At 42.4% G+C, this 240,827-nt stretch overlaps 2 protein-coding genes across 3 annotated transcripts; both read left to right on the top strand.

Moving 5' to 3' along the window:
• The first annotated feature begins 27,172 nt into the window (after positions 1 to 27,172).
• On the top strand, positions 27,173 to 30,034 carry LOC139467797 (mucin-2-like). Its single transcript, XM_071249303.1, has 3 exons — positions 27,173 to 27,321; positions 28,039 to 29,131; positions 29,267 to 30,034. The coding sequence occupies exons 1-3, from the start codon at positions 27,173 to 27,175 to the stop codon at positions 30,032 to 30,034; spliced, it is 2,010 nt and encodes a 669-aa protein (XP_071105404.1).
• A 2,725-nt stretch (positions 30,035 to 32,759) lies between these two features.
• On the top strand, positions 32,760 to 234,353 carry LOC139468509 (neuronal acetylcholine receptor subunit alpha-10-like). Of its 2 annotated transcripts, XM_071250501.1 has the most exons (10): positions 32,760 to 32,838; positions 93,857 to 93,911; positions 119,653 to 119,952; positions 126,645 to 127,054; positions 160,770 to 160,984; positions 177,392 to 177,501; positions 208,665 to 209,119; positions 217,150 to 217,236; positions 227,402 to 227,520; positions 230,171 to 234,353. In XM_071250501.1, exons 4-10 carry the CDS (start codon positions 126,955 to 126,957, stop codon positions 230,660 to 230,662), a joined length of 1,578 nt encoding a protein of 525 aa, XP_071106602.1. In that variant the 5' UTR covers positions 32,760 to 32,838; positions 93,857 to 93,911; positions 119,653 to 119,952; positions 126,645 to 126,954; the 3' UTR covers positions 230,663 to 234,353. The 2 variants fall into 2 exon arrangements, with proteins under 2 accessions (XP_071106602.1, XP_071106603.1); XM_071250502.1 differs by lacking the exon at positions 119,653 to 119,952.
• Positions 234,354 to 240,827: the final 6,474 nt, after the last annotated feature.

Below are 240,827 nucleotides of genomic sequence, written 5' to 3'. Positions count from 1 at the left end.
ATAGAATTACGAGTGTGTCACGAGATGTCAGAGGGGCGGTGACGAGACCGCGTTGAGAACGAGTAACGCCTTTCAAAATATCGAGTGTACATTTGTAGATCAATTACACCTATTGAACAGCGAACTTGTAGAAGCAAGGCCCTGTCAATCAACTCTCTGTTCACCTCACCGAGCACCGAACACATGACGTGACACCCCGTTGTTTTGCGCGTGCGATGCGGACGACGAGAGTGTCGTCGATACCACGCAACAGTCCATCTGACCTCAGCAATCGCAAGGGAGACAAGACGGCTTTGCAACCCAACACCTCGACGTCGGAACCGTGAAGATCCGGGGTAGAACAGGTCTTCAGCAACCCATTCTTGCCGTAAAAGGCGACTATGCTTGTCGTGAAAGGCGACTAACGGGATGGGGTGGTCAGGCTCGCTGACTTGGTTGATGCATGTCATCGATCCCAATTGCGTGGATCGATGCACATGATATCAATCACTGGATTGTCTGTTCCAGACTCGATTATTTACAGACCGCCGTCATATAGCTGGAATGTTGCTGAGGGTGACGTAAAACAACAAACCAACCAAACATCGACGTCGGCATCGTCGATGTCATCAGTAAACGTCATCTCAGAAACCACCAGACCAATGAATCTGCAACTTCACAAGCTTGTTCCCACCATGCCACTGCACTTTGTTTAAAAGGTTTGAATCCGATTGTCAGCACTGAACCAGCTATTTATGGCCAGGAATTTTGGTTTAAAAGGTATTGAAGTTGATGCAGGTGTAGTTGGTAGTTTTGCTCAACATATATCTTACCTGTGAAGATCCGGGGTAGAATAGGTCTTCAGCAAGCTTGCCGTGAGAGGTGACTTTGCTTGTCGTAAGAGGCGACTAACGGGATCAGGCTTGCTGACTTTGTTGATGTATGTCATCGTATCCTAATCGCGTGGATCGATGCTAATGATATCAATCACTGGATTGTCTGGTCAGGACTCGATTACTTACAGACAACATGCTTCTTCCGTGTTTGCAATATTTCAAGGTTTGACCTTGTTTTGACCATGCTTTAAAACTTTCTCAAAATGCGTATTTGGCTCTGTAAAACTTCTGAACGTTGCCCATAGCTAAGGGGTTTCTCCTTTGTTGACAAATCCAGGTGAGCTACAGTACCGTGGCACTATTTAATGTCATTGTACAATGAGTTGTGAGTCTCCAGCTTTGCTTTAAACACTTTCAAATACAAAACTGTTATGTATTGTGAATATATAATATGCGAACCTTCACGTTTGATGTAGGGACACGGAAAGCCCAATCGCCTAGGGCGCTACAATTCGCTGTGCAGATTTACCTACCTTGGACACGCCAGGAACCTAAAACTGTGGGTTTGAATCCCGATTCGCCCTGAGTATGTTTCTTTGTTTTTCAGCACCATATCCGATCTCGTGGATTTCGCAAAGTGGTAAACGTCTGAGACCTGCATTACATCGGGCATCCCTCCACATTAAGCTATGTACCTCCCCGTGATATAACGAATATTGTTTAAATCAGCGTTAAACTCACTCACTCACTCGCATGTTATCTAATACCTACCCATAAATCGTACGTTCGACCATATAATGCACAAGGTTGTCTGTGCGTCCAGATGTGTAGTTCACACGTTTCCACATGTATGTGTAATACCTGATCGAAATATCAATGCATTACAAACCGTAGCCAAAGGCAATATGTCGATAACACAACCGTATATCAATACTTGACGTCGATACTGTTTTATTCTTTTGATATTTTTTATTGATGAAATATAATAAAAACAATGTTGATAATCAGAACTGTCTCCCTTTATTCTCTCCCATCGCTCCAATCAAACATATGGCGGGTGCACAGGCGAAATAATCGGTAATATAATTATATAATAATCGTGCTATCGCAATATTGTAAATGTGGTTCCGTCGTTATAGTATCTCAATATTAAATCTAGTAACTGCAATACAAATATAGACATGACTCGCCCTGATTAGAACTTTATCTCCATCAATTATCTTCTCTTTTACCGTTACATGTAATTGATTTTCTTGAAAAAAACAAAAAATGAAATACCGTCCTTAAATACAACTGTTATCAATCAGAAACAAATCTAAATTCACAGGAATCTTTACAAACACCTTCGACCTCTTACCTTCATGTTTAACCTGTGCATTTGTACATGCCACTTATCTACCGTCTGTCCGTTTATTTTTTCATATAATCTATAACAGCTGCAGATAGCGTCACGTCTGTGTATTGGCCTGTGGCGTTAGTATGTGAGCAGCGTCCACATCCCGTCTCCTCCAGCTCCGCCATCAGCAACCACAACTATGCTTTGGACGGTTTACTCAAACATAAAATAAAAGGCACTTCTGGTATGAAAAACACGTATAATCGTTCAGTATTATTGTGCACATAATTGAGTCTATAAAAAGATGACGTGGCTGCGTGAAATCTTGCTGTGCCGATTGAGTATTGGTAGAAATTGATGTGTTCAGCTCCCCTGAGCTTGCGAGCATCCACGTGACGCTGAATAAAATTAGCTCGTGACACGGAGTCGTCAGTGATTCATTACACTTCCACTTTCCTATAATGTATACATAACCTTCAAATTCATAACAGCCAACGATTTTCTTCTTTTTATATTGTAAAGTTAATTGGCAACAACCGCGGTGTTAAGATCAAAGTGACGTCCTTGGAAGAAATGAATCTGTAATCACGGCGTGAGTGTTAAGAGCCTTTTTGCAGGAAATTTTCAGGATTATTTAATGCAAAAGTATGTAATTATATTTAATTAAAGCCCTCTCGTTTACAATGTCGTAAATAGAATGACACCCACAAAGGATATGTACATTGACACAGGGCGATGTATTCAACAGTGTCCGGAAAGTGCCATTCCAACTGGAAGGCTGTGTTCACAATGTGCTGCTCTTGCTGGAAGGCCGTGTTCACAATGTGCTGCTCTTGCTGGAAGGCCGTGTTCACAATGTGCTGCTCTTGCTGGAAGGCTGTGTTCACAACGTGACGTTCCAATGTGATGGCCGTGTTCACAACGTGTCACTTATACAAGAAAGGCCGTGTTCGTAATGTGTCACCCATACAAAAAAGGCCGTGTTCGCAACGTGTCACTCCTACAGGGAGGCCGTGTTCGCAATGTATCACTCCTACAGGGAGGCCGTGTTCGCAATGTATCACTCCTACAGGGAGGCCGTGTTCGCAATGTATCATTCATATCTGATTCTCGTATTCGCTTAAACGATTGTCGTGTTCGTAATGTGTCATTCATTCAGGATGGTCGTGTTCGCAATGTGTCATTTATACAGGGTGGTTGTGTTTGTATTGTATGTCGCATACAGTGTCACGCATACAAGAAAGGCCGTGTTCGCAACGTGTCACTCCTACAGGAAAGGCCGTGTTCACAAAGTGTCATTCATACAGGGAGGTCATGTTCGTAATGTGTCACCCATACAAGAAAGGCCGTGTTCGCAACGTGTCACACCTACAGGGAGGTTGTGTTCGCAATGTATCACTCCTACAGGGAGGTCATGTTCGCAATGTATCACCCATACAAGAAAGGCCGTGTTCGCAATGTATCACTCCTACAGGGGGGGCCGTGTTCGCAATGTATCACTCCTACAGGGAGGCCGTGTTCGCAATGTATCACTCCTACAGGGAGGTCATGTTCGCAATGTGTCACCCATACAAGAAAGGCCGTGTTCGCAATGTGTCACTCCTACAGGGAGGCCGTGTTCACAACGTGTCACTCCTACAGGGAGGTTGTGCTCGCAATGTGTCACTCCTACAGGGAGGCCGTGTTCGCAACGTGTCACTCCTACAGGGAGGTCATGTTCGTAATGTGTCACCCATACAAGAAAGGCCGTGTTCGCAACGTGTCACTCCTACAGGGAGGTTGTGTTCGCAATGTATCACTCCTACAGGGAGGTCATGTTCGCAATGTATCACCCATACAAAAAAGGCCGTGTTCGCAATGTATCACTCCTACAGGGAGGCCGTGTTCGCAATGTATCACTCCTACAGGGAGGCCGTGTTCGCAATGTATCACTCCTACAGGGAGGTCATGTTCGCAATGTGTCACCCATACAAAAAAGGCCGTGTTCGCAACGTGTCACCCATACAAGAAAGGCCGTGTTCGCAATGTGTCACTCCTACAGGGAGGCCGTGTTCGCAATGCATCACTCCTACAGGGAGGTCATGTTCGCGATGTATCATTCATATCTGATTCTCGTATTCGCTTAAACGATTGTCGTGTTCGTAATGTGTCATTCATTCAGGATGGTCGTGTTCGCAATGTGTCATTTATACAGGGTGGTTGTGTTTGTATTGTATGTCGCATACAGTGTTAATGCCGAGACGATGTTCCCAGTGTCTACCGTGAATGGACGCGTGTTGACATACATGTCTGATAGTGAATATGACATTCATGAATATCGCTTTGATAGTGTCTGTCACATTCATGAATTATATCATTTTGATAGTGTGCATCACATACATGAATATCATTTTAATAGTGTGTGTCACATTCACGAAAAACGTGTTGATAATGTGTTTCACAATTAAGGCATATCATTTTGATAGAGAGTGTCACATTCATGAATACCGTGTTGATAGTGTGTGTCAAATTTCTGACTGCCCTGATTATTGCCTGTCAAATGATTAAATTAAGTGTTGATAGCGTGAGTCAAAATTGCGAATGTCGTATGGATAGTATGTGTCACATGTGTGAATGTCGGATGGATAGTGTGTGTCACATGGATGAATGTCGTATGGATAGTGAGTGTCATATAGTTGGATGGCGTATGGATAGTGAGTGTCATATAGTTGGATGGCGTATGGATAGTGTGCGTCACGTGTGAAAGCTGTATTGATAGTGTGTGTCACATGGATGAATGTTGTATGGATAGTGTGTGCCACATGTGATAAACGTCGTATGGAAAGTGGGTGTCACATGTGTGGTGTCTTCACGTGCAGTGGTGATATGCCAAGCGTGTTTGTCACATGTAAGGACAACAATAGTGTTTGTCACATGTAAAGACGACGTGTTGATTGAGTTTGTCACATGTGCGTACGACGCGTTGATAGAGTTTGTCACATGTACGGACGACGTATTGACTGAGTTTGTCACATGTAAGGACAACGTGTTGATAAAGTTTGTCCCATGTAAGGACAACGTGTTGATAAAGTTTGTCCTATGAAAGGACAACGTGTTGATAGAGTTTGTCACATGTAAGGACAACGTGTTGATAAAGTTTGTCCCATGTAAGGACAACGTGTTGATAAAGTTTGTCCTATGAAAGGACAACGTGTTGATAAAGTTTGTCACATGTAAGGACAACGTGTTGAAACTGTTTGTCAAATGCAAAGGTGACACGTTGAGTGTGTTTGTCACGTGCAAGGGTGACATGAGGAGATTGTGTCCAATGCAAAATATGTTTAAAGATATCCGTAATAAAAAAGTCAGAATTGCGTTTATGGTCGACACTTTGCCGCTCCTTCAAGCACAAGCGTTATCAGAATCTATGAGAGAACATCGTTAATTCCGAGTCTTTCGCCGTTACCAAGGACATCAGGTTTTGTTCTTTGTTAAGACACATCATCAGGGTGAAGTTATATTTGCTGTGCTTTTAGTCCGCATGCTTATTCGATATTTTGCATTTTTTCGACGTTTCAATGCGAAAAATATTGTTGGGGCTTCGTGCTTGCCCCTGTGTTACGTTTAACTTAATGATCTTGAAGCTAAAGGCTTAAAGAGATGGGCGGACAAGTGGGACACCCCACAAAGTGACAATAGAGACAGGAGAACTGGTTCGGACACCCTGATCCGAATACTGGAAGACTTGATGGACACGGCTTGAAATATAACATGCGGTGGCAGTTTTGACAAGCCTTCATGTAGGACCTACACTACACTATACCTACAAACACTATCCCAACATTACCTATACCCTACACATTCATGCACTACCCTACATAACACTACTCTAAACTATCCCGACATTACGAATATCCTACACTACCCTACATTACCTATGCCCCTTTACCTTCCTACACTACCCTAAATTACACTACTCTACTTTATCCCAACATTACCTATATTCTACACTACCCTACATTACCTATGCCCCTTAACCTTCCTACACTACCCTACATTACACTACTCTAAACTATCCCAACATTACCTATACTCCTTTACCTTCCTACACTACCCTACATTACACTACTCTACACTATCCCAACATTACCTATACTCCTTTACCTTCCTACACTACCCTAGATTATACTACTCTACACTATCCCGACATTATCTATATCCTACACTACCCTACATTACACTACTCTACACTTTCCCAACACTACCAATATCCTACACTACCCTACATTACCTATGCCCTTTACCTTCCTACACTACCCTACATTACCCTACTCTACACTATCCCAACATTACCTATATCCTACACTACCCTACATTACACTACTCTACACTATCCCAACACTACCAATATCCTACACTACCCTACATTACCTATGCCCCTTTACCTTCCTACACTACCCTACATTACCCTACTCTACACTATCCCGACATTATCTATATCCTACACTACCCTACATTACCTATGCCCCTTTACCTTCCTACACTACCCTACATTACACTACTCTACACTTTCCCAACATTACCTCTACCCCTTTACCTTCCTTAACTACCCTACATTACACTACTCTACACTATCCCAACATTACCTATATCCTACACTACCCTACATTACCTATGACCCTTTACCTTCCTACACTACCCTACATAATACTACTCTACACTACCCTACATTACACTACTCTACACTATCCCAACACTACCAATATCCTACACTACCCTACATTACCTATGCCCCTTTACCTTCCTACACTACACTACATTACCCTACTCTACACTATCCCGACATTATCTATATCCTACACTACCCTACATTACACTACTCTACACTATCCCAACACTACCAATATCCTACACTACCCTACATTACCTATGCCCCTTTACCTTCCTACACTACCCTACATTACCCTACTCTACACTATCCCGACATTATCTATATCCTACACTACCCTACATTACCTATGCCCCTTTACCTTCCTACACTACCCTACATTACACTACTCTACACTTTCCCAACATTACCTATACCCCTTTACCTTCCTTAACTACCCTACATTACACTACTCTACACTATCCCAACATTACCTATATCCTACACTACCCTACATTACCTATGCCCCTTTACCTTCCTACACTACCCTACATAATACTACTCTACACTATCCAGACATTACCTATACCCTACACCTTCCTACACTACCCTACATTACACTACTCTACACTATCCCATCATAACCTATACCCTTATACATTCGTACACTACCCTACATTACACTGCTCTGAACTATCCCAACATTCCCTACACCCGTATACCTTCCTACACTACCCTTCATAACCCAAAAATGTCCTATACCCGTGTACCTTCCTACACTACACTAGACTATACTACACTACCTCATTCTACACTACCGCAGAATTACCAGTCTGAACACCAGTCTTTTGCAAATGTACCATCGGTTTAACGTCAGTGTGGTACAATGACGCATTGTGTCGAAAGAAATATACAAGTCGACGTGACATGCAAGTAGGGAGAGCCTAATGGCGCACTGTGTCCAGGTACCACACGGCTGCTGAAGCTGAGAAACGCAATATGATTTGAGCCTACATCCTTCCCATTAGATGATAACCGCCTGACAATATGACCTCGTTCCCTGGACTCAATTCGTCGACATGAACACTGATGTTTTCAACGATTCACTCCTCAAAGTGAGCTTCAAAATAGAAGTCATTTCATAATTGTTCTGTCAAAATGTGTCACAGCAAGCTGTTGCTCTGCTTATTCGTGTATTGTGTTTGAAGAAACTCCAAGACGACAGGGTCACTTGGTAGAAGGTTCTTCCAGCGAAGCGAGCTTTGTTCTGTGTTGATGACCACGCTCTACTGTGTATAGGGACTGACGGTGACTATAAATGTTTAAAACAAATTACCTTTCGAAGCACTTGCAACAAAAATCAAAATATAAAGTTACGAGGCGGTGAAATACTTCTACATGAGTAATGCGCATTATGAATAGTTAAAAACCCATGTGCCTGCTGAATGAAAGCTCCACACAGCTCTCCGGTATCAGCATAAAGGGAAGCAACTCTGACGGGAGTAGAGAGAGCATCGACTGAGTATCCTTTTGGACACTGGGTATCACGTGATAGATGGACGCCCCTAGCCAGAAATCATACTTGTTTACGGCGAGATGGAAACTAATAGCCCAATAAACACTGACATTGATGGCTTATCGTTTCTTAGTTATGAATATTTAACAAATAATTCCCATTGTGGGCGGGTGGCGCCACGTTGAAACACCCTGTGGTCATCTTGCAATTTGAACAAGAAATTGTACACGAATTCATTTCACAAGTCAATCCTCTCTGATATTTAAATTTGTGGATTCTCTTTATTTGCGTAACCATAACCAGAAATACATAGCTGCTGGTGATGAACTTCTTTCACCATTGTTTTACTCATCTCACGAGAGAGGTATTCAGATGTGTTGATGGTGTTTACCGGGGTCTTCATCAGGAATTGAAACAAACTATGTCCAAAACATTATTTAACCGGTCTCAAAAGGTACAGAATCATTAACTCGTTTAGACCATTAACCATTTCAGATTTTCATGACACATTATAGACTCATTGTTCACCAGACAATGTTTGAATATAATAAACGCGCTCTTAAAGCGCTGCCTCATTCAAACAATGATTGAGGTTTAATTTCAACTACAGCATGAAAGACATTGGTAAATATTGGAATAACTGATCGAGTCAACAGATGGAATATGTCATAAACATATAGCTCGCTGCGGGCGCTTTGAAACGCCGAGAGGTGAGGAGATTTCATTGGCGAGTAATACACCCACAATCTGCATGGCGTTCATAATTCGGTAACAGGGATTTGTGTTATTTGGTTTTATCTTTTTCTGGAGAGATACAAGGAAATGGAGCGAATAAGCCTCCTGCGACAGTACAAATACATAGGTTAAGCAGTAGATTCCTGTGACAGTACAAATACATAGGTTAAGCAGTAGATTCCTGCGACAGTACAAATACATAGGTTAAGCAGTAGATTCCTGCGACAGTACAAATACATACGTTAAGCAGTAGATTCCTGCGACAGTACAAATACATAGGTTAAGCAGTAGATTCCTGCGACAGTACAAATACATACGTTAAGCAGTAGATTCCTGCGACAGTACAAATACATACGTTAAGCAGTAGATTCCTGCGACAGTACAAATACATACGTTAAGCAGTAGATTCCTGCGACAGTGCAAATACATACGTTAAGCAGTAGATTCCTGCGAAAGTACAAATACATACGTTAAGCAGTAGATTCCTGCGACAGTACAAATACATACGTTAAGCAGTAGATTCCTGCGACAGTACAAATACATACGTTAAGCAGTAGGTTCCTGCGACAGTACAAATACATACGTTAAGCAGTAGATTCCTGCGAAAGTACAAATACATAGGTTAAGCAGTAGATTCCTGCGATTGTACAAATACATACGTTAAGCAGTAGATTCCTGCGACAGTACAAATACATACGTTAAGCAGTAGATTCCTGGGACAGTACAAATACATAGGTTAAGCAGTAGATTCCTGCGACAGTACAAATACATACGTTAAGCAGTAGATTCCTGCGACAGTACAAATACATAGGTTAAGCAGTAGATTCCTGCGACAGTACAAATACATACGTTAAGCAGTAGATTCCTGCGACAGTACAAATACATAGGTTAAGCAGTAGATTCCTGCGAAAGTACAAATACATACGTTAAGCAGTAGATTCCTGCGACAGTACACATACATAGGTTAAGCAGTAGATTCCTGCGACAGTACAAATACATAGGTTAAGCAGTAGGTTCCTGCGACAGTACAAATACATACGTTAAGCAGTAGATTCCTGCGAAAGTACAAATACATAGGTTAAGCAGTAGATTCCTGCGATTGTACAAATACATACGTTAAGCAGTAGATTCCTGCGACAGTACAAATACATACGTTACGCAGTAGATTCCTGCGACAGTACAAATACATAGGTTAAGCAGTAGATTCCTGCGACAGTACTGACAAGCATACATACGTTACGCAGTAGATTCCTGCGACAGTACAAACAATCATACACACGTTAATTATATACAAGCAGTAGCTTCCTACGACAGTACTAACTATCATACACACGTTTATTATATATAAGCAATAGATTCTTATGACAGTACTAACTATCATACACACGTTTATCATATATAAGCAATAGATTCTTATGACAGTACACTCATTCATACGTTAATCGGTATATTCCTGCGATAGTACGGATTATCATTCATTCGTTTATTATAGATAAGCAGTAAATTCCTATGATAGTACAAACTATCATACATACGTTAATTATATATAAGCAGTAGATTCCTGCGATAGTACAAACTATCATATACACGTTAAGCAGCACATTCCTGCGATAGTACAAACTATCATACATACGTTAAGCAGTAGATTCCTGCGATAGTACAAACTATCATATACACGTTAAGCAGTAGATTCCTGCGATAGTACAAACTATCATGTACACGTTAAGCAGTAGATTCCTGCGATAGTACAAACTATCATATACACGTTAAGCAGTAGATTCCTGCGATAGTACAAACTATCATATACACGTTAAGCAGTAGATTCATGCGGGCGTACTTACTGGTATACACACGTTAAGCAGTAGATTCATGCGGGCGTACTTACTGGTATACACACGTTAAGTAGTAGATACATGCGGGCGTACTTACTGGTATACATACGTTACAGCATCAAGTCACAATGTTCATGTTAGGGTATCACTTAGCAGGTTATGCGAAGCAGGTTCTGTGAAGCAGGTAATGTGAAGAAGGTTATGTGAAGTGGGTTATGCTAGTTCCTACTTAAAATCCCATCTGCAGAGTTAACAGGCAGTGAAGGGTGGCGTGATGCGCATTCTCAATGCTTAACCTTGTTGAATCGTGTTAATGCATTCTCTACTGCAGAAGGCATGTGTGTATGAATACGCTCCGAAAGGAATCAGTCTAGTAAAGCTGATCGAATCTGGAGAGGAAGGAATTATTGTCAGTTATTACAGCTAAAACGAGAAGAACTGTTGGGCAATTACTGCCTTGTATCAGCGTAACCATCGATAGATGATGTTCTGATGCCAGCTGACGTCAAAGTGAGGCCATATTTTATTGGTTGAAATAACTTGAACATAAAGTTATCGAGCCATTCTTCCCCTCTCCAATGGATCCTATTAAAATTGCAAGCGCCCCAGCCACACAGCAAGCTCTCACTGTTACCGCGTGATTCAGTCCCACATTCGGCCCCAAACATTCAGCCCTCATTATGTTCTATAGATCCCACTAGATTCAGCACTACAATCGGCTCCTACAGATTCAACAATACACTCGGTTCGTACAAGATCCCACCAGATTCAGCATTACAATCGGCTTCTACAGATCACGCCAGATTCAGCAATACACTCGGTTTGTACAAGATGCCACTAGATTCAGCACTGCTATCGGTTCCTATATGTGATGTAGTGTGTTGTCTGTGTGACGTAGTGTGTTGTCTGTATGATGTGACGTGTTGTCTGTATGATGTGACGTGTTGTCTGTGTGACGTGACGTGTTGTCTGTGTGACGTGATGTGATGTCTGTGTGATGTGACGTGTTGTCTGTGTGACGTAGTGTGTTGTCTGTGTGACGTGATGTGATGTCTGTGTGATGTGACGTGTTGTCTGTGTGACGTGACGTGTTGTCTGTGTGACGTAGTGTGATGTCTGTGTGATTGAGAGTGTTGTCTGTTAGATGTGACGTGTTGTCTGTGTGACGTAGTGTGTTGTCTGTGTGACGTAGTGTGATGTCTCTGTGATGTGACGTGTTGTCTGTGTGACGTAGTATGTTGTCTGTGTGACTTGGCGTGTTGTCTGTGTGATGGAGTGTGTTGTCTGTGTGATGAAGTGTGTTGTCTGTGTGACGGAGTGTGTTGTCTGTATAGTGAGGTGTGTTGTCTGTGTGACGGGGTGTGTTCTCTGTGTGATGGAGTGTGTTGTCTGTGTGATGGAGTGTGTTGTCTGTGTGACGTGGCGTGTTGTCTGTGTGACGTGGCGTGTTGTCTGTGTGATGGAGTGGGTTGTCTGTGTGATGGAGTGTGTTGTCTGTGTGATGGAGTGTGTTGTCTGTGTGAAGTGATGTGTTGTCTGTGTGACGGAGTGTGTTGTCTGTATAGTGGGGTGCGTTGTAGGTGTGACGGGGTGTGTTCTCTGTGCGACGGGTAGAACTGTCTGTGTGACGTGGTGTACTTTTTCGTTACTAAATTCTTGATACATGTCGCTCTTTGGGCTTACTCGATTGAAGCACCCTGAAAATAACGGCATGTGATATTTTTAGAATTTAAGATATTATGTGTGGAAAAAATACACCAGACCCCAGACACCTTGGAAACCTTCAAACAATCGAACTTTTCCCAACATGAATACAACATACACCATTCACGTGTCCCTGAAAATATTGCTTCAGAAATATGGTCACCAAATCAAAGGGAGATCACTCCAAGGGCATGAATGCCACGCACCACACCACACCATCCCACCAAAAACGATTCCAACTGTTTACTTCTGATGGCGTTTGTACACTGTACACACGTGCATCGTTGAAGTATTATTCTTTGAATGAAAAAGTAGACTTTGGATGAGCTATTGTTTGGATGTCGATACCAACCCAGTCTCAACAAGATCAAGGTCATCACAGTTCTTCCGCCTGGCAACGAGAGGTACTGAGCCATAGACTCGCCTTCCAATTAGGAGTAACAAAAAACGGAAGTGTAACAAACACCACTGGCTCTCCGACCAGTCTACTCTTCTGTCGTGGAAACCCAACTGTATTTATTCTTTCGCGAACACCTATTTGATCGTGATTCATGAACACATGCCTGTGAGAATCGTACAATACATTCATTGATTTCTTCAGCTTCAGGTATATCGATGATTTGACATCGTTCAATAACAATCAAATAGTCAGTCGCCTTCCACTGATTTACCCACCTTAACAAGAAATAAACGAGACCAGTGAGACCCCTTCACCTGTTTCATATTTAGATCGATGCATAAACATCCAGAGTGACAAAACACTCTCCACAAGACTGTATGACAAGAGGGATGACTTTAACTTTCCAATGGTCAACTTTCCTTTATGTCGAGCATTATTCCTGCAGCTTCAGCTATTGGAGCTGAAATTTCACAAGTATTCGGGTACAATCGAACATGCTCTTTCTCCAATTTCAAAGAGCGTAATGCGACCCTTGTTCAAGAGTTGCTTGATCTTGACTACGACATTCATGGTCTCAGTAAAGCTTTCAGACTGTTTTATGGTAGACATGTTAAGGACATTTCTAAATTTGACGCATCAGTGACCAAAATGCTGTCCCTTGCATTTCCCTTTATTGACTTGTACCAAATGTTGCCGTGTATTTCTTCCGGTGAGCAATTGACTGGCCTTTGCATGTGTGTGTGACGGGTGCCGCCGGTGCAGTGGGTAGAAGGGGTCGTGGGAGCCAGGTTACGCTCACCTTGTAGCATGGTATCATCAATATTTGATTGTGATTCATAAACACATGCTCATGATATAGTCGGAATTGTACAAATCGTAGGCTTTTAGCAGAGATTTCTTATAACTATGGAAAGGGCTTTGTCACTTTTAATTAAATTATTAAAAGGATTTTGTTGTTTTGTATGTTTAACAACTTCACAACTAATCGGGCATCCTTTGACATACCCTCACTGGGCATCCTCTGACACACCCTCACCCGAATGCTTGTGACATCCTCAACGGCATCCTTTCACACACCCTCAACGGGCATCCTTTGACACACCATCACCGGGCATCCTTTGACACACCATCACCAGGCATCATTTGACACACCCTCACCGGCAGCCTTTCACACGCCTAACCGGCCATCCTTTGACACACCCTCATCGGGCATCCTTTGACACACCCTCATCGGGCATCCTTTGACACACCATCACCAGGCATCCTTTGACACACCCTCACAGGGCATACTTTGACACACCCTCATCGGCATCCTTTGACACACCATCACCGGGCATCCTTTGACACACCATCACTGGGCATCCTTTGACACACCATCACCGGGCATCCTTTGACACACCATCACCAGGCATCCTTTGACACACCAACACCAGGCATCCTTTGAGACATCCTCACCAGGCATACTTTGACATACCCTCACCGGGCATCCTTTGACACACCCTAACCGGGCATCCTTTCACACACCATCACCGGGCATCCTTTCACACACCATCACCGGGCATCCTTTCACACACCATCACCGGGCATTCTTTGACACATCCTCACCGGGCATCATTTGACACATCCTAACCGGCATCCTTTGACACACCCTCATCGGGCATACTTTCACACACCATCACCGGGCATCCTTTGACACATCCTTACCGGGCATCCTTTGACACACCATCACCAGGCATCCTTTGACATACCATCACCAGGTATCCTTTGACACACCATCATCAGGCATCCATTGACACACCATCACCGGGCATCCTTTGACACACCATCACCGGGCATCCTTTGACACACCATCACCAGGCATTCTTTGACACATCCTCACCGGGCATCCTTTGACACACCATCACCGGGCATCCTTTGACACACCATCACCAGGCATCCTTTGACACACCCTCATCGGCATCCTTTGACACACCCTCACCGGGCATCCTTTGACACACCATCACCAGGCATCCTTTGACACACCCTCACTGGGCATCCTTTCACACACCATCACCGGGCATCCTTTCACACACCATCACCGGGCATCCTTTCACACACCATCACCGGGCATTTTTTGACACATCCTCACCGGGCATCATTTGACACATCCTCACCGGGCATCCTTTGACACACCCTCACCGGGCATACTTTCACACACCATCACTAGGCATCCTTTGACACAGCCTCCCCGATCATCATTTGACACACCATCACCGGGCATCCTTTGACACATCCTCACCGGGCATCCTTTCACACACCATCACCGGGCATTTTTTGACACATCCTCACCGGGCATCATTTGACACATCCTCACCGGCATCCTTTGACACACCCTCACCGGGCATACTTTCACACACCATCACTAGGCATCCTTTGACACACCCTCCCCGATCATCATTTGACACACCATCACCGGGCATCCTTTGACACATCCTTACCGGGCATCCTTTGACACACCCACCCCAACATCCTTTGACACACCATCACCAGGCATCCTTTGACACACCATCACCAGGCATCCATTGACACACCATCACCGGGCATCCTTTGACACACCATCAACAGGCATCCTTTGACACACCATCACCAGGCATTCTTTGACACATCCTTACCGGGCATCCTTTCACACGCCTAACTGGGCATCCGTTGACACATCCTCACCGGGCATCTTTTGACACACTCTCACCGGGCATCCTTTGACACACCCTCACCGGGCATCCTTTCACACCATCACCAGGCATCCTCTGACACACCCTCACTGGGCATACTTTGACACACCCTCATCGGCATCCTTTGACACACCAACACCGGGCATCCTTTGACACACCATCACCGGGCATCCTTTGACACACCATCACCGGGCATCCTTTGACACACCAACACCGGGCATCCTTTGACACATCCTCACAGGGCATCCCTTGACACACCCTCACCGGGTATCCTTTGACAAATCATCACCAGGCATCCTTTCACACGCCTAACTGGGCATCCGTTGACACATCCTCACCGGGCATCTTTTGACACACTCTCACCGGGCATCTTTTGACACACTCTCACCGGGCATCTTTTGACACACTCTCACCGGGCATCTTTTGACACACTCTCACCGGGCATCCTTTGACACACTTTCACAGGGCATCCTTTGAGACACCCTCACCTGGCATCCGTTGACACATCCTCACCGGGCATCCTTCACACATCCTCACAGGGCATCGTTTGAAACACCCTCACGGTTCCACTCTGTTGTGTCCCTCGATGAAAGTTCTGGCTTCGGATTTGCGACTTGTGTGTGTACCACACGACACTTCAACAGTATGCCTGATCACGTGATTGATGTCACCTTGTAAAACGTGTGGATGTGTTTACCCTAAAGACGTTACTAAAAGTCACATTTGTACCCTGTGGCCAGATGGACATAAACAGACTTGGACCTCCTCCTTCCAGAATTCACTGTGCAACAATATCAACCAAATTCTGTTTTAAACAACTAATGGACAATCTGAGCGCACACGTGAGCTAAGTACATCTGTCTGAGAATGGGGTAGGGATGCACATGCTGAATAAATATAAATAATGTGCTAAGCAATTTTGAGATTTCGTGTCATTCAGGATGCTTAAAAAAGCTGGGGGTGGTCCTGGTCAGGACCACCCGAATCCACCAACATGACACCCCACCCCACGCACAACCACCATCCATCCACTTCTCATCCCAACCTACCCCTGCCCACACACCAAACCTACACCCACCACACGGACCACAACCCACCCATATCCTATAGCCCGTACGTCACACACATACATGAAACACCACCACCAGCCCATATCCCATCTCCCCACACCCAGCAACCCCACCACCCCATAAAACTCAACACACCATCCTTCACCCGACACCCCCAGCACCTCCACCACCCATATTCCAAACCCACAACACACAACCCCACACTTCCCCCAACACCCCAACCACCCACATACCACACCAAACCCACCCCACCCCACACCCACCACCATCACGCATAAATCATCCACCCCGCACCACAGCACCCCACCCTCCACCACCCACATCCAAACCCACCACACACCACCCCCAACTACCACCAACACCCCAACCACCCACATGCCACACCAAACCCACCTCACCCCGCACCCAACACCATCACACATAAATCATCCTCCCCGCACCACAGCACCCCACCCTGCCCCACCCCATCCAACACCCACCATCATCTACTACTTTGTATCCTAATATGAACACAGAGAGACAATTGCGCGTTTACCTAACAGAGGAATTAGATTCACGAGAACGTCTCGCCGTGCACACATACAGGTGAGGTCAGATCTTACTCACTGGGTATAGGAAGAACGACTTTTTTAAAGACCGTCCCCGAGCGGTTTCCTTGATAGGACTCCACAGCCTTGCATTAGAAGCAACCGGAATTTATTGTGTGGAATGAAATACAAGGCAAACTCATTTGTGAATAATGACCGACCTCAATTCCCTCTTGGCCATTTTGTCACTTACAGTGTGGTCGCTGACATCGCCTTCCATTACTGAGACTGACGCCCTCAACTCAACCCTCAGGAACAGGCATGGACGCAATATTTGCTGTTTATCCATTGATGTCAAAAGTGAAAGATACCATACTTTGTAGTTTGTAAGCACAGTATCAATGTGTTCCCTATGCAGTTATCAACAACTCAATGTTTGAATACCACGGCCACTGCTTACATGTGACAGAATATCAGTAGCCTAACCTAGCACTCTTTGTTCTTATGTCTGCACATGGGTAAACTGATACTGTAAATTGAAACTTAAAACCATTGGTGAGCTTATAAGAACTGGGACATGCTCATAAAATTTAAATGTATACAGTTAAAATGTACATTGATGTGTAAGTCACTGATATTGGTACTTACAAGGGGGCGGTCGGGTAGCCTAGTGGATAAAGCGTTCGCTCGTCACACCGAAGACCCGAGTTTGATTCCCGCCATGAGCACAATGTGTGAAGCCCATTTCTGGTGTCCCTCGCCGTGGTATTGAGGGAATATTGCTAAAAGCGGCTTAAACCATACTCACTCATTGGTACCTAAAAGTGTGTGGTCTTGAAATGTCAACGCCAGAGAATATGCAGTTTCGTGTATCTGCCGAAACAGATTCTATTGAGCGTAAAAGGCATAATAAGGGTGAATATTATATGAATGAATCACTGAAAATCAGTGATAACACCAGGTACCTTGAACACTTTGTTAAAAATAAATGTGTGATAAAATGCCCCGGCGTTACAAATTTGCAAACTGTGAATGCAAATCTGTAAATCAATATATGCCTACCTAACGTTTAAAAATAACTGTTTTCTTAACACATATTCATGATCTTATCTGCAGCAAACGGAACCACCCCATACAGCTGCTACACCAGAAGTTTAATGTACACCTGTCACGTATGCTTGTGTTCCGTTAAGATATTTATTTTTATCATATAATGGGTAGGTTTCTTGGCAGAATAAAGCCAACGGATAAAAACGATATCCGTTGGGGTCATCTGCGGATAGAGATACAAATATCAAAGGTCAAGTAGGGACTACTTTCTGTGTTTATAAACAAACATGGCGTCGCACTTGTCATTCGGCGATCGAGTCAGAATTAACCATCGTGAATCTGGATAAACTACAGGGATAATTGATACAATTATTAAAAAAACAGTCTGATATTCTGAAAGTTAGAGTTGAACTGCGACGTAACTAAGGCATTTTATAAGTTTTGGCAACTTTGGAGATATAAATTTCAAAACAATTTTGCGAGGGCACTAGGCCTAGCCAAGCGGGATCAGAAGCCATATCTGTGCTTGTAGACCTCTGCGGCTTGAAACCTTTTCCACAAATAAAAATAGTTGGGTTTAGGCGAAATATGTATGAATTGTTACCTTGTTTCGTTTTGGCGCTGTGAGTACATCTGACTACACTTCTTGACGTTATGACAGAACAAGCCGACTGTGAACAATCACTTGCCGTGATGTCTCATAGACTAGGGTTAGAGTAGCTTCCCTTTGACAAAGGGCAGTTACTCTAGCGGACAGACAGATGGATTGTCGCGAAAGGCAAGTAAAAACAATTGTTGTTTTGCGTATATGTTGCTTCGCCACTGTATAAGAAACAGTTGGCTACTGTCACTGTCCGACTGACACATCACCTACCCTGTGACATAATAAATATTAATGCGCGCATTCCAGGAAAACTCGCAATGTTTAGGTAATGTTTGTGAGTGAGGGGAAGCGATTTTCAAGCACAGAATTGAAGAATGACATTATATGATAAAGAGGTTATCACTCTTGTGTGTTTAGGGATGGTAAATATCCTGTATTAGGAATAAACACTATGTATTTAGCTCGCCAAGGCACGCTAAATACAATGTTTATTCCTAATGGATATTTACCATCCCGAAACACACTCGCGTGATAACCTCTATATCTTACTCTCCATGTAAAATATTTGAACATTGTTGGTCAATGACGTTTAGATAAATGTCTATGTACCATACATACTACTGCGATGTAATGCTGGATAAAAATATTAAAAAAACTCCAGCTCCTTCGGCTTCGCGTAATGTTTATCAACATTGGTTTTAGATGTACGTGTTGCCTAGAGCCTAAACATAAACAAAATATTCTCTGAAGTTCACCTAGGAATATGGCGACAATACAACGCTTCGTATCTCATGTTGGTAAAGCACTATAGCCAAACGACGATATGTCGGTAAGATAAATTCGATGTATGCTTAACCCTCTGTGAGTCTATATCAGCTGCAGCTGGGTACACGGCCATACATAGGGTACAGCAAACCAAAAATATCGATCGAAATTTTGTGATACAAGGGCTTCTCTAAAATAATAAAAAAAACTTAACGTCAAAGAATAAGCAGTCTCGATTATCCGCTGAAACATATCCCATTGGGCGTAAAAGGCAAAATTGCGTTGGAAGGTATATGAATGGATCATTTGAAAACAGCGATGGCACTAGCTGTTCGCGAAAAGGGTAAATTGTCCTGTCCACCATTCACATAATTTGCCTACAAAAAGTAAGTGTACTGTTGCCATGAGAAGCTGGACTGTAAATAAACAAGATAATCACGTGATGTAAACCATTGTCTCATGTATATTGATGTCTGTGTTAGCACGTGTCATTGTTTTAAGCTGTGACGTGAGTCTTGGACGAGTTGGATAAATGTGTTGTAATTACAATGGTGTAACTGACTGCGATTAAAGTCATTTTACCAATTGACTAGATTCACAATCATTTCGCCAATCGACTCTGGTCACAGATGTTGTACTAACTGTCTGGGGTCACATGCCTGTTTACTAACAGACTGGGGTCAAAGTCATTTTACTAACTGACTTGGGTTACATGCCTTTTTACCAACAGACTGCGGTCAAAGCCTGTCCACCCATTAGTCGCCCCCTACGACAACCGTAGTCGCCTTTTACGACAAGCATAGGTTGCTGAAGACCTACCCCCGATCTTCACGGGTCGTTCGTGACGTTGACGTCTGCAGAAACATTATAGATAACGGCGTGATGATCACATGACCCCTTCAGATGAGTGTGTGAGTTGGGTTTAAGGTCACTTTAAGCAGTATTTCGGTTGTATCACTGCGCGCCAGCTTAATGTGGGTGGAAAGCCATTAATTTTCAACAGGTGAGTGAGTGGGTTGGCTTTGACGGCGCTTAGAACTATGTTTCAGTCATATCACTGCGCGTCAGTTTATTGTTGGGGAAAATGTTGGAGTAAATACCGATATAATACAGTTGCTAGCCGTTGGTTACTTTGATGAAACACACAAGCATTGGTATGGTGCCGACCCACCCCATGACTATAGTTACTGGCACGCCCAAGGAACAATTCTACACAGCGAATTACAGCATCTTCGACGACGAAGCTCACGAATATGGGTATGCACCACACTGCAAAACCATTGAAAAGAAGGACGCAAGTTCTTTGGCATCATTAATAGTAATATGATGGTAATGGAAACAGGTGTGTATGTATCTGAATACATTATTTATTAATGTGTGAAACACTCATGATACCATAAAAAGTATGTCTGTCTGTTTTCTGCAGTTGCACCTTAACAACGCCAGGTAAAAAGTCGATATTCCGTTATTGTTACAGCAAGATAGGTAACAATACATGCATGCACTGGTGTCCCCAGATACCTTTGTCAGCTCGGGGAGTTTAGTCTGTATAATCTGAAGCACCGGATTGCACTGTGCAGAGTTGTGGAACCTAGTCGCGCAAGGCTCCTGTGATTTTGTGTTGAATCATGGATTCGTATTGATTATGATTCCAGATGTGTCATCATCAAACCCTTGTAGGACGTCCACGGAATGCGTCCCGTAAGGCGTACCCCCTCAGGCCGGGATATAGCTGAAACAGTGTCCAAGTCGGCGTAACACTGAGTCACTTAGTCAAGAGATCACACAAAGCGATCTTAGCGCAAAGATGATCTTAACTCCCATTCTTTAACATAGGCTTAAGATTGTCTTAGCGCTAAGATCGTTTTGTGCAAGTGGGCCCTGGTCACATTCTGCATACATGTGCCACTTGTACTCGAGGTGTACCGGATCTATTGGGAATCAGGACAGATGCATAAGTTATAGCCTTCATAGTTGAGTATGCTAAACGAGCAGAGAGGAAATTGCTTGGATAGAAGTGTTTTATTATCAAGTACAGTTGGACATATAATCACAATATGTCGGAAAAAAATATAAAAGATGACTTTGGAAAATATCGAGGGTAAAATCTGTTTTACCACAACCTGTTTCCCACGGGTGGTGGTGTAATGTCTTTTTGATAGCCAACCTGCATTGTATGTTTCTGCTCGAGTTTAAGTGAGTAAAGGAGCCAGTCGGCTTAAATGCCTCTTTGAACAGTATTTGACTAACATAACATCTTGACCGCTTAATGGGACGAGAAAGCCAAAAGTGATGCTAGGATGTTTTTACCGCTGGTGAAACGAGGACGGGTATAAAAAAAATTGGGATTCGAACCCACGTTTATTTGATCAATGTCGCCCTCAGTTTGTGATGTCACTTTTCAAAGAGCCTTTAACATTAGCAAACAGTCCCGCTCTAATGGACGCTAATATGCATGCCTACGCTAAACATCCTCATACACAATTAATGCGCCAGTGATTTGAAATGAGTTTTCTGAAATAGATCATTAGGAGGTAACATACGTTTTACCAGGTTCATCTGTATGCAGGATCGTGCTCGTTAAAGTCTGGCGTATTTTTAACACGTGTGTATTTGTCACGTCAGATTGTGGTGGCTGATCTTTGCCATTTCAGTGCCTTTGTACACTCTAAAAACGCGATTGTACGAACATAGAAATCTTCGTACTATCTTGTGATTTGAAGTGAAGGATAGTGAAAAAATACGAAGGTACGATGCGATGGTAAGCTTGTTTGTTTCTTTTTATTTTTTTTGTTAAACGCCGAAATATCCCAGCGAAATGGCGACGGTCTGTGAATAATCGAATCTGGACCAGACATTCCAGTAATTGACATCATGAGCATCGATCCACGCAATAGGAATACGATGACATGCATCAACCAAGTCAGCGAGACTGACTACCCGATCCCGTTACCGCCTCTTACCATAAGCATAGTCTTACGACAAGCTGGAGACCTATTCTACCAATGATCTTCACGGGTCGCGATAGGAAGAAGGCACAGTGGTATCGTGTTGTGCCACCGTGACATCCTAACGTGTCATCGTGTCATTGTATCGTGTTATCGCTTCGTTCCATCGTGTCATCACGTCATCGCATCGTGCCACTGTCTCTTATCCTATCTCTAATTTAAACGGCGATGCTACAAAATGGCAGAAATCAGCTACCATATCAACTGCATGCATTATAAAGTGAAGCGCATGGCACCAGCTGCTCGGGACGCTGTTGTTTGCACCTGCAAGCAGTCATACGGTGTACTAAGTGCATGACTGAAAAATATATTTTTAACATCTCATAATGTTTTGAGGAAAGATGAGTACGTGAGAAGGTATGGCTTGATGGGTTTGAGTGAGTGAGTGAGTGAGTGAGAAAGTAAGTGAGTGACCATTGGTCAGTAAGGTAGGTGAGTAAGTGACCATTGGTAAGGTAGGTGAGTGAGTGAGTGATTGAGTGAATGAGGAAGTGACCATTGGGTAGGGAGGTAGGTGAGTGAGTGAGTGACCATTGGATAGGAAGGTAGGTGAGTGTGTGACTGAGTGAGTAAGTGACCATTGGTCAGGAAGGTAGGTGAGGGAGTGAGTGAGTAAGTGAGTGACGATTGGTCAGGAAGGTAGGTGAGGGAGTGCCCATTGGTTAGGAAGGTAGGTGAGTGAGTGAGTGAGTGAGTGAGTGAGTGACCTTTGGTCAGGAAGGTAGGTGAGTGAGTGAGTGAGTGAGTGAGTGAGTGAGTGATCTCACGGTCACGGTCTAAGCGAGTGGGGTTTAACGCCGGTTTTATCAATTCTCCTGACTATTAGTCCCAGTTTTCCACAAGTGTAACAATAGACTAGGCAATATGAAGACGATATTCTGTCTGATTCATAAACATTTAACTTGTTACAAATATCATATTTAAGATAACACTTTCCAGGTAAAACATTTTCCCACATTACATTTTTCTCGAATCCAAGATTCGTCCATGTACCCCGGTATGACAGAAATACATTTGAAAGCGGCGTAAAACGCTATTCGTTCACAGAGACCAGGTCCATTGTTAACAGGAGAATATTCCAAGGGAAAACCGTAGATTATATTTGTCCCATGACTGCAGATGACAGCATCACTAGATGTAGATCAAAGCAGCCTGTTACCTCCCGTCCCGCGACAGTGATTGAACGAGTTGATAATATTACTCGTTCACATGTAAATGATGATATATAATACATGGGATCCCTTACGAGAGCCTGTACATTAAACATATCGCTTGATAGATATTAATTAGTTGACGAATCCGTGGCTTCACCGAGTAAAGACCATATACTGGGGAGGCATTTGATGCCAGACCATGAGATTCTATTTCAATTAATTATGAAATGAATACCAACACAGATGAGTGTTAATATTCATAGGTTGACAGCTACACCACATATAATAATGACTCCCTAACCCATAACATACACACAAGTACTATTGTAACATTTAACGTGAATTCATGGCTCGCTCTAAAGAGTGCCTGTATAGGGACAAAGCATTGTTTCAGATCACCAATCGATACGTTTTGTTCATTTTGTGTGGCAGAACGGGAAAGTCGAAGTCAAATATAATCGTCGCCTTGTACAGCGCTTGCTCTATACGTTGGTCGCAAAATAATAAAGGGTGAGTGCCCCTTCTTATCATCGCCCATTTAGCCGTCTTTCTTATGGCTTGCCCAATAAGCGATCGCCATGTCTGAAAGTCAACCAGTAAACTGGTCGCTCTGTACGGTGGATGACCAGTGATAAGAGACGGGTGCAAGATAAGTAGACGTTCGCTTTCATTTTCGTCCAGTGAAGTGGTTCCTCCTCTTCAAGTCGTCGAATATTTTTTTATGGTCGCCCATAAAATACTCGCCCTTGTATTGGTCGCCTCGGTCAGTGCTTGCCCTGTCTGATGGTCGACAATTAATCGGTCGTCCTTTCGGTGGTGGCCCTGTCTGATGGGCGACCAATGAAGTCTGGTCATTCCTCGAACACCAAATAGGGCGACCACCTTCCTGATGGATATAATGTTTGTATATTACATATATGTTTGATGGTCGACTTGAAGAATGGTCCCCCTGTTTGACATTCGACTAGAAGAGTGTTTGACAGTCGACTAGAAGAATGGCCCCCCTGTTTGACAGTCGACTAGAAGAATGATCGCCCTGTTTGACAGTCGACTAGAAGAATGGTCCTCCTGTTTGACGGTCGACTAGAAGAATGGTCCCCCTGTTTGACGAACGACTAGAAGAATGGTTTCCATGACTGATGGTTGACTAGACGAATGGTCGCCCTCTTTGTATATCCACCAGGAGAGAGTGAGTTGATGCATAACGTCACATCGGCAATATTTCAGCCATATCGTGATGGGGCCTTCAGGAAGGTGGTCGCCCTGCTTGCTGTTCGACGAATGAGGAGGTCTTCCAGTACGCTTTTCGGATGCCTTAATGTGAAAGTGGATACCCTGTTCAATGGATCCCATGCCCTATGACGTCCGTTCCTTCACCAATATAAGAAGGCCACCCAGTTCGGTCGTCGCCCCATAGATCGGTAGCCATATAATGTTGTCACAAGTGATCGGCCCGAGTGGCGCTGTGTAATAACTCGGTATGGCAGATATCGGGTTTATTACGTTCACTATTGTATTGCATTCTCTGGTGTTATAGCAAGGTAGAGTATGTTGATCGCGATACGGACGTACTAGTGTGTGCTGGCGTATTATAGAGTATCACTGAAGATACTGGAGCTTTTATGGTCTCAGCAGGAGGGAGCATCGGCTTTTACGTCGACCAGTAATCAATGAAACCAGACGTAAAATTAATAACATCACTTTCTTATTAATTGGCCCATGTCCTGACAATACAGTGTCTACAACATATGTCTGAGGATTCAATACGACCATTTCTTTGAAATAATGTTCTTTGTTTGGGATACATGGAAATTATCCATCTGAATGTTTTGGAACCTCAGCGACAAACGTTGTGGAGCGACTGCAATCTGGTTTGCTGCATAACATCTTTCAATGGTATGGGGTCCTGGAAATATTTCGGACTTTTCACTGCGTATAAATACTTTACTTGATAAGTATTTGTTTTCACTCAATCCCAAATACGAAACAACACGTATCATTCAGCTTTACAAAGTAATCAGAAAACACACCTTTGTAACAAAACCATGAGGAGTATTCATAAGTCACCTACTCGCTGCTAAGATTTATTTGCAACTCGAAGAGAAAACTGAACTGCAAAAACCTTCTAGTTCAGTGATATCATCGAAAATATGAGTCTGAACCCCGATTTCTCATCCCAAACTGGCCCCCACAGGAGATATCACTTGGATGAGATCAAGCGATATCTACACTGTGGATATCGCTGCTATGAAATTACATCACAATGCTTTGCAGACCATTGTGACGGCACTGGTTACCATGACGTCACAATTAAATGACATCACTTATGGCTCTGCTACTGAAGGTGTTTGCAGTGCTTTTTACACTGAAGACACTGCTAATTACTGTCTACAAATTGAAAAAGTTGGAAGAATGATGTTGGATGATAAATAAAATCTCACCCTCGTGTCGTTTGATATCAAATATATCAACACTCGTTGATAAAAGTGACAAAAGCCCTCGGCAAGCCTCGGAATTTTCCGACTTTTATGAACTCATGTTGATATATATGATATCAAAAGACATTCGGGTGAGATTCGAAGTAAAATGTTTGTGAATCTGAACCCTGATATATAAACAGACTACCGAGATATGTGAATCTGAACCCTGATATATAAACAGACTACCGAGGTATGTGAATCTGAACCCTGATATATAAACACACTAGCGAGGTATGTGAATCTGAACCCTGATATATCATTACAGACAAACTTGCGAGGTATAATCTGAACCCCGATATATAAACAAACTTGCGAGGTATGTGAATCTAAACCTCGATATATTGACACACTTGCGAGGTATATGAAGAAGTAAATGTAGGCGTAAAAATAATTAAAAGTTCGATAATAATGTGTCGTGTATAGTGTATCGTCACTTCATGCATTGGGCGCATAGCGACATTTTTACACCAATACTGGGGTTGCAGCTGAACACATCGACAAATGTCCACTCCTGGTACCACAATTTGTTATCCTGGCTTCTGCAAATCTGCACTCGAGGCAAAATAACGCTGCCCCTCGACGCGATGGACCAGTCTCCTCCAAGAAGCGTCCTCTTCCCTCGACATGATACGGCGTGAGAGAATGTCGATAGCAGTCCTTGTGTCATTGAGTCGACGCTTCCTCCACTGTTGTATCGAGTTAGATACACGTGTTGACTAGGCAAACTCTTAAATGCATCCCTGATCGACCAGCATGCTGTTCAAGTGGAGTCATAACAAATCTACTGGTGTGAGTCAACACGAGATGGTGGTCGGGACATACTCTTTCTGCCTTTACATGGATGAAGGGCGGCTGTGGGAGCCCCGCCGGAACACAGGAACCCTCAAGTGCCCAACTCAACCGCGGCAGTGCCTGCCTCTTGCTCAAGTCCTGCCGCAACAACACCATTGTCCTCCAACTAAACCGGAACGACAAGCCGTTTGAGAAGCCGTTGTGTAATTGACTCACCGAATAATATCGCTTCCGGTGGCGATCAGTTGATCTTTTGTAGTAACATGCAGAAGGCTACTTGATCAATGAATCATGTATAGACTCAATCAATATACGGCCAAAATATCATTTAAGATTATATTGACCGCATTCCATCTATCATAGCATGGTGAGTTCACACAGCCCCCCTGACTACTTGCTGGCGGTATATTAGAAAGGGAAGGAACGGTCTTTCTTCGTGAATTCAATAAAGGATGTAATATGGGTATTTCCTTCACAATTGCTTTTCACATTGTACAGGCATATAATGGAAAATTTTAGTTTTATAGGAGAGACACTTCACAGCAGTTTTAGCGGTTTCATTTCAACAGAAGAGTCAATCTGAAAGCTCTGTGTAAACATCCGATTCTTCCACTTTCATCGTGATAAATAACGATGCGTCCACAACGTAATACAAAAAATGACAGCGATAGCATACTGTTTTTTGTTCCCATGTAAATGTGAATGTACACATTGAACTAGCTACAAAAAAGTTATCTATAAAGAACTGGAATACTATATTTTGGAGAAGTTTGGTTGAGTTTCAGACAAGATCCAAATTGTCCTAATTAGATACAGTGTCTGGTGCTTCCTACTAATCACAAAGAAGGCAATATGACTAAAACTAGACTGAGACGAAATACATCGCTAGACAACATTTAAATCTTACTCATACAGACAACACACATCGGTACCAATACCAAGATCACCTGTAGCTAACATACATCAGTACCAACAGCAAGGTCACCCAGCTCTGTCCAACATCCATCAGTACCAATACCAAGGTCATCCAGCTCTGTCCGACATAACAACACCAATGTCACCCAGCTCTGTCCAACATACCAACACCAAGGTCACCCAGCTCTGTGCAACATACCAACAACAAGCTCATCCAGCTCTGTCCAACATACCAACTCCAAGGTCACCCAGCTCTGTCCAACATACCAACACCAAGGTCACCCAGCTCTGTCCAACATACCAACTCCAATGTCACCCAGCTCTGTCCAACATACCAACACCAAGGTCACCCAGCTCTGTCCAACATACTAACTCCAAGGTCACCCAGCTCTGTCCAACACACCAACTCCAAGGTCACCCAGCTCCGTTGAACATACCAACAACAAGGTCACCCAGCTCTGTCCAACATACCAACTCCAAGGTCACCCAGCCCTGTCCAACATACCAACAACAAGGTGATCCAGCTCTGTCCAACATACCAACACCAAGGTCACCCAGCTCCGTTGAACATACCAACTCCAAGGTCACCCAGCTCGGTCCAACATACCAACTCCAAGGTCACCCAGCTCTGTCCAACATACCAACACCAAGCTCATCCAGCTCTGTCCAACATACCAACTCCAAGGTCACCCAGCTCTGTCCAACATACCAACACCAAGGTCACCCAGCTCTGTCCAACATACCAGTTCCAAGGTCACACAGCTCTGTCCAACATACCAACAACAAGCCCATCCAGCTCTGTCCAACATACCAACTCCAAGGTCACCCAGAACTGTCCAACATACCAACTCCAAGGTCACCCAGCTCTGTCCAACATACCAACTCCAAGGTCACCCAGCTCTGTCCAACATACCAACTCCAAGGTCACCCAGCTCTGTCCAACATACCAACTCCAAGGTCACCCAGCTCTGTCCAACATACCAATAACAAGCTCATCCAGCTCTGTCCAACATACCAACTCCAAGGTCACCCAGCTCTGTCTAACATACCAACTCCAAGGTCACCCAGCTCCGTTGAACATACCAACTCCAAGGTCACCCAGCTCCGTTGAACATACCAACTCCAAGGTCACCCAGCTCTGTCCAACATACCAACACCAAGGTCACCCAGCTCTGTCCAACATACCAACACCAAGGTCATCCAGCTCTGATAACATACCAACTCCAAGGTCATCCAGCTCTGTCCAACATACCAACACCAAGGTCACCCAGCTCTGTCCAACATACCAACTCCAAGGTCAACCAGCTCTGTCCAACATACCAACAACAAGCTCATCCAGCTCTGTCCAACATACCAACTCCAAGGTCACCCAGCTCTGTCCAACATACCAACAACAAGCTCATCCAGCTCTGTCCAACATACCAACTCCAAGGTCACCCAGCTCTGTCCAACATACCAACACCAAGGTCACCCAGCTCTGTCCAACATACCAACACCAAGGTCACCCAGCTCTGTCCAACATACCAACACCAAGGTCATCCAGCTCTGTCCAACATACCAACACCAAGGTCACCCAGCTCCGTTGAACATACCAACTCCAAGGTCACCCAGCTCCGTTGAACATACCAACAACAAGGTCACCCAGCTCTGTCCAACATACCGACAACAAGCTCATCCAGCTCTGTCCAACATACGAACTCCAAGGTCACCCAGCTCTGTCCAACATACCAACTCCAAGGTCACCCAGCACTGTCCAACATCCATCAGTACCAATACCAAGGTCACCCAGCTCTGTCCAACATACCAACACCAAGATCACGCAGCTATGTCCAACATCCATCCGTACCAACACCAAGATCACCCAGCTCTGTCCAACATACCAACACCAAGGTCACCCAGCTCCGTTGAACATACCAACAACAAGGTCATCCAGCTCTGTCCAACATACCAACTCCAAGGTCACCCAGCTCCGTTGAACATACCAACAACAAGGTGATCCAGCTCTGTCCAACATACCAACACCAAGGTCACCCAGCTCCGTTGAACATACCAACAACAAGGTCATCCAGCTCTGTCCAACATACCAACACCAAGATCACGCAGCTATGTCCAACATCCATCCGTACCAACACCAAGATCACCCAGCTCTGTCCAACATACCAACAGCAAGATCAACCCCTTTGTCCAACACAAATCGGTACCAATACAAAGATCACCCAGCTCTAGTTAACAAGTACTTGTGATACAAGGGTACAACGCGTCGCAGCCAACAAAGTATACTTTGTGGTTTGCGACGCTTTGTACCATGACTGCATGAGACAATCACGGGTTTGTCTGGCCCAGGTTAGATTATTTACAGGCTGCTCTGACATACATGTAATACTGCTGACTGTGCGTAAAAACAAACATACATATTTACTCGGCAAATACGTCTATAACTAAACAACAACAACAAACCAATGCCTTAAATGCAAGCTATCTCTATTCGGGGCTCATGGGTGGACAACACGGGTGGCGCTGTTGATTTCATAAACCGAACAAAATAGGGCCCGCCTGCTGGTGGACTACTTTTTTTCTGATTGGTTGATAACAGAATGGGAGGGATGTGTGTTGATGTCACGGATTTCTTGTTGTTGTCAACAGTTATTTGTGTGTTCATTAAATAAGCAGCCAGTGGAGTTATTATTATTGTTGGATTTATATACAAGAATTGACTTCAATATCTTTTAATTGCGCTTGAGTTACATTACCTCCATAAACGAATAGGTCCTTTATAGAATAGGTCCTTTATAGAATAGGTCTTCAGCAACCAATACTTGTCGTAAAAAGCGTCTATGCTTGTCGTAAGAGGCATCGGTTGGTCAGGCTTGCTGACTTGGTTGATGCATGTCATCGTATTCCAATAATGTGGATCGATGCTCAAGATGTCAATCACTTGATTGTCTGTTCCAGACACAATCATGTACAGACCGCCGCCAGATAGCTTGAATATTGTGTAGTGCGGCGCCAACAGACAAACAAACATGTCTCCGCGGTGGGCCTAGATTGGGAGGATTCATTCCCCCTGAACTAAACGTACATCACCAAGTTAGGGTTAACCCCTGTGAAACGTGGCAAGATAGAGGGAGAGGGGGAGTGCTGCGTGAAAACATCAAAGAAAGAAGGAAACAAACAAACAAACATAAACGCAGAAACATATTGAAGTCAATTGTAAATTGCATCGTTATCATTGTTTGCTTGATATGAGCGAGTGAGTGGGCTTTTACGCAGCATTTAGAAATATTCCCCTCATTTGGCTTCACACTTTCTACCCATGAGGAGAACCTCGGATCAACGGTACGAACCAACGCTTAATTCGTAGAGGCCTCAGTGGGCAGGTAATACTCGTTTGGTTGGGTCATGTAACCTTATGATATATCTTTGGTAGTTGTAGATAATTACACCGCCTCCGTGGTCTAGTTGAAGAGCGTCCGCCCGGAGTGCGGGAGATCCGGGGTTCGATCCACGGCCGCGTCATACCAAAAGACGTTAAAAGATGGTACTTGTTGTTACCCTGTCTGGCGCTCGGCATTAATGGGCTAAAACAAGGACTGGTCGGCTCGGAGTATACTGTGTCTGAGTGGGGTATTCATGTTAAACTGCGGCATGGTATCTCAGTGGGCTAGCACTATAAATCGGCATCAGTCCGGACTAGTACAAGCAGACACACACACACACACACGCACGCACGCACGCACGCACGCACGCACGCACACACACACACACACACACGTGCATGCACGTCGCTATATAAGTGCAATAATCTTGGACACGACGTTAAACCCCATTCCACCACCTTGTAGATAATTATAGTATTGCTTAGAGATGCATGCTTGGCTGGGGTAGGGGTACTTAGTGTTCATGACAGCCTCCGAGGTCTATTGGATACAGCGTCTGTCCGGTAAACGGAGGGTCCGTCGTTCGATCCCCGGCCACGTCATACCAAAAGACGTTGACATATGGTACTTGTTGTTACCCTGCCTGGCAACGGCATTAAAGGGGTAACCAATGTCAATGTCATGTGCCTGAGTTGGATCTACACCACCACACACGTCTAAATGACCACAAAGTCTACATCACCGCATTATCCAACATCATCACACAATTCTACACCACACTCTTTCATATTCAAACGATTCTCCACTAGCACCGGTTATGCACATCTATACATATATATAGATGTATGTTTGTATAAGGGATATTTCTGAGTTGTCTCCCTGCCACCACGAGGCGACAGCAGAAGATACCCAGTCTCAGGATGGAAGAGGTAGCATTGCTTCCGTCTGTGTCTTCAGCATATTCAAGAGGAACAAAACAGCAATATGTTTTCTTCGAACACTTCTTCTCTCTATCGAAACTTGCCCCATCTATTCACCCGAGATTCACATGTCCAAAATAATCGACAATTGCTTTTGCCCGCTCTGCCGAACCCGATCGAGTATGACCAGTTTAACAAGTCTTCAAAAGCATCACGTCAAGACTGTCAGCTGAGCGAGGGAAGGAAATCATTTGGGTTTTCCATTTATGGGTAGAACGAACCTTGTGTGGGTTACAATGTCTCCATAAACAATCTCGCGTGCACTTTCTTGATTTGTGCTCTGTAACCCTCGTGGAAGAAGGCAGCTGACGCATGCGCAGACCTAACTGCCTGGTGGTGAACAAGCCAGCTCATTGATCGCGTAGAGCCTGGCAGTGGAGCAGTGGAGGTATAGATAGCAAGCCGTGGCACTGGCCTCTCATTTCTCCCATCACCAACACACGGTAAGCCGTTTTATATAATCTCTTCATACAGCCACAGAGTTACTTAGCCCAGCGTCTAGATTTCTGACTTATCAGGAAATAATCTAGGGTTGGTGCAGCTGGTTCCACGTTTGACGAGGACATTTGTTTACGGTTTAGGGGCAACTAAGGACTTCCATTTGTTATTATCATAGTGACCATCACAATCCAGGGGAAATACCGGCTTCCTTGATGTTTATCTCTCACATGAAGACAATCAAGACATGGCACCAGCTACTACATAAAGAACACCGAACGATCGTTTCTGCTGCGGAGTCACTGAAGCATTTAGTGTCACTGTGAGTGCGATGCTGATTCCGTTACTAACTAGCTTATTGTCTTAGGAAATGCTCCACTTACAGGCTTCTTACATCTGGAGGAGGACTCTCGGGGCGGCTCAGTCAGACACTGACACCGTAGACCGGTGCTGTAAATGTCAGCATGTCTCACAAGACATAGCTGTGTAATGAGGCCACCTATAAGTGAGTCTTGTCCTGACCTTTCTGTGGTTCAGTATTCCACCACAGCCACCACTTAGTACTGCTTCCAGCTTACCTGTTCCGCCCATCATTGTCGGTTCCTCATCCAAACGTCTTCCTTCCATCTACTTCCGGAATGCCCCGTCTCATGCAGCGCATACACATACCCCACACAGCAAGTGTTATGAGGAGACGCACCTCAAACTTCAGTAGGTGTGTCATATAATGTCACATATCTTCAACATATAGGGTAGGGAAGAGAATTTGTGGATGTCAACTTCTTTATTATGAGGAACACAACGTTTTGGAGTATGTACTATATACGCCCAAACGTTGTGTTCATCTGATGAAGGAGTAAGTTATATATCCTCATAATAAAGAGGTTGACATCCGTAAATTCTCTTCTTTCTGTTTATCACTACTAAATGCCTTTTCAAAGGTCTGTGACTTGTTATATGACGTTTATGTAAAAAGCTGCTGTTCCTTATATACCGTACCTCTGTCACACGTGTGAGGGACAGGTCGGATGTGTGTTGGATTTGACATTAATTCTTTGGAGGATACCTGTTGTATGTATACAGCGTTATAAAGTGCGCAGTGTGTGGAATAACACGTTGCATGTTATGTTGGACACGTGTGATTATTGCACACATTGTGCACGTGTGTAACGTAACGTTTTATATGCACTGCTATCGGCCATAGCTGCACGGTTCAGTGGTGTGAACTACACGCTCCAAGTATATGCCACCTAACATGATCGACACGCTCGAGGTATGTAACATCCTGACATTTGTCTGAGCGACACACTCCAGGTACATAACACCTTATACTCGTCTGAGCGACACACTCCGGGTACATAACACCTTATATCAGTCTGATCGACACGCTCGAGGTATGTAACACCTGACATTTGTCTGAGCGACACACTCCAGGTACATAACGCCTTATATCAGTCTGAGCGACACACTCCAGGTACATAACACCTTATATCAGTCTGATCGACACACTCCGGGTACATAACACCTTATATCAGTCTGATCGACACACTTCGGGTACATAACACCTTATATCAGTCTGATCGACACACTCCGGGTACATAACACCTTATATCAGTCTGATCGACACACTCCAGGTACATAACACCTTATATCAGTCTGATCGACACACTCCGGGTACATAACACCTTATATCAGTCTGATCGACACACTCCGGGTACATAACACCTTATATCAGTCTGATCGACACACTCCGGGTACATAACACCTTATATCAGTCTGATCGACACACTCCGGGTACATAACACCTTATATCAGTCTGATCGACACGCTCGAGGTATGTAACACCTGACATTTGTCTGAGCGACACACTCCAGGTACATAACGCCTTATATCAGTCTGAGCGACACGCTCGAGGTATGTAACACCCTGACATTTGTCTGAGCGACACACTACAGGTACATAACACCTTATATCAGTCTGATCGACACACTACAGGTACATAACACCTTATATCAGTCTGATCGACACGCTCGAGGTATGTAACCCCTGACATTTGTCTGATCGACACACTCCAGGTACATAACACCTTATATCAATCTGATCGACACACTCCAGGTACATAACACCTTATATCAGTCTGATCGACACGCTCGAGGTATGTAACACCCTGACATTTGTCTGAGCGACATACTCCAGGTATATAACGCCTTATATCAGTCTGAGCGACACACTCCAGGTATGTAACACCTGACATTTGTCTGAGCGACACACTCCAGGTACATAACACCTTATATTAGTCTGAGCGACACGCTCCAGGTACATAACACCTTATATTAGCCTGAGCGACACGCTTCGGGTACATGACACTTTACATTAGTCTGAGCGACACACTCCGGGTACATAACACCTTATATTAGTCTGAGCGACACGCTCCAGGTACATGACACCTGACATTTGTCTGGACGTCCTGGCTCCAGGTATATTGCAGCTTATATTAGTCTGAGCCACACGCTCCAGGTACATAACACCTGTTTCAGTTTCGCAGGGATCACGTACACTCATGCTGTAGCATGAACGTTTAAGAATTGGCGTTTCCACGCCTCGGTATGGGGTGTCAGTGTGTCTCACGGGAAAACAACACTAGCTTACAGGTCATCTTCATACTGTTTCAGCCAACTGATACTGATCCCAAATAGTTCTGCACCAGCTGTGACGACATACCCCGCGTCTCTATAAAACATTAATAAATCATCGGAAGCCTTTTTATAACAAATGTCAGGAGTACGTAATGAGAAATGTAATCATATAGTTTTTTGTTGGTGAAGCATTCAAAAGTGCTGCTCTTTGTGCTACTGCGTTGCAGTCAACCACAGCGGTAGCTAATCCCATGTGAACTGGAAGCAGAGTAATTTCAAGTATTGAGAACACAACTTATACATCTTGATGAGTGTAAGCTAACCCCTGTGGGGCTGAATATGAAGACATACGATAAGATGCAAGTAGTCTTGCAAGGATTACTATGGGGAGTAATGGAGAATCTAACGTGCATTCAAGATGAGACGGGACAGAACATATCAGAACATGTTTCCACTAACACTGAACCAACCTACCCGAGCATTCCCCTTCTGTCTTCTCTAACCCCAAACCTGCCCGTGCATTGCAAGCACTGTCTCCACTAAAACAAAACCTACCCGTGCATTGCAAGCACTGTCTCCACAAAAACAAAACCTACCCGTGCATTGCAAGCACTGTCTCCACTAAAACAACACCTACCCGAGCATTGCAAGCACTGTCTCCACTAAAACAACACCTACCCGTGCATTGAAAACTCTGTCTCCTCTAACCCAAAACCTACCCGAGAATTGCAAGCACTGTCTCCACTAAAACAAAACCTACCCGTGCATTGCAAGCACTGTCTCCACTAAAACAACACCTACCCGTGCATTGCAAGCACTGTCTCCACTAATACAAAACCTACCCCTGCATTGCAAACACTGTCTCCTCTAACCCAAAATCTACCCGTGCATTTGCAAGCACTGTCTCCACTAAAACAAAACCTTCCGGAGCATTGCAAGCACTGTCTCCTCTAACCCCAAACCTACCCGTGCATTGCAAGCACTGTCTCCACTAAAACAACACCTACCCGAGCATTGCAAGCACTGTCTCCACTAAAACAACACCTACCCGAGCATTGCAAGCACTGTCTCCACTAAAACAAAACCTACCCGTGCATTGCAAACACTGTCTCCTCTAACCCAAAACCTACCCGAGAATTGCAAGCACTGTCTCCACTAAAACAAAACCTACCCGTGCATTGCAAGCACTGTCTCCACTAAAACAACACCTACCCGAGCATTGCAAGCACTGTCTCCACTAATACAAAACCTACCCGTGCATTGCAAACACTGTCTCCTCTAACCCAAAAGCTACCCGTGCATTGCAAGCACTGTCTCCACTAAAACAAAACCTTCCGGAGCATTGCAAACACTGTCTCCTCTAACCCAAAACCTACCCGTGCATTGCAAGCACTGTCTCCACCAAAACAAAATCTACCCGAGCATTGCAAGCACTGTTTCCACTAAAACAAAACCTACACGAGCATTGCAAACACTGTCTCCTCTGACCCAAAACCTACCCCAGCATTGCCCTTCTGTCTCCTCTAACACTAAACCTACCTAAGCATTGCTCTTCTGTCTCCATTATTACTAAATCTACCCGAGCATTGCCCTTCTGTCTCCTCTAACACTAAACCTACCCGAGCATTGCCCTTATGTCTCCTCTAACACTAAACCTACCCGAGCATTGCTCTTCTGTCTCCATTATTACTAAACCTACCTGAGCATTGCTCTTCTGTCTCCATTAATACTAAACCTACCCGAGCATTGCCCTTCTGTCTCCACTAATACTAAACCTACCCTAGCATTGCCAACACTGTCTCCACTAACACTTGTGCTCACAGTCGTTGTTTCAGTGCGTCCCAAAAATGTTCGATTGAGTTTAAATCTAGAAACTCCGGGGACCATGGCAGGACATGGATGGTGTTATTCCTGAAAAAAAAGACTGTTGTCAGTCTTGCTGTGTGATATCGCGCGATGTCTTGTTGGAAAATGAGCTTCGCTTATTGCATTGGAAGGACATGTGGCCAAAGAATCTCATCCGTGTACCGTTGTGCCGTTAACTTCTCCATGCGTTACACCAAGTCTGTTCTACAAGTGTATGAGATGGCTGCCCACATCATCACACTACCACCACCAATTCTGTCCACAGGTTTGCAGTTTCGTGCATAACGTTCCCCGCGACGCCTGTCAACACGAGGTCTACCATCCGCACGGCGAAGCACAAAATGTGACTCGTCACCACACCAAACTTGTCCCCATCGCAGTTGTGGCCATACTCTGTGACCTTGACACCATTGACGTCGTGAAAATGACACCACGAATTGGTCGTCTAGCGCGAATCCGTTCAGCGCGCAAACGTTTAGGCACTGTCTTGGCTGATATTCTTCGCAATCCTGGTATTGCTGTATTTGAAGAGGTGGCCGTGGCGGTTCTTTCACGAAAGTGACGTAGCCGTATGAATCTGTCCTCTGCTCTATAATTGATACATGGTCGACCTGTCGTGGAAGGTCACGTGTGTCTGATACCTTTTCCACAGTCTTGTAATTGTCCTTGGTGCTAGGTGGAAAGAACCTGGCTAAGATGATTATTCTGGTTGCAGTCTTCTGATGGCGTTGTTGCGTTGGGCCTCCGTCAGTCGTAGCATTTGTTCGCTGCTCTCTTTCTGTACGATTGTGATGTCATGCAAATGGAAACCCAACAAGTAATGTTGCACGTGCATGTCATGATGGTGTGTTTCAGCGTGATTTCTTCATCTTTTCACCAAATTTCTGCAGTACCTTATTCTTTCCACACAATCCATGCAGAAATGATAAATTCATTTTTGGTATTAATTTTGTATGCCTGCCGGCAACACTGTCAGATATCTACTACTGTTCCGTTTTTTGGTGTGCAGAATATAGGTGCAAATGAGGGTTTAATGAGTCGTGGATGTTACTGAATGCTTATAACTCAACGCTGAGTATTTCTTTTTTCTAAGTGTGCTGCTGATGCTGGTGTCAGATGCTGTCCAACCCAACAGTAGAACGTCACAAGCCTGGTAGAGCGAACTAGACATTAATTTATTTTGTGACTCAGCCATTCCCAATTGTCATGAACGATTCTCATTTGTCTTCTATCTGTAGGAGCAGATACATTACCTGATCAAAGAGGTGGACGAAATGTGTTTAAATGCTCTCAAAAGGTGAAATTGTCTTAGCTATTGACATCATGATGCACTGTGGTAGATAGTTCACACTTTACCATCTGCAGTTTATAAAGATCGGTTGTTTCCGCTTGAGATAATTATATAATCAATACACTACCGTAATACATCGCCTTAACATGTAATCCATCTTATTTTCGCGCCATTATTGGTTATTTACCTTCCAGCACGTGAAGCCATGCTATGTATTTGGGTTTTGTAATAGTGCAGTGACTCATAGCTTCGATCTGTACAAAACTGATGCCCCGCACTCAGCTCAGCAGTGACTATATATATATACATATATATGATAAAGAACTACCTTTAGTTATCTTTATGTAACGTACCCATTAAAAACTTTCTATACGCTCAATGTACTTCTCTTGAAGGATTTTTCTCTACTCTCATGAAAATATGTTTGTTAGTTTGTTGTTTAACGCCGCACTCAGCAATATCCCAGCTATATCACAGGCGGTCTGTAAATAATCAAGTCTGGACCAGACAATCCAGTGACTGATCATGAGTATCGATCTACGCAATCTCATGAAAAGGACTCTCTGTATTTTCAGGGTAAGAAATGAATGATTGAATGAATTTCTTTATTTCCTCCAGAATTTACATCCAACCATTTCTCTATCTCCATGTGAGCTTGGGAAAGTAACCCAGGTATAGCTGGTGCTATCAGTATCCTCCGGTCTGTGATTACTATATCATTGCATTCAATTTATAAGCAATACACTAGCTTGTCGTTAACAACCACTGGCTTGTCTCGACGGGGTCCGGGTTCGACTCCCGACATGTACGATACCCACCTATGGTGTCCCCCGCTGTTACATGGATTGAATAGTGCTGAAAACGGAGTTAAATAATACTCACTCACTCATTCACTCGCATATGGTAACTTATTTATTTCTTATAAAATTGCAGTATAACTTCATGTATAGTCCATGGTGGTTGGGAAAATGAGGGGGTTGGGAGAAGGGGAGGGGGAGGTTCGGGGTCACGGGTCCAGTACTAGTTCGGTGGTGCTGGTAAGATGAAAACATATTGCTGGTCGCACCGCATCTGCACGGAAGCAACGGTACAGATAGATCAATACCACTCTTTTTCGACTTCATAGGAGTTCCGTTATAACTGTTATTTTCGATGTAACTTTAGTGGGTTTAAGGCTTTATACGTCTATTTAGGCCCAGTTAATGTGAACCAGTTTCAATCACTGCATGGAAACCACAAATGAAAAGATTCCAGTGAATTTCTCCGTAGAAGCAACCATGAAGAAAACATGTCCGTCAGGGCTATTACCCCGAGTCCCTGACACATGTTAACATTGATAAGGCGGAAGAACGAACATGCTTTCGAGGACCGGTCTTCAGACTGCACTGATGTGTGTATGTCGTCCATGTGAGGACGTCGAAGACGTCGAAGTGAGGTAGCCGTCCTGGAGGTAGTGGGCCCATTAGACCACCCCATCCAAGTCAAGTGAATGGACCGAAAATAAATACTCACCCGTCAAGGTCATCTGGGGAGAAGCGTCTATGTCAGATTATCAATCCTAGTGGGCAATTGATTCTCCACTGTGGCAGTGGAGAGTTCCGTCCTGCTTGGTGCTTCGCATGTCAGCTTTACCATCACAGGCCCCTGTTTGCAAACGCCTGGCCATTCATTTTTCTGATGGACGATACAGCAAGACCATTCAACGGACACAGAGGGCACAGTAGCATTTACATAGGGTTATCGTTGATGGTAGAAGGTTCTGACGTGGGTCTGGTTAAGACTTTGCCGGCTGGAATGAGATGGGAAGGTGTCCATTGAGAATGTAAGCAGTGATGTAATGAATGAGTTGCAGTGTGAGTGGGGAATGTAAGCAGTGATGTAATGAATGAGTTGCAGTGTGAGTGGGGGAATGTAAGCAGTGATGTAATGGATGAGTTGCAGTGTGAGTGGAGGAATGTAAGGAGTGCTGTAATGGATGAGTTGCAGTGTGAGTAGGGGAATGTAAGGAGTGATGTAATGAATGAGTTGCAGTGTGAGTGGAGGAATGTAAGGAGTGATGTAATGAATGAGTTGCAGTGTGAGTGGAGGAATGTAAGGAGTGATGTAATGAATGAGTTGCAGTGTGAGTAGGGGAATGTAAGCAATGATGTTATGACTGTGTTGCAGTGTGAGTGGGGGAATGTAAGCAATGATGTTATGACTGTGTTGCAGTGTGAGTGGGGGAATGTAAGCAGTGATGTAATGGATGAGTTGCAGTGTGAGTGGAGGAATGTAAGGAGTGCTGTAATGGATGAGTTGCAGTGTGAGTAGGGGAATGTAAGGAGTGATGTAATGAATGAGTTGCAGTGTGAGTGGAGGAATGTAAGGAGTGATGTAATGAATGAGTTGCAGTGTGAGTGGAGGAATGTAAGGAGTGATGTAATGAATGAGTTGCAGTGTGAGTAGGGGAATGTAAGCAATGATGTTATGACTGTGTTGCAGTGTGAGTAGGGGAATGTAAGCAATGATGTTATGACTGTGTTGCAGTGTGAGTGGGGGAATGTAAGGAATGATGTAATGAATGAGTTGCAGTGTGAGTGGGGGAATGTAAGGAGTGATGTAATGAATGAGTTGCAGTGTGAGTGGAGGAATGTAAGGAGTGATGTAATGAATGAGTTGCAGTGTGAGTAGGGGAATGTAAGCAATGATGTTATGACTGTGTTGCAGTGTGAGTGGGGGAATGTAAGGAGTGATGTAATGAATGAGTTGCAGTGTGAGTGGGGGAATGTAAGGAGTGATGTAATGAATGAGTTGCAGTGTGAGTGGAGGAATGTAAGGAGTGATGTAATGAATGAGTTGCAGTGTGAGTAGGGGAATGTAAGCAATGGTGTTATGACTGTGTTGCAGTGTGAGTGGGGGAATGTAAGGAGTGATGTAATGAATGAGTTGCAGTGTGAGTGGGGGAATGTAAGGAGTGATGTAATGAATGAGTTGCAGTGTGAGTGGAGGAATGTAAGGAGTGATGTAATGAATGAGTTGCAGTGTGAGTAGGGGAATGTAAGCAATGATGTTATGACTGTGTTGCAGTGTGAGTGGGGGAATGTAAGGAGTGATGTAATGAATGAGTTGCAGTGTGAGTGGGGGAATGTAAGGAGTGATGTAATGAATGAGTTGCAGTGTGAGTGGAGGAATGTAAGGAGTGATGTAATGAATGAGTTGCAGTGTGAGTGGGGGAATGTAAGCAGTGATGTAATGGATGAGTTGCAGTGTGAGTGGGGAATGTAAACAGTGGTTTAATGAATGAGTTGCAGTGTGAGTGGAGGAATGTAAGCAGTGATGTAATGGATGAGTTGCAGTGTGAGTGGGGGAATGTAAGCAGTGGTGTAATGAATGAGTTGCAGTGTGAGTGGGGAATGTAAGGAGTGATGTAATGAATGAGTTGCAGTGTGAGTGGAGGAATGTAAGCAATGATGTAATGAATGAGTTGCAGTGTGAGTAGGGGAATGTAAACAGTGATGTAATGAATGAGTTGCAGTGTGAGTGGAGGAATGTAAACAGTGGTGTAATGAATGAGTTGCAGTGTGAGTGGGGAATGTAAGCAGTGATGTAATGGATGAGTTGCAGTGTGAGTAGGGGAATGTAAACAGTGATGTAATGAATGAGTTGCAGTGTGAGTGGAGGAATGTAAACAATGATGTAATGAATGAGTTGCAGTGTGAGTAGGGGAATGTAAACAGTGATGTCATGAATGAGTTGCAGTGTGAGTGGAGGAATGTAAACAGTGGTGTAATGAATGAGTTGCAGTGTGAGTGGGGAATGTAAGCAGTGATGTAATGGATGAGTTGCAGTGTGAGTAGGGGAATGTAAACAGTGATGTAATGAATGAGTTGCAGTGTGAGTGGAGGAATGTAAACAGTGGTGTAATGAATGAGTTGCAGTGTGAGTAGGGGAATGTAAACAGTGATGTAATGAATGAGTTGCAGTGTGAGTGGGGAATGTAAGCAGTGATGTAATGAATGAGTTGCAGTGTGAGTGGGGGAATGTAAACAGTGGTGTAATGAATGAGTTGCAGTGTGAGTGGAGGAATGTAAGCAGTGATGTAATGGATGAGTTGCAGTGTGAGTGGGGGAATGTAAGCAGTGGTGTAATGAATGAGTTGCAGTGTGAGTGGGGAATGTAAGGAGTGATGTAATGAATGAGTTGCAGTGTGAGTGGAGGAATGTAAGCAATGATGTAATGAATGAGTTGCAGTGTGAGTAGGGGAATGTAAACAGTGATGTAATGAATGAGTTAAAGTGTGAGTGGAGGAATGTAAACAGTGGTGTAATGAATGAGTTGCAGTGTGAGTGGGGAATGTAAGCAGTGATGTAATGGATGAGTTGCAGTGTGAGTGGGGAATGTAAGGAGTGGTGTAATGAATGAGTTGCAGTGTGAGTGGAGGAATGTAAGCAGTGATGTAATGAATGAGTTGCAGTGTGAGTGGAGGAATGTAAACAGTGGTTTAATGAATGAGTTGCAGTGTGAGTGGAGGAATGTAAGCAGTGATGTAATGAATGAGTTGCAGTGTGAGTGGGGGAATGTAAGGAGTGATGTAATGGATGAGTTGCAGTGTGAGTGGGGGAATGTAAGGAGTGATGTAATGAATGAGTTGCAGTGTGAGTGGGGGAATGTAAACAGTGATGTAATGAATGAGTTGCAGTGTGAGTGGGGGAATGTAAGGAGTGATGTAATGAATGAGTTGCAGTGTGAGTGGAGGAATGTAAGGAGTGATGTAATGAATGAGTTGCAGTGTGAGTAGGGGAATGTAAGCAATGATGTTATGACTGTGTTGCAGTGTGAGTGGGGGAATGTAAGCAGTGGTGTAATGAATGAGTTGCAGTGTGAGTGGGGGAATGTAAGCAGTGATGTAATGAATGAGTTGCAGTGTGAGTGGGGTAATGTAAGCAGTGGTGTAATGAATGAGTTGCTTTGTGAGTGGGGGAATGTAAGCAGTGATGTAATGGATGAGTTGCAGTGTGAGTGGGGAATGTAAACAGTGGTGTAATGAATGAGTTGCAGTGTGAGTGGAGGAATGTAAGCAGTGATGTAATGGATGAGTTGCAGTGTGAGTGGGGGAATGTAAGCAGTGGTGTAATGAATGAGTTGCAGTGTGAGTGGGGAATGTAAGGAGTGATGTAATGAATGAGTTGCAGTGTGAGTGGAGGAATGTAAGCAATGATGTAATGAATGAGTTGCAGTGTGAGTAGGGGAATGTAAACAGTGATGTAATGAATGAGTTGCAGTGTGAGTGGAGGAATGTAAACAGTGGTGTAATGAATGAGTTGCAGTGTGAGTGGGGAATGTAAGCAGTGATGTAATGGATGAGTTGCAGTGTGAGTAGGGGAATGTAAACAGTGATGTAATGAATGAGTTGCAGTGTGAGTGGAGGAATGTAAACAATGATGTAATGAATGAGTTGCAGTGTGAGTAGGGGAATGTAAACAGTGATGTAATGAATGAGTTGCAGTGTGAGTGGAGGAATGTAAACAGTGGTGTAATGAATGAGTTGCAGTGTGAGTGGGGAATGTAAGCAGTGATGTAATGGATGAGTTGCAGTGTGAGTAGGGGAATGTAAACAGTGATGTAATGAATGAGTTGCAGTGTGAGTGGAGGAATGTAAACAGTGGTGTAATGAATGAGTTGCAGTGTGAGTAGGGAAATGTAAACAGTGATGTAATGAATGAGTTGCAGTGTGAGTGGGGAATGTAAGCAGTGATGTAATGAATGAGTTGCAGTGTGAGTGGGGGAATGTAAACAGTGGTGTAATGAATGAGTTGCAGTGTGAGTGGAGGAATGTAAGCAGTGATGTAATGGATGAGTTGCAGTGTGAGTGGGGGAATGTAAGCAGTGGTGTAATGAATGAGTTGCAGTGTGAGTGGGGAATGTAAGGAGTGATGTAATGAATGAGTTGCAGTGTGAGTGGAGGAATGTAAGCAATGATGTAATGAATGAGTTGCAGTGTGAGTAGGGGAATGTAAACAGTGATGTAATGAATGAGTTGCAGTGTGAGTGGAGGAATGTAAACAGTGGTGTAATGAATGAGTTGCAGTGTGAGTGGGGAATGTAAGCAGTGATGTAATGGATGAGTTGCAGTGTGAGTGGGGAATGTAAGGAGTGGTGTAATGAATGAGTTGCAGTGTGAGTGGAGGAATGTAAGCAGTGATGTAATGAATGAGTTGCAGTGTGAGTGGAGGAATGTAAACAGTGGTATAATGAATGAGTTGCAGTGTGAGTGGAGGAATGTAAGCAGTGATGTAATGAATGAGTTGCAGTGTGAGTGGGGGAATGTAAGGAGTGATGTAATGGATGAGTTGCAGTGTGAGTGGGGGAATGTAAGGAGTGATGTAATGAATGAGTTGCAGTGTGAGTGGGGGAATGTAAACAGTGATGTAATGAATGAGTTGCAGTGTGAGTGGGGGAATGTAAGGAGTGATGTAATGAATGAGTTGCAGTGTGAGTGGGGGAATGTAAGGAGTGATGTAATGGATGAGTTGCAGTTTGAGTGGGGGAATGTAAGGAGTGATGTAATGAAAGAGTTGCAGTGTGAGTGGGGGAATGTAAACAGTGATGTAATGAATGAGTTGCAGTGTGAGTGGGGGAATGTAAGGAGTGATTAATGAATGAGTTGCAGTGTGAGTGGGGTAATGTAAGGAGTGATGTAATGAATGAGTTGCAGTGTGAGTGGGGGAATGTAAGGAGTGATGTAATGGATGAGTTGCAGTGTGAGTGGGGGAATGTAAGGAGTGATGTAATGAATGAGTTGCAGTGTGAGTGGGGGAATGTAAACAGTGATGTAATGGATGAGTTGCAGTGTGAATGGGGGAATGTAAGGAGTGATGTAATGAATGAGTTGCAGTGTGAGTGGGGGAATGTAAGGAGTGATGTAATGGATGAGTTGCAGTTTGAGTGGGGGAATGTAAGGAGTGATGTAATGAAAGAGTTGCAGTGTGAGTGGGGGAATGTAAACAGTGATGTAATGAATGAGTTGCAGTGTGAGTGGGGGAATGTAAGGAGTGATTAATGAATGAGTTGCAGTGTGAGTGGGGTAATGTAAGGAGTGATGTAATGAATGAGTTGCAGTGTGAGTGGGGGAATGTAAGGAGTGATGTAATGGATGAGTTGCAGTGTGAGTGGGGGAATGTAAGGAGTGATGTAATGAATGAGTTGCAGTGTGAGTGGGGGAATGTAAACAGTGATGTAATGGATGAGTTGCAGTGTGAATGGGGGAATGTAAGGAGTGATGTAATGGATGAGTTGCAGTGTGAGTGGGGGAATGTAAGGAGTGATGTAATGAATGAGTTGCAGTGTGAGTGGGGGAATGTAAACAGTGATGTAATGAATGAGTTGCAGTGTGAGTGGGGTAATGTAAGGAGTGATGTAATGAATGAGTTGCAGTGTGAGTGGGGGAATGTAAGGAGTGATGTAATGAATGAGTTGCAGTGTGAGTGGGGGAATGTAAGGAGTGATGTAATGGATGAGTTGCAGTGTGAGTGGGGGAATGTAAGGAGTGATGTAATGAATGAGTTGCAGTGTGAGTGGGGGAATGTAAGGAGTGATGTAATGAATGAGTTGCAGTGTGAGTGGGGGAATGTAAGGAGTGATGTAATGAATGAGTTGCAGTGTGAGTGGGGGAATGTAAGGAGTGATGTAATGGATGAGTTGCAGTGTGAGTGGGGGATGTAAGCAGTGATGTAGTTATAGAGGCTAGGTGTGTATCTCGTGTATTGGTTACGGTGAAGAGAGTCTACATGTGTGTCTCGTGTATTTGTTACAGTGAATAGAGGCTAGGTGTGTATCACGTGTCTGGATTACAGTGAATAGATACTAGGTGTGAATCTCGTGTATTGGATACAGTGAATAGAGGCTAGGTGTGTATCCCGTGTCTGGGTTACAGTGAATAGTGACTAGGTGTGTATCTCGTATTGGTTACAGTGAATAGAGACTAGATGTGTATCTCGTGTATTGGATACAGTGAATAGAGGCTAGGTGTGAATCTCGTGTATTGGATACGGTGAAAAGAGGCTAGGTGTGAATCTAGTGTTGGTTACAGTGAATAGAGACTAGGTGTGTATCTTGCGTATTGGATACAGTGAATAGAGGCTATATGTGTATCTCGTGTTGGTTAGAGTGAATTGTGACTAGGTTTGTATCTTGTGTATTGGTTACAGTGAATAGAGACTAGGTGTGTATTTCGTGTATGGGTTACAGAGAATAGAGGCAAGGTTTGTATTTCGTTTTGGTTACAGTGAATAGAGACTAGGTGTGTATCTCGTGTATTGGTTACAGTGAATAGTGACTAGGTCTGTGTCTCGTGTATTGGTTACAGTTAATAGAGACTAGGTGTTTATCTCGTGTATTGTTACAGAAAATAGAGGTAGCGTGAGTATCTCGTGTATTGGTTACATAGAATAGAGGCTAGGAGTGCATCTCGTTCTTTGGTTACAGAGAATAGATTTAAGGAATGGAGGCTAGGTTTGTATATCGTGTATTGTTACAGAAAATAGAGGCCGCGTTTGAATCTCGTGTATCGGTTACAGAGAATATAGGCTATGTGTGAATCTCGTGTATTGATTACAGAGAATATAGGCTAGATGTGTATCTGGTGTATAGGGTACAGAGAACAGAGGCTATGTGTGAATCTCGTGTATCGGTTACAGAGAACAGAGGCTATGTGTGAATCTCGTGTATCGGTTACAGAGAACAAAGGCTATGTTTGATTCTCGTGTATCGATTACAGAGAACAGAGGCTATGTTTGAATCTCGTGTATCGATTACAGAAAATAGAGGCTATGTGTGAATCTCGTGTATAGGTTACAAAGAACAGAGGCTGTGTTTGAATCTCGTGTATCGGTTACAGAAAATAGAGGCTAGATGTGTATCTGGTGTATTGGTTTCAATGGGTAAAGGGGTGAGGCTAAGTGTCGGTATCACGTAAGGAATTACAGTGTTCAATGCGCGGCTATGCCACAGGAATAGTTTGTTTATGGATATAGATTCATTTTACACAGATTGGACATTTATTGACAATAAAAAGAAAGACCTGAAGCAGCCATCACGTTCATGACAAACTAGCATGTACGTTCAGGTTTCAATATTCACGGGCATTTTCTAAACGGCCACTACACGATATGTCACGATGACCCAAGCCTTTCAATCATCTCATATTTTGAAACGCTGGGGGAACGTTGAGTCGGATGTAGTATGAACCATGAGAAATAATTACTTCCTAAAAACCGCCTATATTTCAAGTCGCTGATAGACGTCAATTGGAAAACGTTCGTTCACCTTCGCTGTTTTAGACTTGCTGTCTACAAGAAGTAAACTGTTCATGATCCATATGAACATCGGATCATTTGCAGAAGCATGGAAAACCGGTGACTCAGTGACCAGAGGCACCAAGACGTTTAGAGCTCTTTTCGATTAACCGTCCCAATATCTGCTGCTGGAGAATACAAATACCACATTGGCCTTAATTAAAATTGTATCTCTACATTGAACTACTAGTCAAAGGAACATTGAATCCGATTCATCCACTGTGTCTTTGGTAGTTATTTAATATACAAATACACAGGTGTAGTTAAGTGAAACCTAACAACAACACCGCGTGGCAACAACACATATAAGTCTTCCAAATAGATTCTCACATCATTGAGTACAAAATACATCACACAAAACGGTCCTTTCCGTCTTCCCAAGCCACATCATTTTGGACACCCTTGTCACACAGTGAAACTATGTTGTCCTACAGAGTTAAGCTATGTTGTCCTATAGGGTTCAGCTATGTTGTCCTACAGAGTTAAGCTGTGTTGTCCTACAGAGTTAAGCTGTGTTGTCCTATAGGGTTCAGCTATGTTGTCCTACAGAGTTAAGCTGTGTTGTCCTATAGAGTTAAGCTGTGTTGTCCTACAGAGTTAAGCTGTGTTGTCCTACAGAGTTAAGCTGTGTTGTCCTACAGAGTTAAGCTATGTTGTCCTATAGAGATAAGCTGTGTTGTCCTATAGAGTTAAGCTGTGTTGTCCTACAGAGTTAAGTTGTGTTGTCCTATAGAGTTAAGCTATGTTGTCCTACAGAGTTAAGTTGTGTTGTCCTACAGAGTTAAGCAATGTTGTCCTATAGAGTTAAGCTGTAGTGCCCTACAGAGTTAAGCAATGTTGTCCTATAGAGTTAAGCTGTAGTGCCCTACAGAGTTAAGCAGCGTTGTCCTATAGAGTTAAGCTGTAGTGCCCTACAGAGTTAAGCTATGTTGTCATATAAAGTTAAGCTGTAGTGCCCTGCAGAGTTAAGCTGTGTTGTCATATAAAGTTAAGCTGTGTCGTCCTATAGAGTTAAGCAGCGTTGTCCTATAGAGTTAAGCTGTGCCGTCCGATAGAGTTAAGCTGTAGTGTCCAATATATCAGTTGAGACGGCCTGTGGAAGTTAGCTCAGAACACCTATTGAGATCAGCTGATATGACCTGTTCATAGTTGGGTTGTCCCAATGAGACCATTTGAGATTGTGTTCGGGGATTAGCACGCCAGGCCTTCAAATATCAGTTTAGCTGGCTAGAAGAAATCAGTTAAAAAAGATCAGCTGATGTGACATATTGAGATGAGCTGATGAGACCGTTTGAGATCAGTTGAGGTGACCACTGTTATCAAGCTGTTAGAACTACACCGAAACGTCGCTCCTAATTGTAATACAGAAGTTGCTCATCCATATATCTTATCCTTACTTAGTACTCCAACTTCTAAATGCCTCTCAAAGAAAACTTCTGGGATCAGTTGAGGCGACCTGTTGAGATACGTTCAGATGACCTATCGACACAAGTTAAGATGACCTACTGATATCAACTCAGTTGGCTATTGAGGTCTGTTAGGATTACCCATTGAGATAAGTTCAGATTATCTATTTAAACCTGAGATCAAGCATTCAGATTATTTGGGGTGGTTAAAATAGATCAGCTGGGTTGTTCCGTTGAGATAAGATGGGTTGGCCAGCATCGATAAGCTGGCTTGGCCCATTGAGATTAAATGGGCTGCCCTACAAAGATCAGCTGGCTTGGCCCGTAGAGATTAGCTATGTTGGTCAATAGTGTTGATCAGCGGTGTTGACCAATAATGAGCACCTGCGACAAACGTTATTGACAACGGTCTCATTCCACAAAACGATCGCAGTGCTACGATCATAGAATTACAATAGCTATGCCCTGGGTGGAATAAGGGCCTTCAGATAAGTATTGTTCGAAGATTTGATAGCACCATAGCTGAAATTCAGTAATGATTTACCCTGAGCGTGGTGCAACCAATCTGTGGCACTGAAACGACGAGGTTCCTTAACATCAGCATCAGGCACCTGCCTCTGTTATACCAGCCAATCAGTTTGGGGGTAGATCCTGTCATAGAGCAAAACGTTACTAGGCTTATTACCGCGGAGTTAACACTCTTAAGGTGGATCGCCATGAACAGTCTACAAATAAAGGCACATATTCGACAGCTATTCAGTAATAACTCAAGCACTTAATGCAAGTGTTAGACGCGAAATCACTTTGTCTGCTGGGGAAAATTGATCATTATTTAAGGAATGAATATTTGATCCGCTCTAATAGAAAAGACTACCCTGTATTACGTGCTGGTCGTAGTAAATAGACTGCAGCGCGTCACACTCCGCTATAGCTGATATGTAAACAAATCTCGTTTGACAAGAAGGGAGCGAGATCAAGCTCCTGCCATCCTTACAAGGGTGCTTTACGGGAGACAGATAAGACGAGAGGTCGTGCTGTCTCGTAGCCGGGACTGTAGCTTGACGTGAGCAGTGTTGGATGTCTACCACTGCTGCTTCCGTCCCACTGCCGTGTGCACTAAGATGGTCGTAACTTGCATACCTTAACAAAGACTTACGACAAACGTAGAGCTGCGATCACTTTGAGGAACGGGGCTTTCATGCGTTCACATGAATACGAAATGATTTGGCCAGCCATAACGACAATATCCACATTTCTTGCAAACAATAACCTTTCTTTGACATTCGCATGTAAACCAGAAACCATCAGAAACACCTGCATTCCTTGTAACACCATAACCTTCCGTGACATCCTCTGTCTCATAAACCATATCCTTCCCGTAACATCCACTGTCTTATAAAACATAATCTTCCCGTGATCATCACTGTCTTATAAACCATAACCTTCCCTTGACATCCACTGTCTTGGAGACCATATTCCTCCCGTGACATCCACTGTCTTTAGGAAACAAATCCTTCCCATGATATCCACTGTCTTATAAACCATATCCTTATTGTAACATTCGCTGTCTTATAAACCTTATCTTTCCCGTGATATCCACTGTCTTATAAACCTTATCCTTCCCGTGACATCCACTGTCTTGTAAACCATATTCCTCCCGTGACATCCACTGTCTTTAGGAAACAAATACTTCCCATGATATCCACTGTCTTATAAACCATATCCTTATTGTAACCTTCGCTGCCTTATAAACCTTATCTTTCCAGTGATATCCACTGTCTTATAAACCTTATCCTTCCCGTGACATCCACTGTCTTGTAAACCATATTCCTCCCGTGATATCCACTGTCTTATAAACCATAACTTTCCCGTGACATCCACTGTCCTATAAACCATAAACTTCCTGTGACATCCACTGTCTTATAAACCATAACCTTCCCTTGACATCCACTGTCTTGGAGACCATATTCCTCCCGTGACATCCACTGTCTTTAGGAAACAAATCCTTCCCATGATATCCACTGTCTTATAAACCATATCCTTATTGTAACATTCGCTGTCTTATAAACCTTATCTTTCCCGTGATATCCACTGTCTTATAAACCTTATCCTTCCCGTGACATCCACTGTCTTGTAAACCATATTCCTCCCGTGATATCCACTGTCTTATAAACCATAACTTTCCCGTGACATCCACTGTCCTATAAACCATAACCTTCCTGTGACATCCACTGTCTTATAAACCATAACTTTCCCGTGACATCCACTGTCCTATAAACCATATCCTTCTTGTAACATTCGCAGTCTTATAAACCATAACTTTCCCGTGACCTTCACTGTCATATAAACCATAACTTTCCCGTGACATCCACTGTCTTGTAAACCATAACCCCCCGTGTCACCTGCATGTCCACAACCTTATCATGACATCCACTACCTTGTCAACGACATCCTTCCCGTGACATGCTGTTCCTTGTACATCTTTCTATTTCGTCCACATATGACATACGTCACAGTCAGACAAGACGTCAGCCGCAAAAACTATTCATTCAGGTGTTGGAATAGCATTGTGAGCTGATTGCCATGTCCATCAAGAAAGTCAACACTTTCCCATCCAGCCATCAGTTTTGTACGTTCCACAAATTGGGTGATACGCTCTCCGTACTTTGTAGAAAATACCCAAAGGGGCTTTATATTTGCCTGTAAAGAAGAAAAGTGATGAAAAACATCACATCATATAACATGACATCTTGATATAAATAATGGCAATTGGACGGCACTGTTTGACATTAAAACTAATTCATAAAATCCTTTTGACATTCCCCGACTACTCTGGAACAGTTATATACAGAAACTATTCTTTGATCATTCAGACACGTTCCATTTGTAGCCTGTGTGTCGACATGATGATTAAACATCGATACCATTCTTGCCAGAAACGTGTATTCGTGTCTACACCTTCACATAATGCAGTAATAAATTCTTCATTCTAAAGTGTGGTTCGTGTGTGCTTTCTCCCTTAAAGCAATATTATCATATCAAGTGTGTATATAACAGCGGTGTTCATGTGTAATAATACGGTGTAAAGTCTCGTTTGACAAGAAGGGATCGAGATCAAGCTCCTGCCAACCTTACAAGGGTGTTTTACGGGAGACAGATAAGGCGAGAGGTCGTGCTGTCTCGTAGCCGGGACTGTAGCTTGACGTTAACTTAGCTTAGTTAAGTCCTAACAATGTTACAATGTGTCAGTCCTCTGTAACTAACTTATGTCACCTATCGGTCATACGTCCCCGTGGAATTCAGGGCCACACTTAATACCCAGTGTTTAGTGATTGTCGTAGGTATCGACCTCACTCCGGCTAGGTTGGTTTCGCTGCGTGACGGCCGATACCATTTTACCCCTGCGGTGTTGGATGTTCATGCTATTAACCGCTAGTTTGCCTGGCCCATACTCACATAATCAGCCATAAGCATAAAGAATACTACTATGGTAATATCGAATACTGTTAGGAGTTCTATGAGTGATGTCTTGACGGACAGATATGGCCTCAACCTTGTGAGTGAGTGAGTGAGTGAGTGAGTATGGTTTTATGCCGCTTTTAGCAGTATTCCAGCAATACACGGCGGGGGACACCAGAAATGGGCTTCACACGTTGTACCCATGTCGGGATTCGAATTGATTCGAACCTGGATCTTCGGCGTAACGAGCGAACGCTTTAACCACTAGGCTACCCGACCGCCCTTATGAGAGACTATCCCTTCCACATCTTGACAAGATAAGGTATAGACACTTTCTAGCTGCAATATTTACCTCTTATGAAAGAGAACAGCATAGATGCGCAAATAGATGAACATTTCTGATTCACGCAATGAGAGACATTTGACATTTGCAAGTCAGAATGAATATGATATATGTATCACACTGAAATAGATTTCAGTCATTTTCAACGGAAATCTTTGATTAGTCGCCCAACCTAACTGTCAGTCGCCCCGGGCAACACAGACCGTCACCCAATGCTTATTAACGACATCTTTGTGTTCAACAGTGGTGTTATTGCGGTCATAACTGAGCACATATCGGGATTTATTTCAATAATAGAGAGAGAGGATATTCATACATGTTTTCCAAATACCATCATGTTTTTTCTCATTGACTGAATGACAACAGTTGATATTGTTCTCATGAGCGCAATCACTAGACCAAATATTTACCTTCCTTTATTCATAACGTTCTATTCAATATCTGTGATAATTTTTATTTATTTTATACTTTAGTAATATTCGACCGAAACTGTTCTTTCAGGACCATTTTATTTATAAAGTATCCTAACCAAGACGTTATCCATCCTTTGCTTGAAGATATATGCAATGTTTGTGACGTCATGGTGTCGGGAGAGAATCGATTTCGGTGTATATACACTGTATGGAGGAGAGTTGGGTTTGGTTATTCTGAGATGTTATACGTTATCAATACATGATATGTAACACGTATTGATACAGATCAGTATTTATTTGGCTGCAGCACAGGTGGTACGTGTTCTTAATGAGGGCCACTTTACAGTGTGGATCGCCGCGGCAGCATTGATAACTTATCGAGTGAGAATACACTTCGTATTCATCATTGAACATCACTGTTTATGCACATCATACGAACAATTGTGGTGTGAGTTGCCTAGCGCATAAAGCGTTGGGTCGTCCCGTAGAACAATCGGGTTTGATTCCCAAAATGGCTACAATTCTTAAGCCCATTCTTGGTGTTGCCTACATAAGGGCTGGAATATTGCTCAGAGAGACACAACTAAATTTAAAACGTCAAAAACGTGTCTTGATTATCCGCCGAAACAAATTCCATTTGGCGTAAAGAGCAAAATAGCTGTAAAACCTATATGAATGGACCACTGAAAATCAGTGATGACACCAGGTGTTCACGAAAAGGGTACGCATGTCCTTCCCTTCTCACTCTTTCATGAACGTCTTGCTGTGATGTATGTTTAGCATGACTTTGTAGTACTTATAATGCCCGCTCATGTGTCAATATGACCTTGGTTTATATGAGTGAGTGAGTTGGGTTTAACGCCGCTTTTAACAGTATTCCAGTTATATCACGGCGTGTCAGCTTAATGTTGGAGGAAAGCCCGAAGTGATGCAGGTATCAGACATTTACCACTTCGGTGAAACCCCCGAGCACGGGTATGGTGCTGACAAACCTAGTAACATAATTGGGGCGAACCGGGATTCGAACCCACAATCATAGGTTTCTGGTGTGCCCAAGGGACGCAACTCTGCACTCTGCAGCACCTTAGACGACTGGGCCACCCGTGCCCTCTCGTTTATATGAGCGCAAATGTACCACAGCGTTCCTCCTTGCCAGGTTGACTTGATGGTATGAGGATGAGGGTAGTTCACATGCCTGACATATATCTGACGGACCAGTCCGAAACTGCCTGCTTAAAGATTTAATCTTACAGAACACACTTTGGCTGCGAGACGTCGTCCGGCTGAAATGAGATGAAACTCATCTCTTGAACCTATGAGGGGTTGCTTAAAAGTTCTGAGTCTAACTATGATGGACTGCGTTGATAGAATTGGCTGCTAATTATTTCCAAAATAATCCCCTCCGAGGCCCACACACTCCTGCCAACGATGCTGTAGTTCGTGGATCCAACTGGTGTAGAGGCGTCCTCTGGTGGTGTAAAACGTTCTCCACAGCAGACATGACATCATTATTATTTGCATAATTTTTGTCAGTTAATTCTTTCAAGTTTGGATAGCTGTGGAAAGATGACGGTGCCAAATCGGGTGAATACGGAAGATGTTTAAAGACTTCCAAGCTAAAACATGCATTGCAGACATGGAGACATGAGACTTGTGCACCGGTGTATTGGCCTGTGGCTCAACACACTTTTAGCAAGTTTTCCATGACGATTAACCTTCATATTCCCACGTATTTGCCTAAATAGATTAGCATAATACTGGCCATTAATGGTCGGACCTTTCGGGAGGTAGTCCACCGGAAGTCCTTTGAAAACCGGAATCCCAGAAAACTGGCGCCATCCTGCTTGCCAGCAGACTTTGACTTCTTCGGAAGGGGAGATGTGAGTGGTGGTGATATTGGTGACCCCAAGACCCATCCACGGTTTACATGTCGCTCGGGGGCACGGGTGGCCCAGTCGTCTAAGGCGCCGCGATTCACTGTGCAGAATTGCGTCCCTTGGGCACGCCAGAGAAACCTATGATTGTGGGTTCGAATCCCGGTTCGCCCCAATTATGTTTTTAGGTTTGTCAGCACCATACCCGTGCTCGTGGGTTTCACCGAAGTGGTAAATGTCTGATACCTGCATCACTTGGGGCTTTCCTCCTACATTAAGCTGACACGCCGTGATATAACTGGAATACTGTTATAGCGGCGTTAAACCCAACTCACTCACTCATATAAACCAAAGTCATATTGACACATGAGCGGGCATTATAAGTACTACAAAGTCATGCTAAACATACATCACTCACTCACTCACTCACATGTCGCTCAACAAAGTCAACAGGGCATGCTTCAAAACAACGTCAACTCACACGAGAGTTGGACCTGGAGCGTTTGTGGTCAGGATTTCCCAGCCTGCTGAACCCTTCACTTAGCCTAGTTCATGAGTGATGTTCTCATGAGTGATACCTACTCTATTGTCTATGTGATGTGTGGTGAGACGTCGAGCATTCATAGCCATATCATATATGGTATCAACATGTTCCTAAGTTCATTCGATCACCGCCAAGGCTCTCTTTTCACCTCTTGAACTCGGCTTCCTTCCCCTTAACAGCGGCAAAAGAATCCTCAAAAGACGGCACCATGTCCCCATGGATGGATGATGGAGTTAAATTTATTGTTGACAGCGCGATAACTTAATGTGTCCTTTTTCATCAACAGAAACTACATATTTACTTTGATAATGCAGAAATATTCTGCCTGGTTGTGTATTTGGTTCAAATGCAGCATTTGACCTGGGGAAATAGTATACTTTATACGTGCAATATTAAGGATGTAAACTACATCCTACGTACTTAGGCTTAGAACGGTTCAGTAACCCCTCGTATCCCTGCTTGACATGGGCAATGTTTGTTAAATTCCATTCATACCTTTGCCTTATATTTGTGGTGCAAAGCTCTGTACAGTTTCACAAAATAATTAACACAGAAACAGCATCCTCATCCCTAGCATTTCCCACCCCGACCGCCATAAAACATAGACTCATGCTGTTGTGAAATTCCCCTGGAACCAGGCATCAGCATAGCATATGTTACATCCGCAAATTCCCCACCCCTACCACCACCCCTATCCTCACCCACACCGTCATCCCATCCCTCACCCCCACAACGCACATGGTGTTTTAATGATGCCGGGATCGTGCGTGAGCTCAGCATGATCGCATACCCATAACGTCAGTTCGTAAGGATCAAACGACGTCTAACTGAGTCAACTGATCGATGTTGATATCTTGAACAACATGATGATTACTCTAATTTTGATGTATGGATGTTCAATTTAAGCTAACTCAACGTGTATCTTTAATGAACCTCAAACTACTTTAAACTCAAAGTTGATTAACAAAATGAAGCTTTTGTGATCGACGCTATCGCTCTGTTTGTTCTGTCTTGTTATAACAAATATCAATATGGAGTACTTAACAAGCGTGCTCAAAAGCCTTGTTGACAGGGGACATGAGAATGGTAGGAGCACATATATTCAGCAAACCGAACTGTATCCCTTGAGAATCAACTATGTCTTTCAAGTTGAGTAGCATTGTTGAAGACAGTACGCTGACTTGGGCAGGTAAGCGTGAAGTCCTGCTTCGTGGACTCTCGTGGTATTTACTCTCTTGATACTACAATGCTGATCCAAATCAATACGTGTCGGTTAGACAAACGGCATTACAGAAAAGAAGTCGAGTCATTGGCTCATTGGTGCTACTTACGTGTTGGATGTGTATACACGATTCCTAACAATCACAGTAGTAGTCTATAGAGGAATATGGTGTAATCCTAATGATGTTCGACTGTCTACTCACTGTCCATATTTTGATCGCCTATATTATCCACGCTGTGGTCACCCAATTCAAAGAGGGGCAGGGAAGGTCGACTGCACCATATGTCTACACACGTGCCACCATTATGTACACACACCTCAAACCACCCGTATTTCTAATCGAGGCGACCAACAATTATACCTACACAGCAACCCATCCCCATGTTTGCCTATACCCGGATATCCACCCATATATCTACACTCGACAAGTCACCCATATGTCCACACAGGGCAATCCACCCTTATGTTTACACACGACAATCCATCCCTATGTCCACACACGGAAATCCACCCCGATATGTCCACACACGGCAATCCTCCCCTATGTCCACACACAATTCACCCCTATGTCCACACACAACAATTCCCAACTTTGTCCTCACACAACAATCCACCCCTATGTCCTCACACAACAATCCACCCCTATTTCCTCACACGGAAATCCACACCTATGTTCACACATAACAATTCACCCCTATGTCCACACACAACAATCCACCCCTATTTCCGCACACAACAATCCACCCCTATGTCCTCACACGGAAATTCACAGCTATGTCCACACACAACAATTCACCACTTTGTCCACACACAGCAATCCACCCCTATGTCCACACACAACAATTCACCCCTATGTCCACACACAACAATTCACCACTTTGTCCACACACAGCAATCCACCCCTATGTCCACACACAACAATCCACCCCTATGTCCACACACAATAATTCACCCCTATGTCCACACACAACAATCCACCCCAATGTCCACACACAACAATCCACCCCTATGTCCACACACAATTCACCCCTTTGTCCACACACAGCAATCCACCCTTATGTCCACACACAACAATCCACCCCTATGTCCACACACAACAATCCACCCCTATGTCCACACACAACAATCCTGCGTTTTGTGCACTACAGTCGTTCCTCCACCACCACCTCTTTACCACGTATCGTGATTAAACTGTTAGAAGCTTTAATTGGTCTGGCATGGTGAAGATTATTATAAGCCCTACACCACGGAGGAATTACTACACACAACCTCGTGTAAAGTGAACTCATTCCAAAGCATTTTGTCATTCAGACAGCCATTTCATTTGACACGACGGTCAACCCAGCAAACATAACGTTACAAGTGAAGTTAATCGATTTAACATTTTCACTTTAATCTATGCCTGTGATATCGAGTTTCCGTTGTCTATCTGCAAGGTTCTCGCACTTCACGACGGACCTGCGTAGTGATATGTGTAGGGCCTGATAGGGAGGTAAACAGGCACAAGGTGACACCGGTTCCCCTCATCCAGCGCCTTCGACACCTCTAGCGGCAAGTCCATACGTCATAGAACCTGCTGCTTCAAAAATGTCGTTTAGGTCATTATATTGAACCTTTCACGCGGGGTCCCTTTAGATCTCCTTTACTCCGGTATCTACGTGTGACCAGCTGTATTCGACTCTGCCACGATTCTGCCCAAACCGAACCCTGACTAATCCATATTTCTGTCAATACCGGATCACATTTACGGTCCAGAATTTACTATGATATTATTTCTTTCAAACTTATCTATGTTTCCCTTTTCTTTATCTCCTTTTATAGTCTTTCTCATCTGGACTAAACCGGGCTAAACTGTTAGTCCCACGGACGTCAGGTTTAGATAGCATACTGTTTAGATCGTTTTTCGTTTGTGGTTTCACATTCCATGCATCGGTCTCGATCTTTATAAAGAAAATGATTGCTGTAATAGCTACTTGTATTATATATCTCTTATGCTATTGCGCTATAGTCTTTATGATTAAGGTTTCCCTTATGCTATACTTATATATCCCTTATTTAATGGTTATATATTATATATGCTATAGTTACATATCTCTCATACTATAGTTATATATTATGTATGCTGTAGTTACATATCTCTCATGCTAGAGTTATATATTATGTATGCTGTAGTTACATATCTCTCATGCTATAGTTATATATTATGTATGCTGTAGTTACATATCTCTCATGCTATAGTTAAATATTATGTATGCTGTAGTTACATATCTCTTATGTTATGGTTATGTATTATGTATGCTATAGTTACATATCGATTATGTTATAGATATATGATACATGATGTATGCTATAGATACATATACCTTATGCTATAGTTATATATTATGTATGCCATAGATACATATTCCTTATGCTATAGTTAAATATGATGTATGCTGCAGATACATTTACCTTATGCTATAATCATATATGGTGTATGCCATAGATATATATTCCTTATGCTATAGTTAAATATGATGTACACTATAGTTATATATGATGTATGCTATAGATACATATTCCTTATGCAATAGTTAAAATGATGTATGCTGCAGATACATTGAACTTATGCTATAGCTATATATGATGTATGCTATTATAGATACATATATCATATGATATAGTTATATATGATGTATGCTATAGACACATATACCTTACGCTATAGTTATATATGATGTATGCTATAGATACATATACCTTAAGCTATAGTTATATATAATGTATTCTATAGATACATATACGTTATGCTATAGCTATATATGATGGATGCTATAGATACATATTCCTTATGCTATAGTTATATATGATGTATGCTACAGTTATTTATGATGTATGCTATAGATACACATTCCTTATGCTATAGTTATATATGATGTATGCTGCAGATACATTTACCTTATGCTATAGTTATATATGATGTATGCCATAGATATATATTCCTTATGCTATAGTTAAATATGATGTACACTATAGTTATATATGATGTATGCTATAGATACATATTCCTTATGCTATAGTTATATATGATGTATGCTATAGTTATATATGATGTATGCTATAGATACACATTCCTTATGCTATAGTTATATATGATGTATGCAATAGATACACATTCTTTATGCTATAGTTATATATGATGTATGCTATAGATGCACATACCTTATGCTATAGTTATATATAATGTATGCTATAGATACATATACCTTACGCTATAGTTATATATGATGTATGCTATAGATACATATACATTATGCTATAGTTATATATGATGTAAGCTATAGATTCATATTACTTATGCTATAGTTATACAGTTGATGTATGCTATAGATACATATACCTTATGCTATAGTTATATAGTTGATGTATGCTATAGATATACTACCTTATGCTATAGTTATATATGATGTATGCTATAGATACACATTCCTTATGCTATAGTTATATATGATGTATGCTATAGATACACATTCCTTATGCTATAGTTATATATGATGTATGCTATAGATACACATTCCTTATGCTATTGTATATATGATGTATGCTATAGATACACATTCCTTATGCTATAGTTCTATATGATGTATGCTATAGATACACATACCTTATGCTATAGGTATATATGATGTATGCTATAGTTACACATTCCTCATCCTTTATATCAGCGGTGTACTAACCCTAAACGTCCTTTTCCAATCTGCAATGCAAACATAAAAGCCTCGTCTCACAAAGCCATCTTACTACCCTTACTTACACATAAACTTCATGATATCTCTTATTGAACAGTGTAAAAAAGGTATGACTTATATTCACAATGTATGCACCAACAGCGTAATCCGTTTCCTAGAATCTCCCCCAAAATCCATATCGGCTCAGGCCTAAAATGTCGGAGCAAGGCTCCGTAAAATGTCAGTCCTTGCTAGTGTCACACAAGTCGCACTAACAGTGATTTGGTTATCAGCGCACTCACATCTCTGATGTTTAGCAATCTGTCTGTTGATGATTACCGCAACTACACAATGACGTCCCAATGGCGTACAATGACGTCCCAATGGCATACAGGGAAACTATTACAACGTCTAGACCTAAGCTGGATTGAACAATAGACACTGGTGTATAGTCCCAGCCCTGACGGCCGAAAGTCAATGTCAACGCTTTGTCCTCTTCTTCAGTTTATTACAAACTCAATGACATTTGATATGTTTGTCTGACTATGTGCTATTGTGAGTGAGTGAGTATGGTTTTACGCCGCTTTTAGCAAAATTCCAGCAATATCACGGCGGGGGACACCAGAAATGGGCTTCACACATTGTACCCGGAATCGAACCCGGGCCTTCGGCGTGACGAGCGAACGCTTTAACCGCTAGGCTACCCGACCCCCCTATGTGCTATTGTGGTTGAGTTGAGTGTAACCCCCATTTAGAGGTATTTCGGTTACAATCTCAGACCATCGTAGGAAGACGCATGTCCTAGACGTATATGGACCGCCTCCGTGATCTAGTGGTAGAGTGTCCTCCCGGCGAGCGGAAGGTCGGTGGTCCGATCCCCGGCTGCGTCATACCAAAAGACGTTAAAAGATGGTACTTGTTGTTACCCAGTCTTGCCCTCGGCATTAAGGGGCTAAAACAAGATTGGTCGGCTCGGAGGTAGTATTCTGTGTCTGAGTGGGATATTCGTGTTAAAACTGTGGTATGGTATCTCAGTGGGCTAGCACTATGAAATCAGCCACACAGCCACACACAGACAGACAGCCACACACACACACATACACACACACACACACACACACACATACACACACACACACACACGCACGCACGCACGCACGCACGCACGCACGCACGCACGCACGCACGCACGCACGCACGCACGCACGCACGCACGCACGCACGCACGCGCGCGCGTGCATAAGTGCGCGTCATCAAACCCCAATTCACCTCACCTGGACGTATAGATATACAGAAACAACAATGCACAGAGAAAACCAATACACTTGTACCCCGTGAGTGTATAGTATACGGGGGGTACCCCTGAACCACCGTGATCCTCTCTGTAATTAGTTGATGACTGTGTAGACATGACGAATGTCAGTCATCACCATGCTACATCAGCGTGAAGTGCTACTCGGAACAGAACATGTCGTTCTTCAAAGAAGGGGGTCTTTGCTTTCATGGAAATGATAGCTTACAAGGTTTTGAAGGAACAGATTGTTTACACGAACAGCAGCTATACATGGAACTGTAGACTAGCTGGATGTTGTGGGATAAATATTTAAATGTCTTACACTTGATGTAAAGGCATATCAAGGCCCCACACAATCATTGGACATGGCGTCCTTCCATCCAGACATATCGACTAGGACAAAAACTAAAGCGAATACTTGATTAATTCGAGGACTGTACACTTCTTTGTCTCCCTAATGAAGAAAAAACTGTGTGTTTGTAACCAACCTAATGGAATATTGAGCCGTGCACATGGGCCCGGTGTTAATTAAGTCTGTATTTGGAGAGGGCTAGCCATACATCGACGGTCAGGAGATATAGGAGGGGCGCAGGGGACCCCGATGGGGGAGGGGCGTCTGTTCCTAGCAGATCAAAGCAGTCAGATAGTCACGGGATATGTGCTTGCATTAGCAGATGCTCAGCTATCCGAATAGTAATGCCTAAAGCTGATATGAATTGTTGTTGATGGTTATAACGGGTGGGGATAAGTGCTGCTGCTGTTTCATTGGAGGGTAAGTAATGATGATTGTAACGGGAGCAGATAAGTACTAGTAGTGGTAACGGGTAGGATAAGTGCCGGTAGTTGTAACGGTTGGGATAAGTACCAGCGGTTACAACTGGTGGGAATAGGTGCAGATGGTTGTAACGGGCTGAGATGAGCACCAATGGTTGTAACGCGATAAGTACAGATGGTTGTAACGGGCTGAGATGGGCACCGGTGGTTGTAATGCGATAAGTACAGATGTTTGTAACGGGCTGAGATGAGCACCAATGGTTGTAACGACATAAGTACTGGTGGTTGTAACGGGCTGAGATGAGCACCGGTGGTTGTAACGCGTTAAGTACAGATGGTTGTAACGGGCTGAGATGAGCACCGGTGGTTGTAACGCAATAAGTACAGATGGTTGTAACGGGCTGAGATGAGCACCGGTGGTTGTAAAGCGATAAGTACAGATAGTTGAAACGGGCTGAGATGAGCAGCGGTGGTTGTAATGCGATAAGTACAGATGTTTGTAACGGGCTGAGATGAGCACCGATGGTTGTAACGACATAAGTACTGGTGGTTGTAACGGGCTGAGATGAGCACCGGTGGTTGTAACGCGATAAGTACAGATGGTTGTAACGGGCTGAGATGAGCACCGGTGGTTGTAACGCGATAAGTACAGATAGTTGTAACGGGCTGAGATGAGCTGGTTGTTACGCGATAAGTACAGATGGTTGTAACGGGCTGAGATGAGCACCGGTGGTTGTAACGCAATAAGTACAGATGGTTGTAACGGGCTGAGATGAGCACCGGTGGTTGTAAAGCGATAAGTACAGATAGTTGAAACGGGCTGAGATGAGCAGCGGTGGTTGTAATGCGATAAGTACAGATGTTTGTAACGGGCTGAGATGAGCACCGATGGTTGTAACGACATAAGTACTGGTGGTTGTAACGGGCTGAGATGAGCACCGATGGTTGTAACGACATAAGTACTGGTGGTTGTAACGGGCTGAGATGAGCACCGGTGGTTGTAACGCGTTAAGTACAGATGGTTGTAACGGGCTGAGATGAGCACCGATGGTTGTAACGACATAAGTACTGGTGGTTGTAACGGGCTGAGATGAGCACCGGTGGTTGTAACGCGATAAGTACAGATGGTTGTAACGGGCTGAGATGAGCACCGGTGGTTGTAACGCGATAAGTACAGATAGTTGTAACGGGCTGAGATGAGCTGGTTGTTACGCGATAAGTACAGATGGTTGTAACGGGCGGAGATGAGCACCGGTGGTTGTAACGACATAAGTACTGGTGGTTGTAACGGGCTGAGATGAGCACCGGTGGTTGTAACGCGATAAGTACTGATGGTTGTAACGGGCTGAGATGAGCACCGGTGGTTATGAAGGATGGGAATATATTACTGATTGTAACGGGTAAGGATAATTACTGATGGCTGTGCTTGGGTTGTGCTGAGTGGACAATGCGAAACTCTCGAGCCGTCCAGTCTTGTTTTAGCCCCTTAATACCGAGCGCCAGGCAGGGTAACAACAAGAACCATCTTTTAACGTCTTTTGATATGACGCGGTCGGGGATAGGACCCTCGAGCTTGCGCTCTCTGGACGGACGCTCTACCACTAGACCACGGAGGCGGTCTATTATCGACACCAGACACACACACACACTAGAAGTGTGTATCGACACGCGTAACCATTGTCACACACTTTAGAAGTTATTAACGAGACGAGTTGACCTACTTAATAAGTTATAATGAAGTTGATGGATCGGAACTACAGTTGTTTTCTTTTAAACAAGCTGTCAGTCAAGAACATTTGGGTCATGAAAGTATTGCAGTCAGAAGTCGTATATATCCCTATTAAGACAGCGCCGAAGGCTGTGCATACGCATCAATACAAACATTATGACAGGCTTGAAATATAACGACGCACAGATGGTGTAATTATGAAGGCGTTATCTGCCGCTACCGCTTATTTTCCGAGTGGGTGTGTGTCATGGTCGATGTGCCTGCTCTACATGAGAACCTGATACAATGTAGCTGGAGTTCATCTCATCTACCAGTCTCATATGAAGACTGTCTGTCACACGTTGCGGATGATGCAGCTGTCTCATATCAAGACTGTCTGTCACAGCTCTAGGTGATGCTCCTGTCCTATATCAAGACTGCCTGTCACACGCTACAGGTGATATACCTGTCCTATATCAAGACTGTCTGTCACAGCTCTAGGTGATGCACCTGTCCTATATCAAGACTGTCTGTCACACGCCACAGGCGATGTACCTGTCATATATCAAGGCAGTCTGTCACAGCTACATGTGATGTGCCTGTCCTATATCAAGACACACGCTACAGGTGATGTACCTGTCCTATATCAAGACTGTTTTCCACAGCTACAAGTGATGTTCCTGTCCTATATGAGGACTGTCTGCCACAGCTACAGGTGATGTACCTGTCCTATATCAAGACTGTCTGCCACAGTTACAGGTGAAGCAACTGTCTTATATCAGGAATGTCTGTCACAGCTGCAGGTGATGTACCTGTCCTGTATCAAGACTGTCTGCCACAGCTACATGTGATGTACCTGTCCTATATCAGGACTGTCTTTCACAGCTACAGGTGATGTACCTGTCCTGTATCAAGACACACGCTACAGGTAATGTACCTGTCCTATATCGGGAATGTTTGTCACAGCTACAGGTGATGTACCTGTGATATATCAAGACTTCTGTCACAGTTACAGGTGAAGCAACTGTCTTATATCAGGACTGTCTGTCACAGCTACAGGTGATGTACCTGTCCTATATCAAGACACACGCTACAGGTAATGTACCTGTCCTATATGAGGAATGTTTGTCACAGCTACAGGTGATGTACCTGTGATATATCAAGACTTCTGTCACAGTTACAGGTGAAGCAACTGTCTTATATCAGGACTGTCTGTCACAGCTACAGGTGATGTACCTGTCCTATATCAAGACACACGCTACAGGTAATGTACCTGTCCTATATGAGGAATGTTTGTCACAGCTACAGGTGATGTACCTGTGATATATCAAGACTTTCTGTCACAGTTACAGGTGAAGCAACTGTCTTATATCAGGACTGTCTGTCACAGCTACAGGTGATGTACCTGTCCTGTATCAAGACTGTCTGCCACAGCTACATGTGATGTACCTGTCCTATATCAGGACTGTCTTTCACAGCTACAGGTGATGTACCTGTCCTGTATCAAGACACACGCTACAGGTAATGTACCTGTCCTATATCGGGAATGTTTGTCACAGCTACAGGTGATGTACCTGTGATATATCAAGACTTTCTGTCACAGTTACAGGTGAAGCAACTGTCTTATATCAGGACTGTCTGTCACAGCTACAGGTGATGTACCTGTCCTATATCAAGACACACGCTACAGGTAATGTACCTGTCCTATATGAGGAATGTTTGTCACAGCTACAGGTGATGTACCTGTGATATATCAAGACTTTCTGTCACAGTTACAGGTGAAGCAACTGTCTTATATCAGGACTGTCTGTCACAGCTACAGGTGATGTACCTGTCCTATATCAAGACTGTCTGCCACAGTTACAGGTGAAGCAACTGTCTTATATCAGGAATGTCTTTCACAGCTACAGGTGATGTACCTGTCCTGTATCAAGACTGTCTGCCACAGCTACAGGTGATGTACCTGTCCTATATCAGGACTGTCTTTCACAGCTACAGGTGATGTACCTGTCCTGTATCAAGACACACGCTAGAGGTAATGTACCTGTCCTATATCGGGAATGTTTGTCACAGCTACAGGTGATGTACCTGTGATATATCAAGACTTCTGTCACAGTTACAGGTGAAGCAACTGTCTTATATCAGGACTGTCTGTCACAGCTACAGGTGATGTACCTGTCCTATATCAAGACTGTCTGCCACAGTTACAGGTGAAGCAACTGTCTTATATCAGGAATGTCTGCCACAGCTACAGGTGATGTACCTGTCCTATATAAGGACTGTCTTTCACAGCTACAGGTGATGTACCTGTCCTATATCAAGACACACGCCACAGGTGATTTACCTGTCCTATATCAGAACTGTTTGCCACAGCTACAGGTGATGTACCTGTGATATATCAGGACTGTCTGTCACAGCTACAGGTGATGTACCTGTGATATTTCAAGACTGTCTGTCACGCTCTACATGTGATATACCTGTCCTATATCAAGACTGTCTGTCACAGCTGTTGGTGATGCACCTGTCCTATATCAGGACTGTCTGTCACACGCCACAGGCGATGTACCTGTCATATATCAAGGCAGTCTGTTACAGCTACATGTGATATACCTGTCCTATATCAAGACTGTCTGTCACAGCTGTTGGTGATGCACCTGTCCTATATCAGGACTGTGTGTCACACGCCACAGGCGATGTACCTGTCATATATCAAGACAGTCTGTTACAGCTACATGTGATGTACCTGTCCTATATCAAGACTGTCTGTCACACGCAACAGGTGATGTACCTGCCCTATATTTATCACACGCTACAGGTGATGTACCTGCCCTATATTTATCACACGCTACCGGTGATCTGCCTGTTCTATATTTATCACACTCTACAGGTGATGTACCTGCCCTATATTTATCACACGCTACTGGTGATGTACCTGTCCTATATTTATCACACGCTACAGGTGATGTACCTGTTCTATATTTATAACATGCTACAGTTGAATTATCTGACGTAGACAGGAACAGTGTGGTTAACCTGTTCCCCCGTGAGGCAGAGATTGACCACTGCACCGATGGGTCAACCTGTGTCGATTAACACATGGCCTTTATTCTTCATGCAGTTGTTACAGTCCCTTCAATAGACTGGTATTTGGCCATTAACGATTCTGGAATCTTACCAGGCGATGATGGGCCGGAAAGCTGAATTGAGAGGTCTTTGTTGCTTGGCTAAACGAGTCGTGCTCAATGTGTAAACGAATGAAAATGTCACAATGTTGCTTATCCGCGAATCAAGAACGATTTTCAACAAATAATTGGCTTGTCCCCGAGATCAGGGGCTTTTCCCGGTTCGACTCATGTAAAACCACGAGTTAAGCTAGCATTGATTTTTGCCATCTTTTTACTGAGTTCGTCTTGCGGAGGTTGTTAGCAGAGCTTAATTGAGCGACCTTGTAGCCAGCTCTGGCACTCGGGCCAATTACCCTCCAATCATCGCTGTCGCTCTCAGACTCACAAAATTACGCAACAAAAGCCAGGAGATAAAGGAGCCCCAAGGATAACATACCAAACTTAGAGGAAGCATGACTGTCCGCAACTTGGTTGATTTGCTATAACCCCATAGCCTTGTTTTTTATACATTTAAAGTTTAGTCTCTATTTATACTTGTGCATCAAATAATTGTTTTCAATAATTCCTCTCGAAACCGACTGATTGTGTTTGCTGTTTGTATACGCGATAATCTAATGTATTTAATTAAACCATAGATTGAAATACCACGATTGACTGGTAACAATACCACAAGGAGATTCGATACTACACACGCATTACCCGACCACCCCGTCACAGGACGACTTCAACACCGAACCATCCAACAATAACGTGCATCCCAAGACATGATTGTATGCCATACTGTGCATAACAAGACATTATTGTATACTATACCGTGCATTACAAGACATTATTGTATACCATACCGTGCATTACGAGACATTATTGTATACCATACCGTGCATTACAAGACATTATTGTATACCATACCGTGCATCACAGGATATGACTGTATACCATACCTTGCATTACAGGATATGACTGTATACCATACCTTTCATTACAAGACATTATTGTATATCATACCTTGCATCAAAGGATATGATTGTATACCATACTGCGCATCACAGATATGATTGTATACCATACCGTGCATTACGAGACATTATTGTATACTATACCGTGCATTACGAAACATTATTGTATACCATACCGTGCATCACAGGATATGACTGTATACCATACTGTGCATCACAGGATATGATTGTATACCATACCGTGCATCACAGGATATGATTGTATGCCATACCGTGCATTACAGTAAATGATTGTATGCCATACCGTGCATCACAGATATGATTGTATACCATACCGTGCTTCACAGGATATGATTGTATACCATACCGTGCATCACAGGATATGGTTGTATATCCTACCGTGCTTCACAGGATATGATTGTATACCATACCGTGCATCACAAAATATGACTTTATTATTACCATACCGTGCATTACAAGACATTATTGTATATCCTACCGTGCATCACAGAATATGATTGGTTACCATACCGTGCATCACAGGATATGATTCTATACCATACCATGCATTACAAGACATTATTGTATACCATACCGTGTATCACAGGATATGATTCTATACCATACCATGCATTACAAGACATTATTGTATATCCTAGTGTGCATCACAGGATATGATTGTACACCATACAGTTCATCACAGGATATGATTGTATACCATACCGTGCATTACAAGACATTATTGTATGTCATACCGTGCATCACAGGATATGATTGCATACCATACCGTGCATAACAGGAAATAAGTGTATGCCATACCGTGCATCACAGGATATGATTGTATACAATACCGTGCATCACAGGATATGATTGTATACCATACCGTGCATCACAGGATATGCTTGTATACCATACTGTGCATCACAAGATATGACTGTATACCATACCGTGCATTACGAGACATTATTGTATGCCATACCGTGCATCACAGGTTATGATTGTATACCATACCGTGCATTACAAGACATTATTGTATATCCTACCGTGCATCACAGGATATGATTGTATACCATACCGTGCATCACAAGATATGACTGTATACCATACCGTGCATTACGAGACATTATTGTATGCCATACCGTGCATCACAGGTTATGATTGTATACCATACCATGCATTACAAGACATTATTGTATACCATACCGTGTATCACAGGATATGATTGTATACGATACCTTGCATCACAGGTTATGATTGTATACCATACCGTGCATTACAAGACATTATTGTATACCATACCGTGCATCACAGGATATGACTGTGTACCATACCGTGCATTACAAGACATTATTGTACCATACCGTGCATCACAGGATATGATTGTGTATCATACCGTGTATCACAGGATATGATTGTATACGATACCTTGCATCACAGGTTATGATTGTATACCATACCGTGCATTACAAGACATTATTGTATACCATACAGTGCATCACAGGATATGACTGTGTACCATACCGTGCATTACAAGACATTATTGTACCATACCGTCCATCACAGGATATGAATTTTTACCATACCGTGCATCACAGGACATAATTATGTAGGCCCAGTTCATTCCTCAAACTGTGTTCACCCCCTCTCTCTCTGTCATGTGCTACTGTCTTGGCCATGTGACTGCGATGAGGCGGCAACCATCCATTATCATGAACTGTATTTTATCTACATTTTCCCTCGTGGTGGCAATTGAAGGTCTTCCAGATCTCGGATCATCTATACATTGTTCGTAGTTAGACTCAGAGCTTGACGGTTACCCCTTGGGCGTGGGCATACAGCGATATATATTAATGTACATTCTATACTAACAATACGTCTGCATTGTATTCTGTGTTTCAATTTATGTTTATAACTTTATTCGACTTTTACGGTCGTTTGCTTTTGTGTCAACCCAAATTAAAAATACTACCGGTATGGTAGGACACAGTGACATCATATCGTATGCAATAAAAACAAAAGTGAGTGTAAGATGCATTTATCATGCTTCCGTTTGGACTCTCGTACAGGTCATGCATACACACTCCTAGCGCTTAGACCTGAGCCCCGCCCCTGAAAGGGCAACGACTACCGAAAGCCTATGTTAAAGTATGGGAGTTACAGTCACCTTCACGCTTCGTTTCGTGGGACGGGGCCCTGATCCACGACAGACACATGTCAGAATGTCTCACTCACAGGCTAGATCTACGGATAAGGTGCAGCGAGGTATCGCTTAAATCATATAGCCTGCCGTGAAGAGAAGGGGTTGCTACTAAATTGTTAGCAATACATATGCACGATTGAATGGCTAAAACTTTCAATAAATAACCAGCACTACTGTGACCCAACGTTGACTCTTATTTCCCTAAAGGGACACGTGACACACTATTACCAATTGGCTTACACTTAATTAGATATCCGTCTACTTTATCTGATTTGGAAGTGCGCTGTAGCTTAACTTTTAACTCTTTAATGGCAACGTTATATTGCCCCCCAACCTCTGTCTACATCAATTTCACTGGACGCATTGAGGGAACGAAGGTGATGCCATGGGGAGTCCAAGGCGTGTAGACCGTGTCTTGATATTAAAACTAGGCATGTAGACCGTGTCTTGACATTGAAACCAGGTGTGTATACCGTGTCTTGACATTGAACCCAGGCTTGTAGTCAAACCGTGTCTTGACATTGAAACCAGGTGTGTAGACCGTGTCTTGACATTGAAACCAGGCCTGTAGTCAGACCGTGTCTTGACATTGAAACCAAGCGTGTAGACCGTGTCTTGACATTGAAACCAGGCCTGTAGTCAGACCGTGTCTTGAAATAAGAACCATGCGTGTAGACCGTGTCATGGCATTCAAACCAGGCTTGTAGTCAGACCGTGTCTTGAAATTTAAACCATGCGTGTAGACCGTGTCTTGACATTGAAACCAAGCGTGTAGACCGTGTCTTGACATTGAAACCAGGCCTGTAGTCAGACCGTGTCTTGAAATAAGAACCAAGCGTGTAGACCGTGTCATGGCATTCAAACCAGGCTTGTAGTCAGACCGTGTCTTGAAATTTAAACCATGCGTGTAGACCGTGTCTTGACATTGAAACCAGGCTTGTAGTCAGACCGTGTCTTGAAATTTAAACCAGGCGTGTAGACCGTGTCTTGACATTGAAACCAGGCATGTAGACCGTGTCTTGACATTGAAACCAGGCTTGTAGTCAGACCGTGTTTTGAAATTTAAACCAGGCGTGTAGACCGTGTCTAACCGACACCCACCTATATATACATACACCTATTCCCACCTATGCCCATCTCCGCTACCCTACACCTACCTACACCCACCTATATCTACACACACACCTATACCCACCTATGCCCATCTCCGCTCACATACATCTACCTACACCCACCTATATCTACACACACACCTACCCACCTATGCCCATCTCCGCTCACCTACACCCACCTCCGCTCACCTACACCCACCTATACGAACATACACCTATACCCACCAACATTCACCTCTTCCCATTAAAACCACCTGCAACACTTATGTATAACCATTTGCATCCGCAAAAAACAACCACACACAAACTACACCCACCCACACACGTGACAACACCTAAAAAACAATAATCCCGTGACAACGCCCACCCGTGTAACAACAACACTATTCCGGACGTGATCAAGTGTGACATGTCGTTCATGACATTCTGTTCATTCCATTAAAAAGTAAAGGGGTCTTTGGTGTCAGTCTTTGTTGCTGTCGTATACATGTAAAGTGACTCTCTCTACACTACATTATTTATGTCAACATCAAAAGAGTTTCAGTTCTGTATGACCTGGAGTTATCCGTGGCATAATCTCGGACCAGTCTCCATCGATCCTTCGCTCCATCCCGCCTTCACTCCTTCACTCCATCATTCATTCGCTCCATCGCTCCATCACTCAATCACTACATCACTCCTTCACTCATCACTCCTTCACTCCTTCACGCCTTCACCCATCACTCCTTCACTCTTCACTCATCACTCCTTCACTTCATCACTCCTTCATTCCATCACTCCTTCACTCATCACTCCTTCACTTCATTACTCCATCACTCCTTCACGTCATCACTCCTTCACTCATCACTCCTTCACTCATCACTCCTTCACTCCTTCACGTCATCACTCCTTCACTCATCACTCCTTCACTCATCACTCCTTCACTCATCACTCCTTCACTCATCACTCCTTCACTTCATCACTCCTTCACTCCATCACTCCTTTAGTTCATCACTCCTTCACTTCATCACTCCTTCACTTCATCACTCCTTCACTCCATCACTCCTTCAGTTCATCACTCCTTCATTCCATCACTCCTTCACTCATCACTCCTTCACTTCATTACTCCATCACTCCTTCACGTCATCACTCCTTCACTCATCACTCCTTCACTCATCACTCCTTCACTCATCACTCCTTCACTTCATCACTCCTTCACTTCATCACTCCTTCAGTTCATCACTCCTTCACTCATCACTCCTTCACTTCATTACTCCATCACTCCTTCAGTTCATCACTCCTTCATTCCATCACTCCTTCACTCATCACTCCTTCACTTCATTACTCCATCACTCCTTCACGTCATCACTCCTTCATTCCATCACTCCTTCACTCATCACTCCTTCACTTCATTACTCCATCACTCCTTCACGTCATCACTCCTTCACTCATCACTCCTTCACTTCATCACTCCTTCACTTCATCACTCCTTCACTCTTCACTCATCACTCCTTCACTTCATCACTCCTTCATTCCATCACTCCTTCACTCATCACTCCTTCACTTCATTACTCCATCACTCCTTCACGTCATCACTCCTTCACTCATCACTCCTTCACTCATCACTCCTTCACTCATCACTCCTTCACTTCATCACTCCTTCACTCCATCACTCCTTCAGTTCATCACTCCTTCACTTCATCACTCCTTCACTTCATCACTCCTTCAGTTCATCACTCCTTCACTTCATCACTCCTTCACTTCATCACTCCTTCAGTTCATCACTCCTTCACTCCTTCACTTCATCACTCCTTCACTTCATCACTCCTTCACTTCATCACTCCTTCACTCATCACTCCTTCACTCATCACTCCTTCACTTCATCACCCCTTCACTTCATCACTCCTTCACTTCATCACTCCTTCACTTCATCACTTCATCACTCCTTCACTCCTTCACTCCTTCACGCCTTCACTCATCAACCTTTCACTTCATCACGCCTTCACTCATCACTCCTTCACTTCATCAATCCTTCACTCCATCACTCCTTTACTCCTTCACTCTATCATTCATTCGCTCCATCACTCCTTCACTACGCCGTAGAGATCCTCTTCCCATTCACAAGAAACAATCACCAATAACAATGCAGCATCAGCAATACCTGAACACTACTTTTCGCATGCTCGGTCACACTCACCCACACGTGTGTTGTGAGTGCATACAATATATGTGAATAATTGAAGAAATACCACCTACATTAACGCAGAGATGCATTCACCACTGTCACGTTTACCTGGGAGACAACGGACCCAGACACTGATCCTGGTGACCTCTGACGATGTCGAGCTGTTGTTGCAAGTCTCTGGCATTTTACTTACAAACGTCTGATGATGCCACATAGTCACATGACGTTTTGCAAATTGGTGGCAATTCATTGCGCATTCGTGTGAATGTTACAATTTAGTGGCAATTTTTTGTGCTTACGTGTGGCATTTTGCAATGTAGTGGTACTTTATTTTGTTTACGTTTGGCATTTTTCTATTTAGTATCACATAATTGTGCTTATTAACACATCGGCAAAAGTACATTGATATTTTGTACTAGTGTCCATTCCCGTCTGAGACTGTAAATCTATAGACCCAAAAGCCAACATAGCTTCACACAACCAGGGTCCTTCAGTTAAATATTTCAAATAATACGTCCAGAATTTGTAGAATTTGAATTGACAAGTCTGACGTGATGAACATATATCACGAATGATTCATTGTGTATCTTTGGTACCGACCTTACTGCAGAATGGAAGGGTCCGTTGGAGTTTAAGAAACCATGAAAAATGAAAATTGCACCTTTTGTGTTACAGGCTATTGTACATTCCTTGCCTCAAGGAAGCCAACAAACCCGATCTGATCTTATTTGAGAGGTTAATCTAATTCACATTATTGAATTGTCTGCCCTTGTTGCCAGCATTGTAATTGGTAAGGGCGATGAAAGGAAAACAAAACACACGAATGTTGCCATTGAAATATATCTTCTACATGGGAAGTGACGGGTTGACCAGGTCTTCCTTGTTGCTCGTTCCGTGTTCCCTGGGGACCCTTAAGTGCACAGGGAACTTGGGTCCCTTTTGTCGAATCCTTACAATTGAATGAAAAAAACAATTAAGTGCGTGGGTCTTTGCACCGTCGGGAACGTCTCTATTGGTTGGAGATGCCACGTCCTCTGAGAAACTTCAAATCATCACCATGACCAAACACGGAATAGGGCGACCAGGATAAATGGAGACAAATCTCGACTTCAGGTCCATTCTCCTCAGTATTCATTCGCAGGTTGATAGACGAAATTCACCCCATTTCGCCTCTGTAAAAAGACACACACTTTGAAACACAAATCTATACAGATACAAACCACCCAAACGGATGTGCGGATTTTTATTGGGGTTTGGGATCCAATAGGAAAAGGGTTTTCAGGGTTTAGAGTCAAGTCAAAAATAATTCTTATGTGTAGTTTTAGCACATTTATCCGTCAGTTAACATACGGGCAATATTTGTGGCATTAATTGATATGTAACTTGTATTATTTGGTCAAACAATTAAAGAAGTGATGCTTACATATAATAGTTGTGTTATTTGAGGCCATATCAGTGAGAACAACTTCATTTTTTTCATGAAGGACAACATCACACCCTGACTTAATACACTCTGAGGACATTTAACATGTTTCGCTTCTCTTTTGGCTGATAATTTGGCATATGTTTTGACACCATCCATAATGATCTTAATGTTGTAATCCCAATTGGTAGGAGGTTGCTCACGATATTCTGGTCCATATTTGAATGGCCGACGAAGGCTGTTGTTGTCAACAAACACAAACACAGATAGAGACAACCCAACACAATCTGATGAACATCTGATGCCTTATCCTGCATATTTCTCCTAGAAAAAGTAGGCTTCAATGACGTCATATTTTCAAACAAGGGAATTGATGCCAAACATTTAAGTAACATTCTCAGACAAAAATCAGTTTCCAAAAATGTCCCACAATATTTCACATTTCAGAAACCACAAACAATATTATTTTCCTGTAGGAACTCCATTTCATCTAGGTTGTTCAATTATAAGGACGTGTTGCAGAACATTGACTTGATGTAAATTCCACTACTTGTGACTGTCAAGACTCATAATACCGCCACTACTCTGATGGTCATATAATCACAGGTGACGTCTCTATTAATGACAATAACAACTTCGCCAGTTAGTCAGATATGGACTAATCAGTCGAGAGGTGCCGCTTACCATTTGGGGTCACATCCTTATATTTAGTAAGGATGCTGTCGAAACCTATGCCAAAACATGAGCCAACAGTGAAAAGAAGCCTGCGGAATAGTTAGTGCTTGATGTTGTCATTGGTAGAATTCACAAACAGAAAAAGAAGAAACAGAATTGGAGTAAACCCATCAACTTGACTCTAAAACCTGAAGACGTGTCCATTCCTCTTTTGTACTGGAGTCCAAAGCTCCTTAAAAAATCCGTATAAAGATATCTATTGTTGGGTCGAGCAAATGTATTACCAAGTCCCTCTTTCAAAGAGAATTAAGTATCGTGTGTAAGATAACACAGTAATGACACAGTTGCGATAATATTGTAATTGAGCCAAATTGATAACCACGAACAATTATGACCTGGGACGTTGATCATGAATGTACTGTCCATAATCGTTCATTGTTATCCTACAAATATAGTCTTAATTCTGAAAAGCCCTGTGCCTGGATGACAGATTCTACCCTTCTCCTCATTTCCCAAGTGTGTCTTCTGACTGAGATAACTGCTGACACTCCCGATGCAATGCAACCTCTAAAGCTACCACATTCTGTAGTGGGGGATCCATTGCCTGCTGCCGACGTCCACGAACGTCCCAAATATGTTCCAATGGATTCAAATCTTGACTCATAGCGGGCCAAGGCAATGTGTCAATAGCATAAATGTAGTCACAGCATGAGAACGATGGGGTCTACCGTTGTCGTCCATTAACACATGTTGAGTGGCAAGTGCATGATTGTCAAAATATGGCAATACAACAGGATTGAGGTTGTCCTGTATGTATGGATCGCCGTTGAGATTGGCTCGTATTGTTACCCTGTCCAGTTTACAGTCATGAGACATTGCTCCCCTAACCACTACGGAGACTCCACCATACGGGATTGTTGGTACAATGTTCCTAGGGGTATACGCAGTGTTTCTGTGTCTCCAAACCCACATTCGCTATTCTGTGACGTGCAGCAAGAATCTGCTTTCATCAGACCACGTCCTCAGATTCCAATGACGTCGAGCCATACACCAAGCCAATCGAAGGCTCTGATGATGAGCAGTTAGCAAGGGACGTCTGATGACCCTTCGTGACTTCAACCCAAATGATTTTATCCGGTTTCGGACAGTTTTGTGGACAGATGCCTGGTGGGAAGCTATTGTCCTTTCAGAGTTTTACTCGTAGCAAAGGGTTGTCGCCTCATAAGACGTGCTAAAGCTATGCCTTCCCGTGCAGTTGTTTTTCGGGGTGGCTCTTGTCGTGGATGGTCCTTTACTTCACGTGTAGGTGTTTCTTATGAATCTGATGATGATGGTATTGTCATAGCTACGTTGACGTCTAATGGTTCTGCATGTCAAACATGTGTCATACATGCAAATACTTTGGCAATGGAGTATCCCTAACAACCTCCTGTGTATCATTGTGACATGTGCTCACTAAACAATCAGATAAGTGACACTTTATATACCCTTACTTGCAGCAATATCAATGTGTTTTTCCTGAAACTCGAGGGTATCATGCTTCACGTTCATATATCTGTGTGTTTGGACGACACAGTCAGATATAGTCATGGCTATACTCGAGATCTTTATATGAGTATCATAAATCTTGATTTTTTATAGACAGGTATATCACTGTTCTTGATTTTGTCAGGGGTGCTTAATCAATTTCTAGGTGTATCTGATGATATATCTATTGTCAGAGGTTCACGACAATTTGTCAAAAATGAAAGCAAAATGCCATCTGATGTTTATTGAGAAAGCAATGTATATAGAATAGTGGACTTTCTCATCGATAACATCTATGTGAAAGTTTGGGGAAGACATTTAGGCAAGACGTAGGCATCCCCGTGGGTACCAATTGTGCTCTTCTTCGTGCTTATCTGTTTCTTTATGCATACATAGCTTGTTACTCAGTACCTCAATGTGCATTCAACGTACATTATTATCACCCTCAGAGGTATGAATCATAAATTCTTGACAACTAAACCATTATGATGACGTAACGCTATTAACTTTGCAGCTCATTCTGAGCCAGGAATTCACTTGCAATTCGGGGATAGTTGAGTCTACTTCCGGAATCAACTCATGCTCGTGATGTCGTCATTTTATACATCTCCTATTTTGGAGGCCCAGAGGAAGTTTATGATGTGATACCCCAACTATTTCACGAAAATGACGTATATAGTGTCTCAAAACGAGACACAATATTTATCGGATACACGTTCAAAATACTCTACAATGGTAATGAACTGTCTGCAACTGATACACTTACGCAATAGCAGTATCGTTAGAGAAGGTACCGAGTGAAGTCTTAATACACGTCGAAGGAATAGGCCGCCATAATTCTACAGGACCGGAGCAATTTCAAGAGTGTTTCCCTTTCTGTTGTTGCTGAATTTGGCAATCATATAGACGTGACTATACACGGGCCTCCAATTGATGGTGAACAAGTTTCATCGACATCAAGTTGAAAACTGGTGAATGTGGTTCTGTTGTACAAGGCACGGAATCGATCTTTGTAGTGTGCAGTAAGTTGGGTCTTGGAGATAAGGGCTTATAATGGAACATGTAGTCGTAAACAAGGCGTAACCCACCATATACAGAGATGACTCTTTCAAATCAAACATATAAAAAATTGTCTGTTGATATTTCTGATGAAAGCATTTACATAGGTTTCCGTTCTCGACAACCGAGGACAGCAATTGCAGTGTAGACACATTTTGTGGAGGAGGAGAATCAGAATTGCAGGATTGGAGTGGCTTAAAGTACAGAGACACACTTTGTTTGCAGGATGGTAGATATATATACTTACGTAAGTACAGAGACACTCTTTGTGGTGATGCAGATATCGGTTTGCAGGATGGTAGATACTTACTTAAAGTACAGAGACACACTTTGTGGTGATTCAGATATCGGTTTGCAGGATGGTAGATACTTACTTAAAGTACAGAGACATACTTTATGGAGATGCAGACATCGGTTTGCAGGATGGTAGATACTTACTTAAAGTACAGAGACACACTTTGTGGAGATGCAGACATCGGTTTGCAGGATGGTAGATACTTACTTAAGTACAGAGACACACATTGTGGAGATGCAGACATCGGTTTGCAAGATGGTAGATACTTACTTAAAGTACAGAGACACACTTTGTGGAGATGCAGACATCGGTTCGCAGGATGGTAGATACTTACTTAAGTAAAGAGACACACTTTGTGGAGATAAAGACATCGGTTTGCAGGATGGTAGATACTTTCTTAAAGTACAGAGACACACTTAGTGGAGATGCAGACATCGGTTTGCAGGATGGTAGATACTTACTTAAGTACATAGACACACTTTGTGGAGATAAAGACATCGGTTTGCAGGATGGTAGACACTTACTTAAAGTACAGAGACACACATTGTGGAGATGCAGATATCGGTTTGCAAGATGGTAGATAATAACTTAAAGTGCAGAGACACACATTGCGGTGATGCAGATATCGGTTTGAAGGATGGTAGATGCTTACTTAAAGTACAGAGACACACTTTATGGAGATGCAGACATCGGTTTGCAGGATGGTAGATACTTACTTAAAGTACAGAGACACACATTGTGGAGATAAAGACATCGGTTTGAAGGATGGTAGATACTTACTTAAAGTACAGAGACACACTTTATGGAGATGCAGACATCGGTTTGCAGGATGGTAGATACTTACTTAAAGTACAGAGACACACATTGTGGAGATAAAGACATCGGTTTGAAGGGTGGTAGATACTTACTTACAGTACAGAGACACACTTTGTTGAGATAAAGACATCGGTTTGCAGGATGGTAGATACTTACTTACAGTACAGAGACACACTTTGTGGAGATAAAGACATCGGTTTGCAGGATTGTAGATTACCTTTTGAAAGTAAAGAGACAATTTCTGTGAAGATTGAGACTTCAAATAGAGACCAACATCTGTGGATAGAATTCGAGGTTGGTGAAACGGCGAGATATCTTTGAATGTATAATATCAAATCTAGCATTGGTTGCACAGCATGTTGACAACTCGTTGACCTGGCTGCAGTTAGCAAACTGCTGAGTAAGTCCAGTCATTTGGGACGACGAGCAGATTCCATCCCCCGTAACTACACTATCCTGGGTATAAATATGACTAAACAGACCGACAGCCAAATTGCACTTCATGTCTCTGATGCCATATTTAAGTCTCGTCTTAGATCAATACTCTCCGACATTAAGCTGCCGACTGCGAGGAGTGATCTTTAGCTGTGTTTCCGAATGCACAGGAGAACAATACAAGCCGCAGCATGTCGCTAGACCATCGCAGCTCTCTCTGTCATTACAAATAACTTTATAGTACAAAATCTATCATAATCACTTCAGATTGTTTCGAATCATGAATTTTATCTGAAATATAGAATAAAATAGGAGAAAATCTTCGTCACCTTAGTCATCAGCACAGACCGTTATGTCCGCCAGTCTCATGCACAGCTATAAATTCCTGAAATAATTCTAGCTCCTTTATTACTCCGAGGAAACATTCGGCACATGTTATCAAGCAGCGGCTTTCCTGGAACATAATCACACAATCATTGGCCCCCATGCTGCAGGAGATTGGAGACACAACATGGCAGCCATGACACACCTCTGACATGGCTACTATGGACCATAACGTGCCTGGCTACAATAAAATCAGGATTAAGATACAATCAAGTCGTTCGTCACATTATTTGAAGGTAGGACGGCCACGGAATGACTGTTTTGTGTTTTACGCTGCATTTACCAATGCAGTTATCTTTACACAGATTAAACCACAGAAACAAATGCTGGATAAAGTGATACACACTTTCTGGTGAGGATAACATCTGACTGGCGTGATAACAGGATAACATCTGATTGGCGTGATAACAGTTGAGTGTTGGTCACAGAGACTATTAGCCGACAGTTTCCTTATTTTGAATAGCATATATTCGAAGGCTCGCAATTTATTTTCATAATAGGTAGAGGATAGTCCATGCGAATTATAATGTTTCTCTCATCGAGCGACGGAGGAAATGAAAATATCTTCTTTTCGTGTAAATATCTCCTTCCCTACCCCTCAATCGATCAGAGTATCATGATATTTCACTCGACAAATGTTATATCCTCTACATCGTTTGAAAATAAATTGCGAGCCTTCGAAAATATCTCCCGTCCCTCATACGAGATGGGAGAAACATGACATTTCACGAGACACGTGGAATATACTATTAATTATATACTTTTTGTGTAGTTGTCATATCAAGTGTAATGTTCACTGCAATGAAAATATCACTTTCTCAAATTCAAAATCCTCAGTCTTTCAAAGGAGAAGTGTATAATAAATACTATTCATACACACGAGGGTAGTAATCTTTTCGTGAAATGATGCCATTCTTACAATGTTCGAAATATTAATTGTATGTTTGTTCGCTTAAACAACTTTAGAAGCAATATATGATTGTATTTCTTGAGTAAGTACCACTCCGCATTTATTTCATGGTGCAAACCATATAGGGGTGAACAATTGACTTACCTTTGCATGTGTTTGTGTAGGCTGTCACCGGTTGGGCAGGATACGCTCACCTATTCGTGAACACATCGTATCATCACTATTTGATAGTGATTCTTAACACATGCTCATGATATAGTCGAAATCGCACAATCGACTCTTAGCAGAGAATTCTTTAAAATATGGAAAGGGTCTTATCACATATATTATAATGTGTGCATAAACGTCCACGCATTGGAAAAAACCTTCTCTTAACGTAGTTTAGGTAGCGGGAAAGCATCGCATCGATGTATAAGGCTTTTAAAAGTAACGTTTATTTGCGTATTTTTGGAAGGTGATACCAAGTTTGTCGGACTGGTTTATTGCTTTGGTAAGACTGCTGATAATACGACACTGTTTGTCATCCGATCAGCGTTCATCTGCATCCGCCATTGTGGCAACCCGGTTCTCCTTTCATTCTGACCCTGAATATCGATGGGCGTGGCTTGTCGGGAAGACCTCACGTTGAACTGTTTCCTTCTCTGGGTTGTGCGGAACCCACTCCGTGGTCTGGTGGTAGAGCGTCCGCCCGGAGAGCGGAAGGTCCGGGGTTTAACGATGGTACTTGTTGCTACCTTGTCTAATGCTCGGCATCAAGGTTCTAAAGCAAGGATTGGTCCGCTCGGAGAGAGTATACTGTGTCTCAGTGGGGTATTCATGTTAAACTGCGGCATGGTATCGCATTAGTCCGGACTAGTACAAGCACACACACACACACACACACATGCATGCACGTCGCTAAATAGGTGCAATAACCTTGGACGCGACGTTAAATCCCATTTCACCTCCAAATTTCACCTCTGGGTTGTGCTGTATCTAAGACAATGTACCAGTACGCTCGGCGTCGTCCCACAATAAATATCGTACGAGAACCTCTTGGCCTCTCGGAAAATCAGCGGATGACAGTGTATAGGCTGAAGAAGGGAAAATGGTGGCTCCGCCTGGTGTTGAACGTTGTTTCCGGATATCCAAGCCTTGAATCTGGGCATCCATGTTGACATTATCGCTGCGGAAGGCGCCTTGAGACGACCAGGGCCACAATACACCACACACTTCGGTCGCTGTCAAGAGGTTGGGGTAAATATTTTGCCTCTTCCGGTGTTGAATATGCTTGCTAGGTCTCCTCCCATGGCACAGCAATTGTTCTGTCTTGCCCTCATCCCCATTAACCCCTCCCACACCAATCAGCCCAACCTGGCCTCACTCCCCCCACACCTTGCCCCTCCCTCACTCTGAGGGAAACATGTGCACAATCAATACCAGCAACGTCATCCAACAGCCACGCCACGGCCTCAATCATTTGGGGATTCGGGGACGATATTTCATCAATGGTTTCAGCGTCTGGGTGTTCTGTAGTCCTTGAAGGGAAATTTGAGCAGTTACTCGATCATGTAAAATATGATTGGAATCTTTAGAGACATTCAACCAGTGCGATATTTGCTGTAGTGTCTTATTTCTATCACTGGTCAAATTTACAAGAGGATTTCTGAGACGAGATTGGAAAGACAATGTAAGGTAACGTGGTAGTGCTTTTCCACAAGGTCTCAAAGAAACCGAAAATGTCTTTGAAAGTCACTGCCCCTCTTGACCGGAATCCCATGGGTATTGTTTTTACGACTGCTTTGATTTTTAATTATCGTGTGTGGAATGTCGAGAAACGAAACAGAAAACGTCTGACTGGCGAGTCAGACATGAAACATCTCCCATCATGCTTTGATGTCAGGAAACGTTAGTGCACACGCCCAGCATTCCCTGTGCGTACTGTATGTCAGCCACAATCAATACAGCAAGTACACACGATAATACACACTGTATGTCGGCCACAATCAATACAGCAAGTACACACGATAATACACACTGTATGTTAGCCACAATCAATACAGCAAATACACACGATAATACACACTGTATGTCGGCCACAATCAATACAGCAAGTACACACGATAATACATACTGTATGTCAGCCACAATCAATACAGCAAGTACACACGATAATACACACTGTATGTCGGCCACAATCAATACAGCAAGTACACACGATAATACACACTGTATGTCAGCCACAATCAATAAGCAAGTACACACGATAATACACACTGTATGTCGGCCACAATCAATACAGCAAGTACACACGATAATACATACTGTATGTCAGCCACAATCAATACAGAAAGTACACACGATAATACATACTGTATGTCAGCCACAATCAATACAGCATGTACACACGACAATACATACTGTATGTCAGACACGATTGGTACACCTGCAATACACACTGTATGTCAGACACGATTGGTACACCTGCAATACACACTGTATGTCAGACACGATTGGTACACCTGCAATGCACACTATATGTCAGACACGATTGGTACACCTGCAATACACACTGTATGTCAGACACGATTGGTACACCTGCAATACACACTGTATGTCAGACACGATTGGTACACCTGCAATACATACTGTATGTCTGACACGATTGGTACACCTGCAATATACACTGTATGTCAGACACGATCGGTACACCTGCAATACACACTGTATGTCAGACACGATCGGTACACCTGCAATACACACTGTATGTCAGACACGATCAGTACACCTGCAATACACACTGTATGTCAGACACCATTGGTACACCAGCAATGCACACTGTATGTCAGACACGATCGGTACACCAGCAATACACACTGTATGTCAGACTCGATTGGTACACCTGCAATACACACTGTATGTCAGACTCGATTGGTACACCTGCAATACACACTGTATGTCAGACACGATCGGTACACCTGCAATACACACTGTATGTCAGACACGATTGGTACACCTGCAATACACACTGTATGTCAGATTCGATTGGTACACCTGCAATACACACTGTATTTCAGACACGATCGGTACACCAGCAATGCACAGGCGGTCTAAAATACAATCTTGTTACCTAGTTCAAATAACCAACAAACTCAATCCTTTCACTTGAACCTAACCTCCAACTTTACGATCAGCACTTTTGATGGTAAGGTAAAATGATACGATCTCCACTGTCTTGATATGATATTCAGGCGATACAAGATACAGGGGGGTTACCAGGGTACAGTCTCCACAATAAGATGTAAGATACATTGGTCGAACAATTACAATAATTATGAATAACGTCTGCCGTACACCTTAGAGGGTACATAGTTTAAGTGTTGGAGTTCATATGAAACGCCAGGTCGCAGCCTTTGTTCTGTCACTGTGTGTAATGTAATACTTTATTTAAGCTATTACAAACAGTATACTCAATACGAAGCATATTTTCAATGTGAGGAATATGTCAGTGCCTCTGTATAACTCGAAAAGACAGAAAATGTCAGTGCCTCTGTATACCTCAATAAGACAGAATATGTCAGTGCCTCTGTATAACTCGATAAGACAGAATATGTCAGTGCCTCTGTATAACTCGATAAGACAGAATATGTCAGTGCCTCTGTATAACTCGATAAGACAGAATATGTCAGTGCCTCTGTATAACTCGATAATATAGAATTTGTCAGTGCCTCTGTATAACTCAATAAGACAGAATATGTCAGTGCCTCTGTAAAACTCGATAAGACAGAATATGTCAGTGCCTCTGTATAACTCGATAAGACAGAATATGTCAGTGCCTCTGTATAACTCGATAATATAGAATATGTCAGTGCCTCTGTATAACTCGATAAGACAGAATTTGTCAGTGTCTCTGTATAACTCAATAATATAGAATATGTCAGTGCCTCTGTATAACTCGATAAGACAGAATATGTCAGTGCCTCTGTAAAACTCGATAAGACAGAATATGTCAGTGCCTCTGTATAACTCGATAAGACAGAATATGTCAGTGTCTCTGTATAACTCGATAATATAGAATATGTCAGTGCCTCTGTTTAACTCGATAAGACAGAATTTGTCAGTGTCTCTGTATAACTCAATAATATAGAATATGTCAGTGCCTCTGTATAACTCGATAAGACAGAATATGTCAGTGCCTCTGTAAAACTCGATAAGACAGAATATGTCAGTGCCTCTGTATACCTCAATAAGACAGAATATGTCATTGCCTCTGTATAACTCGATAAGACAGAATATGTCAGTGCCTCTGTATAACTCGATAAGACAGAATATGTCAGTGCCTCTGTATAACTCGATAAGACAGAATATGTCAGTGCCTCTGTATAACTCGATAAGACAGAATATGTCAGTGCCTCTGTAAAACTCGATAAGACAGAATATGTCAGTGCCTCTGTATAACTCGATAAGACAGAATATGTCATTGCCTCTGTATAACTCGATAATATAGAATATGTCAGTGCCTCTGTATAACTCGATAAGACAGAATTTGTCAGTGTCTCTGTATAACTCAATAATATAGAATATATCAGTGCCTCTGTATAACTCGATAAGACAGAATATGTCAGTGCCTCTGTAAAACTCGATAAGACAGAATATGTCAGTGCCTCTGTATACCTCAATAAGACAGAATATGTCATTGCCTCTGTACAACTCGATAAGACAGAATATGTCAGTGCCTCTGTATAACTCGATAAGACAGAATATGTCAGTGCCTCTGTAAAACTCGATAAGACAGAATATGTCAGTGCCTCTGTATACCTCAATAAGACAGAATATGTCAGTGCCTCTGTATAACTCGATAAGACAGAATATGTCAGTGCCTCTGTATAACTCGATAAGACAGAATATGTCAGTGCCTCTGTATAACTCGATAAGACAGAATATGTCAGTGCCTCTGTATAACTCGATAAGACAGAATATGTCAGTGCCTCTGTAAAACTCGATAAGACAGAATATGTCAGTGCCTCTGTATAACTCGATAAGACAGAATATGTCATTGCCTCTGTATAACTCGATAATATAGAATATGTCAGTGCCTCTGTATAACTCGATAAGACAGAATTTGTCAGTGTCTCTGTATAACTCAATAATATAGAATATATCAGTGCCTCTGTATAACTCGATAAGACAGAATATGTCAGTGCCTCTGTAAAACTCGATAAGACAGAATATGTCAGTGCCTCTGTATACCTCAATAAGACAGAATATGTCATTGCCTCTGTATAACTCGATAAGACAGAATATGTCAGTGCCTCTGTATAACTCGATAAGACAGAATATGTCAGTGCCTCTGTATAACTCGATAATATAGAATATGTCAGTGCCTCTGTATTACTCGATAAGATAGAATATGCCAGTGCCTCTGTGTAACTCGATAAGAAGCCTTCAGTCGGCATCCTGTATTCCTCACAACTCATGTCCCTTGTCATGGAGTCACTATCCAATGATCTCAGGGTAATCACTGGTGACCCGCGGATGCTGAAAAAAAGTTGAGTTTGCTTTATGCACGGATAACGGAAAACGAGATGAAATGCTTACGATAAACAAATACGATCCATCAGCAGCAAAGGTTTATAGGGATGAGATGCACTACCTGACATCTTGGGATTCAGTGTCATGACCAGACACCGTGCACTATGTTCCCTTATAACAACTATAATAAACATATAAACATACACTAAACTGTTTGCACTGATGAGTTAATGTCGCACTTGAGATGCGTTTTGTAAAGTAAGACTTGCACCATAAACACATACGGTTATCAAAATCATTTTGTATATGTTGGTCTTAAAGATGTACGTTCTTATGAGAATGTGATACCTTAATGCGTATTTCATGCACGGGCAAGGTTACAAAAACGCTTTGTGGTGCGTTGTGTGCAACAAACAGATCGAGGTTTAAAGAATACAATGTATTACTGCCTGTGTCATATAAAGATAAAAGTTTTAAAGAACACTCAGTAATAAGTATTGAACAATAAATGGTAATTTTAAGAACGCCTATAAACAGACTTTTAAGAACGCCATCTGTTAATTATGGTGCCATAAACCTTTAAAATGTAAAAGAATGCGATATACTACCTCTTGTGATGCCATAAACAGATCAGGTTCATAAGAACGTTATATAGTACTACTTGAAGAAAATCATATCAGGAACTTTCAAAAGTGTTGCTATATTATAACGGTAACGCTATTTTTCATGGCATTATTATTTGCAGAAGCCCGGGGTCTTCCATAACTGCCCGACGAAAGAAGGTAGTTCAAAAGACCGATGGCTTCTGCAAATGATAATACCCTAAAAAAAAAGGGTTACCGTTATTATAGCTAAAACGGATGGAATTTGTTATCAAATAAAAAGAAACAACAATATCGGTTTTGAAACATTTACTGCAATCAACACGAATGTCACTGACCCACTTTTACCAATGTGGAAACGTCATAGAACAAACCAGATGACGTCATTAAACGTGACGTCACTTTCCCTACCCTATGACGTCACCTCACAACGGGCGTGATAATGGCCGGTCGTCAAGCAATATGAGGGCATTATCAAGTTACAGTGGCCCGCTCATTTCTGATAACGTGCGGGCGGTTTAATGATAAACAGAAAATGTAACCGTTTATAAGAACGTGATTCATTATTATCTGGTGCAATTATGATATGTAGTTTTATAGCATGCAATTAAGCAATTAATATTGCCAGAAATGGGCTTCAAGCATTGTACCCATGTTGGAAATCGAACCCGGGTCTTCGGCGTGACGAGCGAACGCTTTAACTGCTAGGCTACCCGACGGCTTCTTGTGTTTACAACGAGTGAGTGAGTGTGGTTTTACGCAGCTTTACGCAATATTCCAGCAATATCACGGCGGGGAACACCTGAAATGGGCCTCACACATTGTACATATGTCGGGAATCGAACCCGGGTCTTTTGCCTGACGAGCGGACGCTTTAACCACTAGGCTACCCTACCGCTCCTTGTGTTTACATAACTCTTTGTATTATTTCTTGTATCATAAACAAGATGCTTCAACTTTCCGAACTTACTGTTGAATTTGGTTAGAACACGATGCATTGAGCATGTTTGCATTGTGCCATGCAGATGTCTGTAGGCGTATGTTTGCACAATGTCACGCAGATGTCTGTAGGCGTATCTTTGCACAATGTCACGCAGATGTATGTAGGAGTATGTTTGCACAATGTCACGCAGATGTCTGAAGGAGTATGTTTGCACAATGTCACGCATATGTCTGTAGGTGTATGTTTGCACAAAATGTCACGCAGATGTCTGTAGGAGTATGTTTGCACAATGTCACGCAGATGTCTGTAGGCGTATGCTAGCACAATGTCACGCAGATGCCTGTAGGCTTATGTTTGCACAATGCCACGCAGATGTCTGTAGGCGTATCTTTGCCCAATGTCACACAGATGTCTGTAGGCGTATCTTTGCCCAATGTCACGCAGATGTCTGTAGGCGTATCTTTGCCCAATGTCACGCAGATGTCTGTAGGCGTATCTTTGCCCAATGTCACGCAGATGTCTGTAGGCGTATCTTTGCCCAATGTCACGCAGATGTCTGTAGGCGTATCTTTGCCCAATGTCACGCAGATGTCTGTAGGCGTATCTTTGCCCAATGTCACGCAGATGTCTGTAGGCGTATCTTTGCCCAATGTCACGCAGATGTCTGTAGGCGTATGTTTGCAAAATGTCACGCAGATGTCTGTAGGAGTATGTTTGCACAATGTCACGCAAATGTCTGTAGGCGTATGTTTGCACAATGTCACGCAGATGTCTGTAGGAGTATGTTTGCACAATGTCACGCAAATGTCTGTAGGCGTATGTTTGCACAATGTCACGCAAATGTCTGTAGGCGTATGTTTGCACAATGTCACGCAAATGTCTGTAGGAGTATGTTTGCACAATGTCACGCAGATGTCTGTAGGAGTATCTTTGCACAATGTCACGCAAATGTATACTTTTACGGAGACCTGGATGCAAGCTGTTACTGCAAACATCGTGTCTTGTTGTTGCGTAATATAGGCATACTCTGTTCGAACATGTCACGGAATATGTAAGTATTTATAAAACAGCATTGATAAATGATATTGATTTCATATATTGATAGCGCATGGTGGGTGATGTAAGGTCTACCCAAGGCGTTGGTGTAGTTGGAATCGTGAATCCGCAATCAATTTATGCTATTCTTCTGCAAGTGAATGTGAAGTTGCAAGATTGCAAAGGGATATGGCATGGGTTTCTTTTTACAAAATGTCAATACTCAACATGCTAAACCGGGGCTCGTTTGGATCTCGACAAGGCGTCGATAGAGTCACGAAGATAGAATGTCGATGATCACTCTGCAACGGAATACAATCCACATTATTCCCACAATAAACCATCTTGTCACGTGTTTGGACATTTGTTATTATGGCATGTTCCTAGTTGACATGGATATCTTTATCACACTTGGTGTATACTCGTTATGATGGCATACCATCAACAGATGCTATATATGTAATATATACAAGGTATCGTTGAATATGTTCAGCCAATATGATGTATACCCGCCATCCATTAGTATATTCATCAGAGGTGGCATCTACTCGTTGTGATGGAAGACCATCAACAGATGCTATATATGTAATGTATACAAGGTATCGTTGAATATGTTCAACTAATATGATGTATACCCGTCATCAATTAGTATATTCATCAGAGGTGGAATCTACTCGTTGTGATGGAAGACCATCAACAGATGCTATATATGTAATACATACAAGGTATCGTTGAATATGTTCAGCTCATATGATGTATACCCGCCATCCATTAGTATATTCATCAGAGATATACTCTCATATAGCGTGATGTATGCCGCCATCATGAAATACCCTCATATGATGGTATGTATACCAAGTATCATGAAATATCCCAAAATTATGGTATATATACCCACTATCATGATTATCCTCATATGCCGTGATATATACCCGCCAAAATGAAATACTCTCACATAGCGTGATGTATGCCACCATCATGAAATACCCTCATATGATGGTATATATGCCCACTATCATGCATCTCCTCTTATGCCGTGATATATACCCGCCATCATGAAATACTCTCACATAGCGTGATGTATGCCACCATCATGAAATACCCTCATATGATGGTATATATACCAACTATCATGAATATCCTCATATGGCGTGATATATACCCGCGTTCATGAAATACATTTATATGATGGTATATGTACCCAGTATCATGAAATACCCTTATATCATGGTATATATACCCACTATCATGAAATACCCTAATGTGCCGTGATATGCCCTAATATAGCGTGATACATACCTCTTACAACGCAATACACTTATGTGGCATAATGCTTTCCCACAGACGTGATATGCATTAGTGAGTGAGTGTGTGAGTTAGGTTTAACGCCGCTTTTAACAGTATTCCAGTTATATCACGGCGTGTCAGCTTAATGTGGGAGGAAAGCCCGAAGTGATGCAGGTCTCAGACGTTTACCACTTCGGTGAAACCCACGAGCACGGGTATGGTGCTGACAAACCTAGAAACGTAATCAGGGCGAACCTGGATTCGAACCCACAATCATAGGTTTCTGGCGTGCCCAAGGGACGCAATTCTGCACAGCGAATCGCGGCGCCTTAGACGGCTGGGCCACCCGTGCCCCCGTGATATGTATTAGCTGTCATGGAATACATGTGATGTTTACCTACCATCACAAGATGTGCTGGCGTTATATATACCCGTTATAACACCTCACATTAATTGTTATATAAATCCCCTATTATCGAATACCCTCAGCCGGTGTAGTATGTATAGGGATTGTATACTGCTCGGATATATAGTAATCCATCTGATGCCATACAGACATTAATAAGTTACACTTCATAAGACGTGTGAGACCTTATGTACTACTTATAATTTGACAAGGTGTACATAAGAATTAATCTGTCACATATTACGTGTTGTGTTGGAATTTTCTTTGTGATGGCCTGCGACGTCAGTATTCAATGTATTGACAAAGCTGTTTCAACAGATCCTCTTAACCTTTTCGCTCAATGAAGCTGAAATTGTGATCCCAGGAATTTTGTCAATAGAACATGCTTACGACATTTCGATCCGGTAACTGAAATTAAAGATGTCAGATTGGTCGATTATTCGGACAAGTTTCATTACTGTCACAATAGAGCCACATGAAAACACACAGTCACATGAAAACAAACAGTCACATGAAAACACACAGCCACATTAACACACACAGTCACGTGAAAACACATGTAAACGCAACCATATGAAAACACACTGTCAAAAGAAATCACACAACCACATGAAAACAAACGGTCACATGAAACAACACAACAATATCAAATCACACAGCAACATGAAAACACAAAGCAATATGAAAAAACGCAACCATTTGAGCACACACAACCACATGAAAACACACAAACAAATGAAAACACATAGTCATATGAAAGCACACAAACAAATGAAAACACATAGTCATATGAAAGCACACAAACAAATGAAAACACATAGTCATATGAAAACACACAAACAAATGAAAACACATAGTCATATGAAAACACACAAACAAATGAAAACACATAGTCATATGAAAACACACAAATAAATGAAAACACATGGTCATATGAAAACACACAAACAAATGAAAACACATAAACATATGAAAACACACAAACAAATGAAAACACATAGTCATATGAAAACACACAGCCACATGAAAGCAAACGGCCACAAGAAGGCACATAGTCACATGAAAACACACAAACAAATGAAAACACATAGTCATATGAAAACACACAAACAAATGAAAACACATAAACATACGAAAACACACAAACAAAAGAAAACACATAGTCATATGAAAACACACAGCCACATGAAAGCAAACGGCCACAAGAAAGCTGTTCAAACTTGTAATTGAGATGCTAAAGTAATTCAGATGTAACCTGTCAAGTGTTCGTCTCGGAATATTCCGGTGCCCTACACACCCCAATCGTGAATGACATGTAGCCTAGTGGTTAAAGCGTTGGCTCGTCACGCCGAAGACCCGGGTTCGATTCCCGACATGGGTACATTGTGTGAAGCCCATTTCTAGTGTCCCCCGCCATGACATTGCTGGAATATTGCTAAAAGCGTCGTAAAACCACACTCACTCACTCACGTGGTCTATGCTCACTCACTCACTCACTCACTCACTCACTCACTCACTCACTCACTCACTCGCTCGCTCACTCACTCACTCACTCACTCACTCACTCACGTGAATGACAATCAGCATAAACCATCCACCAACGTGGTCTATGCATCAGATATGACACTTCTGTAAATTGCACATATGCATATAACCTTATGGTAACACAGACACGAAACAGGACAATTCACTCGGTAATAGCGAGGAGCATACTGGAACATTTTAACTTAATGGATCTACAAGAAACACGTGTCACTCTGGTTGTCATGCTTGTCTTGTAAATTGTGTTCTTTGTTACCTACAGTTATTACATGACATTTGACGACATCCCCGTGTCCTTGGCCCTAACACGTTGCTCACTCGCTGACATGTGTTGTTTTGCTTCGAGCTAAACTACTTCCTCTACATGTTTGGTAAATTGCCATATGAGTACATATAGGTAGGTGTCACATACCATTGTGAAATAACTAACTAGGCTTTTGTTGCATTTGAGGGTCTTTGTCTTTGGCAAAAATGAAAATATTCCACATCCGTGTTCTTTGTAACATTTGTTTTATAAGGAAGAGGATTTATTGATGTCAACTTATTTATTATGATGAACACAAAATTTCGGAATATATGCTTACTCCTTCATCATTCACCTGATGAAGGAGTAAGCATATACTCCAAAACGTTGTGTTCCTCATCAAAAAGAAGTTGACGTCCATACATTCTTTTTCTTATGTGTACCACTTCTAAAAGCCTTTCAAAGACTTGATTTGTTTTATGTAAGTGAATGTTTTTTTTCAGGCCGATTCTCAGATGTGTGCATAACCCGAAATTCACTGACGCCCGGACAACACAGGTGAGTTATTGCCCGTACAAGCTACTTGATGCATGTTACTTGACTTGCCTTTGCATGTGTTTGTGAGATCCACCGGTGGGCAGGGTACGCTCACCCTGTTATCATCACTGTTATCTGTTATCATCACTGTTTGATGGTGATTATTAAACATATGCTTACGATATAGTCGGAATCATACAATGGACAGGGATCAAAGACTTTTGTTTAAAGCTATGAAAGTACACATGACATGTTACGGCATCTCAGTAGACACATCATGTAACGGCTCACTAGGAGATCTATAAACCACGATACGGGTCCGTAGGGACTTTGTGAGGATCAGGATTTAGGGTCGACTGCATCGATACGGTTCATGAAGGACAGTATGGAGGACGCTTTGCCAAGAATAGTTTGTCAAGGGCATGCTATAAAACATGGGGGTGAGATCGGGAACACCTTTATCAAGAACACGTCCTAAGATGTTCACCGGTCTGTGTCGGGAGTGTTCAGCCGTTTTACATTTGGGTAACAGCATGGTGACAATACAAAACAAGTCAATTCGTTCATAGGCATTTGGACGTTGGAAGAAGATGTGATGCGTTTTACAGACAACAACTGCTTTGTTATTTTTAGCGGCGTTTTAAGGCTCCTTGATGCCTCTTCCTCATGTGAATAACAAAATTGGGTGGTTCGTTATTCGACATTAAATATGAGGCATTAAGAGACCTCAATCTGTTCAATTCCAACTTCCTGAAGAACATTATCACCAACTAGGACATTACCTCAGAGGTAGCCTTGGAACCTCGTTACCTTCAGTAAAGAAGTTGCTATCCATGAAAATAATCACCTCTTATACTGAACTAATTTATAGATGAGATATACAAAGACGTATTCTTAGGGGTATATGGCCATGTTTGTGATCGTGTTTGTTCGTACTATATCAAGAACAAATGACATGGAACTCATATAGAACATGTCTTCAATTTCCAAATTTGACGCATCAGTGACAAAAATGATCCAATTCCCAGTTTGTACTTGTACCATATGGTCCCATATTTTTTAGGTGAACATTTGACCTGCCTATGCATGTGTTTGTAACGGGTGCCACCCCTGGGGCAGGATACGCTCACCGTTTCGCGAACACCTGGTATCATCACTATTTGATACATTGCTACAAACAATGTGGTAGATGCAGAGAGCATGTTTATGCGGACGTGGTAAACAACTAAGTATATGGATCGTATGAATAATATATCTTAGCTGGAATTGCATCATAGGATCATAGGATATGTTCTAAGAGAGCGATTTTGTCTGTGAACGAAGGAGCTGGACAATTGTTTTTCTGAAACCTGTAGGAGTAGGATACGCTTACATTATCGCGAATACCTTGTTTCGCCACTGTTTGATAGTGGCGAAACCAGATGTTCGCCACTATTTGATAGTGGCGAAACCAGGTGTTCGCGAAAAGATGAGCGTATGCTAATCCCATCGCTTCAAGCAATACAAGCAGGGTTATAGGTTGTATATTTAGCTTCAAGCGACACAAGCTGGGTTAGAGGTTGTGTATTGAGCTTCAGGCAATACAAGCAGGGTTAGAGGTTGAGTATTGAGCTTCAAGCAACACACAAGCAGGGTTAGAGGTTGTGTATTTAGCTTCAAGCAACACAAGCAGTGTTAGAGGTTGTGTATTGAGCTTCAAGCAATACAAGCAGGGTTAGAGGCTGTGTGTAGAGTCTCAGGCAACACATGCAGGGTTATAGGTTGTGTATTTAGCTTCAGGCAATACAAGCAAGGTTATAGGTTGGGTATTGAGCTTCAGGCAATACAAGCAGGGTTATAGGTTGGGTATTGAGCTTCAGGCAACACAAGCAGGGTTATAGGTTGGGTATTGAGCTTCAGGCAACACAAACAGGGTTATAGGTTGGGTATTGAGCTTCAAGCAACACAAACAGGGTTAGAGGTTGTGCATTTAGCTTCAAGCAACACAAACAGGGTTAGAGGTTGTGTGTTGAGCCTCAGGCAATACAAGCAGTGTTACCGGCTTTTTACCGGTGTTTTGTACTTCCAGCAATACACACAGGGTTATAGGTTGTTGATGTAGCTTCAAGCAATACATGCAGGGCTAGAGGTTGTATATTGAGCTGTTAGAGGTTGTGTTTTGAACTTCCAGCAATACAAGTAGTGTTACCGGTTGTGAATTGTACTCTACCAGTTATACTACATGTGGTGGTGTGGTACTACTGTCAATACTCACTGTATTGCAGGTCGTACATTCAGCTTCTGTCAATACTAACTTTATTGCAGGTCGTACATTCAAATCTGTCAATACCAACATTATTGCAGATGGCGCATTGTGCCTTAGGCAATTTCAACAGTTTTGCATGGCTTGTTTTGAACTCTTTAAACACAAGCACCATCTCAAGTCGACTATTAAACAGCAATAGCGAGAACAATCAGTTCAGTATGTTCTTCAGGCCATTGTGCTGATGTGAGTGACCGGGTGGTGTGTTGAGGAAGGGGGGGCTTTTGTGGACGTCACCGACCGCCTAGGGACCGTTACCACGACATGCCAACACAACACAACAAAACGTCGCCTTTGTATAGGGCATTACCAAATGCACTCACAACAAATTGAAGAAATAAATCCCTCATGAAGGGGCTATTGTTACGATTCTAACGCATGATAAAAGTGATTGTTCTTGTGTCTTGTTCAAATCGATTTCTGTTTGATCACGTGTATTCTGCTAAGCGGTATTCTGCCAACACATTTCTCACTGTTGGTATGGCACTGGGTTCGGCATCCGTCACCATAACGTTTGTCTTCCAGTAACGACGTGCATGACATCAACTCATGTAGGTAATTCAAGCACTAAGTTATCCAAGTACTGTAAAAAACATACTCATCTTTATAACACTAATGGTTACGTCCTTATCAGTGTAGCTATCTAACCACGCACATACGGTACTCTACCATATGTCTGTTCTAAGAGAGCGATATATAAATATATCCGTCTGTATCGCATTGCAGGCAGCGACGCTCATCTCAGTCCTTACGTTGCAGCCATACAAGTCGTATACTTGTGTATGACACAGAGGCGAGAGATACATTTTACCTTATTTGGATGGATTGCGCAGTATAAATGTAGAGAAATTATCAACACAACAGAACTGTGTATAATAAACACCAGGCATTAGCTCTTGAACTGTTGATTCTGAGTGCTTTATCCAAACAGTCGAGGTGTATTTTAGTCCACGGAATAACAACGCGCGCAGTGATGTTTTAACGATCATTGTGTACCGTATTGAAGGCAAATGCACGTGGTATGTCTTGGCGTAGGGGTGAATATTGTTCCGAGAAATACCCACTCGCGAGGTAGTGTTTCTATTTTGGGGTTATAGACGCATCTTTGCAATAATATCATGCGCTAGCTCTAGGGATACCGATACAAAGGGTATTATCTCAACAACCGTATCGTATATCACTAGGGACACCGTTTTACTTCGGCAGACGTTTTGTTTACCTTTACATAGGGACTACCAAAAGATAAGGTATTCCAGCAAAAGAGTACGTATGCGTTAGAGTGAGTGAGTGAGTTGGATTCAACGCCGCTTTTAACAGTATTCCAGTTATATCACGGCGTGTCAGCTTAATGTGGGAGGAAAGCCCGAAGTGATGCAGGTCTCAGACGTTTACCACTTCGGTGAAACCCACGAGCAAGGGTATGGTGCTGACAAACCTAGAAACATAATTGGGGCGAACAGGGATTCGAACCCACAATCATAGGTTTCTGGCGTGCCCAAGGGACGCAACTCTCAAAGCGAATCGCGGCGCCTTAGATGACTGGGCCACCACGTCAAGTAGTAATGGATTCAATTAAGAATGTTGCATTCACGTCAAGGATTCTTTTAATTTTCAAAGCCCTCTTCACGTCAACTCTTCTATGGTTTTATAAAAGGTATCTGAACAACAAGGGTGCAATGACTTCATGAAAACCATGTTGGTATGTCAAGAATGCTATGCATCTATGAAAGCATTGGGATTGCATTCCTCAGTCAATCGCCTTGTTTAATAAGACAAAACAGCTATCTTCCAAGCTTGCAATGGTTTTTTAAAAAATCATTGAAGTAACACACTGTGCCTGGGGTCGATACAGTGTCAGGTCGATATCTTCCACAAGGTTCCACGCCCATGCGTCTCGGGCTGTCGTCCTCCACCTGGTGATGTCGCTGCTGTCGGTGCTGTTACCGCCTCGGTAGGCAAGTAGACCACAGACTGCAATATTAATTGCGTCGAAACCTACAGTGCCGTTAGACACGGCTTTACGGTTGAGTTACATGAATACTACGGATCATGAAGCTGCCTGCAACGAGATAGGTTCCGCTTGCTAATGTGCATATAGGTGTCTTACTGGAATATTGGAAACTGTACATCTACAGATATATTGTTATGAGGTGTCAACAAATTATATATAGTATAAATGTTCGGGGGGGGGGGGGGGCTATTTTTCATAATTATCATGGCATGGCCTGTTTAAAAAGTTTTTTTGGGAAAAGAGTGATTGTTTGTTTGTTGTTATTGTTGACTTTGTACTTACACTGGGGTACAGTATGTGCCAAAAACACAATCACTGACAGAAGAAGCATATTTCAGAACAGACAGTTGGTGCCTTAAACATACAAGGGTTGACTGAAGTACTATTAATGCTCTTAAAATCCTGAGCACTAGAACTGTGACTTCGCGGCTGTTTCTCAGTTAATACCACCACCACCACCACATACCACCACCACCAATAGATCAGTGACCGGGACGATGCCACTCTTCCTCAGTTAATACCACTGCAACTACATCAGCGAATGATAACATCACACTTTTCTCGAGTTAATATCACCACCATCACAGGATCTGCGACTGTTAGCATCCCACTGTTCCCGAGTTGATACCACCGCAACTACTTCAGTGACTGATAACATAAAACATTCCAAAAGTTAATATCACCGCAACTAGATCAGTGACCGATAACATCACACTTTTCTCGAGTTAATACCAACACCACAGGATCAGCGACCGATAACATCCCACTTTCCAAAAGTTAATACCACCGCAAATAGATCAGCGACCGATAACATCACACTTTCCAAAAGTTAATACCACCGCAAATAGATCAGCGACCGATAACATCACACTTTCCAAAAGTTAATACCACCGCAAATAGATCAGCGACCGATAACATCACACTTTCCAAAAGTTAATACCACAGCAACTAGATCAGCGATCGATAACATCTAACTTTCCAAAAGTTAATACCACCGCAAATAGATCAGCGATCGATAACATCTAACTTTCCAAAAGTTAATACCACCGCAAATAGATCAGTGACCGATAACATCACACTTTCCAAAAGTTAATACCACAGCAACTAGATCAGCGATCGATAACATCTAACTTTCCAAAAGTTAATACCACCGCAAATAGATCAGACACCGATAACATCACACTTTCTCAAACGTTAATACCACCGCAGCTAGATCGCCTACCGATACAAAAATTCCACTTTTGCCAAGTTAATACCAGCAATAGCAGATCAGTGACCGATAACATCCCTCTGTTCTCGAGTGAATGCCAACAATAGTCGGTCTGTAACCGATGTCACCCTACTGTTTCCGAGTTAATACCACCGCAACTAGATCAGTGACGAATAACACCCCACTGGTCCCGAGTTAATACTATTACCGCTAAATCAGTGACCGATAACAATCCACTGTTTCTTAATTAATACCACTGCCTCTAAATCAGTGACCGATATCATCCCACTGTTCCCAAGTTAATACCATCATCTAAAGATCGGTGACCGATAAACCATCGCTGTTCCGCAGTCCATACTACACCATTAGATCGGTGACCCATACACCATCGCTGTTCCTCGGATACTGGGTTCCCAACAATCTGTGACTTGAATAAAATCGTTGTTCGGGAGTTTCCATCCCCCACCAGCAGCCATGGGAGATTTCAGCGTGAACCTGCCTGGAGGAAGGGAAGTAACTGTGCAGTTCTAACGGTATTCCTGTTACTGATATGGTCATGGAGCGCTGATCGATATGCTTACATCTCACTGTAGATACCACTCAATTCACCGAGTTAGCTAACGGGAAGAAGCTCATCTGTCTGACATAGTGATAGCAGGACGTGTGCTGGTCCACGTTACTCTCAGTTACAGTTGGATGTCTTGGGGACACTGAGATATTTGTGTAGGTTGCAGCTAATGGTACACCTAGATACGGCATCACGGAGACAGATACTGTTACGTCCAAACAGGGGAAAAGATGCTCACAGACGCCGTTAAGTTGCGAAATGGGGAACTGCAAGAGCAGTCCTCGATACTGTTACATTGAGACATTGACCCAGAGGTCCTATATACTCCCACATACAGTATTACGGGGACAGGGGATTTCCGGGTGGAACGGTTCTTTTAACTCCCGTGTACCGTTACACTGGGGAAATGGGGGGGGGGGGGGGTTCCATGGGGAACGGTCCGATATACGCCTATGTACCGTTACACTGGGGTAGAGGAGACTTCTCTAGGTAGCTGTCCTATATACTTCCAGATACAGTTACACTGAGGCAGAGGAGGCTTAGTTGTGAGTTCTGGAAACACCCAGATACAGTTAGATAAGGACAAGGGATTTCTGTAGGGAACGGTCCTATATAGTCCCATGTATCGTAGTGAAACTACTGAGAGACAATGGTATGTGGAAATGTTATTTTTAATGTCTCATTAATTTCTTAATGATTGATCTGATTTGTTTCAACTATGAACACCTGCGATTGGTGTCAGCATCCTGGCCTTCCAGACAGGGTTGCGTCCCCTGACACTGGAAGACTTGCTGCGTTCAGTTGGAGAGCGTCCCTTGACGTCATTGTGAAAAGCTTCACGATGTCTTAATATTTGTAGAGGGATATTATGAGAGGCACACATAGCGCAGTTTATGTATTGTCTGTTTGTGAAGTTTCTTATTATGAAACAAAGTGAGCCCAGGGTATATTTAGCCCAGGGAGACCTCAGGCAAGTCTGGGACAGTCTCTTGCCGTTTCTCGTGTCGGGATGTCGACAACAAATAGCTAGTATATGTAGTTATTAATTAATGGCGAAATAGCCACAATTGCCACAGTTAAACTGATTCCCTCTATGGAAGGATATTGCAAGTGTAGTGCGCATATATTAACCAAGATAAATATGTATATTACTCCGCACCAGCTCCCCTCCTCTCAATTCCATTCAATTCAATGGTTTATTGTCTGAAAGGCCATTGCCCCATATACAAGTGTATACAAATGTGTTACATGAACGTACATTTATATTAACAAATATTATAGTATGCGGGATATCAATACAACAACTGACGGAACATAAATGGATGGATGGATGGATGTATAAAGATACTTGAACGTGTCAACTATTTTGCTTTGACAAAAGACGTATAAAGTTATTAGTACATATACATGATAATTACGAGATGGGTAAATATTCCATTTCGCTTTATATACAGGGCAAATAAACATTAAATGAAGTTCGTCTTAACACCCAGGTTACAAAAGAGACACTTTTCAATGTATAGATATTTTCCCTTATTCACTTTTAGATCACTTAGACATGTTTAAAAATCATGTATAAAAACCTATTGCGGACATGTATGAATTCCAAATTTGAAAGATACGTCGAGTGTTCTAGGAGATTTTTAATATGTCGTATCTTGAACTTTCTGAAAGTGTCGAATGCCAATTCTGTCGGAACGTATCTAGGGCCAGAGTACGAAGTTGTTATCAATGTCACCAATAGATTTCGATATCCATATAAACACAAAGCCATAATTTAAAACATTGAAGCATATACGGGAAGCCCATGTGTTGTCCCTAGTATTATCAAGATATACAAGCATATTATAAGTTTTCTTTTGCAAACAATGTTCAGGTATAACTATTTCAGCCAATAGCATAGGCTTCGTGTATAAGATGTAAGATATGGTGGAAACCTTCCACATTCTCCATAAACCATATCACTGTGAGTAGACATCCCCACATTCAGAAATATTTTCCAGGCGGACAGGAGAATCTTTTCGATAAAATAACACATTCGGCAGCCCCATATATCAAATTTGGGCTTTATTTGAGTTGTAACAACGCCAAGTTTATACACAACTGGCGCGAATTCTCTTTTGTCGATGAATTTAACATCGCCTTCCGTAAGTTTAATGTACTTGAGAATAATATTTCAAGGTATTTTTATTGTCCGACAATAGTCATATAATCACCTTTAAATGTCCGCTTTCAAGGCAAAAGGGCATCCTTTTTCTAACAATCATAATATTGGCATATATAACTTTATGTCAAGTTTCCATCTATCCAAATACATCGATATATTCAGTTGCTTCTGTAATCCTGGTATGGTGCTTCCCCATACACCAGTTTCACTTCACGTTAAAGCCGTCACCGCGATCTCCTATACACACGACATGTAAATATGTCTCTGTTCAATTTCGGTATGTCTCACTGTTACAGCCTGTAACTATGTCTCTGTTTGACGGTTTTCCTCCACTGGTCACCATCCACGAAGGCCTTTCTCGCGGTTACCCATCATACATTTGTCTCACTGACAGCGTTCGGACAGAGTCGGACTAGCGGGTTTACTCCTCAAAGTTCTGTTACCAAGTATTCCACAAAATTGGCTCCATGAAGGTCTGTGTTCGACGGGTACTTTCCCTGAAGGTCTGTGTTTGACGGGTATGTCCATGAATGTCCGTGTTTGACTGGTATTTTCCAGGAAGGTCTGTGTTTAACGGGGGTTTCATGAAGTTCTGTGTTTGGCAGGTATTTTCCAGGAAGGTATGTGTTTGATGGGTAGTTTCCAAAAAGGTCTCTCTTGAGGGGTATTTGCCATGAACGTCTGTGTTTAATGGGTATTTTCTAAAAAGGTCTGTGTGTGACAGGTATTTTCCAAGAAGGTCTGTGTGTGACAGGTTTTTTCCAGGAAGGTCTGTGTTTGATGGGTAATTTACAGAAGGTCTCTCTTAAGGGGTATTTGCCATGACGATCTGTTTTAGGGGTATTTTCCATGAAGCTAAGGTCTATGTTTCACGGGTATTTTCGAGGAAGATCTGTGTTTGATGTTTTCTTTCCACGAAGGTTTATGTTTGACAGGTGTCGTGGAAGGTCTTTGTTTGACTGGTATTTTCCATGAAGGTTTGTGTTTGACGGGTTTGTTCCATGGAGATCTGTATGTGACGAATGTACTCCACACGTGTGCGTGTATGAAGGATATCTTCATCAAGAGGTAGACCTTCCCCGGATACCTTTGTCTGTCGGATATATCAACTTACCCCAGCGTACGCTTAACATAAATTATTACCCAATTATGTTTGTCAAAGTTATATTCACTGATAATGATTTCCGAACAGGCGATGAATCTAATGCATCCTACCAAAGACTCAAAGAGGAGCATGTTTAATGTCGTTTAAAACTGTGGTTTGGAAGTCGCTATCATCCCATGATAATCTACTCAATTAGAGAGAATGATGAATAATTTATTTCCTTAGGATTTATGCATTTCTTCATATGTAGAATATTTCCCACCGCATTTGTTCATGTTCGCTTGAGGGTTATTTTCAATGTAAATCAATACATGATTGATTCTATATTACAGCAATTAGCTGCAGGAGTGAGCCTATTTCAGCTGCACGCGCACCCAGTGTCACGAGCAGGTGGCCCCCCGTAGTACTTACCGAGACATCACGACTAGCGCCCATTCATCTATGTCTAAACCAGTATTCATTATATAAGCTGTGTGTAAGTGCCAGCAAAACATGCCGACCACACTGTAGGCCCCGATCACAGAGTAAGGGAGATAACTCCTCGTCAGTACAGTTTGATTAATGTTTTGTTTTGTTTGTTTGCTGTTGCTTTGCTCAGTAATATTCCAGCTATATGACAGCGGTCGTTAAATAATCGAGTCTGGGCCGGAGAGAGAGACAAAAGCAGCAAAAAACAAACAAACAAAAAACAAAGTGTTTAAACCCACTCCCTACCATTGCGAGAATCAGGGTGTTGTTGATATCCACTCCCTGCCGTTGCGAGAGAACAGGGTGTTGATACCTACTCCTGACTGTTGCGAGAATCAGGGTGTTGTTGATATCCTCTCCCTACCGTTGCGAGGGAACAGGGTGTTGTTGATATCCACTCCCTACCGTTGCGAGAATCAGGGTGTTGTTGATATCCTCTCCCTACCGTTGCGAGAGAACAGGGTGTTGATACCTACTCCTGACTGTTGCGAGAATCAGGGTGTTGTTGATATCCTCTCCCTACCGTTGCGAGAATCAGGGTGTTGTTGATATCCTCTCCCTACCGTTGCGAGAATCAGGGTGTTGTTGATATCCTCTCCCTACCGTTGCGAGAATCAGGGTGTTGATACCTACTCCTGACTGTTGCGAGAATCAGGGTGTTGTTGATATCCTCTCCCTACTATTACGAGAGAACAGGGTATTGATACCTACTCCTGACTGTTGCGAGAATCAGGGTGTTGTTGATATCCTCTCCCTACTGTTGCGAGAGAACAGGGTGTTGATGCCCACTCCTGGTTGCGAGAATCAGGGTGTTGTTGATATCTACTCCCTACTATTGCGAGAAAACAGGGTACTGATGTCTACCCCTTAACGTTAAGGAAGCACGGGGTTTTACGAGAGTTGGGTGTTGCTACCACCCTCTACCGTTACGAGGGAGTGGGATGTTTGAAGTTGCTGTAGTGTATGGTGTGTCATAGTTAAGTCCTTCGGTTCTTAATACACGTTATGGAACGGTTCATGCTTATTTCATGGATGGTTTATATTGAATTCCCCTTCCTCGCCAGCAGCATCTTTGTATGAAGAACTTGCTCCGTGTCAAGGGCAACAACAGCTCGTAACGCTAATCGTGGTTGTTAATGGTATATCTTACAGACCATCTATCGATTATTTACCCACCAGACATACCGCCACAAATCGCTCCCATAATCATGTTAGAAACTTACCCTGTAAAATATATTTCGGGCTCGTAACTGCTAAAACTGTTTTTGTCGCCCTCGATATATTATCTCGTGTATCTCATCCAGTAGGTGAGCGTGGAGCCATCTATATGCAAATGCGGTGTTTAGTGTGGGACAGGCCAACACAGACGCTGATGATTCCCACCTCTGGATATACCGTGTACAATATCTAGATGCCTTGCTATTAGTTAGTTTGTAAGATTTGTGATCTCCAGTAAGGTGGGAAGATGAGTATTTGAGTTAAAATGGAAGATTTGGTCATTAGGAAGATATGTTGTTATGCCCAACTGTCACGTTGTGGTCTATTCGTTTTGATATTAGACTTCACAGGAGCATTGAGTTATTGTTATGTATTTGAAAACAGTCGCAGAGATGTGATGGACATCATTATGTAATTATGTAATTATGAAGATACAAGTGCACAGTGGGCCATCATTGCTCCATGCTCGTCCTGAAACCGACATGAAATACAAGTACAACCTTATATTAGCCTTCACTGCCCGTGAAGATCCGGGGTAGAATAGGTGTTCAGCAACCCATGCTTGCCGTAAAAGGCGACTATGCTTGTCGGAAGAGGCGACTAACGGGATCGGGTGGTAAAGCTCGCTGACTTGTTTGATGCATGTCATTGATCCCAATTGCGTGGATCGATGCTCATGTTGTCAATCACTGGATTGTCTAGACCAGACTCGATTATTTTCAGACCGCCGTCATATAACTGGCATAGTGCTGAGAGCGGTGTTAAACAGCAAACAAACAAACAAACAAACTTAACCTTCAGTGCTCCGTGCGCGTCCTTAAACCGACATGAAGATACAAGTACAATCTTAGCCTTCGGTGCTCCGTGCACGTCCTGAAACAGATTAAACATGGAGTGAGTGAGTGAGTGCCGCTTTGTGAAAGCACATCTCTGTTCGGGGCTTGCGGAAGGAGCACACACATTGTATGCAATGAATCCAAGTTGTGACAAGCCAATGTTGTTCACACTAGGCCACACAAGCGTCCCTTTGAGAGCGTGGGTGGCGCATTGAACGGTGATTACGATGTAAGACAAACTATGAATGGTCACTGAGGGAACCATCTGGGATTTCGGAAACCAGTGGTTGATAACATGAGCAACGAGTCACGATGTGATTCGGCTATGATAGTGCTACTGACTATAACAAAACATGTCACCGTGGCAGAAGAAAAAGAAACGTCACCCCAAGTATCATTGTATGAAAAGTTGTCATTTAAATATCTGGGTAATTTTTGTCAAAGTTTCTAAAATTTAACATTACCGAGCATCATGGTGTCGGGTGGAATTGGTCTTGCACAGAGGGTCGGCCCTATGGTCTTCCAGAACATCGGTCCAGGGAGAGGCAATGGTGTCACAGCAGCTCGGTACATTGATCAAGTCTTGAGACCACACGCCATACCTCATTTGGCACGTCGCCGCAACCACGAGTTTCACCATGATAACACCCGTGCCCACACTGCGAGAGCAATAAAAGACTTCCTCCAGCAGAATGGCATCAGAACCATGCAGTGGCCTGCCCTCAGTCCCGATTTAAATCCCATTGAGCACCTGTGGGACGAAATTAAAAGGCGGATGAATGACGTCCGACAAAGGCCGACAACTGCAGCTGAACTGGGTCAGGCGTTCCTCAGAGTGTGGGCTCAAGTGCCTATGACCTTCATCAACCGTATCATCCTTTCCATGAATCGGCGCTGCACGGCATTCATCAATGCACATGGCTTACACACGAGATACTGACTTGTGATGCCATTTTATCAGAGACTAGTGTTGTGTTTCACTTAAAGAACATTTGACACTTTAATTTCAATCTTGATGATCAGTTTTGCCAAGTGTCATCTTTTGAAAATGTCTCAAAGTATGTTTACCATGTTTGGACAAATAAGGTTTCTCATATATCTATCCATGGTGACGTTTCTTTGCGGTTCAATATATTACTACTGCAACTTAGTCATTCCCTGCACCTCATCTCACACTTCGTCACCTCTTTTTTAAACGAGTTACCCCAACTATCATCCCCTATCACCCCACTCCCATTTAATCCTACATCTACGCAATCACGCAATCACGCTACCACCACCACACCACCACATCCACACACCAACACAACACACACACACCAACACAACACACACACGCAATCACACTACCACCACCACACCACACACACACACATGCACACACAGAGACCACCATACACATGCCACACACACGCACACACCCACACACACCTGCTCCCACATCTACACACCACCACCACATCCACACCCATACACACCAACAACACACACACACACACACGCAATCACAATACCACCACCACACCACTACATCCACATACCCACACCAACACCACACACACACGCAATCACACTACCACCACCACACACCACACACAAACAGACCACCACACACATGCCACACACACACACACACACACACAGACACACTCACTCACTCACTCACTCACTCACTCACTCACTCACTCACGCACACTCACTCACTCACTCACTCACACACACACACTCACACACACACACACGCACACTCACACATTGAACTATACAAAACACACACACACACAAATAGTTCCATCAAACCATCTTTCTACTCATATTCACATAATACCCGCGTTTTCCATTCTACTGAATACCCCCATTCCCCAACCCCCAACCCCCACCCCCTAGAATTTCACACACACCCTCATGCTCACCCTCACTCTCGCACATAGTTAACTCCTCTCCTTCCATGACACCTCACCAGAACATCACCCCCGGGCCGTTACATCGCGGCGACAAGCACTGCTTCCAAATTCAGTCAAATATCATTTTCTGGAACAAACTTGATTAGCAAATGGCGTGCTTTCTTATGATGACACCATCCCGAGGCCCAATGAATACTCAATAAATATTGTAAATGCGAAAAGGCCACTTAAACTATCCTTTTTCCTCTTGAACAAATTCTGGACCTTGAAATTGGCTTTAAATAGAGATTTGTGAGTGTGAGAAGCTCTGCTTTCATGTCTCACCGAAATCTTTTTAAAATGATAATTATCTTGCTTCGTAAATAGATGCAAATGGTTTCTGTGTATGGCCAGTTTGTGCTGTAAATGCTCTATTACCTGGCCCCGAACTTACTGGGAGTGGTATTACAAGTGTTTGTACTTGGTTCAGACCAGATGCGTCTTCAAATATGTACTCCCGCTGTCTAAACCGGCCCATTAGTAAAGTCGGGAAAGCTTATTCGTTTACGAACATCCAATGTGGGATCGCTGTCAAACTTACAATATAAATCATGTCAGTTTCTTAAGATATTTATGCCAGCAAATTGGCGCATGTCTTAGGGAAACAACTGATGATTTGAAATCTTGCATCGTCAGTCAAGGTGATAGAAATGACTCTTCGTTCGATCTTCACTTCAGCAGCTGATGTTGGTTATGCGATGACACGCCTTTATAGTAGTCACAAATAGTATGTTAAGGGGACATCACTGTTGATGCCACACCATGAAAACAATAATGTCAGTCACTCAATGTCAGTCACACCTTGTGACATTTATATGTCATAGATAATGTCACACAGTGTGAGATATATATGTTACAGACGATGTCACACCATGTGATATATATATAGGTCATAGACGTATGTCACTCATGGTGATATATATAGGTCATAGACGATGTCACACCATGTGATATATATATGTCATAGACGATGTCACGCCGTGTGATATATACTGGTCACAGCTAACCTCAAGCCGTCTTGCTGTATATCGTGGTATAGACAAAGTTACACGGTGTGATATACATAGGTCATAGCTGACGTCAAGCCGTCTTGCTGTATATCGTGGTATAGACGAAGTTACACGGTGTGATATATATATAGGTCATAGCTGACGTCAAGCCGTCTTGCTGTATATCGTGGTATAGACGAAGTTACACGGTGTGATATATATAGGTCATAGCTGACGTCAAGCCGTCTCGGTGTATATCGTGGTATAGACGAAGTTACACGGTGTGATATGTATAGGTCATAGCTGACGTCAAGCCGTCTTGGTGTATATCATGGTATAGACGATGTCACACCGTGTGATATATATATAGGTCATAGCTGACGTCAAGCCGTCTTGGAGTATATCATGGTATAGACGATGTCACACTATGTGATATATATAAGTCATAGCTGACGCCAAGCCGTCTTTCTGTATATCATGGTATAGACGATGTCACCCCATGCGATATATATAGGTCATAGCTGACGTCAAGCCGTCTTGGTGTATATTGTGACATAGACGATGTCACACCGTGTGATATATATGTATATGTGTATATGTCATAGCTGACGTCAAGCCGTCTTGGTGTATATCGTGGCACAGACAATGTCACGCCGTGTTGATATCGCATTATGGATACTGTCACGTCCTATCCATATGTATTACGTTATACATGCCACTGCTGTTTACGACGCAAGCCGACGCATGCCGACGCATGCCCTGTCATGGAAACTACTAACACGCCATGTGCATGTCAAGGACATCTTCAATGATACAGAGAGTTCGTCTCCTGTCCGAACAGAATAGCCTCCAGGTTGTGTTTTAATAACGCGATAGCGCAAAAACACTGGGAACAACCAGCTCTTACTTCACGTCCTCAACCGTAAGCTGGGCGAGGGGCAAGCGGTGAATGTGTTGTGTGCGACTACACCTACGACGATGTAATCTGTTTACTGAGGGTTGTCCCCTGCTGTGCATACCTACGACTGGCCCAAACTGTTACAGCATCATCGCCCAAGCCAGTTCTAATACATTGTTAATGGCGGCATCCTCTCCGTCGCCTCCACCAACAAAGGAATGCAATTACAATTTAATTTGGGGAGAAAATATTCTGACACTTGGCAGACATCAGTGCATTATGTAACAAACGGCTAATGTCACATTTACACTGTAAAGTGTTTCAAGGAAAATAAAACACATGCCTTTTCACGAAAATAGGAATTACAATTTCTGCTGTTTCAGGAAGTGTTGTTATGTGGTGTTGGGTAAAGTGAGACAATTTAGTGTGACGCTTTCTACATAAACTTTAAGGCGCAAATCACCCACAGTTTGACAGTTTTCTGAATATTTTTCCAAAGTTATTCTAAAGTTTGAATTCGATTGTAAATGCTAGCTTATGCAATTTCATCAGTATAGTACCCAGTGAATACGTCAAAACATGACTCAACCAAAGCGATGGCGGTCTTAAGGCCCTTGTATGCATCCATCTGTAAGAAACATACTGGTGGGAGCTGGTGCTGGTGCTGGTGCTGGTGCTGGTGCTGGTGCTGGTGCTGGTGCTGGTGCTGGTGCTGGGCCAGTATATCGCAGGTTCTGCACAAGTATATCATTGGCTACACACTGGTATACCATCAGTTCATCATGAGCACATCACTAGCCACACACTAGTATGTCATCAGTTCATCATTAGCACATCACTAGCCACACACAAGTATGCAATCAGTTCATCGTGAGCATATCACGAACCACACACTAGTATGCAATCAGTTCATCGTGAGCATATCACGAACCACACACTAGTATGCCATCAGTTCATAATAACAAGCAACTCGAACATCCGACAGAAAATTATATATTTCGTCTTTTCAAAGCAAAGAATAAATTTGTGCAAACATTCTTAAAAGTTCTACTATTGCTAAAGGAAACCATTATCAGCTTGTCATCGATTGGTGGGATCACTTTGATAGTAGTTATGAATAATACTAGCCTGTATTCCTGTATAGAATGGACAGAATGGGCAGAAATTTATCCTTTATGGATAACACAAAACAGAAAAGATACAGGCTTTCACGCCTTGATGTTTGATAGTGCCAGTTTCCATGTGAAGGTCATAACAGCAGCAACCACATCTGACAATAACCATTTTAAATATGTCTACATCAATATCCCTAACATCTGTATTATAGTGGAACGTAGCCTTGATGAAGCAGTACCGCTTTGAAGATCACCTTTAGAGACTTGTTTCTCCATGCCTATTCAGTTTTGCTTAAACAGCTGCAAGAATACATCAACATTTCCAACACCCCGTTGCATCCAAACCTCACAACTGCAATATCTTAACATTCAAGGCCCATCATAGTCTGCTCTTGTAACTTGGAATATTCTTATTTAATTTAATGTTTAACAAAACATATTTTCACAATGTCTCTGGCTATTATAGCAGGTGTATTTCTGTTCAATCTAAGAAACGTTTGCAAAATCTGTCATGAATATATTCAACATTTGAGAAGTTTCCGAACCATAAGTTAGGACGGGCTTCACTTCAACATCAAAAATATGAAAAAATACATCTATAAAGAGTGTTGAGAATTTACACAACTTTAACGGGATTTACTCATTACCTTCCATGATTCTTGTGCCAAAGTTTTCCGTGTCAAATATCAGATCCTGATGAAGATAATGAGACACCAAATATTATACATATTCCAAATATTCTACCTTTTAAAGCGCCATTTTACAGTTTGAGGATCAAATCATTTTTATATACAGAATCAAAGTACCCTTTAAGTAAAGTTGTAGCGGTAAAAACATTATCCGAAGTTTGAAATCCTATTTCGGCACCACAGAAGACCATGCAGTGAGCGTACCAATAGCCATGTCAAATGCCTCTTCCAGAAGAGTAATAGGCCTATATTTATGGAGTCCTTGGGACTACTTTTCTGGAAATGAACACGAAAGATCATGCTATTAGTCCCCTGTTCTGGGTATATGCCACATTGTAACATTGCATTAAACAACTGTGATAACACGGCAAATGGGTGGAGCATTCTTAAAAGAACCCTCAACATCTATTCCAGGATAATCTGGGACTTTGTCTAACTTCTTATCATCACGTGCGAAGAATAGATCCCTCGTGGTAATATTTTTTGTCAAATTCCTTTTCAACATCCACGATATTATCAACAAAATCTTTGGAAATAGAGTTCATAAAATTATCAGCATATTGATAGAAATCCACCCAGTCGTAGATTCTCAGTTTTTTAAAAATAATGTTTCAAAATAAATGTCATTCTCAAGTATGCCAAACAACAGTATATCATCATCCATACACACGGATATATCACTAACCCATCAGCCCCAAACTGTATAGCAATACAGTGTAACACTAATAAGTGAGTGAGTATGGTTTTCCCCGCTTTTAGCAATGTTCCAGGAATATTGACAGCGGGGGACACCAGAAATGGACTCCACACATTGTACCCATGTGGGGAATCGAACCCGGGTGCTCGACGTGACAAGCGAACGCTTTCACCCCAAGGCTACCCCACCGTCCCCGTAACACTGATAACCTTCAACATTTCACACTGTTATCCAACTCTAGACACCACCTGTGAATATCACCAGCCGTACCTGCAAGCACTAATTGCAGTTTTATGTAAGGAATAATTCACTCAGTTAAAGCTTGTTGACTTAACTCCCTCTATGCGTGAGAAGAAATGGCATACGGTTAAATGCTACAGCTGATTACCACTTTCCAAACAGCTTGAAGCACTTGCAGCTGTTATCGGAAGCTGTGAATGTTTTGTACACAGGTGCTCGCTGTGTCAGGTATTACATTCAGTGTGTTCAAGTTAGGCAGAGATCCAGGGTGATTCCAGGGTCTTTATCCATAAGCGGCTCCAGTACTTACAGTCAGAATATATCGCAAATAGATATTTACTCAAACAAAAATGTATTCAATGTTGCATTTATGTACTTATGAACACACATGTTGCGGGTCAACAACTACCGTATTCATGTTTCATGATAGGATAGGATTCACGATACGCATGTTACCCGTACTGATGGATTTCACCAAAGTGGTAAACGTCGGGGACCTGCATCACTTCGGGCTTTCCTCCCACAATAAGCTGACAGGCTGTGATGTTACTGGATGTTGTAAAGCGGCGTTAAAACCCACCTAACTCACTCACTTACTATATTGTTAGATACCGCGCATGCAGAATTTTCTTTTAAGAAACCTATTATCTTAGTGCAGACAAACTTGTAATAATGAAAGATGACGTATTTAGAGCATGAAAGACAGCAACTATTTATCATGTAGAAGATACGTTACCAAGACCTGCGAACTATTTGTCACAAGACACGCTACCTATTGTCCGTCAGACATGCTAGCTATTTGTTATAAGACAAGCTAGCCATTTGTCATGTATCCCCGCCTTCCAATGGAAGCGACGTTTGTGGCTAACCGAGACTTGCTCATCACATTCCAGATTGCAATCGTTTATTCCACACGTCTTCAGTCAACATTACATGTGTAATTCTGGCAGCTGATTGTGGTGGGACTTAGGGAGAAATTCTAATGTTGATGATCACCAACACAGGGAATAAAGAAGCCGCCTGTCACGACCGAGATTCTCTGTATGCAACCAGTAATTGCGAATTTTTATATGCAGTCAGTAATTGAGATGTTGCTCATAAATGTCACCATTAGCTGCTTTATTCTTGAGCTGTCATATATTGATTTTTGTTTGAAGCGCCGTTCTCATGGGTCAGTGGTGGTGCTACGTCCATATCAATACCTGGCTTTCCCTAGAACATTATCTCCTGTACCTGCCTTTCCCTAGAATACTCCAATGGCAGTATTTACCGTGTCTAGAACACCTATATTATCTACCGTACCGCCATCACTGTGCCCAGAACATCTATATATTATCCCCTGTACCCGCCTTTCCCTAGAACACTATATTATCTCATGGAACTGCGTTTCCCTAGAACATGTATATTTTACCCTAATGGCTGTATGTACAGTTTCTAGAACACCGATGTCAGTATTTACCTTGTCTATTTCCTGTGCCTGTCTGCACTGTGAACATCTCCTGTACCCGCCTTTCCCTAGAACACTATCTCCTGTACCCGCCTTTCCTTAGAACATTATCTCCTGTACCCGCCTTTCCCTAGAACAGTATCTCCTGTACCCGCCTTTCCCTAGAACACTATATTATCTCCTGTATCTGCGTTTCCCTAGAACATTATCTCCTGTACCCGCCTTTCCCTAGAACAGTATCTCCTGTACCCGCCTTTCCCTAGAATACTATGTTATCTCCTGTACCTGCGTTTCCCTGGAACACCTATATTATCTCCCATGCCTGCATCACTGTGTCCAGTACATTTATATTATCACCCGTGCCTACGTTTCCTTGGAACACCTATCTTATCTATTTAAACTTTGTCTTTTCTTGTTACTAAACGTCATACAATATCTCCTGTACGTGGCTTCCATGTAACTCGGACACTTCTGTACTCGTCGTTCCTGTAGCTGAAACATTGATATAATGTTTTACCTGCCCTCCCTAGAATTACAACGCATGCAGTATCATCTACACTACCTACCTTTCCATGTAACTAAAAGGTATGGTGTCTCCTACAATACCTGGATGGTCCTGTAACCCTTCCATAGACGGTGTCTCCTCAATAACCTGCTTCTTCCCCACAAGACCCATGAAGATCCGGGGAAGAATAGGTCTTCAGCAACCCATACTTGCCGTCAAATTGGATTATGCTTGTCGTAAGAGGCGACTAACGGGATCGGGTGACTTGGTTGATGCATGTCATCGTATCCAAATTGCTCATGTTTTCAATCACTGGATTGTCTGGTCCAGACTCGATTATTTACAGACCCCCGTCATATAGCTGGAATATTGCTGAGTGCGGCGTTAAACAAACAAACAAACAAACAAACATAAACGCATGAAGGACTAATTTTAACAAACAAATCTTCCCCCACAACGTATGTATACAATAACTGTAATGTATTACTTGACCTCCCTGTGATCTCTGCCTGGCTGTACTCTGTGTCTTATCATCACAAAGATGTACTCTGCTACCTTCCAAGTGCATCCTCGCACGGGGCTATTTAAGGAGACACAGAATGTTTTGAAAGGTGGATACAAAAGGAAATCCAGGGATAGAAATGTCAATAGACTGTAAAACGAATTGATCGATGTAAGCCAGAAATTTGATATTCATAGTTAAATGGCAGGGTATCGCTTGATAACGAAGTGGATGTCATTTGTTGCCTTTGGCATCACCATCAGTGGAGAAAATTACCATCTTATGTATGTATGTGTGTGTGTGTGTGTGTGTGTGTGTGTGTGTGTGTGTGTGTGTGTGTGTGTGTGTGTGTGTGTGTGTGTGTGTGTGTGTGTGTGTGTGTGTGTGTGTGTGTGTGTGTGTGTGTGTGTGTGTGTGTGTGGTATGATGTGTGTGTATGTGGTATGATGTGTGTGTGTGTATGTATGTATATGTAAGTGTTTATGTATATGTATGTGTGTGTGTCTGCATGTATGTACGTATGTGTATGTGTGTCAGTGTGTGTCTTTTGTTGTTTTCATGTGTGTCATCAAGTATGCATATACGTGATCGTTGACTGTATTTGTCGCTGTTACTGTCAGCGCAATCGTGTTTAAAATGAGTAACCTCTTCATTTGTCTATCATGCTCATATCATTCTGTAGGTTTATGTCCAAAACTGTGCTGTTTGCTTAGGGAACTGTACATTTTCAACATCCTCGCATTGCAGGCACGGGTTAACAGACACCTTGAATATAAGTGAGTTGGGATAGACGTCGCTGTTTAACTTATTGTAATAAAAAAAAGCAATACAGACAGAAATATATAATCATACATCTTTGAGACCATTGTTCAATTCCGACTTTATCATAAGCATGTGTTTATTGAACCAGTATCAAAAGGAGGATCGTACCAGATGTTCGCGAAAAGGTGAGCTTATCCTGCATCCATGACACATGCAAAGCCAAGTCAACTATTCACCTGAATAAACACGGGAACATACATAGAGATATGTAATCATAATATGTATTGACATCAGACATCATTTTTTTTCACTGATACGTCACATTTGGCAAAGTCTTCAACGTGTCTACGAAAAAATGTTATGAAAGCTTTATATAAGTCCTTGAATGCGGTTGTCTTGATCAAACAACTTTAGAGCTAGAGTCGTATAACGTCCTTTAAAATTTACGTCGAATTCAGCATGCTCGATTGTACCTCAAAAGTTGTGAAATGTGGGCACCAAAGGCTGAAGCCGCTGGTATATTGCTCGATATAAAAAGAAAGTTGACTATTGGAACGTTGAAGTCATCCCTCTTTCGCCTGACAGTCTTGTGGAAGGGAATTGGTCATTTGACGATTATTGAACGATATTAGATCATCTATGTATCTGAAGCTCTTGGTTTGAGTTTACCAATCCAAGCAGAAATTCTGACTCGTATGCATGGCAAAACAGATCAGCATTGAGGGGACACAATTGGTGCCCACGGGTTTCTCCACTTCTTTCCTATGCCCAATCCCTAGTTTAACATAGATGTTATCTTTGAGGATGTCCAGCACACTGATTCCTCGGTACACTTCAGATTATCCTGAACTTTTGATGATAGATGTAACTATAACTATGTTAAGTTTAAAGACAAATTCCACCTGGATCAAGGAATTGAATAAATTTAAATTTTGTTTGTGAGACAGTGGTGTACAAAGTACAGAATTGAAGTTGGCTCTTTTCTGAAATTGCAAAATGTCAAGCAAATCCTAGGAGTTATTTTAGAATCTACTTGGTATTAATTCCACTTGCCTCATATCATTTCTGTGAATATGAAGAAGGTCCTTTTAAGAATTATAGTTAATGTTTGAGACAAGGGTTTGGTTGTACATTTGTTGATCGCAGCAATGTATATCTCTTTGTATAGATTGTTTATAGAACTTTGAACTCCAGTCAAAACGAAGAATGGACATGCCTTCTGATTTTAGAGTCAAGGCAAAAGTATTGATGCATGGTTTTGGCAGATTTCTTCCTCAGTTAACATATTGGCATGGTATGTGTCATTATTTGATAGGTCACTTATACCAAGTTTTTTGTCATGTATTGTTGTGATGCTTACATATAAGGCTTATGTAACGTGAGGCCTTATCAGTGGCAACAAATACAAAATGTAGAGCAGTCAGACTATGGATGACAGCTGGCTTGGACAGAATGGGTCTATTCCAATTCTGTTTTCTCGTTTCAAGCTTGTGCATTCTACAATTGACAACGTCACGCACTGACTTAACACACCCTGACACACTCTCAACACATTCACCACTATAGGCCCATTGTTTCCACAGCATCCATAATGATTTTTAGTTGTGATCCCAACTGGTTGCAAACTTCACGACAGTGTGGGCTTTTTTTTAATAACCGACGAAGAAAAGTCATCTGTGATTATATGACCAACAGGTTGGTAGAAGTAGGATGAGTCATGGCAGTTACAGGGTATGGATTTTACATCATGAGCTGCCGAGTCCAGGTTCGGCGATACGTTCTTATAATTGAACAACTCGGTAGAGATGGTGTTGGTACAGGAAAATGAAATCGTAGGTGTTTTCTGTGCCCCACACCATGGAAAAGGCAAGCAAATATATATAAAAAGATGTCCTCAAAATTGACGCTAATTGCATAATATAATCTCAAAATGTAATAGTTATATAAATACTTCGGTGGTTTCACCTCTATCTATCTGAATAAAAGCGTTTATTGTCTACATTTGGCAGTGTGTGCATCTCGAACTGGATCACAATACGTTTTGAATTAGACGTTATTCTCTCGGTTCGTGCTGGTAATGAACTTCACACGCTTCTAAATGTAGTCGCTCGCTGTCACGTGACTGCCGACCCTTGCTTGTATTGCAACTGCGTGATCCAAACTCAATGATGATGTTTATCAAAATGGAACCATATGAAACTTTATGGCCAGGAATATAAAAATATCAATACTTTACCGTGCCATATCGTGTATCGATACTTTACCGTGTCTTATCTTGTATCAATACTTTTTAATTATCTTGTCTTGTATCGATAGTTTATCTTGTTTTGTATCAATACTTTACCTTGTCTGGTCTTTTATCGATACTTTATCTTTTCTTGTATCGATAATTTACTTTGTCTTTTCTAGTATCGATACTTTATCTTGTCTTATCTTGTATCAACACTTTATCTTGTCTTGTATCGATAATGTATCTTGTCTTGTCTTGTTTTGTATCAATACTTTACCTTGTGTTGTATCGATAGTTTGCATTGTCTGATCTTTTATCGATACTTTATCGTTTCTTGTATCGTAATTTACCTTGACTTACTCGATAATTTACTTTGTCTTATCTAGTATCGACACTTTGTCTTATCTTGTATAGATGATTTACTTTGTCTTATCTTGTATCGATAATTTACCTTGCCTTGTATCGTACCTTTACCATGTCTTTTCCTGGAGGTATCACGAGCACATTGTCGTTACCATAAATATCATCTCTAGCAGTAGTCTTCCTCATCGTTTCTATATATATTGTATACTCCCTCCAATGATACCCCCCGCCTCCGTGGTCTAGTGGTAGAGCGTCCGCCCGGAGAGCGGAAGGTCCGGGGTTCGATCCCCGGCCGCGTCATACCAAAAGACGTTAAAAGATGGTACTTGTTGTTACCCTGTCTGGCGTTCGACATTCAGGGGCTAAAACAAGGACTGGTCGGCTCGGAGTCAGTATACTGTGTCTGGGTGGGGTATTCATGTTAAACTGCGGCATGGTATCTCAGTGGGCTAGCACTATAAATCGGCATCAGTCCAGACTAGTACAAGCAGCCACACACACACGTGCATGCACGACGCTATATAAGTGCAATAATCTTGGACGCGACGTTAAACCCAATTTCACCTCACCTCACCTCCAATGGTACCCGTTTGGTCCTACTAGTGTATATGATCTCTGACAGGCACGACTGCTGGTGCTCCACAAAACAACATACATATTCCTACAACACCACCTGCTTACAATATTTCTGTCAGTTAAACATTACCAATCATTCCTTTAACTGACAGAGATCTTTCAACGAGGCAATACATGCATCGTAATTACTCCCATTCCAATCTTAGGTGGAACTATATAATTTTCCTTTGAAATGCCATTTCTTGGGGTACAATTTTCTCATGTATTTCGGCTTGACCTGTGTTTACGTAGTTTCAACTCACCGATCCTTTCCATTTCCTCTGAGATCTGTACCTAGCAATTGCAGCATCACGCCCGCTATCTCCCCGTACTTAAACTAAGGCAATCTACCCTCCATGGCTTCACACTAACGACCATGTGCAATATCACGTCGCGGGCTCTTTTCCCATGCTCAAACTTTTTTCTCTCCCCCCATCCCACTTCCTCCCATCGTTAACGAATATTTGCAGCATCACGTACGTTCCTCTGTCCCCCCCCCCCCCCCCCCTGCAGTTTTCCCACCCCCTCTACCCCTGAACCGTCCTGCCCTTTTGTATCCTAACGTGTGTCAAAAGCATTGCTTCGGGGGATGGAGGTTCTCCCGGCTGGAGCTGGAGCATCAGCTTTGGTGAACAGAAAACACCCTGAGTTTATACGACGTGGCCACAAGCCTTCAGTCAGGATGTGTAATTAACAGAGAGTAAATTAGAATCTTCACCAGAAAGCCCCTATCCTATCACGTTAGTTCAATATCAGCCAAGACATCAGCCTCTTGGTGTATCAATATCCCTGTTGTGAAGGATTGTGTAGATACAGAGAGCTTAGACTGCTCCCACTGGAGACCTATAACACATACTTGCAAATTGTATTGTTATTTCACAGGGGACCCGGGGTGGCGTGCGAGGCCTATTGCCAAAGTGAACCTCGAGGAGGGATAGTCCAAATTGACCTCAGGTTCGTCGTATTGGAGACTGGCGCCACAACTCTCAGGTGATCAATACAACCCAACACGATGACCACAGGCTACCGCTTGGGCAGGATCACCATCAAATGACCACACCATGTGATAATCAAATAGCTCGTTCCCTACTTGTCTGAGCAAGCGTGCAAGGCCCGGGTACTGTCCACGAGTTTACCTCTCTACCCTGCAGAATTCTCTCCTTGTTCACTCCAGCCAGACAGGTTAGTACTCCGTTATCTGTACACGTCAGAAAGATCCAGCATCAATATTGGATTATCATCTGTATACTGGTCTATCGGGTTAGTAACATGGGGTAAGATGCTTAACACGGCTACTTCAGATACGTCTCAATCCTACTTCCACTCGACGTCTACTGCGATCCTTTCAAGTTTGAGCCTCTCCACCAACCCTCACCCTAGTCCATGGTATACTTGATAGTAGGATCTCAGTGATCACTTACACCTAATAACGGGATCTACTGTCAATACAGTATCGATCCTCCCTGTAGCAGGTAGAGATAGTGGTCGAGGAGGCTTGATGTACGTCCCCCCAAAGAAACATAGTAAAAGGTATGTGATGAATGATTGACGGAGTATACCCTCGTAGTCTTTGACGGACATTGGATGTGAGTACGCAAGAATCTTTGGCTGGCATTGACTGTGAGTACACAAGAATCTTTGGCTGGTATGGACTGTGAGTTCACCAGAGTCTTTGACGGACATTGAATGTTAGTGCACAAGATTCTTTGACGGACATTTGATGTAAGTACCCCAGTCTCTGACGGACATTGGATTGAGTACACACGTATCGCTGGCTTGCATTGACTGGGAACACAAGAATCTTTGCCTGGCATTGACTGTGAGTACACAAGAATCTTTGACAGTCATTGACTGAAAGTACACCAGAGTCTTTGACGGACATTGGATTGAGTACACAAGAATACGCTGGCTGGCATTGACTGTGAGTACACAAGATTCTTTGTCAGGCATTGGATTGAGTATACAAGAATATTTGACGGACATTGAATGTTAGTACACAAGAGGCCTTGACGGGCATTTGATGTGAATACTCCTGAGTCTTTAAGAACATTGCATGTGAGTACACAAGAGGCCTTGACGGGCATTTGATGTGAATACTCCTGAGTCTTTAAGAACATTGCATGTGAGTACACAAGAGGCCTTGACGGGTATTTGATGTGAATACTCCTGAGTCTTTAAGAACATTGCATGTGAGTACACAAGAGGCCTTGACGGACATTTGATGTGAATACTCCTGAGTCTTTAAGAACATTGCATGTGAGTAGACCAGAGTCTTTAAGAACATTGCATGTGAGTACACAACAGGCTTTGACGGACAGTGGATGTATGGACTCCAGAGTGACTGGCGGACACATGTTATGATCGACGGACGATTGGTGTGAAGTTTGGAAAGAGGGTTACAGACACAAGCTCTATGTCTGCAAACGTACGTAGGTGCACCCATCATGATATCAACTTGTTCCTTCAAACGTAACCCCGCCGTTAGTTCAATTGCACATCTCGCCCATTGGTCGGCTGGTAACTGATCGATTGTCGTTCTCAAAATAACATTAAACATTTCCGTTTATAACCAAAGTCTTCCCTTTACACCCAGTGCAAAGCGAAGCAGTGGAACTCTGCTATCTATTTGGTGGGGATGCATGACGATGTATGAATGTAATGCTAATATGAGGGCATGTCACGTCTATAGATACTCCTCCTTGGTAGGGCTGTATGCATGTTTTTAACATTATACCACATACAGGCATATATTTGGGGGTTTTCCGAATTGTAAAGAAATCTTGCCACACACAATCACGTAATTAGAAATTAAAACTTAATTCTTATAGAAACCAGTAGTTTCCCAACACTACATTGCCCCACGTCCAGGCCTTTATCCGAATGAAACAAATATCCCTATGTGCACTCTTACTGGAATTACCATTGTCCCAGATTGGGTGCCGGAGTGCCAACTCAAAGGCTAATATATGAAAGGAAATGTAAATTACCTAAAAAATTGAGGATATCAGGTGATGAATGTCCCTATATTTTTAAATGTAAATATTTCAATTGAGATAGATAATTGTACATTCCTAAAGAAGATTTGAAAGACCAAACACGTCAAAACTTAAAGTGACTTTATATTGTCACATTCACATACTTCTCACATTGTACATATTGTCACATTCACATATATCTCACATTGTACATATTGTCACATTCACATACATCTCACATTGTACATATTGTCATATTCACATACATCTCTCATTGTACATATTGTCACATTCACATATATCTCACATTGTACATGTTGTCACATTCACATGCATCTCACATTGTACATATTGTCACATTCACATATATCTCACATTGTACATATTGTCACATTCACATACATCTCACATTGTACATATTGTCACTTGTTCGTCATAAGCCGAAAATAGCGACCAGAGAATTAAAAACGTTTTGTTCTGTTCTGTTCTGTTCTGTTCTGTTCTGTTCTGTTCTGTTCTGTTCTGTTTTGTTCTATTAATTTGATTATATTCATAGTTTTACAATTGTGTTAATGTGTATAACTAATACTAATCAATACTGATCAATAATTGTCTCAGAAGTAGTATTATTCAACAAGCCTTTAGGGTCCAGTGTCGTGAACTTTTTACGCGTATGTGAGTGAGTGAGTGAGTTGGGTTTTACGCCGCTTTAAACAGTATTCCAGTTATATCACGGCGTGTCAGCTTATATGGGAGGAAAGCCCGAAGTGATGCAGGTCTCAGACGTTTACCACTTCGGTGAAACCCACGAGCACGGGTATGGTGCTGACAAACCTAGAAACATAATCGGGGCGAACCGGGATTCGAACCCACAATCATAGGTTTCTGGCGTGCCCAAGGGACGCAACTCTGCACAGCGAATCGCGGCGTCTTAGACGACTGGGCCACTCGTGCCCCCTTTTACGCGTATGTAGCGTTAGCTGTCGTCTCATTGTGTAGTCACCTTGTTCCTACGGTGTGTGTGTGTGTGTGTGTCTGTGTGTGTGAGTGTCTGTGTGTCTGTGTGTGTGAGTGTCTGTGTGTCTGTGTGTCTGTGTGTGTGTGTGTGTGTGTGTGTGTGTGTGTGTGTGTGTGTGTGTGTGTGTGTGTGTGTGTGTGTGTGTCTGTGTCTGTGTGTCTGTGTCTGTGTGTGTGTTTGTCTCTGTGTGTGTGTGTGTCTCTGTGTGTGAGTGTGTGTGTGCCTGACGTTTGGAATATCATCAATCGATCAGGTGACCTGCACACCGTTAGTATTCCAGTATTACCGGCACAACGGGCCGTCAATTAAACGACCATTGTGAACGTTTTATTGATAAGTTATTGCGGTTCAAATCTCATAGAATAGTCACAATTAACACAAACCGACAGTAATTGTAAGTCTTTAGGGGGAAAGTCAATTTTATATTGTCAGTAGCGCCCGTCACTGCTATGCTGACGACGTGTTAGTGTCCTGTTGTAAATGCACCCCGCAGATATTAGCGGTGAAATATTAGTGTCAAATTTTCAATGAATGCTGTCAGTTCATTGTGTTGGAATGTACGCGTCATATTGTCCGTAGCATCTGGCAATGCCATAATGACCTATTATTTGTGTCTTATTGTGTCATAATGTTATAGTGTCAGTCAATGTTATATTGCCAGTAAGTGTCTAGTGCCAAAGTGTCATAGTGTCATAGTGTCAGACCATCTTAATGCGATTGTGTTAAAGCGTCTTGATGTCAGTCCGCCTTATTGTGTCATTGTGTTATAGTGTCATCGTGTCAGTCCGTCTTACTGTGTCATTGTGTTGTACTGTCTAAGTGTCTAATTGTATTACAGTGTCACAACGAAGTGTCATTGTGCCACAGTGTTGTAATGCCAGTATCATTGTGCCATTGTGTCATAGTTCCTGTCAATCCCGTTTTACCATAGTGCCATAGTATCAACGTGTCATTGTGTCAGTCCGTGCCATTGCGGTCGGACGTCAGTCATTGGCATGATAACCTGTCATAAGAGTGAGTGAGTGAGTGAGTTGGGTTTTACGCCGCTTTAAACAGTATTCCAGTTATATCACGGCGTGTCAGCTTAATGTGGGAGGAAAGCCCGAAGTGATGCAGGTCTCAGACGTTTACCACTTCGGTGAAACCCACGAGCACGGGTTTGGTGCTGACAAACCTAGAAACATAATCGGGGCGAACCGGGATTCGAACCCACAATCATAGGTTTCTGGCGTGCCCAAGGGATGTAACTCTGCACAGCGAATCGCGAGCCTTAGACGACTGGGCCACCCATGCCCCCACCTGTCATAAGACTCGGTATGCGTCATGTCATTTTGTGAGGATGTTTTGTTAAACCAAACGTCTCACTGATATTTAGAGATACCATATAATGAAGTGACTCCAGGTGCGTAAAGAGATCGTAGAGAGTACCGGCAGTAATGGAGATGTTTACTAAGCACCCCTACGCAGCATCACCACCACGATCCACGCGCTGCATATCTACATAGTGATTGTATTCTATATACAAACTATATACACATTCCTGGTTTTGAATTGTGTTCAAAGACGAAATAGCCTCTTGCAAGTTGTTGTGGTGTGAAGGCAACAGATTATATTGAAGAACAAAAAGGACAATTAATTCTTGCATTAATGTTTGCATCCATCTTGTTCCTATATCATCCATGATTCAAGGCCCGTATTGATTATCTTAGTAGATGTGAGGCCATCTATCAGAACCAAACGAAGCTGTTTACAATATTTTGTCAGGCACTGTGAGATCTAGACGACCCAAGCAGTGGTTGACTGTTCCTATACAAGCCGTGAAACATTGCCTTCTCGCCGTTTATTCGCCTCAATGCAAGATTGAGCCCCCCTCATGGAGAAGAGACGGTTCTCAGTTGCAGATCGATAGGACTAATTTCGTATCGTGAATGGATTTCTTAGGTTAAGAGTGTCATAATTTTCAATTTACGACATAACTAGATTAGTATTGTGGACTTTTTAAAATCGCATTAGCTCGGCTCGAGATTCATAGCGGCTATCTGGAGCGGCCGGCCGACGTGTTGTCGGGGCTCGCTGGAGGAACGGAACATATTAAGTAATGCAGGGGTGCACCAGCAACACCAGCAGCATCAGCACCATCAGCAACATGGCCATTGACGTAAGATGAGCAGCACGTCCGTAGAGTAACTACTCAATCAACATCAGCAATAGCAATACCCCAATACACGGGGACACCAGCATATATACCAGCAACACGCCTATACCCCAGCTACACCAGCAACATCAACAAAAATTCCCATCCTCGTTTACAATAGCAACATCATCAACACGCCAAGCAGGGCATTTGTTCACTCGCCAACCCTACCGTAAAGATACGCTGCTAAACCTTTGACCTCTAGAGCCATCTGATTGCGCGTACATTTGTTCATTAGGACACTGTGCTTGTCACAAATCTTTTTCTTGGTCTGTGAATGTCAGTGAATAGGCCATTATCAGATCTTAATTGGTCATTTCTCCTTACGGATTATAGTGCATTGTTGTTGATAAATGCATGTATGGCTGTTGCAAGCAGGTCGATCATTTGTACTATTCATAGACTCCACCTAAAGCACCATCATAAGTCAGCACAATAAAAAGCATAGAAACCACCCGACACCAAAGGAAGAAACAACCACACAGACACAACAGACACAACCCATAGACACTACAATCAGGCATTACCACATACACTATAACACAACCATGAGACGGCACTATAAATAACACCATCACCAACATGGGCACCATATAAACGATCATAAACAATAGACACCATACTTGCTGCCGTAACACAACCAATAGACACCATCATGGACGCCATACTTGCCGACTTTACACAAGCAATAGACACCAACATGGACACCAAACACGCCGCCTTTACACAACCAATAGACACCAGCATGGACACCAAACACGCCGCCTTTACACAACCATAAGACACCAGCATGAACACCAAACACGCCGCCTTTACACAACCATAAGACACCAGCATGGACACCAAACACGCCTCCTTTACACAACCATAAGACACCAGCATGGACACCAAACACGCCGCCTTTACACAACCAATAGACACCAGCATGAACACCAAACACGCCGCCTTTACACAACCATAAGACACCAGCATGAGTGTGGTTTGTGTTCAGAGTTCTGTGTGCGTGCGTGCGTGCGTGCGTGCGTGCGTGCGTACGTGTGTGTGTGTGTGTGTGTTACGGCGTGGTTGTGCATCATGTTGGCGGAGTCGATGGTTGTACAGTGTTAATTTGCAGTGCACTCTCTTTTGTAAAACGGTTTCATCACTGTATAGTATTGTGAATGGTAGATTGGACGCTGACCATGTGACGATCTCTATGTCCCACATTGTGGTCGTTGTAGACGTTGTGGACGTTGTGTATGAAATAGATGAACAACTTATTACTATGTGTGAGTGATGTGTGGGTGTGTTTCCGCCACATCACTCAATAAATAAAGCTAGGAGCGGACGCAATCTATCTGGCCGTCGTACCGCCCCAAGTCCGCCACACCGAACTCCCTCCCTGTTCGCCACTGTTGTGAACACTCGCTGATGACAGCACGTCCAAGCTGTGGTATTTTCAAATGTCATAGTGTAATTGAGGAGTATTTCAAAATTCCAACGAACGTAAAACAGAACATCAAAGCATTGTCCATATAGCTCCGTCTATGTAAAAAGTGGTAGTACCATTCATTATTCAGGCCATTCCTCCAAGGCAATATCTCGCCACACCAAATCCAGCTTATTGGTGGAAGCCAATTTCTTGTAAGCTAGGAGGGCAGTGCCGGCGTGGTAGAACTGCAATCACTTTCCCTACTCCTTATTTCAGCAGAGGCATCACGGAGGCTGTCTGCAGACTGGTCCGCCAATGAGATCGTACTGGGGCTGAGCGTGTTGTGAAGAGCCGGCCCCCTGTCCCGACCCCCTCCCTCCTCTGTGCTGGCGCCCCCCAAGCCAGCCCCGCCAGGCAGCGCCTCAACAGTCGCCCCCAGACCAAGGAGACTAGGGATTGCGCTCATTGCAACGCCAGTACACTCCAACATAGGACTGAATAGAGCGAAATCTACAATCAAAGATGAATATTTGATAGCGTTCTATCTTGTGTGAGACTGATCGGAGCTGGATGAAGAGCTCCCACCATGCAGCGACGACAGGAGCAGCGGCAACAACCCTACGTCTGCGGCAGGATGCGCTACTTCTACATCTTCCTCATCATGTATTCCATCACCTCCCATGCAGGTAAGGCCAGTTATTCTGTCACGTGGTGTTCCACTCACCTACACATCCGGGCAGTTGCAACATCCAAACCATGTAAACATTGAGCGCATACCTGGTATATATACGCCCAGTCGGACCACTAGATACAGATGGACACCCCACATCTCACCCAGCATCCTGTCATCTCTTAAGTTTAAATTAACCTACCCAACCAACATCCCCCACCACCCCTAACTTACCCACCATCCCAACCTACCAACGAATTCACCCAGACACTCCAAAACTTTCAAGCGCTCTCGCGAACAATATTTGTATATGCACATATATGTTCTTGGTATGTTGTCATTGTGTAACTCGCATATTTTATTACACATTTCCCGTCTTCCTATTTATGACTCAACGTTATGAATCATACATTTGTGACTTATGTTTGATTATCAAACATTTAAACTGATATATAGACCCGCTATAAGATATGAAGGATGACATCACTCTTCAGCCATCTTCCGTTCACGCTAACACATCTACATTTGTTGAAGATCCACGCTCTATTCATGTTTGCCTGCACTGGGGTAAATGGACACCTTACCGATTGTGTGAAGGTGGAGGAGAAGCTACATTTGGCCTTTCCTGTGGAACTGTGTTGGTTAAATGTCAGCACATTGCTGGCAGACTAACGCATTGTTGCTGTCATTCTGGACTGACAAGCAGAACACTTTCGTGACCCTGTAGGTTGGTAGAAAGCCCAGCGTACAGCTTTAATTTGGCCTGCCATTACCTGATGGCGCACATTACGAGGAGAATGCCTGTCTGTCAAGCTGAGCACTACTGGAAGCTACCAATCTCCCGTTTGCATCAAACCAATCTCAATTCTTTGTTGTTTGTGAAAGTGCAATCTTTATATTATGTCAGTGCTGACATGAGCATTAAATCTGTGGCATCTACCCCTCCCACGTACGCCGTTACAACATACTCTACACCCCACACAACTCTACCTCGACACTGCCAAAACATACTCTACACCCCACACAACTCTACCTCGACACCGCCGAAACGTACTCTACACCCCACACAACTCTACCTCGACACCGTCAAAACATATACTTTACACCCCACACAATTCTGCCTCGTCACCGTCAAAACATATACTTTACACCCCACACAACTCTACCTCGACACCGTCAAAACATATCCTTTACACCCCACACAACTCTGCCTCGACACCGTCAAAACATAAACTTCACACCCCACACAACTCTACCTCGACACCGTCAAAACATAAACTTCACACCCCACACAACTCTACCTCGACACCGTCAAAACATAAACTTCACACCCCACACAACTCTACCTCGACATCGTCAAAACATACTCTACACCCCACACAACTCTACCTCGACACCGTCAAAACATATACTCTACACCCCACATAAGTGCCTATACAACATAACCTACACCCCGACGTCCACTGATACATCTGGTAGATATCCACTGATACAACTGTACATATCTACTGATACAACTGATACATATCTACTGATGCAACTGGTACATATCTACTCATACAGCTGATACACATCTACATTGTACTTATACAACTGATACATATCTACTGATGCAACTCGTACATATCTACTCATACAGCTGATACACATCTACTTATACAACTGATACATATCTACTGATACAACTCGTACATAACTACTCATACAGCTGATACACATCTACTTATACAACTGATACATATCTACTGATACAACTCGTACATATCTACTCATACAGCTGATACTCATCTACTTATACAACTGATACATATCTACTGATACAACTTGTACATATCTACTGATACAGTTGGTACATATCTATTGGTACAGTTGGTACATATCTACTCATACAACTGGTACAGATGGTACATACTTACTGATAGAGATGGTACATATCTACTGATACAGCTGTACATATCTAGTGATAGAGATGATACATATCTACTGATACGGCTTGTACATATCTATTGATAGAGATGGTACATTTCTACTGATGCAGATGGTATATTTTTACCGATAGAGGTGGTACAACACTACTACTGTTAGAGATTTCCATATCAACTGATAACGCTGGTACAAACCTACTGATACGGCCTGTACATATCTACAGATGAAGATTTGCATATCTACTGATACAGCTGATATATAGCCACAGACACTTTGTGCCGGATGCGTGACTACTTAACTTACACGTTATACTTGCACATGTTACAACCATTCACCTTCTTATGCAAAGTAAGTGAGTGGCGGGTGCTTCCGGTATGACAAGACATGCTTCCCCTTTTCGCGAACACCTGGTGTTATCACTGATTTGTTTATACCGATTAACGATTCATGTAATTTCCACAGCTATTTTGCTATATTTTGCACATTGGAATCTGACTCGATGGATAATCGGGACTGGGTATGTTCTGGCATTGACGTTTTATATTTTCAAATGTGTAGACATAATGACCTTACTCTACAAGCTACCCCTCATGGATATGCAAATGCGCCACACGTGAACGCAAACGTCACACACACGCTCGCGCACACACACACACACACACACACACACACACACACACACACACACACACACACACACACACACACACACACACACACACACACACACACACACACACACACACACACACACACACACGCGCACACGCACACGCACACGCACAAGCACACGCACGTTCGCGCACACGCACAGGCAGGCACATTTTTGAGAGGTCCTAGGTATCTCTGAGGTGGTAAGGTAGATATTCCCAGCAGTTGAACCATGGGAGTCATAATAACGATCGATTGTGTAGGAGTCGGGCCTAACTTAATTCTATACTGAATAAATCTCCTGAATATTAGGTAAATGGCTTCATTAGACTGTGTGATGGCGAGTTAGAAGAGCCATAACTAGCCACCATTCTCTGGCACCGGTCGCTCCTACAACGCCCCCTGGTGGCACGGCGTCATACACGCCACGGATACAGGTGTTTAGGTCTCACTGTTAGTCCTGGGTGTTGGGGATTTAGTGTAAAGAGGTCCTATTGCGTATACCTCTATTACACTCTAATTTTGGAAGAAGTTTTTTATCAGCAGCTTAAGGTACACTTTAAGACCCTGTCTGGTCGCAAGTTTATCTTACGCACACGTGTTAAGGGATGAAAGTGGTTTATTCTTGTGTGTTGATGTTTCCGTACTAGTAAAAAGGATTCAAGTTAGCACTCAGCTGTGCACAGCATAACTTAATCAACGCTGTCAGACGGAACCAGAAGTGCCATTCCTGATGTATGTTGACTGGAAATATTGTTTCAGTATATATAAACACAGCACCGCTCAGGTGGGTTAAGACACATCTCCAGCTGGGTTGCCATAGTGATATGTTTTTGTTTTATAAAAACCCTATCGCTGTCGCGAGGTTGTATGAATCTTAAGTTGACTCGGGTAATTTCGGTAAAAGCTTTTGTTATTGATTTTGTGGCAAAACGTTACAGGGTTGTTCCTGACTCCGTGTGCATGCTATCACACCCAAGGTACCACCCCCTCCCCTCTAATCTCAGTTGTCACGATGCTGGAGAGTTTTTTTAAGTCACCTTATACTCCCGTCATAATCTTAATCTATCGCTTGTTCTCGGTCTCTCATTCTCTAACTCTATCTATTTATAGCTCTCTCTCTCTCTCTCTCTCTCTCTCTCTCTCTCTCTCTCTCTCTCTCTCTCTCTCTCTCTCTCTCTCCTGCTAGCCCTCTCCTCTCTCTCTCGCTCTCTCCTGCTCTCTCTCCTATCCCTGTTGCTCTCTTTCTCTCTCTCTCTCTCTCTCCAGCTCTAGCCCCACCCCTTCTCTCTTTCTCTCTTTCTCTTTTACGCAATATCACGTCTACTTATTCCAGTTGCATGCTTCTATCTTAAACAGCCAAGCCAGATGTGCATGTTTGTCATAATCAGGAATTGCTCGGCTATTTCACAAATCTAATTTATTTATGAGTCGAATAATAACTGATATCAAAAGAGGTTTTAGCATTTCTTCAGTGACAACACGGTGGCATTAACCATTAGTTTGATTAAGCCGGTTCGTTGTCACACGATCAGCAGTCAACTTCACCTGATGCTGATACATCCCCTGTTGAGCAACACCCACCCCCATTTCTCTGTTTTTCTTAGTGTTCATTTTTTCTTTCATTTTTTTCTTTTTAAACCCTAGATCTCATTCATTCTCTCCCTCACTCAATCACTCTCTCACTTAAAACTGTCACTCTTGTCCTTTCTTTCGTTGCACCACCGCCGCCTGAAAGAATGATAAGAATGATTGATGGCAGGGGTTGATATTCAGATAACACGCTGACAGGAGCTTCGGTGTCACGTGGAGTCAGTAGGTTCACCGACCCAGCTTTGATGTAATTCTTGCTTCAGAAACTGTCCACCTCGGGATTTCTGCACGGAGACTCTGCAGTCTTTGAAGATGCCTGTTGTCAGATATATAAGATAAGGGTGTTACATTAATCCGGCAATGAGAATAAACGCTGTTGTGTTGGGTTATGTGACTAAGAAATGACACCATCGCGCAATGGAACATAACGGTCACACATTAAACTGTTACACATGGTGCAGTCACACGTAACACAAACATACAGTAACACATCATATTGTTACACATACATACAGTCACACATCACACGTCATACAAACATACAGTTACACATAACATTGTCGCACACACATACGGTCAAACATCACATTGTCACACTAACATACAATCACAACACATTGCCATAAACACATAGTCACACATCACACTGTCACACACAAACACAAACACACGTCACATTGTGACACACATACAGTCACAGACCGTGCTACTGTCACACACACACACACACATATGTACAGTCACACATCACACTGTCACACACATACAATCACACGTCGGTGTTACACACATACAGTCACTCATAAGACTGTAACACACATATACAGTCACAAATCGCATTTTGCTAACCGTCTTAAAACAAAATGTCTAGTGGTTGTGTATTCACGGTCAAAGAGCACATTCTTACCTCTTTCAGAAATGAACTGGACCAGGTACTTCCATACTCACACTTATTTTCATCCCTATTCTAGGGGTCCCTAGGGGTGACACCACTTATGAACATAGGAGTAGTTGAAACACAAAATGATAATTATGGATAGATTGTAGATTTTAATAACACACACACACACACACACACACACACACACACGCACACACACACACACACACAGATCAATTACTGTTTATAAATAATTAAATAAACAGCGATTGATCTTTGCAACACCTATTGATATGTAATCTTGGGTCGTTGTCTTCCTTATCGCAAGTTTTGAAATCAGATTGATATAGCCCTCATTCCTCATTCCCAATATGAACATGTTGTTTTATTAAACTGATCTCGTCTCAGATACATTTTACTTTCGCTAATATCTTTTAATCTCTACCTCCAACATGAACATCTTGTTTTATTAAATTGAGATTTTCTCAGTTACCTTTTAGTTTCATCAATCTCCTTTAATCTCTACTTCTTAAGTTTAACTTGGACATGTTGTTTTATTCATAGATCTCTTCTCAGTAACCCTTTCGTTTTGTTAATCACCTTTAATCTCTGCCTCTGGAACATGTTAGAAAACATGCAATAAACCTTATATGACAATTGAAAACTCTCCCTTCAAGCAACATATTTGAAGTTCCTTCTGTCCTGGTGCAGTCGATGTTCAAAGTGAGAAGTTGCAACCTGGTGCCATTTCACCTTCAGTTTCAAGGAAGACGAACTGGGATTAGCATCTCCCCATTAAAGGCAGTTAAGTGATTCCAGACATATACGTGTCACGGTACATGGTATTTAGCCTTTGTAATTAAATGTTCATGTAGACAAGGGTTGTCATTCTAATGTCGCCATGACATTTTGATATCGTATGTGCTTTGAAGCTGCTCAAGAAATGTCCGTACAAAACGTTTGAATATAGCTCGGCCCCCGAACTGCCATCTTTGTAAAAACGATAATAAAATCTTGGTACCTTGGTCGACCACCCGCCCCATGAAGATCCGGGGTAGAATAGGTCTTCAGCAACCCATGAATTGCCTTAAGAGGCGACTAACGGGATCGGGTGGTCAGGCTCGCTGACTTGGTTTGATGTATGTCATCGTTTCCCAATTGCGTGGATCGATGCTCAGTGATTGTCTGGTCCAGACTCGATTATTTACATGCCGCCGTCATACAGCTGGAATATTGGTGAGTGAGACGTTAAACAACAAACAAACAAACAAACAAACAAACAAACAAACAAACAAACAAACAAACAAACAAGCAAACACTTGGTCGACCACCAAACCGTGTATATCCTCAGTAAGCCATCACGGGAGTTTACTTGACCACAGTAGCCGTGTCCATCTATGTGAGTGACCATGTACACCTTATAAGATGTAAACAGCCTGTTTGTATACGTCTTGGCTGGTTCAGATCGAGATGAGAACCAGTCATGTATAGAAATGCCTAAGCCGATTAAGAGTAACATAGAAGAAGAAAATTAGTTAATTTATGTGTCTCACAGTACACAATCTCGAAGATGCAGTATTGAAAATAATTACGTACACATTAAGACACAAAAAAGTACACATTAAAAGAACATGGTGCTAAAATTATACAACACATGAAGATGGAAACTATTTCAAAGTTTAATTTCTTTTTCTAAAACACCAATTGCAAATATAGCAGTTTCCTTCAGACTGCGTTGTTTATGTTTTACATGTTCGGAATGAATGAGTGTAGCATTTCAAACGTGATCAACATGTGTATGAGATTGGTGAAGTCCCAGGCTGGAAGCAGTTCGGGTTCCTTCAGAAAGGGTTTACAAGCTAATATGTAATGTAGTTGTCATGGCTTTAGTTCCTGCGAATGCTGGTCTTCTGTGATAAACGTAAACATGCTATGTGATCGCCTTATAGTTCTCAAAACATTCATTTAAAAACATGAACGGTATTTGACTAATGTCGCTTTGATAAAAGTGAATGTTTTGATTTTAAAGAAATCCCCCGGAAATGTGTAGTTATTAATAGTATTTCATTTTTTTATTCAGTTTTTCGTCTGTAGTTATAATAAACATTGTGATGGCATATATATGCCAAATTAACTGCAAGTCAAACAGAGTCGTATACTGAAACACAAAATATCATCCCATAGACTAATTTGTTTAATTATGATATATAGCAGGATATAATCATTGTGATAGGAGCTGGTGTGCCCAAAGGACGCAACTCTGCACAGCGAATCGCGGCGCCTTAGACGACTGGGCCACCGGTGCCCCATTCAATTAATGAGAACACCATACCCACAATGTTGCTGGACTATATATGAATAATATTACTGGTCGACTAAAAGTATACTCTCAAACAACACCTTCGATGTGGTGCATTCATAATTTATTATTGGGTAAGCTGTCGATGTGGTGCATTCATAATATAATATTGGGTAAGCTGTCGATGTGGTGAAATCATAGTGTTGTGTAAGCTATCGATGTGGTGCAATCATATATTGTTGTGTAAGCTGTCGATGTGGTGCAATCATATATTATTGGGTAAGCTGTCGATGTGGTGCAGTCATATATTACTGGGTAAGCTGTCGATGTGGTGCTATCATATATTACTGGGTAAGATGTCGATGTGGTGCAATCATATGTCACTGGGTAAGCTGTCGATTTGGTGCAATCATATATTATTGGGTAAGCTGTCGATGTGGTGCAATCATATATCACTGGGTAAGCTGTCGATGTGGTGCAATCATATATTGTTATGTGAGCTGTCGATGTGGTGGAATCACATACAGTGAAACCTCTTTAATCGGGACCCCGTGTATATGGAAACTCGACCTTGCAACTTGTTTGGGGAATTTTCTTTACAAGAACGTCACCCCATATCCGTGATGCGCAAATCCAGATGATTCCCAATGAATTGTTTGTCCAGATTGATGAGGTTTCAGTGTATTGTCAGGAAAGCTGTCGATATGATGGAACAGTTTATTGGAATATCAGCTGTCAGACTGAGGAAATACCATCGGGCAATTTGATCCTTCACTGTGATTGTCTGTAACAAGTGGAACTGTCTGATTAATAGACATGAACATGAGGTTATAACTGATACCACTGTCATGCGTATATGGACAGGAAGCACGTGATGTTATAGACAGAAACCCTTCGTTTGTTCGTGAGTAAGGCCTGATTACCGATGTCCTTGTCGAACTCCATCGAAAGAACCCTGATGCGCATGTGCCAAACGTATTAAGCGCATCCCAGTATGGTCTACGTAGGCCTATCTTGTGCCTGTGTTGCTTTCTGATCTACGTGGACCCCGTAGCTACTACATGTCATACTGTTTTAATCATATGGACCGTATCTAGTGCCTGTGTAACACTTTGATGTATATTGACCGTGGCTACTACATGTCATACTGTTTTATCCATATGGACCGTACATTGTGCCTGTGTAACACTGTGATGTATATTGACCGTGGCTTGTATATGTGTTACTGTTTTATCCATATGGGCCGTATCTAGTGCCTGTGTAACACTTTGATGTATATTGACCGTGGCTACTACATGTCATACTGTTTCATTCATATGGACCGTACATTGTGCCTGTGTAACTCTGTGATGTATATTGACCGTGGCTTGTATATGTGTTACTGTTTTATCCATATGGGCCGTATCTAGTGCCTGTGTAACACTGTGATGTATATTGACCGTGGCTGGTACATGTGTTACTGTTTATCCATATGGGCCGTATCTAGTGCCTGTGTACCTCTGTGATGTATATTGACCGTGGCTTGTATATGTGTTACTGTTTTATCCATATGGGCCGTATCTAGTGCCTGTGTAACACTGTGATGTATATTGACCGTGGCTGGTACATGTGTTACTGTTTATCCATATGGGCCGTATCTAGTGCCTGTGTAACACTGTGATGTATATTGACCGTGGCTGGTACATATGTTTTATCCATATGGGCCGTACATTGTGCCTGTGTAACACTGTGATGTATATTGACCGTGGCTGGTACATATGTTTTATCCATATGGGCCGTATCTAGTGCCTGTGTAACACTGTGATGTATATTGACCGTGGCTGGTACATATGTTTTATCCATATGGACTGTACATTGTGCCTGTGTAACACTGTGATGCATATTGACCGTGGCTGGTACATGTGTTACTGTTTATCCATATGGGCCGTATCTAGTGCCTGTGTAACACTGTGATGTATATTGACCGTGGCTGGTACATGTGTTACTGTTTATCCATATGGGCCGTACATTGTGCCTTTGTAACTCTGTGATGTATATTGACCGTGGCTGGTACATATGTTTTATCCATATGGGCCGTACATTGTGCCTGTGTAACACTGTGATGTATATTGACCGTGGCTGGTACATATGTTTTATCCATATGGGCCGTACATTGTGCCCGTGTAACATTGTGATGTATATTGACCGCGGCTGGTACATGTGTTACTGTTTCTCCATATGGACTGTACATTGTGCCTGTGACACAAGCTGATGTATATTGACCGTGGCTGGTACATGTGTTGCTGTTTTACTTCCATGGACCGCATCTAGTCCCTGTGTAACTCTCTGGTGTATATGGACCGGTGTATATCACACGTCATTGCTTTCTAGTATACCTTAAGGTTACCTATGTTTGTAAGGAGCTGTTTCAAAATTGACATATCTTGTTGTCTAACATTTGGCTTTGAGACAATTGAAGGTTTCCTTTCCAGCTATGAAAGGCGATTGAATTCGTGATGCCGAATAGTACCCCATCGTACGTACAGTTTGCGTCATGGCTTCTCACTGCCCGCGTTGATAAGAAAGAGCAAATACATACTAAGTGATAAACAGTAGCATTTCATCATCATAAAAGAGCATCACTTAGTTCTGGACAAAGACTAACAGGAACACAAAGTAACAGTTAACTGGGAAAAGATTGTCTTATTTGAGCAAAGTACACTCTCCCGCTGCCCACAGCGCGTTCCAGTAATACGAATCCGCATATAGAACCCGCTCCTCCTTAAACTGAACATATATTCTTGGATGCATTGTAAACAGATCCTAAACGCTAATTGAATTCTTTCTTATGCATAATGCAAACGACATCCAATTTGGCCAAAGCACAACTATTCCGGATAATAGGTGTATCTGATTCATAAACTAATGTTTCGCTCGGGAGATGGACTTACTCCTTCACTTGACTTGCTGTGCGCGGTGCAGAGTAAGATCGATGTCTGCCTCTTCCAGGCAATTGCGTGGCTGACAAGAAGATCGGGCGGGTAATGATGACGGGTGGAATGTATCGTCATGCTCGGATTAGTGGTGATTAGGGGTGGATGTGTCAGAATCGAGTGGGTGTATCCTCAGGTGTGACCTGGTGTATGGTGTTCTGGCGCGGATGGATAGTGTTCTGGGACGGATGTGTGATGTTGTGGGTAGAATTGGCGCAGTTCTGGGAAGGATGGGCGGTGTAGTTGTGGTAATGAGTGGTGGTGTTGGAGCGACTGGGTGGTGTTCTGGGGTGGATGAGTGGCACCTTGATGTGGATGAACAGTGATCTGGGTTGAAACGGTTATGTCCAAGACTGATGTTCCAATGTCAAATTAGGGTGTTTTGGGCTGAATGGGTTGTGATCTGGGACAGAGGCAGACAGGTAACGCCTCCATGCGGATACTTGTCCTGTGGACCCGTGACACCCGGGATAGCATAGGTCTTCAGCAACCGATGATTATCGTAAGAGGCAACTTAGGGGTTCGGGTGGTTAGGCTCGCTGACTTGGTTGATGTATGTCATCGTATCCCAATCAATGCTCATGATGTCAGTCACTGGATTGTCTGGTCCAGACTCGATAATTTACAGACAGCCGTCATATAGCTGGAATATTGGTGAGTGCAGCGTTAAACAACAAACAAACAAACACGTCATGTGCAGGATGGGTAATGATTGAGATGAGGCGATGCCACTGTGTACATAGCCTAAGAATACAGAGTATCCGGCAATTTAAAATTACATCTCTCAGCTTTATTATTCATCCATCCATCCCCCACCCCAAAGCCAAGGGTCGTCAGGAGAGGCAGATTCTGCAGGGCTATAAATCACAGATGTAACAGTCTCATATCCGAGTTGATATCGTTGTAACGACGTTGCACAAGCCCCCGTAGCATGGCGAGTAGTTAATGAGGTGTACATCACACACTGAACACCACAGCCAAATCTTGTCAATAGCTATGTGCAATCATTGCCCGGTGTTTTTGTACGCTAGCTTCACGCCATTTCCAGAGAAGCGTAAAAGTTGATGTAATAGATCGTTCTTTTGAGTTGTGTGATAAGCCGAACATATATCAACCGACACGACAACGCGGGCAGTACATAAATATTCAGTTATCTAAATATTTCCATTCGCCTAACTGCCTCTGATTCGTTTTAGCTTTGCATATTTACACACCCGATTCGACACACTGGCTTGTAAATTTACTTCTCCGATAAGAGGGATTATATTTTATAGTGAGATTCATTGTCCAAGGAATGGAGCGAAGGCTTTCATAACCACAAAAGTGCCTTTCTCCCGTCTTACACAGCGCAATGAGGGAGCACGAACAGTAATTATTTAAGCCAAGGCTCTGAATTACCGCGACTCAACGCATCTACCAACATCTGTCAACGCAAACACGCAAGTGTCTTATTGTGGCGTAAAACCAGAATACCACTATCATCAGAAATTAGAAACAGAAAACTTCATTCCTGAAACGCAAGGAATCTAAAAGCTATCATCGGAACAGTCATTACGAGCAGTCTAATGTAGCCACTGCTGACGGTGTTGAAACTGGGGCCTGCGTGTGTGACATTGTTCAGACGGAGACTGTGCAACTCACCATCGTCTTCGAGGGTCTTCCATTTCTACTCCGGAACGACCCTGAAGCTGACTACGGGCTAAACGACCTGGGCGACATCGTTCATGTTGCTTTTTGTCTCCGACTTTGTCCCCCGCGTTTTGCCCACGGACCATCAACATGTCATGTAGCCTCCTCGACATCTTCTCGACCTACTCTCGAAATGTACCCCATTGACACTAATTACAATAGGCCCGTCAGTCGTCTTGGCCATACAGTCGTAGCAATATTGCAAGGAGCATAAAATCGTTTGCACAAATGATCAATAGACATGCAGGGCACGGGGCAACTGTGGAGACCTAATTGTTACAATACCTTTGTTTCCCCTGTAGGAACGTGACGATTGATCTAACCATCGATACGTCGACTTTGCCGATGTCCCGACGGCAATAGACCATTGAGATGTAAGACATCAATACATGATAGCGCTGCCACACTTAAACATTGAAAGTATCAAAAGATTTAATAAAATGAAAAACATGGTCTTAATCATGTATTATTCCATTCGTTTGAGCGAAGAAATATTTTATTGAAAGGACACGGGGCGTCCATTCAGAACACGATTATGAATAGAATTCAGCCAATTATTAGTGATGCGTGAGATGAATAAATACTTATACCTCCACACAGTCTGCTAAATTAAGAGCTTGGGTGTTGTGGTCGACTCTATCATCACGTCTTATGCCAGTACATTACTATACAGGGTTGTAGAGGAACTTTCCAAACTGTCGCAATAGTAATGCAATAGTACAAAGTAGTCATTCTGTACTATTGTATGATGAACAGGTGTCCTCAGCAGAAAATCCTGTTCACGGTGTATCCAGATTGTATTGGAGTGAGTGAGTGAGTTGGGTTTAGCGCCGCTTTTAGTTATATTGCAGCAATATCAGGGCAGGGGACACCATAAATGGGTTCCATCGCCCACAATTTGTACTTGAACTAACAATAGATTTTATGTCTTTCCCTATACAAGGTTATATCGTTCCAGCAAGGACAGTCTTTGTATGTACGGATAAGGGACACGGACGATTGCGAACCAGTGCTGCAAGTTGCTGCCAGTTTCCGCTGGGCACGGGTTCGAATCCCAGATTGCGCTGATTATGATCCTCGATCTTTCATCGCCACGGCCGTTATCATAAGTGGCATTACATGTCAGCGTCATGTGTGTCTGAGGTGTGAATGAATGCTGTGTCACCCTTCGGCTAGTGATGCTGCAGGGCTTCACGACAGCCCGTATGTAGACACGTCTTAGGAGGTGGTATTTAAGATGAACAACAATCCATGGCGTCTGGAGACAATGTAGCTGAAATCAGTCGGTTCACTCTCTGTAATCACACTGTCTCCTTTTTATTTGATTTCTACGACACGCACGTGCCTGTCGATAGTATTCATCATATTGAGATCTATTGGCTTGCGGTGATCGAACCAATATCTCAGGACCAGGAGCCGTGCCCTGTGTTCGTTGTCTTGGAACTCTACAGTCGGTCTTCATGTCCATTGTCTCCGGGCATAGTCGGGTTCAGTGATTTTGAGCCTTGGTATCACACAGCCGAGATTAGTGTCTTTTGACAAAACAGTCGGGTTCACCATTCGTTGTCCTGTGACCAAATAGTTGGGTTCAACTTTCGTTGTTTTGGGGCCAGATAGTTGAGTTCAACATTCGTTGTCCCGGGACCAAATAGTTTGGTTCAACATTCGTTGTCTTGGGGCCAAATAGTTTGGTTCAACATTCGTTGTCCTCAACCAAATAGTCTGGCTCAGCATTTATTTTCTTTGGACCCCGCCGTCTCCTTTAAATCTCCACTTTCATCACGAGGTAGGACTTCTACTTCCATTACTTACCAATATTATAGCTGGTTGATCATGTCAACATTCATTGTCTTCGGACTAAATAGTCGCATTCATCATGCATTGCCTTGAAACCAAATAGCCGGGTTCATCATTCTTTGTCTTGGGACCAGATAGTCATTGTCAACATTTATTGTCTTACGACCAAATAGTCGGGTTCAACGTTCGTTGTCTTCGGACCAAATAGTCAAATTCAACATCAACTGTCTTGAGACCAAATAGTCTGGCTCAGCATTTATTTTCTTTGGACCCCGCCGTCTCCTTTAACTCTCCACTTTCATCACGAGGTAGGACTTCTACTTCCATTACTTACCATTATTATAGCTGGTTGATCATGTCTGTACGCGCCGTTTTGTTAAACTAGTTTAATTACCATTACCTCTGCCCACCGTTCATTGGAAGGTGCATGTGTCTGTAAGTTTCTATAAGGTCACTAAATACAGATGCATTGTGGAAACGCCATCATCAGTTGCTGACATCCTTTACGTAAGATCTTTTGGGTTCAGCATCTTAAAAGCTTACTTCCCATTAAGCGCCGACTATTGGTATGTAGATATTGGCAGTGCCCCTGTCTCTAGACAGCGTCTGGCCCGACTGCACCTGCATCAGACAGCGCGGCGATAACAACATGTATATCACATGGAATGTGTTGCTCCCGAAGCGCAGTCACGACTCGCCGGGGGATGATGGTCTTCGCTTCCGGGATGCGGAGTGGAACGCAAGTCGCACCTTCCGTTCAACTTCAATTGGATTACATTCCGAAATGGGCTGGAGGCAACTTGCAAAGTTTACCAAATCGTTTATTGTCCATTTGATGAAAGGTTGGAGAAAACAACTTCTGTGATAGCAGATTAAGCCATTTCAGAAAGTGCTTTTTCAGAACTTTAGTGGAGCCAATATTAATCCATGGCATGCTCTGTGCGGTCCTAGCGCGGGGGTAGGGGGACGAGATGGGGGTGGGGTGATTAGGGGGCGCGATATAGGGTGGGGGAGGAGGGGCAAACTGGCCGTTGTGACTCGGGCCGCCCTAGCAATTCCAGTCACACATCACAAACACATCTTGATCATCGCCACTCAACTTTTTCTTCTAATTTTGTGTAACTCGATTCAATCACTGGATGCTAATCCATCAATTTCCTGCAAACAGCACTCTGCTTTGCCCACTTTCCATTGTACCCCATAAAAACATGTTGGAATTAGGCAAGCCTGCATCAGTTGAGCTAAATTTTTGAAAAGATATTTTTGTTGTTTTTTCTCATTAATTTTCAGCCATTGATTGAAACGATCTATACTAAGCGAAGAAGGCGTCAATCATACATTGAGTAAATCATCACTTTTTGAGGGCCCCCAGTGAACGCCATTGCGATAGGAAAAACATGCAGCCAATGTTAGAATAGAGCTGCCGGATGTAAGACTGGTGCTCTATAGATCGGGTTATTTTCTGCGTTCAGCAGCGACAAACAGTTCTCTGTTGTAAGTGACAGCTTCAGAAGCTCAATGATACAACCGTGGGGGTTTGATATGCCTGCTAATGGTACAGTGGTGTTTAAATAGATGTACAAGCAGTTTGACATTGCATTGTCCTGGCTGTCCGTCATTCATGAAAGCACAGAATACAACCAGGCTAATAACAAGAGCAGTCTGGAATACAACATATCGTTCAATAACAGCAACAGCAAACAACAAAAAATCAGACAAGCAGCAAGGTATAGAACATGTCTTACTATTAACAACAGGTTACACAACATCGCTAGCAGTTAACGGCAAGGCAAATAATGGTGCAAACAATAAACAGAAAGGAATACAACATTTATAAATGTAAACAGAAAGGAATACAACATTTCTAAATGTAAACAGGAAGGAATAAAACATTGTTAACAACGACCAGGAGGAATACAATATTTCTAAAAGTAAACAGAAATAAATAAAACATTTCTAAATGAAAACAGGAAGGAATACAACATTTCTGAAACTAAACAGGAAGGAATAAAACATTTCTAAAACTAAACAGGAAGGAATACAACATTTCTAAAAGTAAACAGAAAGGAATACAACATTTCCAAATGCAAACAGGAAGGAGTACGACATTTCTAAAAGTAAACAAGAAGGAATACAACATTTCTAAAAGTAAACAGGAAGGAATATAATATTTCTAAATGCAAACAATAAGGAATACATCATTACTAAATGCCAACAGGAAGGAATACAACATTTCTAAAAGTAAACAAGAAGGATACAACATTTCTAAAGTAAACAGGAAGAAATACAACATTTCTAAAAGTAAACAGGAAGGAATGTAATATTTCTAAATGCAAACAATAAGGAATACAACATTTCTAAATGCAAACAGGAAGAAATACAACATTTCTAAATGCAAACAGGAAGGAATACACCCTTGTTAACAACGACCTGGAGAAATACCACATCACAATTCTAACCATACATCAAAATAAAAAAATAAACCATTTCTAACAACATGCATCACGGAATACAACATTGCTTCCAATAAACAATAAACAACACACTACTTCTTACAACAAGCAACACGCAGTACAACAACACAATAGTAATACATCATTTCTAACAACGCTTAGCAAGAAGTACAATATTTTTGACATTACGCAACATGTATTATATCTATTTTCATTTTTAAGAGCAAGTTAAACATTTCTAAAAGCGAGCAACATGAAGTACAACATTTCTAACAACAACGCAACATTTAATACAACATTGCTGCCAATTAACAATGCGGAATACAACATTTCTAGCAATAGGCATGATGTAATACAACATTCTAACAAGCAACGTGTTGTAAACAACATTTCTAACAACAAGCAACATATAGTACAACATTTCTAAAAATCAACATGACCTTGTAGTACAAAATTTCTAACAATCCTTATCACGTAGTACAGCATTTCTAACAACAATCAACAAGCAGAACAACATTTCCTTCATTTCTGGCTAAAAGTTACAAGGATAACAACATTGATCACAATTTGCAGTTCGGAATATCACATTTATTAGAATGAACAACATGGCTAAAAACATTGCTAACATAAAGAAGTGAACAACATTGCTAGCAATATGAATATATTCTTTGTGGAAACACTAAGAATAACATGCATTTCTTATTTGGCTTTGACAATGTAAAATGTCATGTCATAATCCACTCAGAAGCGAGCTGTTATGGACGTCAGCATTTCCACTCTACATCGTCGCAGTGTAAATACAAAGGTGACGTCTTGTGTATGGTCCGGTGACCTTTAGTTCAATGGCTGTAATAGACAACTTATCAGTAGACCCCTCAGTGCTGTAATGCTTGTCTGCAGACATCCCACTTCTCCTAGACGTGATCGGGGATATCCGGTGTCTCCTGTACAAGGGTCACTTGATGGCGATAGGGCCAATAGCTCCAGACATCGCCATGTTGTGCAGAGGGACCAGTCGACTCCAGACACCTCCCTGTGGTATATCCGACTCCAGACACCTCCTGTTGTATATCCGACTTTAGAGACATCCCTGTTGTATATCCGACTACAGACACCTCCCTGTTGTATATCCGACTTTAGACACCTCCTGTTGTATATCCGACTTTAGCCACATCCCTGTTGTATATCCGACTACAGACACCTCCCTGTTTTATAACCTACTCTTGACATCGCCTTGTTTGTTTGTGATTGTTTAACACCGCACTCATCAACATTCCTGCATTAAGACGGCGGTCTGTAAATAATCGAGTCTGGACCAGACATTCCAGTGACTGACATCACGAGCTTCGATTAGCGCATGCAACCACTTCGTGGCATATGCGACTTTAGACACCTCCCTGTGGTACAACTGACTCTGGACACCAGCTTGTGTTATATTCGACTATAGACACCTTCCTGTGGTATATCCGACTATAGACACCTTCCTGTGGTATATTGGGACTAGATGACCAAAGACACCTTCCTGAAGTATATTGAGACTAGGCAACTCTAGCCACCTTTCTGTAGTATATTGGGCTAGATGACGCTAGACACCTTCCTGTAGTATTTTGGAATAGGCGACACCAGACACCTTCCTGTAGTATTTTGGGACTAGGCGACTCTAGACACCTTCCTGTGGTATTTTGGGACTGTATTATTTTGGACTAGGTGATACGAGACACCTTCTTTAGGCATATTGGAACTAGATGACCCAAGACACCTTCCTGTAGTATATGAAACGTTAGCCACATTCATGTGGCATATGAAACGTTAGCCACATGTATTATATGAGTTTGACACTTACCTATAGTATATGAAGCTCTAGAGGCCTCACTGTAGTATATGAAACTTAAGATATCTCCATGTAGTATATGAAACGTTATCCACCTTCCTGTAGCATGTGAAACTTTAGACACCTCCTTGTAGTATATGAAACGTGATATATCTCAATGTAGTATATGAAACGTTAGCCACCTTCCTGTAGCATGTGGAATTTTAGCCACCTCCCTTTAGTATATGAAACGTGATATATCTCAATGTAGTATATGAAACGTTAGCCACCCCCATGTAATATATGAGAAACGTTAGACACCTCCCAGTTGTGTATGAAACTCCCTCCTCCCTATGACACCCCCCTATAGCATGTGAAACGTCAGCCACCTCCCTGTAGCATGTGAAACATACACCACCTCCCTGTACTATATGAAACTTTAAACAACTCCCTATGAAACGTTAGACACACCCCTGTAGTATATATGCGCTACATAATTTCGACATATCCCCTGTACTATATGAGGACTGTGTGACTAAACATCTCCGTCACTCCAATAGAGAGTTTGGCACCAGATACAATGAAAATGATTTGGCGATAGCTAAGATGCCGTACAGTGGAAGAATGTTTGTGTGGCTTCACTGGACTCAACATTACTGTTGTGTGTGCATTGGTCCTGCTGTCTGGCTTCGCGGATTGTGCTATTACACAGACCTGCCGGCTCAGTTCAGGGGGCAATAACAACCCATTCACGGCTTCTCCAATAAGATCTTGCCGTGCCAAGTTTGCAATTTTGGAATGTGCGCAAGATTTTATGGGGCTGGTAAATTTGCTTTAGCCTAAAAAGACACGTTTAATGTTTGCACGGCGAAATTTTGATAATTCACAAATTAAAAAAAAGATATTGCTTGTCCCCTGGTGTGTGGTAGATGTGAGTAAGCTGGACAAACACGCGGCTGATTGTCTTAGTGACTACTCTTTGTGCGTATCGAAGGTCCCTCCAGTTTTATCAGCGGTATATGTGTTGTATGTGATATATACTCTGATTGAAGTGCATTTTCGTAATATCCCCAACTGCCAGGAGCACCCCTCGCGTCCTCCCGTTCTCCTCAATCGATCGCCCGACACTGCTTCTCCTCATTCTCTGGGGACTCGTGGTAGTAGAGACCCACTGCTTATAACCTAACCGACGCTTAATGGATTTGTAAAGCATCGACGTTTGTGCATTAGGGGGACTTAGTGGAAACAATTTGAAAATAGCGACTTTCAATTAAAGATGGCCGATTCTTATGTGCTTGAACATTTGTCGTTCAAACTGTGTGAGACGAATGCATAGAAAAGCCATGGGCTCCGTTTAATAGCGGGAAACGAGAAGATAAATGTCGGATAGTTCAGCAAACAAACTACAACCATCTTTGTGACGCAAACTCTTTCTGATACAGCATCAGGGATCACGATATCAGGTCGCGATCTTACAGCTAAACAGAGTCTGGGAGCATGATATCAGGTCGCGATCATACAGCTAAACAGAGTCTGGGAGCATGATGTAAGGTCGCGATCATACAGCTAAACAGAGTCTGGGAGCATGATGTAAGGTCGCGATCATACAGCTAAACAGAGTCTGGGAGCATGATGTCAGGTCGCGATCATACAGCTAAACAGAGTCTGGGAGCATGATGTCAGGTCGCGATCATACAGGTAAACAGAGTCTGTGAGCATGATGTCAGGTTGCGATCATACAGCTAAACAGAGTCTGGGAGCATGATGTAAGGTCGCGATCATACAGCTAAACAGAGTCTGGGAGCATGATGTCCGGTCGCGATCATACAGGTAAACAGAGTCTGTGAGCATGATGTCCGGTCGCGATCATACAGCTAAACAGAGTCTGGGAGCATGATGTAAGGTCGCGATCATACAGCTAAACAGAGTCTGGGAGCATGATGTCAGGTCAAGATCATACAGCTAAACAGAGTCTGGGAGCATGATGTCAGGTCGCGATCATACAGGTAAACAGAGTCTGTGAGCATGATGTCAGGTCGCGATCATACAGCTAAACAGAGTCTGGGAGCATGATGTAAGGTCGCGATCATACAGCTAAACAGAGTCTGGGAGCATGATGTCAGGTCACGATCAGGGAGCAGGGTATCAGGTCACTATCACATGTCAGGGAGCAGGGCATCAGGTCACTATCACATGTCAGGGAGCAGGGCATCAGGTCGCTATCACATGGTCAGGGAGCAGGGTATCAGGTCACTATCACATGTCAGGGAGCAGGGTTTAAGGTCACTATCATACGTCAGGGAACAGTGTATTAGGTCACTATCATACGTCAGGGAGCAGGGTATCAGGTCGCTATCACATGTCAGGGAGCAGGGTATCATGTCGCTATCACATGGTCAGGGAGCAGGGTATCAGGTCACTATCACATGGTCAGGGAACAGGGTATCAGGTCACTATCACATGGTCAGGGAGCAGGGTATCAGGTCACTATCACATGGTCAGGGAACAGGGTATCATGTCACTATCACATGGTCAGGGAGCAGGGTATCACATGGTCAGAATGCATGCTTTTGCAGCAACACACTTACTGCACTGGTTTCGACAGATATCAGTCTCCCAAACTCTTGCAGCAACACACTTACTGCACTGGTTTCGACAGACATCAGTCTCCCAAACCCTTACAGCAACACACATACAGCACGGGTTTATAGCAGATATCAGTCTCCCAAACCCTTGCAGCAACACACATACAACACGGGTTTCAACAGATATCAGTCTCCCAAACTCTTGCAGCAACACACATGCAACACGGGTTTATAGCAGATATCAGTCTCTCAAACCCTTGCAGCAACACACATACAGCACGGGTTTCAACAGATATCAGTCTCCCAAACCCTTGCAGCAACACACATACAACACGGGTTTCGACAGATATCAGTCTCCCAAACTCTTGCAGCAATACACATACAGCACGGGTTTCAACAGATATCAGTCTCCCAAACCCTTGCAGCAACCCACATACAGCACGGGTTTTAACAGATATCAGTCTCCCAAACCCTTGCAGCAACACACAAGCAACAAAGGTTTTATCAATGTCTCGACGCGTTGTCACAACATCAGAAGCAGTGGTTAAGTCAGATAACTGTGTTTGGGTCTTGAAGGTCGTCTCTTGATGGAAGATTTCAAACTAGGGAAATTGAGAGTTTATCGAGTCATTTATTTTCCATTTCACACGTCAACAAATTCTGAAGTGATAAGAATGAAAAGCTGCTGACTATGCTGCTTCGCTGGTTATTCATATCTCATGCCTGAAGTCAAAGAGCTCACACCACTCTGCTCCTGTCTGACCCCAGTATATCATGCTTGAAGTCAACGAGCTCACACCAGTCTGCTCCTGTCTGACCCCCAGTATATCATGCCTGAAGTCAAAGAGCTCACACCATTCTGCTCCTGTCTGACCCCAGTATCTCATGCCTGAAGTCAAAGAGCTCACACCACTCTGCTCCTGTCTGACCCCAGTATCTCATGCCTGAAGACAAAGAGCTCACACCACTCTGCTCCTGTCTGACACCACTATTTCATGCCTGAAGTCAACGAGCTCACGCCACTCTGCTCCTGTTTGACCCCAGTATCTCATGCCTGAAGTCAACGAGCTCACACCACTCTGCTCCTGTCTGACCCCCAGGATGTCATGCCTGAAGTCAAAGAGCTCTCACCACTCTGCTCCTGTCTGACCCCCAGGATATCATGCTTGAAGACAACAAGCTCACACCACTCTGCTCCTGTCTGACCCCAGTATCTCATGCCTGAAGACAAAGAGCTCACACCACTCTGCTCCTGTCTGACACCACTATTTCATGCCTGAAGTCAACGAGCTCACGCCACTCTGCTCCTGTTTGACCCCAGTATCTCATGCCTGAAGTCAACGAGCTCACACCACTCTGCTCCTGTCTGACCCCCAGGATGTCATGCCTGAAGTCAAAGAGCTCTCACCACTCTGCTCCTGTCTGACCCCCAGGATATCATGCTTGAAGACAACGAGCTCACACCACTCTGCTCCTGTTTGACCACAGTATCTCATGCCTGAAGTCAACGAGCTCACACCACTCTGCTCCTGTCTGACCCCCAGGATGTCATGCCTGAAGTCAACGAGCTCACACCACTCTGCTCCTGTTTGACCCCAGTATATCATGCCTGAAATCAACGAGCTCACACCACTCTGCTCCTGTCTGCCCCCCAGGATCTCATGCCTGAAGTCAAAGAGCTCTCACCACTCTGCTCCTGTCTGACCCCCAGGATATCATGCCTGAAGTCAAAGAGCTCACACCACTCTGCTCCTGTCTGACCCCAGTATCTCATGCCTGAAGTCAACGAGCTCACACCGCTCTGCTCCTGTCTGACCCCCAGGATATCATTCCTGAAGTCAAAGAGCTCACACCACTCTGCTCCTGTCTGACCCCCAGTATATCATGCCTGAAGTCAACGAGCTCACACCACTCTGCTCCTGTTTGACCCCAGTATCTCATGCCTGAAGTCAACGACCTCACACCACTCTGCTCCTGTCTGACCCCTAGCACCTCATGCCTGTACGTGTGAGCTCATTCCTTTCCATGTGTGAAGGATGGTTTGTTCCCAATGCCTGTACGTGTGAGCTCATTCCTTTTCGTGTGTTAAGGATGGTCTGTTCCTCATGCCTGAACGTCTGGACTGATTCCTTTCCGTGTGTGAAGGAAGGTTTGTTCCCAATGCCTGAACGTCTGGACTGATTCCTTTCCTTGTGTGAAGGATGGTCTGTTCCCCATGCCTGAACGTCTGGACTGATTCCTTTCCGTGTGTTAAGGATGGTCTGTTCCCCATGCCTGAACGTCTGGACTGATTCCTTTTCGTGTGTTAAGGATGGTCTGTTCCCCATGCCTGAACGTCTGGACTCATTCCTTTTCGTGTGTTAAGGATGGTCTGTTCCTCATGCCTGAACGTCTGGACTGATTCCTTTTCGTGTGTGAAGGGCGGTCTGTTCCCCATGCCTGAACGTCTGGACTGATTCCTTTCCGTGTGTTAAGGATGGTCTGTTCCCCATGCCTGGACGTGTGGACTGATTCCTTTCCGTGTGTGAAGGAAGGTCAGTTCCCCATGTCTGAACGTCTGGACTGATTCCTTTCCGTGTGTGAAGGATGGTCTGTTCCTCATGCCTGAACGTCTGGACTCATTCCTTTCCGTGTGTGAAGGAAGGTTTGTTCCCAATGCCTGAACATCTGGACTGATTCCTTTCCGTGTGTTAAGGATGGTCTGTTCCCCATGCCTGAACGTCTGGACTGATTCCTTTCCGTGTGTGAAGGATGGTCTGTTCCCTATGCCTGGACGTCTGAACTGATTCCTTTTCGTGTGTGAAGGATGATCTGTTCCCCATGCCTGAACGTCTGGACTCATTCCTTTCCGTCTGTGAAGGATGGTCTGTTCCCTATGCCTGGACGTCTGGACTCATTCCTTTCCGTCTGTGAAGGATGGTCTGTTGCACATGCCTCAACGTGTGAGCTCATTCCTTTCTTAGTGTGAAGGATGGTCTGTTCCTCATGGCTGTACGTCTGGACTCATTCCTTTCCTTGTTGGAAGGATGGCCCATACCTCATGCCTGAACGTGTGAGCTCAAAGGGAGAGAAGACACATTGGTTTTGGCTCAGTCCCTGTTGGCGATGTTGTCAGCGTCGGCGTTCCCATCCTATTCGGGGTTATAACTTAAACCCGTTCAATGTTTTTTCTACCATACTTGGGTCATCAGATTAACTGGTGTCTTTTGCAGCGTTAATTTTGTTTTAAATTATATTTTTTTTATGTTTTCATTGAAACAATTCCGACTTTGTCTCAAACGAGGGTAGAGTCCGTTTCAGGGCCATAACTTGAAATGCATTCAGCATATTTCACCAAAACTATGCATATGCATTGCTCATCAGATTGAATGGTGCCTTTTGCTGTTTCAAGAACTTAATAAATTCTATTTTCTTATGTGTCCGTGGATTTGTCTCAAACGAGCGTCAGATTTGTTTCGGGGGCATAACGTTTTCTTCTTTTCAACATTTTTAACAAAACTAAAAATGTGTATGGATTGCTCATCAGCTTAACTGGTGCCTTTTGCTATTTTCCTTTTTTCTAAATTTTATTTTGTTAAGTTTCCATGGAAACAATTTGGACTTATTCGCAAACAACTCCAGGCTTCATTTCCGAGCCATGACTCTCAAGCTAATATAATGAATATTTTTGCATGAAAGTGTTCATATAATGCCTCTTCATTAATGCATTAATCAGAACCTGTCCAGGTATTCTTTTGCCCTTATTGTGTTTCGGTTTGCAAACACATTTATAGTAAAAACTTGAACTAATGTATCCAAAAAAGGAGAGAAGGGGACATGTTTTTAATGGTCAAAACCACATCCCTTTCTGTGTCTGAACGATGGTCTATACCTCCTGCCTGAACGCTTGATCTCATCCCGTCTGTGTCCTTTCTGCAAACGATTTGTAGAAGGCCATATTAGTAACGGGCGTTTTGTACTCCAACTCTCAAAATTACCCGCTGCCAAATCCCAATGGCCTGTCTGCCTTTGTGTACCATGTCATCTAGGAATTGAAAATGATCGCCAGTATTCCCTGTATCTAGATCTTGTGCAATAATACCTTTGACATCCCATCAAAAATGAAAAGTCCAACGCTTTATTCTTCATTTTTAATTGGATAATATGTTAATAAATTAATCTTGGTTATCAATACGGAACCACTTTTTTCCCAGCTGTTTGAGATGTGAATTCATTTGTCAGCAATTTCTTTTCCCGAAATCAACCAAATAAAAACAAACAGTCAATACATGCCGAATGTCACATTAAGCTAAATTTTTACATCAAACTCCCATATAAGATATTAGCGTGTGTTGTATGCAGCAAAGTTCCTTTCACCACCTGCTACACTTTCCCGGTGGAACCGTCGTGAAATCGTTGCCATGGTTCTTTGTATGGTACCTTATGTAATTTTAAATGGGCAATAGTTTCACAAACCGCCAACTGATTCAGTCTGTGCTGAGCGTTTGATGTGCCAGTAAACACCATTCCTCACTGAATTACATATATACTGCATAGACTGTATATTTCACAGTAGTGGGTCAACGGGAATGCAGTAAACTGGTATGATATCGTATAACTGTGCAAGATAACGATTCTCACGCCAATGATGCGGGGTCTGTTACAGTTGTTTACAGTTTATGGATGATAATGTTGCTTTCTTGTTGCTAATGTAGCTTTCGCGTTGACAAAGTAGCTTTCTTGTTGACATGTAGTTATATTGTTGATATTGTTTCTTTCTTGTTGCTAATGTAGCTTTCGCGTTGACAAAGTAGCTTTCTTGTTGACATGTAGTTAAATTGTTGATATTGTTTCTTTCTTGTTGCTAATGTAGCTTTCGCGTTGACAAAGTAGCTTTCTTGTTGACACGTAGTTTTATTGTTGACATTGTTTCTTTCTTGTTGCTATTGTAGCTTTCGCGTTGACAAAGTAGCTTTCTTGTTGACAATGTAGTTATAGTGTTGATGATATTGCTTTCTTGTTGTCAATGTAGCTTTCTCGTTGACAAAGTAGCTTTCTTGTTGTCAATGTAGCTTTCTCGTTGACAAAGTAGCTTTCTTGTTGTCAATGTAGCTTTCTCGTTGACAAAGTAGCTTTCTTGTTGTCAATGTAGCTTTCGCGTTGACAAAGTAGCTTCCTTGTTGATAATGTAGTTTTATTATTGACAATGCTGCTTTCTTGTTGCCAATGTAGCTTTCTTGTCGCCAATGTAGTTTTCTTGTTGACAAAGCAGGTTTATTTCTGAACAGTACATTGAATAATGTTGAAGTGTAGTTTCTATTGTTCACAATGCAGGTTTAAGTGTTCACAACACATGCACTACCGTAGAATTTAATATATATTCTGCACTACTGGCGGTGACCCTGTGATATCTGGAGTTGACAGTGCAGCTCTAAGGGGTCGGCCTATGGATAATTTGGGGATGGACGGTGCGGATCCGAGGTCTATTTAAAATAATAATAATAATAATAATAATAATAATAATAATAATAATAATAATAATAATAATAATAATAATAATGACGACGACGACGACGATATACTACAGAGTTAGTTGTACTATGTTTTAACATCGCATTGCCTCGTGTTCCCAGTGCATGTTTCATTGTTTACAAGATGTTTTTGTTTGTTGACAATGCAGGATTCAATGTTACCAACCCATTTCACAGGTTTGTGAATGTAGTTTGTATTTTTGACAGCGTAGTTTTAGTAGCTCACAATGTATGTACTTGATGAACAGTTCAACTGTGAGGTTCAGATGAAATTAAACTTTCTCGACAATGCAGTTTCGGTTGTTGCAAGTTTTTACAATGAAGTATATTCTTACTAGATAATTATCTTCTAGCAAGCATCTATCCACGGATGAAGTGACAGAGATCAGGGTATTGAAGTCCATAGCTTTCTGTTTTTTCCGTTCTCCCCGATCCAGAGTCATGTCCACCCTTGATGTCGGACATCCGCTAGCTCGTAAATAATACTATAACTAATCTGCGCTTGGATTCATATATGCTCCGCACTATGTGAAATGGTGTGAGTATGACGTAGGGTTGTATATAGGTAACAACATAGTTACTGATACATGAAGGCATATGTAACAGTGAGACATTTAGACAATAATCATCGAACTTGGAGACTTCACGGACTATCTGTGCCGAGGTGTAAACCACGAGTCTTTAGTGAGAGACTTCAAGCATTCATTAACAAGGGACCGATAATCAGTAATTTCGAATGAACTGGACTATATATTAATCATTGTCATCATGCAAATGAACGAAAGCGCATGAAATGTCTTTCATGTCTAATGTCTAACCTATACAAAACGTCACCGATGACAGCTTATTGCTACAAGCACGTGACGCCGTGAGCAATGGATGACATCATAGTGTATTGTCTGAACCATGAAACAATGGGATGTCATATTGCTGCTTCATGTGATTCCTTGTGATTCGCTAGAATGCACTTAATGTCCGAATATATCCGAAAGTTATCACACTCGGCCATTCCACCCTTGTCGGTAATAGTCACTCATATACCTCCCATGTGTTAGTTTGAGTATTTATTCCATCACTGATAATATACAATGCTATTTAGTTTAACCTCAGTTATATGAACCACCAAACGTGTCCATGAAATGAATATAGATCTAATGGCTACAAACCGTGTTGGTACAATGGGAACGCTGGGATGTATTTGATCTATCTTAACAATGAAGACATATGTTGGCTTATAGCAGTGTGTACCTGCTCACACTGGTTGTTACGTCACGTCTGTAGGCGAGGCTGTTGTCGTTGCATGTTGACGGAATAGGTACCACGGCTCTGCCTAATTGGATATGTTAATTATTCAGTCAGTTCCATCTAACTTGATGTGATGAGGTGCAACTGTTTATCAACGTCTGTGATCACAGAATCAGGTCATTAAGTGCACCAACCATGTGATTATTGTAACCAGTCAGTAACCATGGTCATCCTTTATGTTCTTGACTGATATCATCTTGCCCACAGATGTCCTGGCAGAGAAGCTATGTAGACGCATCTGTTGCTCGGTCTTCCTCCTCTGGGATTCGGTTCTCTGTCCCTTCATCCTCTTCTCCTCTTCATCTGTTATTTTATGTCAGCCTCTTTCCTTCTTCCTCTTCTTTGCTGCTTTTTCTCACACACCTCCCAACCTCCTTTCACAGCCTGTTTTCTATTACCTCGTTCATCGTCTTTAATGTCCGCTTTCTCTCGTTCGATCCTGTTTCCATTTCTCTATTCAGCTCTGTTCAAATAGTTATATCTAAATGTGTGTATTTAACATGACGAAAGCCTTTTTACCAGGATAATAGCACCCCTTCACACTCAGCACTGATTTCTTCCTTGCTCCCTTCTATTGGGAGAGTTCTTAATCTCCATCGCATGCTTCCACACACGCGCTTCCTACCATGGGCGATTATCCTACACACTTGGCACTTCTCAGGGGCTTCCAGTCCGGTGGACTTTCTGGCACACTTTGCACTACTCGAGAGCTTTCCACCCCCAGTGACTACGTTGTACGCTGACCGCTTCTCTAGGACTTGCCACACCTGGCAACAACCATATTTACAAGTGGCATACGTCATTAGACTGTACAAAGAGAATGAATGGTATTCTATTGTGAATGATTCTTGCTAGTCATTTTTAAGACACTTTCAGTGTTATGGCCTATACTGTATGGATGCTTGTATGTTTATGGACATGTTTATAATCATGCCTGTCGTTCGGAAACAGGCATGGACGAGTCACAGTTTCTCTGTACTAAACTGTTTGTAAGCTGATCCGTAGAAAGTTCATTGCTATATTTTCCCTATGGAACCATTTGCCCGAGCCAGACAGATTTCTGATCTGACAATAAATAAGAATGGAAGGTTAAAATGTGTGGCCGGGTTGACTTGGCCATCGCTTAATGTGATCGAGGTCACAACTCTGTCCAGACGTCTTTAACACACTCCGCTCAGTGCGCCATTCCTGCACCAAGACGATTGTTTTTTGGTTGTGTTTCCACACGTTGCTCAGTCGGGTATTGTATTGTTGCCTTGTCACACAATCATCTCAGTCAACCTACATACACACGCACACACGCACACACGCACACACACACCGACAACCCCCACCAACACAAACTTCTTAACATCTGGCTGGTAGTTTTATTCCCGTACCACCCCATTCTCTTCACATCCAACTTGTTTTATTGCCAGATGCGTCTCATTCTTTTTCTCCCCTATCTTTTTGTCATCTTTTCACACAGTCATCTAAGAATTTTTCCCATCAGTCGGTTGTTTTATCGTCCTCGTTTTGCACAATCGTCTCAATCCCTCTAAAACCCTCTCCACTTGGCAGTTATATTGTCGCCTTCTCCGCATGCTTCTATGTTCTCCCCAGCTCTGTCAAGCCACCTTTTTGTCGTTTTTCTATCCTCATTTTCTCGTTCCTTTTCTCCCCATCTCTATCCAGTTGGTTGTTTTATTGCCTTCTTTTCACCTCTGCCACTCAGTCCCTCCTCCCCTTTCTCCCTCATATCGGTTGTTTTATTGTCGTCTTTTCACAAATGCGTCAGTTCGTTTTTCGCCCTCGCTGTCACGTCGTGATTTTTTGGTCGTCTCTTCGCGCCATCATCTCAGACCTCTTCTCCTCTTTTTGCCCAGTCGGTTGTTTTACTGTCGTCTTTTCACAAATGCCTTTCTGTCCCTCTTCCCCTCTCTCCGTCATGTCTGTTGTTTTATTGTCGTCTTTTCACACATGCGTCTCAGTTACTCTGCAGATAATGGCCCCATGTTATAACCAGAGTCAGCCACCATGATACCAGGGACTTTAGTCTCTTCAGAATTCATCTTGTCCTCAACAGCGCACGAGGCTGCTCACTAAAGTAGAGGAAGATCGAACTGTTAATTGCCCATCGATCGGGGCGACAGACGGGAGTTTTTTTAGTGACTGGAGAAGTGTTTTGAATCCGCGAGTGATCCTCTGCCAACAGGAGAACTTAATCACTGATCTTCAGGGCAGGTTCCCTTCCCGTCTGTGCACTGGCGTGGACACCCGACACCGCTGCGGCAGCTCGGGGTATCCCACCATCATCCTTGGCAAATTTACACTCCACCAAATCATTAAAGAAAGATGGAGCGAGCAATGGCTGCCGGAGTGTATGTTTACTCTGGGACAGTCAAACGCACCCCATTTGCACATGGCAAAACCAAAGCGATTAAAAAGCAGTTGGTATTTTCGGCTTTGGTCTCTGGCGGTAGGATTTCTGATTGAAGCTGGATTATGCCCATCGTGGTGTTGAAGGGACCGTGTCCTTCTTCCTCCGAATTACCCCAGTAATTAAGACCCCGATTCCCTGTTTAAGACATTGATAGGACTAAAGACTTGCTAATATTTCCAATTCCTGCTTCTGTTTGCTGCCGGCATCTTTACCAGACGGAAAGTAGCCCAGCCAACGTAGGGAACACAGACCACGTGACCTTCATGTTTGGATTCGAATCAGATCCTCGTTCCGTGAAACTAGGCAGTCATTTTTCTCAGGGTTCCATTGAAGTTAAAGCATGAGATCAACTTTAGACTGATCTGGCTGTGGTGAATGAAAGCATGGATGCTTAGGTGGAATAGTGTAGATATAATAGACATCCAATATGGTAATCCCCAATACACGTGGCAACCACAAATAGAATCAAAGTTCAACTTTTTCGCATTTGTGTCATTTATGACGTGGGTAACTTTGATGCGGGTTATTGTGACAAGTCGGAGAAGTAAATGAAATTGTAAAGAGGAGATTGATGTTTTCCAGTAATATTAATGAGTTAGGGTTGTTTGTAGCAAGCTCCTTCGCAGAATTGATTGGACAGTTAAACTCGGGATATTCTGGGATGCATCTCATCACAGAGTAATCATTATGCTTCTTACAGCCGCCATATTAGCTCGTGTTATTTCTTCCTGGTAGTATTTGCACCTCCACAGTGCTGTACGAGAGAGATTAACAGGCCTGATAAATGAAAACCAAATTTGAACTGGCATCCTACCAAAATAGCCGTGTGTCAGTCAGGTGCCCGAGACGCCATTATAAGTGGATTAGGAACAACAAAGAGTCAAGCTGAGATTTAGGCTCTGCTTGCCACAATGTCGTATGAGTGGCCCTTTAACTCAATACTTGGCGTCTGTAAATACCACATCGTCCACTCTCTCAACTTGCCTCCTCGGAGAGCTCGTGTAGAAAGCCAGCCATTGGACACTTCTTTCCACCAAAGTTAAACAGGCATCGAATACTGAAATGAAGCGCACTTGAATGTGCATTGGGTATTTGTTTGAAGATAGATTATTCACAAGAAAAGAATGTGTTAGTGTTTGGTTGGCTTTATCAGGATTTTCAAGATATTATTAATGCAGCTTGATCAATAACCGTTTCTGTTTCATTCCGTGAGAACACCCTGTGTGTTTTTGGTAAACATTGCACTTCACTGAAAAGAACATGTAGCTACATACAATAATAGAGCGTCAAATGAAAGATGACGAGGATTGCATGCCTGAACAGGTTTTTTCACTTCCAACCCAAACCCCTTGGCTTGATCCAGTGTAGCAAACCAACAGTGACTCATAAACTGTTTGATGTAGACCTTTGTACCACGGTTGTCCTGTGGATACAGTGGTCCCAAAGTTCTTGAAATACAGATAAGAGAGAGGTCCCTTTCGAGTTCGGCCAAGCCAAAATTACCGGCACCTAAGACATATAGCTGACGTGATAGTCCTGAGAGGCATTAGTGTTGCCGGCATCCTCTGGAGGCACAGACGCCGTGACAGAGGCTGTGCAAGCAATGTGATTAATGATGCCATTGTTTCAACGTCTAAGACTTCATCCACCGAGATAAATCAGATAGCTAGAAACGAAGAGGGTTAGATGGTGTACTAAAGAGCTACAAATGCCGACAAGTTGACCTCCACCATCCTCAAGAGGTGTGCGTTGCTCTGTCTTCCAGCTATGGTAGGCGGGATGTAGCCAGGCGCTAATGGCTCGCTTTGATGTTACACTCATGCATTTATCTTTTGTCTTTCTTTTGTTCTCACAAGATAGGGTCGGGAGTAATACTACTGGAATTCTCTTTCGTGACCAACAGCGGTAAAAAGTAATAATGCTGGATACAATGAGCTTGCAAATGTCCTTACCATTTTTTCTAAACACAAAATTGTGCATCTTAAGTCAGAAGGTTCTACTAGTTGTAAAGCTTTTATTTCCTGTATTAACAAACATCAACAGTTCCACTAATACCAACATCAAAGTAACTTGTAATATATCCCGTTTTACAAGCTGTATTTCCCGATTTCCCTACTTTCCACGAGACGTCTAATGCATCTGTGTTTGTTAAGGCAAATTAAGGTTAGCGTGAAGCTTACTGGCTACTCGACCTCTGGTGACTCTGCGACTGGACTCCATCTACAGTTAATAAAAAAGATTGTACCTCTTCTTCTGACGTCTGTAACATTCGTGTGTAACATTCATCTCATGTAATAGAGTAACTGGACTCAATTTCGATAATATAGCTCCCATGTCTGACTCCACTGCCACCTCCTCTCTCCACCGCGTTCATTTCTGACTACCACCCCCCCCCCCCCCTCCCCACACACACACACACACACCATCCGTTCCCACTCTTCAACACGCATCCATGCCTGACTACACCCTCCCTTCCTACTCTTGAACACGTGTCCATGTCTGACTGCACCCCGTAACCCCATCCGCTCCCACTCTTCAAGACGTGTCCATGCCTGACTGCACCCTCCCTTCCTACTCTTGAACACGTGTCCATGTCTGACTGCACCCCCTAACCCCATCCGCTCCCACTCTTCAAGACGTGTCCATGCCTGACTACACCCTCCCTTCCTACTCTTGAACACGTGTCCATGTCTGACTGCACCCCCTACCCCCATCCGCTCCAATTCTTCAAGACGTGTCCATGCCTGACTACACCCTCCCTTCCTACTCTTGAACACGTGTCCATGTCTGACTACACCCCTATCCGCTCCAACTCTTCAACACGTGTCCATGTCTGACTCCCCCGGCTTCCCCTCCATCCCCCTCCATCCGCCGCTCTTCAACACGTGTCCATCCCTGACTACACCCCCCACCCCCACCCCCACCCCCAGCCTGCAATGTCCCCATCCCTTTAACACCGCCACCAAAGAGACACGTAATTCTCTGAGGTAGGATGTTTCTTTCGGCGCAACTACTAATACTGGCTCAACACAGCACCACTGCTTTGTTAAGAACGTTACGTAATGTTTTACATCCTGGAAGCCATCGCCGGTTCAGGATAGCGTCGTATATTATTTTTGCCCCTTCTGATTCAGACTCCATGAAGCCGGTTCAGGAACACCATTGTGTATTGTTTTACCCCTTACGATTCAGACTCCATGAAGCCGGTTCAGGAACACCATTGTGTATTGTTTTACCCCTTCTGATTCAGACTCCATGAAGCCGGTTCAGGAACACCATTGTGTATTGTTTTTACCCCTTCTGATTCAGACTCCATGAAGCCGGTTCAGGAACACCATTGTGTATTGTTTTTACCCCTTATGATTCAGACTCCATGAAGTCGGTTCAGGAACACCATTGTGTATTGTTTTTACCCCTTCTGATTCAGACTCCATGAAGCCGGTTCAGGAACACCATCGTGTATTGTTTTTACCCCTTCTGATTCAGACTCCACGAAGTCGGTTCAGGAACACCATTGTGTATTGTTTTACCCCTTCTGATTCAGACTCCATGAAGTCGGTTCAGGAACACCATCGTGTATTGTTTTTACCCCTTATGATTCAGACTCCATGAAGTCGGTTCAGGAACACCATAGTGTATTGTTTTTACCCCTTATGATTCAGACTCCATGAAGTTGGTTCAGGAACAGCATAGTGTGTTGTTTTTACCCCTTCTGATTCAGACTCCATGAAGTCGTTTCGGGAACACCATCGTGTATTGTTTTTACCCCTTCTGATTCAGACTCCAGGAAGTCGGTTCAGGAACACCAGTGTGTATTGTTTTTACCCCTTCTGATTCAGACTCCAACTCCGACATGGAATCAGTGAAGATCGCCTCGAAGGAGAAGCAGCTTGTGAAGAAGCTACTGGACATCTACAAGAAACAGGGCAAAGAAGGGCGGCCGGTTGTCAACACCTCCGACAGCATCCACGTCCTCTTCGGCCTCTCGCTCATCCAGATCCTCGACGTTGATGAAAAGAACCAGATATTGAAGACAAACATATGGTATCAATACGTAAGTATACACGCTGTCTTCTTCATGTGTCTGTGATAACGATGATCTGCTTGTCCTGGATAGTATCCTTATGTCTGAGCTTAGATGCTAATGAATGTGTCGGTGTCCCACCTAGACTATGAATCACCTTCATGTTTTTGTAGCTGGTATTTGCTGATTCGCAACCATAACCATATATATGAAACAATATAGTTACCAGTTTGTCCTTCAAAGTAAAGTAACTATGTTATCAGTTATTCAATTATTTGTGTTTCTATTGTCATATTCGCGTATGTTCGTGATCTTCCACAATAGTGGCTGTATCTTCATATTCCATTGTATTTGTGACATCTGTATATTACCCGATTGTGGTGATGTCTGTATTTGTGACATCTGTATATTACCCGATTGTGGTGATGTCTGTATTTGTGACATCTGTATATTACCCGATTCTGGTGATGTCTGTATTTGTGACATCTGTATATTACCCGATTGTGGTGATGTCTGTATTTGTGACATCTGTATATTTCCCTATTGTGGTGATGTCTGTATTTGTGACATCTGTATATTACCCGATTGTGGTGATGTCTGTATTTGTGACATCTGTATATTACCCGATTGTGGTGATGTCTGTATTTGTGACATCTGTATATTACCCGATTGTGGTGATGTCTGTATTTGTGACATCTGTATATTTCCCTATTGTGGTGATGTCTGTATTTGTGACATCTGTATATTACCCGATTGTGGTGATGTCTGTATTTGTGATATCTGTATATTACCCGATTGTGGTGATGTCTGTATTTGTGACATCTGTATATTACCCGATTGTGGTGATGTCAGTATTTGTGACATCTGTATATTACCCGATTGTGGTGATGTCTGTATTTGTGACATCTGTATATTTCCCGATTGTGGTGATGTCTGTATTTGTGACATCTGTATATTACCCGATTGTGGTGATGTCTGTATTTGTGACATCTGTATATTACCCGATTGTGGTGAAATCTGTGCGTTTTCATTTTGTTTTGGCTTAATCTGTATAGTCCTTAATAATTGTAATATATGAATATTTCCGGACAGCGGTTTCATGTATAGTACTTATTAGTGTATGTTTAAGTGTATTTTCCAACATATAAGCTAAATTTGTTTATTTATTTGTTTATTCCATGTTTAAGTGTATTTCCAACATATTGGCTAAATTTGTTTATTTATTTGTTTATTCCGTAAACAATGGCTTTTATAGCTGACGGTGGTCTATTACTTTTGATAAAATCAGTGGTGAAACGTACGTTGCGTGAACGTGATGAGACTGATATGCGTTTCCTGACGGTTGTGATGTCTGCGATGTACATTCTCAACACATAATTGACCCCTCAAAACTGAATACCAGTAGACTTGTAGCGGATGATCTGAATAGTATGCTTCCAGGGAGGACCGTTTGCTATCCTGAGAACAATACTTCCAAAGGATACCATTCTCTATCCTAAATAGTATGCTACAAAGGAATACTGTTTCCCTATTGAATACTCTTCTTCCAGGAGAGACTGTGCTCTGTCCTAAAATTGCAATTCAAAGGAATACTCTGTACCAATTTATACTCTTCTCTCTGTAAAATGGTACCATTTCACCAACATTGAATAAAAGAATTAAATTTCCAAACGTTTCCAAATTTGGGTAAAATGTATAATATTATGTATTTTAGACGAAACAGAGGTTTTCATAAGCATTAGAAACTGATTTAAATATAATCTAATGCGGACCTAATCCGGAAATATTCTTGAAACGTTTCGAATCATGCCATACATTAACTGTTTGGTCAAGACTTTGTCTTCCCGTGGTTTAGGGTAGTTGTATTATAGGTAGAACTTCAGACAGAGATATCGTTGTGAGAAGCGATGCCTTCCCTCGCTGATGTTATTCTCAGATCCTGTGCCCTGGGGCTGCTTCACTGTTTCTTCTGGGAATACATTCAGCTCAGCTATCCTGAGCCACAGTCAGTTCACTAGATTATACTGTCTCGAGTTATGTGAATGAGCCCCAGCCCGAGGCTCTGACAGCAAGCCTCTATCTCGGACTGATATGGTGATTACTGGAGCTCTATGTATTTCTTTACATTGTTATGATAACATAAGAACGGGGGTTGTCATGGTAATTCATTTTTTTACAACACATTGTCTCCTTGATTCATAATTATACACTCAAGCTGACACTGTCTCCGTAATTCATAATTATACACTCAAGCGGATATTGTCTCCGTGTTGCATAATTTTACAAAGGGACAGACATTTTGTCTCCGTGATTCATAATTTCACCCATTGACAGACATTGTCTCCGTGATTAATAATTTCACCCATTGACAGACATTGTCTTCGTGATTCATAAATTTACACGGGGACAGACATTGATTCATAAGTTCACCCAGGGAGAGATGTGGTCTCCGTGATTCAAAACTGTACACAAGGAAAGACAATGTCCCCGTGTTTTTTTTTATATAAAGAAAGATTTTGATTAATATATTTTCATAGGGACAGACATTGTCTCCTTGATTCGTAATTCTACACAGGGACGGACATTGATTCATATATTTTTCGTAGGGACCGACATTGTTTTCTGTGATTCATAATTTCACCCAGGGACAGACATTGATTCATATTTTTTTTCATAGGGACAGACATTGTCTCCGTGTGATACATAATTTTACACAGATACAGACATTAATTCATATCTTTTATACGTTCAGACATTGTCTCCGTGATTCATAATTTTACACACGGAACGTCATGTTAATATAAATGTTCACACGTGAGACAGTGTCATATACTAGATGATAACTTATGTAAATTGGATGATCAATATACACCTGTAATTATCGTTATGCAATCAAACGGCACACATTCATTGGTCAGTGTAGGTTTTTGCAGTGAAGTGATATAAATATCGTGTTTACCTTCAATGAATGAGAAATTGTCTCCTTGAATCTTAGAAGCCTTAAATATCCCCAGACTATGTGATATTGTCGTGTGGCTGTGTTAACAATGTGATTAGGGATTTCTAGTGTATTTTTTATTGCGATAGTTAAAACACTTTTTCAACGTATAGGACACGCCCATTGCAATAGTATTGTGGTAGTTTTCTGAATATAGCACTAGATTTTCTTACATTAGTCGACATGAACACACAGCCAGACACGTAACCGTACTCCTAGCGTCAACATATCCCTCTGGACATTGTTAAAGACTTACAAGGACCCCGAAGTAAGAGATGCACCTCTAATCATTGACTGATATTAATTTGTTAAATATCATTTACTGAAAGGACACCCACGCGTTCAAGACATGTGTATTTTGATTACAACTTATGGGCTAGTAAATGACGACACTATGTCATTTTCCTGCGTCTATCTATAATATCAATAGTTAAGCAGGGCATCGATGTTAACTATTATTTCAACAGGTCAATGACGTATTGCCATCGGGTCATGGACAATTTCTATGCTTCGACAGTTCGGTCAATCTTTACTGCCCTAACTGTCATTAGTGCCGTTATCGTATCTCTATCACGTGAAATAAACCAAACAACAGAAGTTTTACTGCGTTGGTTGAATTATTCCAGTAATATCACGGCGGGGGGCACCAGAAATGTCAAAGAGACACTCACTTAACGCTCTATGCAAAAATAATATTCCACAACTATACGGCAAGGGCGACAAATGGGGGCATTATTGCTTTTGTAGTGATATTAATAGTTCAAACTACTGTTGTGAAGCTATTGCAATAGTGTTACACTTGCTTGGGATAGTTTATATTCTTACATATAATATAAACCCCTCTGCATTATTCAACATATTCACTCGTCTCTTATCGCCTTGGTTCAGAAGCAATTGTTTGGGTATTACAGGAGGTAACTAATTAATTTCACTCATCTGAATAAATACTGCAGTTTTCAAACAAGGTTACCATGATATATTTTGAATCACCCCTGAAGGAACGATTTATGATTAACGATTTTTTCACATTAACAGTGTAGCACAGGATTGATGTTAACTATTCATATCGATATTTCTTGTACTTGTCGATATATTATGTCATTGACATTTAATTGATAGTTCTATTGATATATATATACATACCCTACTTGAAGGGAGCTGGGATTTTGTTTTGAAAAAACAATTTCTTCCAGAGAAAAATGGAAAAAAAAATATCTTTAGGATTTACCAAACAAATATGTTTTTTTCACTGAAAATGAATGATGTCCTGAAAGAATGTGTTATCATATTTTTTTCTTTCTTTTTCTTCTTCTTCCTTTTTTCACTTTTAGTTAAAAGTATTTACTTTATAGTATTTACTATTCTTAACTCTAGCCTCCAGCAATTCTATGAAGATAACAATGTAATTGACGAAGTACAGGCTGGAGTCAGACCCAACTTTCCCCACTAACAATAATAAGTTAAATCTACTTGCTATGATACAGAAATATACAGGCAGGAAGAAGGGACGATTAAAAGCCTTTGACACTTTTAGACATAATATATTGTTTGCAAGCATGAAAGATGTTGGAATAAGTGGCATGTTTTATAATATACTTTCATCAATTTACTCAAGCTAATGTGTCGGTGTGAGGAATACAAATGGTTTTGCGAGCTACTGTCCATGCATCATTTGCACACGGCAAGGATGTATTATGAGGTCACAAGCATTCATTATATTCACACACAAAACTTTTACAGATATTGGAAGATTATGGAGGGAAATAGTTTTTTTTATATTTCAAAGGATTTTTAAGATGCATGGGTCATCATGTTTGCTCATGTTGTCTCCCTTGTGTCAGACTCCATCTTACGACTACAAAATAAATTAATAAATGGTTTGGAATTTTTTGGCTGGAATGAAAATAAATTTGAAAATAACTAAAGTGTGGGTGATTTGAAAATGGACATAGAAAAAGGTGAAAATATTGAGGTTGTTTTATTCTATAGATATCTTGGTGTGACGTTTAGTCCTTAATTGATTTGGACACAGGCTCAAACTTGTCAAGCTGTGCAGAGCACTAATGCTGTGATGGCCCATTAACGGGATATCAGAAAACGGTTGGGGATATACCGTGCAAGGAACTATTCACCATTTTGGATACTATGATCGCTTCTATTTTGTGTTATGGTGTTGAGATCTTGGGAATAACTTGCTGCACAATTATTGAAGATATGAAAATTAACTGTGTAAATTTGGTAAAGACAAATGCAATAGTATGGCCCTTGGAGAATGTGGTGGAGCTCCTCTGTGATCAACTTACATGACACGAGCTGTGATATACTGGTCCCGGTTGAATCACCGGATAGACTTCCATACCAGTGCTATAACATGTTAACTTATATGGATGGTAATAAAACCTACTTTTTATGCAAATTTGTGAATGGGGGTTATTACCCTTTACGCGAACACCTGGTGTCATCACTGATTTTCAGTGGTCCATTCATATAATTTTCCACACATATTTTGCCCTTTACGCCAATTTGAACGTGTTTCGTGGATAATCTAGACTAGTTATTTCTAACATTTGTTTTAAAGAAGTGGCAAACATGTATGTGTTAAAGAAGTGAAAAACATGTATGTGTTAAAGAAGTGACAAACATGTATGTGTTATTGAAGTGACAAACATGTATATGTTAAAGAAGTGACAAACATGTATGTGTTAAAGAAGTGACAAACAAGTATGTGTTATAGAAGTGACAAAAATGTATGTGTTATTGAAGTGACAAACATGTATATGTTATAGAAGTGACAAACATGTGTATGTTAAAGAAATGACAAACATGTATGTGTTAAAGAAGTGACAAACATGTATGTGTTAAAGAAGTGACAAACATGTATGCATTATAGAAGTGACAAACATGTATGTGTTAAAGAAGTGACAAACATGTATGTGTTAAAGAAGTGACAAACATGTATGTATTATAGAAGTGACAAACATGTATGTAATATAGAAGTGACAAACATGTATGTGTTATAGAAGTGACAAACATGTATGTGTTATAGAAGTGACAAACATGTATGTGTTAAAGAAGTGACAAACATGTATGTGTTATAGAAGTGACAAACATGTATGTGTTAAAGAAGTGACAAAAATGTATGCGTTATAGAAGCGACAAACATGTGTGCGTTATAGAAGTGATAAACATGTATGTGTTATTGAAGTGACAAACATGTATGTGTTATAGAAGTGACAAACATGTATGTGTTATAGAAGTGACAAACATGTATGTGTTAAAGAAGAAGTGACAAACATGTATGTGTTAAAGAAGTGACAAACATGTATGTGTTAAAGAAGTGACAAACATGTATGTGTTAAAGAAGTGACAAACATGTATGTGTTATAGAAGTGACAAACATGTATGTGTTATAGAAGTGACAAACATGTATATGTTATAAAAGAGACAAGCATGTGTATGTTAAAGAAGTGACAAACATGTATGTGTTAAAGAAGTGACAAACATGTATGTGTTAAAGAAGTGACAAACAGGTATGTATTATAGAAGTGACAAACATGTATGTGTTATAGAAGTGACAAACATGTATGTGTTATTGAAGTGACAAACATGTATGTGTTATTGAAGTGACAAACATGTATGCGTTATAGAAGCAACAAACATGTATGTGTTATAGAAGTGACAAACATGTATGTGATATAGAGAAGTGACAAACATGTATGTGTTATTGAAGTGAAAAATATGTATGTGTTAAAGAAGTGACAAACATGTATGTGTTATTGAAGTGCAAACAAAAATACCAGGCCCCCTCGCTCAACAATGTTTCATGATTGGTCCCGTAAGAAACGTGTCGTTTCGTGTGTAGGGGTCAAAGCAGGGGAATTTGGCTTACGCTTCAGATATATCTTTAATAATGGTCAAATAACCTATTCCCTTCTTCTGATTTACACACCTGGGCCCACTTGCAAAAAGCGATCTTAGCGCTAAGATGATCGTAACTCCCATACTTTAACATAGGCTTACAATAGTCTTAGCGCTTAGATCGCTTTGTGCAAGTGGCTCCAGAACTAGAAATTATGAGACCAATGGAACCGCCTCTTCTGTTTTATATTCAGATCTATGCATAAAACTTCAGAATGATAAGATACCTATCCACACGACTGTAAAGCAACTTTCCAAGTGTCAACATTCCTTTTCTGTCGACCTCTTTTCAAGCAGCCCCAGGCTTTGTTGTCTACATTTTAGAAATGTCGTGGCACAATCGAGAAAGGTCATTCTACGAAGATTTCAAAGTGCATCACTCGAATCTTGCTCAATTATGTTTTGGTCAGGGTTGCAACATACAGCATTCAATGCCTTGGTAGTGGAGGGCATTTCCTAAATTACACGTCAGTCAAACTTATTTCCGATGCAAAAACTGTATTTTGACTTGCCTTTGCATGTGTTTGTGATGGGTGCAACCCGTCGGGCAGGATACTCCAACCTTTTCGCGAACACGTTGTATCATCACTATTTGATAGCGATTTACAAACATGCTCATAATTTAGTCGGAATCATGCAATGGACACTGATTTTAGTAGATATTTCCCATGATTATGGAAAGGGTTTTCTTGCTGTTACATTTTTACCACATGAGACGAGAGTGATGGGAATAAGGAGGTAATATGTATCACCGTCTGTCATCTTGAATATCAGCATCCAAAATATGTACCATGTCACAAGCAGTAAAATCAGGGCAATACATCAACAATACGATTACCATTGACAGTATTCAACTGATGGTCACGAAGTGACGGACTCACTCTCTCACTCAGAATGGGAACGAATTGTTCTATTGAGTAATTATTACAATCATGCGTTTGTCACAAAACGAATAATTGAATAAACTAAATGTCAGTTTTATATCTATCTGACACTGGTAAGCCCACTTTGGCACATTCATGAACTTTCCAAGTCTGATAAACAAGGTCGGTGCACCGAGTGTACGTAAATTAAACAATCAAGTCGGGTTGATGTTGTGCACAAAAGAATTCCATATGTATTATTTCCAAATGACAATAAGAGAAAACCCCGAGGACCCCAATCAATACTTACCTCTCTTTCAAATTCTATGATTAGATATGCACAGTTTGCAAATTCTTTGAATCCTAGCCAAAACACACTGTTAATGACTCAAAGAACACTTTACATTGTACGACTCTCGAAATGCCAAAATTTTCTTTATGGTAAGAAATGAAGAGCTTCTATAACCACACATTTCTCTTGTTAACATATGTTTTACCCAAGGGAGACGATCATGTGATCATTTTTTTAATTTGACCTAAAATTATGTTTTATCGCTTTCAAGCAGTCGAAACAATGCCCTGAGGCTTAATATACACCAACATTTATGAGGCCGTTCACGGAATAGAATCTCTGCTTCCGCTGTAACTCTTAGCAGCAAAAAACTCTTAAAGACCGTGTTTAACTCCGTGTTAAGACTCCCTCGTATGCGTCATCGCTAAGTAGGGGGATTAGTTTACTGTTTAGCCGTCAAAACCCTTTTCTTTCACACGAACATTAAGCATTAAAAAATCCTATACTTCTTGTTTTTCCGTTAGCTAAAGTCAGCACGACATTTTTTTTATCGCAAGGGTAAAGAGAATGCAAATGAAGGCTAGCTTGTCAAAGACAGCCCGCTAGTCAAGACGGTGACAATTGCTTAGAGTTGTTGCCCCTGTCATGCATGAACATCCGGTTGAAAAATAATACGGGCAAGATTTAAATAGCGCAAGAGGAAACGATACTTTTATCGGCTTAGAGCGCACGTTGCTTATGCAGGGTTACACTCATCATTGGTCGCAAATGTTATAGATGACACTAGGGCAGGAAGTGATATAGACGACACTAGAGCAGGAAGAGATATTGATGACACTTGGCTAGGAAGTGATATAGATGACACTAGGGCAGGAAGTGATATAGACGACACTAGGTTAGGAAGTGATATAGACGACACTAGGGCAGGAAGAGATATAGACGACACTAGGGCAGGAAGTGATATAGAAGACACTAGGGCAGGAAGTGATATAGACGACACTAGGGCAGGAAGTGATATAGAAGACACTAGGGTAGGGATTGATATAGACGACACTAGGGCAGGAAGTGATATAGACGACACTAGGGCAGGAAGTGATATAGATGACACTAGGTCAGGAAGTGATATAGACGACACTAGGGCAGGAAGTGATATAGACGACACTAGGGCATGAAGAGATATAGATGACACTAGGGTAGGAAGTGATATAGACGACACTAGGGTAGGGAGTGATATGGACGACACTAGGGCAGGAAGTGATATAGACGACACTAGGTTAGGAAGTGATATAGACGACACTAGGGCAGGAAGAGATATAGATGACACTAGGGCATGAAGTGATATAGACGACACTAGGTTAGGAAGAGATATAGACGACACTAGGGCAGGAAGAGATATTAATGTCACTAGGTTAGGAAGTGATATAGAAGACACTAGGGCAGGAAGTGATATAGACGACACTAGGGCAGGAAGTGATATAGACGACACTAGGGCAGGAAGAGATATACACGACACTAGGGCAGGAAGTAATATAGACGACACTAGGGCAGGAAGAGATATTGATGACACTAGGTTAGAGATGGATCTAGATGCTACTAGGGTAGGGAGTGATATGAACGACACGAGGGCAGGAAGTGATATAGACGTCACTAGGGCAGGAAGAGATATAGACGACACTAGGGCAGGAAGAGATATTGATGACACTAGGTTAGAGAGTGATCTAGATGCTACTAGTGTAGGGAGTGATATGAACGACACTCAGGCAGGAAGTGATATAGACGACACTAGGGCAGGAAGAGATATAGACGACACTAGGGCAGGAAGAGATATGGATTACACTAGGGCAGGAAGTGATATACACGACACTAGGGCAGGAAGAGATATTGATGACACTAGGTTAGGGAGTGGTCTAGATGCTACTAGGGTAGGGAGTGATATGAACGACACTAGGGCAAGAAAAGATATTGATGACACTAGGGTAGAGAGTTATATAGATGACACTAGGGGAGGGAGTGATAAAGACGACATAAGGTCAGGAGGTGATATAAACGACACTAGGATAGGAAGTGATATAGACGACACTAGGGTAGGAAGTGATATAGATGACACTAGGATAGGAAGTGATATGGACGACACTAGGGCAGGAAGTGATATAAATGACACGAGGGCAGGGAGTGATATAGACGACACTAGGGCAGGAAGTGATATAGACGACACTAGGGTAGGAAGTGATATAGACGACACTAGGGTAGGAAGTGATATGGACGACACTAGGGCAGGAAGTGATATAGATGACACGAGGGCAGGAGTGGATATTTATGACATTATCACAGGATGGGGCATTTATGGATCTGTCGCATAAGGGATATGTTATGTTCCAGGGCAGGAAGTAATAAAGACAGAACTAGAGTTGATACTGATAGTGGCGGCACGAGGATAATTAATAATATTTGCGGCAGGAAGTGATATAGACGACACTAGGGCAGGAAGTGATATAGACGACACTAGGGTAGGAAGTGATATAGACGACACTAGGGTAGGAAGTGATATAGACGACACTAGGGTAGGGAGTGATATGGACGACACTAGGGTAGGAAGTGATATGGACGACACGAGGGCAGGAAGTGATATAGACGACACTAGGGTAGGAAGTGATCTAGATGACACTAGGGCAGGAAGTGATATAGATGACACGAGGGCAGGAAGTGATATAGACGACACTAGGGTAGGAAGTGATCTAGATGACACTAGGGCAGGAAGTGATATAGATGACACTAGGGTAGGAAGTGATATAGACGACACTAGGGTAGGGAGTGATATGGACGACACTAGGGTAGGAAGTGATATGGACGACACGAGGGCAGGAAGTGATATAGACGACACTAGGGTAGGAAGTGATCTAGATGACACTAGGGTAGGAAGTGACATAGACGACACTAGGGCAGGGAGTGATATAGACGACACTAGGGTAGGAAGTGATATAGACGACACTAGGGCAGGAGTGGATATTTTTGACATTATCACAGGATGGGGCATTTATGGATCTGTCGCATAAGGGATATGTTATGTTCCAGGGCAGGAAGTAATATAGACAGAACTAGAGTTGATACTGATAGTGGCGGCACGAGGATAATTAATAATATTTGCGGCACTAGGATGAGTAGTGATACTAGCGGCACCACGATAAACCGTGATATTGGCGGCACTAGGATTGATAGTGATATTGGCGGCACTAGGATAAATAGTGATATTTGTGGCACTAGGATAAATAGTGATATTGGCGGCACTAGGATAAATAGTGATGTTTGCGGCACTAGTGCAGGCAGGGAATATCAAACTAGGCAAGGAAGTGATGTATTTATCACTAGAGCAGATAGTGATTTAAACGCACCAAGCTTTGTAGATAGATATATAAGCAGATAGTGATTTACATTAAAAGCTGAGATAATATTTTTTTATCCCATAATCTCATTGTATCATTTACTAACAGTGACACGAGGAATGAAAGTTATTGTCTTCAACCCCAAGGTGCTATATATTTGGCAGTATGTCAGATATTTATTTAGTGTTGTTTTTTACTTTCATGCAATTCCGCGACTTTTTCGCTTTCTCTTGCTAGTGTGGTCCACAGGATGCAAATCAATGTTCACCAGGCATAAAAATGCCATCACATGGAAGTGAGTTTAGAATTATACGGCCATGTACAAATATCCGCAAAAAAAACAGAATGAATCGCGGGATAGAAAATTTAAAAAAACGAAATCGGAACGATAAACAAAAGATTGAGGGGTGAGGGTGGTCATTGCCTTAGCTTTCTTCAAGATTTAATGACACGCTGTTAATCATGATCACGTTTCAAGTTTAAAGCACATTTGTTTATCTTACTACGGTAATCTATGGTCAGTTTAATCCAAGGTGAGCTATAGGCCACTAATATGGCAATTTTTGGCTGTTTTTCAACAATAACGTTCTACTTCATTCGTAAAGTTAATCACATTAAGGACTCGTCCATTGTAACTCTCACTCCCCTTAATTCCCCCGTTATTTGTCACATCCTGAAAGGAGAGATAACTTTAATAAATTTGACCGTTGTTTCTTATTGATTGTCGTGGGTCTGCTAGAGGCGAGCACAGTTTAATTAGGAACCTCATCCCCCTAATCTGTTCTTCTTTCGGGCTATGTCAGATTGGCTGCCCCGTCTCCCTCTGTAGCATGCTATTATTTCATAGGGTTAGTGCACGTCAGTGTATAGGCACTGCCGACAGATCGGGTTTTGTGCTAGCATTAAACAGCAAATGAAAATCAAGGAGATTTCAATTGCTAGCTGGAATTGACTTTATCCTATACTTTTTACACGACGTACTTTTTTCGCAACTGCAATTTGAATGTATTGCTGTTTCTAACTCGGCTTGTCTAAGCAGCACAAAAATAGACATTTCAATTGTGGCGGGTCGCTGGTTCGCTTGGGTCCTCCGTAGTCCCGAATGAGAGGACGGTGTAGTGACTAGTTGTTCCAGAAATGTGTATAACGTAGTTGTCTGACTCAGCCGCAGAAAACCGTCGCTTGTTCCTTCAAGCAGCTACCTATCACCACCTCGGCTCGTCCCAATCCAAAATATGTGATGTCGGCGAGCATTGAGAGGAATCCATATTGGACATGGCGTCAACATTTTCACAAGTTCACGTGACTAATACTCCTGGTCCTAACATGTTGCTTAATATCAAATTATTTTATAATTTGCACATGTATTAACCATGAAATTCTATTTTTTTCTCAAAATCAGCGTCATGTTATACGACCTATAGTGTGTATGCGGAGGGATAGGTAGGTATGCGGTTTACTTGAAATCACCTGATATCACTACGCCAGTGCTCCCCGTGGTGTTGTGGAAGGGAATTATGGGAATGGGCCAGTCTGATACGACCACTGGAAGCTGTGATCAATTTCCCATCACGTGTCAATCTGTCAGAATATATACATATTTCCTCGCCACGTCGAGACGGGCCCTGGTTGTGTTGACATTACGTTACAATAAGAATGAATGAATGTAAGCACATACCTGATGGGTCATGCTAGAGGTTAGGTTGCTTTATTTTCGAACCTCCGCTTACCACATAGGTTGTAAACGCCATAGAAATATAGTATTATTTTTATGATTTATGTTATTAGGACATCACATGACTATTGCTGAAAGTTTGGCTGTGCTTTCACGATGAATGTCGTCACTCTATTACTTTCACACACGTACGATAGTCGTAGCGACTGTACAACTTTTTGGAACAAGGGCCCCTTATTCTTAAGTCACAAAGCGACCTTAGTGCTATGACTGACGTCGTAACTCCCATACATAAACGTCGAGTTTCCATAGAGATACCCCTAAGTGTGTTGTACTCCCCGCCCTAACAACCCTGTGTTGTGCTACCCTTCCTAACAACCATGTGTTGTGTCACCCGTCCTAACAACTCTGTATTGTGCCACCCTTCCTAACAACCCTGTATTGTTCTACCCGTCCTAACAGCCCTGTATTGTGCAACCCGTCCTAACAACCCTGTGTTGTGCCACCCGTCCTAACAACCATGTGTTGTGTCACCCGTCCTAACAGCCCTGTGTTGTGCTACCCGTCCTAACAGCCCTGTGTTGTGCCACCCGTCCTAACAACCCTGTATTGTGCAACCCGTCCTAACAACCCTGTATTGTGCTACCCGTCCTAACAGCCCTGTGTTGTGCCACCCGTCCTAACAACCCTGTATTGTGCCACCCGTCCTAACAACTCTGTATTGTGCTACCCGTCCTAACAAGCTGTGTTGTGCCAACCGTCCTAATAACCATATGTTGTGGCACCTGTCCTAATAACCACGTGTCGTGCCACTTGTCTAACAACCACGTGTTGTGCCATCAGTCTCAACACCACTATATGGCCTCACAGCTGTGTCCTGATACTTGGGTGAATGCATTACAGAGCATATTCCTTAGGGTCTGACGATATCAATTATAAGGGAATATGCTTAATTAAAACGGTGGGAGAAATTAAAATTGTCCTATAACTAACTTATCCTCCACGACGGAGAATTTGGGGGAGCGTCCGTCACGGCATATTGTCATGCGTTCGTCTGGCCAGCGTTAATTGTGAGGCTTGGTGTAAACATATTTTATTCAGTAATTAATATGGGTAATGAGATAGGGAACAGGTTTCGCAATGGGCAAACCCTCTTAAATTTACTGATTGTAATCTCCTTTAAAGCCACATAGCCTTTTAACTTTGATGAATGTCACTGCTTACATTATCACACAAATGTTTTAGTGAAATCGTCTTTAAATGCTTAAAACGATTTTATACTAATCCGGGGTTCTTAGCTTTCACAGTGATTGATATCTTTCAGCAATGTTAATTGCTTAAACATTAAACTTGACGTAGATCTTGGCATATTTAATACATATTAATTGTCAAGTTACATGACATAAAGTCACAGTTTAGTGCCTAATTACAGTACGTGGCATTATGCCCTCTCGACGTATTTGTGCATTCTCAGCTCCCTTTGGAGTATATGATATCACCTTCATTCATAATTGACTGCATACTGCATAACCAGAAGATATGTGTTTAATTTCTGGAAGCAAGGACGTTAGAACAACGCGAAAGATGATAGTGTTTAGTTTACACCATCAATATCTATGTTGTAGAAGGGTTGTTAATAATAACTGTCATAGTCTATGTTGTATGAGCACCCTCCATTCTCTATGGCAGCTGTATTAAATATTGATAGCCAGTATATTGCACCTGTCTGAATAATTACTACTTAAGCAAAGAGACCTACGAATAATATCGCCTGTATGACAAATAGCCTATCCATTGTAAGGCCACTGTCTCATATACATGTTATCATAATGAAATATTACCTCCCTTATCAATACGACAAAGTAGTATCCAACGTATAATACTCAGTGCATCACGTACTCAATGCATAACGTACTCAGATGACAAATGTCTGCGGTATATGCGTGACCAATTACTATCAAACAAGTTTACGTCCTTTGCCCAGCGTTAATGTCCAGGTCAGCGTTTCTGTGTGTATAATTACTGCGTAATAGAAGTAGTCAGCACCTAGAGGATATGTTTCATATATGAATAACAATCTCCTTATGCATGTGAAGCTTGTACGACTAGATACTTACAGTCTGACGCGACAGCTCTTGTAATTAGAATGAGTTTGTGATCAGGATGCGTTATGGTGGAGTTTGGGAGTATCCCTTGCCTTATAAGCCTGTTATCAAGTTGTGAAGGCTATCATCCGGAAGCTACAAGTATTGGAAAGTTTCCTAAAGAGATTTTTTGGATGGGCAGTTTTTACAAATCACCTAAACGCACGCAAACATGTTTTCCTCATCAAATAGTTCCACGCGAGTCAGTACTGTTTTCGTAGTACATCAAGTCCGCAGACTCACACATCGTTTCAGAGGCGAAGAAAAACGAGGGGAGCAATAACGTTTAATTGATTATGACTATGTGTACAAACCGTGTTTGTGGCTGTGCGTCTTTTGAGACTGTGAACACCTGCGTGAATCTGTTATGCCGGTATATATTTATTACGCGCAAAATACCCTGCGTGCGTGCGTGCGTGCGTGCGTGCGTGTGTACACTTGTATGTATGCATGACATATGTAATGTAAATATGAAACTTCTGTATAAATGTGATAATCTGTACACTTACATCACTTTCGTATATATGCCACGTGTGTAGCTATGGCACATGTGTGCTTCAATGCTACGTATATGTATCTATATATGTTTGACAGGATTGACACGCGTGCGGGTACTATGACAATATGTATTACTGTAATACTCCATGACACATGTCTGTATCTATGACTCGTATCTATGACATGTGTGTATCTTTGTTTGTTTTGTTTGTTTTTTTAACGCCACACTCAACAATATTCAAGCTATATGACGACGGTATGTAAATAATCGAGTCTGGACCAGACAATTCAGTGATTGATATCATGAGAATCGATCTACTCAATTGGGATACGATAAAATGCATTAACCAAGTCAGCGCGCCTGACCACCCGATCCCGTTAGTTTCCTCTTACGACAAGCATAGTCACCTTTTACGGCAAGCATGGATTGCTGAAGACCTATTCTGACCCTGATCCTCACGGGTCATGTGTGTATCTATGACGTGTGTATCTATGACACGTGTGTATCTACGACACGTGTGTATCTACGACACGTGTGTATCCCTGACACGTGTGTATCCCTGACACGTGTGTATCCATGACACATGTGTATCCCTGACACTGTGTATCCCTGACACATGTGTATCCATGACACGTGTGTATCCCTGACACGTATGATATGTGTTGTAGGAGTGGCAGGACGTGCTGTTGGCGTGGAAGAAGGAGGAGTACGACAACATCACCGACATTCGCATCCCGTCTGACAAGATCTGGCTTCCCGACATCCTGCTGTATAATTTGTAAGTAACCTCCCCGAACTCCCCTCAGTGCCGTGGTTTAGGCAAAGGTGAACACGCTTTACCTTAATGTGCGTGTGGAAGGAGAAGGGACTTTAAGTGACTACATCCTTCATCCCACCACTCTCAACGTTATGTGTAATAATGTACTTTGTAAGCTTGTAAAACGTATTATTTCGTCCTTGTGATACTTAAGCTTGTAATCGTAGCCCACGAGCTGTCCGAGATAGCTTATGCAGTTGTACTTCGTCTCCTGTCTATCCGTCATAACATCTAATCAGGCATTTTCCCTTCAGTGTCTTCATATATGGCGAACAATTAAGACACGGGGCCTATTTCAGTCAAATACTTATAATTAGTTTTTATATTAGGAACGCATCGCTTGCTATATAGTGATTAAGTTGGAGTCGTACCTGTACTGTTTTGTCCTTTTCTGACAAAAGGTCTCTAGCCTTGACAGACGCATTCACATTCTGTGTAGCTCGCACAGGTATTTAATCTGTAGCTAAGACAGACATATTCAACTTCTGTGTAGCTCACACAGGTATTTAATCTGTAGCTAAGACAGACATATTCAAATTATGTGAAGCTCGCACAGGTATTTAATCTGTAACTAAGACAGACATATTCACATTCTGTGAAGCTCCCACAGGTATTTAAGCTGTAGCTAAGACAGACATATTCAACTTCTGTACACTGCCTACAACATGTGTCATCCATACACTGGTCACAACATGTGTCATCAATACACTGCCCGCAATATGTGTCATCAATACACTGGTCACAACATGTGTCATCCATACACTGCCCGCAACATGTGTCATCCATAAACTGCCCGCAACATGTGTCATCCATATACTGCCCGCAACATGTGTTATCCATACACTACCCCCAACATGTGTTATCCATACACTGCCCGCAACATGTGTCATCCATATACTGCCCGCAACATGTGTCATCCATACACTACCCCCAACATGTGTTATCCATACACTGCCCGCAACATGTGTCATCCATAAACTGCCCGCAACATGTGTCATCCATATACTGCCCGCAACATGTGTTATCCATACACTACCCCCAACATGTGTTATCCATATACTGCCCGCAACATGTGTCATCCATATACTGCCCGCAACATGTGTCATCCATACACTACCCCCAACATGTGTTATCCATACACTGCCCGCAACATGTGTCATCCATACACTACCCTCAACATGTGTCATCCATACACTGCCCGCAACATGTGTCATCCATACACTACCCGCAACATGTGTTATCCATACACTGCCCGCAACACGTGTCATCCATACACTGCCCGCAATATGTGTCATCCATACACTGGTCACAACATGTGTCATCCATACACTGCCCGCAACATGTGTCATCCATGCACTGCCCGCAACATGTGTCATCCATACACTGGTCACAACATGTGTCATCAATACACTGGTCACAACATGTGTCATCCATACACTGCCCGCAACATGTGTCATCCATAAACTGTCCGCAACATGTGTCATCCATATACTGCCCGCAATATGTGTCATCCATACACTACCCCCAACATGTGTTATCCATACACTGCCCGCAACATGTGTCACCCATACACTACCCGCAATAGGTGTCATCCCTACACTACCCTCATAATACGTCATCCATACACTACCCGCAACATGTGTTATCCACAGACTACCCTCAACATGTGCCATCCATACACTACCAACAACATAAGTCATCCATACACTGCCCCCAACATGTGTTATCCATACACCACCGGCAAAATGTGTCATCCACACACTACCCTCAACACGTGTCATCAACACATTACCCTCAACATGTGTCATCCATACACTACCAACAACACGTGTCATCCTTACACTACCTTCAACACGTGTCACCCATACACTGCCCGCAACACGTGTCATCCATACACTACCAACAACATGTGTCATCCATACACTACCCTCAACACGTGTCATCCATACACTACCCTCAACACGTGCCATCCATACACTACCCTCAACACGTGCCATCCATACACTACCCTCAACACGTGTCATCCGAAGACTACCCTCAACACGTGCCATCCATACACTATCAACAACATGTGTCATCCATACACTACCAACAACATGTGTCATCCATACACTACCCTCAACATGTGCCATCCATTCACTACCCGCAACATGTGTCATCCACACACTACCCTCATAATACATCATCCATACACTACCCTCAACACGTGCCATCCATACACTATCAACAACATGTGTCATCCATACACTACCAACAACATGTGTCATCCATACACTACCCTCAACATGTGCCATCCATTCACTACCCGCAACATGTGTCATCCATACACTACCCGCAACATGTGTCATCCACACACTACCCTCATAATACGTCATCCATACACTACTCTCAACATGTGTCATCCATACACTCCCCGCAACATGTGTCATCTATTCACTACCTGCAACATGTGATCTCCACACTACACACAGCACGTGTCATCCAAATACTAGCAGCAACACGTATCATCCATACACTGCCCGCAACACCTGAATTCCTCACTACCTGTAACACGTGTCATACATACACTTGCCGCAACATGTGATCTCTCCACTATTAACACCCTGCGATCTAGCTTGTTGACTTCAAGGCAGACAATAAAACGGTATCTCCAGTGAAGTGTCCACTGCGAGTCCTCGACATGGGTGGTCACAACAACGCCCAAGTGCTGATTGGTAGCTACAAGAATTTGGAATCGTATTGATACCGCTGTTTTGAAATGACAGGTCGTTTTATTGACTTTTATCATTTTACCAGCAGTTGATGACTGGCTAGGAGTGGTTAATGAAGTTCGATTTGCTATCGTTAGCTATTAGACTGAGACTATGCTACGGCCGATGTTGGTCTGTAGATTTATCAGTTGCGCTAACCTTCCACCAATAAAGCAACCATTTCAGCCTCATCGCAGTCCCGGCCACACGGCCGCCAATTACATAAAGTCATCTATCACGAAACCGCCGGCCGCCACGTTGCGTCGATGAAGCAGCCGCGAGGCGAGCAACACTCCTCACTTCCTCGATAAAACCAGCTAATTTGTTTAGATCCAGGAATTAAAAACCACAATGGTTTAAGCCCCGATCATAAATCTGCCTAGAGCATGTTAGCTTCTGCTTGAATAGAGTGTCATCTTAACTATATGTGAGCGTCTCCACATCGCTAAATATCTTTGTTCGGTTTAAAGATACCAATTAGCGTCAGCGAACATGTCATTACAACCCTAGACTTGAGAACATTTTTAAAAGGTCCGGAGGATTTGGTACCTATATACGTGATGGAGACTATCCCTCCTCGGGCGAGGGAAGTATTAAGATGTACCAATATCTTCCTGTAGATGATAATGTCACATAATATCGAGCACAGACTGTCACATTTCAAATTACGATAAGTCCAATTTGTTCTGTTATTTCACACTGGAACATGCCGACGGTCACATTCTGGTAGCTGATTGTGTGTTGCATTGTCAGATTACACATTAAATATGTCATAATCTAGTAGCCTATCACAGTTTGTCAAGTCTTGACAGTAACGTTACCTCCTGATTATGACTGATGTCTCACATGTTCCGCACCATGATCATGACGGAATGTTTCCCATATGTTGCCTACTGATCATGACGTAATTATACGTGTCGCCTCCTCATCGTGACGTAATTATAATACGTGTCGCCTCCTAATCACGATGTTATGTCTCACACATGTTGCTTCCTGATCAAGGCGCTATGTTAAACATAGATTCTCTTCCCAAGGTTGTCTCTCCATAATCATGAGGTCGACTCACGACGTAATGTCACGCAAAGGTTTTCTCCCTCTGGTCATGACGTAATGTCACGCATAGGATGTTTTCTCTGAACATGACGTAATACCATGCATAGGTTGTTACCATGACCATGACGTAATATCACGCAGAGGTTGTTTCCCCTGACAATGACGTAATGTCACGCATGGGTTGTTTGCCCTGACCATGACGTAATATCTCCAATAGGTTTTTTCCTCTGACCATGGCGTAATGTCACGCATAGTTTGTTTCCTCTGACCGTGACGTAATGTCACGCATAGGTCGTTTCATCTGACCATGGCGTAATACCTTGCATAGGTTGCTACCATGACCATGACCTAATGTCACGCATAGGTTGTTTCTCTGAACATGACGTAATGTCACGCATGGGTTGTTTCCTCTGACCATGACGTAATGTCACGCATGGCTTGTTTCCCCTGACCATGACGTAATATCACACATAGGTTCTTTCCTTTGACACACATAGTACATTTCTCCTGACCATGACATAATTGTTTCCTCTTACCATTACGTAATTTCAAAAAGTTCTCTCTCCAAATCATAGCGTTATACGTCATATAGTGTGTCCTGAAATGACGTCACGTGTTGTTTCTCCTCATCGTGATGCATTTTGACACAATAACTGTTTTTCATAGTCAGCGAAAAACATGGACAATTTATATCACGTTTATATTCTGTCTATTTGTCTTTGAATAACACATGATTATGAAAAACGCCAATAATGTTTTGGCACAATTGGGAAAGTTAATGCTTCAGCTTGTTTGAAGCAAACACAATTATTATCACTGATTTCTTCCCACATGAGTCCTGTCAGTTACGGCTCCGTATGTGTTTAAGGAAATATTGGCGTTGCAATATTCCGTGGTGTCGTCTCATGGATTGTGTTATGACGTTTGCATGTAAACCGACTTTGAATCCGAGTCAATGACTCATAGAGAGATCTAAATGAGGATATCGGAGGTTAACATGTCCAGCTTATAAAAGATGGAATCGCTCCCATGGGCAATTTCCCCAAGAAGCGAATCATTATGTATAAATGAAAGTTTAAGCAAAGCTGACGGCATACGCACCTCGCCTCTTACTGCGGAGGATTGAAGCGCATGATCAATAATGTTTGTCGTTGAAATGGAAAGGATTTTAATCCGCATGTGGCGGAATAGGCATCCCCATCGCTCACGAAGGATGCACGCACCTTCTAACGTGGACACATTCTAAAGCGTTTCGTTAACTGATTGCGAGGAACATGGACATTCTGTCGTCTACATTCACACGGACATTAAATATATTTACTTAGTTCTGTCCAATATTCATAGAATGACGATAAGTATAATTACTTAGTTTTGTCCTATATTCTTAGAATGACAACAAACAGAAACATTGTAATTTTCGCGAACACCTGGTACTATCACTATTTCATATGATTTATAAAGGCACGTTCATGATATACTTGGAATCGTACAATCGACTTCTTGTGAAGGTGGAAAGGATTTTCTGGCTTTTATGGGTGTTTGTCCAACTCTCTTGGAATATCAATATGTATAATTACTTATTTTTGTCAAATATATGTAATAACTACATTTTTTATTTGAACATATTTATTTCGAAAAAACCCAAATGGATTAGGCACAAGTTACTAACTTAGTAGAGCTATTCCTAGACACATTTCATTACATTGTAATATGTGAATAATGATGCAGAATATATTTACATGTACAGTGTAGAGAAATTATGTACAAGTTATAAGAATAACACACACATACACATACGAACACACGTACACATATACAATATTGCACACAAACACATATACCTACATACACCAACACACACACGCATACATATACACTCGTAAACATAAATACATGATATACATTTATGTTTATTGAAAAACAAGGTACATTTGTTAAAAATATTTAATGTATTTGTATAATACCACGGTAGTTAATGTGTCCAATATTCTTAGAAAGAGAATACATATAATTGTTTCCTTTTTTCTAATACACTCAGAATGACAAAAAAATATAGTTAATTGTTTTTGTCCAATTATCTCAGCATAAAATGATGTAAATACGTACTTCGGTACAATACTCTGAGAATCACAATAAATAGAATTACCTACTTTTGTCCAATACTCTCAGAATAGCAATATGAATACTTATTTACGTTTTTCGAATACTCTTACAGTGAGAATAAATATAATTACTTACTTTTGTCCAGTACGCTAAGAAGGACAATAAATACAGTTACTTACTTTTGTCCAATACACTTAGAATGGGAAAAAATATTATCACTTATTTTTTTCAATACTCTTAGAATGAGAAGAAATATGACTCATTACTTTTTTCCAATACTCAAATGTAATTATTTACCCTTTTGCCAATACTGTTAGAATAAGAAGAAATATAATTACTTAATTTTCGATACTCTTAGAACATCAATATGTGCAATTACTTACTTTTGTCGAATACTCTTGGAATGGCATTAAATATGATTACTTACTTTTGTCCAATATTTTCAGAATGACATTATTTAGTTACTTACCTTTATCCAATACTATTAGAGTAATAATAAATATGATTACTTGCTTCTGTCAAACACTCTTAGAATGAAAATAAATATAATTACTTACTTTTGTTCAATACACTTATAATGACATTAAATATAATTACTAACTTTGTCCAGTAAGCTTAAAATGGCATTAAATATGAGTACTTACTTTTGTCCAATACTCTTAGAATAACAATAAATATATTTAATTACATTTGTCCAATACTCTTAGACTAATAATAAATATATAATCACTCACGTGTCCGATATTCTTAGAATGAGAATAAATGTAATTACTTACTTTTTGTCTAATACTCTTAAAATGACAGTACATACAATTAATTACTTTGTCCAATAAGCTTAAAATGGCATTGAATATAATTACTTGCTTTTGTCCGATACTCTTAGATTGCAATACATATAATTACTAACATTTCACCAATACGTTTGGAATGACAATAAATAAATCCCTCACTTTTGTCCAATACTCGATATATATATCGATATAATATTTAACTGCAATAGGAGTGGCAATTTTGCAATATCGCGTCATTGGTCTAAAGAAAATATACATGATCTTGGACTGACCGTCCTTTACTCTAAGAAAAGGACAATAAACATGATTTTGAACAGACCATCTTCTGAACTCCAATAAAAACAATTATCATAATCAGGAACTTCTACTCAGCATCTGCCTGTGTATCAAATACAGATTTTAACGTGTTGCAATGAGAAACTCGTTACTTGTTTTTGTGATCATTTCATATGTATTTACGTAAATATCGGTACTACTGATGGAAGTCTAATCTGATACACCTATCCATTGCATAACTGTTGCTCGGATAATTACATCAGCATCAGTTATTATATTTTGCAGTAAGCAACAGGATGCGATGTTGATCTTGCACATATCCTTTTTTCCCGTTCACAAGAACGTTCTAAATTAGAAATCAAATGCAACGAACCATACATGTAAGTAAGGAGAAATGTGAAACATGTGTTCAACAATATGGTTGTTAAGTATGTTAGAATCTCTTTTAACATTTCGAAACCAGGTGAAGGATGGATTCTTGGAGCGCTTAATAACAACACACGTCTTCGGCATCTCCTCTTCCAGTGTTAAATAACGGTTCCCGGGGAGGGTAAACATATATTCAGTCTATAGACCTGTTTCAGGCGCCATTTGATATACGTGAATTAGAAAAAGACACCACCACTGTTTCTACAGCGAGATCAAATCTCCGCAGCAGTGCGTGAATTATCTTTCATTTGCGTCTAGTCGTACAATAGACCCTGGTTTTAGCAGGTATTTCTTATGTTTATGGAAGGAGTTTTTTTCACTTTTATTTTATTTAAACAGTGGCTTAGGGACGGTCTTCGATAATGCCATCACTCATTGCGACGCAAGTGAGTGATCTGTGTTTTACCCTTTCGTCAGTGTACGATGATAATATAATATCGGCCTTTAAGTATTTTAGTGTGGCCAAACAACGGCTTAGGCATGAGCAACTAGTCACTCACTCGGGGTATAATGGCGTACAATCATTACAAGTATACATTTTAAACATCACACTCTTTTTAGCAGCCTCAAACGACGATCACATGATATCTGAGACCTATTATTCAATGGAACCCTCTTGTTAACGACGTCGTAAGTATTACAATATTGTGCAATGATAGTTGTAAGTTTCTGTTCTATGCCTATACGAAAGACTGTTAAATATTCATCTTGAAAGAATCAACTATGTGTTAGCATGCGTTATCTTGGACTATTCTATTGCAGGGGGTATGTAGACCTTACTAATGGGGTAACGTATGTTTCACGTTTCACAATGCCTTATCTTGCTGTATGATAATAAGACGCCTCTGCCTCAACACTATACCTGATACATTTTTCCGGGTTAATAGATGATAGATGTGCTGGATGCAGGATTCTCTATGGGAGTATTTCCGTTGCATGGCAACGCATCTACATTTAAAGATTCTTTAACAATTGGGAGACACACACGTGGAATACCCCCAGTTTCATGTGTTGGGATGAGTGGGGTCGGCGTTAAGCCTCATTTAGCAATCTTCCAAACATGTTACGAATTATGTTTGTTGAATAAACCTTAAATCCAAAATATCCAAAAGTCGAATAACCCGCTTTACAAAAATAATTTGTTTCCGGATGCGGATTGTTTTTCTGTGAAATACATTGGACCGCTTGGGATAGTTCTAAATATATAGCCTCGTATATCATTTATAGTTACGTATTGACATACAACCAAAATTGGGAATGATGGTGTTTGTTTATATAATTTGTGTAAATTGATATAATTTCAGAGGTTATGAGTTAAAGGTAACATACAGATGGAAAGATGGTGTTTGTAGGAATACCTTAAAACCAGATTAAAAGCCTCATTCTCATGATAAAACACCATTGGCGTGACATGCATGACTTATGGGTCCAGTTTATGCTTGTCATTTATTGACGTATGATGCAGATCGACCTATTGAGGTCATCGGCACAGGCCCCTGAAGCAGGACAGTGGTATTACGAAACACCCGGACCCAAATAGATGTAGATATACAAGGTCAATTTTTTTATATATAGGTCCGGTGTTTCAGTAATATCACTATCCTGCTTCAGGGGCATGCATGTGGTCATCGTAGGTAGGAGACAGACCGGTTGATATTCTGGAGGGGGAGGGGTGGCCTGTGATTCTATCGAAAAATGTAAATTGTCCCAGAAGATGTTTTGAAAAAAATAATTATGCTTTAGACTGTTGAAAATATATTTATTGTGTGCCACAAAAATACCGTGTTCCAAAGTGTCTTCGGCTCAAAGTTGTAATTTCAAAAAATATCTGGTTTTGCAGTCGTAGCTGAAAATTTCAAAATACCTTTGCAATATACCCAAGCGTTCTCAAGAGTATGCACATACAATGTATTCGTGTTCACAAAATTACTTACGTCATTTCCTATTTTTTTTAAAAATCAAATGAACTGACTTTAGATTAAGATATCTGTAAACTTAAGGTCAAGTGGGACCAGCGTTAGATATCATTGTGATGACCATCCATCTTTTGGTTTGTGCTTGTCTGTATGGGAAATGCTCGCCTGCAAGTGAGGTACTGTGACCTGACTACCCTTGCCCCGAGTCTAGATCTTTCGACCGTGCCCTAGAGGGACAGCGTTGGGCAACTGTATTGCGAATGCTCTTGTCTATATGCCTGCACGGTCCTATTGATTTATACAAATCAGTGTGGGGATTTCTGATTGTAGTGAAATAATTCTAATTGCCTAGGTTTCTACCCACCCACTACACCAGATTGATATCTATTTCGATTATTTGAAAGCATAGAAGAATGCAACATGTATATCTTTATGGATTAGTCTTAATCTTAATCCATTTCGCGAACACCTGGTGTTATCTTTTTACAGCTTTCTTACATTTGTCGTTTCGATTTTGTTTTGAGCTGGCTTCCTTTTGTTGTGACATATATACGAATATAAACCATCCTAACCCATTGATATTTTGCATCAGTTTATTTGTCTGTAAGTATTGCAATAGGAATTTCACCCGTTGGTGCTGCTTAAGAGGACGTTGCGTTGGTTGAAGTGGTGGATGACATCAACTATTTATTGACTTCGATGAATGAGCGTAGATCATAAAACATTTGTCACTGTCAAAATACAATTCAAGTTACACATAAAAATATACATGAGTGGATATTTTCGATTGGCTTTTAACACACTGAGTGCCTTATTTGTGGATGTGTGTGTGCGTGTGTGTATGTTTTGTGTGTGCGTACATGCGTGTTTGTGTGCGTGCGTGCGTGTGTGCGTGCGTGCGTGCGTGCGTGCGTGCGTGCGTGTGTTTCGGGGTTGGGGAGTGTGTGTCCTATACCTGCACTGATTTGTTGCGTTCAAGAATGGTTCCAACTCAACTGGTAATGTCCGTCTACCTTAGAGCCCAGAACAGGTTTCTTTCCCTGACCTGCCTCGTCTCCAAGACCTGGACGCGACGACGCCAAATGGACATGTCTTGTACCATGGAGCATCCCGGCCCTTGGGGTAGAAGATCTTCTAGTTTCCTAGTTTTGCACGCAGGTTACCCTCCCAAACGGACATATCACTGTGTGGAAACGTGGAACGAAGACCATGTTGCAGCGCCCTGACATTAACGGTGATATCACAGTACCCTAACACATGGAATCAGGCTAATGATGTAGAGAATATTCCAATTGGCTATTCCAGTGTATAAGCTGCTGCATGTCCCCGTATGATATCAAGATGAATGTTATTTGAACCTTCCTGAGTAAAATACAAAACAGAAACAGGATTGAACTAATTTCCGCTGCTGTACAAGAGGACATATAATACTCGTTCAGAAGAAACAGATCTGTTCCAGAAGCAATATTTGAATTGAAATCGGAGCCGAGTTCAGTAAGCTAACTCACGCTCTGGTCCTGACACTCTCCGGGCCGACAGGCTTCTTACTAGTTTAAAAGTGTAATCATAAACTGTCATTCAATCCTGAACTTTTTGTGCCGTACGAAGAATCTCAAGTTGGATATTCGATCATAACGGTCTGGCCTCTTGGAATGAACCTCGGTCGTTTGCCAGGAAATTACTATATCAAAATTACTCACGCTTCCTCAATATAACACACGTACGAATCCATATATGTTACCATTTTGCCTCTATATAACACACGTACGGACCCATAAATAGAGCTCATGCTTCCGCTATGTAATACACGCTCAGGACCTGTACGTTACCAATGTAAGCATCGTTATTGATGTATTCCTAGTTTAACCCTGCTTTCCATGGATACATATACGAAATCTCTCGATCAAAGCGTCACATATACAAATGCCTCTCTTTTATATGTATATTTGAGAAAAGTAACAGCCACTCTAATTATGACCCGTAGTTTGTCTGAATGAGGCATGAATCCTTCTCTCACTTATCATTAAAATTATCAGACAAATGTCCAAAACCTTCCGATTACGCGGTAAGGAACTTGGCTTTGTACAGACGTAATACAGTGATGAAAATTGGATTTCACCCCAAATTGCACATGTTATCAAAACAGATCCAAAACACCACAATAATGCCCGTATCAAATACATTACTATCAACTAACCAATTCTTGTTTGTTTCATTTTTAGCCATCATCAAACACGGTGCCTATGGTGCCTATTTTGTTTTCCCCCGCAGTTTATGTGAACATGATCATCCCGACATTGTCTTTCAGTTTCGACCGGAATGGATGTTCCAATTTGGGTTCCACCATAGACTTCATGATAAGCATCGTTCACTGCACACCATTGTTGTATAGTCAGCATCACGCCGTGCCGGCAGGACTGTGATTACTCCTCTATTACCAAGATACCACGTTGTCTGTGATCTCCTTCTTGAGGTCATGGCAGTCATGACGGAACCATTTCCAGAAGAAATGCACCCGCGATCAGTCCTTCTGCGCAAGTGAACTTATTGATATTTAAAACTAAACTTCACGGGATAATAACTTTTCTGTATGAGTTACGGTTCCTCCTCGTCTCCGAGGTATCCCCGCGTCCCGTGGCCGTTGTCCTCCGACCTCGCTTCTTCCGCCTCGCCACTCCCTCTGTGGTTGGTGTCCGTGCTTATTGTGGTCAGGCGGCTGGTCAGTTATTTGGAACACAATACCAAGACAAACGCGGCTCCGACCTGCTTGCCTTACTGCACGCCAGCAGCCTGTGAAACCATCAATCAAATAAATTCATAAAATTGATTTTCTCTTCAACTCACCGGCCCCAAATGCTTGTTAATTGTCGCATTTTCCGCCCCATATTTGAAATAATTATCCAATTTGTTTGATTCAAACGTGGCCAAATGATCGTTTGAGATATTATGTCTAAGAGGTACGCGTCTCGCCCAGTCTTATCGCTTAAACAGATAGAAAAGTGGCCCCATACTATTAGCTACGGCGGCGTCCGTAATGATAAACGCGGTGATATATGGCCATTTCTCACATGCTGACTCACAAAGACATGAAATTATTGCCTATTTTATGGAAATAATCGAACTGGGTCATCGGCTCCAGGCAGTTAGATTTGTGAGTTTTAATTCCGCGCTGGGAGGCCAGCTAATTTGTGTACGCGACGCTTGTACGCTTCCTATCGGCCGTTTATGTAAGTCTTGCGCACTGGAACTCAATAGACGGCATTAGGAGGCTGCTTGTGTCACTGTCTGCAGAACAACACAACTTCTCGGTTGAGGGATGTGTATAGGCACAAATAACAGAGATATTGTCATTCAAGAGTACGATTTCTCATTTTCCACAGCCGCATGTAAGTGATACATTATATCTCTCTGCTGATGAAGAGAGGAAAGAGAAATTTCAAAGATCGCCAGGAGATGGTGTCGCGGGGTTTAAAGGGACTGCCTGTAGTGTTTGAGCGTGGGGGTGTGGGGGTGTGGGAGTGGGGTTACGGTGGTCGAGGGTACAGAAGAAATACCGCACAGGGACTGTTTCGAGATATTGTTTTGATAATGACGGGAAGTATTTTGCAAGACACAGGGGAAGTGGTTAAGACGAAATATATGAGGGACGATTATGTTGGAGGATGGCACGTGCCAAATGTTTTCCGAGCTGAGGGCAAGGGATCTATGACGTAGAGATGTCCTTCAGAATACGAGGGCAAGTCATGGGTCCACTACGTAGAGGTTGTCATTCAGAATACGAGGGCAGGCCATGGGTCCACTACGTAGAAGTTGTCCTTCAGAATACGAGGGCAAGCCATGGGTCCACTACGTAGAGGTTGTTCTTCAGAATACGAGGGCAAGCCATGGGTCCACTACGTAGAGATTGTCCTTCAGAATACGAGGGCAAGGCAGGAGTCCTTTACGTGGAGGTTTCCTTCAGAATACGCGGGCAAGCCATGAGTCCACTACGTAGAGATGTCCTTCGGAACAAGAGGGCAAGGCAGGGGTCTACTACGTAGAGGTTTCTTTAAGATCAAGAGGGTAAGACAGGGGTCCACTACATCCAGGTTTCCTTAAGAATAAGATTGGAAAGTGTACGTCGATTTCCGCCAAACTGACCATAGGCAACAAGTAGTGTTTAACGTAGAATGATAGGGACGGAAGTATGGGGCTGTATGTTCGCTGAGTAACACACTCAGAAAACCCCATGAATGACAGCGGCCTGCAAATAATCCAGTCTAGACCAGACAATGCAATGATTGATATCTTGAACAGCGTCTCACTCCATCGAGGTACAATAACAGGCAATGAGTGTATTGAGGGTACTGAGAGATTTTGTTGATAATAATATAGGTGGCCATTTATAATCTCAACTCAATGGTGGTTATTATAACGGGAGGAAACGGCTAATGAACATTAAGGAAGAACTTAGAATGAATAAAAACGAGAAGGACGCAGTTGGTGATAAAAACAGGAAGTATCTCGTTCAAGATCACAGGGAAAGACGTTATTACTAACCGGGACAGAGGTTGTTACCACATGGAAAGAAGCCGTTGTTGTGGACAACAGGTAAAGAGATTGTTGTTGCTCCCAGTGAAGAAGGCCAATGTTGTGGACAGCCGATAAAGAGGTGATCATTGACAACAGGGAAACAGGTTATGTTGCCAGAGCAGGAAAGAGGAACATGAAGGAGGTTATTGTTGTCAGCGGGGTAAGGGGAGGCAAAGAGGTTTGATGTTGATAGCAAGGGAAGAGGTTTGTTGTTGATAGCAAGGGAAGAGGTTTGTTGTTGATAGCAGGAAAAAGGTTGTTGTTGATAGCAGAAAAAGAGATTTGTTGTTGATGGCAGGAAAAGAGGTTTGTTGTTCAAACAGGGAAAGAGGCTTGTTGTTGATAGCAAGGAAAGAGGTTTGTTTTTGAAAGCAGGAAAAGAGGTTTGTTGTTGATAGCAGGAAAAGAGGCTTGTTGTTGATAGCAGGGAAAGAGGTTTGTTGGTGATAGCAAGGGAAGAGGTTTCTTGTTGATAGCAGGAAGAAGGGTGTTGTTGATAGCAGGGAAAGAGGCTTGTTGTTGATAGCAGGAAAAGAGGCTTGTTGTTGATGGCAGGAAAAGAGGCTTGTTGTTGATAGCAAGGAAAGAGGTTTGTTTTTGAAAGCAGGAAAAGAGGTTTGTTGTTGATAGCAGGAAAAGAGGCTTGTTGTTGATAGCAGGGAAAGAGGTTTGTTGGTTATAGCAAGGGAAGAGGTTTCTTGTTGATAGCAGGAAGAAGGGTGTTGTTGATAGCAGGGAAAGAGGCTTGTTGTTGATAGCAGGAAAAGAGGCTTGTTGTTGATGGCAGGAAAAGAGGCTTGTTGTTGATAGCAGGAAAAGAGGCTTGTTGTTGATAGCAGGGAAAGAGGTTTGTTGGTGATAGCAAGGGGAGAGGTTTCTTGTTGATAGCAGGAAGAAGGGTGTTGTTGATAGCAGGGAAAGAGCCTTGTTGTTGATAGCAGGAAAAGAGGCTGGTTGTTGATATCAAAGAAAGAGGTTTGTTGTTGATTGCAGGTAAAGAAGCTTGTTGTTGATAGCAGGAAAAGAGGCCTGTTGTTCAAACGGAGAAAGAGGTTTGTTGTAGATAGCAAGGAAAGGGGTTTGTTGTTGCAAGCATGAAAAAAGGTTGTTGTTGATTGCGGGAAAGAGGTTTGCTGTGGATATCAGGGAAAGAGGTGAGTTGTAGATAGCAGGAAAGAGGTATATTGTTGATAGCAGAAAAGGAGGTTGTTGTTCATATACGGAAAGAGGTTGTTGTTTATAGCAGAGAAAGAGGTTCGTTGTTTATAACAGGGGAAAGTATTGCCTAACTGCGGCCAGAGGAAGGTGTTTCTCATGATTGTGAGTATGCGGTTGTTGATGCCAGCATGGGAGATTGTGGTTGAAACCAAGAAGTAGAATTAGAGAGACCCTAAACGGAACTTGACTAAAACAGTTTTAGGATAGTAGTTGTAGGATAGAAGTATTGATGAATACCAATTGTATCAAGAATTGGAAAGATGTGTTTCATTGGAGTCTAGTGGATATGTGTCACTTGGAATTATGGGCGTATTCAAGAGTGTTCTGCCTATTTGGACTGCATACTGATTTCATCGTCGTCGATTATGTTGTCAGGGGGTACTTGCATGAACACATGTTGGGTAGAATATGCTGCTCAACGAGATAAGTCCAGCACTAGTTATAGTGGTCGGAAGAATCTGGCATATGTTTTGCACGCCCACTTAGATATGAGTTGTCTCCCCTACTTCTGTTCTTTCCGTTGATGCTGCAATTACTGTCTGTAATTGCCGTCCTAGTTCGTATTCGCCAGCTACAATGATGTAACTTGTGTCTTCTCTGAAGCGGCAGACCTGCAATTTTCTAATGATGGTATAAATTGACATTTTATCTCGGCTCCGATCGCGATAATTCGACCAATACTACTTCTGTGGAGAGATAACGTACTTTCAACAAGCAGACTGTTAAACACCTTAAGAAAAAACTGTCCGCGGAGAATGGATTGTTGACACTGTTACGCAGGATAACTGCTGATGTTGTAGCGCATCTACTTTCACACATCGGAGCTTGCCAATAAACAGTTTCGGTCTGTTTGCTTCTGTAATGAACACTTTGGCATTTCAAACTGACTTATTTTTGTTGATTGTGATTAAATACCCAGCACTGTTTATAGGCTGGCTGCACGCTCCATAACGGCTGAGCCCGAGCGCTAGAGAATATGGAATATTATGTTAGTTCCGATACAGCGATCAGTGACAGGCTTACTCTCAGACGGGATCTCAGCCACGGGCTGTGGTCCTCCACAGGGTGGTGCTGAAGATGGAGGCTGGTGCTTTATTTAACTCAGGAATACGCTGAAGCAGTATGACCTGTTAGGAGCTGCTGCTTGTTACATATGGCAAAAAGGGAAATATTAAGTAAGAAACGTTCAATTAATGGGCATAAGACTGAGTGGGTGAAATAGGTTTGTGATGGTACTGGGCGGGCAATGAGCCGTAGCTTGATGTACAGAAAAGTCATTTGCTCCAGCCTGCTGAACGGAGTGAAATGGATTTTCAGTGGAAAATAGGCCAGAACTAACAGAAATAACTGACGAAGAGAGATAGGCATTGTAGACGGTATTAGGATATGGTGCGTACTTAGAGGAACATGACGCAGTATAGTTGGTTTTTTCTGTTCGATATGCGCTGGTGTATCAGTATTCAATGTGGTATGCAATGATAGTGATATGCAATGCTGAAAAGTGATCTTGATTTCTTACTCCGGACCCCCGTTAACCCGGACACCACATCGAAAAAGTATTGCTGGAGACGTTTACAAATATAAAAGGCTTACATATATAAGTGACATTGCTCTGTTACCATATTTACAAATCCGGACATGTGTAAACAAAGACGATTTCGGTAGAAACGCTAGCGTACGGATTAGCGAGGTTCATGTCTACGACCATATCACTATCTTTGACTTTGGAAACTGTGACTGTAACGTCAGCATTTGTTCTCGGAGGTTTCAGTATTCGTGTTTTGGCCAGAAGGAGTAAATCCTACTTACTGCTTCCCGTCACAAATCTAGATCATTCCTTGGGTTTTACATATACACTCAGCTGGTATTTACTTCTCGTGATGCCCTAACGGCATGGCTCATGTCGACGCGATATACACTAAGCCAAAGAAGGGATGCTATTTAATGGAGTGGGGTGCCTTGCTAGCTGAATTCATATTGTACTGATTATAACATTGTTTTAAAAGCTGGGATCTGAAAGATACCAATTGAGATCGAACATTGGATTTATCAGCTCGCATTTAACATATTTATTGTCCTGTGTTTTGCTTTTCCATGTGAATTGATCATTCTTCCATGGCGTGGCATGATGGATGCAGCATTATCGGAGATGTTGAACTGATACCTCGCGGGGCTCTTTATGGCTTGAAATACACATCAGGTTCACAAACAAGATTTATCGGGTCATATTCATCACTGAAATCTGGAAGAGATAGCGCAAGCCTTTTGCAGGATAAAAAGTAAGGTTTTAGAAATTCTCATGGAAAATAAGTTGAGAGGCCACAAATCTAAGTCTCACAATATCACAAGCAATAACTCTGAATTTAAGCCTGAAAGTTGGAATGTTCTGTTTGTTTGGCGTTTGTTCTATGCAGGCAATACCGTGATTTGTCAGTGGGACTACTTATTGTGTTATGTTGTTAAGACTTCACTCCGCAAGAAAGACACGTTTTATTCATTGTCATTGTGAAGCATCACAATGGATGAACGTGGGTAGCCCATGCTTGTGAGCGCATCTCGCCGGACGGGTCATATGTGCTTATGTTGCGAGTTGAAGGTATCGTGGCGAGTTGTAGATATCGTGGCAAGTTCTAGATATCGTGGCGAGATATCGCGGCGCGTTAGAGACGTCAGCCAACGTCTTCAGTATACTTTTGGTTTGTTCTACAGAGTTTCTTGACAGCCAATTTTGTGTTGGCTGTCTGTGCCACGTGGAAACTCAACTTCAAAATAGGATGCCTCAAACTGTAATAGTTTTTAAAAATAGAACCAACTAAAATTTGGATGCTTTAAATTTTAGATATTTTCGTCATAAAAACCACACATTCAGAGACAGGACATTGTGTAAATAATATCATAAGGAGTAGGTTCAGTTTTTTCCGTGACGTAATGATGAGCAATCAGTTTCGGCTGTCGCGGACTGTTGCAGTCATTTACAATGTCTTCATAAGAACCGTATCAAAAGCGGAACTGAAACCGGTGTTGACGTCAACGTCTATAACAGGCACCAGTATGACGTGATTAGGGCCCTGTAAACGAGCGATTCTTAAGTACCTGTATCATGTAACGAGTAATGTCCTGTAGGTGACCGAATGTACCTGAATTGGATTTGATTGAGCCTTTGTAGCTCACCTGGACCGAAGGTCACTGAACTTATTGATTGGCACATTGTCCGACGTCTGTTTTTACGACCGTCCTCGTCTGTTTTCTTTCGAAGTCCTCTACTAGTCGGGTGTATTCATACCAGTACGAAAGATGAACAATACCTTTGGTAAATAATCACACTTTTGGAAATATTTAAGAAAATATTCTGAGAACCCCTAAAAGCCAGGACAGCTAAATAATATTTCTCCGCCATAGAGTGACTCAGATATATTCAGCAAATGTTTCCTTCGTTTAGGTTTTACATGTTTTTTTGCAATTTTAAGTATTTTATTCTTACCGCAAGGTCTAGGATCTGAAACATTGATATGATGTGTAGGATCAGATGGGATCATATGGGATCAAATTTGGGTATGCCAGAAAAAAAGATAAATACTTTTCTAAACATAGATCGCTAAGATATTCTTGTTGGATACAGATTCCCCTACGTAAAACATTCATCTAATTTGATTGTACCTTTATAGCAACAGTGGTTTAGCGCTATTTTGGCTTGATACAATTTAGTTTACCATAAGTTGATTACTTTAACGCCATTTAGCCATGTGTATGCGCTGTGCCCCTACGAGTTTAACACAAACTGTCATAAGTATCCTATACTTGATGCCTATAATGTGTAGGCGTTTAACTTAGTTTCTTTCATTATTAGCGTAGGTCTAATATTTCCTTAACATGCACCGAAAGTAAATATAATGTTACATGTTGTGACTATTGATGAGTTAAAAACAGGCACGATGATGCAACAGCGCGGGGAAGGTCCCTGTCGGTCCCTGTCGGTCCCTGTCGGTCCCTGTTGGTCCCTGTCGGTCCCTGTTGGTCCCCGTGACGTGTGTGGCCACTAGGAGACTTCCCATTCCGTCATGCATCAGACGCGTGGTGGAAGTAGTAGGCCTGTTTCTTCCCCGCCACCTGATATGACGAGTGCTGCGGGCAATCACCAGATTAGCTCAGTGCGGCATATGATCTTGGTGGTTGTCTCTACGTGGTGGTCTCTGTATGATGTAGTTTACCCACAACCATCCCAAGGTTTCAGCTCACAGTTCGAAAGGTCAGCCTTTGTGCAAATCCAGCATTCATCATTAGCGAAAAGTGTTTTTGTCTTCGATTTTTACTACAAAGAAAATCTGTTAATTTCATATGAAATCAAAGCATGTTTTTTGGAACTTCAAGCATATCCCTTAACGGAGAGGTTTCTGTGCAGCACGCCACCACCTGCGATCTCCTTGAAACTGCCAGCACACTGCCTTTATAGAAAGCGTTGGAGAACGACACTGACTTTGTGAATGTGTCGAAAACTGACGACAAACTGCATTTAGTTAATGTGTTAGGGGCCGACATAGCCTTCTGTGAATGTTTTGGATATCGTATTAATTGAAGTCTGACAGACTGACACTGCCTTCATAAAATCCGTCGGTCACTGTTCGCATATTGTCTTTATTAAATGTGTCGGACACAGAGGTTGTCTTTATGGAATGTGTCTGAAAAAGGGAACAATGTCTTTATTGAATGTGTCGGACACAGATGCTGTCTTTATGGAATGTGTCTGAAATAGGGAACAATGTCTTTATTGAATGTGTCGGACACAGAGGTTGTCTTTATGGAATGTGTCTGAAATAGGGAACAGTGTCTTTATTGAATGTGTTCGAGACTGCCTTTTTTGAATGCGTAGAACACTGATGACACACATCATCAGGCTTTATACGTTTAATATATATGTTTTTGCCCTAACACAACATGGAAAGTGGTATGATCCTCTCTTTAAAAGGTTTACAGAATAAAGCGTTGTTTCACTTTTATACTTTACCACAACATGATATTTGCATATTTTGTATGTATTACATCAAACACGATCCTCCTAACCGTACCATGCTGATATGGACACAACGTTTATGTCCCATTACTTTATCTGAATGGGTGGACCTTTTATGTACGCAAGGCGCTTGTGTCGTGATCACAAAGTCTGTGTTTTGAATTCCAGCACTCCTAACTCCAACTCTGCAGATACCTAATTATCTTTACCGGTGTTTAAACACTTCCGTTATAACACATACCCTATCATGCGGCCCAGGGAACCGTGAAATGATGTCATCCTACGCTGGTAGCCGAGACACGTTTTGTCACTGTTAACCTCCATGGTCACATTGGCGTGTGTGCACCTCTTAACCCCTCGGCTGCCTGTCCTTGGCTCAAAGGTCCCTTTATGCTCGTATGAGGCTTATCAAGTTATGGTAACTCGCTCTTTCTTTTGGTTTCTAACCTTTCTCCTGTTGAATTCTACCCAAGGCCCTTTGACATAACTTGCATGTTTTGCTGTGAAATGTTACCTTAGCTGGAGCCACGAGAGGATGTGGTGCTTAGATAGCAAATATTACCTGTCACTCAGATAGTGTTCGTTGCCCGATACCGTCAGTCAGCCAAGAGATGGACTAGTTTCTCTGGCACATCCCTGCGTCATGCCCAGAACGGCTGACTCTAGGCCGTTCTAAATGTTTCCGTCGTCTATATTCAGAGGTATAAACTACGATCAAGTATTCTGTGATATTAGCATATATATATATATATGAGGTATTTAATTCGTTTCTCACTCAAGTTTCACCAAAGCTAAATTTAAAGCTTGAATATTAATACCCCCGCGTCTTTACGTCTTTCGTCAGCATCCGATGACCAAAACGCATGTCTTTTAAAGCCCTAGTGTTACGATTATCATTTGATAGTGAGTGACACTTGAGTTCCGTGGTTAAATAGCATATACAACGTGGGTATCAGTCATATCGTCACATCGGATAACAATGGACTGACGAGGATAACCTTTTTTCCGATGTGAACCCCGCCCCCCATAACCCATCACCTAAATCAAACCAAACCCCTCACAGTGGTAGATTCTGCAACGAATCTATCTTACTACCATGATTATCATTTACCTCAGTGTGAGCTAACACGTTTAGACTGAGAAGCGAAGCGTTGTTTCGTCGCCATTTTGAAAGTAAGCTGCACACGACACTTTGTTTATATATTTCTGTGCATCACGTCCATCTAAAGATAGACACATACACCCAGACACATACACCCCAACACATATTCCCAGACACATACACATAAACTTACCCATACTGACACATACAAACACGCACATACACACAAAATTACACATACACACACATACACGCACGCACATACACACAAGATTACACACCCAGACACATACACACACGCACATACACCCAGACAGAGACATCCCAACACTTACACCCAGACACATACACACAAGATTACCCACCCAGACACATACACGCACGCACATACACCCAGACAGAGACATCCCAACACTTACACCCAGACACATACACACAAGATAACACATCCAGACACATACACACACGCACATACACACAAGATTACACACCAAGACACATACACACACGCACACACTCATACACCCAGACACAGACACCCCAACACTTACACCCAGACACATACACCCACGATTACACACCAAGACACATACACACACGCACACACTCCCATACACAGATATCCCAACACTTACACCCAGACACATACACACAAGATTACACACCCAGACACATACACACACGCACATACACCAAGACAGAGACATCCCAACACTTACACCCAGACACATACACACAAGATTACCCATCCAGACACATACACACACGCACATACACACAAGATTACACACCAAGCCACATACACACACGCACACACACATACTACCAGACACAGACACCCCAACACATACACCCAGACACAGACACCCCAACACTTACACCCAGACACAGACACCCCAACACTTACACCCAGACACATACACACACGCACATACACCCAGACACATACACACAAGATTACACATCCAGACACATACATACACGCACATACACCCAAGATTACACACCAAGACACATACACACACGCACACACACCCATACACAGATATCCCAACACTTACACCCAGACACATACACACAAGATTACACACCAAGACACATACCCATACGCACATACACCCAGACACAGACATCCCAACACATGCAGGTCCACACAAGCTCGCCCACACATACTTACATTTCGACACGTACACCCACACACATACATTCCGATACGTAGGTCAAGACACATACATTCTGACACATACATCCCGACACATGCATCAAGACACATAATGAGATATATGTGTCACTCTCGGGGTCGACGGGATTTTAGGAGCTGAACGGGTTTATACACCATGAAACCGAAGTTCGAGTCTAGTGACACATGGAAACAATGTCAATTATGACGTGACAATCAGATGACGTCATGATGTCCTTACAGGCTGTTGACATAACGGTGGTTGGCCAATCAGACAGCTAGATTGTATAACGAGAAATTATGAATGATTATACATACCTAACCACTTGTAAAGCTCATGTTTCAACACATACGCCCGACATTCGAATCCAAAAATATACATCCCGACACATACACCAAGACACATACACTCCAACTGCATACGCCCCGACACATACACACCGCCACACATCGACACATACACCCCAACACATACGGAACACGGGTGCACCTGTAAACAACGTGCATCGCGCCTCAGTTCAAGAATCAGACCGCTGATGATGGAACCCGTTTTAAGCGAAGGTAATGCATCAAAGTCGGACAATCATTACAACGATAAAGAGAAAGAAACTGTTTCCTCTACATGGCCTGGCTTTCCGCTACCCGAGCTGCAACCAAGATAAGATATGAGGACTAAATACAGCTATTGCTACACCCCTCCTGTAGATTAAAGACTTAGCGGTAACAGAGTGAGGAGGTAATTATTTCCAGCAAGTTGGCTAATTCACGACATGGCCACTCTGACATGGAGGTGGTGATCGGATTTTCAGTGCGCGATGCGGAGGTCCGTTCCAGTAAATATTTCATCTGCAGCCGACGCGACGTTATGATAAGGGGCCGGAGGCAGAACATTGCGTTGCTAGCGGCTCCGCGGGTCCTAGCTGGGCATTCTCGCTCCCATCTTCACCCTAGCTGCCATGATAAGTATCTAATTGCTTCTTCTTATAAAATGGTTGATGGACATCATTCGTGTCCGATGTATACTTGCCTATTTGCGCAGGGCTGGCCCCGGCTCGGTCGTCTTCGCTTCTACAGTGTCTTACTACACTAATCTCATCAGCCTGCAAATTGCAGCTTTCGAATAGTCCTGCTTAAGAGCATAATCCGCGTTGACAGGACACCGGGGCGCTCTCACGTCGCCAGCAGTCGGGGCCGCTGCTCGGTGGCACATACAGAAACACTCAAGTGACGCTCAATTGCTATTAACTTATTTTCTTAATCTGATCAAATTCGTCTCTTAGAACAATGGAATGCCATGTCTGTATCCTACGTGCCATTGATTGCTTCATGGAGATTCATTCATATGTGAAAATGTGGGGTCGGGTACTGTTACGTCAGAAGCAATTACCGTGGGCATTGTGACATTGATTTTATAACACTGCATATACATGTACATATGGTTGAGAGTGCCCAGTTTAAACGCCCTTACAACAAGCAATAGCAGATCGCCCACCATCAACCACTGTCCACCTTCTCTAGACCATCATATACAAACCATCTCCTGATAAGCATTCGCCAAATCCCTCAACCCATTCTAGGCCTACCAAAGATCTGATCAACACCTACAATCATCTTCTCCCCACCAGCTGAAACCACGACCCATCACCAATCATCTACTCCCTATCAACCATCGCCCTACAACCATCTACACTCAACCAACTTTCAACTTCCGCAAACCAATAGCGCGGCGCCCGTTACATTTCCACCACCACAAGGTCTATTATCTAATATTCGTTATTGTTTGTTTTCTAATATTTTGTCTTTTTTCAAATCGTGTCTGTACTTCTATGTTCGCACGCGGGGAGAATTCATTATTGCAATTGGACGACAAACGCCACAAATCGTTTATCCATAGCTGACGTCCAAACGTCTGAGTCAAGTGACAAGTCGTCCAAACCTTCTGGTCAAGAGGGATCCAGCGTTACAAAGACGACAGCTCAGTGACCCTATTGTTCCCCGTGCCAGTTGTGGTCAGTACCCTACAAACAACACCAGCTTGCTCTGCAGGATACATTGGCGTTTTTCTGACTTGCTTTGTTTCTTGCTGGCCACAACATGGCCCACATCGATCAAAGTTTTGTTCAGGTTGCCCTGGAGTGATCGTTGCAACACACTCCGATAATTACCGACGATGCCCAGTAGCCTCAGGTATCACAGACACTCGCAACACCAACCATTCTCATTTGCGAGGTCATCCCTAGCAGTTGTGTAGTTACCATGGTTATCGCACATCTGTAGTCAAATCGGTGGGAGAAGAGAGAAGTCAGTAAGGGGTTCAGTTGCCTAGCGACGCCGGACACCCTCTCGGTGAGGTGTTTGGGGACATGAGTGGGGATTACAGGAGATAGATTACGGATTTACCCAGAAATCAAAATGCTCGTTTGGCCACGGTTTGGTGATCATTCTTTCATGTGAGTCGCCTTCCTGTCGACCTCGGAATTCAGAGGACGTGTCTTGAAATGGAAGGAGCTAGGGGTTTCTGGTTCCTGGGCACGATCCCCTGCCTTGGCAGCGGATTGATGGTAATCTCACTGACACGGTTCTGGCGGGGATGCGATGCTGTCTGTCGTTGTTGTAGCTGCTACATCCAGCCCTCCGCTCAAGGTGTATGTCATGTCCAGGACAACGCTGATGGGAGAAGGAAAGCTATTAGAGTATGGGCTACACACAATCGGGTTATTGGTTCAAAGGCGTTTCAAGAAGTACAGCGACAATTCTCAACCGCTCTGTGGACTGTACAGGGTCACGTCCAGGACGTGCTGATATCATTGCAGCAAGATGTATGTGGGCGGGGAACATGGGGTAGAAATGTAGACTTGGATTACACTCTGATATCGGGATATAAGGGGTAGAAATGTAGACTTGGATTACACTCTGATATCGGGATATAAGGGGTAGAAATGTAGACTTGGATTACACGCGGATATCGGGATATAAGGGGTAGAGATGTTGACTGTGATTACACGCGGATAACGGGATATAAGGGGTAGAAATGAGGACTTGGATAACACGTGGATATCGGGATATAAGGGGTAGAAATGTAGACAGGGACTACACTCTGATATTGGGATACAAGGGGTAGAGATGTAGACTGTGATTACACGCGGATATCGGGATATAAGGGGTAGATATGTAGATTGGGATTTCACGCAGATATCGGGAAATAAGGGGTAGAAATGTAGACTGGGATCACACGCGAATATCGGGATGCACGGTCTAGCAATGTAGACTCGGATTACACGCGAATATCGGGATATGAGGGGCAGAAATGTCGGCTGGGATTACACTCGAATATCGGGATATAAGGGGTAGAAATGTAGACTGGGATCACACGCGAATATCGGGATGCACGGTCTAGAAATGTAGACTTGGATTACACGTGGATATCGGGATATAAGGGGCAGAAATGTCGGCTGGGATTACACTCGAATATCGGGATATAAGGGGTAGAAATGCAGACTGGGATTACACGCGAATATCGGGATGCACGGTCTAGAAATGTAGACTTGGATTACACGCGAATATCGGGATACAAGGCGTAGAAATGAGGACTTGGATTACACTCTGATATCGGGATATAAGGGGTAGAAATGTAGACTGGGACTACACGCAGATATCGGGATATAAGGGGCAGAAATGTCGGCTGGGATTACACGCGGATATCGGGATACAAGCGGTGCAAATGTAGAATGGGATTATAAGCAGATAACGGGATATAAGGGGTAGAAATGTAGACAACTTTCAAACGAAGATTATAAACCTGAACATTTATTTCCGAAAGTGTTCAGACTTTGAAACAACTAACCAGAAACCATATATCTTTTTTATGTAACATATATGAGTTCATGTGCGTGAATATGTGACGCACTTGATGCTTTCGCCAGTAACGATGTAGTACTTTATCATCTTAAACTACCAGTATTTTTAACTTGATGTTGTGGTACGACAGTTACTGGTAACCGTTTCAGTCAGCAGCATCGTTGAGTAAACATCTGCAAGCCACGTATGAGGCCACTGTTTCCCTTGGACCGCTGTAAATGAAATGCATGTAAACAACTTTACCATTAATAATCTATCATTCAAGTTCGTGTTGAACTGAATAAATCCAGACGAATAATGACATGGATGGTTCTACTGGAGGATAAGAATCCCTCCCCATAGCATAACAACATTATTACATTGTATTCCTAGACATGCCGATCTGTTCTCCAAACTCTATGGTGTGTCAAGAACATATTCGCCAAGTATACTCACTTGTATATCAGCGGATGTGAAGGATGGAGGCTTCTCAAGCAGCAGCAACTTGTCTGATTGGTCTCCAACATATTATCAGCGTTCTTTCATACGATGTTATACGGTACATACATTTGCAACAGCTTACCACAAGAAGGAAACATTCTGAAATGTCACGCTTCATCAAAACATTTTCTAAAAACGCTCTTGCTAATGATAATCAATTTTCTGTCCTAACTTTTATAACAATGTAGCAATGCTAATAATAATAAGAATGAGCATCATCATCATCCTCTTTTCAAATGTACACTAGTTCAAAGGTCGTCGATTAGAATCCCTGGCAAGCATCCGCGAAATTTCATTTTGCATTCTCAACTCCCTTGGCATGAGATTTTATTTTGTTGTCCCGACAGTATATTCTCCTGCGTGTATGCGTGTAAATAGAAGAACGGACCACACTAATCTGGTGTTTTACACTTGAGCTTTGTGAAGAAATATTTGTTCAATGATGAACGGTTATTGTAGTCCGCTGTGCATTATACACTTGTATAAGAAGTATATTTGAAAGGGAATGAACAAAGAGCTTTGAGTAGATGTGTAAAAGCTTGAACACACGCTAAACAATGTTTCACTTTTTTAATCTCAAGTGTCACGTACCGAGGGAGTCTTGATGCACTGACTGAATTGTTCATGTGACAATGAACAGCAAGTCATATTCATTAGAAATTCACAATTCACGTGTGTGAATTCTGGTTGGACTTTGCATCGAATCTAATGGGGAAATCAGGTTTCAAATGACAACAATTCGTGATTAAATACATGATGATCGGCTGAGCTAGTCCATTGAGACATTCATGAAGGCTATCATCTAGTTGTATGCTGAAATATTGCATACATAAACAGAAACATTCAGCTCATTTATACACTGTCTAATACAATGAAAACCTGCCGTTCAAAGACATTATAGCTTTAATGACTTCACTGCATATATCGATTCCTCTTTCATGACACATAGTTTTACACTGTCAATGTAGTTCCCCGTCTCCGTATACACACCTCCATACCCATAAAGACAGTTTGCAGAAATTCTGCAATATGGCGTACTTGTGTATCTCTCAACATTACATGTACAAGCACAAACGCGGCGTTTTGAACTGTCTGGCAACAGACAGTACACACCAATGTTGGATTGTGGCTCAAAATGAAAAAAATAAGACATTTCTGTCAATCGTGATGTATTTGACACGGGTATTTTAGCTGTGTTTAGGACCTTAACTTTGCAGTGTTTTGGCGACTGTTTTCAGCCTAGTAACGTTTTGATATCGTTTGTTATTCTTGATTAAAACAAATTGTATACTTTCTTTTGCCCGGCAGTTTAAAATAAGAATATGTGACTACAAGTTGGTGAACTCTCCGGACCTTCTGTTAGATAAATGCAAATGATGAACAATTTTTGTTTTGTCGTAGTTTATTTTTGTTTCCATTCATACTCAACTTACAAATAAAATATGCTACGAAACAGGAATACGGGCACCGTTTAAGATGGCCTTATATTACAGTATGGTAAGGTCTATTCTTTGAAACATTTGGGTCGATGGGGTGGCCTTGTTATTAAAACTTTCGCTCCTCACGCCCTCGGTCCAGGTTCGATTTCCAACATGGATACAATGTGTGAAGCTCACTTCCAGTGTCCCCCACCGTGATATTGCGGGAATATTGCAAAAGGCGGCGTAAACACCAACTCACTCACTTTTGAAACATTAAGAAGTAGCATGCATTCGTCATTAATTAGGTAGCATCTACTTGTTCCCTGTTGACGACTGTTTGGTCTGTACTCGGGTTGTGTTGTTGTCGTTGTAATAGCCAACATGTACATTATTCTACTTTCTAGGTATGAATCGTCACGATATGGCTGAAATATTGCTGATGTGACGTAAAGCATTAACTCATTCACTCTTGGTATGAAACAAATTAGACGCCGAAGTTGACTCATTTGACCTCATCGTTGTGCATGTAAAATAAACTAATTAGTAGGGATTAAGGTTTATTTATCTAGTTCATTTAATTTCAAACAATACTCAACTACAGTGATAAAGAGCCTGATAGTACGTTGTCTATGGCAATACAAGGACAGGTTCTATTTTCAGCGCATTCATAGGCAATAATTCCTTTTCTTATGCAAACCAATTAAAACAACGCCTTCATACAGTGTTACTGAAACAAATTAGCTCAGCATCCTTTGGCTCTATCTATCCATGAAATTAATCAAACATTGAATTTTAAACCTAGCTTCACAGAAAGTCCTCAAAAACATGGAACGTGAGTAACAATATCAATACCATAAGAATATCAAGTTAGTTTGAGGAAGCACAACGTAAGGCAGCTGTGGTCGCTGTAGGCAGAACTCGGGAAATGTCGATTTTCTTGTTACAGCTAATCTAATGTCATGATAGATGTGTGTAATACAATGCCTCACTCACCCACTCGCATTCCGAGGCAAAGGGAGATTAGTTCAAACTGCCGATCGCATATTTTCATCGTATTTTGACCCATACAAATCACAGCGTTGTCAAAGGAATCAGATGACTCACATTCATTGTGTTACATGTATTAAGAATTATGGAAAACTATTATAATGGATTTTATTCTGAAAGTATGCAAGTGTTTTCGGGGGTGAACACCGCTTTAACTACCATTTCACGGAGCCACCAATAGTTGATGACCTTGTTTCAGTTTATGCATTGGGTGAACGAAGAGGTTTATTGCAGCAGTGTTTAAAATGCATTGTACGTAATATTGTTGTTTAATAAACTTCGTTGCTGTTTCTTCAAGCTAATTAGAATAAAATGACCTATCGGGGATCGAACTTCCGATCCGAACGTTTTACCGTCTGTTAAATAGCCAGTCCACTGGCGGATAGAGTGATGTCCCTTAGACAGAGAGACCATGATGCCTGTCGTTAGCCGTGGTTGTAATTGCCTCGGGCCACGCTTTTTCATCTTGACCCAAAACATGCTGTGATTGGAATTGGCCAAACACAAACCCACTTCGGCCCATTCGCCGTTCTACGACTTGGTTTAATCTTGGACCTCGTGTTCTCATGCAGATTGAGGGGTGTGTGTGTGTGTGTGTGTGTGTGTGTGTGTCCAACAGAGGTCACGTGGCACTGTGAGCGTGTCCAGTCAATCAATTAATCAAGATTATTTCATTTTTAGGTCACACAGCCTAGAGTACAGTTGAAAGATAAATTATATCGAAGTCACATGTCCAGCGCGTTACAATTTTCTGCGATCTTATTTTAAATACTTTACATAAATATAAAGCTATCAAGCGTTTGACATCACGTGAGTTAAATGTATTTGCAAACGTTATTCTACCGAGAAGTGAGTATTTTTCTGATATACATGAAGACACTAACCCACTGTCCAGGTGAGCTACCTTGCTAAATATAATACCCAGAAAAACAATACACTGACCCACACTACCCAGGTGAGATATCACACTGTCAACAAAACTCTCACTATCCTGTAAATGTACACTGATTCATTATTCAGGTGAGCTAAGAAACTGCCCCAGTAATCTGTAGAACAATACAGCACTATCCCTGGTCGGGATAGCAACGTATTGCCTCATGCTATCTTGATAACCTTATGTGAAAGAATTTATCATGATATGTACCCTCAACCTATTCGCCACCAGCACTGTACGTCCAGCTCTAATGACACGTTAAAATAGCCATCCAATCAAACTGCTTTAACACTTAAACAAGCAGCTATATAATAGCTGGATCTCGCCTCGTCTTGTTGCTTCCCTTTACAACACAGATCGGAACTCCTAGTAGCATAAGGGCTTCCTTCACTACATATCAAAATTCAGTCAAACGTTTTCGCCTGCTTCACTTTTATAGATACAAGTTTCTCAATTCGAATATTCAGTAGTGTCATTTGATTGGGTTTTTTTATTGCAAGCTCAAAAGTGAGATAAATAGTTTGTAAAGTTGGTAAAAGGAGAGATGGTGATGGGGTCATCACTTCCGAAACGAAGCTTTGCTGTCGAATACTGCTGTGTAGTCGAGGATGTTGTAGATGGGGTTTAATATGGTAAATCCAACACCCATTAGGATTCCGGGTAAGAATATTGACCCCCAGTAACCTATGCTTGTCGTAAGAGGCGACTAAATGGATCGGATGGTCAGATTCGGGGACTTGATTGATTGCATGTCATCATATCCCAATTGCGTGGATCGATGTTCATGATTTCAATTACTCGATTGTCTGGTCCAGACTCGATTATTTATAGATCGCAGTCGAAGAGCTGAAATATTGCTTATATCGGCGTTAAACAACAACCAAACAAAACATGTTTATCTGTTTTCGTGTAATTAATATTCATATATAGTATATCTGCAATGGCTGTTGTCTGTATGGTTAACCTGTGTTCTTTTCTTTTTCTAGTGCTGACGACCGTCTGAAGGAACAGCGTGATGCACTGGTTGTGGTGTACCCGGATGGAAATCTCCTGTGGATGCCTCAGGCCATCATCCGGTCATCCTGTAACTTCGATACCAAATACTTTCCTTTCGACGAACAAACATGTACGCTCAAGTTCGGGTCGTGGACATACAATGGCCTGAAACTGGACATCCATTTCATCAGGAACGAAACCTCCATGGATCTAACAGACTATATTCCCAGCAACGAGTGGTTTATCATCGAGAACGAGGCCGTCCGAAACGTCAAGCGTTACGCATGTTGTACAGAGCCATACCCTGACCTCACATTCAAACTACGAATACGCCGGAAGGTGGCGTTCTACACATTTATTCTCATCCTGCCATGCGCACTACTGTCCTTGCTCACGCTGGTCATCTTCTGGGTGCCTCCAGAGTCTCCCGCTAAACTAATTCTAGGTAAGTATAGACGACATGAAGACTTGACACTGTTTTAGATATTAACAACTTCTAGGCCTGCCCTGTGTCCTCCCTTCTTTATTTGTGAATTAATGAATTTTTAGGACTTCTTCTCATCTGGTGTGGAAGGTGCAACATGAGGCCCGAATACGTCGTTATTCTCTAGATTTCATGGCTTTGTGTTCTGTCCATAAAAGACTTAATATGGACTTCATGTTGTATCATGACGAGGTGGAAGAGGGTTGGGTATATCTAGTTTCTTTAAATTATGTGCCACTCACATATCGCGTCTCTACTGTCTATATCGTCAGCAGGGTCGGCATCTGATGCTACTTGGTAGAAGTTTGTCAAGGGTGAGTGGGTGAGTTGGTTTTACGCCGCTTTTAGCAATATTCCAACAATATCACGGCGGGTGACACCAGAAATGGGCTTCGCACATTGTACCTGTGTGGGGAATCGAATTCGGGTCTTTGGCGTGACGAGCGAACGCTTTAACCACAAGACTACCCGACCGCCTCTCTCTGTCAGGAAGTCTGTTGTTGTACTCGTCATAGTGGCAATACTGTTAAGAGTAACACATTATGATTGTTACGTGATGACATGCAATAACCCCACGCCACCCCCCACCCCACCCGACCCCACAGCCTGTGCTATGTCTACAGCCGACACTCGGTATTACTCCGAATCCAGGGCGCGCCTACAGCCGACCCTTGGTGTTACTCCGAGCCTAGGTCGCGCCTACAGCCGATACTTGGTGTTACTCCGAGCCCAGGGCGCGCCTACAGCCTGTGTTATGTCTACAGCCGATACTTGGTGTTACTCCGAGCCCAGGGCGCGCCTACAGCCGACACTTGGTGCTACTCCGAGCCCACGGCGCGCCTACAGCTTGTGTTATGTTTACAGCCGACACTTGGTGTTACTCCGAGCTCAGAGAGCGTCTTCAGGCTCTGTTGTGTCTACAGCCGACACTTGGTGTAACTCCAAGCTCAGAGAGCGTCTTCAGGCTCTGTTGTGTCTACAGCCGACACGTGTACAGCACAAAGTATCGAGCCATGCTTTCCCTGAGCGTCGGTTGGAGTGCCGCTCTAGCCACTCAATATGGGCTGTAAACACTCGACACTGGCGTGGAGCTGTTTAATGTTGATCACATCATTCCTGTCACTTACTGTCAATACCACAAATTTGAAGGCTTAGATTTCTAATCCCTTGACATTTCCGTCGCTGGAAATAATTTCACTTCTCGGCCCTGTCTCTGGAACGAGAGCACCACAAATCACCAAACCCAAATTGTGTAATAAGTCAAATATCATATAACTTGTTTGCCAGGCTGAAGTGAGTGACAGTTAATTCTTAAATAGTTTCAAAAATATTCGATGTCATTAACGCAGGTGCCTTGGGGGTAAGATGACGAGAGATGGCTGTGATTCCCCCTCCCCGTTCCATACCCCACCCACAGCGGCAATCTCACTTCTCAGTGTGCCGGTCATTCAAGCAGGCTTTGCTGGCTTATTTGGCCGTATCGTCGATCGATGTAAAAAGTTTGCACCTTTTCGGCAAAATTCCATAATTCCCTCCACGTCGGAGTTAATGTTTGTAGGCTTAATAGAATTGCGTGAATATCTGGAGATGTTGGATGCCTAATTCTACTTGGTATGTCTGTTAACATCTCTGCCGATTACAAGTCTTTTCTGTCTGCAGTTCCATACCGCACAATGATATTAATACACACCTAAATGCTGTATTCTGTATATGCCCCTGTTTTTATTTAACGCTTTGGAGGCGATGTTGTCCTCCGGTAATGCTCCTCATTATACGCCGCGGTGTTGATTGATTCTAAGACGAGTGTTATCTGCCCAGTATCCCTCCGCAGCGGTCTATCTGGTTAGTATCCCTCCGCCGCGCTTCTTCCGCTGTTCCGGCAGCGGCAAAGTTCGGCCCCGATAGAGAGCTGGCGCAGGGGGCAGAAAGCAATTTAATTTTCACTGTAGAGCGTCCATCCCAGGGCCTGTTTCGTTTCCTTTATCTTATTTCTGTTAATGGGGCCAGAAAAACATGGCAGACACATTGACAGGCCTGCTGCAGCAACTAACAAAAGTTGATTTGAAGAAAAAAGGGTGGAAAGATTGCACACTGTCCGGTGCTTAAGTGATTCCATCGCCGCCAAGTGCAGTCACTGCTTGACAAACTCTCTGTGGAATAGAGAAGCCTACAACCAATTCAGACTTTTACATTTTTCGTTTACTCTGCAAATGACTGAGTTAGCTGTTAATCTCGTAGAAATGTCTATTTAGGACAGAGTCTCAAAATTATTACCACATTTGCAAAGTTTCAAATTAGAAATAGCACATCTTTCCTATCTCACAAAATTCGTAACGCATTTCGTATTGATGTTTCAGCTTTAAGAGTGTGCTTCCTAGTGTCTCATGTTTCCCCTCTCCTAGCGTCTAATGGAGGAACATGGAGTCATGTTTAAATCATACCTATCGATTTGTTTTAACAATTTAATTCTGATTTTTGTTTTTTCAACTAACTTTGTTGTCATGCGATACTGCCGTTCTGTAATGTGGCGTTTCGATAAGCGTTGTAAGAGTGTCACTTTAATGTACTTTCAAAAACTATGTCAAAACCAATTTAAAAAGACTCGTTTATGTGGTAAAATTAGAAAGGTTTTAATGGAAGTTCAACGCTTGTCATTTCCGTGTAGTGGCGCGTTCTCCAGAGTCTTCACCACAATTATTTCCCAGCACGTATATCTCCGTGTAAAAAGGTTTCCAATCAGTGTTCTCTCAAAATATCGACGTTTTTCATTTTATTATTTTCCAGCCGCATTGTTCTCCCGTGACCTTGTATTTCTAGCCAAATTTCAATCACATGATCACTTCATTACATTGTTCTCAGGTTGTATTGTTTTCCAACTTCAGTATTTTCCCATCACATGGTCACACCTTACATTGCATTCTTCCATTTCACACCTTACATTGCGCTCTTTCATTTCACACCTTACATTTTTACATTCTTTCATTTCACACCTTACATTTTTACATTCTTTTATTTCACACCTTACATTTTTACATTCTTTCATTTCACACCTTACATCTTTACATTCTTTCATTTCACACCTTACATTTTTACATACTTTCATTTCAAACCTTACATTTTTACATACTTTTATTTCACACCTTACATTTTTACATTCTTTCATTTCACACCTTACATCTTTACATTCTTTCATTTCACACCTTACATCTTTACATTCTTTCATTTCACACCTTACATTCATTTTTACATACTTTCATTTCACACCTTACATTTTTACATTTACATTGTACATCGTTCCTTCATTTCACTGTTACATTGTACCATGTTCCTTCATTTCACTGTTACATTGTACATCGTTTCTTCATTTCACTTGGACATTGTTCATCGTTCACTCATTTCACTGTTACATTGTTCATCGTTCCTTCATTTCACAGTTACATTGTATAGCGTTCCTTCATTTCACAGTCACATTGTACATCGTTTCTTTATTTGACTGTTAAATTGTACATCGTTCCTTTATTTCTCAGTTACATTGTACATCGTCCCTTCATTTGACTGTTACATTGTACATCGTTCCTTCATTTGACTGTTACATTGTACATCGTTCCTTCATTTGACTGTTACATTGTACATCGTTCCTTCATTTGACTGTTACATTGTATATCGTTCCTTTGTTTCTCAGTTACATTGTATATCGTTCCTTCATTTGTCTGTTACATTGTACATCGTTCCTTCGTTTGTCTGTTACATTGTACATCGTTCCTTCGTTTGTCTGTTACATTGTGCATGGTTCGGTCATGTCATAGTTACATTGTACATCGTTCCTTCATTTGACTGCTACATTGTACATCGTTCCTTCATTTGACTGTTACATTGTACATCGTTCCTTCATTTGACTGCTACATTGTTCATCGTTCTGTCATGTTCTTGTTCTTTTACATTGTACATATGTGCTTCTTTCCACTGTTCTTCAGTTACATTGTATATTGTTGCTTCATTTGAGTGTTCTTACATCGTACAGCGTCATTACATTTTACTTCTATTGTATTGTTCATCGTCGCTTCATTGCATTGTTCCACTTTTTGTATATCGTTGCTTCATTTCAGTGTTCTTACATCTTACATCGTTCCGTCAGTATATTGTTTTATTCTGGCCCTGTGCGCCGTTGCTATTTTACATTGTTGTTATTTTACAATGTTGCTTCATTACAATGTTCTCCTTTTGTATCATTTCTGCATATACAGTTCTATATTTTATATAGGCTTGCTTCATTTCACTGTTCTTTTATATATCGTTCCTTGATTTAATTCTTCTGTATTAAGTGAGCTTACATCAGACACGTTGGTTCGTCATCCATCGTCTATCGACAATATCATATTCCCTGAAAACACTGTACGATGCTGAAACTTCACCCGCTTATTCACATAAATTATGACCCACCATTTTGTTCAAATGGTTCTAATCCAATTTTCAATATCGCTGTCAGCCAATCTGAGTTTTAGTTGGTTATTATTCAATGAAATATAATTTTGTAAATATGCAGTTGAACGTGGAACACGTTTATTGCGATATTGTAAAAGTTTGACCTTGCTTTGACGTTTGTAATTTGATCGTGCTCTCATTTCGTTCAAAATGCTTTCTTAGCCTCACAAATCACTGGACTAATGACGCTGAAACTTCACAAGCTTGTTCCCACCAGTGACAACATTTACATATGTTCAATAACTTTGAATCCAATTTTCAAAGTGGCCGCCACAGCAATCATAGTTAAAACACATACATTAAGTCATCACTCACTCATTATTGTTAAAAATATAATAACAATTGTTGTGTGTCATGTAATTGTTCCGTTGTTTGCCATATGATATATTTTTCCTTTGATTAGAACTTCGTCTTTAGACCATGCTCCACACTTCTCTCAAAATGGCATCATTCGCATTGTTGACATCATCTCCCCAAACGCCACTGGACCAATCAAACGAGAACTTCACCTTCTGTTTTCGCAAATATTCACGGCTATATTTGTTCATGGGGTCCGAGTCAGATTTTTAAGATGGCCGCCAGGGAAGCCATGCTGACTTACCTTTTATTGGCCATGAACCCGTCATTTGTCTTCAAAAGGTAATAAATTTATGTATGAATTGTTGAGGAACTCACAACATATTTTTGTATTTAACCATATTTAATCTTTTGATTTGACCATACTCTGTAAAAGACATGTTCTGTCGGGATAATCCCCCCTAAAACTGCCAGGCGGAGGAAACTTTGTCATGTGTACTGTAACGAATGATGACATCATTGTATATTCATATGATTTTGATTTTGTTGTTAAATGTTTGTTAAAATTAAGAAAGGACCCACAAAGATTGGAAAGCTGAATCATTGCGTGCACAATAGTGACTATAAGAGGATTCCATGAAAGACGTGTCACATCGGTAGACGAAGACGATGTTGCAAAGACACTTTTTCCTATATTTCTCAGGATCTATTAAACAATATTTATTTAATCTTAGCATGAATGTTTGTCTTCATAAAAAGATTGAATCGTTTTGAAAACAACAAAAACAATAGAATTGATAAATGCAAAAAAGTCTTTTGCAAGTTCTTTTGAAAAACATGACTTGTTTCATATTTATAATGTAATCCTCATTATGTACACAGAACAGATTTGGATACCATTGCTGACATTGTCTTTGTTGACATTACTTATCTAGTTAAGCTGCAGTGTCATGGTACTATCTTTTAGACATCGCTTCTGCTAGCTGTATGATCACTATGTTTCTTACAAGCTTCTTAAATCTGCAGTTGGCGCTTTGAAGTTTTGAATTTCATACCCATTATTTTTATTCATCAAAACTCGCTTTCAGGGTCAATGTTGCTTGCTGATTTTTTTAAACCTGTTTCTACTGTATTCTTTCCACGTTGGGGATGTATTCAACTCGACCCTGGTAAAACAGAAAGTGAGGTTTTAATGGCCTGACAGAAATTTTGGCAAATTCTTTATCATAATACATCTGTTCTTTCAATTCAGTATCCTGTCCATTTTCAGTGTAGTATTCAGAAATATGTTGTGCAGTCGTGACAATATGTCAAAACGTTCGAAATCGGTAAATATCAGACGGCTTCAAATACTTTGCTACTTGCTCAAAATCAAACCTACTTCAAGCTCTCAAAAACATTAGCATATTCATTTCAAGAAAATATTTCATCGTTATGTTGAGAGATGTATATTTCAGGTTCAGGTCCATAGAAATGATCGATCAGAAATTAGTTATTCTATTCATGGCTGCCAAATTTAGTAGCCGTTGGTTGTGTTGGGACTCCAATGGCTTCTGTAAAAAAGATCCGTGCTCATAGACAAATCATTTCATAAAATAAATCTTCGTTGTTTGGCAGTTAATGGTTGAGAAGCATAAATGAATGCTTTTGGTGAAGATTGTTTTCTCAATCAATACTTCTCTGTTACTGCAAGTATATTGCAAGCGTTCCTGATTGTTAAGTGTAATGCTGGTTCGTTTTCGTTCCAGCATTACCAACAATCACAGTCTGATCTTTTCACTTCTCTTTTCAGTCACATTGTGATCTTATGTTACCTTGTTGTTCCATCACATTGTGATCTTATGTTACCTTGTTGTTCCATCACATTGTGATCTTATGTTACCTTGTTGTTCCATCACATTGTGATCTTATGTTACCTTGTTGTTCCATCACATTGTGATCTTATGTTACCTTGTTGTTCCATCACATTGTGATCTTATGTTACCTTGTTGTTCCATCACATTGTGATCTTATGTTACCTTGTTGTTCCATCACATTGTGATCTTATGTTACCTTGTTGTTCCATCACATTGTGATCTTATGTTACCTTGTTGTTGCATAACATTGTGCTCCTTCGTTACCTTGTTGTTCCATCACATTGTGATCTTATGTTACCTTGTTGTTCCATCACATTGTAATCTTATGTTACCTTGATGTTGCATAACATTGTGCTCCTTTGTTACCTGGATATTCCATCACCGTGTGTCAAATGTTAAAAGTAGTCCCTGGGCGTGTACATTAATCATAATCTACCCTATTTCTCTTGCTCAACTTATACTCCCATCACACCATTCTCCTATTACAGTGCCCTCCCATCACATCATTCTTCTATTACAATGTCCCCAATCATATCCTTCTCCTATTACAATGCCCTCCCATCACATCATTCTTATATCACAATATCCCCAATCATATCATTCTTCTATTACAATGTCCCCAATCATAACATTCTTCTATTACAATGTCCCCAATCATATCATTCTTCTATTACAATGTCCTCCATCAAAACATTCTCCTATTACAATGCCCTCCCATCACATCATTCTTATATCACAATATCCCCAATCATATCATTCTTCTATTACAATGTCCCCAATCATATCATTCTTCTATTACAATGTCCCCAATCATATCATTCTTCTATTACAATGCCCCCCATCAAAACAATGCCCCCCCCCCCCCCCCCCCCCCCCACATCACATCATTCTTTTATCACAATGTCCCCAATCATATCACTCTACTATTACAATGCCCCCAACACATCATTCTTCTATTACAATATCCTCTAAATTATTTTACTGTTACAAAGTACGTCTATAGCAGTGGTCTTGTATCACATTGTGCTCTGTTATTAACGTTGGGACCATCACTGCTCTTCGAATACCACGATTCTTGTATCATGTCTTCTTCTATCACATTTTTCATTTATTACATGTGAATGTTTTAGCTCTTAAACAAAATTAGTTCTTTTTGATACATTGTTCTCCCATTACATCGTTCTCCTGATAGGCGATTACATTATTCTCCCAGTTCATTGTGTGTTAATATTGTTCTTTACTTCCGCTCGCAGCCTTTGGATTTCAACAGCAGCAGCTCCCGTTCTTCCCTTTCACGTTAAAATGTTTTTCCTTCTTCTGCATTTGTGTGATCTCATATTCACTTTCTCATTCTAGGAATGAACATTTTTCTCGCATTCTTCGTGCTGCTGCTACTACTGGCTGACTCGACGCCGAAAGCTGCAGCATCTATACCTCTTATAGGTGAGTGGGATTTGGCACTGTGATATACATCTACAGGGGGCGTTTGGAGAGTGACGTGGATATTCCAGGGTACAGTTCGTCCAGAGTAGACTTTGATTGTGGAAAGAGTCAGCTAAGATGGATGGTCTGGTCAAGTTCCGTGACTTGCCATCGCGACTCAATTTTGAGGATGGTTGCTCATATTCGCAGTCTCTAGTTGATCACCTCCAGGCTCGAGTTTGTAAGGACCGTCATGATATGACTTGAAAACTGGCGACTGCTGCGATATGAAAATGAGTATATTTATGATGTGCTAGTTTCCATACACGTGTAAGCTCAATGCTTAAACATCATTCACACACCATTTATTTATTATTATTTATTCATGTGTTTATGTGTGTGTGAGCAAGTGGTGGGATGACATATGTCCAATTAGGTGTTTGGAAAGTGGAATATGTGTGCAATTAGCAGTTGAGAGAGTGATATATACTAGTGTGTACAACCAGTAGTTGGGAGAGTGATATATACTAGCATGTGCAACTAGCAGTTGGGAGAGTGATATATACTAGTATGTGCAACTAGCAGTTGGGAGAGTAATGTATACTAGTAAGTGCAATTAGCAGTTGGGAGAGTGATACATTCTAGTATGTGCAACTAGCAGTTGGGAGAGTAATGTATACTAGTAAGTGCAATTAGCAGATGGGAGAGTGATACATTCTAGTATGTGCAACTAGCAGTTGGGAGAGTAATGTATACTAGTGAGTGCAATTAGCAGTTGGGAGAGTGATACATTCTAGTATGTGCAACTAGCAGTTGGGTGAGAGATATATACAGTAAAGTACGGTTATAACGAACTCAAGGGGACTACTAATTTTAGTTCGTTATAACCGTAGTTCGTTATAAGCATATATACAGCTTAACTACAGCAAATAGTCGGGACCAACAAAGTAAGTTTACTGTACTAGTAAGTGCAACTAGCAGTTGGGTGAGTAATATATACTAGCATGTGCAATTAGCAGTAGGGAGAGAATATAGGTGTTATTGCGCATTTCAGAGAGTGGAATATATCTTCTATATATTTTGCAGTGTAATTAAGTACATATATATTTGAGAATTAAATCTCTTATCGCAATTCATCGCTTTTGTGTCGATGGAAGAATATTTCTTAATGAACAATTCACTGTAACCGATAAGAGTAAAGTTATGCAATTGTGAAAATATGAAGTATAAATTAACTAAATTGATATAAGCCTATCTAACCATTCCGACAGATGATACTAGAGACGGTAGGGCGTATAACAGAATGATATATGTAACCTGGTGACCCAGTCGGACTTCAGAACGCCAGGTCTCCAGACTACACCGGGCTTATGGTAGCTCTTCGCAAGTAGTACAGGAAATGATAGAATATCCTTATTCGTGTATGTTCTATACAATATCAATTTTGGCCAGAATGAGGAAACGTTGTAGATCCTGCCCGGGACATGATATTTCCTGGTCTGGCGATCTCCTGGTGGCAACCTTGAGCAAATCACGGATGCAGGGAATTATGCTTAAATCTTACTTTCATGAATATCACGATTGGGTAATGTTCGGATCAGCATTGCTATGTTTTCCTTCAGTTGCGTGGTTGAGTGTTAAAGCATACGGTGGAAGTATGTTTTAATATATATATATATATATCATCTGGTGTTACCGCGCAGGGCTTGTTTGCTGTATTATCCTCATAAGCCACTCTGAGATCGCTTGACAGACGTTGCTGATTGTTTATGTGGGTATTCCCCTGGTGAATATTTCTTAATGTTTGTTCAGGACAATAAATTTCAAATTTCAATATTGCTGCTGAGCGGCCATGCTGGAAACTTTATATTGATATATTTAACGACTCGAACGGTGTACTGTGTTTGTTGGAATTCAGACAGTCGATTGAAAATTTGAAATTGGCCATGCCCATTTCCGTTTGTTTCTTTCTTTCTTTCACTCTGCTTGTCGGCGGTATTACAGCATCTATGCCACGGCGGCCCATGAATGGTCGAATCTTGGCCACAAAACAACAGTTGTTGATTTGACAAGCACACTCCAACGCCGTCGGGGTGCAGTGATGCTCAATTATCAAATGCACGGAGCTTGACCTTCAGGTCCAGTTTAGTCGCCTCTTGCGACAAGCATAGGATGCTTGGAGTCATTTCAACCTCGGAATCCCCACGGGTTCGAAGTAGCCAATAGGTGTCAGTTCTCCGGTGACTAAACACACTGTCAGTGTCAGAATGATGTCCAGAGTCTGAACCAGACAATCCAGTAATTGACATTATGAGCATAGATCCACGAAATTTGGATACGATGACATGCATCAACCAAGTCTGACCACCCGGTCAAGTTAGTCGCCTCCTACGACATGCATAACAAGCATGGGTTACTGAAGACCAATTCTCACCCGTATAGTCACCGGAAGAGGGGGTGGTGGAGAAAAACATGGGTTGCTGATGCAGGGGGAGGGGGGGGAGGGGGAGGAGGTGGAGGGACACAAACATGGGTTGCTGATGCACTGTCATGGAGGTACACTCTATGATGATGTTGTATTATGGCCGACCGTGGTCTAGGTACTGATGAAGTGTATTTTAATGAGGGTTGCTGAGGTTTATGGGAAGCTATGTCACAAATGGCTCAAGTCCATCTCAATGGTGCCAACGTTTGACTAATGAGTATGCCATGGTGATTAATGAGATGATCTGCAATGTAATTGTCGTGCTTGGGATAATTCAGGCTTGTTTTATGTCACGAGGCCGATCTCATATCCGGGTTCCGACTCGGTCTGTGCATCGGTGGACAATTCATCCTCCAACTTCAGGTTGGAAATCTGAACGTCTGAAGCTCAAAACTTTAAGTCGCTCTTTTTAATCCGATTTTCCAGTCAAAAAGCTCAAAATCACCTTATTTGCTATAGCAATAACAATAACCTTTATGTCCTAATTGAAATACAGAACAACAAAAGACCTGTTCAGCTCGTGTTGCCGCCGTAAGTCAAACATCGTTACTGACATTTTTGCATTCATTCATGTTTGTAAATTCCTGGAAGCGGAAATCTGAAACTCGTCCTCTGATCCTCGGGCAAAAACGTATTCAAATCTACTTATCCTAAATCAAAGAAGTTAGTTCGTTTGATTGAAACGCGTTTCATAAAAAAAAAAACACATCGTACCTATCTTAAATGTTCCTACCAGCCTCAAGCACCTCACACTCCGTCTCCACCACCTCACACCCCGTCTCCACCACCTCATACCCCGTCTCCACCACCTCACACTCCTTCCACCACCTCACACCCCGTCTCAACCACCTCACACCCCTTCCACCACCTCACACCCCGTCCACCACCTCACACCCCGTCTCCACCACCTCACACCCTGTCTTAACCACCTCACACCCTGTCTTAACCACCTCACACCCCGTGTCCACCACCTCACACCCCGTCTCCACCAACTCACACCCCGTCTCCACCACCTCACACCCCGTCTCCACCACCTCACACTCCTTCCACCACCTCACACCCCGTCTCAACCACCCCACACCCCTTCCACAACCTCACACCCCGTCCACCACCTCACACCCCGTCTGCACCACCTCACACCCCGTCTCCACCACCTCACACCCCGTCTCCACCAACTCACACCCCGTCTCCACCACATTCCATCCCGTCTCCACCACCTCACACCCCGTCTCCACCACCTCACACCCTGTCTCCACCACCTCACACCCTGTCTCCACCACCTCACACCCTGTCTCCACCACCTCACACCCTGTCTCCACCACCTCACACCCCGTCTCCACCACCTCACACCCTGTCTCCACCACCTCACACCCCGTCAACCACCTCACACCCCGTCTCTACCACCTCACACCCCGTCTCCACCACCTCACACCCCGTCTCCACCACCTCACACCCCGTGTCCACCACATCACACCCCGTCAACCACCTCACACCCCGTCAACCACCTCACACCCCGTCTCTACCACCTCACACCCCGGCACCACCACCTCACACCCCGTCTCCACCACCTCACACCCCGTCCACCACCTCACACCCCGTCTCCACCACCTCCATCCTTCCCCCATCGTTCACAACCTTCCATCTGCTGTTTGTCTCGTCTTCCGTTCACTTCGTCTCTTTTGACATTCCGAACCTGCAATATGGATCGTGTCTACCACCGAGCAAGTTCGATGCGCCATTTAGGGACATTACACCGCTTAAATTAAATTTTAGTCTCTAAATCTATTTCTCAGCAACGGTTTCCATGGCAATACACACCGACTTGTCACTGAGTGGTAAAAACAATAACCTTTACCGGCTTGTCACACAAGACGAAAGACGGCCAAGTCGCTTACAACAAAAACAATTGATATTTGGCAGTCCACAAGGGGCATTTTTTCATAAGAGAATAACAACATGAATGTCGCTGTTCCCTTGGCAACCACTACCTGTCTATTGCAGACAAACCTAGTTTAAAATTTCTAATGGAAACCTTGCTAGAATATTAATCCTTGTAGCGAAGCCGGCCCGGTAGCGGACCGGTGGCGTGATGTGCCATCCGTAGGCAGACGCAACACACAGCGCTCGATCCACGTTTGAATAAGTGTAATACTATTTTGTTCAGCCAACTTTCATCATTCTCCAGTGACATTCATGAAGCAGTTCCTCGAAAGTTTAAATTGGGCACGGGAAAACACCACGCCTTCTCTATTTGGTGAGGTGTTGAGAAAGACCTGTTTTTGTGCTTAGTTTATCCCATATCACCATTCATTGTTCATCAGTTAGCAGATCCAAATGTTGCAAAATGCAGGTAGCTACCAATAAAGAGTTGATATACATTAAGCTTCTTTAGATGTTTCGTATAATGTGATCTTTGCAAACACTTTATGTGTTGTTACCGGAGAATTTACAAGTTACTAGCGGCTTCTTTGCCCCCGTGATTTCCGGTTTAGGGTTGGACCCTAGCAACCTACGCATCGACCAAACTTGAAGCGTGTAGATCTGTGTATGGGATCGGACCTCGGCATAACATAAGGAAGGATAACATAAGATGTGGCTACTGGATAAACGGCGATTGTTTAGTATAGGCCCAACGTCCGCGGAGATTTTTATTGTGGGTCTAACGTTCACGGAGATTTTTTATTGTGGGTCTAACGTTCGTGGAGATTGTTGATTGTGGATCTAACGTTCGCGGCTATTGTTTTTTTGTGGGCCAAACGTTCCCGAAGATTGTTTATTGTGGGCCAAACGTTCGCGGAGATTGTTTATTGTGGGCCAAACGTTCGCGGAGATTGTTTATTGTGGGCCAAACGTTCGCGACGATTGTTTATTGTGGGCCAAACGTTCGCGAAGATTGTTTATTGTGGGCCTAACGTTCGCGAAGATTGTTTATTGTGGGCCAAACGTTCGCGAAGATTGTTTATTGTGGGCCAAACAATCGTGGAGATTGTTTATGTGGGCCAAACGTTCGCGAAGATTGTTTATTGTGGGCTTAACGTTCGCGGCTATTGTTTATTGTGGGCCAAATGTTCGTGGAGATTGTTTAATGTGGGCCTAACGTTCGCGAAGATTGTTTATTGTGGGCCAAACGTTCGCGAAGACTGTTTATTGGGGGCCTACCTTTCGCGGCTATTGTTTATTGTGGGTCAAACGTTCGCGAAGATTGTTTATTGTGGGCCTAACGTTCGCGGAGATTGTTTATTGTGGGTCAAACGTTCGCGAAGATTGTTTATTGTGGGCCAAACGTTCGCGAGGATTATATATTGTGGGCTTAATGTTCACAGATAATGTTTGTTGTGGGTCTAACGTTCGTTGAGACGTTTGTGTATGCGCACGCTAGCGTATATGTGTGTGTTTAGTGAGTTCATAATGGGCCTAACGTTCATTGCGATTTTTTGTGAACGTAAAGTTCAGATATTGTTTATTGTAACCTGAGGTGATTATTGTGGATGGTTGTTGGCCTATCGTTCATGAAAGGAGGGGGAAGGGGTTATTGTAGCATGGCGTTCATGGTTGGTGCTTGTTGCGGTCTATCGTTTGCAGGGAGTATTTATTGGGACTCTCACGTGTTTGTTTATGCACGTTGCTAGTGTTTACAGCGACCTAAGTGCACGTTGTTTGTGTTTACAGCGACCTAAGTGTACGTTGATCACGCAGGGCGTCATATTCATTGCCCCACATCAATACACTCAAATATAGCTGTCCAGAACCATAGAGCTAAATTATGAAACTTCCAACTTAGTTTGCAAGTAATTGCTTCAGCTGACAAGCCCCACGTAACAAATGAAGACCCAGCTCTTAAGTAAATTACATGAATGGCATGCACGCGCAAGCTTCCTTTGATAGTTGAGCACATTAAGCGGACTAGTGTCACTGTAATTTGCTGAAGTGCGTACTGAAATTAGTGACTTAATAGAAGGAACATCATATTAATGCTAAGGAAGATTAGCACACTCGACCCTTCTGATGATGTCAACAGGTGCGAGTTTGTTCGGCCGTGTGTCAGTTCCTGATTGGGTTTTGAATTTAGTACCCAAATATATTGGTCTTTGTTAGGTAAGGAATGAAGGACTTATAAGTCTGTTCGCTTGTGTTGTCATGATAAATAAATCATTTGTTCAATCGCCCATGGGTTGCTCTGGTTTGTGGCATAGGAATTGCGTAGGAACTAAAAAAGGTTGGTATGACGCGTGGGGATACCTTTAAATATAAAGAAAATATCAAAATTACTAAGATAAAAACGTCCGACAAGTTGGTGGCTCTGGTTTGTCGCATAGGAATTGCGTAGGTATTAAATAAGGGTTGTATGACGCGTGGTTTACCTTTAAATGTAAAGAACATATCAAAATTACTTAGATAAAAACGTCCGACAAGTGTGTGTGTGTGTGTGTGTGTGTGTGTGTGTGTGCCTGTGTGTCTGTGTGTGTGTCTGTCTGTGTCTGTGTGTCTGTCTGTGTCTGTGTCTGTGTTCGGGTTAGAGTCACAGGAAAACAATTTAAAACTATAATTGCAAGCAAAGGGATTTTATCTCAAAACTGTACGTAGAGGAATAACATTTCTTAAATATTAATATATAAACTCATAGATTTATGTACGGGCGTGTTTATTAGATATAATTCGGTTCAAGAACAAATACACTGGAAGTTTCGTGAAACCCTGCTCTCGTCTAACTATACAGTTTATAGTCGCAGCATGTACAGCCGCCTTGATAAACACTGTGCCTTGCTCAAGAAAACGCATCTCACGCAGCAGTCTACTGTCTGAGCATTGTGTAATAGCTTCACTCGTGTTACAGTCCGAATAGTCGTGTTGTGGAATGTCTGTATCTTTTGTGTCGGGACACATGTTAGGTAACACAATTTCCCTGCGCGGATCTGCATTTAGCTCTATTTGTCGCGTTACCATGGCATGCAACGTGCATTCTCCCGGGGAAACCTTTCTATGAGAGATGATGTCTAGGTAAACCGTTATTCGGGAGCTATCTGAATGGTCAGCCGCCACCTGTAACACGTCACGCTGGTTATGATTGTGGGGTTTGTTCTTGAGTCTTGAGAACATAGAACAACTGACGCATGCTAACCAAATCGAGTTTCACCATGAATGTGGAAATGCTTTTGGATCCTGCATTCGTTCCTATACTATGCATTACAAATATATTTTGATAAGAATAATATTCACGATGGAAACGCAAATTGCTCGTCATTACCTATTAACAGGGGTGAGGCACATTCAAATAAAAAGGACATTTTTCGCTGTAGATGCTGTGTTATCTCAGATGTCTGTGCGCTTTGCAGGGATATCACATATGTCTGTCCACTATGCGGGTTATCTCGATGTCTGTTCACTATGCGGGTTATCTCGATGTCTGTTCACTATGCGGGTTATCTCGATGTCTGTCCACTATGCGGGTTATCTCGATGTCTGTCCACTATGCGGGTTATCTCGATGTCTGTCCACTATGCGGGTTATCTCGATGTCTGTCCACTATGCGGGTTATCTCAATGTCTGTTCACTATGCGGGTTATCTCAATGTCTGTCCACTATGCGGGTTATCTCAATGTCTGTCCAACATGCGGGTTATCTCAATGTCTGTCCGTCGTGCGGGTTATCTCAATGTTTGTCCACCATGCGGGTTATCTCAATGTTTGTCCACCATGCGGGTTATCACAGTGTCTGTCCAACATGCGGGTTATCTCAATGTCTCTCCGTCGTGCGGGTTATCTCAATGTCTGTCCACTATGCGGGTTATCACAGATGTCTGTCCACCATGCGTGTTATCTCAATGTCTGTCCATCGTGCGGGTTATCTCAATGTCTGTCCGTAATGCGGGTTATCTCAATGTCTGTCCACCATCCGGGTTATCACAGCTGTCTGTCCACCATGCGGGTTATCTCAATGTCTGTCCATCGTGCGGGTTATCTCAATGTCTGTCCGTCATGCGGGTAATCACAGCTGTCTGTCCACCATGCGGGTTATCACAGCTGTCTGCCCACCATGCCGGGTTATCACACCCGCACTGTTGTATTATTACAGTCGCCCCTGAGCCTACAGGTCTATCTCATCTTCTGTTAACAAAGTTGACTTACACCGCAATATTTATTTATCTAGGGTCATGTGTGTCGGGTGCAGATTCCTCAGGAAAATGAAGTCTTGATACCAGCCCACCTCCCAGAGCCCCGGGGGAGGTCTAGCAAGTATAGTAGTGAATGAATAATATTAAAACCTCTCCAAACAATTTGCTGCCACCGGCTCGTGGCTCCTAGAGCGGGTTCCTCTTGCCGCTAATATGTCGCTGTGTGGCTTATTGCTTGTTTTCCCTTGGAGATATACGATAAGTTATAGCTTTGCTCTACAGAAGATACATCTGCACTAATTAATGTTCGGACCTATACCTCGGGTCGTATAGTGCCATTTAAGATAATCAACGTGTCCCGGATTGGTGGCGAGCTGGTGTCCTTCTGGTGATGTGTTGATGAAAGCTGGCAATGTCATTAGGAATGCGCTGGCAGTATTTGATACAGAAATACCATACTCCATAGAGACTATTTCGAGATAAGCCGTTACAGTATTATTCTGAGAGCACAACAGTTTTGATCAGGATTTGAAAATCGTATCTGATAAATGGGGACTGGAATGTCGCTCTTGTTACGTCGAGGGAGGCATAGCGGAATGTGGGCCGATGTTTGATTGTGATGCCGAGGTTGACTTATGTTTATAGTGGGATGGTCGAGGTGGTGTTCATAGTGGGATTGTCGAGGTGGTGTTTATAGTGGGATTGTCGAGGCTGTGTTCATAGTAGGATTGTCGAGGTGGTGTTCATAGTCGGATTGTCGAGGCTGTGTTCATAGTAGGATTGTCGAGGTGGTGTTCATATTGGGATGGTCGAGGTGGTGTTCATCGTGGGATTGTCGAGATGGTGTTTATAGTGGGATTGTCGAGGCTGTGTTCAAAGTGGGGTTGTCGAGGCTGTGTTCATAGTAGGATTGTCGAGGCTGTGTTCATAGAGGGATTGTAGACGTGGTGTTCACACTGGGATTGTCGAGGTGGTGTTCATAGTTGGATTGTAAACGTGGTGTTCATAGTGGCATTGTAGACGTGGTGTTCATGGTGGGTTTGTCGAGGCTGTATCCATAGTGGCATTGTAGACGTGGTGTTCATGGTGGGTTTGTCGAGTCTGTCTTCATAGTGTGATTGTAGATTTGGTGTTCATGGTAGGTTTGTCGAAGTGGTGTTCATAGTGGGATTGTAGACGTGGTGTTCACAGTAGAAATGTCAAGGTGGTGTTCCTGGTAAAATGTCGAGTTTGTGTCCACAGTAGAACTGTGGCAATGGTGTTCGAGGGACGGGTGTCAAGCTGATGTCCGCGTGTGTGCGTGTATTTGTTGTGTGTAGACGTAAAAACGCGGGTGTGTCCAATGTGTGTTTTTTGCGGGTGTGTCTAAGATGTCTTTTCGCTGTGGTGTTCAAGGTATTATTGTCGTGCAGGTTGTTTTATGGCGACTGTGTCTATTGTTTAAATATCCTTGTGATATCCAGATTGTTTTGCTGCGGCAGTATTGCTGTAGTGACGCCTACCATGGGATGACGTAAAGATGAAGGGAATTGTTGTGTTTAGATTAATCCTTTAGTCATGTATGCTATACCATCTTATTTCTCTTCCAGGAACATTTTTCTGCCTGAACATGACGCTGATCACGCTGTCGACGGTGCTGTCATGTATGGTGGCCAACATGTTTTTCAGAGGAGTCAGGATCAACCGAGCTCCACGATGGCTCCGAGTGGTCAGTATCAAGAAGGCTTGTTGTAGAATGAGAGTGAAAGAATGAGTGAGTTTGATTGCACGCCGCTTTTAGCAATAGTCCAGCAGAATCACGACGGGGGACACCAGAAATGGACTTCACAAATTGTACCCATGTCGGGAATTGAACCCGGGTCTTCGGGGTGACGAGCGAAAGCTTTAACCATAAGGCTACCGACCGCTCCTGTAGAAGGAGACTAGTAGTGTCACGTGCAATAACCAGGGAGACAGACCAAATCTCAAATCAGTTACAGGGAGTGGTTGTTTGCTCAAATGATCCTAATCTGATCCGGCATCCTGGTGTTTGAATGTCTTAAACTCCTATAGTTACAATACAAGATAGTGTTCGTTTACTATTGAGACTGACGCTATGTCTCGTTGTGTTTATCTGTCATTCATAAGCATTTAGTACGGCCAGAAACTCCATCGTTTCTTTAACTGAAATCACTCACTCGTCTCCAGGAACACACAGCTAGCCCGAGGTCCTAGCAATACTAACTGACTTTTTAGACTAATCCTTGTACATGATTTACGAGATCCAGTGGAGTTTCTCACCATGTTAATTGGACATGCCGACACCCTTCCATAAATGAATTGGGTAGCACTGGAGTGTCTTGCTAAATATATACTGCCTTTCGTTACATGTTTGAAAAAATCTTGCTAGCGTCGCTAGAAAATGGTAATTTATGTCTGCTGCGGGCTCAGTGTCTTGTGTTGCGCAAATCAAACTAGGATTACCAGAACAGACAACGTCATCGTGCATACATACAGATACCGCTGAGGTTATACGCGTACTCTAGTAGAGAGACCACATGTCAAATAATACACACATAAATGTTCATAGCTTAATCATTTATAATCTACCAGACGTGGTTGTACAGTGTATTGTCTGTTTGCCATTTAACAAACATTCTCCTAGATTATATAGGTTTCAAGGAGCTATGCACTGTTTGGGAATGGTCCTGGCATCGCATTGCTTTCAGCTTTCAAGGATGAAGGTCCAAGTGAGCATATAGAAGGCACGTTGTCTGTCCGTCGTCTTCTCCGAACTGTCTGAAGAGAATGACCTGACATGCTGGAGGCATGTATCGCCACGTAATAGGAATCTATGGAATCTTAGAATCGCTGCGTTGTGTCCCTGACCAAACCAATGACATAATTATGTCGATATCGCGACATTGTGACAACGCGACATGTTAGCCAATTGTCCAATGTCGTATTGTCGTGTTCAATAAGAAGTTAGATGTTAATTACGCTGCAATTTTAGCATGATTTGTAGCAGTCCATGGGGACTCAGGCCTGTTGATGCCAAGTTAAATGAAGAAACCGCACTTTTTTAGATTTTTTGGGTTTGAAATGATGAAATGATTAATGATGATAAGACGTTTGAAAATTTAACCTTGGTTTTGCCAATATAGCTGAAAGGGACAGTGGGAATCCTAGTGGTTAAAGTGTTCGCTCGTCACGCCGAAGACCCGGGTTCGATTCCCCATATTGATACAAAGTGTGAAGCCCATTTATGGTGTCCCCGCATCGATATTACTGGAATATCTCTAAAAGCGGCGTTAAACCATACTCGCTCACTCACTAGTTTATCAAATGTGGTGATACCTTTTTTGGATGTTTGTTCTCATTGCATTGTTCATTGTTGTTAAGAGAATGATATATTTAACACACTCTTGTCACTCACCAACAGATCACACTACACCAACATTTAAATAAAGCCCTCTTAACAGCCACATTTTCCAGATTGTATATGACTTTCAGTTCAATCATAATGTACATGGTGAACGATGGTGTCTTCGTGTCCCGTATTAACATAGGACGGAGTAGGAGAGGTCCAAAACATGACAATATTGAAATTAGTAAAGTCTGCCATAACAATTTTTAAAACTTCCCTCACGTCTTACATTATACAGATGCTATGGGCACATTGGGGCCCTTATCTTGTCCTTTCCGTTTTTACAAGTTCTGGTTGCGTAGCAACGTACTCTCAAGGATAACTGAATCCTATATACATGATGTTCCTTTTATTCTACGTGTACTAAAACCACTGACTAGCTTATTCGCATACACTCAATGATAACATATATTTTCGTTTTCTTTCCCGTGGAAATCCCTGATTATAAAGTCCCCAGCAACCTATGCTTGTCGGTAGAGGCGACTTAATGGATTAGCTTTCATCCTCTATAACCTGGTTGTTTGCGTGCCATTGACGGCGTGGGATGTTGCTCATAATATCGCCCACTGGATGGTCTTGTCAAAACGTGGCTATCTATGCGTCCATTATATATATTATATATCCCACTGTAGAGATCACATATCATTCCATTGCATCACGTTCATATACGCATACATGCGCACATATTCAGCGGACGGTCGGGTAGTCCAGTGGGTATAGCGTTCGCTCGTCACGCCGAAGGCCCGGGTTTGATTTCCATTGATACAATGTGTGAAGCCTACACCTGTGTCTGCCGTCCAGATATTGCTGGGATAGTGTTAAAAAAGGCTCACACATATGCATCCAGTTCAGGATAGAGGGACATGTGGGATTTTAGTTTCCCTTTATAACATGGCAAAGTAAAAGTACGTCGATGATAAAAGAGTTTTGAAAAAGTCTTCTTTTCTTCCAGTTCATGATCGACGTGGTGGCAAGGGGTTTGTGTCTGCGAAACAAGATTGTCGAGCCAGACTACAGTCCATTCACACCCAAAAAATCTTGGAACACTGGCAGAGTGGGAGGGGAAGCAAGAGGCCAGTACCCATATACAGACATCCGCTTTGCGCAGGTGCGTCTCCTTGACAACGGCGTGGAGGGCAGCAAAAACCAGACAGAAAATGGCGGTGATGCGGGCAGCTACCAGTCAGCAGACGACACGGGCAGGGCGGGAATGGCATCAGGGCCTCTCTTGGACGAGATTAAAGCTATAAGAGATATCCTCGAAAAAGTGAGAGACAAGAAAGCTAAAATGGAGGAAAAAGAGAAATATGTGCGCGAGTGGAGAGTTATCGCGTGTGTGACGGACAGAATGATCTTCATATTTTATTTGTCCGTCAATATTGTCGGCTTGGGGGTGATATTCCTGGGTCAACTGCAGACTCAAGACCCTGCTATGATGGAGTGAAGTCAACGGTGTTCACCATGTGTCCATCAGTTGGACTAGCGATATATTGCTATAGTAACAAGGGTGCAACTGTGTATATAAGACTAAGGCCGCCATTGGTGGCGCGTTGTACATACTGACAAGCAACAAGGACGGACTCAGCATTGACCATGAAGCTTTGAAGAACAGTTGCAATTCATGACGTAAGAGCTTTAATCAATGATACTGTATATAGAAGTAAAGGAAAATGGTGTAGGTGAGAATACAGCTGGACGGTTTGAAGTTATTTGACCATGGCCATGGTCGACCGATACTTTGTACAGACTGGAAGAAACATTCCACTACACACTGTTGATTGTTTGAGGGACATCTCCTCCAAGAGACATCGAATACTACGAACAACGCTGTGAAACTTTCCTCTCTCAAGGCACAGACTGCCTGTGCAGGTGTTACTGCTGCTGTCATCCGTGGCTGCAAACGGAGCCGCAACGTGCGCACCGGCTTCACGACGCCACCACCAACCTGCGGCTCACATGACAAATAATTAGCCATTTGATATCGTCATTCAATTTATACCTGCCACAGATAGGTAGCCTGTCAATGCTCGACAGTCGCTGTAAAATTGTGGATCGTCATTCACTGTTAACCGGTCATTCCTGGCAGATTGTTAGCTATGAAGATGTGTCAATCATCGCAAGCACCTGCCGCGGCAGAGTACAGAGAAATTAATGGTCTCTAACAAGGAAATGCCTTCTGCTGCCTAACTCGGTGTGAATAACATGTTTTCCAAAGTCAGTCGAGCATTTGTCTCCAGGGAAAGATTACCTTAGTATTATGCTAGCGTTCCTCGAGGGAAAGATAAGCGTTGTATTTTGCTAGTATTTCTCCAGGGATAGATAAGAGCGGTGTTACGTTGGCGTTTCTATGCGAAAGATGAGAGCAGCTGTTACGTTTGTGTTTCTCCTGGGAAAGATAAGGGTTGCACTGCATATGTATGGTGACAGTAGGCAACAGAAGGCCTTCCCTCGATCTGTATATATGGCAGGTTATGTATTCAGCATATACACAGGTGTATTTCAACGCGGATTTCATAATGCATTAGCCACACACAAAAACACACATCTTCCGACAGTATATGTATTAGTCCCTGCACCTTTGGTCAGTATACACAACCCTGTACAAATCACGTGATTCTGCTGCCTCGTGGACGTATGGATAGCTGAAAGGACCGTATGCTCACACGTGGTTTACATAGCAGTGAGCGTACAGAAGTCCTGCATGCACATGATATTTTTTTTTGTTCAATGGTCTCCGACCGTACTTCCTGTCCTTCCAAACAATTTAACTTTTAAGGTGTGCCACGTGACAAATCATATGTAAGCCGTTTTCTTTCATGTATTTGACTGTTTAGACAATAAGACAGGAATACCGGTTGTAAGTGTGGGGCATCATTCTGTCTCCTGGCATTTACTTCTGGGAATGTGCAATACTAAGCTACGATATTATTTATTGCCAGTCAAATTATATTCCAAGCATATTAGAACTTCACCCACTGTACAGCATCTTAAAAGTTCAATTTATCAGTTGCACCGCTCTTTCCTGTATGGCGAGGACCTTCTCAGTAGATATTTGACTATGAACATGTACAACTGATGCTGTGATAAACTGTTAAACATTCAACCCACAGTTTTTCGAGGCTTGAGTGCACCATATTTCATCAACGGACATAACTCTATGCAGCGATTTGGACGGCGTATTCCACCAATGTTTTCCAATGTAACCAAATATTTTTGAGGCTCGCCTAGTGGTAGGGCAAAGAGCTGGATTGTTCTCAGCACCTGAAGCACTACCATATCTGTATCTAGTGGAGGTGGACAGGTGCTTGTTGCTGGGCCAGCAGTTGCAGCTGTCTGTATGTAGGGAAGGTAATGTGCTTGTTGCTGGTCCAGTAGATGCATCTAATTGTATGTAGGGAAGTTAAGGTGTTTGTTGCTGGTCTAGTAGATGCATCTGTCTGTATGTAGGGAAGGAAAAGTCCTTGTTGCCGGTCCAGTAGATGCATCTATCTGTATGTAGGGAAGACAAAGTGCTTTTAGCTGGTCCAGCAGATGCATCTGTCTGTATGTAAGGAAGGACAAGTGCTTGTTGCTGGTCCAGTAGATGCATCTATCTGTATGATCTGTATGTAGGGAAGGCAAGGTGCTTGTTGCTGGTCCAGTAGATGCATATATCTGTATGATCTGTATGTAGGGAAGGTAAAGTAATTGTTGCTGGTCCAGTAGATGCATCTATATATATGTAAGTAAGGCAAGGTGCTTGTTGCTGGTCCAGTAGATGCATCTATCTGTATGTAGGGAAGGCAAGGTGCTTGTTGCTGGTCCAGTAGATGCATCTATCTGTATGTAAGGAAGGACAAGTGCTTGTTGCTGGTCCAGTAGATGCATCTATCTGTATGTAGGGAAGACAAAGTGCTTGTTGCTGGTCCAGTAGATGCATCTATCTGTATGTAGGGAAGGCAAGGTTCTTGTTGCTGGTCAAGTAGATGCATCTATCTGTATATAGGGAAGGACAAGTGCCTGTTGCTGGTCCAGTAGATGCATCTATCTGTATGTAAGGAAGGACAGGTGCTTGTTGCTGGTCCAGTAGATGCATCTATCTGTATGTAAGGAAGGACAAGTGTTTGTTGCTGGTCCAGTAGATGCATCTATCTGTATGTAAGGAAGGACAAGTGCTTGTTGCTGGTCCAGTAGATGCATCTATCTGTATGTAAGGAAGGACAAGTATTTGTTGCTGGTCCAGTAGATGCATCTGTCTGTATGTAGGGAAGGCAAGGTTCTTGTTGCTGGTCCAGTAGATGCATCTATCTGTTTGTAGGGAAGGTAAGGTGCTTGTTGCTGGTCCAGTAGATGCATCTATCTGTATGTTAGGAAGGGTGACAGGTGTTTAATGCTGGTCCAGCAGTTGCATCGATATGTACTTAGGAAAAGATGATAGGCAATTGTTGCTGGTTCAGAACGTGCATTGATCTGTATGCAAAGAAGGGTGGAGAGCTTGTTGCTGGTCCAGCAGTTTCTGACAATCCATCTAACTACAGAAGTTAGGAGAACAAGGGCGAGAAAGAATTACGTGGTACTGGTCCATGTGTTTCTCCATCAGAGTCAGGACAGTATGGGTGTATTGGACATTTAACTGTCAGGTACCCTTTTTCACAGACCTTACACGGATATGTACATAACTATGACGTATTGTGGACTTCAGTGGATGTGGATGTTATTGTTTAGTTATCTGTATTCACACAGGAGGTGATTCCGTTTCTAACAGTGACATATACTATATATATGTATCATAACTTTGTTATAGCGACGTTGATTAAATGCTTTATTAGAACGTCTTCACTTTGGCCAGGCAGACATTATTATATTTGTGAACAAACCACTTTCAATTATTTGCAAACACGACTCTTGTCCTGATGATAGTACTTCTCACGCCTCCCTTTCCTACTGCCTCAGACGCGACATTATTTCACTTTTGCCCCCGACCTTTTTCCTAACAGCGAGCACTAGCTGTAACTATCCCCATAGCAAGCGTTATCCCACTACCAGAATGACTAATCTAAAACTCTTTCCTCTCCAAGCCTCCCTGTCGTCATGATTTACCATGACTAACGCTACCCGTGGCACAATCCATATCCTTTTCCTCATCTAACAACACCCATCCCACCCAACTCACCTCACCCCACCTACCCCCAACACCCCAACACCCACCCCACCCCACCTCACCCCACCAGCCTCTCCCCACCCACCCCCAACACCCTAACACCCCAACATCCAACCCCGGCACCCATTGCCTTTCACCAATATGAGGCAACCTCCACTCGCCTTTTCGTTACCGGTATCCACTCCGCACCCCACCTCCTCTCCCCGACACAATAATTATCCCTTTTCTTCCCAACCACGGCATAAATTCCACTGTCCCCACCCACCTTTCTCAGAACACACCACCACTCGTCTTCGCATTGCTTCAGTCTGTTAAGAACCTACTGCTTTTGCAATGCGAGGGAAGCTGACTTCATTCAATCCACTCTTGTATCCCCGCCCCAGACCTCCTCTACATGGGGTGTTAAGTTTCAATATACGGAAGTTTTTTAAACAGAAAACCATAATTTCAAACACACAAATAAACTTTGGATTTCTGCAAGAAAATCAATAGCCTCTTCTAGTAATGTGCGTTAAACGTCCGATCATTCCAAGAGGTCGGTCTATCTGTTATGCAGTATTTGTGATATCGATGTACGGTTTGTCTTTGGTGTCTGTTCAATGTCACATGCCGACAGCTCGTTGTAGAAGGCACAATGCCAAACACTCCCGAATCATCTACAATTCCACTTGCAAATGAACTGCAAATCTTTCCTACTGAATTTCAATAACATATTAGTGTCTATACCGATTGAAACTAAACCGGGTCCAGTGTGAGAAAGTTCCTCGTGGTGCTGTTGCCTTCAACAGCAGTAGTTGTTGTCGTATTACAGGGCTGGTGTCGCAGCTAATGTCCATGCTGTAGCCGTGCTCGTGTTGGAAGTGATCACCCTCCATAGCTCCTTGCAGATCTATTGTGCCCACGCCCAACTTGTATCTGTAGCTCAAGTAGAAGCTGGTTCATTGTTGGGTTTGGTAAGCTGTCAGGTTAGATATAAGTAAAGCTTGCTCCACTTTCATATTTCTACTCCTCTTCCTAACGTCTCGGTAGGAGTCTGTCTGTCCGCCTGTCTGTCGACATGTACGCTTCTGATTCTCGTCTGGCTGGCCGAGTGTGTGGCGAGCAGCCACGTCCTTTGTAGATGTATAAGGCGCCTTTTTCTTCTTTCTTCTCGGTAGCTCAATGTAAGAAAACAGCACTCACGTCATTCACCTTTGACCCTTATTCAGTGGCACACAGGCATTTAACCCCCACACAGTGGCACACTAAAACATAGGGCATTGACACATGATCAATCTCCCCTACCCCCAATAAACAACTACAATCCACACAAAAAAAACACCCAGCTTCCCCAACACACACACACACACACACACACACACACACACACACACACACACACACACACACACACACACACACACACACACACACACACACACACACACACACACACACACACACACTAACGCACTAACACACTAAAACACACTAACGCACTAACACACTAAAACACACACAATAACACCAACACTAACACACTAACACTAACACCAACACTAACACACTACCATCTCTGAGCCGTACATGACTAGACACAATAACCTCCGACCCGGAAATGGTCCTATGCATTGAACCTTGACCCCTACAAGGTGACACGGGCAGACATGGCGTCACACCAACAGCTCTCGGCACAGCAGTATGCAGTGTAAGGAATGTTCAGATTAATGCGTGTTAGCGTCTGGCGATGTTTGGATCTGTATGTCTGTGATTCGAAGTGGATGTCTGTTTTGTTTCTGGAAGCCGACAATATTTGTGATGTGTGATCTATATTGAATAACCCTTCAACAGAGGATTTGTGCAGGTGTTCTTGTAGACAAGGGTCCATACAGTGGAGGAGGAGGCACCTTCAGTTAAATTATTTTGCGAATATCAGTATTTGTAATAATGTTTACATTTCGATTATCTTCATGCTTTTTTAACGTTAGTAGACAGTTATAAGATGAGTCGCCACAAAGCAATACTATATAAGATATGATGCGTGCACTGTATGTGATATCAGTTTTTGAAGCGACCAATTACCACAAGGCAAAGTTAGACTGCGATAGAAATACAGAGATTAGTATTTTCCTCCATCGTAGATAGCATTATTTGTTTCTGCTTTGGGAAATTATCAGTATGTCCTCTCTGTGGAGCAGATGACCTGGTGTGACCGTAGAAGACCCAAGTGAAGTATGTTTGTTCCTGGAACAGATTGGCGACAGATGCATGGTCGTCTGATGTGTCTGTGTGTAGAGCCGATTGTCAGTTGTGTGAATACATGAACCTAACGGATGTGTGTGTGTGTGTGTGTGTGTGCGTGTGTGTGTGTGCGTGTGTGTGTGTGTGTGTGTGTGTGTGTGTGTGTGTGTGTGTGTGTGTGTGTGTGTGTGTGTGTGTGTGTGTGTGTGTGTGTGTGTGTGTGTGTGTGTGTGTGTGTGTGTCGTGCGAATGGAGGGGTCAGACACACACATATATGTGTGTGGCTGTGTGTGGGGGGGTGGGGGGTGGGGGTGGGTGTGTGGGGGGGTGGGGGGGGGGGGAGGCAGACCGTCTGTTGTGCGAATGGCGAATGAAGGGACCTAACTGATGTGTGTGTAGGACAGACGTTCTGTTATGCGAATGAAGGGACCTGACGCACGTGAGTGTGTGTAGGGCAGACTGTCTGTTGTGAGATTAAACTGACCTAACTGATGTGTGTGTAAGGCAGACTGTCTGCTGTGAGATTAAACGGTCCTGTCGGATATGTGTGTAGAGCAGACTGTCTGTTGTGAGAATGAAACAACCCGAATGTGTTTATGTGTAAGGCAGAATAAACGGTGTGTGAATAAACGGAACCGACTGATGTTTGTCCTTTGTAGAGCAGACTGGTATGAGAGTAAACGAACATGACTGACATGTGTCTGTAGGTAGGGCAGATCGTCTTGTGCGTCAAACATATTTAAAGAGTGAGCGCAAGAACTGAAATGTGTCCTAGAATCTTGTAGAAACGTGTAGCATCCATTCGACATATAGTGGTTAGAAAAACTTAAATGTAAGCTGAAATGTGACTATGAGATAAACCTGTAGGCGTTATAAAGCATTGTGGGACTTGGGTGTTCTCGCATGCAATAACACCCGGTAAACGACATTCGTGTCGCTAGCTCCCTCTTTATGAGTGTGTGTGTGTTTAAATGTTTGTCCAATTTCATGTTACAAATTGAGTGTGAAAAGAGTGATGTCCCCTTGGTGCAGGCAGCCATGTACTGTCGCGAATGTGTCCAACACACCCCTACAGATACCCACTGTCCAGCCCCTCCACACAATGACACGCACGGCACTCTACCCTTGAGATTGTTCTTCCACCCCACGCCCAACACAAGCCACCCTTGCCACGCGTGGGTCCACCTAACGTCCACCCCACCTACAAAGCTGTCCGCACTCACCTTCGCTCGCCTAGATCAACGTCACTCCAACATGTCGTTGACAGTCCAGTGCTCAAATGTGTGCCATTATTACAAATTTCATTTTGCACGTTTCAATATCAATATGTAGTTAAATGCAAAAGTTCGGAACAATTCGGGAAAACTGAGCGTTTTTTTACTCAACTGTTTATGTCTTGACGTGGTGATGCTATCGTGAACATGTCTAGTCACGTGACCTCTCGTCTATTTCGCCAACATTGTCGTATATGCCTGTGAAAGCCTAACAGAAAATATTCTCCCCGTACTAATATGAGTTATCTCCCCTTTCAACCATGCTTCTAAAGCGGGTGTTGAATAATATGTCAAGGAACATCAGATGATCCCATTTCACTAACTCTTTTACTGTGGACTTTGCCACCTTCTTCCCGTGCCATGACATATTGTATATGTTCAGCGGTCCGCGGTGAATCAGTATTCATGTCAGGAACGACACGCAAGGGAGATAACCCATAAGAGTACTAGTACCGTAGCCTACTGCGTGTGATGAAACATCTCGTGCTGGTATCTAGTCACGTGCTAATATCTAGAGGTTGTGGTCAAGCTGACCACCACATATTGCAGGTCGTCGATATCCACAACGTTATGTTCTTGACTAAATTTACGTATAGTTCCATATATGATTTCCTTATTTGGTAGCACTTGTTTGTTTTTCAGTTTTTGTTATTTGTATCTGTCAGACAAGCGCGTTTAGATTTGTTCTACTTGTTTGTGACTGTATTGAACTGCTACTGTCTTATACATATACAGAAGCCACGAATAAAGCTGTTTTGTCAGATACAGTTTCTCTCTATTATTCTGGGTGTGTGAGTGAGTATTGTTTTACGCCGCTTTAAGCAATATTCCATCAATATTACGGCGGGGCAACGGCAATTATTCTGAGCATATAACTTGCCGGGCAAATGAAAGTTTATACTTTAAAATTCACACTTCACTCTGTTCGATACTTTTTGCTATACTATCATCCCCATGTGTTTTGTGACGTCATGTGCGCGTCCTCTTGTTTTTTTGTTTTGTTTGTTATTTAACGCTGCACTCAGCAATATGACGGCGGTCTGTAAATAATCCAGTCTGGACCAGACAATCCAGTGAATGACATCATGAGCATCGATCCAAGCAATTGGGATACCATGACATATATCAACCAAGTCAGCGAACCTGACCACCCGAACCTAGTCACCTCTTACGACAAGCATGGTCGCCTTTTACGACAAGCATAGTCGCCTTTTACGACAAGCATAGTCGCCTTTTACGACAAGCATAGTCGCCTTTTACGACAAGCATAGTCGCCTTTTACGGCAAGCATGGGTTGCTGAAGACCTATTCTACCCAAGAATCACGGGTCCGTCCTATTTTGTGAGATGCATTGATATGATGCATGTAATATCGCCTATGACTCCCGTATCACATACATCACCAATAATAATAATCATTTCTTGTTTGTCTCATTTTTAGCTACCATCACATATGGGTGTATACTTTCGTTTGCCCGACAGTATGCTTTAATGAGCGTGAGCTGGTCATGTGACCAGCTGAATGTGCAAGTTCCAGGGTAGTGAGTGATTTCACTCTGGTTTGAACACTATTTCAGTTTTATCACGACATGTCAGATTAGTGGCTGAGTCAAGCTTGAAGCAAGACTTTTAGTGATGCGGGTTTTCGATGATTTCCACTTTTGAAAACCACGAACACTGGCATGGTAGTGACAAAACTCGAAACATGATCAAGACGAACCGGGATTCAAACCACAACCATAGATTCCTGACACGCCTAGGGGACACAACTCTGCACTGCTAACTGCGGCGCCTAAGACGACAGAGTCCCGTGCTCCCAGATACGGGGAAGTGGGTTAAAAAAGAGTGAGTAAATGAATAAGTGAGTGAGTAAATTATTGAGATCATGATTGAGTGTGTGGGTATGTGAATGAGTGAGTGAAAAAATGAATGAGTGAGTGAGTGACGAAAGGCTTTCTCACATTATGTGCATGTTGGGTATGGATCCCACGAACGAGTAAAGGTAGCCAGACCACAAGGCTACCAACTGACCGACCGCCTCCGTGGTCTAGTGGTAGAGCGTGCGCCCGGAGAGCGGAAGGTCCAGGGTTTGATCCCCGGCCGCGTCATGCCAAAAGACGTTAAAAGATGGTACTTTTTGTTACCCTGTCTGGTGCTCGGTATTAAGGGGCTAAAACAAGGACTGGTCGGCTAGGAGTCAGTATACTGTGTCTGAGTGCAATAATCTAGGACGCGACGTTAAACCCAATTTCACCTCACCTCACCAACTGACCCTGCTAGAGATGTTGGGCCTCTCCATTAAAGATGGAAGGTAATAGTTACTGAGTGTCTGAACAGTATTCAGTTACGCAACGGTATATCAATCTGATGTTGGGAGGTAGGCACGAATATAAACGTCTTCAAGGATTTGGTGAAAAGTTTGGTAATATTTGACGAATACACTGACAAAAAATATCAATAATAAAGTGTGATTAATGCATTGTCGTGAATTGTGTCCGTCATGGAAAATTCCAGTCACGGCGCACTGTGTCCATCCGCCGTTCAACTCAGGGCTCACTGTGTCCATCCGTCGTTTCACTCAGGGCTCGCTGTGTCCATCCGTCGTTCCACTCAGGACTCACTGTGTCCATCCGCCGTTCCATTCAGGGCTCACTGTGTCCGCCACTCAAGTCAGGGCTCACTGTGTCCGCCGTTCCAGTCAGGATTCACTGTGTCCATCCGTCGTTGTAGTCAGGGCTCACTGTGTCCATCCGCCGTTCCAGTCACGGCTCACTATGTCCATCCGCCGTTCCAGTCAGGGCTCACTGTGTCCGCCTTTCCAGTCAGGGCTCACTGTGTCCATCCGTCGTTTCACTCAGGGATTGCTGTGTCCATCCGTCGTTTCACTCAGGCCTCACTGTGTCCATCCGTCGTTCCAGTCAGGGCTCACTGTCCGTCCGTCGTTCCAGTCACGACTCACTGTGTCCACCCGTCGTT

The sequence above is a fragment of the Haliotis cracherodii genome, unplaced genomic scaffold, assembly GCF_022045235.1.
Source record: "Haliotis cracherodii isolate W230 unplaced genomic scaffold, xgHalCrac1.p SCAF_2, whole genome shotgun sequence".
NCBI lineage: Eukaryota > Metazoa > Mollusca > Gastropoda > Lepetellida > Haliotidae > Haliotis > Haliotis cracherodii.
Note: the sequence above shows the minus strand (reverse complement) of the source record. Positions and strands in the feature narration are given on the sequence as shown.

Bases quoted from the DNA above. Each gene is read 5' to 3' on its own strand.
- LOC139467797 (XM_071249303.1), top strand. From the start codon at position 27,173: ATGAAGGGCGGCTGTGGGAGCCCCGCCGGAACACAGGAACCCTCAAGT. The intron at 27,322-28,038 runs GTTGTGTAATTG...TTACTCATACAG, and splicing joins GACAAGCCGTTTGAGAAGCC to ACAACACACATCGGTACCAA. The intron at 29,132-29,266 runs GTCACCCAGCTC...ACCAACTCCAAG, and splicing joins TTGAACATACCAACTCCAAG to GTCATCCAGCTCTGTCCAAC.
- LOC139468509 (XM_071250502.1), top strand. From the start codon at position 126,955: ATGCAGCGACGACAGGAGCAGCGGCAACAACCCTACGTCTGCGGCAGG. The intron at 127,055-160,769 runs GTAAGGCCAGTT...CTTCTGATTCAG, and splicing joins TTCCATCACCTCCCATGCAG to ACTCCAACTCCGACATGGAA. The intron at 227,521-230,170 runs GTCAGTATCAAG...CTTTTCTTCCAG, and splicing joins CTCCACGATGGCTCCGAGTG to TTCATGATCGACGTGGTGGC.